Below are 286,822 nucleotides of genomic sequence, written 5' to 3' on the forward strand. Positions count from 1 at the left end.
ATTTCTTCATGGTCAAGGATGATACTCAAAGTATTTTGGTAGTAGATGGTGGGGTAGTTCGGGGAGACAGCCCAGAGGGTAGAAATAAGCTTTTTGTGAACCAATACTGAAGTACTGTAATACACAAACTAACATCCAACATCAGCTCTGGGTAGGATCAAGCATTTGCCATTTCCAAACTTTAGATGTTATAAGGAACACCATTGAACATTGTTCATCTTGATTCCACCACTCTTGGAATTAACCTTTTCCCGTGGATTTCTAGTGCTGCAGTGATGGCAGCATCCCCCAGTTTTCAGGATCCCTTAATAGGACACAAATGTGCCAACTTCCTGAGAACAGCCACAGCTCAAAGACCTTTAGGGCTTCAATGGGACAGACATGCCCAGATAAGACTGCGAACCTTGTTTCAAATTAAAACCAGATGCCAACTCTCCTCAAATGTATGTTACTGGTGCTGCCTGATCCATTAACTTTGACATCCGAGTTTGAGCTCATTCATCTCCAGCCACCAGCTGCCATCTCCTATGAGCCATCGACTTGAAAGTAATCACATACAACTCAAGCTGTCTGCATATAGAAGCCCTTACTATCCAGTCCCAACAGTGCCATTGCAGGACACTAGAGCCCACCCAGCCTGGAGCAGGAGCCTAGGGCTTCTCCAGGCCCAGACTGAAGCTGGGGCATCAAGGCAGAGCCGCCCCTGGCAGTCTGCAGCCTCTACCACCCTCCAGCTGAACTGAGACCAGAAGAATCTCATGCCAGTCGGGCTGCGATATTGAGCTCCCAGGGGCAGCACCAGAGCCACGTAGACCCAAATATGACCAACATGTTCCAGTGGTTTTTAAATGACATTTATTGTTTTCTTTCTAATTTTATAAGCAATACATGTTCACTGCAGACAACTGGAAAATACATGAAAACAAAGTAAAAAATAACGATCACCCATAATCCTCACACCCGCCCCCAGAAGTAACCATCATTAGCACTGATGTATTTCCTCCCAGAGGCTACATATTTTTATATGCAATTGGTAGCAAGCAGTGCTGCCAGTTTTTCACCCTGCTTTATTTAGTTCGAACTATTTTGTGACTATTTGCCATTCCCGGTTAATACTTTTTTAAAAAAAAACTTGACCTATAACAGCTGCATACATCCATTCTTAGGCTTGTGTGTGTTTTCTTCCTTCTTTTTTTTTTTTTAACTTTTTTTGTTAGTTTCAGGTGTACAAAACAATGTAATAGTTAGACATTTCTCATTTATATCCCTCACACAGTGATAACCCCCATCTTCTACCCCTCTGACATCATCCAGTGGCTATTTTAAAGGCGATGTATTCTAAGCTGCTGTATTTGAACATTTTAGAACAGAAGTCAGATCTTGGGGTACAACGGGGAGTAACTGTGTTATAGTCACTTCTTTGGTGACCCTTTGGTAGGACACCTCTTCTCATCTGGTACCCTGGTTGGGGGTTTTCCCCAAGGGCAGCTACGCCAGAACGGGTGGCAGACCTACATACACCCTGCGTGTGGAAGTGGATGTCTGCAAACTGAAATGTTTTGTGCCGTTTCTCTCCAAGGGGCTCAGAGGCCATGGGCGGGGGCTCTGGATGGGTGCATGACAGGGAGGGAAGACAAGCAAGCCCTTCTTACCTACTATTATGGGTTGAACCGTGTCCCCCACAATTGTACATTTAAGTCCCAATGAACGCTATGTCAGAATGGGACCTTACTTAGAAACAGGGTCATTGCAGATGTAATTAGCTAGGATGAGGTCATCCTGGAATAGGGCGGGCTCCAATCCAATCTGGCTGGTGTCGTTCCGAAAAGGGGAATTTGGTTCACAGACACCCGGGGAGAACATCCTGTGAACATGGGCAGAGATGGGGTGATGCTTCCCTCAGCCAGAGTGCCAACAAGCCCCCAGGAGCTGGGAGACATGGTGCTGACTCCTCGTAACCTGCAGGAACACACCAACCCTGCTGACACCGTGAGCTCAGACTTCCAACCTCCAGACTGAGACCAAGTCTGTTGTTCAATCCACTCAGCTTGGGGTCCTTAGTTACAGCAGCCCTAGCAAATACATCTTTCCAGCTGTCGCGTCCTGCACGACAAGAGTTGTGGGGAGCGAGGAGGGCGGCGCGGGGTTAAGAAAGACAATAGACAAGAATAGTGTGCAAGCGGGGCCAAGGGACTCCAGCCTCAAGGGCCGAGCCCCGAATCGGGCCAACACATAGCTTTTGTTAGTTAGGTGAGGAGGTTAAGGAGATACAGCTTGTCAATCTCAAGGTCTGTGAATCCTGTACATTACAGTAGGAAACTGATTCAAACCAATCCCCCTTGCCTGCAGGCAGCTGAACCCTAGTCTCAGGATGTATCTACTTCCCCAAGGGACAAAACCTTTATGCATATGAATAGATGGAGAGCACATCATTGAGTCACTTCCCCTGCAGGTTGTGGGAAGGAATGCAGCCACAGAGGCAGAGGCTCTCCTTAGCGGGGGACGGTGAGGGCTGTGCCCACCTCTACAGACTCCACGAGTTCCCCAGGTGGTCCCCATGTGGCTGTGTCTGGCTTGGGTTGTCCCCCACGTGGGGAATCTTACCCATCATTGGCTGACCAGCCATCTTTTTGGAGCCAAACAGGGAAACATAAGGTGTAAGCACAAAGGTGAAGCAAAGTCCCTGAAAGGATCTGTCTCACAGACTCTTTAGGGGCAGGTACGAGGAGACAGACGAGCCTGCTGCGTGGCCACATCCAGCCACGTGCAGGCCTGGGCACTTTGGGGTGGGGGTGTCTACATGGAAACATGCGACCAGTTGAAGGGAGCAGGGCACCTGTACTTGGCACACAGGCAGACCCTGAGGGCCCAGCTATGCCCGGCCAGTTCCCTGGTCACTCCTCCCCCACAGAGAGGACGGGGGAAACAAGTGTGTTCAGATCTTCGTTGCCCCTCTCTCTCCACGGAAGCCAACAGGCCAGAGCCCTCAGCCAAATACACCCTGCCTCATGTTTTCTGTGCTTGAGGCAAAGGAGCTGGGCCTCTGTTCCCATCTTAGATAAGTGGACTAGAGAGGAGACCATTAGTGAGAAGAGGGCTCGGAAACAGGCAGCAGTGACTGAGTAGGAGGCAGTGGTCTGAAGTAGGTAGGGGTGGCGGAAGCCAGGCTGGATTTCCAGAATGCTTCACCACTCCCTGAGATCCTGACTTACTTGGGAAAGGGACTGGAGCCAATTCCACAGAATTGGGACTTGAGAACATCTTGTACTCAGGTGTGCGGAAATCCAGGATTTCTCCATGCCTGCAACGGCTGGGGAGAAGGACCTAATTGCTAACCAGACCAGAGAGCAAGGCAGGCCTGGGGTTATCCCAGGAAGCTTTCTGCAGAAAGCAGAGCACTCTTGACCCAAGGCTCCGGGTCATCAGCAAGGGCACCAGGTGACCCTCAGACCTGACCCCACTGGAGGATGCCAAGGGATCACATAGCCAGCAGGTGCTTCACGGTTGTGACCAGCACAGGTCTGTGCTGAGCCAAGCAGAGATGCAGTGAGCCTGAGATGCCAGATCGTGTCCTGGGATGGAGTCAGGAGAAGGACACGTGGGAGCACAATAATCCTGAATGTCCAAAGGGACAGAGCTTTTCAACTGAATTGACGAACAGCCCTGAGCTTGCCTGAAGAGCTACTGAATTCTACCACTGTGTTTTCCCGAAAGTAAGACCTACCCTGACGATAAGCCCTACTTAAGATCATCAGCCAGATGGACGCATTTAGTATCTCATGACAGTGTCCCAGGAGATGACATGACTGTATTTGAATAAATGTAGGTTGTTGTACATGAAAAAATAAGACATCCCCTGAACAGACGCCCTAATGTGTCTTTTGGAGCAAAAATTAATATAAGACCCGGTCTTATTTTCAGGGAAACATGGCATTTACTAGAACGAGGTAGTGTTCTCAGAAAAGCAGCTTACTCTACGACTTACAAAGGTTCGGCCCTTCCTCACGTGTTAAGGACAACAACTCGGACTCTGAATCCTGGTCGCATCCCTACTTTTGAACTTGGGCAAGTTATCCTCTGACCCAAGGGAGAGCACGGAAGCCAATGCTTCTCTCACCAAGCGCTCCCAAGTGCGAGGGCAGAAAGGTCTGCTGTTCTAGAGAGAAGCTCTCTTCTCAGGGAGGCTGAGATGAAGGCCCCTTCCCCTGTCCTCAGGCCGCCACTTCACCAGGCAGCTAGGAAAAGCAGAAGCACTGCGTTTGTTTTATAGCTCACAGGAGGTTTTGAGACTTGAAAAATGTACTGAGGTAACACTGGTTAATAAAGTAAAATTATATAAAGTCTAGTTTTCTTCCGTTACCATATATTTGACCCCTTTACCCAACTCTCCCTCCATCTCCCTTTCCCTCCACTAACCACTGTTCTGTCATCTGTATATAGGAGACTGTTTTTTTCTTCATTTGTTATTTATAACAACATGGTTGGATCCTGAGGGTATTATGCTAAGTGGAGTAAGTCACATGGAAAAGGACAGACAAAACCGTATGGTTTCACTCACTGAAGTTTTGTGCAAAATGAAAAGGGCAGGAGACCGTTCTGTGGAGGGATGAGCATAGCAGCCCAGCACACAGGCTTAGGTCCGAGTCTCAAAGCAGGTTTGCTGGCTCCAGCCAATTAACCATCACCCGGACCTTCCAAGGCTCAGATAGTGCAGGTCTAGCTGCCTGTGATACAACGGTTTAAACAAACCGGTCAGTAGTTTGAGTAGATATATTCCCTGAACCAGATTAAAACTGGTCTGAAGCTATGCAGAGCTACATAGTCCTCCTCTTGGAGGTACATCTGCTGGAGAGAACCTCAAATGGGAAAGTAACTTATGCACAAGGTCCCACAGCTTGCAGGGGTCTGAAAACTCTTCAAGCACTGGGTACAGGTGTTAGATATTCCTGTTTGCAAAGTGCAGGGCCCCATTGGCCCCTGTTAAATACACTTGTTCTCAATTGAGCAGCCCACGGAGGGGCCCAGCAACAGCGTGCACTCAGTTGGAGGTGATTCACTTGCACTTGCTTTGGAATAACTTACACAACAGTTGTGAATACTTTTGTATAGGGTAACAAAGGCAGGCCAGGATTTTGCGTTATCAATCCTCTTTGACAAAGGCACGAAGGACAAAAGCAGTAGAGAGCTTTGGGGGGATGGCCCAGACCTCAGTTCTCCCTTCTAGTATGAAAGCCCCAAGCCCCAGCCCAGATTTCCAAGGTCACCAGGTGGGTACCTGGTAGCTAAGTCTGCCCCATGCAACCTACTCCCCGCCCCCCACTTCATGGTTAGGTGAACTGTGGATGACCCAACCGGGATAGAGTCTCTGGGAATTTGGAAGTGGGAGGCTGCTCATGGTGCAAAGTGGAGGTGATGGTAGGAAGCCTGGCTCAAGGTAGTAGAGATGGAGGTGATCTAGTCCAGGAACACTTTAAAGGCAGTCCTTAATGTGGCTTAGCTGAACTTGTTTACAAGCTACAGGGAAGGGCCCAGAAAACAGACTGATTCCCAGAGGGAGCAGGGCCAGGGACAGCAAAGGTTCCCCACGGCAGACATCCATTCCAGGACATCGACTAGTCCAACCGGGAGCTCCCAGAGAGGCAGTGCCCACCTTGCTCCTGGCACAGAGCCCTTTGCAGGTGCCTGACACACCTGAACAAACAAGAAGGAGATCCCTTTCCTCTGAGCTTGGACATGAGAACATGAGGGTTACAAGGCGCAAGTAGGTTTGTGGGCCTTGGAGAGAAGTTCACAACTCCTTGCCTTGTCTTTTTCTCTGCTCATCTGCTTCTCTGCTCCTCCCCGGAAGCTCCAGAGCAGGAGCCTCACATACGTTCCCATTTATGGAAGACGAAACAAGGGCTGAGACTAAGCACTCTCAGGGTGAGGTGGATTCCGATAGAGCCAGGTATCCTTAGCCCTCATTTCACTAGAAAGCATTTGGCAGAACTGACCTGAAACCCGTTCCCTCCCTCAAGGGGAAACCAGAAGGCCTGGTACACAGACCTAAAGCCAATCTAAGGGTTTGGCCCAAGTCATCCAACCCAAGTAACCGCAACCAGTTTACCCAAAGCCAGCCCAGGACTTTTCCTCAAGGAAGACTTGTTCATGGCGTTGCGCCAAGCAGGATGTTTTCGAGAGACTAATTTACGCTTGGGATTTCAATACCAATTCAGGTGAAGCTGTCATTACTCATGCCTCTAGGCTGCCAATCAGCCGCTTGATTTGTCTCACCCGGTGGGCATTTCGCTAAGTGTTGGAAAACCCCTTTCCCATGATGTTTCTTTCCCAAGGGTGCGGGGGAGGGTGCAGATCAATTAATCCAGCAGGCATAGGAGTGAATACTTAACAAATACTACTTCAGTATAGTTTGAGAATTCTGTTGAAGGGACTGGCATTCAACATTCCCACAGAGGTACCCAGGAGGCAGTTGGTGACAGAAGTGAGGTGCTAAGTGGCTGGGCTAGAGCAATGAGCTACTGGGGTAGAGAACTTACAGGGTCCCCACCAGAGACAGAAGGCACCCTGTTAGATGAGGCTGTATCAAGGAAGGTCTAGCTGGGGAGTAGGAAAACCCAAGGAAAAGTACTGGAACCACAGCTAGGGACAGCTGGCCCCACTCAGGGGTTACTGAGCCCTTACAGCTGAGACAACCAAACACAGCTCACCCCACATAGGAGTAACGCCCTGGTACCCCTCCTCCCCTTCCTGGCAACCCCAGCAACTGCCTGCCAAGTCATGTTGTCTGTAGACATACTTATGATTTATCACAAACAGCATCCCCGTCCCAAGCTTAAGGCCCCAGACCAACATATAACTTCCTCTTAAGCCAAGAGTAAGCCGCAGAGCCTAGCAACCTGCCAGGGGTTTGGGGACGGTTTACCCAAGTTTGCATTAAATCCCACAAGACCATGCACATGCATACGCGTTACCAGCTTGCAAGAGCTTGAGGTTGGTGCCTTAGTTTTACTTTCACACCAGTTTTTCCATCACGTAAGTGCCCTATGGGTGAACTTAAGTTGGCACAGCTGCTCTTAGCCTGTCCATTAAGGCCTGATCGTTAAATCCTAGCCTCAGAACAGTTAGTGTCCATTTGTAGACCACGGGTGTTTTGCATTTCTGCTTTAGGAATCGCCCCATTTTGCACAAAACCAGTTCTAGGGTCCCCCGGTTCACAAAACTACTTTCATTATCTATTGAATCTTGATTGAGACTGCATTTGGAGTGCTAGGGCAGCCATTTGAGCATCTACCATGTGCCAGGGACCCACTCTGATTAGCTAAGGCAGGGAAGGGAGTATCAGAAGTATTTGCAAGGGCTGGGAGGTTGCAATTTAAAATAAGGTAGTCAGGTGTCGCTCATCAAGAAATTGACACTGGAACATTTCGGTACTTTTGGATGTAACTAATTTCAGGTAGAAGATGTCAGAGGCCTCCAGGCAGGAGCAACGAGGGTGCTTCCTGGAGCACCACGGTCAGCTTGCCAGAGAAAGCAAGTAAGGGAGGGGACAGCTGAGGACAGAATAGTGTAGATGGAGTCTCGTGGAACCCATTTCAGGGACTTTAGCTTTTCCTTTGAGAGGCCTGGAGTCCCTATAGGTTTTAAGCTGAGGAACAGTGAGATTTGACTTTCAATCTAAAAGAAACTCAGGCTGCAATAGGGAAAATAGAGAGGAAGGTGGGGCAGAGGAGGAGCACAAACTAAGAGGCCAGATAGGATACACTTGCAATAATAACCCAAGTGAACCTTCCCGGCTGGGTTCTGCAAGAATAACAGCCAAGGAGGCAAATTATTAACCTGGATACGTTTCGAGAAACAGAGCCAACAGAATTTCCTATTAGCTTAGAAAGTCAAGAATCACTCAAACGTTTGAAGCCCAAGCTAGAAAACCTTGCCGTGCCCACAGGTGCTTTACGTCTTCTCCCATTTACCGTTCCCCTGCCAAGTGAGAGAGAAAGATAGTGAGACCCCACGGAAAGGAGAAACGCAAACCAACCCTTTGGAGCCCGTTTTTCCCCTCTCTACGAGCCCCTACACCTCGATATTACAAAAGTTCCCTTTTTCCTTCTGCTTTCTTGAGCAGGAAGGAAGCCCCGGTTCTCGCAGGACCTACAGCCGCTGCCCTGGCTCTTCTTGGCCACTTAGCTTTTTCTAAGACAGTTTTGAGAGCTCGGGCCCCGCAAGACACACCCCCCAAGTTCCCGAGGCCAGCAGTTGTTTCAGAGGAAAAGCGACTCCCACTTAATGCTTTTTCAAAAAGCTTTTTCATGCTTTTACAAAAAGAAAGGAAGAAAGAAAGAAAGTAAAAGAAAAAGCACTTCGGTTTTTTTTGCAAACCCCGAGCGGCCGCCTCGCAGCTCCTGCGAACACCCGGCGCCCACAAGGCCGGAAGCTAACGGCCGGGGACGCGGGCTACGCAAACTCAGGCAGGAAAAAGGCCTCCCCAAAACCCCCACCACAGCGCGCACCCCAAACTTCAGACAGAGCACGCGGGCGCAGACCACGCCGCTTCCGACCCGCCGCCCTTATATGCCCCTCGCCCATCCGCTCCTGGGACCGCTCGCAGGCCAAGCGCCGCCCACGCCGTCCTTTCACAGGGCCGCGTGGTGACGCCACTTCCGGAGGCGGGGCGTCCGGGCGGGCCCCGCGTGGGGGGAGGGGCGCGGCCAGGTCCGCGCAGGCTCGCCAGGGCCGCAGCGCCGAGCTGAGCGCTTGACTATATATGGTCAAAGCTGGGGGCGAGCCGCGCGCGGGGCCGCGCTTCCGGGTTCGGTGCGTCCGCAGCGGCAACGCGCAGGGCAGGGCGCGAGCGGACCTCGGAGCCCCAGCCTCGGACCGCCCCCTCCGCGCCCGGCACGCCCGGCGCCGCCTTTCGGTCCCTGTCCCCGACTCGGTCTCGGCCCGTCTGGTTTGCGGCGCGGGCGGCCCCGAGGGTCTTGGAGAGCGCGGCGCGGTAACAAGTGGGCGAGGATGCCGTACGAGATCAGTAAGTGCCGCGCCCCGGTGCCCCCGGGGTGGGCGCCCGCGCTGCTGGACCCTTCGGCCATCGTCGGGGCGTGGGCGGCTCGCCCGAGTCTCGGGGCGCGGGGGGCGGGGGCTACGGGCGCAGGTCGGGGAGCGCCCCGCCGCCCTCGGGGGCTACCGGCGGCGATCCAGCCCCGTGGAGGGAAGCAAAGTTGGCGTTTCGGCCCGGGCCCGGTGCAGCTTCTGCGTCCCCGAAGGGCCCGGCCGGGATCGTGGACCAGGAAGTCGCGCGGTCCCCTGCGCTCCTTCAGAGTGGCGGCCACCCCTCCGGGTGGAGGCAACAGGTGACCGGCTGAGACCGGTCCTGGGCCTCTGCTCTCCTCCCTCCCCTCCTTCCTCAGCCCAGCCGGGGACCGAGGTGGGGGCCACCCCTAACATGCCTCGCCGCGTTTGTGTCTCCGCAGAGAAGGTGTTCGCCAGCCTCCCCCAGGTGGAGAGGGGCGTCTCCAAAATCATCGGCGGCGACCCCAAGGGCAATAATTTTCTTTACACCAATGGGAAGTGCGTCATCCTAAGGAACATCGACGTGAGTATCCCCTTACCCCCGCGAGGCGCCGGCTGGGCCCCTGCGCACCTTAGGTGGTTTCCCCTGCTCCGGTCCAGTTCTGGCCCTGTGGCTCGGGGAGGGAGAGGACGCCACGCCCCCTCCGCCTGGGGAATCACACCCCAAAGCCCGGAAAGACTGTTTCAAGTTTATCTGAGCCCGGTTCTTTTTCTTCATGGGGAAACTGAGGCTCAGATTGATTCCGTTCCTAAGCGTAAGGGCTCTGGATTTGGGAGAGCAGACAGGCGGTCAGTTGCAGCTTGACCTTGGGGTGGTGGGTGACTTGGGCCTCTGAGCCCTAGTTTCCTCATCTCTAAAATGGAGATGGTGAGATGAGGCTCCCCCCACTTCCCCTGGCTGCCCTGCCCCCTGAGTGGGATGATGCATCCCTCCAGCCCAGCATGCCTGGCACGCACCCAGCGCTTGGTAAGTGGTATTTATGTTTAATCATTAACCCAGGGTCTCCTAGTGTGGCTGAGCCCCGACTCAGACCCAGACCTCTACACCCCAGACTCACTTCCTCCTGCAGGTCCGCGCCCCAGTGCAAAACCAGGAACCGGTTAATTCCCATGAATCAGTGGCACAGGCATCCTGTACCCAGGCTGAGAATGCTTCTAGAGCCAATTCCTTAGGAAATCCTTGCAAATTCCTGTTGCTCTTTTGTGATTATTGAAGTGACACGGGCTGCTTGTCAGTCTCCCCCCTGCCAGGATTGTGTGCTGAAATCTTTTCCTTGCCCGACCTGAGTGATGGAATGGGGGATGGAAACTGGAGGTGCCAGCAGGACCATTGGGGTAGGGGGTTGCCTTGAGCTGGGCTTGGGGTTTCACCTTGTGCAGTGTGTAGGTGGATGATTTTGCTTGGTGATGCTCCCCAAGGGTGTCAACTTAAATTCCCATCTGTTGTGACTAGCTTGGTGGGTGGGGATTGTCATTGATCAGACGTGCTTGCTCTAAGGAACCTCACAACTCGCTGAGGGAATAAAGGGGCTCTGTGGGCCTCGGCTTCCGTGTCTGTAACAAGAGAGGCCTGTGCAGGGTCTGAGGTGCTGCTGGCTCTGCCCCCATCTCTCTGGTGCAGCCAGCCAGTGCCGTTGTTCCTGTGCTGGAAGATGGAGCTCGGGCAGTTTCTGCCCTGCTGAGGCTTGCGGGGCACCTCAGCTGAGGAAGTGGGTGGGTGTGAATGTGCTTTGAAGGTGCTAACAGCTGCTCTGCTAGTCTCACGGATCCCTAGAAAGCTGATCCGGCCTCACTAGGAGTGAGGGAAGCACCACCAAGGACTGAGACCGTAAAGATCCAGGGGTGTCCAGAGGGGGAGCCTGAAAGTGGGAGAACAGTTGGGATGGCCCTAAGTAGGTACTCACTTGTAGTTGGGCACATAAAATGCACAGCGGCATCTCAGGGATGCAGACTGGACCACTCGAAGGCAGGCACGTGTGGTGGCCGTTTACCTTCACTTCCAGACACGGCCCTCGTGAAGTACCTACTGTGTGTGGTTCTGTGAGACACGGTTCTCACTGCAGCCCATCCCTCTGAAGGGGCGTGAGGCTCAGTGAGGTGAAAGCTGATAATGAGCTGGTTCCAGTGGCAAAGCTATTTGTGGCCGCTGACAAGCACCCTTCTGCAGGAGGCGGTCCCTGACTCGTGAAACCCATACTGCTCGTTCTTCTGAGGTCTTTATTTTTACCAGTACCCCAGAGTCTCCCATTCTCTTCTGAGGGCACATCTGCTTCCCCTGCCCTCCTATTTGTAAGTTGCTGCAGGGCCAGGACAGCCTGTGGTGCTGCTGGACTCACCCTCCCTGTTCTGATGTAAATTGGGCAGTAGGCTCTTGTTGGATTGGTGGGCTGTTGGTACCCCAGTAAAGGTGGCAGGATTAATTTTAGGGCCGAGGACTCCAGTGACACAGACAAGGATCCTCAACATTTAGGGACTAGGAGAGAAGATGGTGGGTTCGAGTACAGGCTCGGGGAGAGGAGCGGACAGGGAGGGGAGGTGGGGACCAGAGCGTGGGATGCCCAGCAGACGTCTGGTTGGCATCTCGTACTTCACATGCCCAGTGCACATCGGGGTCTCCATGTGTCCTTCCCCAGGAACAGCAATGCAGTATCTGCAGCCGTTCAGGCCCCAGACCTTGGACTTGTCTCCCCCATTCTCTTCCATGCCGTGTTTAATTCTTCACGGAATCCTATTGACTCTGCATTCAAAGTTACTTGAAAGTCTGACAAGTTTTCACTACTTCTCTGCTTCCACGCTCATTCAAGCCACCATCCTGGATTTAAAAAAAAAAAAAAACCCAAGCAAACAGCCCATAGCCCACACTGGTCTCCCTGCTGGCACCCTGGCTGCTCCGGTCTGTTCTCGGCACCACACGGGACTGGTTATGTTAAAACAGGAGACCAGTTGCTGCTTTGCTCTCCCTTACTGTGGCTGATGGGCCTCGCCGTCTGGCTCACACCGCACGCTCAGCTCCAGGCGACGTTCATCAGAGCCTGTCCTCAGTGCTTGCAGTCTAGCGGAGAAAACCGCTGTCAGGAACCTGAGTCAGGACTGGCACAGAGGAAGCAGAGGTGCTGTGGGCGCTCACCACAGGAGGCTCTGCGTGCCTGCGGGCTCTGGGAAGAGCCCTGGAGGGTCGCTGGTGCCAGTCAGGTGAAGTGCGGGTGGCGAGAGGGTGCTGCAGAGTGTCAGGGGCTGGAGAGATGGTCAGGGCTGGAACTCGGTGTGAGGGGGGCCGGCGGCACAGGTGTGCAGGGCTCAGGTAGGTGGTCAGGCAGTCCTACTCCAGATCTCAGGCCTGGTGCAGTGGGCACCAGCACCATTCAGAGGTTAGGCAGCCAATGATAACGTGTTTCCCCGAAAACAAGACCTAGCCGGACAATCAGCTCTAATGCGTCTTTTGGAGCAAAAATTAATAGAAGACCCAGCCATGTTTTACTATATAAGACCCAGTCTTACAGTAAAATAAGACCGGGTCTTCTATTAATTTTTGCTCCAAAAGACACATTAGAGCCGATTGTCCAGCTAGGTCTTGTTGTTGGGAAAAAGGTACGATTGAATCTGCAGTAGAAACACAATTCTGCATCTTAGATTTGAGGCAGGATGACAATTAGGGATCAGCACATCATTCGGCCCGTGCTCGTGGGCAGGTACAGCCAGTCCTGGCTTCTGGATGTTTTGCACACACATTCAGCCCCCGTCCTGCTGAGCTCTGATTGTAGCCAGTGACCAAGGTTGAAATCAGTGGTTCTCAGGGACAGGCAGCTTTGCCGCCACCCTCTGAGGCATACTTGGCAATGTCTGAGGACACTTGTGCTACTGCTGCCTAGTGTGCTGGTGCCAAATATCCTACAATGCACAGGACGTCAGTAGCGATTGAAGAACCTTGATATGTAACATTCTAATGCACGGGGTTAAGCACTTGAATAGAAGAGTGTCCTGACTGACGTGGGAACAAGAGGGAAGAACCATCCCTGCCACCGAGTATCAGGGAAGGCTTCTGGAGCTAGGGCATGTTAGCGTTGGGTTTTGGAGGATGAGTAAGAGTTCCCCAGGAAGAGGATTGAGACAGACGGCAGAGATGGGGAGAATCTAGACGGAACCACGTGCACTGAGGTTGGAAGAAGTTTGACTTGTGTCCTCTGAGCACCGTTATGGACTCCTGCAAGGTGGTTTTGGTACATTTCATACCTTGTTGATGGAGGTGTGGAGAGAGAGCAAAGCCTTTGAGGTAAAAAAAAAGGTGGCATCCTCATGCTTGAGGCCAGCAGAGAGGTGGTCATGTTTCTGGATGGTTCGTGGAGGTTGGAATGGTTGGAGATGCCCACTGAGATCCCCGCCCAGTCCCGAGCTTTGGAACGTGGGCTGAGTACAGATGACTTGTAGACCCGGGAGTGGAAAGGACCTCTTTACTTCTGCAGTCTCAGTGCTGGAGTCTCCCTGCTTCGTGGTGATGTGGCCCTTAGAATCACCTGGGTCCCAAGCTTTGCTCGGCTGGCTTCTAGGTCTGCACAGGCCCTCCCTCTGCTTCCCCGGGCGCTTAGCCAGAAAAGGCCAGTTCCCCAACCATGGACTCGATCTGAACAGCCCATCATGTGCACTCCAGGTCCGCCCCTGATCTTTGGGAGCACGGACTGGTTCTCGTCCTGCATGTGACCCTGCGCTTCTCCTCTGGCGTCCCAGCTGGTCTCTGATGGGCACATTTTGGGCCAGCAGTGGCCGTGCTCTTGTCTCATTCAGTTCAGTTCCCACATCTGTAAGAATAATGTTATTATGGGGTCAGGGTGAGATTTAACGGAGTTAATTCACAAGTGTCCCTATGGGGTTGCCTGGACTGTGACAAGTGCATGGTCTGCCTTTGTCGTCACACCCTCCCTGTTGGGTGATACTACGTTGTCTTTTTAGAGACAAGGGCACTGAAGTCCTGGGAGGTGCTGGGAAGTGAACCGGGGAGCAGCACCCCCCCAAGTCTTCCCTCTTGACTCGTCAGTCGGCCCTGGGCAGGCAGAGGGAAAGCGGAGGACAGGAAGGGAGGTGGCAGCGTCCAGTGGGCTACGGGTCTGCCCAGGGCCATGCAGGCAGCCCTCGAGGCGCCTGTGCCAAGGCGTGCTTTGCTTTATTGGGAAGGCGCTGAGATGACAGGCAGGAAGGAAAAGGCTTTCAGGGCTGGGAGAGATGATTGCCTGCTTGGAGCATCAGGGAAAGGGCTTCTTGGAGGAGGTGGCCTTTGCCTGGGTGTTAGGAGATAATTCAGTGTCATTGGGAATTGGGTAGGAGGGAAGACATTCCAGACCAAGGCAGATAAAGGGAAGAGTGTCACAACGTAGTGATTTGAGGGAGGAGAGATGAGGACTTGGGATCCTAAGTTGGGGCTCCATTCCTCTGGGTGATGGTTGGGCGGGGTGGTTGGTGCTCACTGGCTCCTTCGTAGGCTGGGCGCCATTTATGTAAAGTCCTTCATTCACTGCTGGGCCCAGGGCCAGCCCAGAGATGTGGGACGTCTTTGGAGGAATGAAGGGACCATACTGGGTGCAGTCTTGCCGTCTTTGAGGCAGCGTGGTAGGGGCTGGCCCTGGGTTCAGACCCGCCCGTCTGAAAGCACAGGTTTGTGGAGCGCTTCGGAGCTGGGTAGCTGGCCTTTCGTCTCCGATGGACAGGGGGCCCTGCAGATTTACAAATCGTTACTACACAGGTCCAGCTAGCAGTGAGTGCTTGCAGAACCAGGAGTATTTAGAAAGCCAGGAAACAGTCCTGGAAGGTCACGCTCACTCTCCTTGGTCAGAGGACGCCCCAGACTGTTTTAGGGCCCCAGCAGCTACCGAAGCGCAGCGGTCCCTGCACTGCTGTCGCACAGCTTCCACGCTGGTTGGCGCTGGAGGCCTTCCCGCCTCCTCACGTGCCCATTGGGTCGCAGTGGGCCAGGAGCCGAGGGAAGAGCTGCCCTACCCTCTGACCTGGGCCCTCACTGAACCTTACCTGTCGAATGGCGAGGTCACCTCTGACCCCTCAGCATGGAGACTGAGGACAAAAGGAGTGTGAAAGCCTTGGGGAGCGCAGGGGTGGCTCAGTTAGACCTGCCAGGGAAGCAGTGTTTAAGGAATCCCCCCTTCTGTGCTGCGGCCAGTCCCCACAGGCCGGGCAGGTGGTCGGAAGCTGCTGGGGAGTTTGGTTTGCTGGGCCTTGAACCCACCCCCAACGGTGAGGCTGGAGCATGCTCACGTCTTTCCTGTCTGGTGTGGCTCTCTGGCCTCCCAGGGGTGAGGGCAGCATTTTGGAGCTTCTCCCAGAGTCTCAGAGCCCTGAGCTCTGCCCCTCCCTCAACTAAGTCACCCAGCGCCCCCCGCCAGGCCCTGTGCTGGGCCCTGAGCTCAGCAGGGGACACCTTGTGGGACGTGGCATGGGGGCCGGTCCTGTTCTCACCTTGAGGTGGGCCCTGGGAATGAAGGGGCCTTGGCTGGGTCAACGGCCATGGGGGGTCTAGGAAGCGGGGAGGCAGAGGGGCAGGCCCTGCAGCTCCTGAGGGAAGGATTTCAAGGAAGTGATGGGTGATCAGAGTTGGGACCTAAGGACTGGTGGATTGATGGAAGGTAGAGAGCAATTCGGAAGAGAGCATAACATCACGGCTCCAGGCGGCAAAGGAAGAGCTGGGTGGAATCTGGCCATGGTGGGAAGAGGAGCTGTTGGGAAGGCAGGGCGGGGCGGGGCAGGGCAGGGCAGCGTGTGGTGGAGAGAGGGGGCAGGGCAGCCTGGGCTGGAGAGTGGGGGGCAGGGCAGCAGGAGGTTTAGTGGGCTCTGTTAGCCTCTGCCCACATCTGCTTGGTGCCCACAGGGCCGCCATTGCCAGGGCTGCTCCTGCCTGTAGTGTCTTGTCCTCTGACTGTAAGAGCTAGTGTCGCCTGTGGCATCACAGGAAGGATGTCCCAGACTCAGCAGCCCTTGGGACAACTGGAGCCCTGTTCTGAAGGTCCCCCGGGGCCCACGGGAGGGGAGCCCCTGCCACAGCAGTCATGCTCCCAGAATTGGCTCCCTTCCCTCCCTGACTCGTTTCCCTGGTTCACAGCCCTTCCCCAAATCAGCTGCTACCCCCTGCTTTCCTTCCCTGAGACAGTAGGGAGGTCTGCTGGCCCCCACGAGACTCGGGAGTGGGCGTCAGGTCAAGGCGTGGAGCCACCCAGGCCTGGCTGACGTGGACTGCGCCGGCACTGGGATGGGGAGGTGTCCTCTCCCTCTAGTAGCAGGCCTCCCTGTGCGGAGCCCTGGGGAGGGGCGGCCGCTGACTCAGGCACGCCTGTGCAGCCTCCTGGCCCCGCGGGCCAGCTGTGTTTGGAAGACAGTCGAGAGGGATGATGTCTCATCAGCCCAGGACTCGGGTGCCGAGCCTGCTAGGGGCACCCTTGGGGTTTCATGTGGCCTGCCCTGCAGATGCCCTGCCCATTTAGGGGAAGGACTTTTTAGGGCAGAATCTCCTCCCAGGTCCATTGCCTACTGTCTTCCATCCCTCCCCCCGGGCACCCATGGAGCCCACCCTTTTAAAGGCAGTGCAGGGTGGGGACAAGGTCACCTAGCTGTGAGTGCCAGTGTGGGCGGGTAATTGCCCTCTGGATGGCTTTCTCCTCTGTAAGCGGGTTGATGGGGCCCGCTGTGTCGGGGGTAAGACCCCTAGGTCAAGGCCCTTAATGGTGGCCTGTGCACAGCCCGCTTTAGCCAGCTTTTTTGTGAGGGGACTTGTCACAGTCACAGCTTGAGAATCTGAAGGGCTAACCTGGGCAGGAGCGGTTTGGATTTGGCAGACATTTCATGGATACCAGGCACCTGAGTTTATGGAGATGGAATTAAGGTGTAAGAAAATCCCTTCCTTTGAAGTATATACAACTTTGACAGACACATACAGTCCTGGAACCACGACCATAACCAGAATCTAGAACATTCCAGACATTCCACTAAGCCCCCTCGGCCCCCTGCCATCAGTCGGCTCCTCCACTCCCAGCCCCTGGTAATGACCCGTCGGCTTCCTGTCACTTGAGGGTTGCCTTTTCTAGAATTTCATACAAAAGGCCGTGCATTGTGTTGGCTTTTTTACTTGGTGTGGTGCTTTTGGGAATCGCTGCTGCTGCTGCTGTTGGGAGTAGCTGGGCCTCTTCCTTGCCGACCCGGATCCCACTGGGTGGACACAGCAGTTTTCCATCTCCAGTCGGGACACCTCTGGGTGGTTTCCAGGTGGGGCTGTTATGGATAAAGCATCTCTGACCATGCGGATGCACGTGACTTTCTGTGGACTTGTGCGTTTACTTCTCTTGGGTAATTACCTAGGAGTTGAATTGCTAGGTTTTCATATGGTATCTTTGACTAGAAATAACCAGCCTGTCTTCTGCCTGTTTTGGATTCCCACCAGCAATACCTGAACATTTCTGTGTGTCTGCGTCTGCCAAAATTTGGTGGCATCAGTGTTTTAATTTTACTGGTTCCAGTGGGTATGAAGTGGTATCTTGTTGGAGTTTTAATTTGCATTTCCCAAAGACTAATGACATTGAGCTCCTTTTCATTTGCTTATCTGACATTCATAATATCTTTTTTCTCTTTTTTGGATACTAGCTATCTTTTTTATTTCATTAGCAAATGTTTATTCCGACATGGATTAATTTATGAACAACATATATTAATAGTAAGCACCTACTATGTCACATAATAAATGTCAAGTCTTGGGTGAAAGAGAAAGTCTATGAAATTTTCTTTTCCCCGAAACAATTATTTATTGAGCACCTGTTATTTGCTAACTGCTGTGATGCCTGAAGAGAGAAACAAATGCACATGAAATAGGTCACAGAAAAGCTGGAGTAGAAGGACTCTAGGAGCTGAGGGACCACAGTGTCGCTGCTTCCGGGGTGTGTGGAATGCTTGGAAAACAGGGAAGCGGGAAGACGAGAAGACAGCCTTGACACAGCTCTTCAGTTAGGCCTGATGCATAGATAAGTGGGTGTTAGCAGGCAGGGAGAGGCGTTGCTGGCCGAGGGAACAGCATTTACAGACTCGGGACTAACAGGATTGGCAGAAGGTGGCTGGTATCTCGGGTGTGCTTTGTGGTGGCAGTCTGGTGGACGGGGTGTGGAGCTCCTGTGGCGGGAGGCTGAGAAGAGCATAGGCCTCTGACCTCTAAGGAGATGGGGGAGAGGAGACTGCCAGGTGGCCGGAACAGGTGGGGGTGCAGTTGGGGGTCAGTTTAGATGCGCCTGCAGTGGCTGCTTCTGGAAAGCTGGGCGACTTCGCTGGAACTTCGTCTGTGGGAAGCTGCCTCTTTTCAGAGACGACTTGGTTCGTAGAAAGCGGACAGCGAGCGTCAGGGATTCCATGGCCGGTTCACTCCCTCCTGAAAGCAAGCTCAGCTTGCAAATCCGGACAAACCAAGAGCAGCTCAGTGTGCCAAGGCCTGGTTGTTTGTGTGGGGGCCGGGGGGGGAGGTGCCAGGATCTACTTTCAGGAAACCATGTTAAGTAAAGTAAACCTTACTTCTGAGTAGTAAAGATGCTTCTAGTCCCACATGTGGCCCTCATTCTTGCTGCGGAGTCCAGCCAGCCTTGGATTGTGCGGGGAAAGGGAGTGGGGAATCCACATTTCCTAAACGAAGGTTTTGACAAGGAGAGGCTCCCACCGTGGTGGACACACTGTTCTAGGGCCTCAAAGCCAGGGGCTCTGTTTGGGTCGTCCCCCACATGGCAGCCTGGGACAGGGCTGATTCTGAGCAGGGGAGACCAGCTCTGGAGGAGTTGGAAGACAGCTGACTTGAAGAATTCTACAGCTGCAGCTGGCAAGTTCCACAAGCAGAAGAAAATTAGAGCCATAGATTTTCTTCTTTTAAGGAAATGTCTGTCTCATGTGCATATTTCAATACATGGGAAAGAACATCACCTCGAATTCGGTCCTCATAGACTAAAGAGAAAGAGTTAGAGTCACCTAGCGTTCCATCAGGCAGAGATCGGCGGGGAGTAGGCACATAGGCAGGTGGGTGCACCTCCGGGGTTTTCCTCATGAAGGGTTTGCGTTCGTGTGTGTTGTTCCCCCCACCTCCACGAGCTGGGAGGGCGGAAGGCCCTGACTGCGCCTGCGTCCCGTGTGCTTACTCGGTCTCCTCCCTGCAGAACCCAGCGCTCGCCGACATCTACACGGAGCATGCTCATCAGGTGGTGGTGGCCAAGTACGCGCCCAGCGGATTCTACGTCGCCTCTGGAGGTACCTGTGTGCGTGTGTGCCTCGTGCACACCTGGGGGGGGGGAGGGAGGTGGGCGTGGCAGGTGGATGCGGTGTCATTCGTTTCAGTTGGGGCTGACAAGGGAAGGATAAGCCACCCGATAGCCCCATCCCAGAAGTTGGTGGTTTGCAGCCTTCCAGCTGGTTCCAGCCTCAGGTCAGTAGAAGTGCTCTTGGGAGGCTGGCCACACAGACACCTTTGTGGGTGGCTGCCTCAGGATGCAGCGGAGTGGGCACTTGCTGGTTTTCATGTTTAGACCTCTGACTCCATCTGTAAAACTTGCTCTTATTTATATCCTGTGATTTATTTTAGCTCTGTGAATTTTTTTTCCTGTCCCTGCTTGCCAGCAAAATGCCTCTTCATTTAAAGCCCCAAGATTTGGCCCTGGTGCCTTTTAAAACTATCTTCTCAGGAGAGAAATGTGTGGTGAGGGCCCCCACTGCCTGCTTGGCACAGCACGCCTGCGCTGGTGCCATGAGCCGGGAGCCCGGCTGCTGAATCACGGGCGAGCCCAGGCCTGCCCTGTCCCGTGTCCCCAGGCCAGGGTGATCACCCAGACAGAAATCAGTGCCTTCGGGTGCTCGTGCAGAATCGGTGAGGAAAGCTGGCGCAGACTTCTGCAAAGCACAGTGCACAGAAGTAAAGGATTAATTTGACATTTTCTTAATTCGGTGGGGGAACCAAGGGGGTCTTGGGCTGCACGAGTCCCAGTATTCTTGGGTAGAAGTCACAGTTCACGTTTCCAGTGCTCTGATCCTTTGTACAGTGAAGACAGCAAAACATTCACTGCAGAGATGAGAGCCCTGGGCTAGACAGTGTGGTGGGGCGGGGATGTGCTCTCTGCCTCAGGTACCTGGTACCTGGTGGGGCTGGGGTGGGGCTGGGGTCCCAGGACCTCGGGAAGCTCGCTACTCACTCCCAGGGGGGGTTCCAGCCCTCTGCTGGGTATTGAGGTCCCTGTAAGTCTGACTAGTCCACGTCTGCTGAACGAGTGAACCTTCTAGAAGGCTTGTTGCGTGAGAAAGCCCATGCTGGGCCCTCGGCCCTGAACAGGACAGTCCGGCTGCCCTTGGGGACACACAGTGCCGTGTGCTGGTTCTCGGTGTGGGGCCCATTTCCCTTTGCTGGTGGCAGTCTCCTCAGGTCATTGTGATGCTGGGGTCTGTGCCCCGTGCTCAGTGCCCTGGGTCCCCAAGCAGGGCGACGTCGGGGTGCGGCACCCCCAGCTGTGCAGAGGCAGCTTTCCGGAGTGGGGGCCCCGCACCCCGAGAAGGATGTGCGGGTTGCACAAGGGAGGAGCATGGGAGGGGACCCGGCCACGCTGCCGGTGTGAGCAGCGGCCCCTCCAGTCACTCTGTCCCCTTGCGCTGTGGTGCTCTTCTTCCTGTGCAAGCGATGGGTGAGTGGATGTCTGTGTTTCTTGTCTGTGCCCTTGGAGACCTCAGGCAGGGGCCGTGCCCCCAGCTCCTAGCACGGGGCTTGGCACCTGTGGCACTCAGCATCTGGTCTGCCCTCTGCTCTGGCCTGGGCTCCTCATCCAGCCCCGGGGTGTTGCGGGGCTCAGTTCAGGAGCCTGAGGTCTGGGGGCGGAGGCGGTGGGGGGACGGCTGGGCTGCCTGGCGGGAATGGCGCGTGAGCTGACCGGAACGACAGGCGAGCCACTTGCTGAGCCCAGGGAGGTGGGCGAGCTGGGCGCATCCTGTGAGAGGGTGGGGCGCCCCAGGACTGGCCTGAGCACAGAGGACCCCAGCCTGGTGTTTGCTGGGTGCGCGTGCCCTTCCCCACACACGGTGCTCCTTGTCTGACACTGCTGCCATCTGCTGCTTCCCTTCCTTTCCCCACTGGCCAGTTCAGCAAAGCCACTTAACGAGGTCCAGGTCGTCTTTGGACCTCCCCTCGGGTGACATGCCAGGCAGTTTTCCTGAACCTCGCCTGGAGAGGACCAGAGGCTCCCTGGGAGCCCCCTGTGCTGTTCACGGGGATGTTAGCATTCGTCCTGTCTGTCCCCCAGCTGGGCTGTGGGTGCCAGGTGTCTGCTCACTGACAGTTAGGACCACCTCCTACGGAGTGCCTACGGCGTACTGAGGGCTGGGCTAGACGGACACCTGTCAAGTCGTGACCGCATGACTGGCCGTCCAGCTGTAGGTGTTTGAGACCCCGGAGCCCCCGGGCAGCGCGTTTGTGGAGCCGGTGCAGCCTCTCCCCTCACTTGGCTCCACGTAAGCAGGACAAGAGCTGTTCTCAGAGAACCGCTGTAGAGTTTGTTAAGTGCTAACGTGGGCCGGGGGTCCTGGAAACACAGCACCAGCTAATCTGCTGGGAGGCAGCCTGCTCTGGGCCAGGGGTGTAAGCCTCAAGAGTTCATGTAAAGTGCTCCATTTTTTCTGCTAATGGGGAAATTCTGTGCTCATGTGGGAAGGGGTGGGTGAGAGTTGGTGCTTGGAACTTGGTAACAAGGTGGTGGCAGGGAGGGAAAGGGGGTGTTACTTTATCACTAATCCGAGGCAGATGCTACAAGGCGTGGCATCAAGTTCTGTCTGTAGTACAGTTCCTCCCAGTGCCCGCCCACCTGTCTCCCAAAGGCTCTTACTCACACCTCAGTCATGAGATGTGGGGTGTGCTGTGCTGTAATGAGGGGCTGCTGGTTGCCTGGGGCGCCGGCAAAGGACTGCAAGGCAGCGGGGTCTGCAGACCCCAGGTGGGGGCCACCACGCGCATACCTGCATGCACCGGGCTGCACAGCTTCACCTGGTTTCTGTTAGGACTACAGCACGCCCAGGCGCGATGGGTGTCACTGTACAAATGAAGAACTTTAGTTCCAGCCTGATAAGGAAGTTGCCCAAGGCCCATGTGCCATTTAGATCCCCTACAAGGAAACAAATACCGTCATCAAATGAGTCTGCAGCCTGATGTCTTGGGTTTGCAGGCCTTGTGATCTGGTGCTCACCCGTGAGGGGCACTGACCCAGCAGTGGTCCTCGTGGAGGCGGCAGGCTCTGATTAACAAGAGGCTGGATACTGCCCACCTGAAACAGGCCCCACCTCCCGCTGCGGCCTCGGCCACCTGCAGCAGGCCTGTGGGCCCCACGGGGCCCTGGCCCAGGGTGACCGTGGCTCTCACCCCCCCACCCCCCATGGTGTCCGCAGACGTGTCTGGGAAGCTGAGGATCTGGGATACCACGCAGAAGGAACATCTCCTGAAGTACGAGTATCAGCCTTTCGCGGGGAAGATCAAGGACATTGCTTGGACAGAAGACAGTAAGAGGATCGCAGTGGTCGGGGAAGGAAGGGAGAAGTGAGTCTCTGGCCTCGGCCCCTCCCTGCCCATGTCCCCTGCTTTGCTCTCTTTCTGGGGTGCCCCTGGTGGGTTGGGGGTGTGCAGTGACATCAGTGCTAGCTGGGACTAGTGTACGGTGAGTCCCCAGAGGTGCAGAGCCCTCCCGCCTCCTTTACAAAGGTGTGACCAGCGGGAGCCACTGAGTGGGCTTTGGCATAACAGTGGTGAGCCCCTCGGGGTGGTCACGGGGCCCAGGCCCTCTTTCTCTGTCTCTCGAGTCCTAGAACTCCAGCCCTCAGGCCACATCCCAGGCAGCAGTAAGCAGGAAAGGCAGACTGTGAGGGAGGTCCTTCCCAGCAGCTGCCACAGGGCCACACGTAGCTGGGCACGTCACCCCAGCGCCCCTTACTAAGGAAGAAGGGGCAGCTGGACACTGGGTAGGCGGCCCTCGGTGGCTGTGACACTCACGGGTCTAGTGACCAGCGGGTCAGTAGTGCAACCCAGGTTTTCTTACTCCAAATGCAGTCAGGTTTCCAAATGCATGCTTTCGTCCAGCCCCACACTGGCAGGCACACGTCTTTTATCTCCCTTACTGGGAGGCTCTGTTCAACCCGGCTTCTGGTTGGTATCACTTCAAGTCATTCCTGTAGGTCTTAATTCCTTTTGCATTTGGTTGTAAATGGTAACCAAAACAATACGTTTGCACTGAATGCCAGCCTAGAGCAAGGCATCATCTCCTTTCTAGTGAGGGGATGGGAACTGGTGTATGTCCTGGTCCCGCCCAGTAAAAACTATTAGCCAACTGGATGCTGCCCTATGGCCGGTCCTGTCAGGCGCTTTCTAAGGTGGGAGGCTTTCCACGTGGGAGGCTGGTTGGCACTCGGCCGTACAAACATGGACACCCAGTCCTTCTCAAGGCTCATGCTCTCTGTGCTTTCGGCAAATACTGTGTGGAGCGTGTGGGCTGCACGGCCAGCGCCCAGTCCCTTCCTTTGAGCACTGGCCACTCAGCTGCCCGAGTCTCGTCAGCCTTCCCAGGACTGATGTCTCTTTCCTGTGACTCCTCTCGTTGGTAAAGGTTTGGCGCCGTCTTCCTGTGGGACAGTGGCTCTTCCGTGGGTGAGATCACGGGACACAACAAAGTCATCAACAGCGTGGACATCAAGCAGAGCAGGCCATACCGGCTGGCAACCGGCAGCGACGATAACTGCGCCGCATTCTTTGAGGGGCCACCTTTCAAGTTCAAGTTTACAATTGGCGTAAGTGGACTTCTGTCTGTCAGATGGTTTGAGGGTTAACTTTGAGGTTGGCATGTGAAGCCAGCAGGGTGTAGACCCATTAGATGTTGATGGCAGAGAGGTCGCGGGCACACACCATTAATGTGTAGGTGGAAAGCAGGGCTCGCAGGGGCACTCCACACACAAGTGGAAGAGCACACCAGTCCTGGGGCCTCCAGTTAGGATGGTGTGGGTGTCCCAGCAGGAGGGGCCTGCGCAGGCTTCTGGCTGGGAGCTGTGTGGACTCTGGAATGGGGCAGGCAGCCTCTCCGAGCCCTGTGACCGGCAAGCATTCTGCTTGGAAGGTGCCTTGTTAGCAAAGGGGAGCCTAGGGCTGGCGTCAGCCTGCTCTCTGGTTGTGCCACCTTGAGACCTGCTGAGCCACCAAAGTCACAGAGGAGGTGAGCTTCCAGGGACATCCACATTTGTTCCCAGTGCCTTCCTGGGAGAGATGACGGGGGCAGGGGCACCTCTTTGAAGTGACAGGCGAGGGGAAGAATTAGATGTTTTGCCCGGACATGCCTGGTCTCGGTGCCTGGTGGAATGTCAAGGCTTTGTGGTCTCAGTTCCAGTTCTGCACATGCTCCTGACTGGCACAGGGCCTGACCCCTGACCCTCTCTAGGCCTCACTTTTCCCATCTGCAAGACGGGTGTGAGGGACGTCAGCATCAGAGTGTTTTCACCATGAGTTTGAACAGTGCATAGGTCTAGAGCGGTTCCGGGTCCCACCTCATCGAGGACTAAATGAGAGAATGTCCTGGAAGAGGCTCACTGGGGACGCCTGTTAACTGTGTGACAATGCAGGAGGTCATAAACAGCAGGCAAGGTGTCGCTGCAAAGCGCGATGGCACTGCCTCTGTGGGTTCCCAGAGGGCAGGCCTTGCACGGTGGGCAGTTTTCAGACGCAGATCTTGGCTCGGGTCCAGCAGCGTCTCCAAGGGCTCCCTGTTAGTAGTGAGACGGGCTTTATTTGGTCCTGGGACCACTGAGCAGGGCCTGGCTGGTGCCCGAGTGGCATGTGCCACGTGGGACGTGCCCTCCTCCTCTGGGGCCTTGTCGGTGGCTTTGCTGAAGCCTGTGGTTCGTGGTCGGTGTTTTCTGAGTCAGGACAGGGACCCAGCAATGCAGTGACTCAGGCTGAGTCATGAGTCAGATAACTGCACCCAGAAGGGGAGGGAGGAGGGTAAGAGGTCCCAGAGCCACAGGAGGCCGTCCTGGTCGAGCCATGCCCGTTCCCCAAGCCCTCACACGTCTGTTCGGTTCCACTGGCCTGGGGCTGGGCGGGCCCCTTTCCTTCCCTGGACGGATGAGTTCCTCTTTGCAGTTGTAGGTAAAAGCCCGAGGAGCCAGGATTGGAGCCCAGAGTCAGGTCCAGCCTGTGCCCTCACCATCCTGCCAACCTGCTCCACATGCTCACATGGCTGCAATACTCTTTCTGTCTCTGTTCTCCTTTCTAACCTGAGAACCACCCCCACCAGGCCCGGCCCAGGAGTGTTGGGTAGAAAGGCTTGCCCAGCCCGCACCTGTCTCCACGGTGGGCTCACAGTTTACCTGCAGGTCTTCCTGTGGAGCCCATCGTGCATGGGTTCTGTATAGAGATCAGAAGGGCTGTGAGCCAAGGGACATGAGTGGCAGCCAGTGCTGCAGCCAGCAGGCTCTGTGGCCTTCAGGCTGGTCGTGCATCTGGATGTCCCGGGAAACGGTGATGGCGGCTGTCCTCCGCTGGCCCCGCAGACCCGTGGGAAGGATGTGAGATGCTGGTGGGCAGCTGAGTGTCCGTGGGGAGTTCCTGGGCTTCCACTGGCAAAGACTGACGGGCTCAGCTGGTCTAGTGTAGAAGCGACGGGACGGCACTCGGGTCCCCACACCCGCCTGAAATGACTTCTTACGGTGTTGATGACTTTTCTGTGCGTGTGTGCCCTGGGCCCTCACAACCCCGGGGTGACGCTGTGGTGTGCAGGAACAGGCAGTGGGCTGCCCGCCCATCCAGGTTCCAGCTCCTGCCACCTTCCTCTTGACCACGTTTATTAAGGCCACAGGATAAGGACGTGTGAGGAGCACAGAGGGGTCGAGCGTTTCCTTTCTGTTCGGAGTTCCTGGTTTGCACCAGCTCCTCCTGTGTGCAGACCGAGAGTGTAGACTCCTGGTTCCTCTGGAGCCGAGTCATGGCTCGACCTTGGCTCCCGCTCGGGCCCTCGGGCCAGCCTCAGTCCTTGCTGGCCTAAACCTGAAATGGGCTTTAAAGAGGCTTCAGGAACCTGGGGTGCACGAGCCTTTCACCTAGAGTGGGCCCCAGCACCAGCCTGTCCCCAAACCCACCCACATTTCACATGTGGTGGGCGACTCGGGAAGGTGACTTCCAGGATCACAGGAGACCAGCGTGGGACGGAGTTCTTTGGGCAGCACGGTCTCCACCTCCAGCACTGGCACTCGGGGGACGAAGGGTCCCCTATGAGGACCAAAGGGTGTCCTGAAAAGGGAGGCAAGTGGGACCTTGCCTACTCCTGCCTCTGCCTTGAGGATTTCTTCCCGCCAAGCATGTCCCTGTCACAGACGGTATGTGCAGTCGCAGCCTCACAGAGCGTCTTTGCCTGCCTGGTCTGCGCACCTGGCCCACTGTCGCCTTGGGCAAGTGTCTGTGCCTCCCTAGCCCCCTGCTTCCTCCTGTCAGGGGAGCGAGCTGGCTGCCTTGTGGCATCTCTGAGAGCTGTGTCCCCAGCTCAGGCCCCGGGTCAGTGAGATAGTTTGTGGCAAGTCAAATAATGGCTTAGAGCATTATTATATATTATTGTTTGACCCCCAGGCCTGCTTGTCCGAGCTGAGGCTGTGTGACCTGGGACTGGGAATGTCCCGCCACATCTGCCTAAGTGTCCGAGAGCAGTTGGAGCACACCTGTGGTGGAGGTGGCCCTGCTGGTCTCTCCACTGAGGCGTGGCACCGGTGGCCAGCTGCTCCACGACAAGCTGTCACCTGCCACCTGTGTATGGCGTTTACACGTCACAGCTGGCTCTAAATGGGGCGTCCCACTTCCAAACAGTTGGAGGCGAGTTACACCAGAAACCTCAGTCTCGGCTGTTACTAGAAGTGTTGCTTACTTAGCCAGTCAGTAAATTTTGATCTCTAATACACAAGCTTTTCTGGTGGTGGTTTTTTCCGTTTCCTTCTGCCCCGTGCACAGGGCAGAAAAAGAAGTTTCAGTTTTTCATGTTTATCACATGCCCGTTTTGGACCTGGCTAGGCACACAGAATGCCCTGGCCTCACCGTTAGCCATTCGCCCTCCCTTTTGTGTTGCTGGTCTTGCTTTTCAAAGTCTTGCTTTTTTGTGTGCAGTAGTGATGGTCACGCGGGCAGCAGGGAGGTCAGCAGGGTGGGGCCCTGCCTCCTTGTCTCGTCACCTTCCCTGTCTCCTGAGCAAACCGAGGCTGAGGGCAGGTGAGTGACCTGGCCACACTCCCATGGACAGTGAGTACAGTGAGTGGCACGAGGATTAGAACAAGCCTTTTGTCCCTTCACCCGGCCCTCTTTCTCCAGGGGAAAGTGTGACGGGGCAGGTATGTCCAGGCTGCAGAAGAGGCCAGCGGAGAGTGTCTCTATGCTTCTCGGCCACGCTGCCCCTTGAGGCGCGTACGTGGAAACTGCAGTGTGAGGAGGAGGCCGGGTGTGGGAGGCGGCACGTTCCAGGTCAGGGTGCCAGCCCTTTGCAGAGCCCCGATGCCAGGGTCACGTGCTGTGCTCGGGGAGGAGGCGATGGTAGCCCAGGCATCAGCCTGTTTCTCCCTCCACCAGCTCATGACAAGGTAATGAGGAGCTGGGCACAGAACGTTTCAGCATGAGGCTTAGAAGTAGCCCGGCTTATGGGGGACAGCTGGAGCCAGTGGGACCAGGGAGGGCTCGGGACGCCTGAGCTGAGTGGTTGGTCCCCGTGAACCCTGGAGTCAGGCCCTGGAGCCTAGTAGTGGTCTGTACCTGTCAGCGATACGGACTCAGGCATCACTTGCTGCCTAATTGCTCCACGCCACGGTTTTCTCAGTGGTGGGAGGGAGGTGATGGTGGGAGGGGAGGTAGTGGTGAGCGCGTCGTGACAGTGGGGGTTCTTGGAGCTTCAGTGAGTGTTGGCTGTGACGGAAGGGCAGGCAGGAGTAGACCAGCCACCCAGGACCTTCCACGTCAGGACAGCCTGAGAGCAGAGGGTGGCCCTGCAGGACGATGTGACCCCGCTGGGATGGTGGGGAGGGGCTGGGAGCCCCGGCCCAGGAGGCGGCAGCAGGGCTGGGCCGCCATGGGAAGCTCCGGAGTCTGAACCCCCGTGATGCTGCCCCAGACCCATTCCTTCTCTGGCCTCTGGCATCACCTGCCTGTGGAATGGGCTATTTTTAGCCCTCCGTCTTCTGGTTAATGGGCTGTTCATACTGCCTCCCTTTAACTGGGCTATTTCAGGAGCAGACATCAGTCTCCTGCTCATTTGAACACTTGGCTCAGATTGCAGAAAAAGCTGACAGGGAGGAGTTTCCAAAGTCACTAGCGCCCTGTACTTGGGGGGCGTCTCTCTGTCTGTCCAGCCTCCACTAACCCCTGGCCAGCAGGGCCCCTCCCAGGAGCCTGCATTGTTTTAGGGCTGGCGGTGGGGCACCCTGGTGGGGCAACAGACCCGACACGGCCGCACATGCCACGTGCCGTGTCCCTGTGACGTCGGGGGCTGCTGAGGGCTGTGCCTGAGGAAACGGTCCCAGAGAGACAGGCCGGGCGCTCAGAGGAGAGGTGGGCGGGCGTGGGCCTGCGTGCGTGGGGCTGGCCTTTCAGGGGGGCATCCTGACTTCTGGGAGCCGGGCTTGTTTAGGAGGACGCTCCACTTCTCTCAGGGAACCAGTGAAACTGCCGTTTATGCCGCGGTGAACGTGGTTCAGTGTTTCTCTAGCTCACAGCGGGTTCCTGATGCCGTGCAGAGGGCTGGCAAGCCCGTCAGCCCCGAGATCTGCCTCTGTGCTGAGCCCTTCCGGCACCCCGTTTCTCAGGGAGCCCTTCCTCCCTGGTCTGCCTGGCCCTCGGTCAGTCACTGGGGCCCCGGGGGAGCTGTAGCTCTGGGCCACATCTCGTCTGGCCGAGGGAACTGGCTACGGGGGGGGAGGGGGGCGCTATGCCTGCCCATCCTCCCCACGGGGAGGTTCTGAGGCCTGAGGGGACGTGTGGAGGGTGGCTGGCTCCTCCACAGCCCGAGTGGACAGCAGAGTGGTGGCAGGAGACCTGAGGAGTTAAGGATCTGACCTCTGGGTGACTCCCCGCCAGAAGGCCCCGGCCTGCCAGCCTCCTGCCCAGAGCCCAGAGCCGGCGCAGTCGAGAGCTCTGGACGAGAAACTGGAGGCCGGCTTCTCACAGCCCAGCCTCTCGGGGCCTGGTTGTCTCCTGCCACAGCCCCCTCGGTGGTAGGACAGTGGGCATGTGGCAGTGGTAGAAGCTGAGCAATTAGGGGCCCAAGGGCCCAGATGGAAAGCTGGCTCATTTTCAGTTTGGTTCAGTTGGGTGGATTGCACCTGCTGGGAAGCTGTGACCTCCAGCTGCACGTGCCTAGAACTGCCGGAAATGGCATGCACACTGTACAACAGAAGGGTGTCAGCCTTACCACCGGGGAGCGGACACAGGAAGCCAGAAGGGCACAACCCACCGCTGAGCGGGGACACAGAAGGGGCCGCAGTGGCGCCTCGTCGAGCCTCCATGCTGGGAGGCGGGTGGGTGGCAAAGGGCTGGCCTTTGTCATGGATGCTGGTGATGCCCGCGTGGAAAACAAGCTAAGTCAGCAGTGGTCAGTCACTGTTGTCCTGTACTTGGGGTTCTGAAGCTTTCTTCTTCTTCAGTGGGCTGGGAGGGTCTCTGTGCCCCTGGCTCCTGCTGTAGGGCCAGGTGTTGGCCTGACCCCCTGTGGGTGGACATGACCCCTTAGGAGGGGTCCTAGAGCAAGATGGAGCTGCAGCTGCCTCTGACCTTGTCAGTTGAGGGAAGTGGTTTAATTGGTGAGAGGTGGGAAGCCCAGGCTTGCTTTGTACCTGAGCTCTGGGGTCGCATCTCTTCTGGCCAGAGAGGATTCAGTCTGAGGGTGCTGGGAGCACCTGGCCTGGGGTCTCGACAGGTCGGGGACCTTGAGCCACCACCTAAACCATGTGCTTCTGTGGGGTGAGCTCTGCCTACACCGAGGAACCCCATTCTTGCTAACGTCATGTGTTTTGCTGACCCTCCCTTCCCGTTGGACTTTGCAGGGACATGGTTCCTCTGGTCCCTGCTCTGGGGCACCCTGCAGGGGGCCTCACACACGACTCCTCTCCCGGCCTGGACTTCCTCATCAGTGTCACAGGCACAGTTCCCTTGTGCATCACAGACAGTGTCTGTTACGTGTGCTGGTTCCCTAGGGCTGCCGTGGCAGCACTGGCAGCTGGGCAGCTCAGACAGCAGGAATCCATGCAGCGGAGGAAGCCGGGAGGCCGTGCTCCCTGTGGTTCCTGTCTGTCCTTGCAGTTCTGACAGCCCCGGTGCTCCTGTCTCCCTCTTCACGTGGCCGTCTTCACTCTGTGTCTCTCCACGTCCACATCTCTCTTCTTACAAGGTTGCCATTCATTGGAGTAGGGCCCACCCTAGTGACCTCGTCTTAGGTTAATGACAGCTGCAAAGACCCTATTTGCAAATAAGGTCACATTCGTAGGTACCAGGACTTCAGTCTTTTCGGGTCCCAGTTCAACCCATAACATTAAACAGACACATGCAGGTCCTTCCACACGAGCACCTCCTGTTTAACATTAAGTCAGTGCTTCCCGTTGGAGGGGACTGTGGAGGCGGGGTGTGCACTGCGTCTGTTTGTCCTGAAGGTTAGTGCCCATACCCGTGGGGGCAGCTAACCCTCCACACTCCCATGTGTGCTTGCAACTGGGGCGGGAGAGCGGCGGGAGCCAGGCGTGCTGGCGGCTGTGCACGTGGGGTTTCTAGAGGATCGTTCTCTGACACAAACCCTTCTTGGTTGAGGGAACAGTGAGTTCATTTATTCAGGTGAGGGAATCACCTTTGGAGGTCTTTTCTCACCTACTCAGATTCTTATTCCTCATGAAGTTCATTTCCATTGCTTAATGTCTTTAAAACCTCAGTAGTTTGCCCACCTGCTGTGTGCTGGGCCTGGGCCGGGTCTGGGAACTCAGGGAGGGGACCTCAGGGTCCTGGCAGGCAGGAAGCTTCAGGGTTCGGGGCTTGAGGCTCGCTTAGGGGCACAGAGGGAAGAGTGTGGTTCTGCCTGCACAGCTCAGGGAACGCGTCATAGCAGAGAGAGGCTTAGCTGGAGGCCACAGGGCCTTCCAGGCAGAGAGATGGGCCTGGGCCGAGGCAGCAGGCTGCACCGGGCCTCCCAGCTGAGTCAGGAGCTAATGGGGACTTGTTTAAGCTCAGAGTTCTTCCTGTGGACGGCAGTTCACAGTCGTAGTAGTAGCTGTTTGCGACAGGTTGTATATATATTTCAGAGAACTTGCCTGAACCTCCTGTCATCAGGTGGGTGACTATCCATTTTCCCACAGGACCACAGCCGCTTCGTCAACTGTGTGCGATTCTCTCCCGATGGGAACAGATTTGCCACGGCCAGCGCTGACGGCCAGGTGAGGCCTGGGGCCGGGCTGGGGGTCCCTGAGGTGGGGGCTCCTCCGATTGTCCCCTGTGACTGCTCGGGACAGACATACTAGCTAAGCCAGTCTCAGTGTGCAGAACTTAGGAATCTCCCTCCTTCCCACCTCCTGGAACAAGGCCCGGTCACGGGGCTGTCACCAAAGCACAGGACACACGCCTCTCTGTCTCCTTTTAAATGGAGCTCGGAACTCAATCAGGCAGCACCCTTTTAGATTCATCCCCTTTTTTGAGTCACAGTTGGGAACTCTGACAGCAGTGACAGATAAGGTAAGGAAGGGCTCATTTAGCGTGCTAACTGCTGAGAGCGTCCACACATACGCAGATAATCCACATGCGTTTTTATCTTCTGAAAGATATACATCTACGATGGGAAGACGGGCGAGAAAGTGTGTGCGCTGGGAGGGAGCAAGGCCCACGACGGGGGCATCTATGCTGTGAGTATGGCTTTGTGCTTCCTGACGGCTCTCTGGCTGTGGTCGGGCCCTACCTGCGTTTGCAGTCATCTGAACAGATTTTGCAATTAGAAGCTTTAAAGCAGGGGAGGTGGTCCAGAGCTGCAGGGTCACGTAGAAAAGGTGACGTGGCCTGGACACTTGGTTCCACTCTTGCCTTGGCGTGCTCCAACGCCTCCTAGTTTCCCCCGGCTCAGACGTGGGGGCTGTGGACAGGCTGCTTTCTGAGGCCCCTTCCCACTGAAATTCTCTGACATGCGTCACACTGTTTTGTTTGAGTAGATCAGTTGGAGTCCTGATAGCACCCATTTGCTTTCTGCTTCCGGAGACAAAACCTCTAAAATTTGGGACGTCAATGTGAACTCTGTCGTCAGCACGTTTACCATGGGCTCCAACGTCCTGGACCAGCAGCTGGGCTGCCTGTGGCAGAAGGACCACCTTCTCAGCGTCTCCCTGTCTGGGTACATCAATTACCTGGACAAAAACAACCCCAGCAAACCCCTGCGGGTGATCAAGGTAAGGCCGCACCAGGGATGGACGGCTGGGAGAAGGGAGGGCCTGACGGCTGGGCCTGCAGGGTTTGGCACAGCGGCAGGATGCTCGTTGCTTTTTGAGGGTGAGTTTAGCAGAGACGTGAGACCAGGGGTGGTTCCATCCTGAGGGGATTGGCCTCCGTCAGTTATCAGCTCACAGGCTGTGACACACTGAGCTCCGAGACGGTCAGTAGAGCATCACGGCAGATGGGGGGTGGGGGTGCAGCGAAAGCCCGAAGAGGAAGACCGGCGGCCTTGGAGCTGGACCTGGACCTCGTGTGGGATTTGAACATGGGAGTGAGTGTGAGGAGGCACTCGGGGCCTGTGTGGTTAGAGCAGGGAAGGCATGAAGGATGGGGCATGGAGGGAAAGGCACTTAGAGAAGTGACGGCGCCTGAGGTATGGGGGCCTCCAGTGCCGGGCAGGAGTCAGGGCAGGGAGCGACGGGGGGCATGGGAAGACCCGTCACCGGGAGTGCTTCCTCAGGCCATCTGGTCACCGGGGTCTGCCCCAGTGTTCCCTCTGGCTGGGGGTCATGCTTGTCCCTCTGTCAGCCCTGGTGATTTTGTCATCGCAGGAAACATGTAGCCACACCAGGAGCTCCTGCGTCCCGGGGCCACCCACTGCAGACCCTGCCTCTGCCGGGGGGTCGGCGGGTGTCATCGTCTGATGTGGGAGCTCGGGGAGGGCCTGCTCTTGGGCCCCAGGTGGATGACCCCCACAATTTTCAGGGAGGGGGGTCACAACCGGGCTCCATGTATACCCCCTCCTGGCAGCTGAGCCACCAGGGTCATTTCTAGCCACTCCAGGTGGCAGTCCACAGTGTGTGTCGCCCAGCTGCTCTCAGCTGCGTGACTGGCTCCTGAGGCCCAGGCAGCTGGGTGCTCGCGCATCCCGTCCACGTGGGGGCATTAGTGACAGGAAGGGCTGACTCAGTGCAACAGCCCCGTGGGGCCTTCCTGCCACCCTGTGCCATCTGCTTTCACGAGGGGTGCTTAATTAGGCCCTGAGGGCATTAGGACCTCAACAGGCTCTCAGCCCAGTGTGACGAGGATGAAATGGAGGATAAAATGAAGGTGTGACGGCCTGACACAGAGCTGGGGGGCGGGGGAGCATCACATCACTGGGCCTCCAGGTGTGACAGAGCAATTGCCTGAGAGATGCAGGCATTGCTGTCAGTCCATCTTCTCTGCCCAGAAGAGCAGCTTCTCATGAGCTAGCTGTTCACCCCCGCAGTGGGCCCCAGGCCAGGTGGCTATCCCACGTGTCGTCTTGTGTCTGTTGGCACCCTGGGCCTGACTGCTCCTGCTGCTGTCACTGCCGCCGGTGGCACAGGCACTGAGGGCAGGGTTCCTGTTCCTTCCCCAAGTCAGCTGGCGGAAGCTCATGGGCTTTTGTAGTCGTCAGAAAAGAAACTCCTGCTCCACACACGTGGCTCCCCAGGCTGTTCGGTACTGGTGCCAAGTATGAGCTGCGTGTGAGCCAGGAGGGGGCGTTAGAAAGCGGCTCTCAGCCCGTGCTCGGGAGTTACCTGGGAGCTTCCACTCAGGGCGATGCCTGGCTGGCCGCGAGAGCTTCGGTCAGGATGGTCCCAAGTGATCCTGCTCATTGAGCTTGAAGGTGCACCAGAATCACCTGAGCGGCCGGCTTGTTAGACATGGTGTCTGGGCTGCATCCCCCGCACTCAGAAGGTGCGTCTCACATTTCTCACAAGTTCCCAGGGGAGGCCGCAGCCCCGGCGTCTCGTTGAGTGCAGGATCTAAGTCCCGGGCTGCGCAGAGTGAGACCGCAGAGAGGCCAGCACTCTAAGGAACAGGGCTGGCAGGTCACTGTCCCGGAAGGAGACTGAGGTGGCCGTGACTCACTGTGCCATTCACTGCTTCTCCAGTCCCGAGAACTGGGTGACCCTTTCTCTGAAGATACAGGCCACATCATGGCAACAAATGGAACGCCCGGAACACTGCGGTTCTGGAAGGAAGCCCTGTGTGGGACTCATGCCCGCAGCCGTGGAGCACTGCTGACAAAGAACAGGGAGTGCCACCTGCCTTCAGGCGGTCGGGGGGTGCTGGTTAGACCAGCCCAGGAGCAGTAACAGGAGAAGCTCTGTGCCCACCAGCCCCGCCCCGCCCACCGCACCACTGCCAGTTGGGGAGGTTTTGGGTGTGTTGGGGGCCGGAGCCCTCGGACAGCTCGGGTAGGGAGCAGGGTTGGGAGAGAAGCCTCAGCCTGGGGCAGAAGCTGGAGTGGTGAGGAGTGATTCTGGGTGAGAAGCGTGTGGGTCCCCAGGTGGCCTGGAGGTCCCCCGGCACGTTTGTGAGACTGATTCTGTTTCTGCTGTTTCCTCTCCTTTGAAGCTCGGCCCCAAGGTGGGGGCCGGTCCTTGTTCATGTTGAGTGTGAGCAGTGATTGGGGTGGGGGGGTGCCGGGGTCAGGCTGCACAGGTGGGGTGCTCATCTGCTGGGGTTCTGATTAGACCCGTGCCCTTGGCCTGGTGGGAGTCAGGTGCCTTGGCGGGAGGGGCTGTATGACGAGGGTTTGCCCAGATGGTCAGTGGGAAAAGCTGACTGGGGCTGGTGAAGGACATTCAGACCCGCCAGGCTGCAGGGTCTCCGCACACATCAGCTGTGCCTCTTCCTCACGCCCGGCGTAGTCAGCAGAGCGGTTGGAAAGTCACAGAGGCGGGCTGGCTTGTCCTCAGCTCACCCTGCCCTGTCTGTCTCCTCCACAGGGTCACAGCAAATCAATCCAGTGCCTGACAGTGCATAAAAACGGCGGCAAGTCCTACATCTACTCTGGGAGCCATGACGGACACATTAATATCCTTTGCTCAGAGCTCACTCTGGAGCCACGGGCAGGAGAGGTGGGAGTTTCCTGTTCCCACGAGAGGAGGCCCCCCCCAGCTGGCAGTAGCCAGTCTGAGCAGCCGCGGCCACTGACACGTGCCTGGGTCCATGCTCTGGCCACGCTCTTGATGGGTCACTTCTTGCTATGCAGCCTTGAGTGGCTGCTGGCCGCCTCTGCCCCGGAGCTGCTGCTGCTCCCTGTAGTGACATTGCTGGCCTTGTCCCTCCACAAGCAGTACAATTATTGAGTCTTAGATTCAGAAGGACTTGGAACCTTTGAGTAGAAACCACCCCTTGTTTTAAAAATGGGGAACCAGCTCAGATTGCTCAAGTGCCTTCCCCAGGGTCACAGGGACCGTACCCCAAATCTCCATTCTTCTGGTTGGGTCCTTTGCAGCCCCTCTGAGACGGTCCCTGGAGGCATGTGTGGCAGCCCTTAACCCCGCCCCCCACTCCACACCCCCGTGTGTATCCGGGGCTAGTAACCCCACCTCCCAGGGCATCTTAAACATTGGGGCAGGCATCTGTAGGATGCCCGGGCACCAGGCCTGGCTCCCAGCGGGGGCGTCATCGAGCTGCCTTTGTGTAAATCGTTTCCTGGTCTCCGTGCTGCTGAACCTTCTGGAAGGATCTATCCAGGAACTCCCTGTTTCTCACACCCCTCCCAACCTGCCTCGTCTCTACAGGGCTTCTCAGATTTCATGAGGTCCAGGGAGGTCTCCCCATAGTCCTGGGAGGGGAGGGCAGTACGTCACCCTCTGCCCTGTGAAATGTAAGGAGATGGAGGGTATAGTCAGAGAGAAGGCACTAGAATCTGCTTCTGTCTTGGAGTCGTGGTCAGGCCTGCCCAGCCACACCGTGTCACACCAGCTGGCCCCACGTCGCTCCCCTCCCTGCTCATCCCCACCCGTGTCAGTGCACCCGGACACTGGCCTCCGACATGTCACATGTCCTTTCGTGGCCGGCTGGGGTTGTCGTCATAGAATGCATTAGTGGAATGCACACTGGCTTCCTCAAGGGCACAGTAACCTTCATTGGAAATGAGATTCTTATTTGTTGATGTGAATGCAGAATCTCATACCTTAAAACACACCACACCCCAGCACCTGGAGCTCACAGTGCACAAAACGGCCCTGCCGAGGTGGGTCAGCCTGGGTGTTACCTTGTGGCACCTGGGCGGCCACGGGCTTGGCGGTGGGGCAGAGCCAGCGTCCTGCTGAGGGTCGTGGACTCAACAGCAGGTTCCAGAAAGCAGATGGCGCATTGGCTCAGTTACACGGCGACTTCCTCCTGAAGCCCCTGAGAGGCCCGGGTCCTTCACAACCACGACGGGCTCTCCACGTTGGGGTGTGATGTGTGCACACATCCTCCGTTCTGCGATCTGCTCGACTGGGCAGGTTGGGTTACACACAACCCGCTAATCTGGGCGGGCACGGGGAGTTCCCGTCAGGCCCGGTGCTCGCCGGTCTGTCCCTCTTGCTGCCTGGGACGAGGCACTGGCCCTGGCTTCCCGGGGGACACACACCACATCCTGCAGGGTCCGGCTTTTCCTTAACGGTGCCCCACATTACTGGGATTCCGAGACGGGGGAGAACGACTCCTTCGCTGGGAAGGGCCACACGAACCAGGTGTCCCGGATGACCGTGGACGAGGCCGGGCAGCTGGTGAGCTGCAGCATGGACGACACGGTGCGGTACACGAACCTCACGCTGCGGGACTACAGGTGCGTGCGCGGGGGGTCGGGGCCGGGGGCGCCTCAGCCGCTACCACTCGCGACGAATTTTCTCCGCTCTGGTCACTTCCATCCCTGATCCCTCACTGTCCTTGCCGAGCCCTCGGCCAGGAGCTAAACTAGTGCAGAGACATCAGGTTTAGACTGGGAAGCTGGGCCTCGCCCCCACCTCAGCTGTCCTCGTCAGTAAGGGAAGGTGACCGAGGAACCAGTGGCCCTGAGAGGCAGCTGGCACATGGCAGCTGCTCCACAAGGACAGATCGGCACCCAGGAGATCAGAGCGAAAGATGGTGTCAAATTTGTTTTGCTCTGCTGCCATTGACTGACAGTCACTGGAGCTGGGATAGTTGCTTTAACAATTAGTCTGCAGCTTCCAGGTGAGGGGAAGGAGAGGGTAGGTCCACGTGCCTGCTTATGGGAGGACAGACTCGGGTGGGCCCTCCCCGGCCTCACTCTGTAGTTACCTAGACCCACTGTCCTGTGGAGATGGCAGCCTGGTGGTGACCCTCACTCCAGGCACGACCCCTAACCGTAGGGAACGCGTGCTGTGTGGGCCTCCCCCGCCCGCCTGCCTGCGCGTGTGAGGTAGCCCAGCCTCAGGGTAAGGGCAGCAGCCGCCACAGAACTCAGTGCGCAGGCCCCAGCCCTCTTTCTGCTGCCCTGGCGTTGGTGGCTCCGGCATTGTCTTCCTGCTGGGGGCCTGCTGCTGCCCTGAGCCTCCGCCGGAGGCCAGAGCCATGGCCTGGTCACCTTGTCGCAGGTGCATGTCTGTCCACTGAGCCTTTGGCACTCCACCCTGGGCCCACTTATGTGGAATTTTCCTCAGTTTACTGTTTTCAAGAAGTTTTTGTGTGCAAATATTTTTAGGGTGTGTTTCATAATGTTAGCCAAAAGTAAAGATAACATGATTTTCACCCGTTAAACGTAACAGACTAGTTATGACTGGTTGTGGGGGGAGCAGAGCTCAGTTCTGCCTGCGCCCAGGAAATGCCAGGGTCTTCAGCTAACAGAAGTGGGGACAGAAGTGGTGACGGTGCCATCTGGGGTGGCTGGTACTTACCAGAAATAAGTAGCAACAGAATCGACTCCCTTTGCTTCTTCTTGCCACCCCCTTCTGACGCCCCAGCACCCATCGCGGTTTCTAATCTTCTCCCAGAGTCGCTGAGTCATCTTTCATCCCCTCCCATGTTCAGCGAACTGCTCCTTCTGTATAGGTGGCAGTAGAGTTTCCTTGTAAACCACCTGAATGGTTGTGGGTTTGCAGTCTGTGTGTAATACCTACACTGAACCCCTGAGAGATGGAGTAACTTGTTTTCCCTTCTCGCTGACAGTGGACAGGGAGTTGTGAAACTGGACGTTCAACCCAAGTGTGTAGCTGTGGGCCCTGGAGGATACGCGGTGGTCGTGTGCATCGGCCAGGTACGGGCCCTGCTGCGGTGTCGGCAGGGGCTGCGGGCAGCTGTGCGGGGTGCCGTCTCGTTCCACTCCCGTCCTGACAGACATTTGTATCGAGCACTGTTTGTGCTATGCTGAGGATGTCACACGTGCTCACTCCCCAGCAGGCCTGTCAGTTACGTGCGGTGTCATCCCCTTCTCACAGGCGAGGAAACAGGCACAGAGGGGCAAGTTGTTGGCAAAGGGCAGAACTGGGATTTGAACCCCAGGCAGCCTGGTCAGAGCCTGCACTCGCATGTCAGGCCACCCTGTGTGTCAGTCGGCCATGAGGCCGGCGGAAGGCACAGCAGGGGCGGCTGTCTTCACTAGTGTTCGTGTCCCAGCCCTGCAGCATTGGAGCTGTGTGACTTCTCACCCTCTCTGAGCTTCTGTTTTCTCATCCCTAGCAGCTCACAGGGAGGATTATGAGAAAGGATGTGTCAGGCTCCTTTCACCTTAGGAAATTGCTTTCATTAACACGGAGGCTAAAGGGTAGAGTTATCTGGTGACTTCCCCAAAGCCACACGATGGCAGGGGCACCCGGCCAGAGTGGCATTTGCTGTTCCAACTCTATAGCCTGGTTCTCATTCAAGACAGTGAGGTCTCTACATGCCTTCTCTTCGGGAATTTCTGAAACGAAGCGCCCTTGACTGAGACCCAAGCCTGACCCACTTTATACAGACGACTCTGTAGCAGACGCCGTCTGTCAGCAGACTGGGGCATCCCAATGCGTGGATCAGAGAAGGCAGGTGTGACCGAGCCCCAGTTGGCACGAGTGACAAATCCTGCTGCAGAAAGCTGCCGTTCAGGACCCACAGCCCCTCCTCCATTCTGTGAACTTAATTGCTTCGGGGAGAATGGATTCTCTGTGTCCTAGATAACACGAACTTCCTGCCAGGCAATTACTGCAGACACAGCCTGGGTGGTCAGTGGGGGTCCAGAGGAATAAGTGTCTTGGAGGCCTGGGTGAAGCTGGGGGAGAGACCAGAAGCGTCCTCGAGGAGGAGAGCCGGCGGGTGCTTTTCCGAGGAGGGGGCTCTTCCCGGCCTGTGTCGGAACACCTGGCCTCTGCAGGCGAGAATGGGAGCAGGCGCGGGGCCCAGGTGTGAGCTCTGGCTCTGCTCCGAGCTGCAGGGCCCTGGGCGCGTGGCAGGCGCTTTCTGTACCCTGTTATCTCCTCTACACAACGGGGAGGTGCTCCGCCGTCCCCTAGGGATGTAGCTCACGCAGCATTTTCAGTAAAGGGTGTGGCTCGCGCTCTGTGGACATCAGGGCTGCTTCAGAGCCTTGGCACTTTTGTGCTCTTGAACCCCACGAGAACTCTGTTCAACAAAGCTCAGTTACCGTGCCCGATGTGCAGCTGGGGGAGCTGAAGTTCAAGCATCAAGCGCGTCCCAAGGAGTCAGTACTAGTCGTGGTGAGAGCAGTGAGAACAGTGATGACGTGATGAAAGTAACAGCAGCGTGGACTGCAGTCCTGTGACTAGGGACTGTCACTGTCCCCGCTGACTGACGGGGAGGAAGCACAACTCGGTCCTGGGGCTGAGGCAGAGGCCCCGGCCCTCCCGCCCCGACAAGGTCAGGGATGGAGCCCAGAGCTGGGCTAAGTGACGTGCCCAGGTCTTCCGTCTAACGCTGCCTGTGTGTGTGCCCCCAGATCGTCTTGCTGAAGGGTCAGAAGAAGTGCTACAGCATCGACAACCCCGGCTACGAGCCCGAAGTGGTGGCAGTGCACCCCGGTGGCGACATGGTGGCTGTGGGGGGCTCGGTAAGGCCCTTCCCCCAACGCCCTCTCCCCGGGATGTCAAGGCAGTTTGGGGGTGACGCGAGCTGTGTGAGGGCAGGGCTGCCGGGCAGGCTGGTCCTGGGTTTGTCTCCCGTGGTGGCCGCAGGCAGGTGCAGGGGCCTCACCTGCCCCGGGTGACTCCCTTCCCTTCTCCGTCCATCCTTTTGCTCTCAGCGATCCACCCCAGCGAGTGTGACAGTTCTCAGGGTCAGGCCCAAGCGGCTCCCCGCCCTGCCAGGGAGGTGCCCGACGTGCAGCCACCCGGTTAGGCCGCCTGAGCACAGGAGGAAGCACCCACTTAGATGCCCGGCTGAGGAGAGCTGGGCAGAGGTTGGCCACCGGCCTCCCTGTCTCTAGGAACTCGGGGGCTTGGGGACAGCCCGTGGGCTGAGTGGGGTGAGCCTGCAGAAAGAGTAGGTGTGCCTTCCCTGAGAAGGGGCTCCTGGGCCAGCTCACGGATGGGGAGTTCGCCAGACGGGGGTTTCACCTGAGAGAGCCGGGTGTCTGAAGTAGCCTCCTGGGGACGGGGGACAGCTCAGGGGGCAGGTGCCAAGGAGGTGTTTCTCAGAGCTTGGGCCTGTTAGCACCTGCACTGGAGCTTTCTGGAGTATTTGTAAAACACGCAGACTCCTGAGCACCCAGACACACAAATCAGAGTGGGGGACGCCCGGGATCCCGCACTGCCCCCCGAGAGAGAGACAGACAGAGAGAGAGAGGGCGCGCGCGCACGTGAGCGAGCGTATCGGGAGTGGCTCACTGCCCGGTCCCTGCAGGACGGGAATGTCCGCTTGTACTCCATCCTGGGCACCACGCTGAAGGACGAGGACAAGCTCCTGGAGGCCAAGGGCCCGGTGACTGACTTGGCGTATTCCCACGACGGCGCCTTCCTCGCCGTGTGCGACGCCAGCAAGGTGGTCACGGTCTTCAGCGTGGCCGACGGCTACTCGGTGAGTGGGCAGTCCATCGGCCTCTGTCCCCAGGCCGAGCAGGGCGGGGCAGGTGGCGAGCGGGGGCCGCGGCTTTTCTCTCCTGTCGTCGCTGACCAGGTGGATGCACAAGACCTGGCGGCATGATTGCTCTTAGAGCGTGAATGACGTGGGACAGGGCACTGCCGCCCAGGAGCCTGTGGTCTTGTTGGGGAGATGGATCACAGTAGCCAGATAATCAGGGACCTGGGCAGGCGGCAGCGGGGCCGGCTGTGGGGACGGGCTGGCGGGTTCCGCGGGCGGCCTGCTTACATGCGTTACTGGCCTCCAGCGCTCTTTCCTGTGTGTGGAGGGGCTGGCACGGGGTCTTTCTTCTCTCCGTGCCGTTTGAGGTCGAGTGCAGACCATCCCGACGCTGCCTCGTGCTCGGGCAATGGGAGGGGCTGGTGAGGGGCTCGTTCTGCTCTGTGCAGATGGGACGGGGGCGAGAGTTCACGGTCCGTCAGCAGAGCTGAGCCCTGGACAGCTCCCGCCCGGTTCACAAACGAGACGTGCTTTGCGGGCTTCAGGCCCTTGCTGGGTGTGAGACAGCTGTGTGAGCGCAGCAGACAGCACAGGACCTGGAGTCTCCTGTCCCTGGGCCCACCCCCCCCCAACACCTGCGGCAGGTTTGAAATCTACAGGGAGTTGAAATAATTTGCCAGCTACACTCCCATTAACATTTTACTATATCACATCATCACCCCTTCAGTAAACTGGTTCTTGGTGCATTTAATGTACATTATAGGCCGTCCGCACATCTTCCCCTCGATACTTTGGCTTATTATAACTAGAGTTCATGCATTTCTGAGTCTTATGTTTTGCTGTCAAATGTACATTTAATGGAAGGCAGAGGGGAATGAAAGTACAAATGTAGGTGCATTCACCTGTCACCCCAACCTCCCTCAAGATAACGTGCCCCCCACCCAGTGCCTCTCTGCTGGCACCACATTGATCCCACTTCAAGTTGACTTCAGTTGCATATAACAGGCCTCCTATAAGACACTGAGTAATCCGTCAGGGTAGAATCAGCCACAAAGGCTGGAGTAGGCAAACTTGAGAAAGAAAATCATGGTTAAGTTGACTGTTTCTAGGGTTAAGAACTAGATGGGACGCTTTGAAGAAAAAGCATTCCCAAAGTGTTAGAAACCCCTGGTGACAGTGCTTCAAGGCTGGGACTCGCTGTAGAAGTGGCCCGCTCAAGCCTGTGGCCGCCCCGGGGCAGAGCGCAGTGACCACCTCCATCTCCGCACTCCTCTTATGGGCATTTCTGTCTGTCCTCACTGGGCTGGGGCTCCAGGGTGGGTGGGAGACGCTCTGTGATTGAGTGCTGTGCAGGGGACTCGGGGCGGGGGGCAGTGGCTGCCTCTTGATGTTTGGCTTCACTTCTGAGTAGCAGGCACCTCGTGGTGTTCTTACGAGGAGGCCGTCACTTAGGAGGAGTTGTCACGGTCACCATGAGGGTTAGCTGAGATGAAGCCCTGGCCTGGCCCCTGAACTACCACCTCTATTTTCAACTTGCAACTAGGAGAACAACGTTTTCTATGGACACCATGCAAAGATCGTCTGCCTGGCCTGGTCACCAGACAATGAGCATTTTGCCTCGGGTGGCATGGACATGATGGTGTACGTCTGGACCCTGAGTGACCCGAGACCAGGGTCAAGATCCAAGGTGACTCCCCGCACCCGCCTCAGCTCCCCCAATGCCGTTCCCAGCCACTGTCCCAGGGCTCCAGTGTACTCCTGTGCTTCTGGGGAGGCCACCCAGAAGGGCAGGTAGAGCTGTGCCTGTCACTCTTCTTCATCAAAGCCTGGGGACAGCAGGTGGTCTCCATGTGCTGGACATGTGCAGTCGCGGGGCTAGTCTTGCCCTCTCTTTCCGTCTCAGTCCGTCCAGGCTGCTTTAACAGAATCCCAAGGCTGGTGGCTCAAAAGCAGCAGATTTGACTTGCTTCCAGTTCTGGAGGCTGGAGCCTGAGGTCGGGTTGCGGGGAGGGCCCTATCAGGATGCCGGCTTCTCGCCGGGTCCCCACGTGGTGGGTGGGCTGAGGAGCGCTGGTCTCTGAGCGCCGCTCCCAGTCATGACCTAAGCTTCCCGTCCCGTCACCTGGCACTAACAGGCTTTCACCTCAGTGCCCAGGAGAAGCATAACGGAGCCTCAGTGCACTACGTTTTTCTAGCAGCCACGTTTAAAAAAGAAACAGGTGAAGTTATTTTTAATAGTCAGTTTTATTTAATCCAACATAGTACGTCCTTGTGTGGCAGTAGCTCACGTCACAGACTCTGCCGTCCCTCGTGGCCCCAGGTGTGACCACCGGCGAGGGCAGTGCCCCAGTGTCGTGTGGCGTTGAGGACGTCTGCTCCTACCTCTGTCACTCCAGACTCTGGTCCTGAGAGAGTGCGGTTCCTCGGGGGCCCTGTTGGATTTTGACACAGGTGGTCACGTCGTCCTCGTGTGAGGTGTACGGAGGCACAGAGAAGCGGGCTTTGCCTTCAAAGTGTTCTTTTTTCTTAGATGCTCACCGGCTCCACCACGTCAGCAGCCTGGCTTGGCTGGACGAGCACACGCTGGTCACGACCTCCCACGACGCCTCTGTCAAAGAGTGGACAATCACCTACTGAGGACCCCCCGCCTTCGGATGGACCGAATCAGGGACTAGAGTCTAACCGCCGCAGAGCATCATTTCTCTAAATATCTCTGTAATGTCCCCGCGCCCCCGCCCCACGCAGGAGGGAGGCGCCCCGACTCCCAAGCCTGCGTCTCTGCAGGGTATTCGTATCTGTACACGTCCTTCTGAAAGCTTTAGACAGTGACAGTTTGCACATAAAAACGAGGTGAGCACTTAAACTGTGGAGCATAACTCACACCCCCGCCCAGCCCAGCCTGCGCGCGGAACATTCCAGAGGCAGAGCCTCGAAAGCACACAGACCCGCTCCCGTGGCTCCTGCCGTCCATCAGGAGATGTCCCACCCCCACCTGCAGACCGCGGCTGCGCTGGGAGGAGGGCGCGCCATGCGTTCAGCCGGAGTTCTGTGTGCACAGGTGTCACCTGGTCCCGGAGTGTGTGCCACGCCGCGTGGTCACCTCCAGAAAGCCCTTTGGCAGACAGGCACTCACGTGACCTTGTATTTCACTGTCAGTTTTTGTGCTTCATTTTAAGAATGGACTCGTGAGGTTTTGTTTTTTTTTGTTTGTTTTTTTTTTTTAAACGTGTCCTAACTGTTGCCTGTCATTGTTTACAAGCTAGTGGTTCGAGGGCGCCGTCTCCAGGATTCCAGAGCCCTTGATAGCCAGACTGAGGTGTGTCTTGGTCACCATTTCACTGTCAGGCTTTGACGTTTTCCCATCTTTCTTTTCCCCCTCCTGCCCTCAAAAGCAAAGATTAATTTAAAGGTAAAGATGAAGTCACTGTAACCTGTCATCCTTTTCACCTGCCTTTTCTTTTTCAGTGCAGAAATTAAAAGTAAGTATAAAGCACGGTGATTTGGAGTTTCTTTGCGTGTGTCGGAATCACTGGTAAATGTTGGCTGAGAGCAATCCCTCCCCTGCACTTGTGAAAACACTTTGAGCGCTTTACGAGACTAGACCGAGAGATAATTAAATATCTTTTCTCTTCATTTTGGATCACTGACTCTGTGTGGTGGGGGCACGTGGGGTGGGGGCACAGGGCCCCTCGTGGCTCTGGGTGTCTCACCTGCAGCCTCAGGGAGACGGCTGGGGAACCGAGGGTGTTGGGTCACCTTTTGGTGAGAGAGAGGCTCTTGCGTGCGTTCCCATCCCCATCACCAAATCCCTGTGAGCCGGGTCACCTCGCCTGCCTTCGCGGGGCCTGAATTTACTCGTAAATGGGAGCGTTGGACCCGTATTCCATTGGTCCACTAAGGGTTTATTACTGACACAGCAGAGCCTGTGTGTCCTAAGCTGACTTACAGAAAGAAGGGGTGGGATGCGTGGTGGGGCTGGGAGCAGTGTCGACCTGAGTGCGTCGGTTTCCTCGTGTAAAATGGGGTGACAAGGTGCACATCTCGGGGGGGGTGTGTGCGAGGCTCCAGGTGAGCCCTAAGCCAGTGCTCGGCCCACAGGAAACGCAGGGTCAGGTGGACCATCGATAGGATGAAAGGAGGCGGTTAGCGAGCGGTGGGGCTGTACACGTAGTCAGCCGGACACCATCACCCAGCCAGTGATAACAGACAACAGACAGTGCCCTGTGCCCCGGGAGGAGTCCAGATGCACAGGAGGAAAATTGGGGCAGGTGGTTGGTCCCTCAAGGTTGGGGAGGGCGCGCTCAGAGCCAAACAGGGCTCAGGATGTGACGTGGAAAATCCCCGAGGCAGGCTTTAGTGTCGTTGTGCTTGCCACGACTCCTTCCTTCTGGGGAAAGGAACGTCGTAAACTCACATTCTGTAATGTAACAATCCTTCTGTTACAGCCCATATTTCTGAGTTTGCCCCTCCCGACCTCAGCACTAGTGAGCAGTTTGGACAGGACAGTTCTTTGCTGTGGCAGGTTCTGCAGGACGTTTGCCAGTGTCCTTGGTCTCCATGCCTACGTGCCAGTAACACCCGCTGCCCCCGTTGTAGCAACGAAAAGTACCTCAGACATCGCCAATTCAGACAAGACAGGCCTTTTCATTTTGAAAGAGCTAGACTTCTTAGGGTAGAAGATCTTTGCAACTCCACGATCCTACAGCTTAAAAGAACATAAATATAAATGGTCATTTGGCCTTCCTCACTACTCATTCCGAGTCAACGCAATCGTTTTACACTCACATTCATGTGTGAAACACTCACTGATTATCTGCTACGACCCAGACACCACGGTCAGCTTTGGGGGACACTCAGCTTGAAGATGAGATGCGCTTTCACGGTGTGTGTAGAGTACTAAGGGAGGATTAACACGAGTGATTCCAGCATACAGGGCAGAGGACACTCAGAGCTGTGGGGCCTGAATGAGGACGTGAGACCACCCTGGGGGGTCGGGGTGGGGGGTTAGAGCCCCCTTTTCAGGGTTCATGAGATCCTGGATGTAATACCGCCTCCCACTCCTGCCTGCCCCCTGTGGACGCCCTTCTCCCAATTCTGGACCCCTGCCGTTAAGTGGTTGCTGAAGACTGGTTGTAGTGCTCAGCTAAGAACAGCAGAGAGCAGCTTGTGATCACGGCTGAGCCAAGGCCGAGCCTGCCTGCTAGAGGCACTTGCATCGGGAAGGATCAGTGGCTCCTGGCAGAGGGCCACAGGAGCTAGCACACCAGGCAGGCCTCCTTCCCAGCCTCCATCTGGCGGCACGACGCCGTTTCCTGGCCTGGCCTCAGAACGCTGGCTGCTGAAGACGACAGTTTCCTCAGTAACTGGCCTTTGTTGTCAACCTTGCTGGGCCCAGCAGGGGAATGGTCCCTTCCGTCTCCTGCAAGCCACCCTCTATTAAGAGCGTGGACAAACTGCTTTGCAATTAGCTGGTTTAAGATGAGTGGAAGGGACAGTCACTCCACGGGGATACCTCAGGCATGTCCCTTTTTACCAGCATGTGGTAAAAAGCACGTGACATCATTCTACCCGGACATTATTCTGGCCTGAGGCTTGGTTGGTGGCAACACTGCCCTGACTTCTCACCTTCCCGCCCCCGTCCAAGCTCCCTGTTCTCAGCTTCTTCTCTGGGGCAGAGGAGGAAAATTGCAAGGATTTGTCCCAAAGACGTGCTAATGGATAGTATTGGTTGGATATGTCATCTTGTCTCCCGCAGATCACCTCGCTGGTATCAATGTAAGCAAGTCTCTGTAGCCCAAGCAAGGACCAACTGAAGGGAATGGGTTTGCTCACCTAACGGGGCTTTTAGCTCAGTCGTGTTTCTGAAAGTGTGTTCTGAGGCCCCCCGCAGCGGAAACTCCTCGTAAAAATACGGATTTCCACCGCGTGGCTGTCTCCTAGAATTTAAGCACGTATCTGCCCTGCAGCCCGTCAACCCCTCTCCTACATACATATACAAGAGAACGAGGTGTGCACGAGGTCTTATAATTAAGTTTACGAACTTGTTGCAACGATGTTGCTCATCTTTTTTGATATCAGAGGGATTATTCATCATGAATTTGTACCAACTGGACAAACAGTTAACCAAGTTTACTATTTGGAAGTGCTGAAAAGGCTGCGTGGAAAAGTTAAATGACCTGAACTTTTCACCAACAATTCATGGCTCGGCATCACGACAATGCACCAGCTCAAGGGCACTGCCTGTGAGGAAGTTTTTAGCCAGTAAACAAATAACTGTATTGGAACACCCTCCCTGTTCGCCTGATCTGGCCCCCAATGACTTCTTTCTTTACTGAAGATAAAGGAAATATTGATGAAATATTGATGACAAAAATTTTGATGACATTCAGGACATTAAGGGTAATACAATGACAGCTCTGATGGCCATTCCAGAAAAAGAGTTCCAAAATTGCTTTGAAGGGTGGACTAGGCACTGGTGTTGGTGCATAGCTTCCCAAGGGGAGTGCTTTGAAGGTGACCGTGGTGATATTCAGCAATGAGGTATGGAGCACTTTTTCTAGGATGAGTTCGTGAACATAATCATCTGACCTCGTACTGAAAAGGTCAGGGAGCTTCAGGGAAGTTCTTAAGAGACCAGCCGTACCTCGGAGGTAGGACCAGGAGTCCAGCTGGTGGGAACTTCACGGGTGTGACGTGTGGCTTGGATTATGCTCCTCACAAGGGCAGTTCTAGCACCAAGTCAGTGAGGCCAGAGACCGTGAGTAGCTTGTCTTGTGTTTTGTGGCTACAGCTGTGTTTTAACTACGGGGCAACGTGATAAATTCTCCGGGGTCTCGGTGGGGAGAACTAGCATGAGCCGGAGTTCTGGTTCTCTCTCTGGCAAGGATAATCTTTTATACTATTGGTGAGGATATGGGTGTGGGGCCTGACCCCATGGGAGGTGGGATGTGGCTGGGGGAACATTCTGGTGCGAACTTCCTCAAATTATGGACACTTATTATCTAAGACCCAGTAATTCTGCTCCTGGGCACATGAACTGAACACGCTCTCACACAGGCCCACGACAGGACACGTATGAGGACCTTCCTGCTGTGATGGCGGATTGCTGAAAACTGTCTGGGTCTCCATCCTTGCCTAATGCTCTATATAGGTTGTCAGAGTTAATTTCCTATTAGTGCAGTGCAGCTGGCACTAGGTCCCCCATTTTACAGATGAATAAACTGAGGCTCATGAGCTTAAGTAACTTGGTGAAGGTCATACTGCTTATAAATGGCAAGGCTGATAGTCAAATTCCAGTTCTGCCAGTCCTCTCCCTCAGTATATTTATCCACTAAACCACCCACTTCATAATGAGAAATGAAAGGGGACTGGAGAAAATCCCCTCACCATTGATGTTCCTTCCATCTTATATTCTTCCCTTCTTACTTTCTAAATGAAAGGAAGAGAAGAGATAGGCATTACAGAGAAAAAAGAGGTCTGGTGCAAGTGGGGGTAAAGGTGTCAGTTTGACCTCTTAGAATTCTGACTTCATGATGCTTCATGTAACAAAAATTCTTAAAAAAAGATAAGTAACGACTGACCCATGTTAAGCCCACGTGCCAGGCACTGTTCTAAGGACTTGACATGTCGGTGTCAGTTAATCCTCATGGCAACCCTGTGGAGCAAGTCGGATACTTTTCATCTCCACTTTAAAGATGAACAAATAGACAACCAGAGAGGTTAAGTAACTTGCCCAAGATCACACAGCTGAATTATAAACCCAGGCTAAGTCTGGCTCCACAGTTCTAGTTCTCAGCCCGTGCAGTGAGGTGGAGCTGCTCGCTTGTTCCACTCCTGCCCTGCTCAGCACATTTTGGATGGACCATTGACCTGCTCTTGGCCTCAGTTTTCTCCTCGTAAAGTGTGGATAAAAATAGTGTTCCCCACCTGGGCTGATCTGAGGTATAACACTGCAAAGTAATCAGTAAGTTATTGTCATTAAAGTTTTATCATCTCTGAATCACACATCTGCTCCCAGTAGGGATTGGTGCTAAATGCCCCAGAACAAACCTGGGACACTGTTTGCGCCTGGGCCCTTTGGGATGCCCCAGGATCCCCAAGAAGTGGATGTTGGCCGGGGGGGGGCCGGCACCGGCCTTTGGCGGCTGGCCCGGGGGCTGGGACTACTGCATTTTAAGAGGAAAGAGGAGGGTGAGCTGAGACCCTGGGCCCCCACACGGGGACAAGGTGAGCTGAACTGACTGACAAGGGGCCTGGAAAATCCAGCGAGGGGTTCTTCACAGGCAGAGCAAATGTGAGGGTCTGGGTACTTGAGTGGGAGAAGGAAAGACACGGGGAGAGCCCCCAAGCTTTGGCACAAAACGGATCCGAGTTCAAATCTCACCTCATCTCCGGCCTTGCACTTGCACATCCCTCAAGCTTTCCTTGCTTACACGTGGGCTTTCGGTTCCCTTGCACAGCAGCTGGGGACTCTGCTAGATGAGCTCCGGTGCACCCTTTGCAGGGTGGCTGGCATGTAGCCGTCACTCCAGAAGCCCAGACCTCCCTTCCCCTTAGGGCCAGGAGCACATGGGTGTGAGTTCAGCTGGCCGGGAACCAGCTCTTCCCTTGTGACCACAGACAATGGGTCCCATTCACCTGCCACGGTGTCCCTACTTCTTTACAAAGACAGGAAGGAAAACTGGTGATGTTTGCTTGGCAAAAGCTTCCATTCAGATTTCAGTCTATGCAGCTATTTCTTTAATAATAAAGCCATATTCTTTTTGAACTTGACTTTCGTAAGATCAAAACAGGCTTCTTAATGAAATGTTAAAAATCAGATTCAGAAGAAACTAACGCCAGATGACGAGGTAAAGATGCTACTATTTTACTTGTTTGTTTCTCTGTTTCTTATACCTCCCGCCAATATGTAGTAAGGACCAACATTGTGACAGGGAGAACTTTCAACTGACCTTATACATAGAACCGTGGTTCCCTGGAGCCCTTGTGACCTGTTCTCCCCAAGAGGTAGCCAATCTTCCGTTTCACACATGAGTGTTTAAATGGGAAAAAGAAAAAGTGAAAAAGGGAGAAGGAAAAGGGGTGATCCGAAGCACTGTGGGAGGAAAGGTCCCTGGGACAGGGCCACGTCTTCAATGAAAGGCTGTTGGACATTCGCCAGATGAGCTGATGGGCGAGTCCCCCGGGGTTCCTCCCCGGGGTTCAGAGTGGACAGTTTGCACGAAGAAATCAGGACAATCTCCTGGCGGAGGGCCTGGACTCTGCTCTCAGTACTGCTCCAATTTCCAGGACAAAAATGCATGTCAGTGATTTCCAGCTGGCACCTTCGAGCTGACCCTTGCAAAAGGTCATCTCAGCAGGGCTCCTCACGGGACAGATTGCCACTCCTTCCTCTGCCCTCTGTCATTGCAATCATTAAGGTGTGTTTAACTTCATCAAATGATGTCTCAGGAACATGGGGGGAAGTGCCTCACCCCCGCCCCGGCTGTGCTGTCCACATCTGAGTGCTGCCCCAGAACCCGCTCCGGGGATGACGGGTCAGCCAGCCGGCAGTGCCGCCTTCAGCGCGAAGGCACCGAGCTTCTCCTGAGCACTTCCTGTGAGCCAAACACCATGCGGACTGCTGGGGGTACAGGTACACAGACCCACAGTCCCTGCGTGGGGAAGACAGCAAACACCACGTCAACAGACAGACTGATTGTGAGGATTGACAAGTGACACTACTCAGAAGGATGCAATCCAGGGGCTGGATGGGAACGAAGGGAAATGCAGAGCGTCCTCTGAGTGCACCGGGAAGCCGCCCAGTGACAGCCGGTCCTACCGCAGAGGTGCTGAGAGCCCAGGTGACAGCCAGCCAGCGAGAGAAGAGAGGCAGGTGAGACACAGCTTGAATCTAGACTCAGTGCCGCTGGTGCATCGATGAGGTTGAAAAGGAAGCGGAAGGAGCCCAGGATGCTGTTGAAGTTTCTAACTAACCGAGGACGCTGGCGGGGCCCCTGGGGCAGTCATGGGACCAGGGGTGGGGGAGAAACGCAAGAGTCTGTGAGCCAGCAGGTGGTAATATCAGGTGCACAGCCGCATGTGCGGGAGGGTTCTGGCTCGACTGATACATTTTGGAGCTGCCAGCCTGCAGATGCCTCAGCATTCGAGGCACACGTGATCTGGCAGGGAACAGTGTGTGCAAATAACCGTGGTATTGCTTGACAAAGCTGAGGTTGATATCAGGTACGAAACTCCGGGAGAGCAGAGGGAGACCCACCTATTCTGTAAGGCGTGGGCCATGTGAAGAAAGGACATTTGAATTGAGTCTTAAAGGGTGGGTTAACATTCTCCAGTGAGAGAAAGCTTCTCGGCAGAGGGATACTTGGAGGAAAACTTGTAATATTCAGAGAAACGCGACGCTAGAGTGAGGCCAGGGCCAGCTTATGAGGAGTCTCGTGCGCCACGCTGAGTGTCCCATCTCAGGCCAGAAGCGGGTGACCAGACGCACCACCCAGAGGGCTTCCTCCAACCCCTCTGCTTCAGGCCACGCCTCAGCGGGCTGCACATCAGCAGCAGACTGTTTGGGGCTGAAACCACACCACGCTGATGCCTCCATGAAGCAAGCTCCGCTTGCATTCTCCCTCCGTCTGTGTCCCCAAAATACTTGCACATTGAAGCCCTAACGCCCAATGTCACTGCATGTGCACATAGGGCCTTCATGGAAATAACTAAGGTTAAATAAGGTCATAAGAGCCCTGATCTGATAGGACGCCCCACGGTTGCCATTGCAAAACACCGCAAACAACAGAAATTTACTCTCTCACATTCTGGAGGCCGGAGTCTGAGCTCAAAGTGCTGGCAGGGCCGGGCTCCCTCTCGATAGAGACTCTGGGTAGAAATGCTCCTTGCCCCTTCGGCTTCTAGCGATACCTGTGGAGCTTTAGCATCCATTGGCTTGTATCACGCCACTCTCTGTCTCTATGGTCACGTGGCTTCTCCCTGTGTGTGTCTGTCTCTTTATAGGGACACCTGTCATATGGGATCAGAGCACACACTAGTGACCTCATCTGTAAAGACCTTCTTTCTAAGTAAGGCCACACTCACAGGACCTGGGATTAGGACTTTTCTAGGGGGACACAATTCAACTCATGACAGCATTAAATCCTGAACTTCATAGCTCACCATGTTGCTATGAAAATTATATACAATGATGTATGAAAAGATACTGTTCAAATTAAAAAAGCATGCAGTTGTTGTCCCCTACCCCGGACGGGTGACTTGCTGGCTTTGGGATGGCAGGTCCCTCAGGTGGATGTCCCGAGGCAGGTTCTAGGTGGGACCATTTTGAGCCGGAAGACGCTGACATATCACCATTTCCCTATTTGAAATAGTTCAAAAGACAAATGATTATGGAAGCCATGAACTCAAGAGTCCTCCGAGCCATAAATGAAACACAAGTCTGGGAGCCAGCAGCGGGACGGTTTTCATCATTATTGAGATGCCATGATAGTGCTGGCCAGGAGCTCCCTTCATCCAAACCCCCCGACCCCCGCTGGACTTTGTGATACATTCCCGCCTAAAGACGGAGTTGCAGTTTGTCTTTTAACATAACTGTCTCATAAAAAGGTGTGTCCATTTTTAAAATATTTTATTATTTAGAATTGAAGTATTTACATAAACATTTAAAACTGTATATTAACAAAGCATATCTAAACATGTGACACCAAATTAAACTCTCCGTGGGGTTGCTAAACAGTGGTCGGATGAATAGAGTACAAGCTACTTCACAGAGAATTGGACGGCGCTTTGAAAGCTACAAATCACTGTACGCACTTTATTTTACAGTAACGTTTAGTTTGCACTTTATTATAGTGTCATGATTAGAAAAATGAAACAAGTTAGGAATGTAGACGGAAACAAAACCAACACATTCCTGGAAACAACCGGGAAAGGTTTTTATCCATATTTCCTTTCTGACATTTTAATGTCTGGTTTATCATCATTGGTTTATTTGCCAAGCACTTCAGCTGGATCCTCTGAGAAACGTGGACACGCCTATTCCAAACCACAGTGCCTGTTTAACACAGTCATTTCCCTGCAGATATTTATGAAGGGAAGCAGGGGGCTCTGTTCTTGGCCTAAAAGAAATTGGCATGCAGCTAGTGGTTTTTATTCCAATTATTCAGACATCTATAAATTCTACAGTCCTCCCTCCCCCATCGGCCTACGTTGGCTGAGTTTCCTTGCATTTCCCTTTCTCCTTTTTGGCTTCCTTGGCAGCCAAGCAAAGAGAAGGCCTGTATTTGGAACAAATTTGTCTGGGTTTTAGTTCTAATAAAAAGCCCCAGCCGGTGTGTCACCAAATTCCGGGGGTTGGAAGCACTGGGGTTGTTGACATTTGCCTTGGTGTAAGGAGGTCACCAATAGTCACCCCAGAGGGAGGGCTCGTGGGCAGCCCTGTGAGGCTCCAGCTCACAAAGTGTCAGGCTTGAAAAGCTAAGTCCCAGGAGATGCCATGAAGTCCAGATTTCCTTCTGTAAGTAGGCCCTGCCTTGGAGGAGGGACTTCCGCTAGGGGCCTGGGAAGTGAACATGAGTGAAGACAGAGCCGTCCCTGCTGTCCCCTGCAGGTCTCACGGCCGATGGACCCACAGAGTGGCCTGACGCGCGAGTGCAGGCTCTGAACAGGCTGCCCGGGTTCAAATCCCAGCTCTGCCCTTTGCCAGCAACTTGCCCCTCTGTGCCTCCGTTTCCTCGCCTGTGAGAAGGGGATGACACCGCACGTAACTGACAGGCCTGCTGGGGAGTGAGTGAGTATGTGTGACGTCCTCAGCAAAATTTGTGAGCAGTGGGACCCAAATTTGCTAGCTTTTGTCTCCATACTCATAAATGTTATGCTGTATTTCTTTTTATTACAAAAATTGTGAAAAGGGAAAGGATTGGGTTCATGGTGAGGTCTGGCTTAAGAGCAACAGTTAACATTCGTCCCGAGTTGCCTCAGTGGACTGCACGAGGCAGTCGCGCAGCTGAGCCTTTCCAGGGATCCTGGAATCCCCCGCAGCGGCCCATGAGGTGGAGTTTACTGCTTTTAGTCCCATTTCACAGATGAAGACGCTGAAGTTCAGAAAGGAGCAATAACAGCTCAGAACCCAGCAGCCAGAGTGAAGGGGCATGGGACACCTGTGGACAGACGGAGCCAGGGCTGTGCTGCTGACAGCTCCGCTTCCCCAGAAGAAGAGTGGGCACGGGGCCAAGGCAGGGCAGGGGGGCAGCAGACGTGGGAAGAGGACTTCGTCTGCCCGGAGTTGAGTCACTGGAGGGAGTTGGTGCCTGGCCCGAGGGCTCAAAGACCAGGTGTTTTGGTGGCACGACAGAAAGAGCCCAGCCCGGACGCCCAGGGCGCTGCTCAGCAGGTCACCTATCTGTGCTGCCAGCCCTTGGACCTCAGAAATCCACTTGCCAGCAGAGTTCTACCGAGGGTGAGGCCCAGATGATAAAAATAAGACGATAAAAAGTGGTGCCAAGATGATAAAAAGCAGGCAAAAGGGCCTGCCCTGGATACTAAGAATTTTAAACTTAGTTTCTCCATTTTTAAAACAGAATACTGTATCCAGACGATTTCTGGGTAGATATTGAAGGTTTCTTGGAAAAAGTGACGCTTAGGTTGATTTTGAGAGATGAGTGTGACCCAGACCAGCAGAAATAGAGGGTGTTTTGGATACACACCGCGTCTGAGGTGGAGGGGTGCCTTCCCTAGCTAGGTGGGCGGGTCTCAGGGGCAGGTGGGCAGGTCTCCGGGGCAGGTGGGCTGGTCTTCTGGGCAGGTGTGCAGGTCGCAGGCAGAGCCAGGACAGTGTCGGACAGCAGGGCTGGTGGACAGGGTGGGATGACGTAACGAAGCATCTAGCTTACTTATCCCATCTATTCCAAGACAACCTTAGTTCTTTCCAGTAATGTCATCCAGCATAACAGACTCAAGTCAGTTATAAGCCACTACGAGCAGAAATTTGATTTTCATGGAGCCCAGGACAAAAGGAGGAAATTGAGTTAGACATTTAGAGGCTCTTTGGCACTTGGAGAAAATGGAGAGAGGCAAATGTGCTGCCAAAAAGGATTGGGGGACGTTTCCTGAACTCCTCCACAGTGCCTGACTCTACACGCATCTCATTTCATTGGAGCGCTCCACCTGCAAAGAGAGATTCAAATTCCCTTTCCAAAAGAAATCGTGGCTCAGCTTGGTTACATAACTTGCCCAGGGTCACACAGCTAAGTCACCAGAACTATACTATCTATATACCATCTTCCACTCCACTCCACTATCGTCCCTCAAGAGACCTACTGGGGAGTTGGAGGAAGATTAAAATGGTTGCTTCTCCAGCACGGTCTGAGGGTGGGATGGGCTAAATAGTGACAGCAGCTGAGCCAGGTCTCCTGTTCCCCAAGCGTCAGGCTGTGAGTACAGAACTTCATGCTGCTGTCACCTTATGAGAAGTCCACTGTTCCCAGCCTCCTCCTGGCCTAAGCCTCCACCCTCTCTGGTGTGGACCAGATGGGTCTTCCTGCTTCTGCGTTGTCTCATCCTCCCGTCTCCCCGGGTGCTAACAACCCAGCTCCACTGGCTGCCCAAGAGGCCTTTGTAAAGAGCTGACATCATCACCCCCCTCAACTCCCTGCCAAATTTAGAAACCCCCAATACCTCCCACGACTCTTCACAGCAGTCACCCCAAATCCCGAACCTTGTTCCCAACCCATGGCCGCAGGCTTCAGCCACACGGGTTTCTCAGACGCTCACACACAAGCTCCTTCCCACTCCTTCCGCCTGGACTCTCATGCCACTCCCACCCCACAGCCACAGGTCAGGTTCATTCTCACTTTTCCGTGTAGGTCAGAATCTCTTGATACTGCCTCTCGTTCTGCCTTACCCCACTTTCTAGAGCTTTCCATAATTGTACCTAAGCATCCATTCAAGTGCATGGGTGTTGAGCATCTGGTTCACCTTCAAGCATTCGACTGAGCTCATTAAGACAATGCTTTGTAACCCCCTCGAAGAGTGAGCCTGCGGATTCTGAGCTGTCCTGGGCTTCCTGGGAGTGCAGGGGCCTTCTGTCTCGCTTCGGAGAACACACAGTGCAGCGCGGTGCTCTTTAGTGGGTCAAGAAATTTGAAGCTAATTAGATGGGATTGGCAAACAATGCAGCCGGTTTCCAAACCGCACACGGCTTTCATGGAATTAGGCTTGGCCGGGAGCTCAAGGTCATGGGCCAGTCTATTAGCCACACAAATGACTGACTAATGACAAATCTGATCGCTATGATGCTGATTAAAGCTTAGCTTTTCTGATAGTAGTGGAACATGATTCCTTTTTTCTAATCGGAGTTAGATTACGGGTGAGCATGGTAAAACCAGGGTGGGCCGACCACCCTCGATCCCCTACCCCAGGCCTTTGCAAAGCCGCTCCTTAGAGGATGTTACAAACTGGTACACATGTAGAACCCCGTCACCCCTCAATCCGACCCCACTGGAAGGAGGGCCGTTCACTTCTCTGCCCCTGACATGGGCATTGAATTCCCTGCAAGTAGCTTCCGAATTCTAGAACAGTCAGCTTTTGGGAGGCTCTAAGCCTCAGTTTCTCTATCTGTAAAACAGGCCTGACGATGACCTCCTGCCTTGGGTTGCTATGGGGGGGTCATGAGGTCGCATGTGCGGTGGCGGGTCGTGTCTAGTACATGTGACAGACTCAGTGAGAGGAATTCTGTCTCCTGGACATGGACCCTAAAGACGGGGAGGGCCTTCCCCTCTGGTCCAGAGTTTGTCAAAGCATGGAACCCAGGATGTTTTTCGGTTGTTTGTGGATGAACGTGCTTACTTCAGTTTTTGTGCATATATTTTAATGTCTATTCAACTTCATGTACATCATTGCTTAAGGCTGTGGTTCTCACCCAGGGCCACACCTTTCAATTGTCCAGGGAGCTTTTAATATGCTCCAGGCCAGAGAGGGGCCTGATTTGGGGTTTTATACAACACTCTCTAAGGGGCATTAACTAACAGCCAGGCTGAGAACCAATGGCTTAGGGCAAAGCAGGGTAAAAAATATAAATAACTCTACTTAGAGTGCCGCATCATGCAGGGGCGAGCTAAGGCTGAAGTTTGGAAACACTGATAAGCCTGAAGCTTTGCTTGCAGGCTGCCAATCAGGATATCAAGGGTGTGGTGGGGTCGGTGTGTGTTAAATTTCAGATGTCCTGCCCCGTCCCAGCTCATTACATCAGAATCCCAAGGTGTGGGCCTGGCAAATGCCTGTTCTCATCAGCCTACTTGGCCCTGGTCTCTGGAGGACACTGAAAAGCCACTCGTTTTATGAAGGTCATGGCCATGATCAAGAGGAAGGGAGACACACCGCCCGACCGGTGGAGACAGGCAGGGTGCTGGCCAGCCCATGTCAGTCAGTTGCACTGGGAGCCAGCATTCACCCAGGGCAGCGAGGGGCCCAGAGGCTGCAGTTCTAGGGGACCTGGGGGGTTTGGGGGGAAGCACTGTGTTCAGTGCAGAAGGTAAGGCTTCTCTGAACGTATCCAGCCTGGTTCTCTGGGACAGGAAGGAGACAGGAAGGCAGGACAAATGCCCAGTACAGGAACACGGTTCGAGAGTGCATTCGGCAGGAGTAGTTTCTGGGCTGTAACTTGCAGGACAGCTTGTGAGACAGTAACTCCTCTATTTGCTGTCCAGAAGGCATAGCTGTGAACATCTGGAGAATCCCATACCTACTTATCTCCTGTTGTGCCCACAGCCTGGTTGCAGTACGTGTTTAGTGACTGCAGAGAAGTTGAAGGGTGAAGGGACCCTCTGCACCCCCAGGGACACCCCTGGCAAAAGTCTACACATAAATGCAGAAGAATGGTGTGTCAGCAGGCAAACCACTTACCCTGTCTGAGTCTCAGTATATTCCTCACAAATGGATTCCTGCAGGGTGATTAGGTGGATGAAATGCAAGAGTTTATTTGAGGGTCTAGCCCAGGATAGGCTCGTAATAATAACAGTTGCTTATTATAGGACCCACTTGATATACTAGGTGGGTGCAAAAGTAATTGTGGTTTTTGCGATTATTTTTAACCTTTTACACCACAATACCTAATGTATTGACTTCCTTCTTTGCTTCTGTACCAGACTGCAGTGTAGCTACAGAACCCAGCTAATTCGTTTCAGTGGCTCTCTTCAGTGCCTTTAAAATGAGTCTTTTGATTCGATTCATCCAATGTATTCTGGCTTGAGAATTCTCCAGGAAGTGGTGGTCTTTCTTAGCTGGAAGGAAGCCATGTTAGAGAGGAGGTTGACGTCTGTGTGGGGGTGAAAGTGGGACCTTGCTCCTTCTGGCATCCCTTCTCGGGGTCCCATCCAGTAGAACCCCGCTTAGCTGGGATGGTGGTGATTCTTGACTGCTTCCAGCCTTCCAGCCTTGGAGGTGATACTTACCAAGGTTGGTGTTGGAAAAAGATGAGATAATGTAAATTAAGTAGTAACAAGGATGAATGATATTTTTAATTAAATATAGCCATTTACTTACTTAAATACTGATGGATGGATGGATTGTCTGATAGTGATGGCTCTGAAAACTGGGATGGGAAGAACCTCACTGTGGAGGGAGAAGTAGTGGAAAGAGTCCTGGACTAGAACCAGGAAACCTGGCTTAGCTGTGACTGACTCATTTGCAGCTCCTTGTGTGACCTTGGGCTGCCTCTCTGCCCTTCAGTCTTATTGCCAGGATGAAGTCGAGCCCAGTCCACCTCCCAAAATTCTGGGGAGGATTGTCTTTGGTAATGAATGTGAAGGCGCTTTGTGACTTGCAAAGTCCGCAAGAATGTTATTTGTTCCAGTTATTATTGAATTTGCATCACGCATGGGTTTTCCACACCAACCTGTGGAAGCGTGTTGAGGACTAACATCTCCCCGCCCCGGAGGCCCAGAAGACACACTCCTACATAGCAACCTCTTGCTTTGCTTGCAGGGGTCCTTTCCAGTCACCACAGTCACATTCCTGTAAAGAAAACTCCAAGTGTGAGAAGGTCCCGTGGGGGTCGGGAGCCCAGACAAGGAGTGAAACCAAGTCCTCAGTGGCTGCAAAATGCCTCTAACCAAAGTGTCTGCTACACTTACACCCCCTCCTCCATGTTGTGGTTCCTACTCATGATTTATTCAGTATTTCTTCTTCTATTAGTCCTGTTTTATCTGTTTTATTTTAGGGTCAGTGCCTTCAAATCTTGCCGGAATTAGGTGGACCCTAACAATTAACTGTGTCAGCGGGAGTCACAGACAAGCTTGGGCTGGTGTTGTGGGGTGAGTTGTGTCTCCCCAAAAGATATGTTGAAAACCTAACCCTCACGATCTCAGAACGTGACTTTATTTGGAAATAGGGTCATTGCAAATGTAGTTAGTTAAGATAAAGTCACACTGGATGGGTTGTGCCCTAATCCACTGCGACTGGTGCCTTCAGAAGAAGCAGACGCATAGGCAGAAGGTCATGTGAGAACCGGAACAGAGACGGGAGGTATGCAGCTGCAAGATAAGGAGTACCAAGGATTGCCAGCAAATCACGAAAAGCTAAGAGAAAGGCCTGGAACAGATACTCTCCTGGGGGACCTTTGAGAGAGCATGGTCCTGCCGATTGATACCTTGGTCTCGGACTTCTAACCTCTAGAACTGTGAGAAAATACACTACTCATTTTAAGCCCCCCAGTTTGTGGTGCTTCGTTATGCAGCCCGAGGGGAAAGTGAATGCATCTGAGAAAGCGCAGGCCGCGGGTTCCAGCCCTGCTTTGGCTACACGCTGCCTGGGCATCCTTGGCCACACCTCTGGACCTCACGTTTCCTGTCTGCAAAGAGAGGGCATTGTGTTGGATCAGGAAGCATTTGCCAATTTTGCTGATAAATAGAATCACCTGGAATACATTCAAATTATAGCTTATTAAACCTTTCCTCCGGATTTTCAGAATCGCTGGGTCTGGGTGGGGTCCAGAAATCTCTTTTTAGGAAACTCTCCAGGTGGTGGCAATGACCGGTATCTCTGACGGTCTAGGTTTCTCCAGGATCAGGTTTCGCCCCATCACCCCACACACTGTATGCAAGCCTACCCTGCTTTGTGGGTGTTGGTATCTGTGCCCCACATCCAGATTCCAAACCCAAGAGGACAGAACCATGTCTGTGTCTCTGGCACGTTGCTTGGAAGAATGCCAGTGCTTAGGAATCAGGCATCAAACAAAGCAATACATCGTCTTTACATATAAACGTCCTGCTCTGAGATATGTGACCAGGGTACTTGCAAACTCTCAATCTCGAGTTCTCAAATGCACTTCCCTGCTGCCAGTCTGGCCCAGTCCCCCACTCCAGTTCACCCTCCACCCTCCACGCTCTTTCAGAGAAAATAAAACGCAGATGCAGTCTTAAGTCACTTGATCCTGTGAGGTGGGTTCTGTGATTTTCCCCACTTTACAGAGAGGGAAGAAACTGAGATCCAGAAAGGTTGAGTTGTTCACGGTTACAGAGCCAGCAGGGGAGCCGGGGTTTGAACCTAGGGGTCTAGTGTCAGCATGTTAACCTCTCCATCATTTCACCATCCGACCACTCAACAGGATCCAGTCCGAGCATCTTCTTGTCCCACCTTCTGGGACAAGGCTGGGCCCATCTTCTTGTCCCACTTACCTCTCTGGAAAGATCACATGTCATTCTCCTCACCCACTCACTCTGCACTTCCGTAGCTCCTCACCCCGTAGGCCCTTCTCTCTTCACTGTCCTGCTGGAAATCTACTTTGCCAACACAGTTAGCAGCCCATTTCTGGCTCCCACAGCCTCACGTCTTGGTGATTTGTAACCACAGCCCAGTGGTCTACACGGCTCAGCCTCACCCATCCTTCCAGTCTTTGCTCACATGTCACTTTTCTAGTGAGTCCTTCCAGAATCATCTTTTTAAAATGTGCAATTTCTCCACTTCCACCGCCACGCTAGCATTCCCCGTCTCCTTTCTTATGTTTTTTCCATAGTACCCATCACATTCTAACACACCGCATCATTTACTCAATGTGTTTTGTTTTATGATCTGTCACCCTCCTTTGGACTGGCCAAATAATTCTCCAGATAATCCGCCAAAGAAAACGGTTTATTCGGGGGGGAAAAAAAGAAACAGAACCAAAGAGTGTGTGCACACTCGCCAGCCTGCTCACCACCACCCACGTGGCAAAAAGGGGGCAGAGCCCAACATGGCTTCCCCCTTTATTTGCATCCCTCCCCCAGAAGTGACCATCGGCCCAGCTCCACCCATAGTCCTCCCCAGCTCTATGGTTAAGCATCTTAAGATGCCAGCTCACTTTTAACACTCCCTAGAATGTAAACTCCATGAGGACAGGCATTTTTCCTGGGTCTGTTCACTGCTCCACCCCAGGTGCCTGGAACCACACCTTGACGTCAGTCAGTGTGTGTTGAGTGATTAAAGGAAGGCATTCCACACTGTTACCATTCTCTGTTGTGTGTCTACCTCCCTCCTATGAGTGCCAGCTCCTTCCAGGATGGCCTTGATCTGATTCATTGCTGTATCTCCAGCAACTAACAAAGGGCTTGCTTCTTAGTAATTCCCCAGGAAGCCTTTGTTGAATAAGTAATTGAATAAGCGAATGAATGAATGAATGAATGAATGAATGAATGAATGAATGAATGAATTTCCTGACAAGAGCTTGCTTGGCAAAATGCAGCAAATAGGTGTCCTTGAGTGGCCTCACCTGTGGCTGTTTTTCAGGTTGGAATGAGCCCCCAACACACCCAGCCGCTGGGATGCTTATAGCCCCAGGAACTCATTCAAGGGTGTAAAGTAAAAGTGAATGGTGATTAAGTTCAGCAGCCTTGGGAGAAAGTGACATTGGGAGTGATGGGTGTCCGTCTTGACTCTGCCCCTCCCTTGCTCTGCTTCTTTATCCCTCACTTGGGAGAATTGCCTTCCCCCACCTCCTCAGAGAAACTGCCCTTCTCACCCCAGTCCCACAGAGGAAATCCTCTGTATGCCCCCCTCCCCCCAGCGGCTGCTTCTCAGGAAACAGAGAGGAAAGAGGAAGCCGCTCCTAGCGACTTCTTAGGCCAGCAGCACTTGAATTTGCTGTTGTGTTTTTTCCTCCCTGTCCCCTTGTCCTGGCCCAAGCTTTGGCGGACCCAGAAAGTAACTGCCCACCTTGGAAGGGGAAGGTGCTTGTGGGTCTCCCCTCCAAATCAATTGCTGGTTTTCCCCACTTAGAAGGGTTGTCACAGGAATGACTGCTTGCTGGCTGGAAGTGGGACGAATCAGGGAGTCCTGAAAGGCAGTTGCTTTTATCCAGGGCTCCTGTTTAGGAGGAAAGTCCCGCCTTGCTGGAGAGGTCACTTGGAATTCCCTCCCCAGGGGTGTGAGTCCTGGGGATTTTCCTGGAGCAGGGTAAGCGTCTTTGCTGCCTTAGAGCAGAAGGTAAGCCTGAACTCTCCTGGCACAACCTCAGCAGGGAAGGTGGGGCCGGCAGCTGAGGCTCCAAGTTCAAGGGCATCTCAGAAACTTCACTTTTCTGGCTGGAAGGAATGTCCTATTATCTTAATCCTCAAGCGAAGAGCCAGTAGAGGAGACAGATTTAGAACTCGGTGGAACACACAATTCAAAGGGACTCATGGATTCTGTTCACTTTTTTTTTTCCATTTATGCTTCCATGAAAGTGTAGGTGGCAGTGGTGGTGGTGGCAGTGATGGTAGTGGAGGTGGTGGCAGTGGTGATGGTGGAGATGGTGGCAGCGGTGATGGTGGAGATGGTGGCAGCAGTGATGGCAGTAGTGATGGCAGTGGTAATAGTGGCGGTGGCAGTGATGGTAGTGGAGGTGGTGGCAGTGGTGATGGTGGAGATGGTGGCAGCAGTGATGGCAGCAGTGATGGCAGTGGTAATAGTGGCAGTGGCAGTGATGGTAGTGGAGGTGGTGGCAGTGGTGATGGTGGAGATGGTGGCAGTGGTGATGGTGGAGATGGTGACAGCAGTGGTGGCAGTGGTGATGGCAGTGGTGATAGTGGCAGTGCCAGTGATGGTAGTGGAGGTGGTGGCAGTGGTGATGGTGGAGATGGTGACAGCAGTGGTGGCAGTGGTGATGGCAGTGGTGATAGTGGCGGTGCCAGTGACGGTAGTGGAGGTGGTGGCAGTGGTGATGGTGGAGATGGTGGCAGTGGTGATGGTGGAGATGGTGACAGCAGTGGTGGCAGTGGTGATGGCAGTGGTGATAGTGGCGGTGCCAGTGATGGTAGTGGAGGTGGTGGCAGTGGTGGTGACGATGGTGATGGTGGCAGCGGTGATGGCAGTGGTGATGGCAGTGGTGATAGTGGCAGTGGCAATGGCGATTGTGGCAATGGTGGTGGTGGTGGTGGTGGCGGCGGCGGTGGAGTGGGAAGCCAGGGCAGGGAGAAGAGGCAAGAGGCCATGGCAGCAGCTCTGACTGGGGTGGAAGAGCTGGTTTTGATGAAATGTGTCAGATTCTGGACAGATCTCAGGGACAGGGTAGGGTGTGGGTAGTAGGTAGAATGGTGATGCCACTTACCTAGGAGGGAAAGATTGTAGAGGAGAAGGTTTGGTGGGGGATCAAAAGGGTGTCTAATAACGTGGGAGTCAGCATGCAGATGGGATCTGTGCCGCTGTGGAGAGAGTGCAGAGAGAAGAGGATGACGGGACAGGGAGGAGGCCCCAGAGAAGAATGTGGAAAGAGGCCGGTGAGAAAGGGGAGAACCAAGTAGGAGCTCAGCAAAGTAGCTCAGATGAGCCTTTCCAGGTCTAAGGAAGGTCAGAGCTGACCAGCATCTACCCAGCCTTTCCTTCAACATCTAAAGCATGTGCTGAGTCTTCCTGGGAATCCCAAGGTCATTGAGACCTGCTCAGGGCCGGCAAAGGCTCCTACGTGCTTGTTAGTCAACTCTGGCCAAGCAGAAGGAACTGGGAGAAACTCTGAATGAGCAGTTAAGTATAATATAAATATTTATGTTGGACTCTTTCAATTTCATGAATGATTGACTTGTAGATGTTAAAAATAGGTACAATTCCCGAGTCTTTGCTAGGTGTTGGGTGTTATGTCCACACATTATCATTAACACACACACAGGGACCTGTTGTCATGCTGCTGACACAGGTAAGGAAGCTGAGCTGAGATAGGTTTGACAGAGTTGCTGAAGGTCACACAGCTGGTTGGCGGCAACGTCAGGGATTGAAGCTGGGTCACTGTGGTGGCCAAACCCTGCTCTTCCTGCTGAAACCAAACTGATGAGCCAGGAGGAGGGTCTGAACCTTAGAACAGTTCACTCCACTTTTTTCTTTTTTAAACAGTTGAATTTTTTCATTTATTTCAAAATGATAACTCAACCGAGGCATAGGTCTGCCCATGAACTACTGTGGAGTTAGAGGAACAGTCCCATAAGGGCTCCAGTCAGACTCCACATGGTGTCAACCAAACTTGAAATTGGCAGAGATAGTCTTTAATCATTGCAGACTTTTAAAAGTTCTCCATCCGAATTTCTATCATGCAAAGCACTTTTATCATGTTTTCTTTGGAAAATGTTTTTAGCAGCCAAATAGGATGACTTGTTTTTCTTACTTCATTTTGATGACTGTAGTAGTTATATGTTCACTTACTTAAAATTAGAGAGGGGGGAAACAGAAGCCCCCTGGTGAGGGGCTCCTCTCATTACGGAAGGCTCCGACGACCAGAAACGCGTTCGATTTTTCTACTTTTGAAATGACTGAAATTCTGAGGGCGTCTTCAGTGCTGCATTTGAGTTTATTGACTTTTCTCATCAAAAAGGATTCTTTTTTTTTATTTGTTTATTGTGTTTCCACCCAAGTTGTCGAGCCTACATCAGGACTGACCCTAGGCAAAATTGTCTGGTCCGTGGGCTTCCTGGTCGACCTTCCAGACAAGGGACCTGAGTATGAAGAGGCCTAAATGCAGCAGCCAGGAGGAGCCAAATGCACTAGTTGAATTCCTGGTTATAAACAACTCAAACCCACCCTGATGGACTTGGGTAGAATGGGGGTTTAAAGGGTAGATAGTGGAAGCTCATGACTGAACCAACAGAGAAACTATGGATCCAGGTTCTGAAAATATGCAGAAAACATGGGAAGCAAACAACAAGAGAACAGCCTGATCAGGAGGTCCCTGACCCACCACTGCTGGACAATTGGTGCGTTGTCACTGGCCTCTCTCTAGGCTGACACCTCTGCATAGAGAATGCTTCCTCAGTGGCCCCTGCCTCTCTGTGTCAGATTCAGCGTCCAGTGTTGGCAGGACCACCCACCTTGTCATCAAGGACCTTCACAACCCACTTACGTCACACAACTGGTTGGCAGCGGAGCCAGAATTTGAACCCACGTTGGGGGTGCCAAAGCCTTTCTATTCTTACCTCATGTGAACGAGCAAGGAGGGCCTGAATCTGGGCCGAGGGAACGGCAATTTGGGATTTGATTTTAGGAAAGCCACTGGAAGCTTTAAGCAGGGTGGGTCACCTGGTCTGGTTTTGGCCATAGGAAGCCACTCTAGATGTCGCTGTATGGAACCACCTGGGGAGTGGGGGATCAGCAGAGACAGCTGTCAGGAGACTGTCTCCCAGGTGAGACATGATGTCATCTACTGCAGATAGAATTGAGAGCAGAGTTGATGAGAGTTTCCATGATTTGGACAGCTGGGAAGGAATCTAGGGGAAGGAAGGCGTCTGCTATTTGGGGCTGGGAAACAGGAGGGATGGGAACTGGAACAGGGATATCGGAGGTTCAGTTTGGGACCTGCTATATTTGAGAAGCTTCTAAGCCAAGTGAGGACACTGACCGGGCAGGTGAACAGATGAGTCTGGATCTTGGGGGAGAGGTCTAAGCTAAAGGGATAGATTCGGGAGTCAGCAGCATGTTGATGGTTTCAAGGCTATGAGTCTGGATGAGGTCACTGTGGAAAGAGTGTGGGGTTTTGACTGAGTCCTGGGATGCTCCACCACTGGACATCTGGTAAGTGACAGGGAGCAGCTGAATGGACTAGGAAAGAATAACCAGGGAGGCTGAGGGAAAACCAGGCCAGTTTGTTGGCTGAAAAGGAAGTTTCTAGAAGGACCCAGAAGGAAGAGGAGTAGTCAACTTCATCAAAGCTGATGGCAGGTTATAGGGAATTGACTATTGACTTGGATCATTCATGTCCTCAAAAGAGCAACTTGAGTGGAGTGGTGGGTCAGAAACCCTGTGGGCAGGAGCTGAGGAGAAAACGGAAGGAGCAAAGTGGAGACAGTGAATTCTCTTTGGGAGAGTTTTACCATCACACACAGCATGGGAAATACGGGGTGACAACAGGGGATCAAAACAAGTGTTTTTGGTTTTTTTAAGTTGAGGTGAAATCACTTAACATAAAATTAACCACTTAATTTTATTTTTGAAATTAACCATTTTAAAGTAAACGATTTAGTGGGCGTTAGAACCTTCACAGTGTTGGGCACCCACCGCCTCTATCTAGTTACGAAGCATTCTCATCATCCCAAAGCAAACCCGTACCCATTGAATACTTGTTCCCATTTGCACCCTCCCCCAGCCCCTGGCAACCACTAATCTGCTTTCCACCCTCAATAGTTGAACCTGTTCTGAATGTTCCATTGAAAAGGACTCATAAAAACATGTGACCTTTTGTATCAGGCTTTTTGCACTTAGCTAATGGTTTCAAGGTTCTCTCGTTTGTAACATGCATCAGAACTTCATTCCTTATATGGCCGAATAATAGTCCATTGCACGGAGAAAACCACAATTGTTTATCCTTTTATTAGTTGGTGGACATTTTGACTGTTATCACCCTTTGGCACTGCTATAGCATCCGTGTTTAAGTTTTTGTTGAACACCTGTTTTCAATTCTCCTGGGTATATGCCTAGAACTGGAATTATAGGCATATACTGGATCATATGGCAATTCTGTGTTTAATTTTTAAGAAATCAGTAAACGCTTTTCCGCAGGGGCTGTACCAGTTTACATCCCCACTAAAAATGTACAAGAGCTCCAATTCCTCCACCTCCTTGCCTACACTTTTTAGTTTTTTGTGTGTTTTTAATTGGTGATATTAAGACATTTTTGTACTAGCCTGGGATGACCCAACAAGGAGGGAGACATTGATGATGCCTGAAGAGAATGGGGTAGTTGCTGGGGGGAAATCCTTGAGAAGGTGAGAGGGACGTGCCCACACGACCCACAAGTTGGAGTCTTTCTAAGTGGGAAGTCGGGAGATGCCGGGCTGCCAAACAAAGAGAGAAATGTCTCTGACATCAAAGCCCTGAGGCTCGCTCAACGGGGGCGGTTCTCTCTGGGGAGGAGCTTCCCCACAGAGCAGCAGGCAGTGGGGGTCTTACTTCAAACCTCAGTTCTCATTCACAAGTCCTGGTGTTGGGGGCAAGTGGGGTGACCTCTAGAATCCCAGTAGGCTCAGCCGTAGAATGGAGATAGCAAAACTTCAGTGGCTGCTTTTAGGATTAAGTGAGGCTATAATCAGTGCCTGGCACATAGTAGGTGCTTACTGAATGTAGGTCCCTTATATTGGCTCATCCTTCTGAGTAGATTCTAAATTAGCCAGGAGGAGTAATAGGTTCACCCTTTTCAGTATTTAGCATTATGTTGACCACATAGTAGGTGCTCCAAAAACATTTGAAAATGTGTAAAGACACAAGAATAAAAATAATGATCAATAAAGAGATTTCCCAATAATAATAACACTAGTAAATATTTCCTGGGTGCTTGCTATGTGGCAGGCAATTCCAAGGGCAGTATCTAATTTGATCTGTACAACATGACCTGGAGATGAGTATTTCCTTGCCACTTTGCCGAGCGGCCTTCAACAATGTGTCATGGCTGGGGAGCAACAGGCTTGGGAGTTGAGGTCTGAAATCAAATCCCAGCTCTTAGTCATCATCTTGTACCGTCTAGATGCTGCGAAACCAGTGCTTAGATAATCAGAGGGTGGTTTATTGCGGCTGAAAATGAAACCATACTACTCACTGCGTGATGGCCAATAAGTCGCGTGACAAGGTGTTGGGATAAGGAAGGAAAGGACTTATTCAGAAAGCCAGCAATGCAAGAAGATGGCAGGCCAGCATCTAAAGAACCACCTTAAGAAAGTCCAGAATTCAGGTTTCCTTTACGTCAAGGGGAGGGGGAAACAGGTGGGGCTAAGGTCAGAGGTGACTGACAACTGGAGACATGTAGGTGCCAGAAGGGTCCAAGGAGGTGAACTTCTTTGTTCTTGGTCAACTAAGTCCAGTTGCTGTGGTTTTGGTCACGTGTTCCTACAAACCTTTGACAAACACTCATTAGTTTTGGTACATACTTCCTTACTCCTCAGGGGAGGCAGTTTTAGTAAGGAGCTGTTATTTTGTTTTCTTATTCCCCTAATGATTATTATGTCCACGTGCAAGACTAAGCAGCTACGCAGAAGCTAGTATGCGTAACTTAAAGGTTTGGAAACAAGGCAGGCTTGAAAAAGATGCAGTCGGAGAGACCAGGCAATGCACTCTGTTACAAAAAAACGTCAAGAGAGACGTTGGGTGACTGCTTGGGGAAAGGGAGCTGGTGCTTGGGCACCAGCTGGATAATTGTGGACGATTGAAAAGACTGGAAAGCAATGCCATTGCTCAGAAGAGGCAAAACTCCGTGTTGGTGTGTTTGCATTTCCTTAAGCACAACTGAAATCACCTGGGCACAGAAATGTTATTTTTCTGTGTGTAGGCTGTGTCGGACATTGGAAGTTGATTGAGAAAGACACTTTGGGCAGATGTCTCTGAGGGATCAGGTGATTTCTTCCTGTTTACCAAGCCATCCCTTTGTCAACATCAAGGCACTGGGGAAACACGATTAGCCATGAGAAGGTTGCCCAGTTGCGCTCAGTTGATGCCCAGGGAATCAGATGGCTTTTCCAGGTCCCCAACACACCCCTGTGACCCAGAGCCTGAGTACGTGCAGCAGCCAGGCACAGCATCGCTTTCCCATGGTGGGTGGGACTCCCGGGCAGCCATCTTTCAGTGCTGCACCCCAGAACCATCCTTCACTTCCCATGCCCTCATCTCTCTCTGTGAACTGGTCAGGAGGAAGCTTTCGGTGCCCTTGGCCAAGCTGGGGTCTTGCCCCGGCTCCCCGGGCACACTCTTGGATCCCTTACATCTTTCTGCCACTCCAGCCCTGTTTACCCTCGGGGTCCTGAAGAGGCAGTAGGCTTAGCACAGGGTGCAATCAATTTAGAGCTAAAGTAAGAGGTCAGGAGGTCAACGAGGTTTCCATCAAGTAACAATGGCACAAACCAGGGGGGCAGCATTTCCCAGCTGATGGCTCTCAGGAGAGGGGGTGGGGGGGACCGTCCGGGGGCTGATAACCCCTCATCCCGCTCCTTTGGGTTTAAGACTTGATCCACCTGCATTCACTTGTGATCTGCTTCCAAGTCCAGCAGCTCATTTCACCTGACCCTCACCACAGCCGGGGCAGGTTGCTCCTGCACCCGTCACACCATCATGTTAACGAGAAGGGATTTGACTCGCAGGAAGGTCAACCGTTAGTTAGTTAGCGGTGACTTCGCCAGGACACCTCGGCCTTCGACTCCTGGCCCAGAACTTGTTCACCTACACCTGGGCATGTTTTCAATAAGCCGAGCTGACCGTCAATCATTGCTGTTAATCATTTATCACTTGTCAAGATAGATATCACAGAATGTTTACAGTGACAGCTGCCCTGAGCTGTGAATGGATGTCATATAATCATTAACACTGTTTTCTTTCCTAATTTCCCAGGTTTATAGCTGATTTCACTGGGAGCTGATCTATCTGTGAAGCGTATTCTGTTCGCTCTTTAGACTGGAGCAGGCGAGGGAAGCACCAGGAGACAGGTAAGTTATGCTCACAGACCTTGGGTCAGCTTTGGGGATGTTTTCAAGAATGACTGGGTCTCTGACAGAGAAGCTGGAACAAGGGGTTTGAAAATCAACGTGGTAATGATTAAGTGGAAAAATAGACATAAAGTGCGTTGGTCTGACAAATGTTAATATAAAAATGAATTGAGTATGAATCATTATGGCGATAGTTACTACTCCTATGGCTGGTAATCTGGTTTTCTCTCTCTCTCTCTCTCTCTTTCTCTTTCTCTTTCTCTCCTCTTTCTCTCTCTCTCTCCTGCTCTGTTTTCCACATTCCTTAACAATATGTTGTTTTAGGATTAGCTTTAGGTCCATGCCAAAGTTAACAGAGAATTAATCCTGAAAATTAAGAAGAGAGTCACAGCCCAGCGTTAATCAGAGAAGCTGGGGACCAGGGTGTGTGTAGCATTTCTTGTTCAGAGCTGTCACCCAGCACTGGCTGGAACCACTGGGCTTTGCTGAGCAGGGTGGACAGTGCTCAAGGCAGTGGCTCCAGGCACTTCAGGGATGGTGGGGCCCCAGCTTGCACGAGCCAGTTGGGACAACAAGCCCACCTTGGCTGGCTGCCGACTTTTTGCGGTGTATTGGTGTGAGTCATTGCCTTTTTTGTTTTTGTCCTTCCACCCTGCACAGGCTTATGAGGGTCTGACTTGAAGTGGTCAAGGCTCAGACCCGACCTCTGGGACAGGTGTGGGGTGGGGAAAAGTACTTCTCTGAGGCTTGCTTGCTTTGTTTCTAACATGGCAGCCCACAGCGTCTTACGCATGGTGCCCGTGAGGATTTTATTATCAGGAGAGGAGCTACAGTAGTAGCAGAGGTGATTTTCTAAGTACTTAACGCCAGCTACCACCTACGTAGGTAGGGGCCAATTAAATTGCCAGGAGCAGTGGCCTGCTTTCAGCAGCTGCTGGATTGTGGCAGGTGGGCATTCGGGGGCTTGAGCTGTGGATATTCACCAGTGGGCCTGGCAGCGTTTTGACTTTTTAAGAACTGGCATGGCCACGCTGGTGGGCACTAACAGTGTATTAGATATGAACAGCAGCCATATTACTGCAGACCAAAAGGACAGGGAGCTAGCATTTTTAGAACCTCATGCCCAGAGCTTGTATTTATTTTGTTATGTTATTTATTATTCCATTTAAACCTTAGAGAACTCTTTTGAGGCAGTTGAGGGTTCTTCAGTCAAACACCAAATGGTTGTTCCCCCTCTTTTTCCTTGACGAGTTCTAAGACCCCATTCATTCCACGAGGCCCTTGCAAAGAAGAAACACCTTATCTGGGCTCCGCAGAGGCCAATTGCGGGGAGTTTGGAGATGACAGTAGTTTGTTCTCCTTTAGCATTTACCTCGTGGTTTGCATACATTCACTCATTTAACCCTCACGGCAGCCCTGTGATGAGATCCTGTTATTATTCCCCACTTGACATAAAGAAGCGGAGGTACAGAGAAGTTAAGTACCTTTCCCCAAATCACACCGCTAGTGAGCTGTAGAGCTGGGATTTGAACCCCTGGCTCCATGCTGCCTGGGGTGCAAGCTCTCCGCACTTGGTCTGTACTGCACAGGCGAGCAGCTTTCCACCTGTGACGTGACATCTCAGGGGTGATGAGGTCATTCTCAGCTCTGTGGTGGTCTCTGTAGGGGGAGGTGCAGGCTCTGCTGCATCCAGCTCCCCTGGGCAGCAGCTCTTTATTGACTTAGCAACCCTCCTCCATTTCCTTGCTGGCTGGAGAGTCGAAAATGGGCGCTGGCTATGACCCAGAGAAAGCACAGCTCACCACCCACACGTCCTCTTGATGCCAGCAACGTTCCCACTTGGAACATGTTTTCTGGGAAGAATGCACCAGTCTCCGCTTGCTGGTCCAGGGCACCTCACCTATTTCAACACGGAGGATTTATTCAGCCTATGGATTTGGGTCTGCTGAGCACAGGGTTAAGCCCCCCCCTCCCCCCCCCCCCGTGCCCATGGTCCCTTGCCTTAGTGACATCTCACGGAAATATTTAACACACACCACAATTTGTTGATGTCCGTCACTGCCTTCTTTTCTCTTTCCTCCACATTCACGATTGTCCTCTGCTCTGACCTTGATTTCAGGTGGTTCCAGCTTTGGGCAGACAACGTACATCCCAACAAGCTCTGACCACAGCTTGAATCACGTCTTCTCGCGGTTGTTCTCCAGCCTAAATCCCCACTGAAGCTTCACATTCTCCCTTACGCACCCATTGCGCCTGTCACTCACGCTCTATCCTTCCCTCCCTCATGAACACCCCACGCTGGTGAGACCCACGGGCTTCCTTCTTCAGTACTGAGCCGGGAATGACCTTCCCCACCATCCTGCTCTCCGACCAGGCTGCTCCCCAGATGTCCCTGGTCACTATTTCACAGCTTCGCGAATCTGCCACTCGCCACCCTCCTTCAGGTCATTTCTTGGCTTTGTGCTTCACTGAGACTATAGACGCCATTGGACAGAAGTGCCCCATTTCCCGACTTCCTCATCTGCAGCCCTAACCCCTCAGGCCTCCTCTGACCCCTCACCCCCTGCCTGCCCACTTCTCTGCTCCGCCCCACGACTATTGTTCCAGGAAGACTTGTCTACACCAGGCTCAGTCGTTCACCACAGATGAGCACTCACGGCCTCTAACCGTTCTTGTCGGGCCATTTATTTATTTATTTTTATTTAAAAAAATTTTCAATTGCACTTGACATTCACTATTATATTAGTTTCAGGTGTATAGCATAGTGGTTAGATGTTTATATCATTTACAAAATGATCACCCAGATAAGTACAGCACCCACCTGGCACCATCCATAGTTATCACAATATTATTCACTATATTCCCTGTGCTGTGTTTTACATCCCCATGACTGTTTTGTAACTGCCAGTTTGTACTTCTTAATCCTTTCATCTTTTCACCCAGCCCCCAACTGCCTTCCCACCTGGCCACCATCAGTTTATTCTCTGTACCTATGAGTCTGTTTCTGTTTTGCTTGTTTGTTTATTCTGTTCTTTAGATTCCACATGTGAGTGAGACCATATGGTATTTGTCTCACTCTGACTTATTTCACTGAGCATAATATCTTCTAGATCCATCCATGTTGTTACAAATGGTAAGATTTCATTCTTTTTTGTGGCCGAGTAATACTCCATTGCATGTATGTACCACATGATGGACACTTAGGTTGCTTCGTACCTCGGCTATTATAAGTAATGCTGCAATGAACATAGGGTACACGTAGTTTTTCAAATTAACGTTTTGGATTTCTTCAGATAAATACCCAGGAGTGGAATTGCTAGGTCATGATGTTGCTCTATTTTTAATTTTTTGAGGCGTTTCCATACTGTTTTCCATAGTGACTGCACCAATTTACAATCCCACCAACAGTGCATGAGGATTCCCTTCTCTCCACATCCTCGCCAACAGTTGTTGTTTGTTGACTTATTGATGATAGCCATTTTGACAGGGGTGAGGTGATATCTTGTTGTGGTTTTGATTTGCATTTCTCTGATGATTAGTGATGTTGAGCATCTTTTCATATGTCTATTGGCCATCTGTATGTCCTGTTTGAAGAAATGTCTGTTCAGGTCCTCTGCCCATTTTTCAATTGGATTGTTTGTTTATTTTGGTGTTAAGTTGTATGAGTTCTTTATACTGGGGGTGCCAAAAAATGTACACAAGCGGACACTTTGGTCACCACAGCTCAAGCAGTAGTTTGCCATAATCAGAAGTGTCTGGACGCTGATAGTAACCACTTTGAGCACCTCTTGTAATTGCAGAAGTCAAACATGACCCGTATTCATCTTTTGTTATCAGTATTAAGTATTACAATTTTAATACAGTTTTCCTTTCTTAAAATGTGTATATGTTTTTTTGGTACCCTCTGTATATTTTGGATATTATTGTCTTGCCATTTCCAGCACCTCACTCTCCCTGTTCCCTCCAGCCTCGTCTCCTTTTCCGTTTTCCCTCCCCCGTCTGCTCTTTCCAGCTTAGAGTTCCTTAGGGCTCTTTTGTTTCTACACTCTCACCCTAGGTGACCTTACCTGACTCAGAGGTGTTAATTACCTTGTAAATTCTCTCCAGCCCAGGCCACTTCTCAAGCACTTCTCTTGTTTCCAAGTGCCGGAGTGATATTTGCACTTGGATGCCACACAAACCTCTCAAGCTCACTTCCTAAACAGAACTCTTCATTTCCTCCCACCCCCAGATCTGTTCCTTTCTGAGTCTTCTCTAGCTGGATGAATGATGATTACCACGAATGAGAAACCAAGGATTTGGCAGGCACTTCCCAAGTCCGGTTAACTACGTTATCCCTCATCTAACAATCATGATACGAGAGGCTGATAATGGTCTCCAATTGGCTGATAAGGAAACAGACCCAGAGGTTACGCGGTTTGTCCTAGGTTACAGTGGCAGAACCGGCGTTGGGACCCAGATTCCTGACTCCAATATCCTTGCTCTTCCCACTCCACTCCTCATGCCTTTCCAAATCCTGGCTCTCTCTCACCTGATTGCTTGGAGGCTGTCTTCATCCTCAGGTACCTGAAGGGTCAGCACATGGCAGAACTCCAGGGGCATATTTACGGTGTCATCTGTGTGAATAGGACTCCACGGAATTATATGGGGACACTCACATAAGCTGGAGGGGGAACGCAGCCCCTGGAGGTGGACAGGGGTTGGCCGTGGACACCCTCGTTCTGGCTTCCTTTGTCCCATCCGTCCCCATCTGACCCCACGCTGAGTCCTCTCTTCCCCTGTTTTCCACCCCACCCCACCCGTTCTGTGAACCAGGCACCTCTCGGCCAGGCTCTGTCAGACTCCGTGGACACAGATGGGTCAGCTGTGGTCCCCAAGTGTGAGGAGTGTGTAGGTCAGGGTTCTCCAGAGGAACTGAACCAATAGGATGTAATCTCTATATTAGATGTAGTGATATGTATGGAGATAGAGATGGTGGGGGGGAGAGAGAGAGAGAGAGAGAGAGAGAGAGAGAGAGAGAGAGAGAGAGAGAGAGAGATGGTTTAAGAAAGTGGCTCACGAAATTGTGGGGGCTGGCAAGCCCTACACCCATGCGGCAAGCCAGCAGGCTAGAAATTCCAGCAAGAGTTGATGTTCCAGTTTTGCCCTGAAGGCTGCAAATACAGGCAGAATTTCTGTGTTATCTTGATGCCAAAGTCCTTTCTCTTCAGGGCACCTTTGTGTTTGCTCGTAAGATCTTCAACTGATTGGGTGAGGCTCACCCCCATTAGGGAAGGTCATCTGCTTTCCTTCAAGGCAACAGGGGGTGTTAATCATCTCCAAAATGCACCTGCTCCATTTGCCTGTTCTCTAGATGTCCAACTACACACCTGGGCCCCGTGGCCTAGCTGAGTCGACACAGACCATCAGGAAGAAGTTATGGTCGCCGATGGGAACACACGCAGGACAGCAGTCAGCGGCACCGTTTGGTTCCTGCTAGGCACGTGCTGGGGAATGCACAGGAGGAAGGGGTTCAGGCTTTCCAGGAGGAACAGATACACGAGCAGAGGAAGTGAGCCTTGAAAGTGAAACAGGAAAACGAGGAAAGACATGCTAAGCAAACGGGGCAGCCCAAGAAACACCAGAGAGGCCTGAACATGGAGGCACTGTGGGCTGGAATGTCCCAGGGTGCTGGCGTGAGGCAGTTGGGGTCCCTCCGTGGAGTGCCTCAAATATTACACAAGAGTGTTGGTTACAGCCGCTCACCAACCAACACGCGCGTCAGGCCAGCTCAGATGACTTCTGGACCTCAGAACCTTCCATCCTATATCAACAGTATTCTTCCAAAATTGTATTTTGTATGTCTCCTTGGCTGCTTGAGACCATAGGGCTTAATTCTTTAAAAAAAAAATTTTTTTAATTAAAAAAATTTTTTTAATTTGTTTTTATAGTTGTAGAAGTGGGCTTCCCAACTCTCCCCAGGTTACAAAGTTAGGAAACTATAGAAAAATAAGAGGAACATTGGCTAAAAGACCACAGCCAAGTGGTTGTTCTGCTGTTTTGCTGTTTCTAGGCAGTCTGTTTTCCATGCACATAAATACGTGCTCTGTCCTGTGCTTATCGTGTCTGCAGCCCGTGTCCTGCAGCGTCACAGCCTGTGCTGGGACAGGCCACTCACCTTCTGTATGCCCCATGCGCAGTCTGTACTTTCTTGTTAAATTGTCTTTTCCTAGAATGTAAGCTCCATGAGAGCAAGCCAAGTTCTGTCTTACTCAAGGTTGTATCCCCATAACCTAGATATCAGGGGCTCAAAGAATATTTGGTGAATAAATAATTGAATGTATAAATACTTTGATTTAAATTTAAATGAAAAAAACACATGGATACAGTTTAAGTACATATATTGCTTGAATGTGATTCTATTAATAAGTACATCTATTTTTATTGTTGACCACTGTATATTCTGTTTTATACCTTCCTCTTTTTGTCAAGTAAGACTATATCATGAGCATTTTTGCATTACATTAAATGTTTTTTACCGTAAGGTTTTAAGGGCTATGTGTGTTTTCATCAGATCAACGTTACCCATCTGTGATAGCAAATGTCTAATGGCTTCTTCTCTTTTCCTTATTTCTCAGGAAAAAGTCCAGTCCCAAATCTGAACAAGCAACCATGAAACTCAGTGAAAAGGACCCAGCAGATAACAAAGAAAGTGATGTGGTGAAAAAGAAATTGGTCAGTCCTGGTTTCCTTACCTCCTCTCTCTTGTATGAGTGTCCTGGTGACTCTGGGGCAGTCCTTCCTTAAGGTGAGGTCAGGCCGAGAAGAGAGAGCAGAGGTTGGAAGCAGAGGCGGGAAGGAGCCGTGGGAATCGTAACGCGTACTCAGTGAGGACAGGCCACCGATGGATTGCACTTCAGTTGATCATACCGTCTGCTGGTGACCTTCTGAGTTTGGGGGGTGTGTGGTGTGTCTCCATTCCAGAGGCCATTTCTCAACAAGGGGATATTGAATTTGAAAGTGACATGTCATGATCCTTAAGGATATGCCCAAACCCATCCCCCAGCTCCACCAGAAGGCTCAGTTCATCTGCCCCCTCCTCCAGGAAGTCCGTAACACTTAGAAAGCCTCTTTCCCTCACTGGGACTCCGTGGGCCCTCTCTGTAAACCAGATGCCAAAACCAACAGCCACACAGCACAGGCTCTGTGCTGGACCTTTACACGGGCTCTCGTTCGGCTCTCTCGGCCACACCAGACTCAGGGCATCTCCACCCACATTTTATAGGTGAGGAATTGAGGCTCAGAGAAGCCACTTGCCCAAGGCCATGTAGCTAGTTCAAGGTGGAGCTGGCCTCCAACCTTGACCCGCTCTCCTTGTCTTTTGTGATGGGTGTGGAAGCCAACAGGACTCAGAAGAGAATATGTCCATATTGGTAATACACCTTTATTTAGCAGGACAAAGATCAACACAAGTGCATTTGCCAAACTGCCCGAGAAGTGTGAAATTCGCAGGTTCAGCATCATTATCCCCACCTCACAGGTGTGAAAGGGGAGGTCCAGGGAGGACAAGCCACCGCCTCAGCTCATGCAGGGACATGGCAGAGTCATGTTAAACAGACCTTTCCTCCAGGTGAACACCGATGTTTTTCCTCGGTGCTCACATCCGGTTGAGTCAAGGCTGCACTGTCCAGGCCTTCGGTGTGATGGGGCCGGCCTTCTCCTCCACCGCCCCTCGCACACTTTAGGCCCCGCCCACACGCAACTATTTCACTTCCCCAGTAGCCCAGGACGACCGTGCCTGCAGGCCCTGCCTCAGTGTCCTCCCACCCCACTCTGCCCTTCTCTACCTGCATACTCTGCAGGCTTAGTCATCCAGCAGCCAACTCTTCCAGAAAGTCTTTCGTGATCCAACCCCAGGTTGGCTCAGTGCCTTCTCCGGGTTTTCCCAGGGAATCCTTAGCTATTGGATGTCATGTTGCAACCGAGAGTTTCCATGTCAGAATCCTGCTTTGGACCATAGGTCTGCGAAAGGGAATGGGATGGCTGGCTGAAAATCAATTCGGGAAAGAGCCGGTTCTCCCAGTTTCCTGCATGATTAATATGCAGAATGGTCTTTGCACTGAGGGCGTCATGTTTTGCACTTGTAAACATGGTGGCTAGAGAAGCCAAGCGACTTGCCTCAGGACACAGTACAAAAAGCAGTGGCTGGCAGTGTATTACATGTATGCTAATTGAAAACATCAAAAGGAAAAAAAACGAGCAGCGGAGTCAGGGTCGGAGCCCTCCCAGGCTTCTACTGCAAAGGCAGTGAACTTTTCCATCAGTCCCAGACCTTAAAGCGACACGCCCTGGGTTTATGCCAGTCACTCCCTTCCCTGCAGCTGCTGGCCTTGTTAAGAGGGAAAGTAAAAAGTTTCCAAAAGAAGAATCCATACCCTGGAGTGACTCCAGCTCCTGAGGAGACATGTTTCCCATCTAGGATGTTCCAGTTGCTGTTAGGACTTGGGAGCGAGGGAAATAAAAACGTTGCCCATTTCCTGTTCAGACAAGAGAAAATTGCCACACTTCCTGTGCTGGCGCCCCGCCCCCTTCCGTGGACTCTGCCTCTTCACTCACGGAGATGCCTTGGCAGAGCTGGGGCCCTGAGACGTCTCGGAAACAAGCATGGACTCCCAGGAGCTCAGCTCAGCTCACTTCATACAGGGCCCCAGCTCTCCAGGGCCCCCCAGTGGAGCCTGCCCGGGGAGCAGGACACCGGGTGGGAGGAAAAAACAGGTAAACAGGGAAACTGGCCTCTCTGCTCCCCATGGAGGGCTTGGAGTCCCACTGTGGGTGGCCGGCCACAGGACTTTGGTCAGGGAGGCCTGCCTTTGCGTCCTGGTGTCCTGGTCCCTGTGACTTTGGCCGTGGGGCTCCCACATTCCAGCTGTGGTTTCCTGGGGCGGACAGCACCTTCTAGCAGTGTGGCTATGCTCATGTAATGAGACCACGCTGGGTGGTGTCCCTTCCCTGCCTCCACAGCAGTCACCCTCAGCCCCTGAGACCGTTGGTTAGAGGGGGTGGGCACAGGCAGGCCACGCGGGGGCAGGGAGTCTGGAAGATTGATGAGGTGGGGAGTAAGGGGGGCCCAGGGGATCAGGAGAGGTGACATCTGATCTGAGACCCAGAAGATGAGTTTCAGGACAACGGGATGGGAAATGGGCGTTTTGTCCAAAATGTGATTCTGTTTTGTCAGTGAGTCCCATTCAGTTCAAGCTGCTCTGATTGCAGAAAAATGCAGTTGTCCCTCGGTGTCCATGTTGGATTTGTTTCAGGACCCTCCCCCCCACCTCCCACCCCTGCAAATAGCAAAGTCCATGGATACTCAAGTCCCTTATATTAAAGGGCATAGTGTTTACATATGACTTACATAATCCTCCTATGTATTTTAAATCATCTTTAGGTTACCTGTAATACCTAATACAGTGCAAATGCTACGGAAGTAGTTGTTATACGGTATTGTTTAGGGAATAATGACAAGAGAAAAAGTCTGTACGTGTTCAGCACAGACGAACTGTCCATCGTAGGCCTAACACATAGCACACGTCAGCAACTACGTAACTTTTGTTTCCGAATGTTTTCGATCTGTGGTGGAATCCATACGAGTGAAACCCGTGGGTTTGGAGGGCTAACTGGATTCCCTGGCCTATAAACCCTCCCTCTTGTCTTGCTGGACCATGCAGTCACCAGCTCCCTGTCTGCAGCAGGCTCAGTGCCTATAGAAGCAGAGAGCAAGAAGCAAGACCTCCACCCTTAAAAGTACGACCCCCGCCCACTGTGCAGCCTCTGCTGCTGACCCTCACGGGCACCCGACTCAGGACAGGTGAGAGACCCTTACCTGCTGTACCTCCTTTCTTCTGCATAATATCCTAGGAAGTGTGTTCAATATCCCCATTTACAGAGGAGGACGCTGAGTCACAGGACGGCGACGTGACTGGTCTAAGTCTACACGGCAGTGAGAGGCAAAGGGGTCGGGGTTCAGGTGGAGGAGAATCCAGAGATCAGTGTGAACAGCAGGAGGTGGAGCTTTCAGGGAGCCGACCTTGTTAATGGCTCTCAGATCTGTCGTCTCCAGAAGGGACGATTTCAGGTGGATGTAGCCACCCAGGCCAGGCCAGGAGAGACCCGGGCATGTCACTCGGGCAGCGGCCATGCTGTATGGCTGGGAGTGCAGAGAGGAAACAAAGAGTAAACACCCTTTCTGAACGCTTGCTGCATGCACACAGCACTCTGCAGGGCCTTGTCCAGCAACACGTTGACCCCTCAACCATCTATGCAGCCAATGCTGTTGTTTGGGTTCCATTTTACAGCTGGGCAAGCTGAGCCCCAGAAAGATCAAGAAACTTGCTCAGGTCCCACAGTCGAGGGGAGGACATGTCTGGCGTGGAGCGTATGCCAGAGGCGGCTACCCAGGTAGGCAGAACAGGGGATTGGCTATTGGGGTCCTGTTGCCTTCCAAAGAGTATTTGACTGACAGTTCCCTGAGCTGTGGACCTCATCTGTCCTGTTTACTGTGTCCCCAGAGCTTTGTCAGGGCCGGGCACCTAGGACACACACACACACACACACACACACACACACACACGTTGAATGATGGCAGAGAAACTGCCTTCCAAGAGCACCTGGGTCCCCTCCAACCGCTGAGCGGCCCATATGCCCCTGGCCAGCCAAGGATGGCAGCCTCTCCTGCCTCCAGCTCCTGCCAGCGGGCCAGCCTTTACCAAGGGGCCCAGATGATTCTGCTGCATGGTTCTGCTGTGGCTGTGGCAATCCTTGCATAGGGCCACAGGGCAGGATTACATGGAGGCAGATGCCTGCATCCCCGGCCCAAGTTCTGTAATTCTGTCTGCAGGGCCTTGTTCCAAGGTGGTCATACTGGCTTGTGGATTGACCACTCTGCCTGGAGCAGGGCGTGCATAGGTGTGTGTCTGTGTGGCCGTCAGGAGCCTCCGGGAGCCCTAGACTCTGCTCCCAGATGAAGAGGCAGTGTGGTGCAGCAGTGTGGAGGATGACGTGGGGGGTGGAGCCAGACCACCTGGCTCCAGACCACCTGGCTCCAGTCCCCATCCCGGACAGGGAGAGCTCTGTGCCTGTTTCATCACCTATAACACCGGGAAAATAATACTGATCTCTGGATCCCACGAAATAATAACCAGAAAGTGCTTAGCACAATGCCAGGCTCATGGCTCTTCATAAGTGCCAACTGCTACTGCTGGCAACTTAGTCTGGCCTTTGCTTTTTGCTCCTACAGTATGTGGGTCGAAACTGGCCCAATTCAGCGAAAATAGCAGTGTGTCGTCGAGTGCCAAGGTCTGACGTGCTGTCCTCTCCTTTCCCAGAACTGGTCCTGCTCGCTCATCGTGGCCTCTCTCGTGGGAGCTTTGGGTTCCTCCTTCCTGTACGGGTACAACCTCTCGGTGGTGAACGCCCCCACTCCGGTGAGTGGCCCGCGGCCGCGCGATGCGTCCGGTAGGGGGCACTGCGGAGACGCGGAAAAGTGGGTGCTACCGTGGTGCTGGGTGGTACCGATCCTGCAGGTTCTGAGCCAGACTCTTGCTGAAAACTGGGGATGGGGAGTATAGACAGAAAGAGACCAGCCCCTGCCTTCGAGTGGGAGGTGGGAGATACAGGAACAGACTATGATAAGGATAGGCGGGTCAGTTCCTTGAGGCTGGACGTGGGTGTCCTGGGAGAGTGGAGGGAGAGGTGGGGACTACGGAGGTCCCAGGGGCAGATCTTGAGGGTCTTATTCCGGGGCAAGGAGGTGGCACGGTGTCTGAGGAGCCACGGGGAGCCTTAGGCATAGAAACCTTTTCCTGACCAATTCTCTTTGTACTCATAGATTTTCATCAGAGCCAGAGGTCACTTGAGAATCTGGTAGTTAAGATCCATAGTTGGCTTTTGTTTTCTCTGGGATTGAGTCGTTAATGCAGTTCTCCCAGAGCCCTCTAACACTGCCCAGCTGGTCTGCAGTTCTCACCTGCCTAGGCTGTTAGGTTTAGGTGTTGCTACCTGCTAGAGGTGCTGGCTTCTGCTGGACCCACCTCCACCCTGGGGTAGAGTGGATGGGGTGGGGGTGGGGTGAGGGAAGACTTCCTACAGGAGGTGATGGAAACCTGTGTCTTGACCATAGAGCGAAGGCACAGAAGCCGAGCTATGAAACATTTGCAGAAATGCAGAGATGATGGGTGTGGGGCACAGGATGTGTTCTGGACGCAGAGGACAGGAGCTGAAGAGGTAGGCAGGAGCCAGGCTGTGGACATCTCTGGGGTTCCCTGCTTTTCAGGCTTTTCCCTGCTTGGAGGCCCAGCATCCCCTCCAGGGAGGCTGGACGTGGGTCTCAGAGGCGTCCCAGAAGCCATGGATGTGCAGAGGTGCCTCAGGGATCCAGACCCCATTAACTCCTCCATTTGAGGGCTCTCTGTAAGTTCCTTTGAAAACCTGATTCCGATGCTATAAACAGTTTGAAACCCAGGGGGTCAGGATGGTTTCTCCAAACACTTGCAGCTATCACGGCTTTGATTTTGTCGTTATGGTGTCATCCCAAGGTAGAAATCTGATTTGTCTCTATTTGTCTTTAAAAGGGGATTGGGAATTTGCACTCCTGCTTCATCTTGAAAGTTCATTAGAAACTCCAGCAGAAAGTGGAGGACCTTTGCACTCATGGCTTGAGGGGCAGACAGGCAAAACTTGAACCTGGAATAAAATGATATGGGTGGAAAAATAATGATTCAAGCAATGACTGTGGGAACACGAGCAAGGGACAATTCTGTCATTGTTTCCAAAAAAATTTAATTAACAAACTTTTTTTAGAGCAGTTTTAGGTTCACAGCAAAACTGACCAGGAAGTACAGAGATTTCCCATAGACCCCTTGGTCCCCCCGACACATACACACAGCCTCCCCCACTGTCAACTTCCCCACCAGAATGGCACACTTGTTAAAATCGATCAACCTGCCTTGACACATCAAAGTCTATAGTTAACTTTATGGTTCCTGCTTGGTGTTGTTACATTGAATGGGTTTTGACAAATGTATAATGACACGTACTCACCGTTGTGGTATCTTACAAAATAGATTTTTTTTTTTCACTTCTAAGGCTTTGTCTAAATCTACTTTTTCCCAAAGATTGTTCATATATGCTGTCTTACATCCTTTTTAGGCTTAATATTTATATTGTAAGCATTTTTCCATGTTACTGAAAATTCTCCATCCCCAGGATTTCTAGGAGCTGTGTATTGCTGTGTCGTGTGGATATCCTATCTTTCTCATGGGACCGGTTAGGTTGTTCTCAACTTTTCTCTAGTGTAACATACTGCTGCCTTGTTTAAATTGGGGCCTATGGTTTGATTGGGTTTGGTTTGAATCAGAGCTGGCAGAGCTGCCGGCTCACAGGAGGAAGGGGGTCTTTCTAGGCCTGGGGTGTTGGTGTCTGGGCGATCCACCCCTGTGGATGCCACCCACAGGGGTCTGTGGGTGCCACCCCTGTCTGTTCCAGCCCCTGGGTTCCCCAGCATATTGGAGCTGGGGAGCCTGCATCTTTGATTCAGAATTTCATTTCTTCATTTTCTAAAGTTCTGGGAAAAATGCCTTTGCTGAACGTAATGGGGCAAGGAACAAGGTGCCTTCGGGGCTGGCTAAGGTATGCTTAGAGGGGTGGGGGCAATGGTGGCCGCAGTCAGACACAGGGAACAGGGTCGCCCAGCCTAGCCCACCTGGAGGGAGTACGCGGGAGTGGCACTGCTGGTGTGAACAAACTCAGACAAATAAAACTAGAACATCCTTTTTCTGACCCACAGAAGAAAGACACTGAGTTTTATTGAGCACCTACTACATGCTGACATCATGCTAGGGACTACACATCCTCATCATGCTAGGGACCACACACCCTTCCAGCAGCCTCATCTGCAAGCTAATGGCATTACTCCTGTTCTACAAATAAGTCGTTTCAGAACGCTGGAAACCATCACCCTGAACGTGGGTTGGATGAGATGCCGTTTGAAAGCCCCTGTTGCCTCAAGGCTGATTTTTTTTTTTTTAAGATTTTATTGGGGGAGGGGAACAGGACTTTATTGGGGAACAGTGTGTACTTCCAGAACTTTTTTTCCAAGTCAAGTTGTTGTCCTTTCAGTCTTAGTTGTGGAGGGCGCAGCTCAGCTCCAGGTTCAGTTGCTGTTGCTAGTTGCAGGGGGTGCAGCCCACCATCCCTTGCGGGACTCGAGTAATCGAACTGTCAACCTTGTGGTTGAGAGCCCGTGCTCCAACCAACTGAGCCATCTGGGAGGCAGCTCAGCTCAAGGTGCCATGTTCAATCTTACTTGCAGGGCCGGAGCCCACCATCCCTTGCGGGACTAGAGGAATTGAACCAGCAAACTTGTGGTTGAGAGCCCATTGGCCCATGTGGGAATCGAACCAGCAGCTTTCGGAGTTAGGAGCACGGAGCTCCAACCGCCTGAGCCACCGGGCCGGCCCATAAAGGCTGATTTTGAGCAGCCACAAGTAATTTGAACAGTAATGAAAATACTCGTCCTTTGTATTCCAGCCAATCAGAGGCCATGCAAGGAGTGGGAAATGTTATCTCAGGGTGAATAGCAGGTCTGCAGAACTGTGCTGTCCCCCTGTAAATACAGCGATGCAATCTCTCAGAAGAATGTTCCAGCAGGAGAGAGGCTCAGGATTAATTTTTTTTTTTAATAAGAAGGATATTTGGGAGTACACACTTCTCTCTGCTCCTGCCTGAGGCCAAATAGGAAATGAAACTTTCTTTCTTCATGTTCTATATAATTAAACCCAAGCGTCGGACCAGCCCCCCTCAGGGCAAAGGTGGTGGAGGGAGCAACCCAGAAAGCTCTGACAGTCTTACTCTCCTGACTGTCCCTGGCAATTGAGGCATCCTCTTTCCTGGTGTTTAGTTTTCATGCTAAAAGACCGCCGTGGGAGCCAGGTGTTCTCAGGTGTCTAGAAGTCTAGAGGTTTCTTTCCCACCTAGGTAGCTAAAGATCCCCGGGGAACCACACAGTGGGGGGAACATAAAGCACCACCAACGTGCAAACTGGGTATGAAGTGAAGTCAGAATGGGAGCTGGACAGATTCCTGAGGACCTGGGAGGGGTCCCCGAGACCACCCCACGTGCGATGACTCACTGGGAGGGCTCACAGGACTATGGACATAGGCATAGTCGGGACTGTGATTTATTACAGTAAAAGGATGCGAAGCGAAATCGGCAAAGGGAAGAGGCACCTGGGGCAAAGGTCACAGGAAACCAGGAGCAGCCTTCCGGAATCCTCTCCCAGCGGAGGCAAGCAGGACACACTTGATTTCCCCAGCAATGAGCTGTGACAACGCCCGTGAAGTGTCCACCAGGGAAGCTCCTCAGAGACTCGGAGTTCAGGGTTTTTATTAGGGGCGCATCACATAGGCACCCCGTGCTTGGCAGGCACACACTTCCCGTCCGTTGCAGAAGGAAAGCGGTGTTCAGCAGACACCATGGTGTTTGCACCGTTCAGGCGCCGTGAGCCGCTCTTACAGGTTCTGGCAGTGGTGGGAACCCGCCGATGCCCGATGCCCGATGCCCGATGCCCGATGCCCGATGCCCGAAGCAGGCCAGGGCCAACCTTGCAAGCAGGCCTTTCAGAGGAGAGCAGCCTCAGGCCAGATGTGTTAACTGTTTCTGCACAGGAGGCCTTCGCTCTGCCACTCAGGTGACATGAGGTGGCACTTGCTGGGTTTGTGGAATTTTGTCCTTGCGTGGTCTTTCCTTCAAAGAGTGTGGTCTGGTGGCAGGCGCATGGGTAAAGACTTCTGGACTCTTCCCCTGGCTGTGCCGATGTGGTCGGTGGGGCACTGTCCTTACAAATCCCTCAGGTGTGATGCCATGCTCTCACGCAGTGGTGGGTGTGCTCTGGCCCGTCCACACAGTGTTCTGTTTAGGTGTATTTTTAAAGCACCCCGAGAATAATTTTAGATGGATTCATGGCAGACTCTGTGTGACTCAGGAGGGAACATGAATGTCATAAAACAGGCCACGAGGTGATTTACCTCCCATTGTCTGACAATTTCCTGTCATCATCTGGAGGTGTGCTAAGCCAGTCTTCCTGGCTGCAAATTGCATAGTTCAATGTGTTGCCAGAAGCTCAGCCCCTGAGTTACTGTCTGGGGAGATAGCGGTAAATCATTCATGGATTTATAGGTCTGAGAAATAAACACGTCTAGGACCCTTATTTTGCAGACATAGAGATACTGGTGTCAATCCCACTGCCAGCCACCCCAACTTCTGAGTCTTACTGTGGGCTCCTTGTGGACGCGGTACTGTGCTTTCTATCCTCGCATTAAATCCTCAGTAACGCCTTGAGGAGGGAGAGGATTTCACAGATGAGGCACGGAGAGGTTAAGTAACTTACTCAGGCTCACCCAGCAGAGCAGTGGTAGAGCTGAGAGCTGACTCAAGTGGATCCCAGGGCCCTTAACCGTGGATAACCCTGCCCTCAGACTTGCTGGAGGTCACAGAAGGACTCAGTGGTACAAGCAAGTCTTGCACCCAAGGCTCTCGACTCTTTGCTCAGTCTCCGTTCCTTTAACCAGGTAGCCTCTTATTTGTTTCTTTGCAATTTGGGCTCTAGTCAGCACTAGTCATAATATAAATGCTCCCTGATAAATTCATTATAAAATTCCATGAGACTCATCATCTCTCACCAATTGCACGAGCCTCCTGACTGGTCCGCGTGTCTCCAGTCTAAACTTTCTGAAATGGCCTCCACACTGCACCCACAATGTCCTAAAATGCAAATCAGAACTCTTGATTCCATAGTCAAATTCTCCAATCACCGCCCCCGCCCCCCGCCTCCCACCAGTACCCCCGGGATGTAGTGTGCACTCCTTAGGCTGGCTTTCCAGGTCAGTTATGACCAGCCTCCAACACCACTGAATCGTCATGGTTCCTCTGTGTCAGCATATGGCTGCCGGCTTCTCTGCCTTTGAGAATTCTGACTACTGCTGTCCAACCTGAGCCCACCCCACCTGCCCTTCTTGCTTACCTGATCCGGGTTTCCACAGCCCTTCTCAACTTCCTGCTGCGACAGCACTTTTCACTCCATGTTATAATTGCATGTTTACCCTGATGTTGTCTCTACTAGATATCAAGCTTCTTGAAGGCACGGGCTGTAGAACTTGTATCTGGAAGGCAGGATGGGAACCTGGGCCCCTGAGGGTAAGGAGGCTGGTATGCAGAGCCAGGTAGAAAGACACAAGAATGGGTCCTTTGGAAGTAGGCCCAATGGAAAAGTAAAAGATGGAGTCCATGAATGAGACGGCCCAAAGCACACCTCGAGTTGAGCTAGCACAGGAGCCTTAACGCTATAGCAGGTCAACTAACGTCATTTCATTCAGCGTCATTTCGTTATAACATTGATGAGATGCTGTAGAAACTTAACTCTTGTTTAGATCAATTAGCCTGTGGTCAAATTGGTTTCCTTACGTGTCGTTCAGCTAAAGTGGCAGAACCTATTGATGAAGCTAAATGAGGATGTCATGTATAAAAAAGATGCAGGGGTCACCTATTTTTATTATTATATGGTGCCCAACCGCAGCAGAAACTCAATTTGAAACACAAACACTCACTGAAGCACCTGTTCTGTACTACGCAGTACCAGTCAGTGTCCACAAATGTCAAACTCAGTGAACATCCGTGCAAATATTACCCGAATAACCTCCATTGCCTGGCTTCTGCTATCACCTACCTAAGCCTCCAGCTGCCTTTTCTCTAGGCCTTTGCTGGATTCCCACTTGTAGAAGACAGACATTTAATCGCTAAAGGCATCATTTTGGAACCGGCTTTCGGGCAACATTCAAGAATGTGATCCCTCCGGGGGCACAGGTGAGGCTACTCCACTGTCTGCAGAGATCCCCACAGCAACGCCCAGCAGTGACTGACATGGAAGCTGCCCCTTTTCCCCACAGGCTCCTGAATGCCTGGAAAGAACAGGCATTTCCTTCCAAACAGCATCCTTTTATTTCCTGCACATGAAGTCCAGGAAACTGGTCACCGCTGCCAGTGTGGTAATAAGAGGCTCCAGAGTAGGGCTCAGCAGGGCTCCTGGCAAGGCTGCTGCAGATGTGTGAACGGGTGTGGGATTGCTCTAGCGACCAGGTCACCTCCGTGAGTGGCCTTCGATGTGTAACCGAGTCCAAGCTTGTACCGCTTATCACACGGCAGCCAATGAGTCGAGGGACAAGGTGATGGGGCCAGGAAAGTGACTGCATTCAGAAAGCCAGCAATGTGAGAAGATGGCAGAGTAGCGTCCTGAAGAACCACCTTCGAGTACAGAATTCAGCCTTCTTTTATGTCAAGGGAACGGGGAAATGGGAAGGCTCGCTGACCGGAGATAGCTGGGCGCCAGCAAGGTCCAAGGAAGATTGCTTTGTTCCGAAGCAATACAGACTTCTCTCACCTCCTCAGGCACTTTCTGATAAGGGGCCGTTTGGAAAACTCAAGGAGCAAGCAGAGTTCCTGTAACGATTAGCACGTCTACACGCAAGACCAAGCAGAAGCTATTAACCAAGAGGCTGTGGGAGCAAAGCAGTCTTGAGCAAGATGGAGCCAGAGAGGCCGAGCATTTCACCCCGTTCCACATGCTTGGGGGTCTCCTGCTTATTGGGCGGCAGGAGGGGTGTCTGTGAAGTCCTGGGTACTCATCCCTTACCCCTGCTTCTCTGAAGGGTCTCGACCCTGTAAATACTTGCCATTGCCCTTGGGACCTCCTGTACCCCCACCTTCCAGTGGCCCCTGCATCCCTTTGGCTTAGCAATTACACACGATTTCTCCTGCTAAACTCTGTGCGCCTTGACGGCTGTTGACTTTGCATTCACCAGGGCCTGACCGAGTGTCTCGCCCATAACAAAGCCTTAACTGAGACTTTAAACCAATAGACGTACCATTGTACTTAGCCGCTTAACTTTCGTACCGTAATTGTGCAATTAAGAGTCCACTCGTGGATCGTGTGTCCGGGCTCTGAAGCCAGGCAGCTCTCCCACCTCCAACACACATCAGCCAGGTGACTGTGGCAAGTTACGTGGCTCCTGGTTCCTCCTCTATCAATGAAGGTTTCCACCGCTAGCGTTGCCGTGAAGATAAAATGGGATCATTTACATGGTTTGGCAGAGTTTCAGTAGTTGTAAACGACAACAACTTTGTCAGAGTGAAGCTAAAAAAGAAGTTGAAGAAATAGTGAGCAGCTCGTAGGTCAGTGAGAGGGCTGGCCAGCCAGGTGCAGGAGCTCTGCAGCCTAGGATAGCAGCCAGAGCAGGCCAGGAGCTGGGCCTGTGGGGTTCCCTGCAGCCACCCCCGCCATCTGCTACACCTGGCAGAGGGCCCTCAGCTCCTGCTGGGGCCACTGCTGCCCCCAAACCCGGTCCTGCCAGGGAGCTCCTTCTGCTGCCCTACCATTGTCGGCCACATTTCTTAGCCTCAGGTGCCTCAGGTGCAGTCCAGGCCTCTGATTGGCTGAGCCTTACTCACATGTTCATGTCATAGCTGCAGGGGATGCTGGGAGAGCTGGTGTCTGATATTTTCAACCTCTGTAGTGATGAGTGGGCTGTTTTCCACACGGCTCATCTGGCAGGAAGTCCTCCCAAATGGGCAGAGGGCTTCTGACACTGTAGCCAAAAGGATGACAGAAGCTCACTGGAGCACATGAACCCTAAGGGCCACTGTTCACGTCCGGCCTCTGACAGAGAGCACAGTCCCCGCTCTGAGGCTGCACAGAGCACCTTGGTGACGCAGAGACTGACTGTTGTGGTTTATGGTGGCCCCGGTGAGTGGATGGTTATGTGCAATGTTACCATGCACATTGGCGTAGATGTGTCCAGGGCAGGTGGGAAAGAGTTTTTTTAGAGGAATTTCCTAGAAATGGATTTTATGGGTGATAGGTTAGGGGCATCTTCAACTTTATGAGGTGATGCCAAACCGTTTTTCAAGAAAGCCGGACAAATGAAACTCCCACCGTAAGTGCAGGAGAGTACACACTGCTGACAGGTCACTGCTTGGTCTTACCAGACTTGTGACCAGACTTGGGGGTGGAAGTGTGAGCTCTACCCAAGTCCTGGGCACCGTTCCCACTCTTGTCTGACCCTCCCAACAGCCCTGAGACGTCAGTGTCATCATTCCCCTTTTGCAGATGAGGAAACCAAGATTCACCTAAGTCACATCATTAGCAAGTCACAATGCTGGGGTTCAAGCCCAGATCTGTGCCAACCTGAACCTATGAGTTTTCCACAAGGTCACGTGCAGGCTGTGGAGAGCTCTGTGGGCCCCTCCTGGGTAGCAGTGGGTAACTCTGAGCGTCTCGGAGATGGAACCCTCTCGGAGAGGAGAGTGCCGTGACCTCAGTCTTTGGTTCCCAGTGGAGTCACCTGGTCCCCAGCCCAAACCCACTGCCTCAGAATCGCCAGTGATGGACGTCTGTGAAGGGAGGGGGAAGTGGTTTCTCACTGCGGCTTTGATCGGCATTTCCCTGTTGACGGGTGACACTGAACATCAAGTCGTTAGCTTACTGGCCACTGAATGGTTTTTGGAGTCTCTTCAAGTCTTTTGCTCATTTTCGACGGGGTGGTTTGTCTTCTCACTGACTTGTTAGAGTTCTTTATACATTGTGGCTATCTGTCCTTTGTAATATGGGTGGTACAAACATGCCGTCTCAATCTGTGGCGTATCTTGTCGTTTGTAGCTGCTGAAGAACAGAACAGTGTAATTTTGATCAAATCCAAGTAAGCATTTTGTTTTTGTTTTATGCTTAGTGTGTGTGTGTGTGTCTTGTTAGTTTTGCGCCCCCCGTGGCAGAGATTTTCTCTGATGGGAGGTACGTGCATTTTTAACACATTTCCTAGGTGATTCTGCACCAGAATCGGAGAAGCCCGGGTGTAACGGTCACTCTAGGTTTGGAGGCAGATCTGATTTTGACTCCCAGGTTTGCCACGTCCTGAGCAAGTCACATTGTCGCTCAGAGCCTCAGTTTCTCTGCAAAAAGAGGTAAAAATAGGGTTTGACGAAGTAAAGCTCAAATAGAACTTAGCAAAGCCCTAGCGTGAAAAATGTATTCTGTAAGAGCTGTTTTATCTGTATACCGGCTGGCTTCAAGCAGCAGGATGGGACAGAAAAAATAACATGGGTCCTTCTTTGTTTTCAGTACATCAAGGCCTTTTACAATGAGACGTGGGAAAGAAAGCATGGACATCCAATCGACCCGAACACTCTGACTCTTCTGTGGTCGGTGACCGTGTCCATATTCGCCATCGGTGGACTCGTGGGGACGTTATTGGTGAAGCTGATTGGCAAGTTTCTTGGGAGGTCAGTGGGGGCTGTCTTTGTTTGGGTATCCCCTTCGTAATGTTAATGATACGTCCGTGTCGTAGTCAGGATTCCAACAGGCAACTGGAGAGATTTTTACGTCAGAAGGGGAAGGGGTAGGAATAGGGCACCAGAGGCCAAGGAGAAGTGAAGCCACGGACAACAGGCTGACGAGCAGGAGCCGAGGGACTGGGCTATGTCAGCACTCTGCCGTCCCAACAGGGAGGGAGCTGGGAAGAAATACCCTGGCTTCTGTCTCCTCCCCCCTCCCACTCTGCTACTGGTACCTCTCATTGGTCAAAGCCAAGTGGAAGCTAGAAAAACCAGGAGCCTTATGATGCAGACCAGGAGGACCCGGTCCCAGACAGAGCAGGGTTGGAGGGAGGAGATGGAGCTGGGTGTAGGAGCAAGTGGAAAACAGCCAAGACAGTGTCTTAGAGCTTGTCCCATCTAAGAACACACAGCTCTGTTTTCAAAGCATCAGGTGCTTAGACAGTCTCTCATTATATGACTGGATGACGATTTATTGAACCAGTTCCCTTTAGATAAACATTCAGGGTATTTTATATCTTTTACCTTACAAATACGGGTTGTAAGTTGAATATTAAAACTTCATGTTGAGATTTCCCATCCCGGCCCTCTCCAGTCAGATCCACTTTACCTCGTGAGCTTCATTTCCTCACTAATTTTTGTCATAAAGGCTTCTCTCAGATCGGATCGATTTATCAATACATCCCCCAAATGTTTTATTTGCATCCTTGCTCATAACTTCATGGGAGATATGAAGGTGTTACTGGAAAAAGTAGAGTCTCTGGAGCATTCATGTCTGAACTTGAATCATGAGTCTTCCACTTACTAGCTGTGTGCCCTTGGCCAAGTCATTTACTATATTTGAACCTCAGTTTCTTTATCTGTAAAAAATGGAGATAATTGTTCCTACTTTGTAGGGAATGTTATAAGTGCTGGAGAAGATAATGGAGGGAGAATGGCAGGAGCTCAATAAATAAAAGCTATTATTATTTACCATGTTATTTGCTATCATCCTCATCGTCACCTTGACAACCATACATAGTAGGTGCTCAACAAATCTCCATATTGCATTGACCTGAGTTGGAGAGGAGATTCCTCAAACCCCAAGGAATCACTCCAGATCTTGGGGCTATAGAAACACTGTCAGGAAAGGTGCCACCCATTCTTTTACACCCAGCCTCACATACCCAACAAGGACATTAGAGCACATTAGAACTACACGGGTTCAGAGCAGGCTTTCCAGAGCCTGGGGCAGGAAGCCATCCTGAAAACATCTACAAGGTGCTCCGAAGGTCTTCTGCCCCAATGCGGCCTTCGTGACATTTTCCCTGTCCCCAAAGCCACTTCCAGGGCAGTAACTAATGGGAACTTGGTAGAAGAGAAGTATGACTGTTGCATAGGGAAAGCGCCATTTTCCAAGTTTCCAGCCACTCACACACACTCTCTTGTTTAATTCTTTCTACTCTGTGGGTCTGTAGAAGGGGCATGGAAGTCGGCACCTGAGCTCAGGATGGAACCCACACATGACAGCCACAGGACCATAGTCTTTCCTTGGTGCCAAGCAGATCTTAATTAGGGTCCTGCTGGCAAGGGTACTATGACATCCATGCCTGTGGGACAACAGGTAAGTAGCTGGCTGGCCCCCACATTGGCACCCCTGGCCAAGGTCCCTTAGGCACTGTGCTGAGCCTTTGGCTCCAGCCAGACTCTGACCCCAGTTCTCCTGCCTATCCCAGTTAGATGGTCACCCCTGTCCCCAGGCTCCATGGCCTGTGACATATACCTTGTGTCTGGCTGTGGGCGCTTTTACCCCAAGGCTGCCCCATAAGAAGGCTCTGAACCCAAGCAGATGGCACAGGGAAAGGAACACTGGAATTAGTATCCAGATGCGTGGCCCAGCAAGTCCTGACTCCCCAACTTGCCAGGTGTGTGACGTGGGACGTTGCCACCTCACCTCTCAGCCAGCACGCTTCCCACCTCTACAATGAAGGCAATGAACATGGCTTTGCAACCCTCAACAGCATGACAGCAACAAAAGCAAAAGGAAAGCAAAACAGGAAACCTATTTGAGAAATACTAACTTTCTAAGTGAAGGAGAAAGGATGTCGAGAGATTAGATCAAAGGGTATTGGTTGTTATGCCCCAAGCAGCTGCTAATTCCTTTTTTCATCATTCCGGGAGTAAAGGTTGAATTGGGATGAAGTCTCAGCTTGAGTAGTAAGTCCATTGGGAGGAAAAGGAGCAGTAATGGAAGGTGGCTACCATTTATTCACCTCCTGCTACATACCTGTGCTTGACATGTCGCATGTCATTTATTTCTTACAGCTAGCTATAGTCCCTGTTCAACAAGTGATTAGTCTGGGGCCCTGAGAGGCCCAGCAATGTGCCCAGGGTAACAAAGAGTGCAGTTGACCTGAAATTCAGATCTGGGTCTCTTTGACCTCCAGCCTGCATTTTATTACATCGTGACGATTGCAATGGCTTCTTGATGCATTATTCCTCTCCCATGGGGGCTGTTGGGGAGGAAGAGGAGGCTGAGCTCAGCGAGCAAGGCTGGGTCAGGGCCAATGGAAGGGGCTTGAATGTGTGAGCGGGAAAGAAGTTCAGCTGGAGCTGGGTGGCACGGGCGTCAGGTGGGCGTGGTCACCGGCGGGTGGGGCCCTGGGATGGGCGTGGTCACCGGCGGGTGGGGCCCTGGGGCCCATCGTGGCTCCGGCACACTGAACTTGTCTGTGGTTTGGGAGAGGGATGAGAACAGGGGAGCACGAAGGGCCAGAACTGTCTCTGGATCTGAGCCATCCCACTGTCTGTCCTCAGAGATGCAGGTTCAGAGACAATGGTGTGGTAGAAGGAGGATCAGAAGAATTTTTGTGTGAGTTTCCTTATCAGATGGGAGCTACAATAGCATGTTAATGCGATGTTCCAGCAGAGAGGGAAAAATGATAGGAGAAAGAGGTGAAACTTGTTGAAGCGATATCCTTGAACAGGCGAGGGGGGTGGGGACTAGTAGGTCACTGGAGGGACTGGCCTCAGATAGGAGAGGGGCCAGTCTGTCCATAGAAACATGAACGAAGAAGGCGGGCACAGATGCAGGCCGGGCGATACCGGCGGAGGAGACCGGTAAGGGGCTCTTGGATTGCTTCTGCTTTCTAGGTGGAATAGAAAGCAAGGTCATCTGCTGAGAAAGAGGACACGTGGTTTTGAACAGAGAGAAGATGTCTGAAAATAGTCATCTAGGAGAGCAGGACACTGAACAAACCAAGACACTGGGGAATGCTTACGAGGGAGCGCTAAGACCACTCGAGACTGGTGGTCGTGAGTTGCAAGTGAGGCCAGTCAACACAGCTGTGCGTTTTTCTCCCGCCACGCCGAGCTTTGTGGTACGTGTGTGAGGTAGGCCAAGGTCTAACCAGGGTAGGGTTTCGCTAGGCACGGAGAAGGAAGGGGGTTGGGTCAGGGACGTGAGGGTGTGTGAATGTTTAATATAACAGACCTTGGAATTCGAGCAGGATAAGCAGGAATAGACAGACAGGAGGAGGTGACAGACGGTGGGAGCAAGGTACCATCTTGGCTTATAGGCCTTGGCTTGTAGGATAAAGAATCGTTAGAAGGGTAGGTGGTGGGAGCCAGTATCTCCAGACGTTTCCCATTTCCCTAGGCTTAGTGACAAGTCCTTTCTAAATCCACACTGAAATAGTGTCCCCCTGTATGTATCTTCCACCATTCATCCTGGTCCTGTGGATCAAGTGGAAGCGTGACATAGTGCAAGCAGCTTTCACACTTACCTGAGCAGCCTCTTTTCTAGCTTAAATATCCCCAGTCCCTTTGGCCATTTGTCAAGGGACTCCGCTCCTCATCACCTCATCACTCCTCCTTGTATTCAGCCCCTCCTGCTGAGAGCTGATGATCTTCTGGGTTGCACAGGGAAGATTCTATGCCACTGGAGAAGCGCAAAACAATGAATCAGGTGTCTGGGGTGGAGTTCCAAGGGGGCGCTGGCATTCTTCTCTCAGAACTGGCAGGGTGGGGATCCCCCTTATTTCTGTTGCTGTGTTTATGTCGGAGAAAAATGGAAACACAACGATTAAAATCCCCATCTCTGAACCCCAGTGAGTCATCTTTGCAGATTATTTGCGAATAAGGTCTCCATCCTCACAGGGACACTGCCATGCTAGGGGTTATTTTGGGAAGGAATATATTAATATGATGAACTTGCTTCAAGGGTGTGCAGCCCTATTTGTGAATGTTTCAAGCCAGACTTCAATGTGATTTTAACATTCCTCGCGTAGCACAAAACACACCATCGCGTCCAATGCCAGAGCTCAGGCCAGAGCCCTTGGCGGCATCCTTGGCTCCTCTCTTTCTTTCCACCTCTGCCTGGTCCATCTGTAAATCCCATCAGCTCTGTCTTCAAAACACGCCCGGGTCTGAGTTCTCCTCACTCCCTCGACTGCTGTCATCTGGGCCCAAATCACTGTCAGCACTCACCCGATGTTTTGTAAGAGCTTCTTCATTGGTCGCTCTGTTTCCACACGTACCCCAGGCTCAGCACAGAAGACTGAGTGGTCTTGTTAAATCTGAGTCAGCCATACCATTCGTCCCCTTTTTTTTTTTTTTTTTTTTTTTTTTAATTCCCCGCCTTAGACTCTTCCAGTGGCTGCCCAGCTCACTCAGGGTGGAAGCCCCAGTTATCGTGGTGGCATAGAAGACCCTTTATGAGCTTCCCTGCCACGCCCCCTACCTTCCCCTTCTACAGCTTATTCTCTGGCCCTCCACTGCCTGCAGCCACACTGGCCTTGCTGGTGTTCCTGAAATAGCCCACATCTGGCTCTTTGTACCTCTCTGTCGGCATGGCTGCCCTCCAATGCCACGTGGCTCATCCAATCTCCTTTTCCAAGTCTGTGCACAGATGTCTCCTTGTTAGGGAGGCCCTCCCTGTCCACCCTGTGTAAAATTACACTCCCTTCGGCTTTAGCTTTCTCTCAGCATTTATCGCCAGATGCTACATCTGTTTTATTTTTACTTGTGTATTGAGAAGAGCATTTGAGCTGACACTTTGTCACGCGCACGGCAATATGCCAGAACCTAGAATGTTTAGCACCCAATTTCTACTCACGTGTGTATTCAGTGAATAAATGCCAGATGAATGAATGAATGATAAAAAAATAAATGGTGTGAGTAAGTCTGGCAACCACCATTTGGCATTCGTGGTTATGAGAATGTCACATCTCTCATTGAATAGCATGTGACCTGACCAGGTCATAGCTTTCTACATCTGTTTCCTCAGGTAGGATATGGGGTAACAAAATTATCTAACTCACAGAGTGTCCAGTGAGTATAAAGCACTTACAACAATGCATGGCATGTAGTCAGCACAGTGATTGTTAACTATCACCATGGGTTTTATTTTATTTCTCTTTTAATTTCTTGAGGCTCCAGATAAGTTCCAGGTGTCATCCTCAGCACTTTACATCAATCATCTAATTCTCACACCACACACCAGTGAGTGTCAGGGTGGCATGTAATTGAGACTTTAGCAAGACGAGACTCATGCGACGAGCGGAGGGTCTCCAAGGACGAGGGCATGAGTCGGGACCCAGCCTGGCATAGCTGGGGACGGTGGGGGCTCATGAGCATGTAGGCCAGAGTATCAGGTGATGTGGCAAAGGCCATCTCAGGCCGCGGTTTGTAGGCCCTGGCGCGGAGCTTGCTCTATGTGCAGTGGAAAGCCCCTTGAATGTTTTAAGTAAGGAGAAGTGTGCCAGTGTTTGCTTTGAGTCACTCTGGCTGCTCTGTGGATCATGAACTACACAGCAGGGTAAGTGTGGAACGCAAGGCTATTGCAGTTGTACGAGTGTGCGGTGATGGTGGTCTGGACCCCTGCCATACTGTGGGGCAGGTAGTGGAAGACGTGGTTTGACTTGGGATATACTTGGAAGTAGTGTAGATGGGACTCCATGATGGATCGTATATGGGTTGTAAAGAAAATAAGAGATGCAGGTGTCATTCCCAGATTCTTGGCCCCTAAGCCATTACGAATTCTTTACTGGGGATGCCCAGGGTACATTACGCAGGTAGAGGTTTTATTTACACAGCTTGGGAAGACTGGGGAAAGAGGAGTTAGGAATGCATTTGTTGTGGAGGAGTTGGGTTAGTGGTGGGAATTCAGTAGCTCTGCCTTGAACATACTTGGTTCGAGGTGCCTACTAGACACGCACATGAAAATGTACATAAGTCTAAATTTGAGAGGAGTCTGGGCCAGAGACATAGTTGGGAATTGTCATCAATTAAGGTAGTGGGACTGGATGAAATCACCCAGGGAGGGTGTGTGGAGATGAGAATAGGAGAGAAATGAGCGAGAGCTCTGGGACACCCCGAAGCTAAGGGGTCAGGGAGATGCGGACAGACGATCCTAGAGATGAGAAGGTGAGGCTAGAAGGGAGAAAACAGGAGAGGGTAAGATTCCAGATGTCTGGAGAAGATTATGTTTCAAGAAGGAGTGTGTGGTCAGCCGTATCAAATGGTGCTGAAAGGCTGTACCAGGGGACGACAGAGAATTGGCAGCTGCGTTTGTGAAGGTGGGTGTTCTCAATGAGTGTCGGAGGGACGGTTTCCAGGGCGTGGGAGAAATAACTCATCAGAGTGGAGCGAGGACAGAAGGGAAGGTGAGCGGACAATATTCATTAAGGAGTTTCACTCTGAAAGGAAGCTCATACAAGGAACAGTGGCTGCAGAGGGATGAGGACAGAGAGGCAGTACTTAGATGTGTTCGTGTGGGAGTGCTGGAGAGAGAAGGCACGAATTCTTTACTGGGGATGCCCAGGGCACAAAGACCACCAGTGGTACAGCTTTTTGTGTAATTTTTCCAAGGTTCGTGCCTGTCTACACACACAGACACACACACACACTTCTTTACCACACATTTTGTTGCGCATTCCACACAAAGCTCTGTACCTTGCGCTTTGCACTTAACAATGTATCTTGGAGATCGCTCCATAGCAGAATATAGAAAGTTACCTCTGTTTTAATGTTTTCATAATGCGCCACTTGATAGATGTATCATAATTGATTGAGATAGTCCCTTGTTCATGGACACTTGAGTTGTTTCAGTCATTTGCCATTGTAAAAGATGTTGCAATGAGCAGTCTTTGAACCATTATCACAGAGTTGCAAAAATCATTAACTTTGGGAATCCCTAAGAAAGGGGGAAATTTAATGGAAAGTTTGAGATAAATCAGAAATGCTGGAAAGAGCTCTGGCCTGGAGAGATCTAACTCCTAAAAGTAATAATGAAGTCCCCTGTCAAATCCCCAGCTTCTTACACTTTATAAAACAATTTAATACCTGTTCACTCTTTGAGTCTTCAGGGAAAAAAAAATATCCTGCGAGACGCTAAGATGTTTCCCTAGCTCTTTGACTCACTAGTTGTATGACCTCAAACAAGTTTCTCATTTGTCTGTGCCCTGGTTAGCTTCTCTATAAGAGGTTTAACAATATCACCTGCCTTCTAGTGTTGTTTTGAGCAGTAGATGAGCTACTCACGTAGAGTTTATAATGAGGTCTGTCATATAGCAAGAGGTCAATACACGTGAATGATTACGATCATTTTGCAGGTGAGGAAAGGAAAACACAGAGCTGATAAAGTACAAAGTCACGTAGCTCATAAAAGGAAGAGCTGGTGCAGGGACCAGGACCCCAGGCCTCCAAACGCATCATGCTTCTCAACCATGAGGTCTTAGGGATGTGTTCCTAAAACAGCGGTGCACAGAGCAGTTAATCGTAATGGTAATCCATGCCAGTGAGGAACCTAGAGGGAGGACGTACCTTGTTCAGGATCTCACAGCCAGAGGCAGCAGTGGGCGCCAGTGGGGACCCTGCCCTGGGATGGACAGGCTAATGACAGCAGCACGGTCAGGCCCGCTCATCAAAGCCCTCCTTTTCTTCTAGGAAGTACACTTTGCTGGTCAACAACGGGTTTGCGATTTCCGCTGCGTTGCTGATGGCCTGTTCTCTCCCAGCAGGAGCCTTGGAAATGCTCATTGTGGGCCGCTTCATCATGGGTGTGGATGGAGGTGAGACTCAGCAAGGGGGGTGGGGCAGCCACCTATTCTCAGGGGCTGCTGTTATTTTACATATGAGGACACGCGCTCAGAGACGTGTGTGCCACAGTAAAGCGCTCAAGGGTGAGGGCGATGGCTTCAGACTGCCTGGGTTCTGCCACTTTCCTAGGTTGATTTCATTACCTTGTCTGTATCCATTAGGTTTTGCTGCATAAGAATGAAAAAACAACCCAAGACATACTGGCTTAAAGCAATGAGCATTCCCCTGAGCTTGCAATTCCGTGGGTTGGCTGGGCAGTTCTGAGCTGGGCCAGCCCTGCTGAGTCCTGTGGGGCTCTCGCGCATGTCCGTGGTCGGCCGCAGGCCAGTCAGCGGCTAGGTGACTTCACATGGTCTCGCTCCTGTGTTTGGTTGTTGGCAGGTGGGTTGGTGTCAGGGGGTCCCAGCTCATCTCTGATCTCTGTGGTCTCTCAGCCTCTGATAGGGTGGCCTGGGCTTCTTCACGTAGACTTCTCAGGGTTCCAGTGAGTGACAAGAGGGGCAAGTCCCATCGAACAAGCTCTTGGAAAGTCTCTGCTTGCAACACCTTTGCTAATGTCTCATTGACCAAAGCACGTCCGTGGCCAGCTGTAGTCAGTGTCAGAGGGCTCTAACTACCCAACGATGTGGACCCGGGGACCGTGAACATATTGGGGCCATCCCAACAGTCTGCCTCACTATCTTAGCGTCTTTCTCTCATCTCACAAAGGGACTTAATCATAAGCCTTCACTTGTTGGGGTAGATCAGTAAAAACTAACTGATATCCTATGTGAGGAAAACACTGAGAACATTCCAGGCACTTAGCAATGCCAAGAATGGCAGTGGTATCATTGCTGTTCTTATTGTTGCTAGTTCTATTTTCAGTGAACAAGGTACTGATCCAGGATTTGGACTGAGATGGTCTGGTTTCAAAGACCTTACCTGCTTAGAAAAAAGGGTGGAGAGATTCAAGTATATAACCTTGAAAGTCCTTCCCTAATAGAGGCCAGTGAGTCTCTCTTTCTGGCAGCTTTATAGCTTATCCACTTAGCCTCTTTCCTGTTGTTTTGACTGTCTAGCTATTCTGGGGGAGGTGACACTTATTACCCATAACTCGTTGCTCTCTGAATTTCCTTAATTAAAAATAAGCTGAATTCAAAGAGAGATGTCATTTTTACAAAACTACCTATTCAAGACGGATGTCTTTTAGACCCTTGTTCCTATGAGCTTTTCAAAAAGAGACAGAAAAAGAAATAAGAACAAGGAGTGGAGAGAAAAAGCGAATTCCTTCTGACTTCTGGGATGTGGCCTAATGGAGTTGGGCCAAGCTTCACGTCATTGGTTCTCACAAACCCCCTCAAAGAAGAGACAGGAATTGGAGGGTGTCTGAGGTGAGGCAGTTGGTCAGAAGGAAAGGAAAATTGCTGATCACAAGAGGAATCCATTGTCCTGCTCGAAATAAATAATTTAACACCAAATGATAAGCCTCGGGCATTTTCAGAAGGCTGTGCCACTCAGACTGGGTTCTTCTGGGGTATTTGGAGCTATTGTAGAAGCATCAGACACCTTCATGAAATGTCCTTTTTCTAGAAGGCTTGGAGAAAAAAATAAACACCTTATTTTTCCATTGAAACAAATGTGATGCAGTCTGTTGCTGGAGGCAAAACCCCATGCACCATTGTAAAGTCAAAATAGAGGATTGCAAGGGTGTTTTGTGTTCGTGGAAGACTGAGTGGGACGTGTCCCCATCACAGCCTTCCCAGCGCGGCCACACGGCCAGAGGTGCAAGTTCACATCTGCTGCATTAGATGGTCTCCAGGGGACAAGCCATGCGTATAAGTAACCCGGGGGACAAAAAGAAATCACAATGGAAATTTTAAAACAGTTTCAATTAAATGATAATGAAAATACTACATAATACATACCAGAATTTGTAGGATACAACTAAGGTCGTGCTTAGACTAAAATTTATAACCTCAAATGCATGTAGTCTAAAATAGGAAAGGCTGAAAGTCAATGATCTAAGTAAGCTTCTAGCTCGAGAAGTTAGAAAAGGAATTTTTATCAGAGAGTATCAGCAAAGCCTAGTGGATTCGAGAAAAGATTAATAAAGTTGATAAACCCCTTTAAGACTGTTTATAAAAAGAAAGAGAAGGAATTAGTAACTAATGTTAGGAATTAAATGGATATTCTGAAGCATTCGAAAGATAAGAATGTATCATGAACATATTTATGCAATATATTTGAAAATTTTAGGTGAAATGTACAAATGTCTAGAAAGAAAAAAACTTACCAATAGTGACATAAGAAAAATTAGAATATCTGAATGTTCCTAGTCTATTGAGTAAGTTGAACATATAATTTAAAATCTTTAAACAAAGAAAATTCAAGGCCCATATGGCTTCTTTAAGAAAGAATAGTACCAACACCACAGGAACATTTCCAGAGGGGCTACTTCCCGACTCATAAGATAAGCATGTCCTTGATATCATATCTTAATAAGAACTTGACAAGAAAGGAAAATTACAGGCCAATATCATTAAGTAACATAGGTATAAAAATCCTATATGACAAATTAGCAAGCAATTGGTTGGAAAAAAATAAACATAACATAAAACATAACAAGATACATCAGGACCCCTTTGGGTTATTCCAGCAGCGGAAATTGGCTTAACATTTGAAAAACTGATCAAGGTACTTTACCATTATTTACAGAATACATTTTAAGAAAAGAAATCATATTGTTTTGATATATGCAGAAAAGTCATTTGATACTATTCAATATGCATTTATATGGTAAGAAAAAAAATTCTTTTTTAAACAACTCTTAGCCAGTTGGGAATAGCAGGAAATTTCCTTAAACTGGTGAAGATTATCTTCAAAAACATTATACTCAATACTAAGATAGTAACGGGCTTTTCTGTGAGTTCAGGAGCAGGACGAGATGCACGCTTCTCACCATTCGGAGTCAATATAGTCCTAGAGGTCCCAGCCGATGCAATAAGGCAAACAAAAAATTTTAACGTAAGATTATAAAGATTGGAAAAGAGGAACTAACGCTGTCATCTTTCACAGATGACATGAAGGTATAAAACACCTAAAAGAATCTATAAATAAACTTCAGAATGAATAAATGAATTTGGCTAGCAGGGTCTCTGGATGGAAGGTCTGCATACTTGTATACTTGTAATACTCAGTGCAATTTTATTTCGCTGTGATAAGGTCCATACACTAAAAGGAATTGTATTCCTACATAGAAAATGAAATTTATAAACTATTCCATTTAAAATATTATAAAAACCCAGTAAATACCCAGGAATAAGTCTAACAAGAAATGTGCAATCCTTCTACACAAAAATATATGAAACATTATGAAGAGAAATTAAAGACAAATAAATGGAGAGGTATTTCATGTTCACAGTTGGGAGACCCAATATTATAAAGATGCCAATTCTCTCTATATTGATGTACAGATGCAGTACAAACCCAGTCACATCCAAGCAGGTTTTATAAAATGAAAATTGAAGGCAGTTTCTAAAATTTATATGGAAATGAGAATTCAGGAGATAATCTTCCAGAAGAAAAACGGGAGAACTTAATCTACTGGATATCAGCACTTATTATAAAGTTATAGTAATTTAGACAGTGTAGATTGATGCAAAGGTAGAAAAATAGGTCAGTGGAATAGAGAGACGTCTGAAGCTGACCCATACAGATGTGGACACTTTCTCTATGGCAAAGATGCAGCTGGAGAGGTGAAGAGAAAGAGTGTATTTTCAATAAATGATGTCAAGTCAGGCAGAGTCCCCAGCGGCTGGGCGTTCCAGATCCCAGCAGGCTGGCGCTCGGCTGTAACTGTGGTCTGTGGGAACAGCTTGGCTAGTCTAATGGGGGCCACAGACTCCAACCGTCGAGCAGAATGTCAATATGCACCTTTGCTTTTGTGCTTGGAAAATTGTATGTGAAGTTTGTTTCAAATGGAATATGTTTCTATGTGCTATATCTTTCTGGAAGCATGGATTCCAGTGGCAATTAGGAAGGAAATAATAACATCAGCAACCATAAACGAACCCCCTTTTTGCTTATATATGGTCATAAGAAATTTCTACAGTTACAGCTTAGGTTATTGTTTCTACAACTTAGCTGTTTTCTGTGAAACAGTAGCTTGTTTTCAGGGGTTGGTATCTGTGTTTTTCTGCTGCCCCTTCTCTTTGGGGAATTGTCTTAGGGATGAAATGCAGAAAGCACAGTCTAGGGTGACAAATGCTGTGTTTATATTGACACTCTGACATTTTAATTCCATTAAAAATGGAATCTGAACACTGCTTTACCCCATGCACAAAATCAACCCCAGGTGAATTGTATTAGGTTGGTGCAAAACTAATTGCGGTTTTTGCAATTATTTTTAATCGTTTAAAGTGCAATTACTTTTGCATCAACCTAAAAGCTTTAAATATGAGGTATAAAACAGTAAGCACTGTAGAAGATAACATAGAATGCTATTTTCACCATCTTAAAATAGGGAAAGATTTCTTAAACATGATAGAAAAAACACTAGTTTAACGTAAAAGATTTGATAAATTGGACTACGTTAAAATTAAGGACTTCTATTCATAAAAAGAATAGAAAGAAAAACCATAGAGAGCAAAAAAATGTTTGCAATGAATGAAATTGACGACGGGCTCCCCAGAATACATTAAGAACTCTTACAAATCAATCAGAGAAAAACAGAAAACCTATTACAAAAATGACTAAGAGATTGAACAGGCATCTACGTAAAATGGCCAATAAATAAATAAAATTGCATTACTAATGAAAGAAATGCAAATTAAAACCACAATGGCTAAAATTAAAAAGACTGAGAATGTCAAATATTGTCAAATATGTGGAGCAGTGAGTATTTCATAATCTCTTATGAAGATGTAAATTGGTACGATAAGTTGGGGAACTTGTCTTCACGAAAATTAACATGCATACATTATGACTGCCATATACGTGTTGCATATATATACATATACACATATTAATATATAAAACATATGTGTAACGACTTCCTTACACATGCACCAAAAGACTTGTACAAGAATGTTTATGGGGCACTATTAGTATTCACCGCAAACTGGAAAGTATTGAGATGTCCATCTGTAGTAGGGTAGGTAAACTGTGGTATACTTACACATTGGAATACTGCACAGCAATGAAAACGAACAAATTAGAACTACATGCCAAAACATGGGTGTGTTTCACATCTGTGTGAAACAGAAAAGAGATGAGACACAAAAGAAAATACATATCCTCTGAGTCCTTATGCCAGTATTAGATGACAGCAGTCAGGCTGGTGGTGACCTCTGGGGAGGAGGGAGAGGACAGTGATGGTGAGGCAGCACGGGGTGGGGGTCTTCTGGGGTGCTGATATTGTAGGTTGATTCTTGACTTGGGTGGGGATTGCACAGGTGAATAGTTTCTGTGATGAGCCATCAAACGGCACACGTCTTATTTATGTAATTTAAAAATGTATGTCATGCTTTAGTTTTCAAAAGCTAAGTCTATATTCAGTGAAATGCTTAGCTTTGCACTGGACTCAGATTGTTCTGCACCCCAATAGAAAAATGCAGGTTTCCCGTTGTCTCTGGAGTATTTCTTTCAGCATCTCTGATGGTCCCTAGAGAATAGTTTCCTCAGTCCCTTCTGCTTTTCATGAGCTGCAAGCGGCTGCTGAAATTGGGCTCTAGGCGGAATCTGGAAGTTAGCTAGCTTTCTGTGGGGGTGTGGACCCCCAGCTGTTCCTCCTGGGCCGTCAGACCACGTACCCTGAGAAAGGCGAAGGGTGCAAGTAGTCCCAGACGTGCTCGGAGATGGGATGTCGATGTTTCAGATGAGAGTCAAAGGCACTCTGCCCTCTGCTCGGATCTCGCCGTCTGCAGCCCCCGTCAGACTAGCCGTGGGGACTGTTCCACACGTTATAACTGAGTGCCAGCGCGCAGGGCTCTGCAATTCCCAACCACTGGCGACCTCACCAACCTCACCCTCTCTGTTGCCTTGGTTAAATGACGGTAGAGCGACAGTGCCTGGGGGACCCGTTCAGTACATGTTGATTGAGCACCTGTCCCGGGCCTGGCATTGTGTTCTCAGGGAACTCCGTTATGGCTGGAGGTGGGAAAACAGACAATAAAGTAAGAACCAAACGAGATACTTTCAGAAAGTGCTAAGTGCCCCGAGGAACACAGGACCGGATGCAGAGAAAGCGTGATGGGAAGGAGCTGATTTCGACAGGTGGTCAGTGAGGAGAGGCGGTAGTTCTTTGTGGTTGCTGTAACAAAGCACCACAAACTGGGGGCAATTATACTCTCAGAGTTCGGGAGGCCGGAAGTCCAAAATCGAGATGTCAGCAGGGTGGGTTTCTCCTGGAGGCTCCGAGGGAGAGTCTGCTTCCTGCCTCTCCCCAGCTTCTGGGGGCAGCCGACAATCCTTGGCAGTCCCTGGCTTGTGGCAGCATCCCTCCACTTTCTCCATCATCTTCACATGACCTTCCGCCCTCTGTGTCTTCACAGGAACACCAGTCATTGGACTTAGGGCCCACCCTCCTTCAGTCTGACCCCACCTGAACTTGATTACGTGGGCAAGGACTTCCAAACTAAGTCACCTGGGAGGAGTGAGACTGAGCTGGGCCAGGAAGGACAGGAGGGAGTCAGCTTATGGAACTGTGAGGGCAGAGGGTTCCAGAGAAACAGAACAGCAAGGGCCGACATCCTACAATCAGAAAGAGCCTGGAGAGTTCAGTAACACTAAGGCTGGGGCACCTGGAGAGGAGGAACTGCTGGGGCTGCGGACCTAGGTCGAGAAAGGCCACGCAGGTGTGGGGGATGCTTCATGCAGCACCACAGGCCTAGGACGACCAATGGGTCTTGTTTGCCTGGGACTCAGGGGGTTCCCAAGACACCCCCTTCCAGTGCTAAAACCAGGACGGTCCCTGGCAAACTAGATTGAGTTGGTCACCCTATGGCCAGCTTTCATGTAGACCACTGCTTTAGCCACCAGTGTCCCATTTTTCGAGGTCATTTCACAACATGCAAGTGAGAAGAGTCGCCGTGTATTGACAGATTACTGTACGCTGGGCACTCGGCTAAGCATATATTCCACATGTGCACAGCACACGTATGAAGGAGGTATTATCACCATGCCCAGCGGCTCCATGCCCTTCCCCACTCCACGCCTCCTCTTTCCTGCCATGTCATTTCCATATTAGTTTCTTGTGAGATGATAATAATTAGCCCCAGTGGGTAGGGGGAGCGTCGGGGCAAGGAAACTGACAGTTTTAAGTGTCTATCAAGTGACCACACGTGAGAGGAGACTTACATGTAGTAATTTCATTCCCACCACAATAGGAATAGACAGCAATTATTACCCTTATTTTACAGATGAGGAAACTGAGGCGAGGAGAAGCTAATTAGCTTGTCCAGGGTCACTGGTGAGAACAGTAGGGCTCTGGGACTGGAATCTTGTGTGTTTCAACCTCTATTGCACTGGTCCCTAAACCACAGCACATGAAATCGATTGGTGGCCAGCCAGTTTGTCCACGAGGCCAGATGTTCCCAATATCTGTATTTTAGATAAAGATTCAAATGTCATCTGGTTTATGTTGTGACTTTTCAGATTATTACTGTCTCTTTGTACCTTACGCGTGTTTGCCTTTCTGGTGAACCAGAAAAAGCTATCCTGGGCCGAGATGCAACAAATGAATGAGATCCTCTGCTTATAAATTGGGCCATGCACCCCCTTCACTAACTTTTTTTTTAGGAAGGGTCTCCCTGAATGCTAGCAACTGGAGTAAATTCAGCTTAGCTTGAACTACACTGATTTATACCTAAAATGTGTTGGGAACTGGGCTAGAGGCACGGGGAGGCCAAGTCAGGAAAGACATTTTTGAGGCCCTCACAATCTGGTGAAAAATTAGACAATAATAGTAAGTGCTAATAATACTAATTTGTACAGCACTTTACAGTGAGTGAAGCACTGAGCATATGTTATTTAACTTTCACAGAAATTATATGAAGTTAGACTCAGTTCTTATCCCCATCTTGTGGACAGAGAAACCGAGGCTGAGGGAAGCTAACACCACCCCCAAGGCCTCACAGCTTGTAAGTTGCAGGACTCAACTGGGAGTCAGTGTGACTCTGGAGGGTGTGGTCTATGTGCTAAACAAGCCATGAATCTGCCTGGGAAAATGCATTTGCAGACATTTATAGGGCGATAATGGACCTGAAGAGCAACCCTACCCAGATATGGGTGGAAACAAGGTTTCTTAAAACTGACGAGGCCTCACGTTATTTCTACTAATAGACCCTCTGTGTAGGCAGTGTATTGTATCTTGCAAAATATTTTTATAACTTTTATTATTTGAAACATCAGTCATAAGCTTCTGAACGTGTAAATTTATCCCAAAGGTTATGAGGTCATATGTGCGTGACTTAGTATATAAAATGCTGTAAAATGAGTACATATAACAGAATCTGCCATAACAAAGTCCCATGATTTCCTTAAATAGGTTCTGTAAAGTGGTGGGAAAAGTTGAAGTTCTAATATCAGAGACCTGATCTATTGGGCAAAATAATCTCTTTGGTCACCTCTGAATGTTACTTGGTGATTTGAAAAGTTACGCAACCTTTCTGTGCCTCAGTTTTCTTCATATTTAGAATGAGGTTAATAATAGTACATATAACTCTCTGAACCACCACCATCACCAGCCACCACCACCACCACCACTGCCATCATCATTACCACCATCCCCATCATCACCACCACCACCACCACCATCACCACCACCACCACCACCACCACTATCACCACCACCTTCATCACCACCACCACCACCACCACCATCACCACCACCACCATCACCACCATCACCATCACCACCACCACCATCACCACCATCACTACCACCACCATCATCACCACCATCACCACTACCACCACCACCATCACCACCATCACCATCACCACCACCACCATCACCACCATCACTACCACCACCATCATCACCACCATCACCACTACCACCACCACCATCACCACCATCACCACCACCACCATCACCACCATCACCACCACCACCACCACCACCACCATCACCACCACCATCACCACCACCACCATCACCACCACCACCATCACCACCATCACTACCACCACCACCATCACCACCACCACCATCACCACCATCACTACCACCACCATCACCACCATCACCACCATCACCACCACCACCATCACCACCATCACCACCACCACCACCACCACCATCACCACCACCACCACCACCCCACCACCACCATCACCACCACCACCATCACCACCATCACTACCACCACCATCATCACCACCATCACCACTACCACCACCACCATCACCACCATCACCACCACCACTACCATCACCACCATCACCACCACCACCATCACCACCACCACCATCACCACCACCACCATCACCACCACCACCATCACCACCATCACTACCACCACCATCATCACCACCATCACCACTACCACCACCACCATCACCACCATCACCACCACCACCACCACCACCACCATCACCACCACCACCATCACCACCATCACTACCACCACCATCATCACCACCATCACCACTACCACCACCACCATCACCACCATCACCATCACCACCATCACCACCACCACCACCATCACCACCACATCATTACTACCACCAGTATCACCATCACCAGCTATTTCCTCTTCTATGAAGTCCACCTTCGCACCATACCTTATGGATTAAATGATACAGTGCATGTTAAAGCATTGGCAGTTTGTACAGAGGTCTGGGAATGGTGCTGTGGCTACAGTGCTATTTTGGTCAGGGTGAAGCAGAGGGAGGTGCCGTGACCAGAGTCTTCCTCCCTCAGAGGAGACAACTCTCTCACAGCCACCATGCTTCCTTCACAGGCATCGCCCTCAGTGCACTTCCCATGTACCTGAGTGAGATCTCACCCAAGGAGATCCGTGGTTCTCTGGGACAGGTGACTGCCATCTTCATCTGTATTGGTGTGTTCACGGGGCAGCTGCTGGGCCTGCCTGAGCTGCTGGGAAAGGTAAGTGTGGCTTCTCGGCCAACCGTGTTTGTTCTCATTCTGTGTCACCATCTCAGCTCCCATGTCCCTTGCAGGACAAAGCTAGTCAGAGGTGAGCCCTTCTTTCAAAAGCCTGACCCTATGTCTTGAAATTTCTGAGCATTCAAGCCCTTTCACTTATTGGAGAAAAGTTGTTGCTGAGTTCTTTTGATTAGGTTTGATTCGGCGGAGGAAGGAACATAAAAATACATAACAAATTCTAACCTTACAGAATGTTCAAATCTACCTATTTCAGAGCTATTGTTAACACCTCAATTAATGTTTAAGTTTTTACTTTGCTTTTACAAACCTATATAGACATACATAGTTTTTTTTAATGGCATCGTGTCATACATTGTTCCACAACTTGCTGTTTTCATGTAATGTATTTAGGGCATCTTTCCAAGATGTTTTGCTTAGTTCTCTCTCACTCTGAGTCTTACCTACATAAATATGTGATTGCACATTCTTAAGTTTTTGGCTGTCTGTGTTGGAAGCAGAAAGGCCTGACTTTGAATCCCAGTTTAACAGTTTACTTGCTGCATGGCCTTGGCAAGGAAGAAGATCTCACCCATGTTGGGGTGGGGTGGGGTGTGATCAAGGAAGGCTTTCCAGAAGAGGTGGCTTCTAAATTGAGCCCTGAAGGGTGAGCAGGAGTTAGGCAGCTAATGATGGGGTTTGGAGGGAACACATTGCAGAAGAAGGGAATGACTAAAGAAAAGCCCTGCAATGGGGAACTGCCCTGTGAAGGAATTGGGAATGGCTTGGGGGCTGAGGGAAGAGCATGCGTGGGGAGCGTGAGACCAGGCACCTGCTCACTGAGCCGACATTGTCCTGGGGAAATAGGGAGCCCTGGGTGGCACTAGAGCAGGGGAGTGACGTGGCCAGATGTCAGTTAAAAAGTGGGTATGCTTTAGGGTGGGAAGGGTGAGGAGGGAGGAGAGAGACCTGGCAGGAGACTGCTGCTATTGGTGCTTGTGGTGCGGCGGGGGAGGGGGGCTGAAGCAGTGCCCTGGGGATAGAGAGGAGGGGTGACCTAAGCCCACAAGACTGGCTGCCTGTACCCCACAAGGATGAGGGAAAGAGAATGGCTAGGATGCCTCCTAGGGCCGCAGAGACATTCCCTTCCCACTTACACAAGAAGGCCAGGATGGAGGGAGGAGGTTAAAGCAGGAGTGATGGTCAAATGTCTGTCCTATGCCCTGGAACACTGCACACCTGACCAACCCCTGCTTTGTGGGAGGAATCCGGGCAGGAGGAGGCAGGGGGTGGCTGCAGTGGAAATAAACGAAAGCTGGCAGATGTGCACATCACGCCGAGCTTACGTAACATATGTACTCGTTATGCCGTGGAAATCCTCACAGTGACTTTGTGAGCATCTCATATTGACAGCCAAGGAAATGGAAGCAGAGAGAGCTGAGGTACAGAACTAACTAGGTGAACAGTATTGGAGCTGAAACCAGAACCTGGTCGTCTGCTTTCCGACCTACCTCTGGGGCGCGTCTGACTCAGCGAAGAACGGGACATGCAGGCTTCTCTGGGGATGTGAGGAGGAGTCGGACACCAGTTGTGATGCATGGGTTCTTTCCTCACATCAAGCAATTCTCCAACACCATCTGGGTGTCTTACAGTTCAGCTCGGTTCTGGCAGTAGCTGGACATAGCGTCAGGTCCCACAGGTGAAGGGCTCAGTCCCATAAGACTGCCCCCATTTCACATGCCAACGGCAAGTCCAGGTTGTCACTGGGCCTTCTGCCCAACTGGCTATTAATCAGGGGTTCCTACGGCCTCCTCCTTGGGTTACATTAATTTGCTAGAATAGCTCACAGAACTCAGGAGACCAGTTCACTTATTAGATTACTGGTTGATTATAAAAGGCTGTAACTCAGGACTGACAGATGAAGGAGACACGGGGTGAGGTGTGAGGGAGGGGACATGGAGCGCCCAGGACCTCTCCGGGTGAACCATTTTCCAGCACCTCCCCGTGTTCACCAGCCCAGAAGCTCTCCAAACCCCACCCTTTTGGGTTTTTAGAGAGGTGTCGTTACATAGGCATGGAGGATTAGATTATGGCAATTGGCGACTGAGTCGACCTCCAGCCCCTCTCCTGTCCTTGAACTTCGGGGTGTCCCAATCACCCGGTTGGTTCCCTTAGCATCCAGCCCCCTTCCTTAGGTGTGGTCCACAAGTCACCTCATTCACTAAACTCAGGTGTGGTTGAAAGGGGTTTGTTATATTAATAACTATCAAGACACCTCATCACTTAGGAAATTCTAAGGGATTCAGGAGCTCTTCCAGAAAGGGAAGGAAGAACAAATATATGTTTCTTGTTATAAATCACAATAGCACCATAAGGGGGATTCAGGGTCCCATTGTGCCCGAGCCTTACTAACCCTACAGCCACCTCCTGCCTCATTCAGGGATGGTTTTATAAGCTGAGGAACCAAACGTGGTGGCCACATGATGATAGGATAATGGGAGCTGGTTGGCATTTATCCTTTAAAAATTATTTTGGAATATTTTGCTTTTTTTTTTTTTAAAGATTTTATTGGGGAAGGGGCACAGGACTTTATTGGGGAACAGTGTGTACTTCCAGGCCTTTTTTCCAAGTCAAGTTGTTGTCCTTTCAATCTTAGTTGTGGAGGGCGCCGTTCAGCTTCAAGTTGTTGTCCTTTCAGTCTTAGTTGTGGAGGGCGCAGCTCAGCTCCAAGTCCAGTTGCTGTTTCTAGTTGCAGGGGGCGCAGCCCACCATCCCTTGCGGGACTCAAGGAATCGAACTGGCAACCTTGTGGTTGAGAGGATGCACTCCAACCAACTGAGCCATCCGGGAGGCAGCTCAGCTCAAGGTGCCATGTTTAATTTTAGTTGCAGGGGTCACTGCCCACCATCCCTTGCAGGACTCGAGGAATTGAACTGGCAACCTTGTGGTTGAGAGCCCACTGGCCCATGTGGGAATCGAACCAGCAGCCTTTGGAGTTAGGAGCACGGAGCTCTTAACCGCCTGAGCCACCGGGCCGGCCCTATTTTGCTGTTTTTATTGGGGCAAATTACACATAACACAAGGTTTACCATTTTAATCATTTTAGAGTGTATAATTCTACAGCATGAAGTATGACTTCTTCTATTTCAGCTGATCCAGGTCACCTCAGAGACACCTGCTTCTGATCTTTTATTATCAACCTCTTGAGGTTATTACAACTGCAATTTATTTTTCTCTTTTGCAAAAACAACTCGCACGTTACCTTTGCAGTTGTCCCATGCATGACAATTTCTATAATTAATGCAAGCGTCTTTCTACCAAAGCAAAGTTCCACACTAAAGAGATTCTTTTGCCTTTTGTTTTGAAACATATTTTAAAATCCAAAAATAAACATTATGTATGTGACAATAAAACCAATATAAGAACTACAACTTAGCTCTTTAAACATAAAATATATATTTTAAAGTCAATGAACAATACTGTTGTTATCCATCGGAGTAAAAAGGAAATAAACATCTGCCTCAACAGAGCTAAGCTTTTTCTTTTTTGAGATAGTTTCCAATTGCTCATCACTCGTCAACGTCCTCTTTTGTAAATCAGTATCCGGCCAATTCTGCTACTTGGGTCCTGTCTTCGTGCATTCAGCCTACTGTAACAAATACCACAGACTGGGTGGTTTGTAAACAACAGAAATTTGTTCCTCTCAGTTCTGCAGGCTGGAAGTCAGAGATCAGGTGCCAGCACGGTCAGGTTTTTGTGAGGACCCTCTTCCTGCCTTGTAAGTGGTCATCTTCTCGCTGTGTTCTCACGAAGGGGAGAGAGATCATCTCTCCCTTCTCTTCTCATAAGGGCACTGATCCCATTCATGAGGGCCCCACCCTCATGACCTAATCACCTCCCAAAGGCCACACCTCCTAATTCTATAACCTTGAGGGTTAGGATTTTAACATATGAATTGGGGGTGGGGGGACAAAGACATTCAGTCCTTAACAGGTCCCAGGTCTTTCTTGATCCTCTGTCTTCTCTCTTCATTCACTCTTCCATTCAGCACATTTGCTGATCACTGAGTCGGATGCTGGAGCTGCAGCTGTGAGCTACGGAGAAAGGAATGCGGGCCAGCCAAGGCCGGGGAGATGGCGCTGGTCCAGTGGAGAGAAGCTAAGAGCTTGGATTAGGGTGATGGCTGTGGGCGCGGAGACAGGTGGATAAGATTGAGTGGTGGGAAGCGGTGTCTGTGGGAGGAGGAGTCCAGGATAACTCCTGCTGGCCGCACATCAGCCAGGTAGAATGGGGTACCAGATGCTAAGGTAGCCCTGGAGGAGAAGCAGCTTTGCAGCAGACAAGATGACGAGGTCACTGAGATGAACTGCCCAAGTCACAGAGTGGCTTGCAGGTAGAGCTGATTCAAGGACTGTCTCCGTGCAACAGTGGGGCTCATAAACACGATGCTGACCAAGGGGCACAGTGCCCTCGCCCACCCTCTGATTGGAGCCAGCTGGGAAGGAGTGGAGTCTGTCTCTGCTCCTTAGATGGATTTTCCCAGATAGTCTGGGAGCTGGTTGGGAGGACATGTGAGTAACTCAGTCAATGTCTGGTTTTCACATCCGTGCTCCAGGGCATTGGGCTTCTGGTCCAGGAAAGAACATCAGTGGGACATTTTCATTCACCTCTGGGGATTTGCCACGTTCTGGCCAAATGAGATCCCTAGTTAGTCACTAAGTGTCAGAATTTCATTTTCTCCATATTAATCTTATTTCTCATTGACCTTCAAAGACAGAGACAACTGAGCTTGTAAAAAGATTAAAGAGAAAAACGGTGCTTCAGTGCAGGTAATAGCTTTGAAATGCAGAGGCTGCAGGAAGTAGCAAGAAGGCTTTAGAGGAAGCCGCCAGAAGGCTTTAGAAGGAAATAAATGTAGGAATTAATGCTGGTGCCGTGAGTTTAATCAAAGCCACACTGTAAACATTGTGGAGGTTTAATGCCTATGGGACATCTTATGCTTCCAAAGGATATTTTTAAAAACTTATTAATTAGCTATTTCTCCTGCAATGATAAAAAAGAAAGGAACTTAGATGAAAATTGTAGGCAAAAGTGTGGGTACACACGGGAACAACTTGGGGGCATGAATGAATGATTTCAAGTGCCTGAAAGAACATCCGGTCTGGATGCGGTGTCAGGCCAGGGAAAGAAGTGGGAGCTCAGAGTTCTAATCATTGTTCTAATGGCGGCACACTTCCCATATGACTTAGGTCCATTTTGTCCCTTTATTTAGTTGTCACTAAATATAAAAATATTTAGTGCTCAGCTTAGAACATTTGGGAAATACGTAAAGGAAGTAAAGCCACTTGAAATTCTGCCGTATTTTTTTTTGGGGGGGGCAGGCACTTTTAATATTTTGGTCTATTTCTTTCTGTTTCTATGTATCTCTTGTGCAATAGAAATAATACTGGCTTAGCTTTGTGTCTTGCTTTAAAGAAATCACTTACCATCGTATCAAAATCAGTTCTCTATATCACTTTGTAAACACACACTTTTAAAATAGTATCAGCATCATGTTCCATCACGCAGGTGCGCTGTAAGTACTGTCCATTATCGAATGCCTTTCTGAATTTCCACTGACATGAATAATATTGAAACAAATATCTCCTTTGTAAATCCCTGAACTCCTTTCTGTTTACTTGTTTGATTTTTATGATTATGATGCATCCATTGTACACCCATTATACACAATATGAGAGAATTTGTGAAATAAAACCATGAAAACTTCTGTATCTCACCATTTCTGGATAAACATTTTCACAATTTAAAAATAATTTTTCCATTATTTTTTGTAACTTATGCATGCACACACACACAAACACACACACACACACACAAATGCAGGATTTGGTTCATTCCATTTATAACTTTGTATGCTGATTATTTTGCAAGATTATGTGGTGAACAAGTCATTAAAATTATTTGCTATGATACTTTTAATAATTGTACAATATTCTATTTTATGAGTTACCATAACTTGTTTCATAGTTCTTTTATTTGCTGGACATTTGAATTGTTTCCAGTGTTTATTATTGAAACACTGCAAATTGCAAACTTGGGTTGAACCATCTCCTACCTAAATCATTATTCAAATCTCGATTTGTCATTTAGTGTCCAAGAAATGGAAACAATGGGTCCAAGAATATCAATTTATTTAAGACTTTTATGCATATTATCAAATTTTGCTCCCGAGAGGCTGCTTAAATTTACTTTCCTACCAGCAGTGTTCCAGAGTGTGTGTCACGCTATAGTTTTGTCTTCCATAAGCATTTAAATAGCTCTTTGATATTTGATATTAGGAAAAAGTGGTAAGAGAGTTGGGGAAAGATAAATTGAAATGCTTTATGCCGTATTCTAAAATAAAAGATTTTAAGAATTAAATGTAAAAACTGATATCATAAACAACCCGTAAATAAATACAAGTAACAACTAGTGTAGTATTGAATTATCATCTTTTTTAAATTTCTTTGCTTATTAGTGAGATTGAATATTTTATAAGTACATAAGTTTCCTGTTGGTGCTGTTAACAGATTACCACAACAGAGACTAAAATTTATCCTCTCACATTCCTGGGGGCCAGAAGTTCAAAACCAGCTTTACTGGGACAAAGTGAAGGTGTCAGAAGGGTTGTGCTCCCTCCTGGGGCCCACGAGGAGAACGTGACCCCGAGCTCTTCTGGCTGCTGGGGGCTGTCGGCATTCCTTGGCCTACGACCACCTCATTCCACTCTCTGCCTTGGTGGTCACACTGCGTCCTCCTCTTCTCTCTGTAGTCACATTTCCCTTTGTCTCCCTCTTAGAAGAACACATAATCCAGGATGATCTTCCCATCTGGAGATCCTCAAATACAAAATATTTTCTTTATTTTTTTTGCCACATAAATTAATATTCACAGGCTCCAGGGATTAGAATGTGGATGTCTTTTCGGAGGCCATTACTGAGCTCACCACAATAAGTTAGTTTTCAGACATTTCTTCTGTAAACGATCTGTGTATTCACGTACTTTGATTAATTGGTATTTTTACAGTCTCTGTTGCTGTTAAAGATATTAACCCTTTTAGATATTTGTGACAAATATTTTTGTGGCTTTTTTTACTTTTAATTTCCTTTCATTTTTAATGTTGGATTATAAAAAATATTTTTATGTAGTAAAGTCTTTTCTTTTAAGATTTTTTTCCCCTCTCAGGAATACAAGGAATCTTTATCTGTATTTATGGGTTGTTTATGGTATCAGTTTTTATATTTAATTCTTAAAATCATTTGAGTTATTTTAGAATATTGCATAAAGCATTAAAATTTATCTTTTTCCCACCTCTCTTACCACTTTTTCTTAAACTACTCATTAACCCAACCTTTTCCCTATTGAGTTTTGAGGTTTCTTTACCACACATTAAATTCATATACAAGAGTTTCTGGTTCTGGGCCACCCACTTTGTTCCTTTTATAGTTTTACTCTAGTGCCCACACTTCATTGTTGTCACTTTATTATATGTTTAATGCTGTCCCCACTAGTCTTCATTTTTAAAACTGTGCTAGAAATACCCACTTGTTCATTCTCTGGTGGGAACTTTAAAACTATTTCTTCATTTTCTAACACAAACAAAAATGTCATTGAAATTTTTATTGGAAGTGTGTTCAAATGATTCACTAATTTGAGCCCAGTTGAGACAGTTGTTCATAATTCATTATTGCCATTGAGAAACGTGGCATGCCTCCATCTTCACTGCGGTTTTCTTTTGTATCACTCAGTTGTTTTTATTGCTGTTATATTTCTAACTAAGAAATAGAAACTCTAATTTGCCACTTTCTCAAAGTTTTCTAAATAATTTGTCATCTTGATTCCATATTCAGAACAATTCATTATATTTAGAAAAGTTTTCATTTTTCGAGTAGACGTGATCTTGTTATTGTCACTCATTGACAATTTAGTTTTATTGTATGAAGAGGAAGTAACCCATACATTTTTTTTCTTTGGGGAACATCTGTTTTTTATTGGGATGGGGAACAGGACTTTATTGGAGAACAGTGTGTACTTCCAGGGCTTTTTCCAAGTCAAGTTGTTGTCCTTTCAATCTTAGTTGTGGAGGGCGTAGCTGAGCTCCAGGTCCAGTTGCCACTGTTGCAGCAATCCTTGCGGGAGTCGAACCAGCAACCTAGAGGTAGAGAGGACGCGCTCCAACCAACTGAGCCATCCGGGAGCTCAGCGGCCACTCAGCTCAAGGTGCCGTGTTCAATCTTAGTTGCAGGGGGCGCTGCCCACCATCCCTTGCGGGACTCGAGGAATTGAACTGGCAACCTTGTGGTTGAGAGCCCACTGGCCCATGTGGGAATCCAACTGGTAGAGGCGTCTGGGGCTGAGACGGCATGAAGCGCGGAGTGGCCGGGTCAGACACTGGAAAGATGTCCTAGCCCTCCCCACAGACGCCTCTACCGGTAACCCTTCTCTAACCCTAACCCTCCCACCCCTTGTGGTCCTCTCATCCTCTCTGGCAGCTCCTCTCTCCCTCCCCCCGGCCAGGGCCCGTAACCCAGGGCCTTCTTGCCTCACCTCTGGACACCGCAGAGGACTCGAGCCATAATGTCTACCTCCTAGAGACATGTAATTCCAATCAATGCATTTTTCTCAAATCAACCAACATTTATTGAGTGTCCACAGTGTACCAGATCCCACAGAGATGAATAGACCAAGTCCCTGCTTGCAGGGCACTCGCTGCGAGAGGAGCAGATGGAAGGGACACCAGACTGGGGTAGCCCGCCTAGGAAGCCCAGGGCAGAGGGAGCACGGAGCAGCCCTAATGCATCAGGGGAGGGCCTGGGAAGTCTTTCTGTCCTCCTTGAGGGCTGGGGACAGTTAGGTAGCCAGGTGGGAGGGAAGGGAAACACCGTTCCAGGCAGAGTGAACAGCCGGTGCAAAAATAGGAAGAAGACTGAGAGAAGACTGGAATGGCTCAATAAGAGGATCAGGGAGGCAACGACAGGAGATGAACAAGACAGGTCAGCGGGGGCCACACCCCCATTCACCCTGCCCCTCCATGTACCTGGTGACTCATTCCTATGGTGGGGCTTTGGCTGCGTCTCGCCAACCCCTCAGGGAACAAACATGGCCAGCAGGAAAACGCTCCAACTTGGAAGTCAGAAAATTGTAGATTTCCTCCGTCTGCTGCTTTCTAGCCACGTCATTTCACAAGTTACTGCCATTCTGAGTCTCAGTTTCTTCATCTGTAAAATGGGCATAAGAATGCATGTTCCCTGGGGTGAATGTCATCGTTAAAACATATACTATAAGAAAAGAGCCTATCACTGTGTGTATTCTATAAAGAGTTGCTGTCATGCTGCGCAGTGGATCCTGTGTCCACCAAATGAAGCCAAACTCCTCAAGTCTGGCATTCACAGCCCCTGAATTTGGGCCCAGTCTCTAATTCAAACCCATTTTAACCTCTAGCACCATTCAGCCACCCATGCTTTTCTGAATACCTCTCTGTTCTCCCATAATCCTCCTGCAGTCCCTTGGCCTGGGACGATTTACTCTATCTCAATCCACACCCCTCAGCTGTCAAGAAAGATCCAAGTCAAACACATCTAAACGCCTGAAAAGGAATGTAGTTTAACAGCCCTTCTGAAATGAGAACGAAGCTAAACACCACTTGAGCTTGTCCCGACAGAGAGCTCCTGACAAAAGCTTTGGCTGGCTCTGCTGGATTCTCGTAATCAAGGCTCCCAGGCCTGATGGGATAACATGGAGACGTGCCCTTTTCCGGGCTCCCTCCCACTTCCCCCTGCCTGGAGCCCACAGATTCACCTTTCTCTCCCCCCCGCTCCCCACCTGGTGTCAGCAGATGGCACTGGTTGTGTTGATCAGCCAGAGAAGCTGTTCATCCAGGAGTTAAGCAGCCTCTTGTATTAGTTTCATTGGATGGAGGGCGCTGTCTTGGGCCAGTGAAGGCCCAGCTTGTTCTGCAGGCGGAAGGCCCTCTCTTGTTTGCTCAGTGCCAAGCTGTGCGGTTAGTGGAGCCTGGGAGGCCTGGGGAGACGCAAACCTACTGTGTTTCCCTAATTGGTGGAGGCAGCTGTTGCTTCTGGCGGATTTCAAGTCCTAATGTTTGTACAAGGAGACTCCTCTCACTTGTGTGAGACGTGGCCTCTGAGCTTCCCAAACAGCACCTACTGATAACAAATAATTTGTTTCCAAGCTTTGAACATGGTGGGGAGAATATCATAGCAGCCAGTTAGCCTGGGTCCCTGCCCAAGAGGGCTTGGTGTGAAAATGACAGTGATTGGAAAGAAATCACCCCCTACTCATCTGGCACACACATACACCCATCTAGCTGTCAGTCAGACCTGGGACGTGACTCGGACCCTCCCCAAGAGCCAGAATATTTGGGTTTCTCAGGCCAGGCCAGTTCAGGCTAAATGGCTGTGTCACAGTAAAAGGAGCTGGGTGTGTACACCAGGAACTCGCTACCTGGAATCTCAAAGGGGTACGTGACACTCCAGAAAAATGCCCCGAATAAACATTATTCATATTTCTACTTCATATTTTATTTAAATTTGAATCACACACAGCCTGGAAAGAGGGACGTCTCTGCTGAGTAGCCAGTAAATGGTCCTCGGTTTGAAATCTCTGCACTTTCTCTGGCTTCAGTCTCCTGCTGACATTTCAAAGATGAGGAGAAGAGATGAGGTTTTGAAAAAGAGCTTTCTTCATGAAAAGCAATAATACTGCATGGAGCCTCTGCTCCAGGTGCCTGGCAGACTGGGACATGCTGACCCCGCTTTATGAAAAGGGGGCACGTCACCAGAGGCAAGAAAGCTGATGGCATTGGTTTGTTAGGAAAAACTAAAACAAGGCACAGGGCTCCATGCCAAGCCTTCTTTCTGCGGCTCCGCTCCTGCCGTTACCATCCTCACGCGGGCCCTGTCCTTCCAGAAATGCCCACCAGTGAAATGAATGACAACGTGAATGAGTTCAGGAAATAAGAGGCTAGATTGCTTTGAAAATCAAGCCTCACACACTGTGCCAAGAGTCAAGCGCACTCAGAGGCGGAGGGGATGGGAGCAGGCACCTGGGTGTGACCTGGCATCTTGCAAATGAAGAGACAGCACCCCGCCAGGGAGGGTGTCATACTTGCTCTTGGTGGGTTCAGCAGAGGCCACCGGAGGTGTCCATGTCCAGCTGGGCAGAGACCCCAAGGGGACAGAGCATACAGGGAGGAGGGGCAGTGGCTGATGGAATTAGATGGGGGCCCCCGAGAGTGGGTATGCCGGCTCTGCAACTCCTAGACTTCCCGCTCGGGTGCGAGATGTGAATTGCAGGCACTCAACCCAGTCAAGTCACAGGCTCGGGGGTGGCAGGTCTCACCTCAGACCCCTCTTCCATTAGGATGGGCCACTTACGTGGGCTCAGAACCACGGCAAAGGGGGAAAAGCACCAACATCTACTGGCTCCCAACCAACCCTGGGCCAGGCCCAGGCTAGGTGTCACCTCTGTCACCCTCGCAGAAACCCTGCAAAGCACGTGTTAACCACTGTTCTCCTTTTCTAGCTGAGACAGCAGTGATTCCAGAAAGAATTTGCTCACGGCCCCACAGCTAGTCAGCAGGAGGACCAGAATTTAATCTCGGGTCTAACTTCAAAGATGAGTGGGGCTATGAAAGGCAGAGACTGACATCCAATGTCACAGAGGTCGTTGGTAACCAGGGTTGGTCTCCAGCTGTTAAAAATCCAGCCTCGCACCTTACATCTCCCCGGAATCAGGTCACCAGTGACAAAGTCCAGATCTCGTGGGCGTCCTTGTGCTCTTACGAGAACAAACCACACTTCTCGGTCTTCCTTTCTTGAATTCCATTTGGAGGCCACTGATCTGATGGCAGATGGTCCCTGAGAGAGGGAGAAGGACGTGGCTGACAAAGCCATGGTCTGAGCGGGTCTGAACGAGGAGACCCAGACGCCAGGATGACTCGGCTGGAGCACAGAAGGCTGACAAGGGGATTAAGAATGGGCGCCAAGTCCAGGGACTTATGGAGAAAAGAATGGTGTTTACCTGATTCCCCAGGAAGGAGAAGGGCACTCTCTATAAATAGACGGTCAGGGAAGTTGGGTCTGACTGCCTGGTCTGTCCGTGAGGGCAGCATAGGGGTTGAAAGCGCAGCATTGGGTACCACGCTGCCTGGGCTCGGTCCCAGCTCTGCCACCGATGAGACGATTGATGTGAATGCATTTTTTTTCATTCCGTGATCTCTTTTCAAAATTGAGACATAATTCATGTGCCATAGAACACATCTTTTTAAGTCGTTTTTAATGTGTTCACCGAGTTGTGCGGCCATCACTCCTTTCTTATCCCGGAACATCATCATCACCCCAAAAACGCAACCTCACACCGATTCGCAGCCACTCCCCACTCTCCCCCCGGCCCCTGGCAACCACTGGTCTGCCTTCTGTCCCCAGGCCTGGTCCCTTACGTAGAGCTCTCCACCAAACTGAAAAGCTGGCATTGGCCTGACCAGGGCCTCCCAGCACGACGGAAGAACCGTGCTGGCTGCTGAGACCAGCACCGTTTGTGAATGTGGATGGTTATAAAGTGCAGAAAGGGGCGTAGAATCCCAAGTACCTTGAAAATTAACACCTGGACGAGTAGACCCTGGCTGGGGCCCTTTGCCCTGCTCCGTGCTTCTAGGATCTCTGCCTGCTCTACCCTCGTGGGATCCTGGAACTTACGTGGCTGGGCCTGTGTCCTCAGGGGTCCCAACAGGGCCAAGCCGGAACAGCACAGGGAATTCTGCCTCTGACAAAGCAGCTGTAGGAGACACGGGGGGGGGGGGGGGGGCTGACGTGGGCTCCCTGCCAGTTCGGCCGCTCAAGGGTTCTAGGGGCACATCCCCCCAAGTCACCACCTAACACCAGCAGGAACTTCACCCGCTGTGCGCAGTAGTCTCAGGTGTGACTGTGTCTTCTTTTCTCCTTGACTGTCTCCTTTGACTTTCTTAGACAATAAAACCTGTCAAGACTTTGGCACCGAGCATTTTGCTTTTCATCTTTATCTGATCAGAACTGCCTCACATGGACCTTCTCTGCTCTCAGAAGCCCAGGGAACGCTTAGGTGTAAACCTGGGTTAAAAAAGGAATCGGGAAGGATGCTGCCATCCTCATAATAACAGGGGCTCCGTGCTGCAGTTAAGCTGCATTGTAGGTGAGGGCACTGCTTCCAGTGATTCAAAATGCCTGTGTAGGGCCTGCGTGACTTTCACAGACACTGCTGGAAAGTGAAAAGCTCCCTCCCTAAGGGGTGAGCTGAGCCCCCTCCCCGCCCGGCACCGTCACTCCTGTTCACTGACAGGGTCAGTCACTGGAGGCATCCGCGTGGTGGCACCAACGATAGTTTGCTGTGTGCACCACTGTGCCCCAGGGCCCACAGTCAAGCCTGATGGGCTCCCACTCTCACGACAGCCTGAGAGCTGGCTGCGGCTGTCCCCACTGCACAGGTGACGAGGAGATACCCAGGGGCCTGGGACTGGTTTCCAAGGCCACACCCCCAAGAAAGAGCAGAGCCCCTTCAGGCTCACGGAGTCCGTCAGCCCTTGGCCTCCCTGGACCTCTCCTTCTCAGAGCTGCTTCGCAGGTCACCCCCTCACAGGATTCACTGAGCTCGTGGAGAATGCCAGACACGTGCGGCTGGGGCCAAACCGCGTCCATCCCTCCCTCAGCCTTTGTTGGTGGGATCGCTCTGCTGTGGAGGGAGGGACCTTCTGCAGAAAGCCAGAACGCTCGGCCCAGCCCCAGCGTAATGTCTGAAGGCCACGTCCATTCAGCGGCCCCTCTTTTCCCCTCAGGAGAGCACCTGGCCATACCTGTTTGGAGTGATTGCTATCCCCGCCTTGGTCCAGCTGGTGAGCCTGCCTTTCCTCCCCGAGAGCCCACGCTACCTGCTCTTCGAGAAGCATGACCAGGCAGGAGCTGAGAAAGGTAGGGCCCTTTGTCTTTCCCACGCGGCTCCGGCATCTTCGCAGGGTCAGCACGGGAGGATATGTGGGGACTTGGGCCACCCCCTCCGCAGACGCAGTGCTGGGTGCCGTAGGACAGCCTATACGTTGCTTCTTCCCAACAGCCTGCTATGGGTGGCCCAGGGCGGGGACACCGGTCACATTGGGAGCCTGGAAAAGCCAGGACAGAGCAGGATAGTGTCTCTCCATGGGGTGGTCCCCACCACAGAAATGATGTGAACGCAGATTTCTCAGTGGTTCAGGTCTAGGGTAGTCCGCCCTCTATTCCTCCCTTCTTCACTGCTCCGTTCTCCTGTTTTAACATTCACACGTAAGGTAAGGGAATTTATAGGCACAAAAGTAAGCTCCAACATCACACCAGCACAGGGCTGGGCGCCTCCACCCAGGACCCCCGGGGCGTGCCGAGCAGCCCTGAGAGGGGAGCAGTGTCCCCAGTCTATAGGAGAGGCCCGCGTGGGGCTTGGGAGTCATCTTCGCTAGCTTTCCTCACATTCTCTGAACGGTGACGGACTGGGCCACATGCAAAGCTCAGCTCTCAGAATCAGAGGCATTTCTGCAGAGCCCCCGAAAGGCACAATCACTCTGCCTAGCGATAGAAAAGCATGGACAGGAGCTTTCCCATTCATTCAGTTTTATAAAACGAGACACAGTTGACAGCGTCGTGGTGAAGCACGAGGGCTGGACTAACCAGCGCTGCCTGCAGGTCAGCCCGCTTTATGACCTCGAGCAATTCTTTTAACCTCCCTGAGCCTCGGAACCTTCATCTATGAAAAGGAAACAATATAAACTACTGAGAACTCTGTCCATTTTCTTATCCATATCCTGTCCTCTACTCTAAATTTCACTAATGTCCACATCTAAGAAAAAAGTTGGGAATTACATAGAGTCTTTAGTTTAATATAGTTTGTGCAGCATCTTTTAAAATCCAAACCACCTAAGTATTTTCTGAATTAACAAAGGGCATAGTGAAATTTCTATAATGTTCTGTGAAATCAGAGAACGTGATCGTTACCTTTACTGTTTAAATGAAGAAACTGAGGCTTACAGAGGTGAAGGGACTTGCCCAAAGCTGTGGTTATGTGGTGTTGGGTTTCTAGTGGCCTTTGAATATATGATGGAAACTACAGATCTTTCTTCGATAACGTGCCCATATATTCAAAATTTATGGAGCTTGGTATGGCAGGGAAGGGGACTTGAGCCCTCTTTCTCCCAGAAGCCCACAGGGGACAGTGGTGAATGACCCCTCCCCTTCTCACAGCCAGTAAGTGGCAGAAGAAGGTCTGGAACCTGAGGGTGACTTTCTTCCCACCACCCTCACTCGCAGAAGGACATCAGTAGGCAGTGTCCTGGGGACTTCCCAGGGGCCCGTAGGGAGGCAGCCATCCAGAAGTCAGGCTTTGGGGAAGGAGGCAAATGGTCAGATGGTGGAGGCTCTGGAGAGAAAAGAAGGCAGATGAGAAGGAGCTGAGGGGATCTGATTCCCCAAAGCAGCTGGGTGGTGGATTTGTGGAAGATGGCGATCCCGCCAGTTCTCCCCTGGTGGGGGATGATGCCCCCCCACCCTCCTGGCTTCACTGGGAAGAACGCTTGGGAAATGCTTCAATTAAGAACAGTTGGAACGGGCAGTGCATGTAAGTAAATGCCAGACAGCGAAGAAAGCTTAACAGATTTATTTCATAGCACAGCAGGGAGGGAGAGAGAAGGGCAGTTGTAAAAAATGGTAAATATTACATGTGCGCTTTATAAAAAGAACAAAGATGTTAGCCTTAGGTTGAAAGAGAATATTAAAATTTGCATCTGTGCTAATAAAAGTGCTCATTTCACTCCAGGCATTTAGCAAACACTGGATATTTACTGTGCTGGGCATTCTGCCAGGCAATGGGGAAAAAGGGGAGCACAGGATGCCATCCCGGCCCTCCAGGAGGTGTGGGGGGCCTGGTGAAGGGGACGAACACACTCCTGAACAGCCCATCTGTATTGAGAACTATTTCATTCAAAACATTTCATATATGTTAGATCGTCAAAGCCTCACAACAACCATGGAAAGTAGATCGCACTATTATTCCCATTTTAAGACAGAAAAACTGAGGAAGGATACGTTGCCCAAGGACCCAAAGCTGGAAAATGGCGGCACTGGGATTTGGACTCTGACAGTGTTGCTCTGGAACCTCTGAGCACAGACAAAGCACTCTCTATTCCCTAGCAACTTGTTTGTCACTCTGGGAGAGACACCTTGCCCCGTCTATTGGTAATTTGGGGGAAGGGGCCCTGTAGCAGTTAGCTATTGCCATAATAATGCCACATATGAAATCACCCTGAAACTCATTGGCTTAGGACAATAGTACTTACTGTTCCCACGTCTGTGAGCCAGCTGTGAGGTTCTGTTCATCTCGAAAGGGCTTGCCCTCCCAATTCCTCTTGTCTCAGTGGAAGCTCTCTCTCATGTCTGGTAGTCGCTGGCTGACCTAGGGTGGCCTCAGCTCTGTTGCATGTGCCTCACCCTCCAGCAGGCTAGCTGGGGATATGCTCGTGAGCACAGAGGTCCCACAGAGGAAGTGAGAAACACAGCCGTTTTTCAAGCTTCAAATCCTGTTGGTCAAAATAAGTCATGTGGTCAAGGCTGTGTGAGAGCAGGAGGGGTGACACAGTCACAGAGCAAAGGACATAGATGTAGGGAGGCGTGAATCCAGGGCATCAGTACGATCCATTCATCCCACAAGCCCCTTCAGTGCTTTCCTACCCCACGCCATCCCCAGTTCACGGGGGCCAGGGATTGAGTCCCAGCCCTGCATCTGATTTATTTGTGCCACTTTTGTCAACTAAGCAGAAGCTGCCAGCACCTAAAAATGAGGAAACAGCCCAAACTCCCACTGTGAGAAAGGGAGGTTTATTTAGTGGATAGACATGAAATTTTAGCTTAGAGAATGTGATAGGACAATGCTTCAGTCACAGGGGTCAGGGAAGTTGCATTGATGAGGACCCTTTGGTTTGTAAAAGAAACTCAAAGCAGCATTAGGGAAAAGTGAAACTTTTAACTTGTGTCCTTAGGAATGGAATTTGAGGGCACCAGTAGCTAACACTCCTCTTTCAGGCCCAAGTTTAACATCAGTTGAAAGACGGATGTAGAAGTGGGAGAGATGGGATTTAGGATGGATCAAGACCACTTGGCAAATTGGCCTCAAGTCTGATGGCCAGGAGAGCCTTGGAAGACGGTACTCCTGAATTGGACTCACTACCTACTCCTGAGCTCTCGGACAGGCCCTGCCCCCGCAAAGCTTAGAATGCAGAACAGACAGTGTGTGCTCTTCTGGATGGATTCCAAAATGAAAGGGAGGAACTAAGCTGTGGAGGGCACTTCTCTGCCCCACTTACCAATTAACTAAGTCCTTTCTCATCTCCTGGGGAGGTGTGACTGAACGGTGGGCAGAGAGGGAGCAAAAACTGACACTGAGAGGTGCTCCTCCAGGAGGAAAGTAATATCAGAAGTGCGCCATACGTGTTCTTCCCCATAATAGGAAATGAAAAGGCTGGGTTTCAGGAATGGTGGGATCCAGGAGTTAAAACCAAGCCATTAACATACTGCCTTTCTCTCAACAAATCCTAGACATCCTTAGGATTTCATTGGCTTCATTCTTGGACAGCCTTTCTGCACTTCACATCAAGACACTCCTGAGCAGCTCCAACTTTAAATGCTGTTTTAGGAGAGAGATTCCCTTTCACACGGCACACATCTCAATCCCTGAAGGAAAGAATTCTAACTGGCCCTTCCTGGGTCACATGTCCATCCTTGAAACAATCGCTGCCCTGGGAGTTACAATTCCCTGATTGGCCAGTTTGGGTTCCTGTCCAGTCTGGCAATTGGGGGATGGAGGACTGAGAGATTTGATAGACATCTCTACTAGAATTACAGGAAGCACAGGAGGATAGCTTGAAGAAAAAGACACAGGCAACAGAAAAAAGTAATAGATAGTCATCACCTTGAAGGAATGATACCTCTGCATGCTCCTTCCTGGTATTGCTCTGTCACCTCTCCTCCATGGTTTGTGTATGTTTTTGCTGCCACAACCCCAATTGGGCATACAGACTTGGCAGAGAGTTCAGGCAACACTCCCTGGAAAAGCTAAAAACACTTCTTTTTGCTGTTGTTTTGTGGGTGGGAGGGCATAGTTTCTGTGGCATTTAGAAGCCAATTACTGGCTAGAACCCTGGCTTGAATAGAAAAAGATGACTGTCCATTATTGGCTGCCATTGCAATTTAGGTTGGCATCGTGACCAGGGGAAGTTTGTTTCTTTTGGTGGTTTTGGAGAGAAAAGGGTGCATACCAGGATTAAGGTCAGCCACCTTATGACAGAAAACCCAAATGATAGAGTCTTAAACAGACTAGTCTATTTCTCTCTCCCTAAGAAAAGGTTGAAGGTTGGCAGTCTCAGGCTGTTATGATTCTTCATGGTGCCAGGATCCCGTTCGTTTCCTCTCTCCATCTGCCATCCTCAGAAGGTGGCCTCATGGTGCAAAGTGGCTGCCATCAAATCTGCATTCCAGCCAGTAGAAGGGATTCCTCGTCCTTTCACTTTAAGAAATCTCGAAGGCTCACACACTTCTCCTGTGTCTCTTTGGTCAAACGTGATCACGTGGCCTCTCCTAACTATCAAGGAGGCTGGGGAATATAGTCCTTTACAGCGCTGTTGTCACAAAAAGTCAGGCCGTCTCCTAACGAGGGTGAATAATAGTGTCTGGCCACCAGTCAGGTCTGCCCCCATGCGGGAGAAAATAACTGAAGGACCTCTTGGCTGGGATCAGCAGACTGAGGCATTTTGGTGCCCTGGAGGCGGATAACCCGCAGCTCCTTCCAAATGGCCGCTCACACAGCCATTTGATACCCATTTAGAGGTGAGGCTGAGTGAGCTCCGGCAATGAGCTACTGCCAGCAACCGCTGAGCTAAGTAAACACCCAGAAGTTAATGGGAACTGCCTTCGTGTGTCATTCCTGAACACCCCACGGCAGTCTTACTTCCTCCCCAGGAGGACTGTCAACCCCATTCTGGGAAAATGCCCTTCTGCATGTCATTCCATTTCCAAGGACACCCCGTGCCTTAGGGATTACCATAATGCCCTGACCGTGGGTACCCTGGCCTGGGCTGGGTTGAGGGGTTGCTCCACAGCCCAGACGTGGCCAGAAACATCCCGGAGGCAAGGTCTCCTGGGAGGCGCACAGAAGTGGGTCTCAACAATGGCCCTCACTGGAGACAGCCAACTGCTTCTCGTCTGTATTAGGGGCTAGTTTGTTACCTTGGTTACCAGGGATCTAGTTTTTAGTAAGACAAGAAGAAAGTATATTCAAGTGAATTCCTGCCAGAGGTCAGTTAAAAATACAAGCTTTTTCCAAACCATTGCAACGCTTACCCTCAAGAAGAGCATGGATTCCCTGGGGAGGCGAGGTCTGAGGTCCGGGCCATTGGACCTGCCTGGACCCTCCGTGTGGTGGCAGGAATAGGTGAAGACCCAGGGGCAGCAGGAACTAGGGGGCTCAGGTCTCTGGCCTGAAGATCTCACCATGATATGAGCATCCCCCATTCTTTCAGCTGCTCCGCCACCCTCCCCAACTCTCATGGTGCCGGAGGTGCAGCCAGAAGCAGAGTCTTTTTTCCTCTTATCTAAAGTCCCACATCAGTGCCTCTCATGGCTGGGATCTAAGAGGGATCAGCCAGCATGGGAGGCTGGGAAATGGGGTTTGTAGGCTTCTAGCCCAGGTGACACAGGAGCGATTCTAAAAGGGTGATTTCGGACCAAGTCCCAGTGGAATGGGAGAAAATATTTGCAAACTGTATTTCTGATAAGGGGTTAGTTTCCAAAATATATAAGGAACTCCTACAAAAAAACAAAACAAAACAAAAACACCACAAAAAAACCCCAAACCACTAATAACATTTAAAAAGGAGCAAAGGACTTGAATAGACATTTCTCCAAAGAAGACATAGCAACGGCCAACAGGTATATGAAAAAAATGTTCAGCATCACTAATCATCTAGGTCATGCAAACCCAAACCACAATGAGACATCACCTCACACCTGTCAGTATGGCTATTATCAAAAACACAAAAGATACGTGTTGGCAAGGGTGTGGAGAAATTGCAACCCTTGCACAGTGTTGGTGGCAATGCAAACTGGTGCAGTCACTACAGAAAACAGTACGAGATTCCTCAAAAAATGAAAAATAGAACTGTTATATGATTTGGCAATCCCTCTTGTGGGTATTTATCCAAAATAATTGAAACTAAAACCTTGAAGAGATTTTAGCACTCCTCTGTTCACTGCAGCACTATTCCAAGATGTGGAAACAACATGAAACGTTTGTCAATGGATGAATGGATGAAAAAAAAAATGTGGTCTGTAAGACAATGGAATATTATTCGGCCTTGAAAAAGAAGGAAATCTTGCAACGTGACTACATAGATGAACCGGAAGGACGTTACACTAAGTGAAATAAGCCAGTCACAGTAGGGCAAATACTGCATGACCTCACTTATATGAGGAATCTAAAATACTCAAACTCATAGAATCAAACTGGATTAGTGAGTGGGTGCCAGGGGCTGAGGGGAGGGGGACATGCCAAGTTGCTATAAAGTTTCAGGTTTGCAAGAAGAGTAAGCTCTAGAGAGCTCACATAGTGCCTATATGTGGCAATACTATATTGTGCATTTAAAAATTTGCTAAGAGGAGAGATCTCACGCTAAGTTTCTTACCACGGTAGAATGATTTTTTTTTTTTAATTTTTCAGTAGTAAATTATTCATTTACTAATGGGAAAAAATAAGCCACAGCTATGGAGCTCACTCCTGACCATATTAATACGGGTGCCAGTTCTATTGCCTGCAAAAGCAATCGTTGCAAAGACAGCATGCCCACAGGCCTCTAAGGAGCACTGCTGGGAAAGAGAACTTCCAGTTTGTCTTAAGGCAACCTGAACTCTCGGACAGGGATGCACGATGCAAGGAGATCGGCTGTCTGTGACCACCTGCTGTCACTGCCATCCTCTGAATCAGGCCAGCATGACCCCTGTGGACACGCAGCAGTGCAGGAGTGGAAATGCCAGGTCTGCAGTGCGACTTGGGCATGTCACTTCATCCCTCTGTGCCTCAGTTTCCCCATCCGTTAAATGGCAGAACGAGCACTGCCCTTGCAGGGGTTCGTGAGGGGCCTGCAGGCCCGGCATCCAGCACCGTCCACCTAGAGTGGCAGAGAGCTGTGTTCTGCCTCCCCGTGGAGGGAACACCTTCTGCGTAGAAACCACGCCTTGTCTCTCCCTTTACACCGTGTCCTTAGCACTCCTACCCGCCCCTCCGCCCCCCGGCAAGTTCTCAAGAGCTGCAGGTTGATTGAAATGAACCGAATTTGGTTTTATTAGCTTCTCAGCACTGGTTTCTTTTCATCATTCTTTGAGGGGTGTGGAAAGAAAGATCAGACAGATGTCGGTGGGAACATTGGCTCCCTCTCTTTCTACCTGGGATCTTCGGCACATTTCCAGGCTTCCCTGAGGCTCAGTGGATGAACAACACTAGGAATCGTGATGAAGTCTGTAAGACACCTAGCCCAAAGCCGGGCACATAGTAGGTGCACAATAAATGTTAGCCTCTCTGCCCCTTGAACAAAGGTGAGTCTTTAACTGGTATAAGACCTGCTTACATAACAGCTCCCTTTTCCAGCCTGGGAGTTGATCGTGCTAGAGGATTCTCCATCTAGTTGGAAAATGCAAATTCTCCTTCCTTTTTCAAGTTCTTCGCAGTTTGTGATGAGAACATGGCCGGGAATATGAATGAGCTGTGAGCCATGGAAGCTTCTTACTTTCAAGTGCAAGGGTGAGGGTGGGAACTTGATCTAGGAGGAGAGGACGTGGGGTAGATGGAATGAACTATTTAAATGACTTGGAGATGAAAGAGAAGAGACTCCTCTGGGACGGTTATTTTCCACAGCAAATGTCTTTTGGAAATGGGCTCGCTGACTATAAGTTTGTGAGGCCGTTTTGTCTCTCTCCAAGCAGCGCCAGTTACAATTATATGTCTGACTCGTCCCCTCCCCACCCCAAAGATGCCATCATCTCATCCTCTCCCAGTCTTTCACTGAAGCTGCACATTTCTGGGTCCTGCACTTGCTTTAAGACCTCGTGGTCCATCTTCCTGTTCAATGCCTGGGTTCCTCCCGCAACATTTCCAACAGGTGCTCATCAAGCCTCTCCTTGCACACCTCCAGGGATGGGGAACTCACTGCTCATGAAACCACCCAATCTGCCCTTGAATATGTCAGTCAGACAGTCCTTCCTTGTGGTGAGCTGACCGCTGACGCCTCCCAGCTGCTGACCGTGGTCCTGGTTTTGACCTCAGGACCAAGGAAAACAACCCCGCGCACATCCAGCCTTCTCCTCCCAGAGGATTCCCTTCTCCAGACGAAACATCAGCAAATATGAGGAGGGTCCAGTGACATTCACCCAACATGGTCTGAGCACCTGCCGTGTGCCAGGCTCTGAATAAGACACGCTTTACCACCACGAGCACCTTCCCTGCGCTGGCAGGACCACAGTTGTGACAGGAGAAGCAGTGGTGGCCATTTACCGGCTGCAGGACACTCCGACACTGCCCCATGCACTTCGTTCCTTCTCTGCACAGTTCCCTGCCCCTGTATGATGGGGTTTTCACTCCAGGTCCCAGGCCTTCACCTAAAGACTGTGGTTACTCCTGGGCTCTGGGTGGAAACAAACGCAAGTCCAGCATCACCTGGGCTTCAGAGTTGAGGCAGACGCCCACGGAGCTAAGAGCTGGACGCTGTCAGCTCCACGCTGCTCACAGCCAAGCAGGGAGTCCTTTCCCGAAGGGGACTGAGTGGCATATCTCCATGTTTGCCACCTAGTCACACAAGATGCTATGCCTCATCCAGTCACAGGAATCTTCTACGAAGGGGTGTGCGGCAAGTAGAACACACTCTCTGTAAGAACACATGTACAGGAGAACATTGAATTGATGTGTTAAAGAGGAAGGACATCATAACTTTTAAGAGGAAGAAGAGAGATTTTTGTTACAGGAAAGTTTGTTAAGAGCTGAGTGTTTATTTTAGCTGAGAGCTTCCTGACAGCCAAGGTGAAAAGGGGAAAAATAGGTTACAGTTTCCTTATTTTATAATGAAAGCGTGTATGTCAGGGAAGAGAGAGAAATATTTTCCTGCCCTAAAACTCTAGGATGACTTTATCACATGAACATTGCATTTTAAACTTTGCAGAAGTATGAGAAATACTGTGGTTTTAGTGCATGACGCGGAAACATTACTCATTCAGCTACTTCTCCCATGCATCCTTAATAAATGCTACAAAAACTATTAAATCAGAGCTTATAAAAGAGACATCCTGAGGCAGCTTTCAGTACACTTCTGGAAATAACACCACAGAGCCTTCGTGGGTTTGCTTCTTGGAGAATCTGGAGCAAGCTTAACGACTTTTATTTTCCTGCTACTTAAGAGGAGCAATCACATATGCCCTGCGGTTCAGAGCCGTGTTTTTAAAGATGACGCCCACTGTCGAATGAGCTATCCACAGGAGCCGTCACAATAGCCACCTTTCCCTGAAGGAGGACAAATATCACAGTGCTGAATATTTAAACCTGCTCCCAAAGGGTCTCCTGTGATCTGATTATTATGACCTCAGGGGTCTAATCCGTCAGCCCACCTGACCACCGATTCCCATGGAGGTTTACACAATTAAGGTCTTGGTGAAAAATCACAAGTTCACTGAGGCTGGAAATTTGCAGCAGTCAGCCTGGAAAAGGCATACGTCACATGGGTGAGTTTGAATCCTGGGAAGATTAGCTCTTTGAGACTATTTCCCGAAGTTTCTGTATTTCAGGGGGTCATGGGGAAAAGGCCCTGGAGGTCATATGGGTCAATCCTCGTTCCAATGATACAATGGACTCCCGGGCCTCCTGGCCGAGTGGTGGTCTGACCTCCACTGGACACTCCCAGTGAGGACGGACGCACAGGGCCAGCAAACAGGAGACGCTCAATAATATCCATCGGAAGACACACCTCCTGTGTGTGAAGCTCTGAGCCAGTGTTCAGCGTGTATTATATCGTCCAGTTATGACAGCACAATACCAAAAGCAGCCACGTGCGGCAGGCCTGATCACAAATGTCCACCAACCCTGTGGTAGAGATGGGACTCAAACTCTGGGCACGCTCTGCTTTGCTGTAGGGCAATCAGGAGAATCCTGGTTCTCTCCTGGCCGACCAGGTGGTCTTGGGCAAGTCACTGCATCGCTCTGGGCTTCTGTTCTCCGATTTTCAAACAAGGGCTTTTGTGTCTGGGTGGTGGGACTGTCCGTGCGGGGCCCAGCATTAGGCACAGCAAATGTCCTGACCTCTGCTGAAAGTCCCTGCTTGTCCCTATGTGCAGCCTTCCGGACATTCCTGGGCAAAGAGGACGTGTCCCGAGAGCTGGAGGAGGTGCTGGCCGAGGGCCGCGTGCAGAGGCACATCCAGCTGGTGTCCGTGCTGGAGCTGCTGCGGACGCCCTCCGCCCGCTGGCAGCTCATCACCGTGGTGGTCACCATGGGCTGTTACCAGCTCTGCGGCCTCAATGCGGTGAGTATCCCTGCACAATTGGAGGGACTGGAGGGAGGGGCGTTGGGGGTGGGGGGGAGCCTGGGTGCCAAGCCCAGCTCTGTGCCGTCAGGCAGCCATGTAATCTGATCCTCAGTGTTCTCATCTGTAAAATGGGACAGCATAACAGTGAAAGAAATAATCCATGCAAAGTTTCAGGGCAGCAGCTAGCACAGTTCTCCCTTAATAAGTGCTGCCTGTCGTTGTAGTCATTCATCCCTAGAAATACTTAAAAGTCATCTTTCTTAATAAAATGGGTATTAGGGTGTCATACGTAAGGGACATTGAGATGATTTAAATAAAAGTAATAAAAGTACTCACAGCTGGGCTGGCTTCAATGGGTGACTTTGGCCTGAGAAAATATCAAGGCTTTAAAAAAAGCTTTTGGGGGGCTGAGCTGATGTGGGCAGGAGAGTGGGAGGACCAGGTCTCCCTGAGAAGTTCCCCAAACCCTGTAATGGACGTAGTGCCCCTTCTCGCTCAGAGCTCCAGGAAGTAGAAGTTGGGACTTTGAGGAGTAGGGACGCCCACTTGGGATCACTGTCATTACTGCTGCTTCTGGAGAATAGTGGGTTGCCTCCAGAGGTGGTGAGTTCCCCATTCACAAAGGTGTGGAAGCCTGCCGGCCAACCACGTGGCAGGGACATGTGGAGGAGATTTTGCACTGAAACGTCCAGTGCCCGCTGTCCTTTATGTAGCTCAGGAGAAGTGTGGGCCCAGAGGGAGGAAGAAGGGACTTTCCATAGAGCCCAGAAAAAATAGCTCCTCTGCCTTTAGATGGATGAGGCTGGCCTCCCTGCTACAAGCCAGCAGGGAGGGGGTTAGCGCGTGTTGCGGAAGTGACATGAAAAGGGGAAAAATGACAGTCTAGAAAGTTAAAACCATAAGGGTCTGCCTCGTGTCAACAGCTCTTGATTCTATTTTCGAAAACACTGGGTGGAAATGAGATCGTCTTGCCACGTACTTGTTTTTACCTGCTCCTTGCTCTGGTTAAAGTCAGCAGAATGAGGCAGGGCCTGGGGCAGCAGTGTGGCCTGTTCTGAGAAGCAGACAGGGAGGATGTATTCATTCCCCGAAGCTCACACTTGCCATTGTAAAAGCCACATACGGAATCAGTACTTAATGAGGCATTTAGCTTGGGGACCATGACACTTCTAAGCAGAACTCTCTCCTCCCCTGGGACGTCATTTTCCGATTTGCAGCCCTGTGTAACTGTCTCAGTTCCGCCGGCTGTATCTGTAAACCCCGCAGCGTGGGCCTGTGGTGGAAAACAACATCCCGTCCTCTCCCAAAGCCAGCAGTGGTGAGATCTCCGCCCCGGAGTTCTGCCCTCCTCGTACTGACTGCGTTTCATGTATTTTTTTTTTAATTGTCGTGAGGACATTTAACGTGAGGTCTACCCTCTTAGCAAATGTCTACGTGTCCAGTACAGTGTCGTTAAGTACAGGTGCAGTGATCACAGCAGCTCTCTAGAACTTACTCGTCTTCCATAACTGAAACACGCACGACCTGTTGAACAGCAACTCCCCTTTTCCCCGTCCTCCCTCCCCTGACAGTCACCATTCTTCTCTCTGCTCCTGTGATGGGAGTATTGGAGATTCCTCATACTCGTATAAGTGAGGTCGTGCAGTGTTCGTCCGTCTGTGACTGGCTTATTTCCCTTAGTGCAACGCCCTCCAGGTCCATCCACGTTCTCACATTGCCGAAGTTCCTTCTTTGTTAAGGCTGAATAATATTCCACTGTGTGTATAGACCTCATTTTCTTTATCCATGAAGGAACATTTAGGTTATTCTCACATCTTGGCTATTGTGAATAGTGCTTTATTTAACATAGGAGAGCTAATATCTCTTTGAGATCCTGCTTTCAACTCTTTTGGATAAATACCCAGGAGTGGGATTGCTGGCTCATATAGTGGTTCTATTTTTCATTTTTGGAGGAGCCTTCATACTGTTTTCCATAGTGGCTGCACCAATTTACATTCCCAACAACAGTGTGTGAGGGTTCCAGTTTTTCCACATCTTCACCAACATTTGTTAGTCTTTTTTTTTTTCCCCAAATAATAGCCATCATAACAGGTGGGAGGTGCTATCTCATTGTGGTTTTGATTTGCATTTCCCTCATAATTAGTTATGTTGAGTATCTTTTCATATAACTGTTGGCCATTTGTATGTCTTCTTTGGAGAAATGTCTATTGAAGCCTTTTGTCTATTTTTCAATTGGGTAATTTGGGTTTGTTCTCTGTTTTGTTGTTTTTGCTCTTGAGTTGTAGGAGATCCTTGTAAATTTTGTATATTGACCCCCTTCTCAGATGTAGGGTTTGCTAATATTTTGTTTCATTCTGTAGGTTGCCATTGTACTCTGTTGATTGTTTCCTTTGTTGTGCAGAAGCTTTTTAGTTTGGTGTGGTCCCACTTGTTTATTTTTGCTTTTGGGGCCATATGTTTTTTTCTAGGAGTTTAACAGTTTTTGCTCTCATGGTTAAGTCTCTAATCCATTTTGAATGAAGATAAAGTTCCAATTTCATTGTTTTGTATGTGGATATCCAGTTTCCCACCACCATTTGTCAAAAAGACTATTCTTTTCCCAGTGAACATTCCTGGCTCCCTTGTCAAAAATCAGTTGACCATAAATGCATGGGCTCATTTCGGGGCTCTCTATTCTGTTCCATTAGTCAGTATGTCTGTCTTTATGACAGCACCATACTGCTTTGATTACTGTAGCTTTGTAATACATTTTGAAATCAGGAAGTATGATACTTACAGTTTTGTTCTTTCTCAAGATTGTTTTGACTATTTCTTGTCTTTTGCGGTTCCTTATGAATTTTAGGATTTTTTTTCTATTTCTGTAACTATGCCATTGGGATTATTATAGGGATGACATTGAATCTGTAGATCGCTTTGGCTAGTATAGACCTTTTGACAGTATTAAGTCTTCTAGTCCGTGAATGTGGAATATTTTTCCATTTATTTGTATTTTCTTTAATTTCTTTCATCAGTGTTTTGTAGTTTTCAAATGTAAAAGTCTTTTACCACATTGGTTAACTTTATTCTCAAGTATTTTATTCTTTTTGATGCTATTGTAATTGGGATTTTTACAAATTTTGTTTTTGGATAGTTTATTGTTAACGTATAGAAACGCAACTGATTTTTGTATGTTGATTTTGTATCCTGCAACTTTACTAAATGCGTTTAGTGTTTCTAACAGTGTGTGTGTGTGTGTGTGTGTGTGTGTGTGTGTGTGTGGCATCTTTGGGATTTTCTACATATAAGATCATGTCATTTGCAAACAGTGATAATTTTGCTCTTTTCTTTCTGATATGGATGCCTTTTTTTTTCTTTTTCTTGCCTGATTGCTATGGCTAGGACTTCCAGTACTATGTGGAATAAAAATCATGAGAGTGGCCATCCTTGTCTTGTTCCTGATCTTAGAGGAAAAGCTTTCAGCTTTGCATCCTCGAGTATGATGTTAGCTCTGGGCTTATAATCTATGGCCTTTATTATGTTGAGATAATTTCCTTCTATTCTCAGTTTGTTGAGGATTATTTTAAATCTCTAAGTCAGGACCAATACTTCCAGCTTGGCCTGCTTAACTCAACACAGAGCAAAGAGCTCTAGACCAAGATCTAGACGCCTGGCTTTCTGTCTCAGAGAGACCACAAATCTGCAGTGGGCGACCTGGGCCATTGCTTTCCCTCACCCAGCCTCTGTCTGCTCAGCTGTAATAATAATTAAACACACACTTATTTAGCATTTAACATGAGCCAGGAGCTGATCCCTTGACAGCCCTGTGAGTTAGGCACAGAGACACTGAGAGACTTTCCCTAAGTCACACAGCGTGGAATGGTAGAAAGGGATTTGAACACCATCCATTTAGCCACAAGATCTAGGTGCTTAAGCCCCAAGCAGGGAAGGTCCCCAGTGCTCTTGAGAGCTTCCCCACTGAGTCATTGAGCTGTGTCCCCAGGTCATTCATAGGCAGCTAATGGGACAAGCCTGCTTCTGTTTTACATACAAAGGGACAAACACAGGTTAGCCGCAAATCACAGCCCAAGTAGCCTGTGCCTCAGTCAGGGCTCTCTTCCTGCACCTGCTGCCTTTTAATCCAAATAATTCATGAGACCAAGGAAGAGAGTTATCTAACACAGATGAAAAACTTTAAATGCCCTTTAAAATTTGCTTTGTTCCCTTGATTTTCCCAGAAATTCTTAGGGGGACATGGTCTGTAGTTTAAGGCAGTTGTAAATACTGCTATCAGCCCATTGATCAGTTTCTTCCGGCCCCAAATGTCCTGCAGGTAGGGGGTGCTGTCCCCGGATTCTAGAGGAAGAAACTGAGGCTTACAGAGGGCCAAGGTATGGGGACAGAGTCCCAGAGAGCAGTTTCCAGGCTCTTGGCCTTACGTGGAAAGGTGCTGGCTCGGGTAGTAGATGGCCGTCAGCTGTGGCTGGGTGGCCATCAGCTGTAACCAGTTAGCCAATTAGCCACTGATATACCTGCCGTGGCTGTGTTGGTTGGTTGGTAGGCAGAAAAGCGGATGTAGGATTGTGCATCGTGTGACTACTACTTCGTATGTGTGTCTTGCCCGGCCGCCAGCGAGATTGGGGTGCAGGAAGACCATTTGTTGGGGTACTAGCAGATGTTTGCTCCCTGTGTCTCCAACACAGCCGCCAGGCGAGAATATAGTGGTATGGCTTCCCTATCTATGGCTCCGTGGGTGTTCCTTTTTGGCCTCACCATATCTTGTGTTCTTATGTGGGGAGCGAGAGCTGAGACCCCACGTGACACCCTGCGTAACACAAGGACTTGCTCACAGTCACTGCAGGTGGTGCCTGTGCTGTGAAACTCACACGTCCTGGCAACAGCTGCCCTGCCCGGGAGCACTGCCCAGGTGTGGCCAGCCCGTCTCTAAGACTCAGGTACCTTGTACTCAGCCGGCACCTCTCAGCCTCAGCACTACGCACATTTGGGGCTGGGAAATTCATGGTCACAAAGGGCTGTCCTGTTCACTGCAGGATGTTTTACAGCGTCCCTGGCCTCTACCCACAGGATGACAGTAGCCTACCCCACCAGTGGTGACAACCAAAAATGTCTCCAGACATTGCCAAACGAACATCCTCTCAGGTCAAAATTGCCCCTGGTTGAGAACCACTGTATTAAACAAACATTTCATACTGTTCAGTGCATGTTTGCTAAAGAGTTGATGAATGGTATTCGCATATTTTAGAAATCAAGTGAGAGATGGGTTTTACATTTAGTTGTTTTTCAATTCCTTTTCAGTGCTTGATTGTTTTCTATCTTCTTCTCACACTAACTTTCAAGTTCCCTTCTCTAAAATTAGATCTGTCATTCAAAATTATTTCACGCAGCTGCCTTCCTCCTGAGCAGTCTGTCCTTTGCGTGAAAACCAGACTTGTATGCAAACGTGCAGCCTCTCCCCGGCACCTGGGAGCCTCCTCGTTGCTAAACCCACCTACTTACCTGGGGGGCATTGATGGCTCCTGCCCCTCCGGTGACGCTCCCTCACCATGACCATCCTCGAGGGTGGAGGCCATGCCTCATGGTCCTTGTGTCTCCAACACCTGGAGCTGCCATGACCCATGGGAGGCCCCTAAATGTTTGGGCAAGAAAGGAATAGGAGGTGAGACGAACAAGGGGGCAGGGAGGCCACTGTTTCTACCACGTCCTGAGGCTGAAAATTGGACTAATGCCAGTTGTCAAAGCTGGTACAGGGAAGCCATAGTTTTCTTGAACCTTCCTGAATCTTCTGGAATGCCAAGTACTTATGGACCTCGGGCTGCCCTTCCTCCCTCTGGATCCCGGCCTCTTGAAGTGAGGAAGCCAATCACACAGACTTCACTGGGCCTCTGTTTCCTGTCATGGAAAGTGGGGATGCTAATACCTGGTGTGCGTAGCTGCCGTGCGGATTATGTGAAATTATGTCTGTAGACTGTCTCACACGTGGTAACTGCTCAGCTTATATTAGATCACCTTCCTGTTATCAGCAAGACTGCTCCTGGCAATGTTTCCTTCTCTTCCGAAGGCTCAGAGTACAGGCTGTGAACAAGCCATATGTGCCTGGTGATCCATTCTCGAAGCTCAGAGGCCTTTTACCACTGCCAGAGTTTGTCCATGTGGTGGGTGCCTGAGTATTACAGCGTTCCGGGGTAGCTGGTATATCCCTCAAGCCCTTTACCTGGGTAATTCCGTGTTTCCCCAAACATAAGACCAGGTCTTACATTAATTTTTGCTCCAAAAGACGCAGTAGGGCTTGTGTTCAAGGGATGTCATCCTGAAAAATCATGCCAGGGCTTATTTTCTGGTTAGGTCTTATTTTCAAGGAAACACAGTTGTTGCATAACGCCTCCTTTTCCTGCTAGACTAGGTCTGTGGGGACGAGGATGTGTGTTGCCCCCCACTGTAACCCCAGTGCCTAGCAGAGTGCCAGGCATCCTGTACCTTCTATAAAGAATTGAATAGAAGGGAGATGAGGCTGGGAGAAGGGAAGGAGAGTGGGAAACAAGGAAAACTCAGACAGGTTGGTAGTGAAATATGATACCTGCCCCCGTTGCTGGCCTGGAACCGTATGAAGGACCATCTCATTTGTCAAAGCATCGTTCGGAATTCGGGAACCCCAATCATGTTTTGCATAAAACTACTCATCACAAGTTCAGAAGTATTAGAAATAGCTTTTGTCTTCAAGTTTCTCCCCAAATCGTTTTCTAACTCAAATTAGGAAAACTAAAAATGTTCCATTGCCCGAATAACTGAGACCATCTCACTGAAAGGATTTACTGTGTCCCTGTGGGTGGAGAGATCGCTCCATGGAGACCCTCCGTGGGGCTGTCCTAGCTCTGTGGTCAACAGCGCAAGTCCTGGAGTCAAGTGTGTTCAACTCCTAGCATTGAACTTAAGATTCATGGGACGAGTTGCCATAACTGCTCCGTGCCTCAGTTTCTCCAGCTGTAAAGTGGTACCCACCTCAGATGATGGTTGTGAAGAGAGATGAAAAGATGCACATAAAGCCCCCAGCGTAGGGCCAGCCACGTAGGTGGTGCTCGATAATGAAAGACTCCTGTCCTGAGACCATGGGTGGCCTGCGTTCCTGCCCACATCCTCCACCCTCCTGGGAGACACTTAACCCCTCTGACCTCAATCACTGAGATGCAAAATGGGGACGTGACTCAAAGGAGACGAGAAAGGTGCTGGCTCAGGGTGAGGCTATATTTTTACCTGTACGAGCAGGAACAAGACTCTTAGAAAAGCTGGGTTTTCTGGCCACTCAGTATTTGAGTGCTTACTTTGTCTATTTGTGGATTTTCATGAAGAAAAAGAGTGAGGGGCAGAGGAGGGAGCCCCCACTCACTGAGCCCTGAGTCGGGCACTCTGAGGACATCATCCGGTTTAATCCTCTCATGCACTTTAAGGACCCGAATAGAGGCCGGTGGTGGAGACCCAGGTCCAAGGCCTCACTGCCGGCAGCGAGTGATGCATGTCACACCTGTTCTGTCCACTCACAGCCTCCGTCTTTCCAAAGGACAGCTGTCCATGAAGAGGGGACTTTAGACTTTAAGTTGACATGACCTGGGGGCTGAGGTACAAGCTCAGAGCCCTGGAGAGGACCCTGGAGTGCTTTGTGGGTCTTGTCTTACAATGGGTGAGGCAGCTGGGCCTCAGCTGGTCCCACCAGCGAGGCTGAGAAAGTCAGCTCAGCCTCCCCCTCCATTGTCAGGTGGAAGTAAGGCCTGAGGAGAATGAGGGATGACTCTTGGCTGGGGCTTTGGACGAAGTAGCCCTGCCAAGGAGGAGGGTCCAGGCTTTCCAGCATTGTCAGAAGAGCCACGCCTCTTCCTTGGGCAGAAGGCCTTGCTTTTCTTTGTGGCAAGCATGCATTATCTTTTCCTATGATGCACTCTGTTCTTTCCCACCTCTCAGATTGATGCCACCTGATTTAACATCCATCTCATTCCATCTCAGGAGGGAAATCAAATGCCTTCTCACCCAGAGGCTGCAGAGGGCAGCGGAAGGGGTTGGAATGACCTGAGCTGACATCCCAGCTCTGCCACTGGGTAGCTAGGCAGCCCTCACCTGACTGAGCCTCAGTTTCTTCATCTGTTAAATGGGGGCAGTGATATCTACCTCACTGGGTTGTGGTGAGGATGAAATTAAGTGATGTAGGGGACAGGTTTGGGGTTGGGTACAAAATATAAGCTCCTTTCTTCCGCTCTGAAATTCAGAACAGGTCAGAGAGACTGGCACAGAAATCAGATAGGTGAAGATCAAAATGTCAGTTCTACACCAAGTGCAGCTGGATGCGGGGGTGCAGCTTCAGCAGCTGTGGTTAATTCTGCACCCCCAGATTTAAGGCGCAGACCAGGTCATAACAGAAGGAGGCAACCCAGGCCCTTGTCCACCGGTCTGGAGAGCAGAGGGGACTCAAGCTCCCTGCAGGAGGCCGTGAGCACACACGGTCCTTCCTTCCAAGGGCACCCACCTGCCTTATCCTTCGTCCCTTATGTGGCACCTTGTCCCTTGGGCTGACAGGGAGGCCTGTTCCCCAAATGGAAACAGGGAACAAAAGCACTGGCACAGTTACTGGGATGTAGTGTTTACTAAATGACAAGGTCTCCTGTCTCTATACTGCAAAATAGAGCCTGTGCACCATTATTTGGGACACCCACCCCTGTGTTTCTCTCTCTGTCTGTCTCAATCTGACCTCTGCTTCCATCCTTCCATCTTCTCTCTGACTTCTGACCATCCTCCCTCCCTCCTAGGGCACACTTCCAGCTCCCTCTGTCCTCCCTCCCTCCCTCCTAGGACACACTTCCAGCTCCCTCTGTCCTCCCTCCCTCCTGGGACACATTTCCAGCTCACCTAGATAACCCAAGGTCACCCTCCCATCTCAAGACCCTAAGCTGAACCACATCTTCCAAGTCCCTTTTGCCATGTGATGTCCCTGGATTAGGACGTGGCCCTCTGTGGGGAGCCAGTGTTCTGCTGACCACGCCTGAAGCATATATTACGTCCGCACTCCCTCTCATACCGTCTTGTTTTGGACGAAGGTAAATCAGGGGTTCTGTCGCTCCCGCAGGTTAGCCGGAGAGGTAGATTAGAACACGTCTCTCAGCCAAAGGCCCACTGTGATCAAGGCCATGCATAGACATGGGAGTGGGGGTAACCGGCCGGTAGAAGAGGAATCTCGGCAGTAAGCAGGACTCAAAGCCCCACGCTGCCCTCAGGGAAAGAACCGCGGGGCAGGAGGCAGACCAGCCTGGCTCGCCTCCACGCCTGGTTCTTGGCTGTGTGTGGTCTCTCTGCTCCTTAGGCAACGTGGGGTTATGCTTTGTCTCTGAAACACTGTGTCGTGAGTTAAGAATGAGGGCTTTAGGGCGTCGGGACAGGGGAGTCAAGAAGGTGCAAAGCCTCCCCTGTGCCTCCTGCAAAGTCCGTCCAAGGCCCAGCCCACAAGGAGGGGCGGGGCTAAGAGGCAGACTCAGGAGGGGGCGGGGCTAAGAAGCAGACTCAGGAGGGGGCGGGGCTAAGAAGCAGACTCAGGGGCTTCCTCCCCGAGGCTTCCCCACAACTGTGTGGTGTTTTCCTTGACTGAGGAGCAATCCCATCTCAGCAGAGATGGAATCTTCTAGAATAACACATTTGTTATTCACCAATTATATAAAAGATACTTCATCACTTAAAAATTTTTTATGACAATCCTGAAAGACGGGGTGTTGTTACCTTCTTTCCGAGGGCGAAGATTCAGAGACAGGCAATCGCTTGCCCACAGACCCTCAGTTTGAAAGTGGCAGCGCTGGGGCTGGAGTGGGGTTCGCAGGCCTGCAGACCTGTACCCCTCCTCCTACCTCACCCTCTGTCTCGGTGGGAGGAGCCTCGGGCAACCTGAGGCAGAGCCATTGTGTCCTGGGCCGGCGGGGTCCATGCAAAGCACCCCCCATGGAGTGTCTGCTGCAGCACACACTCCATTTCCTGGTGCTCCCATGTTATCCACACCTTCAAACTGCCGGCTCCAGCCAGCCTCGCTGGGAGCAGAGGCTGGGGCAGTGCCCGCTGTGCGATGATCCCGCGAGAGAAATGGCCCCCAGGAGCCAGCAGAATGAGACCGGCAGTTTGTGATGTGCAGTCCTGCTCCCGGGGTACAGGGCCGCCCTGCGGGCCCTGGACTGGGCGAGAGGGTCTGAAAGGCCGACCTCCGCCTGCCGACGCATAGACGCATTTACGTGTGAGCTGGTTCTAGTGCCGCTTTTACAACTGTCCCTGGATGAGCGTGTCATTTTAGGCACCTCGACTCCCTTGCTAACGTTTAAAGTCTTTGCGGAAGCCTGACGCGGTGTGGCTGCAGGGAGAAGTGGAAACGGGAGGAGGGGCCTGGGGCAGTGTGAGGAGCCTGGAGGGCACCCCGCGGGGGAGGCCAGAGCTGGGCTTCCACAGGAGGAGCCACCTGGAGTAGGATCAGAGCGTGGACGTGTGGGGGCCACGAGCGGGTCAGGGCGTGGGGTTCAGAAGCCAGGCCGGCCGTAACACAAGTGTCAGATCCACCTGTACCCGGGAGGCAGCAGGCCACCTGGGGGTGAGAGGGCCCACAGAGACCTTTCATTTCTCCAGAAACGAAGTGAGAACCGAGTGCGCCCAGCTGCCGTCCAGCCTGACAGTTACAGCACCAAACACAGATGTTGCCGCTTCATCTCGAGCAGTTTCCTAGGCCCTTCCCGCTTTCGTGTATCAGGACAGCGCGGTTTTCTCTCACTCAGTAAACTCTTGTTTTTTAAGGAAATGGCTAGGACGGGGAGAACACATAAATCACCGTGTCCAGTGATTTATGTACCTGAATTTAATGTACAAAATAGATGCCCCTTCACTGACCCTCCCTTCTTCTTCTTTCCCGCCTTATAGATTTGGTTCTACACCAATAGCATCTTTGGCAAAGCCGGCATCCCTCCAGAAAAGATCCCGTATATCACCTTGAGCACGGGTGGCATCGAGACCTTGGCTGCCATCGTCTCTGTAAGTAAACTGAGGGTTATTCCTGAGAACATCGCAGGGTCAGCAGGGACGCCCAAGCAGTAAACGGGCTTGCCTTTAAAGGAGCATGCGCTTTGCCCTACAAAGGGGTCTGAACTTTAAGAGTTTATCATGCAGTGGATCGCTCACATTCCACCCATCTAGAGAGAGAATATTCTTATTTATATTTTGCTTCCCTGTTGTCTTCCTTTAAAAAAAATAGTTCCCTTCTTTGAACTCCCACCTGGTCACCAAGGATACAGTCTAATGCGCCCCTCTGAGAAGGACCACATCTGCCTGGCAACCCAGGGCAGAGCACTGTGAGCTCAGGTCTACGGCCAGGACTTCAAACATACGTCAAAGCCGTAAGCTGTCATCTCACCACCCCAGATATATAGGAGTTTGCAAGGCAAAGAAAACGAGAAAGGCCATTCCAGTCCCTCGGTGTAGTAAAAGGGCGGCTTCAATAATGATCCGCAATCTTCCAAAAAAGAGAAACACAATGCTCGTCACTCTTTCTCAATCTCCAACATGCAAAATGAACACTTGGGCGGTGCGGGGAGTTGGACACTTCAGAATCTAGCAGGAACTGCACAGGTTTTGGAATCAGACTGAACCAGATTAGAATCCTGGCTCTGGAACTTCTTGGCTGTGTGATATTGCGCAATGCACTCAACCTCTCTGAGCTTCGGTTTCTCCTTTCGTGCACTGTTCATATCCCTTCTACGGCTGAGCCTCACCTTTCAGGCACCCAGTACACGATGGACTTCATTTCCAGGGGAAAGAGAAGAGGGTTACAATCAGAGTGACATTGTGTGACCTTGATGGGGTAGCTTATTTATCTTGCTCCCCATTTGTGCTGACAGGACGGATGCCAGTGCAAACAAGCAGAGGCTCCCAATTGCCTTTTTGACTCGTTTTCAGCAGAACACTTTATTTTGCTCCTTGTTCTTAATAGGGCATTTTAACAAGATGCTTTTAAAAATGGATGCCATAAAAAGAGGCGACCCTGGTGTTTGGTCTCCCTCTCCTTCCATTCACGGGCTTTTTATTAGAGGGTATATATTTTAATGTTTCACAATCTGGAAGTTTCATAAAATTCTTGTCTCGAGTTCCAGACTCTAGCCAGTGGTTATAGATTTGTCATAGGTTTACTTTGATCAGCAGAAAAGCACAGTCTGGAATGAAAATGATGGGGAAATGACAGGGTTTGTTTTGGGGTTTGTTTGTTTTATTTTGGTAAAGTATTTTGTTGTTATAAGAAATCAACATAAGCTCATTAGGGTAAATTTGTAAACATCAGAAAAATAGAAACAAAGAAGAAATCACCTACGATCAGACTACCAAAGGAAGTTTGGGGAAATCCTTCGTTGTCTTTCCTACGCATAGATGTGTTTTATTCCTACGCAGCAGTGACCCTATTCGATCCACTCTCTTTAATCCTGCTTTTGTTCACATAACCTTAAGTCAAAATGATTTTCCATGCTATTACTTCTCATTTGAGTACATTTCATTAAAGTGTGACGTACATGCAGAAAAGCATGCAAGTCATCGGCTCTCTGAATCAGCACTGGTGTGACAGCTCTATCATTCTGCATAGACTGGCTATCCTGCAATCTCCTTAACTGTTGTCTGCGGCGGGGGTGAGGGGTGCATTGTGACAGGGGTCTCCGCTCACAGCCTGGCCGGCAGAAACCCACTGCCTGGATTCTGATCCCAGCTCTGACTCTTTGGAGCTACGTGACCCTGGGCAAGTGATTCAACAGTTTTGTGACTCGATTTCTCCATTTCTATAAGAAGGACACCGCCCCAGCCTCCTAGGGGTGGGGTGAGGATTAAACAAGGGAATACACATTAAATGACGTACGCAGCGCTAGGCAAATGATGAGCAGAGTTCACTAGTCTTGTTCCGTGTGGGTCGGTTCCCATTATTTGTCGTTTTCAGTAAGGCTGTGATGAACATCCTAGCAGACAGCAGGATTTCACAGGGACTCTGGGTCTTTTGATAGTTGAGGAAACCAAGTCTCACAGCAATGCCTTACTCAGGATCAGGCAGACAGCCCATAGGTCAGACCCTGAGGGACTGGGGAGAGCTAAGCCCTAGGGCCCCCCCTGCGCCCCAACACCCTGAGTGTGTTACGTGGAATCTCATGAGGGCTCACATCACTCCTGAAAGGCCAGTTTTCACCCCCATTTGAAAGAGGAGCAAACAGAGGGAATGCTGACGCTTTCAACCTCGGTCCCTTTGACCCTGCCTTCTGGTCCCCTCTCTCTGGCTGGCAGACGATCGTCAACAAAGGTGACAATATTTGACGAAGTAGTTCTTGGAAGTACTATCCCAAGAAAGAGGTAAATGACTTCACCCTCCCGAGAGAGAAAGAGAGGACTTTTCCAAAATCAGAACTGGGCACCACAGCCCCTGAAGGTCTGCCAGCTGTTGCCATCCAGTGTGGATCATGGTCATTCAGATCGTGTGTGTTCTAGAGGTGCGGGAACCTCCATGTGGCCCAGAGTGGGGAGTGACAGCTTCACAGCTCTGATGGGAGATTCACTCATTCCTGCATTCATTCATTTATTCCACAGTGCTGCTTGGCCCCTGCTCTGTGGCAGGAGCAGGTCCAGGTGTGTGAGGTGCATCCGTGGACAAAAGAGACAAAGGCCTTGCCCAGGAAAAGATGAGCTCCTGGTGGCAGTGGGGACAAATAATAAACAAAAAGAGTCACCTGAGTGGGAGCTTAGATGGTGAAGGATGCCATCAGGAGCAGTGGCACGTTGAAACGGGGGTTGAGAGGTGGGTTAGGTGAATGTCTTAAACATTGCCATCATGCCCACGAATGGGGGAGTTGTCACCCAGATATGTGGGGAAGAACGTTCAGGCAGAGGGAGTGGCTAGAAGAAAAGCCTGCATCAGCCAGACCCCAGCAGGAAAGAGATGGCACAGTGAACACGATGGTTGCAGGGCAGATGAACTCGGGGGTGGGTGGGTCTGTAGGGTGGACAGGCCCCCCCATCAGGAGCAGTGACCATGAGTGGAGGGACACAGCCAGCTACAAGGGAGCCGGGGCCAACACCCTGGCCTCAGTCCCTTCCTTTCTTCTGCTTTCTTCCTGGTGCCCCGTTTGCTGATACCACCAGGAGGCAGAGGGCAAGGGATCTGATCCTGTGGGTGCTTCTCCAGGACACAGAGCAGGGTGCAGGTGATTTGGAGGGGCGCCCAGAGGACGTCCAGGCCAGGCCCTGCTCAGGAGCACAGCTGTGTCTACCAGCGGGAAGGAGGAGGGAGGCCAGCAGGCCTGGAGGGGCGTGGCAAGGGTATTGACAGCTGAGTGCCTTGTGCTTTATTTTTATTTATTTTTCTTATTAAATTTATTAGGGTGACATTGGTTAGTAAAATTACATAGGTTTCAGGTGTACAATTCTATAATTCATCATCTATATGTTGCATTGTGTGTTCACCACCCAGTCAGTTCTCCTTCCATCACCATATGTTTGACCCCCTTTACCCTCTTCTACTACCCCTCCCCCTTACCCTCTGGTAGCCACTAAACTGTTGTCTGTGTCTACGAATTTTTGTTTATCTTGAGTATCTGTTGTTTTCAGTTTCATATCCCACATATGAGTGAAGTCATATGGTTCTCAACTTTTTCTGTCAGACTTATTTCACTTAGCATGATAATCTCGAGATCCATCCGTGTTGTCACAAATGGCAGTCTTTCATCTTTTCTTATGGCAGAGTAGTATTCCACTGTGTATGTAGACCACATCTTCTTTATCCAATCATCTATCGAAGGACATTTCGGTTGTTTCCATGTCTTGGCCACCGTAAATAAAGCTGCAGTGAACATCAGAGCACATATATCTTTACGGATACATGTTTTCAGATTTTGGGGGTAGATACCAGGAGAGGGATTGCTGGGTCATAGGTAATTCTATTCTTAATTTTTTGAGGAACCTCCACACTGCCTTCCATAGCGGCTGCACCAGTCTGCATTCCCACCAACAGTGTATGAGGGTTCCTTTTTCTCCACCACCACTCCAACACGTATTATTTGTCTTGTTGATGATAGCCATTCTAACAGGTGTGAAGTGTGGTATTTCATTGTGGTTTGGATTTGCATTTTCCTAATAGCTAGTGACGTTGAGCATTTTTTCATATATCTGTTGGCCTTTTGTATATCTCCCTGGAGAAGTGTCTGTTCAGGTCTTTTGCCCCTTTTTTAACTGGATTGTTTGTTTTTTGTTGTTGTTGTTGAGTTGTATGAGTTCTTCCTAAATTTTGGATATTAGCCCCTTATCAGAGGTGTTGTTTGCAAATATTTTCTCCCATTCTAGCAGAAAAACAGACGCATAGGCTAATGGGACGGAATTGAGAACCCAGAAATAAACCCACATATGTAAGAGCAAATAATTTTCGGCAATGGAACCAAAAACAAAGGATGGAGGGAAAAAAGCCTTTTCAGTAAATGGTAGTGGGAAAATTGGAAAGCCACATGCAAAAAAAATGAAACTGGACTGCTACCTGTCACCGTGTACCAAAATTAACTCAGAATGGATGAGAGCTAAACATAAGACCTGAAACAACAAATTGCATAGCAGAAAACATAGGTGCTAAACTTATGGACCTTGGTCTTAGGATTTTATTAATTTGATCTCAAAGGCAAGGGAAGTAAAAGCAAAAATAAATGAATGAGACTATATCAAACTAAAAAGCTTCTGCACAGCAAAACAAACAAACAAACAAACAAAAAACCATCAGCAAAACAAAGAGGCAGTCTTGTCCTGTTTGAAAAGGACCCTTCTGGCCACTGTAAAGAAAACAGGTGTGGGTGGGGGTGTGAGGGGAGAGCAGAAGGGTGTGAGGAGGCTGGAAAATAGGCTGATTTTCCTGTGAATCATCAGGCTGCATGTTGTCTAAAACTGGCATCAAAAGGACTGAGTTCAGCTAATCCTTCTCTACGTACCAGTGTTCCATTGACAAATGATTCTGCTGCATTCCTATGCAGAGGAGCAGGAAGAAACAACCCCCACCGCCACTAAAATATTAGATTAAGTCCCCAGCTTATCTAACAAAATTTACAGGAACGTGGCAGAAGGGAGGGAGCTACATCAGCAAAATCGGAAACAGACTCCGCTTTGGCCCCCAAACTCCCTGGCGGAGAGTGAGGGTACGAGTGCCTCCCAGGGGCTCCATCCAAGCCATCAGCACCTACCAGAGCTGAGAAATTAAAATTCAGGATAAGCGGCTTTTCCTATTCGCTGCATTTGAACATGAAATGCATATACACCAGTTGAGAAGTACATATGTAATCTGTTGCCTTGGTAGGAAACATGCATATAGACATGGGGACTCTTCTGGCTCTGAGGTGTATCCTTATGGGGGTGCGGGGTACACAGAGTCAGGCCCAGCCTCCCCAAGTGGACAGGCGGTTTTGTGCTGGAAGCCCATTTCCTGCAGTGCCTGCTCTCACCCAGCCCCAACTCTGAGCATACCTTTTCATCAGGTGGTTCTATTTCTGGGTTTACACAAGGACATACCCACAAGTCCGCTCCCTGCAGCCCACCCCTGTACTCCTGATGCCTTATTTCCCACCAGATGTCTTCTGATTTCCTCCCCATCTCTGGTAGCTTCCTTTGGTCCCCCGTGCGTCAGGGCCGGGCCCCACCAGTGTCCCCATCAGAGGGAAGGTGAGGATGTGATCAGGGCTCGGGTGGAGATGGCACTCTGTTCCTTTGTGCTAGCTCAAGTGCCAGCTGCTGCCCCCCCCCCCACCCCCCAGGCTCCCGGCTTCGTGCTCCTCCTGTGAATGCACTGACTCCTAAGTCCCCGGCCACCCAGGAGCTCTTTCACAACTCCATTTCTTTAAAAGCTAAACATTTTACCACTTGCCTAAAGTTGAGAACAGTTGAAACTTACGATCGTAAATCTCTTAAGAACCATCATTTCCTTTCTGGGGGGGGGGGGAAGGAGTAGGGGATATGGTCCCCTTACAAGCTGCAGGAGCTATGGCTGTGACCCAAGGAAAGATTTTTCCCAGCACTTGAGAACTTGCAGAAGCCTGGTCTACAGCCAGCCTTTCCTGCGTGTCCACTTGGCTCCGAAACATGTCTGATTTTGCACTTCGCTTGAAATGTCTCAAGACCATTTTAGTTTATTATTCTTAGGGTTCGTGGGCCACCCTGGAATGATGATCAATTAAAAACTTTTTCATTTCTCATACCTTTGGCCCAATCAGATATATGGGTCTCACATACATTCATCTTTTAAACAGAAATTTTTGGATGAAGTTTGTTCCAATGAATTATTTTTAATTTCTAATTTAGAGAGAGCCTGTTCCAAATAGAAAATTATTTCTGAGCCCCTGTCTTCTGAACAGACTTTCCAACTCAATTAACTTGAGAATAACCACAGCTTTCCAAGGTGTTGGCTTCTTTTCAGGCAGAAATTAGTGAAAGCAAAGATTATTGGCAACAGTAATCTTGGAAGTAATCATATTGGAAACAGAACTGCTAGCAGTTAAAAGTAATATAGAAACTTGACGTTTCTTCTCAAGCAATCTGCCTTTGCTTTCTCGTCTCTGCTGAGAGCTGAGTCAGCGATAATCAAACCATTTCCCCCGTCTTTTCTGCCATGTTTCCATAGCTAAAGCTTCGGCACTAATCCAATTTCTGCCTGGAGAGTCACTAATTGGTGCTGTGGCAAGGCTCCTCAGGGACCCCACCATCCCCAAAGTGTCAAGGTCAAGGATGAGCACTGGCCCCAACCTGGGCGGTATCCTATTGCTCCAGTATTCAGAGAGAGAGAGAGAGAGAGAGAGAGAGAGAGAGAGAGAGAGAGAGAGAGAAAGAGAGCACACGTGTGCACGCACACATGCATTCTACATGTGTAGGTCACTCAGTAGGTTTAAAGAAGTGGTGATGGTTGTTTTACAGGGCTCTGTACTCCCTGAGATGCAGGAATTCTGCCATCACTGAGTACTTCACACACTGTATAGATATAAACACAGAACAGATGCAGACAGAGATTGACCTATAAAATTCACATAGAGTAACATATGTAATGCTACATTCTATAAAGGCACATTGAGTCACATTTGGAAGCTTTGGTTGGATCACATTTGAAATAAATGAAATTTTAGGCCATCTTTTCCTTCCCTCCATCCCCTCCTTCTTTCTTCATACGTTTCCTCATGTACCACACCACTGCCGAGCCCGGCTCTCCAACCAACATGAGCTCCTGTGTTCATTTGCTAGGGCTGGGTAACAAAGCACAACATACTGGTGATACAAAAATGTGTTACCTCACAGTCCTAGAGGTCCGACATCTGGGGTGAAGGTGTCAGAAGGCAGGTCCTTCTGAGGCGGGGAGGGAGCGTCTGCCCAGGCCCCTCCCCGAGCATCTGGGGCTTTGCTGGCGTCTTTGGTGTTGTAATCTTGAGCTTGTAGAAGCATCTCCGAGATTTTTGCCTTCATCTTCACGTGGCGTTCTCTGTGTGTGTGTGTCTATGGCAAAATTTCCTTTTTTTACGAGGACATCAGTCATACTGGATTAGGGCCCACCCTAATAAGCTCATTCGATTATCTCTGTTAAGACCCTATTTTCATACAAAGTCACATTTCAGGGTCTAGGCTTCAAGATACATTTTTTGGGGGAGGATACAGTTTAACCTATAACATTCTCCAAGGGCGAGGACTCCTGTCTCTTCCTTCTCTGTGCTCCAGTACCAGGTCTCATACACATGAAGGGAGGAAAGCTTCCTTTGATAAATCTATGTGTGCATTTGTCTCGCTGAGAGTGGGAAGAGGCAGTGTAGCACAGGGGGTAAGAGCAAGACTCTGGGACCAGACTGCCTGAACTTAGATGTTGGCTCTGCCTCTGTGTCCCCTTGGGCAGGTGGCTAAACCTCTCTGAGTCTCCATTTCTGGCTATAACAGGGGGTGCTGGTAGCATGTACCCCATAGAGATGTTATGAGGATTAAATTATTACCATCTGTAAAGCATCTGGAACCATGCCTGGTACTTAGTAAGTACTATGGCAATGTTTACTATACAGTAATCAAGACAGCATAGTGTTGGCATAAGGACAGCCATACAGATCCATGGAACAGAATAGAGACCAGAAATACAAAAAGTACCAAAGTAATTCAATGGAGGATAGGTGGCCTTTATAATAAATGGTGCCATGAAAACTAGATATTCACGTGGGAAAAAATGGAAGACAACCCTTCCCTCATGGCATACACAAAACTTAATTCAAAATGGACCATGTACTGAAACATAGAAGCTAAAATTATAAAACTTCTAGAAGGAAACACAGGAGGAAGTCTTTGCAGCCTTGGGGTAAGCAAAGTTTCCTTAGGACACAAAAAAGCACGAACCATTTTTTAAAAAGTGATCAATTGTATTTGATGACAATGAAAAGCTGTGCCTCTTTAAAAGACATTGCTAAGGAAATGGGAAGGCAAGTCAGACTGGGAAATATTCACAAAGAACATGTCTCACCGGGGACGTGTATCCAAAACAAATAAACTAAAACACAAAATAAGAAGACCCAGAACCTGCTTGAAACTAAGCAAAAGCCTTGAACAGATGCTTTACAAAAGAAGATACCAAAAACAGCCATAAGCAGATGAAAAAACACTCAACACCCTTAGTCATCAGGGAAATTAAAACCAAAACCCACAATGAGATACCAGCGTTCCCTACAAGGATTGTTACAATGGCCGATAATACCAAGTGTTGGAGCTGTGGAGCGACTAGAACATGTTTGCACAGCTGGTGGGAATTTGGAAGGGTACAACCCTTTGGAAAGCACTTCGGCAGTTTCTTATAACAGTTTTCTCCATACATCGCAGCCACCCTTCTCATAAGCATTTACCCAAGAGAAACCAGAGCACGCGTGTACACAGACACATGAACACTGATGTCTGTAACAGCTTTATTCCGAAGAGCCCACCTTGGAAACAGTCCAAATGTCCATCAACGGATGAACGCATAAACAAACTGTGGTGTAGCCATGCGAAGGGCCGCTACTGAGCATAAAAAAGGAATGAACTATTGATACATGCACTAGGGATGAATCTCAAAGCCTAGCGATCGACAATATGGAACTCTAATCTGTAGTGATGCAAAGCCTATCTCTGGCTACTCGTGGCTAGGAAGACGGGCTCAAGGGAGCTTTGGAGTGATGGGAGTTCTGCGTCTTGACGTGGTCATGGTTTTATGGGTGTATAAATTTGTCCAAATACACCAAACTGTACAACTAAAAGGGTACGTGTTATTGAATCTAACTACACATCAATCAAGTTGAATTTTAAATCCTCACCGAAAAAAATTGTTTCACCGTGATTATTCCACCAGATGTCCTAGCACTGTGGGTGGACAGGAGGTGCCAGGTGCGTGGCTGCTGAACGGATGAGACCGTGTGGCTCTGGAGTCCCCAGAGGGGCTTTCTCGGGAGCATCAGGAGCCTGACAGTCCATCCCCAGCTAGCGTCAGTAACCTTCAGAGGCCGCTGCTCGTCTTGAGTTAATGTCTTCACGACTGATTTTAATGTGTGGAAATACCGTGTTTACTCTCACCCCTTTGGACAGGTTGGGACTTAAAGGGCATCTTACTGGGGCTTCCAGGAGGCAAGGAGGATGAAAGGAGCTGCAGGATTCTGTGTCCCACTAGGATGGAGAGGGTTGTTTTCAGTTCTTCTTTCTCTTTCCAGCTGCTTCCTTGGTGTCTTGCTAGGCCATCTTGAGAGACTGTTTCCAAATCAGGGAGACCATTTCCAGCTTTACATTGGCTCAGCTTCCTGGTTCAGCCAGAGACTTTAGGAAAATGAAGCAAGCATCCAGATTCTGGATGCCAGTGCTTCTCAGCTGCTTTGTGTTTGGGACACACTTGCTGACTCTGAAATTGTTGGTGGTGCCTTTGAAGAAACTAAACAAAAATCTCAAAACACTGCTGCCAGTGGCAAGTACACATGAATCTCAGTGTAACAGTGCAACACACGTTAATCTCAGTGTGGCCCCCTCCGTGTGTCCCCATGACTGTGGTCATTTCTCCAGTCGTGTCAGCGCCGACACCGGGCACTCTAACTGAACTCCCCTAACATACTTCTGAGACAAAGCTCACACATGTTCCGTGACGAGCAGACTCCGTCGTCAGTGCCAATTTAACTGTGGGCTCTGTCCTGTTAACCGTACGAATGGCTGTGGCACCCTTAGACTACAGCAGAACACAAGTACATGGTGATAAAAAGTTGCCGGGCTGGGGATTGGAAATCATTGGAGACGGAGAAAGCGTGAAGATCTGTGACTCCGGGCGTAGAGATTTGCAGCTCCACGCCTTTAGCTAAGTCCATCTTTTAGTCTTTTTTGTTTTTTTAAGGTTAAAAGGCTCACTGTAGAAAATTTGGAAAAGGCTGAAAAGTAACAAGTAAAATGATAACCATATATCATCCCAACTGGAGTTAGCCATTATGAACTATCCTCAGTGTTCTCTTTCTGTGAAATGGGCTGCGGAGAGAAGAGGAGAGGAAAGCAGCTGCCATGATCAGAAGACCTAGTGTGTGTTGAATGCAGTGTCTTATTTAAGCCACCTGCCCCGTCCAGACAGCTTTGCTGGAGGGTGTTTTGGTCCTCCTTTCACAGATAAAGGCCCAGGAGCTCCGGGAAGGGAAGTCACATGCCAGGTTTATACACTGGAAAGTAGTAGACCCAAGATATAAGCCCGAGTGTGCCTGTCTCTGAAACTTAACAACAATCGCTATTCTTCAGGGTCATTGGCATTTGAAGGAACTCCATGAAGGGCCCTGCCCTTCCCCAACTGAGAAGGAGGCACAGGGCCAGCCGGATGGAGGTCAATGACAGTCCTACAGCTGCGGGAAGCTGGGTGGGGGGCCCAGCTTCAGGGGCTGCAGTCACGTGGGCTTCCTGGTATCACGTCCCAGAATGAAACTGACCCACCCAGGCACAGGGACAGAGTACAAAACGACAGAACTCTGTGCCCACGCCCACCCCTGGGTTCCCGCTTTGGGAGTGTGCCCATATAAAATCTACGACGTGGGAACATAGAGGAATGACAGATCTTGCCTTCCCTGGCAGCAGGGTTCCCAGCAGGGAAAGGCTGCGGCAACCTTGTCCATTCGGTTCATTTCCCAGACTCCCTAGCGGATAAACCTATCTGCCCCCAAAGAAGAAGATTAGCAGGAAAGGTGAATGCATGGACACAACACAGCAGTCGACAATTGTGACTTCCTTCTTCCTCCCTCTCTTTCTCTCTCATAACGACCATTGCCTCTCGAGGTGTGACTGTGCAGGAAGTCACTGGCCTGTCTCGGGTCCAGGCCGTCCTTTAACCATGATCCCAGCGCTGGTTCCCAGCACCATGCTCCCCTTCTCTGACTGCTACAGCTGGAGGAGTAACCATCTGTCTTTGACCCTGACCTAGGGCTTGGTCATCGAGCGCCTGGGACGGAGACCGCTCCTCATTGGTGGCTTTGGGCTGATGACGCTCTTCTTCGGGATCCTCACGGTCACGCTGACGCTGCAGGTGAGAGGATGTGCCTGCCGCACCCGGAGGGCGGTCTGCAGGAGCTGCTTCCAGCTTCACGGCTCCGGGGCCTGTGCCTTGGGAAGTCGGCACTGTCTGCAGACCCCTTGTGATGTGGTTTCCCAGGGGCATCTCGGCTCTGAAGCTGCTGGGGAGGAGGGTTTAGTGACAGGTCACTGGACTGGGAGATGAGACACCTGACTTCCGGTCCTGTTGCTGCTAATGAGCTCTGTGACCTTGGGCAAGATACATCCCCTCTCTGAGCCTCAGTTTACCCATCTATGGAATATAAGAGACTGCACTAGGTGACTGCTGAGATACCTGGCACTGCCATCTGAGGCACTTGCACAGTTGTCACATCATTGGCTGGCAGGGGCACTGGAGCCTCACCTGGGTAAGATCCTGGCTTTCCCCCTTACTCGCCATGAAACTATTAGCCGATCACTTAACCTCTCCACTCCTTGCAGCTGTAAAATAGGCAGCTGGACTGGCTTAGGGTTTATCATTATCCCCATTTTGTGGATGCTGAAACGGGGGCTCAGACGTGTAAAGTGACCTGTTGAAGGTCATGCAGATGGATGGAGGAGGAGCTGGGGTGGGAACCCGGGTCTCCAGCCTGCCTGCCCCTCACCTGCCCGCCGCTGCTCCCTCGCAGGACCACGCCCCCTGGGTCCCTTACCTGAGCATCGCGTGCATTCTGGCCATCATCGCCTCCTTCTGCAGCGGTCCAGGTAAGGCGCCCTCCTTCTGCACCGGCTGGCCCTGGGGCTCACTGTACACATGGGGAGTCTGCCGCCCAGCGAGGGGCAGGGCCTGACTGGGAGTGGAGGGGGGAGAGAGCTCCCCACCCAGTCAGTGCAGGACGGCCTTCATTGCCATCCCACAGATGGTGAGTCATGTGCTCACCCGAAGCTGCGCTAAGGATCACGTACAACAACACAGAGCAACTAAAGGCTGTGAGGGCCACGAGCCAGACACACTAGTTTGCAGTGAATTGAAGACACTCAAGTTACAGTCTGTGCCCACACAGTAGTTACAGTTTAGTGTGGAAGATATGATGACGATGATGATGGTGGTGGTGATGGTGGTGATGGTGGTGATGGTGGTGATGTCTAAAATTTATTGATCACTGAGTATGTGCCACACTTGGCCAAGCACTTCATTGCATTAACTCATTTAAGGCTCGTGACAGGTCTAGAGAAGGTGGAGATGGAAGGCAACTGGCACAGAGTGAGCAGTGATAGAATTGCCTGACTCCCAGGCCCCTAACCACCACCTGCACCACCTGCAAGAGTGTGGGGTGTTCTGAGCCTTGGTTTACCCAGGACTCACTCCCCTAGTGGAAAAGTCCTCTCCTCTCCTTGGGCCTCAGCTTCCCCATCTGTGAAATGGCCAGGGTGGATGGGACTGAGGGCCCTGCCACTCCCTGCCATTCCACGGCTTCAGAGGCCATGGCAGGACTGAGAAGCTGGTTCAAGTTGACAGTTGTACAGATTTCTCCAGGAGGCCTTGCTGTGGTTCTCCTTTGTTTGGGTTTCCATGTTGATACAAGCGACACTAAGTTCCTGTCAGAACAAATAGAACTGAAGTTCCATTTCCCCTTTGCGTTGCTGATTTTCCATCACGTTCCATGTCCTATCACATCTGTGGCTGTGGATGAAAAGCATCTGTGCCCGTCTGGGACACTGGGTTGTTATAATGAGATGGGGGCATGGGCCGTGGCATGATAGGGAGGGCGTCAGGTACACACCCGTGTGCGTGCACACACACACGCAGGTATATACACGCACGTGCACGCATACGTTCTCTATCATCTCATCCTGGTTTACTTCCTCCATAGCACCTTTCTCTGGCTCATCTTTCCTGTGTTTAATTTAATTGGGTTATTGCAGAGATTGCAAGCCTTTGCAGTAAAGTACCTGACTGCTCACTCATGTAACCATCGCTCGCTGGTGTCCCTGGTGGGTGGGCAGCTTGGACCCGTGTGTGGCTCCACCAGCCTCGTCACTGCATCCAATAGGATCCAACAGGCAGAAGGGACAACGAGCGTCTGAAGAGCTGTGACCAGTGTAACACCATCTCATCACTCGTACCCAGAGATGAGAACGACACGTGGCCCGACCTACACGCAGGGTGGGCTGGGAAATGGAGGCCCTGGTGGGTAGCCACCGACCGGCACCCTCTCTGTCCAGTGGAAGGTAGATCACAGATGCCGGTGGACCGCTAGCTCTCTCACCGTGAGCAGGCTCTGTGCTTGAAACGCCAGTTCCCTGCAAAGTGCTCAGCACTGGCCTGAAACCCAGAAGGCTTTCAGCGGGGACTTGAGGATGGTTTAATTACAACCAGAGAACTCAGACCGAAGGGGGCGCGACAGGCACTGTCAAAGCTAGAGCTCTCCCGAGAGGGAGACACGGGCGGGCCCCCAAAAGAGATCTGGGTAAACCCAGGGCAGTGGCTTAGACCTTCCCTGGCCCCACCCTGCTCTTTGCCCAGTCCATGCCACACTCGTGATGGCATTCGGGACTTACCCTTTCTTTTTCACCGACTTTCATGTACACATATCACGCCTACTCTGCACAAGTCTTGAAATTAGGATTAACCGCTCCCATTTACAAATGAGGAAACTGAGGCCCAGAGAGGTCATGAAGCCCCCTAACATGAAACTGCTAGTATTAGGGTCAAGATTTGAACCCAGAGCTTTAAAATGCTGTGCTCTTTGTACCCTGTTGCAGAGGATTCAAGAATTCACGTGCGTGCCCTGCTCTGAGCTTTTCACAGCACATTCTCTCTGTGCCCTCACCTAGTCCTCTTACCGGTCCTCTGATAACATTTATTGAGCACTTACTGCATGTCAGGCCCTTTCTAAGTGCTTTAATTGTGTGGATCTCAGATAACACCGAGTCAGATTGTCAAACTCGAAACACAATAACCAGAGATTTTACTCAGAATCAAACGTTACTAATAATTCACAGAATACCAGTCATTACAAGACACAGGTGAAGCGCGAAGCCCCCAAACCAGCTCCCCAGTCTTCCTGGCCACGTTGGGTGCATTCTGGTCCAGATAGAACATACAAAGTCTCTTAGAAAACCGTGCAGGGTATCACTTACACACAGGAACTACTTTATTCATGAAACATCGCCATTTTATACTTTGATGGTTACATAGCTGACATTTTCCAGTGGGCTGTGCCTGGAGCTATACATTCCAATCTAAATAGACCAGGTACAGCCCGTTACAAGCATCTTATACACAAGGACGCTTTTATCTCTCTGCTGGTAAATACCATTTTGAGGTTGGGTTAGCAGGTTTACAAGCAAAGTGAACCAGATCATTTTTTTCTTATTTCTTCTTTCCCTGTCCCGGACAACAGAAGATAAGTCACAGTTCCACTGCTAAACCTTTACTTCTCAAACTAATTTGATTTCCATTTTATAGGTGAAAACAAAGAACAGATTGATTAAGTAATTTTCCCCAAGTCACACAGCGAAGAGGCGAGTGCTGGATTTGAATCCACACCGTCTTGTTCTAGGACCTGCAGTCCTAACTCATACTTGTGTACATAGACAACGCTCATTGTCTGTTTGCTAAAAGTTAAGTGGAATTAGGAATTGACTTTGCAAGGCCGACACAGAGAATTTGGGATAAGAGGGGAAGTTTCTGTTTTTCTTTCCAGGATGACTCTACTGTGGATCATCGTAAATCAGTCCTGTTTGTGTCTATGTGGAAGGATAGGATTTTGCCATTCATATCTAGTCCGTTTTCCTTGGCTGAAGGTGAATTCAGAATATTTTGACTTTCGTGTTTTCCAGCTGTTGCTGCTTCAGATATTCTCTGCACATAGGAGTCAAGAGTGGTCTTTTGTCTTTGCCTCTTAAAGTCACAGACACCTAAATCACAGGACTTAGTGTTGAAACGAAGGCTGTGCTGACGTGCAGAGCTTCCCAATGAGCTGAGGCACAACAGAGCAGGGGAACGATTTCAGAGCTGGAGGGGAACTCAGAGGTCATTTGGCAGATTGGAAAATGTACCTGGGAGGTGGAATGAATTAGTACTAAGGATTCCCAACTTAGTAAAAGAACATAAAATTTATTCATTGGAATTTTAAGTCCCATCTATGGTTTCCCTGCCAGGAATCCCTCCAACCATGACTTGATTACTTCCACTGATGGGCAATTCACTCCATAAAACAGACAATTCTCTAGTCTGGGGTCAGCTAAATATAGCCTGTAGGCCAAATCTGGCCTATGGCCTATTTCATATGACCTACAAGCAAAGAATGGTAGTTTTACACTTTAAAGAGAAAGAAAGAAGAATGTATAACAGATACTACACATGGGCTAAAAAGCCTAATACTCGTATATTTCCTATCTGACCTTTTACAGAGTTTGCCGGCCCCTGCTATAGCCCCTCAGCTCTGACATTTGAAAGAAAGGGGAGTGAGCTAGTTTATGAAGTAGGGATTTCCATGCAGCAGGAGCAGCCAGCAAAAATGCAAACATAAAAAGAGGAACTGCATATGCACCACTAGAGCCAGAGCAGCGGTCCTCAAACACTGCTAAATCACCTTGGAAGCTTTTTAAAATGCTGATGCCCAGGCTGCCTCCAAGGCCAACCAAGGCATAATCTGGGTGTGGCACCAGGCTGCATATTTTCTAACACTCCTGCGTGGTTCCCACATGCAGCCAAATCAACGTGCAGCCAAATTTGAGAGCCCCTGGGCTGCAGCCATGTTTTTCAACCCTGGCCGAAGGCAGTGCAATCTCCTGGAGATGCAGGCCACGGGGAATGAGAGCGTTCCATTATCTAACACCTAATACCAAACAGGTGGGAGGCAGCCTGCCCGCCAAGCTTATGGTGCACATTCTGCTTCCTCAGGAAGACCAAGGGGCACTTTAAGAATGAAGAGTATCGTCTTCCGTAAGCTGAGCACCTGCTTAGCGCTAGGCACTTTGCCACCCTCCCCTGATCTTCACAGCAGGCATCCCCAGAGGAGACAGCCTACCCGCATGAGGACCCCTGTGCTCTAGGGACCCCCCTCCGCCCACATCACAGGGCACGTAGTTGGCCCCGACAGGATTTGAACCCACGTCTACCCGATTCTGAAATCTCATCTTTCCTGCTATCCTCCCTCATGGTTTTCCAAACGCTTCGTTTTCCTCCTTATCTCTTTCCCACAGCCTAAGGCAGAGTTTATTAGTGAGCTTATCTCCTGAGACAAGAATATGAAAATATCGGAGCATTCTTTACGATTTTCTGCCAAGTCCTCTCCAGAAAGGACCATGCCTCCAAAGCAATCCCAACAAATGCTGGTCTGAGGAAGAAGTGGAGCCCTGCAAAGCTTCAGTGCAGAAGCCGGGGTTTTCAACAGACATGTGGGGAGGTTTGAAATCTCTAGCTCTGCAGCCACTAGAGTCTGTGGCCAGCACCTGGCTTCTAGGGTGTTCCTGTGCCCTCCACCAGCTCTGTCTCCCTCATACCCACGCCTCAGGCCATCCCCAGGAGCCTGGCAGGGGAATTTGTCGCTTAACTATTCCTTGCAACCTCTGAGAAGGCGAGAGTGTGATTTTCAGGGGGCTTCAAATAGCAGAAATGGATTCTCTCATGGTAGCAGAGGCCGGAAGTGGGAGGTCAAGCTGTGGGCAGGGCCGGGCTCCCCCAGAGGCTCCGTGGCAGAAGCTGTCCCATGCCTCTCTCCTAGCTTTGGCACCTGCTGGCGTTCCTTGACTTGTAGCCACATCACTCCGATCTCTGCCCCATCTTCACATGGACTTCTCTTCAACAAGTCTGTCCCCAAAGTGCCTCTGCCTCTTTTTTATAAGGATACGTGTGATGGCACCTAGGACCCACCGTGACAGTCTAGCATAAGCGCCTCCTCTCAAGATCCTTACCTTAATCACATCTTTTACCTTATATGTCACTTATACAAAGTGATATTCCCATACTCCAGCTATGAGGAGTTGGGGTGACTGGAGTACCCCACCCCTCTCCTGTGGTGGGGAGAGGGAGGAGCTCACTACTTAGCAAGAGCCCCCCGCAGCCCCCCACCCCGCCTCTCCACACAAATCCTCCCTCCTTCTCTACTTTCTCACCCATTTCTGGTCTCACAGTCGGTGTGGGTGCTCCAGGCCTGTGAGCCAGTCCTTGCTGGCCTTTCTCATACATACAGCACGCGGTGACCTGACATTCCTGCCTCTGCTGTTTCTTGGCTCCAAGTCCAAATGCAGCTTCTGTTTTAACATCCTAGTCCCCGGGCAATGTCCACGTTAACTAGACGCATGGGTGTGCAAGGCAAGGAGCGGTCACCTCTGCTGAGGAGGGCCGGGCAGGCGTCAAAAAGGAGCACGTGCAGTCTGCATCTTGGGGAGTCAATGGGAAGCACTTCTCGGGGGCCAGTCGGGGTGGGCGGGGCCTTGTTCGTTTCCTGTGGCTGCTGTCACAGATGACCTCTAACTTGGCAGCTCAGAACCACTCAAGTGTGCTCTCCTGAGGTCCTGGAGCTCACACGTCTGCAGTCAGTTGCACTGGGCCAGAGTGGAGGTGTTGGCAGGGCTGGAGCCTTGTGGCTGCAGGGGGGCTGTTTCCTTGCCTTTTCCCACTTCCATGGCTCGTGGCCCCCTCCTCAGTCCTGAAAGCCAGCAGCATCTCAGCGTCTGTCTTCTCTGATCTCCCTTTTCTAAGCGCCCTGTGGTTACCCTGGACCCGCCTGGACTGGACAGGATAATCCAGAATGATCTCCCCATCTCAACATCCTTAACTTGGGCACATTTGCAAAGTCTCTTTCGTCATATAAGGTCCCACATTCAAGGTTCTGGGGATTCAGATGTGGAGATCTTCAGGTGGGGAGGTATCCCAGGTAACAGCAGCATTTCCTAAGGCTAACTCATGCGGTAGCCGGATATACTTGGGAAATGGGCCAGTGAGTAGTCCAGGTGGCTGGCAGTGTCTTGGGGGAGCTGCGGCTGTGAGCAGAGGGGACTGAGAGGCAGGCGGGACCAGAGCACACCCTGCCCTGAGCACTCAGCTTGTGTAGTGATTGTAGCGGTTTGCTCAGTCCGCCATGACAAAGTACCACAGACGGGCGGCTTAAACAACAGGCATTTATTCTCTCCCAGTTCTGGAGGCTGAGAGTCCAAGATCAAGGTGACAGAGGGTTGGTTTCTCCTGAGGCCTCTCTCCCTGGCGTGGACACGGCCGTCTTCTCCCTGTGTCCTCACGTGGTCGTCCCCCTGTGCGTGTCTGTGTCCTGGTCTCCTCTTCTTATAAGGACCCCAGTCAGACTGCCTTAGGACACACCCCTATGCCCTCATTTTACCTTAATCACCTCTTTAAAGATCCAATCTCCACATGTAGTCCCCTTCTGAAGTCCTGGGGGTTAGGACTTCAACTTGGTGGGGCACAATCAGCCCATAGCAGTGATTAAAAGGAAAGGCCCTGGAACAAGAGGCCTCCCAGCTTCCACCACCGCTGAGGACAGGGAAGGGACAAAATAATTTAGCCCTTTTTCTTTTTCCTTTGAATATTTTTATCTGTTTTGTTCATTTCTATATTTCTAGCATCTGTAAGTGAGGGCCTACTCTGTGCCCAGCTATGTTCCAGATGTTGAGTTGAGCGTCTAGAACAGCTCCCACAGAGCTTATGCTTCTGGGGAGGGAGTCAGGCCCAGCCACAAAGTGTAAACACATAAAGCTGGGTGGTCATAAGTGCCATGAGGAAGAGGGGCGCAAGATGAGGAAATGCACAGTGGCCGATGGAACAGTAGGGGGCGCACTGTAACTAAAGTTGTAGGAAAGGCCTGTCTGGGCAGGCGGCGTTGGAGGAAAGTTCTACACATAGTGGGCAACTGACTCGTGCAGATGGCTATGGGAACCTATCCAGGCAGACGGAATAGCTGAGGCAGGAACCTGCGCGGCGAATTATAGAAATGTAATTCAAGGCACGTAGGTAATTTTAGATTTTCTAGTAGCCACATTAAAAGAGTACAAGAGAAACAGGCAATATTACTTTTAGTAATGTGTTATTTTCAGCCCCATCTATTCCCAACAGTGTCATCTCCACATGCAGTCAGTATATGCGTTCGTGGGTGTTTTACATTTCTCGGTCTCATGGTAAGTCTTTGAGATCGTTGTGGAGTTTACGCTTCGAGAACATCTCGGCTCAGACTGGCTGCAGTTCCAGAGCTCAGTAAGCACATGGCGAGGGGCCCCCAGGCGGTTCCAGGAAGAGCAAGAAGGCCTGTGGCTGGATCGAGATAAACAGCAGAAGGAGCTGAATGAAATCGGGGTGCGGGGAGGAACCAAACCCCAGAGCCACGGCCAGTTTAGGGGTGACTCCCAGTGAAGTGGGAAACCACTGGAGGGTTTTAATGATCACTTCGGCTGCCCTGTGGGTAACAGACTGGAGGAGGTGTGTCCCAGAAGTCCTCAGAGAGCTGCTCTGAGGCGAGTCATTCAGTAATAATAATAATAATAATTATAATAATAATAATAATGGTCACGGTAGTAGTAATAACACAACAGTAATAAGCAGTCACTTTCACATGCATCACCTGTTGGATCAGGGCGCCCCTTTCACAGATAGGGAAACTGGGGCTCAGAGGATAAGTGATTGGCCACACACATCACAGCTAATATCAGAACAAGGACCGGGGTCTGTGGCCTGTGCCAAAGTCTCTCCCCACCCGCCTGAAATTGCTGGCTGGAGGCAGAAGTGTCCCAGGCGAGGCACTTGGCCCCACGTTCCATCCTTTGATCCGGGAGCCATATGCTTTGAAATGCTCTGTTTGCCAAGAGGGCAAAGCATGGGTCCTGCAAACCAGCTTCCCTGCAGGGACCTTGGGCTGGCTCATCAGTGCAGTGGTGGGAGGGCTTCAAAGACCATCAAACCGTCTCCCACTCATTTCCTTCTTTTTGTTCTGGAAAGGGAGTAGGGAACTTGCCCCTGCCGTATGGCACCACAAGAGAGAGGCACGGGCTTGGGTCAGATCAGGCTACCACTCCTGTCACTCGTGACATCCATGGAGAGTCACTTCACTTTCCTAAGCTGCTGAGACTAACAGCTTCCTCCTTATACTATGATGAGGACTGTTTAGTGACACGCACCGTGCCTGGCACACAGAAGGTGCTCGGTGAGTTTTAGCTTCTTCCCCTGCCTCCCTCCCTTTATTACGGCAGACTTTAATATATTACGTGCCTTGTGGGAGAAAATTCTAGACCAGGGCTTCTTAACTTCAGCACTACTGGCGTTTGGGGATGGGTAATCTTTTGTGGTGGGGGCCGTCCTGTACATTGAGCAGCACCCCAGACCCCCACCCTCTAACTGCCAGCAGTTCAGTTTCATAATCAGAGCTGCAAGGCTCCCAGGGGTGTCCACAAACTGAGTGTGTGACAAACTCTTTCTGACAATGCGCTCTACAGACCTAACGGCTGGTTTTAGCACATTTCAATGTGTAACCATTGTTCTTGCACATTTTGATGGATACTTTTAAGATATAGAGAGTCCACTTTCTTTGTAGTAAACAGCACATCAAATCTTTTCAAAATCCAATTTTGAGTGTTTAATTCAAGTAAGAAATACTGATCGAGTATGTACGCTCTGTCAAAGATGCCAGGTAAATGGAGACGCTGCCTGCCCCAGGGGCTGAGGGATTGTCCCTTCTGAGTTATTTTTGATGTGTTGGAGCCCACTGCTTTCTGGCAGCAGAGTAGGGCGATATCGGTGAAAGCTCTGGAGAGACACCGGCTTGAGTTGGCCCTGCCTCTCTGACCTCGGGTTGCTTGGTTGAACTTGAGTGTGGTGATTTGCAGTGCTCACACTGACAGCTTTGCCTCCGTGGGGTGGAGAGTGTCTGAATCCGGCCCCTGCCTTGTATCCCCACTGCCACCATCCGAGTCCCCACGACAACCACTGACTCTGCCCTCCACCACCACCACCCGGTGGCCTCCTGCATCCTGTCCCACCCTCTCCAGTCCTTTCTCCAAATAGCAGGAATCTCTGTGAAATTGGAAGTGATCACATCAACCCCCGCTCAAAACCCCTCCTTGGTTTCCTTCCATAGCAGACCTCTCCCCTTGACCTACCAGCGGCTGCCGAGTTGGCCCTGCTCCCCTTGCCACCCCATCCCCTTCCTCTCTGCCTCCCCTCAGTAACCAGACTGGCCTCTGTTCTAGACCTTTCACCCTTTCACTCCTTTCACCCGCCAGCACCTGCGCCCGCCCATGCCTGCACCTGGCAGGGCCTTCCTCAAATCTGCACAAGCTGTGTTTCCTCCTTCAGGCCTCATCTCAGCCGTCACCTCCCGAGAGCCCTCCATGACCACTGTTAACACAGACTCCACCCCCAACACACACACACACACACACACACACACACACACACACACACACACACACCGCCCTGAGCGTGTCCTCCAGGGTGCTTATCACATGTTGTAATTATTGATTTACTCACTTCCTCTTCAGTAAATATGTCATCTTCCCGCCCCCGCCAGAAGACGGATTCCCACAGAGTCAGGGACACTGTCACTCTCAGCCATCAACCACGTCTGTAATCCTTGGCTGTCGGTGGAATGAGTGACCCCAGCCGAGTGGCTTCCAAACTGAGACTGGTAACGGTCCCTCAGGCTCTCTGCCACCACCTGCCCCATCTTGTTTGTGGGCGCCGAGGTGTAGGTCTGATTGACAGAGTGGGGACTCCAGCTGGGGAGGGAAGGGTGCAAACAGGGCCCCAGCAATGTGGGTCTGGGCACAGGTCCCCATCCTGAGTCTCACTGCGTGGGACGTGGGGGAGGGGAAGGTGCAGACCTCAGAGATTCTGAGCCCCGCATGGTGCCTGAGGACATTTAGCAACACGTGAAGGCAGTTTGGGTTGCCACAGTTACTGAGGGTACCCTGGCACCAGGAGGCGAGGGGTAGTAAACATCCCATTGTGCAATTGCACAGGACAGTCTCTTAAAATAAAGGATTATGTCCATGGTGTTTCCACTGAGTAACACCCCACCGCCAGGGTGACTCAGGGACTGCGGCCTGCCACGCATCCAATCCAGGGGCGATAAGGAGGGCAAAAGGGCAGCCTGTGGGGCAGGGCCCTCCATCCTCTCTCTAGCAAGAATTAGCAGGGAAAGCTGAGGCTTGGAGGCCAGAGTCCCAAGCCTGAGTTCTGGCTCCGCTGCTCAGGAGCTGGGTAACGTTGGGTAAGTCAGGCAACCTCTCTGGGCTTCAGTTTCCTCTCCAAAGGAATGTGGTAGCCAGTACCTGCCTCAGTTATTCTGAAGATTAAATTACAAACATTCTGGACACAATATAGTCAGCCAGTGTCAGTGGCCTTGTGAGTCAAACTGACACGTACGGTTACTCAGTTGTGGCAGGTCACAGCTTGATTCAGGGGGCGTTTGGAGAGTCATTTGGATGGGCCAGGTCAGAGAAGCGGTTTTTATACCCTTAGGACGTACGTGCTGGGCCTCCAGCAGTCACTCCCGAAGCCCTCGCTCACACCACGCAGAGCCTGCTCTACCCGAGAGGGCAACTCCCTGCCATGTGGAGGTGGGCGCTGGCGGCATGGCCTTCCGGGGCTGACTGATTCTGTGCCCTGACTCTGACTGCAGGCGGCGTCCCGTTCATCCTGACCGGCGAGTTCTTCCAGCAATCCCAGCGGCCTGCGGCCTTCATCGTCGCGGGCACCGTCAACTGGCTTTCCAACTTCATGGTGGGGCTCCTCTTCCCGTTCATCCAGGTATGACTGGCCGGGGGTCTCTTGCTCCTGGGGTGCCCTCTGATTCGGCAGCCCTCTGTAGAGCAGAGGCTGATTCTCTCTCAACTGGCTATTGGCCTAAGGAAAGGAGAAATGCACTTTGGCCCAAACCCTTAACCCTCTTCCTCCCTTCTGCACCTTCCGGGAGCTTCCTCTAAATGCTAAGGGCTGCTTCAGAGGGAGTGGGCTTCCCATCACTGAAGGTATGCAAGGAAACCTAGGTTAGAATCTGAGAAGCTCAGCCTCATCATTTTTGTGATGTGCTCGTCACTGTGTAAGACAAATTCCATGTATCATGCACCGTGTAAAAACATGTTGTCAAGTCACCTTCATTCCAACCGGCTCACTTCCAGCAGGGCACCCTCTCCTCCGGAAGCCCCAGGAGCCACGTGAGGAATGTGGGCAGGTGGTGTGGAAAAGCCAGGGAAGAATTCCCAACTCAGAGCTCTCTCTGCAGGAACACCTTGGTCAGGGCAGCACGGTGTGAAAAGCTGGTGGGGCTGTGTGACACACACGGGGCTGGGAGAAGGAGAAAGTGAGGACCTGACAGGTCTCAGGGGAGGAGGGGAACCCCAATGAATGTGTGAGTCCCCTTACCTCGTCTCTGCCAAGTGGTCATCAAGCCTTCCTTTGGAGTGCTCTGGAAACAGGTCTCCGGGCTCCTAAAGGAGGATGCGAGTCCATCATTATAAATCCAGTCTTCAGAGAGCGCTCCCATGTACAGGTCAAAATGGTGGCTCCATGAGCATGAACTTTGTGTCTGTCTCCAGAACAAGCAGCCAGAGCCTGCAGGCTGGGCACTACGTGTCCGGACAAGTGGCATGAGGCCTGGCCATGACCGAATGAGTGGCTGGGTGAGAGCAAACATCTGTCGAGGACCCACAATGGGACACAGGACACACTTGATTGCATTATATGGGAAATCAGAGTCTCATGACTGGGCCAGGATCACGCAGCTATGGAAGAGTAGACCTACATTCAAACCCCCAAACCATTTAGATTTCAAAGTGCACACAACCATCCGTCCATCCATCCATCCATTCATTCATTCCATAAATCCTTGCTAAGTATCTACAGCAGGTGCTGGGAACACATTGGCGCCCATGGGTGGTGATGGGCTGTGGGAGGGGGCAGCTATGAACCCCAGGGGTGGTCCTCCCACGCAGAGCATGAGAAGTCCTACCACCCAATGTGTGTAACATTGCAGCAGCTCCCACAGACGGAGTGGTTATTCCACTGCAGCGCACGGCCCAGGAGGCACAGAGCTCAGCTTTGAAGCCCGAGTGGAACTCTGCTCCATGCAGGGGGGAAAGCGTTCCAGGCAGAGGTCCCGAGAAGCAGCGCCGAGCTCTGCTTGGACACGTGCCTGTGTGTCTCAGTCTCCTAGGGCTGCCATAACGAAGTACCACAAGCTGTGTGGTTTCGAACAATAGAAATGTATTCTCTCCCAGTTCTGGAGGTTAGAAGTATCAGATGAAGATGTTGGCAGGGCCTGTGCCGTACCCTTCTCTTAGCTGGTGTGGTTTGCTGCATTCCCTGGCTTGTGGCAGCATCACTCTAATCTCCGCCTCCATCATCACGTGGGCTTCCCCCTGGGTATATTTCTCCATGTCCCTTTGTATAAGGATTTAAGGCCCACCAGAGTCCATTATGACTCATCTTGACTTGATCACATCTGCGAACGCTATTTCCAAACAATACCACATTCACGGGCACTGGGGGCTAGAACTTCAGCATATCTCTTGGGGAGCACAGTTCAGCCAACAGCACCTTCCCTGGCCAAGACAACCAACTTGTCCCCATTTGCCCACGACTATGGTCATACGTCCCACATCTTAGGAAACCTCTTGGTGCCAGGCAACCCAAACAGTTGGTCCCCCCTCCCCATCTCCACCCCTCCCTCACCAATGTTCCGTGGGTCTCTTCCAAAGAAGCTACTTGCACTGACACCCCCATCAGGCTCTGCGTCTGGGGCTCCCAGCCTGGGGCAGCCCCGGTACCACTGGCCCTGTCTCCAGTACAGAGCAGCTTGGCAAATGGCAGCTGCCATGGTTGTTTGTTGCCCTTATTGTCCTTATTTGCCAGGTCTGATGTTTGATACAAATGAGACACAGGAGAAACCACACAGACCTGGGGGGTCAGACCGCCTGACCGTGAATCCTGGCTGTGCCACTCAGCGCTTAGGTGAAGGGCAGGCTGCTCAAATTTGTCTGACTTTGCTGGCTCCCTGCCTTGGAATTTTCCTGTCTAGAAAACAAGAGGATTGCCCCCATTTTGCAGTAAGGCTCTCATAGGAATTAGGGATGAAGTCGAGACCTGAGCCAGCATCTGCCCACAGACACTCAGGAATAGTTGGTTCCATGACCGTTATCAGCCCCGTAAAGCTTGTTTCCTGCAGGGGGATCCCAGGTCCCTCAGGAAGAGGCACGACAGAAAGAGCGATTCATGCTAAGTGCTGAAAAGACACCGCCCCCAACTAGCTGGGGATCCAGGACAAACTGTTTCTCAAAGGGTGCCTTTTCCCCTCGTCCTCCCTTCTCTCCCACCCACGCCGCCCCATTCCTGCAAGATGCCCTAGATGGCGTGAGTGGGGGGGCTGCCTTGACCCCGGGGGAGACTGATATCACTGTCTCTGTCCTCAGCCACAGGCCGCCTTTTCCTCTGGGCCTCTGCTGTGGCCAGTGTCAGGGTATCCCTTGCGTCTGGGTCGTTCGTTGTAAAAGCCTGCAGACCATTTGGCCTCTGACATTAGCACCAATATTGTCGGGTTCAGAGGAAATTACATGCCAATGTATGCCTGCTTGTTTCCACTGGAGTTAGAAAATTGCTTCTGAGTTCAATGAAATCTGGAAGGGAGAAAATGATTCTTTGGAAGTTGAAAAAGAATGGGTCACATCCCAATTGCCTTTGCCAACGGAGGGGGAAAGCTGATACAGTTCTAGGACGGCGGGCTCTAAAAGCAAATAAAACTGCCCCCTGGCCTGTCCGGATGCTGCAGGTGATACTCCTCGGGCCTGAAGGGAGCGTGAGAACGTCTTCACGCACTGGTCTGTGCCTGCGGGCGTCTGCATCGTGCTGGGTCCTGGAGGCAGGGCCGTGCACATTCCGGCCTGGTCCTGCCCTGGCTGCAGGAAAGAATAGACATAACCTTCTTGGGGACAAGAAGGTGTCGCTTGTGCTTCACAGGAGGAGGTAGACTGGGGGCCGAGATGGGCTGAGCGGTGCAGGGACCTTTCAAGCTGAGACCGAGGGAGTAAGTATGTGTGGCACGGAGGGCAATGGTGCCTGGTGGGGAAGAAAGCTGCGATGAAGCCCTAGCAGGCACAGAGCAGGGGTCTGAGGGTCGGAGAGGCTGCACGTAATTCTGAGGGAGGTCAGGGAGGCCAAATCCTCCACAGCACCAAGTGCACAAGAGCGCTCGGAGTTTATCCCGAGGATCCAAGAAACCACTGCATGATGTTAAGACATGCTTTGTTTTGCGCTTTTAAAAGAACTCCGGCCGCCTGGTGGGAACTAGATTCAGACAGGGGCAGGCGACATGGATGCAAAGGTGATGGAAACCAGAACAGTAGTTAATTCTGTGTGTGTTGGGGGCTGCGGCGGGGCAGGTGTGGGGCGGGGAAAGGAGTCATTGTCTAGAAAATGGCACAAGGAACTTTCTAGAGTGGTGGAAAGGTTCTACATCTTGATATAGGTGTTAGTTACCCGTTGAACTGGGCGTTTAAGATCTGTGCAACTTACTTACTATACGTAAAATTCTATCTTGATTTAAAAATTGTCTATTTTTTAAAAAAGAAAAGAGATATTTCAGGATAAAGTCATCAGAACTTAGCAGAACAGGCAGACAGGGAAGGAGTCATGAGCAGTGACTCCAGGTGTCCGTCGGGGCCGGGTGGGAGGATGGCAGCACCATTTCTGAGCGCAGGTGGAGGATGGGCAGGCTTGCCGGGCGCAAGGCAGGCTGCAAGTGGCAGATGCTGGCAGAGCTGTTAGTGGGGCGTCCTGCAGAGCATGAGGGGTTGAAATGCCAGCAGGCAGCCCCAGGGCTGTGTCTACCGCAGAAGTTCCTGGGCAGCTCCAACAAGGTCTCAGGTGTGCAGTGACAGCGACTGAGGGACCACACACACCAGTGAGGTCAGCCATCACCAAGCTCCCTGTTGCCTTCCAGACACATCCCACTCTGCTCATAAAGCACAGCCGCCTCGCCTTTGAAAGCTCTTCTCAGAATCGCAATTCCAAGTGTGAGGCGCCTGACTTCCTGTCAATTTTAAAGCGGTGGTCCGTGCACTGACTCACTCGGGAGCCCGGGGTGACTCACTAGTGAGCCAGCGTCCCAGTTCTGTGGGTGGCAGTGGAAACGAAGCAGGAGAATTATATTTTTGTCACATCGTGGAACTAACTTGGACCACCTTTCTTCATACGTTTCATGCATTTCCGTAAAAGTCCTGTGATTTAAATCATTCATCCAGCATCCATTCAACATAGTTTTATTTAGAAAATGCTACAGTGAGCCAGGTCCTGTCTTGGCCTGGGGTTTGTTGATATTTATGGAAAGAGAATCGTCGGAAGGTATTTTTCTGTGCCTTGTTCTTTGGCTCAGCAGGCATTGCTGTGTCCAGCCGTGGTGACATGCGTAGTTTCGGTCATTGTTTCTCACTGCTCTATAGAACTGCCTTGTCTGGATGGGTCCCCGCGTATCCTCCCTTCCCCCTTCCAGAGCACCTGAGTCTTTCCTGTTTCCTGCTCTATGAATAGCGTTACCACAAACATGCCCGGGAGTTTCTGAGCTGATGGCAGTGTAGGCTGTCTGCTCTGAGGAAGCCACTAGCCATGTGGGACCCTCGAGCACTTGAAATGCGGCTAGTGGGCTAGCACGACTGAGGAACTGAACTTCTCACCATTTGCAATTCAAAGAGCAGCGCAGGAGTGGGGCTGCGGGATCCTAGGATGCTGACAGCGTCCCCTGGAGTCGCTGTCGTGCACAGCACTTGTAGCGCTCACAGCGTCACCCCGACTATGAAAATCCAGCCTGCTCAGCACTTGGCATTGTCCTGTCAGACCTGCTCCATTTTTACCAGTCTGACAGGTGTGACATGGTGTGACATGACGGTTTTAGCTTCTGCTATCCCGAATGACTTTTTTGTCTGCTTATTGGCCACTGGTGTTTGCTCTTCTGTGGAACGCTTGTCTGGACATCCTGCCCTTTTTTCTATTTAGCCGTCTTTTTCTTATTGACTCATAAGAGTTGGGTTGTATTTTTAATTTGACTGCTAATTCTTTGTTCGTTGCATATCACAGGACCTCTTCCTGGTGTGTGACCCTTGTACTCTTTATGGGGCTTTTTGATGAACAGACACTCTTAATTTTAAAGCAGCCAGATTGATCGATGTTTTTCATTTATGGACAAAACTTTATGAATGTGAACCTTGAGCGCGGTTACATTCATTTTACTAATGGGGGACATAAGGCCAGATAGGGTGTGGCCACTGCCCAGGGTCACGCGACAAGCTGAGTGTTTGATGGAGGCAGAACTGCTAATTCTCAGGCGGGCTCCTTCCCACGACACACGTGTTGCCAAAAAACTCCCTGCTCGGGGGCACTGGGCAGCCCTCCAACACCAGCCATAACTTAGGCTTGAATAACTTCTCAGGGGCAGACAGTAGATTACTGAGCTGTTTGGAAGTAAAAGAGGAGACAGGTAAAAAGTGACACGTACATCCTCTGTGCCACTCGTTTTGCAGGACCAGGACTGACTGCACTGAATGAATTTGCCCAAGAGAGGCAGGTATCGAAGTGAAACGATGGCCTCCAGGTCAGGCTGACATGAGTTCAAATCCAGGTGCAGCTCTCACCAGCTGTGTGACCACAGGCAAATCACTCGGCCTTTCTGAGCTCCATTTTCTCACCTGTAAAAGGAGGTTAAGAAGCCCTACTTCCCATCTGTTATTGGGGGACACTGTGGGATCCCAGTAACCTTTCCTCTGCCCCACTCAGTAGTGAGTCATGATAAACAATGGAGAGCGAGAGCTCCCGTCAGTCCCACTCCAGCCGAAGTCCTGACTCCCATTTATCACTGCATAGACTTGGACATGTTCCAGGAAATGTCTAATCCTCGATTTCATCTTTAGTAAAATGGAAATGAAAATGGCTCTATCGCCATGTGGGCTGTGGGGATCCGATGAGGTAAAGGCTAGAATACTGCTGGCACCCAGTAGGGACTTCATCAGAGCATGTCTCTTCCCAGATTAAACATAATCACACACTCACAGTAATGCCAGGTTGTCGCGTGATTGCCGACAGGAAATTATTTCAGGCAGATCCCAGTAAATGTCCTGCGGCTGCCAGGAGCAGGGAGAATGCCAGCTCCTAACCATTTGGCTCCTGCCATCATGTGCTCCTCTCAGCCCTTCTCCAGAGCAGGCCCTGACTTTCTGTTTGAACTTCTGGGCTTGGAGTGGCCCGAGGGTTTTTTCTTTCCCATTGACTGTTGGCCAGGTCCCTCCCTGTCTTCTCTCCTGTCCCAACTTTCTAAGCCGGGAAGAACATGGGCTCGGGGATCTGACTGCCAGATTTGCCTCTAAGCCTCTAAACGCTGGACTAAGAACGTCACCACTCTCCGTTTTCCCATCTGTGAAATAATACCTACACCGCTAGTTGGTGCAAACGTTAAATCAGTCAACATTAGTTAAACAGTGCTACTGGTAGCATTAGGCTTGCCACGTCCTAGCGGCATGCATGACCCTGGGCAAGAAGTATGACCTCCCTGTGCCCTGGTTTCCTTCCTCGTCTGTAAAGAGGGACCAAGTAGGCCTATCTCCCCGTGTCAGCAAATGAGCACGCGTGTGACAGCTCCGTGACTGGCAGGAAAGGGGCTTCCTTCATGGAGTTCCTTCTTTCCTCTCACTTCTGAAGCCAGCCTCGCAGCCTCCTCCCAACTCCCTCATTCAGGAGCAGGTGTCTGCTGTCTGCAGAGCCAGCTCTAGGGTTATGGAATTCTGTGTGCACAGATGGGGGGCGGGGGGTGAGCATGTATCTGCTGCAGGCTCTAGCCCTCCACAAGGACAGCCACCACAGGGGGAGACAGAGCAGCAGGACTTTGCGTCTGGGGGTGAGGAGGCGGAGCCTGTGCCCAGGAGGTGGGTCCCCTCACCTGGCCTTCCCATAACTTGGCCCCCGAGACTCCTGAGTGGGGTAAGTGTCCTTTCCCTGGGTGGCTGCAATAGTTACAGGGTTCTTGACTCAATTTTGTGAAACTGTGAGGAAAAGCCTAGTGACTCCCATAGGGTCTCTTGGGAAAAGAAGCCAAACAGGTGGCAGATATGCAGGTGGCAGAGAGATCCCAAATGGCTCCTGGTGTGGCCTGGGGTAGGGAGGGAGACTCTCTGAGCCTCAGTGCCTTCCTACATTCAGTAAACATTTGTTGGGCATCTATCGTGTGCCAACCAGTCTTCGGGTCCTGGGACTACAAGAAGAAAAACAACAGCTCCTGTCCTTGGGTAGCCTACCTCCTGCTGGGGGAGAGCGTTAATAAACAAGTAGGTACATGCTGTAATGTTGGGTCCTGGTGAGTGGTTTGACGAACAACGACACAGGGTAAGTGGAGAGCTGAGGAGGCGCCCTTTAGAAATGGAGTCAACTTTTCTGAGAAAGTGGCCTATGAGCTGAGATGAAAGGGAATGAGAAAGCAGGATGTGCACATGTCTAGATGAAGATTATTCCAGGAAGAGAGAACAGCATGTGCCAAGATCCTGAGGCAGGATGTTGGAGGAATATCATGAAGGCGGTATAGCTGGAATAGAGGAAGTGAGAGGAAGAGTGAGGTCAGAGAAGTAAGGTGGCCACATGGGCAGTGGCCTTAGGACATGGTAAGGACTGGGCTTTGCTCAGTGCGACTTAGGAGGTCGGAGTGAGCTTTGAGCAGAGCAGTGACAGCTCTGTCCTTTGCTTCACAGGATGGCTCTGGCTTCTTTCTTGAGAATAATCTTAAGGGGGACAAAGCGAGAAGCAGGGAAATCAGTTGAGAAGGTATTGAAACAATCCACACAAGGGAGGATGGTGGCTTGACCAAAATGGTAGCAGTAGAAGTGCTGACCAATGCGCAGATTCAAAATATATTTCAAGGCAGAGCCAACCTGATTTCCTGATGGAGCAGGAATGGATTTGATAGATAAAGAGGGCCCAAGCCTGCCTCTAAGTGTTTGGGTGGCCTAAGCACATGGAAGGACAGAGGTGCCATCCACTGAGGTGGGGACGACCAGAGCAGGAGTAGGTCTGGATGCTCCGCTCCGCTTTGGGCTTGATAACGCCAGAAACCCATCCAGCATGAAAGTGGAGATATTCAGTGCCAAGTCGGATGTATCTCATTTCATTTTCAAAACAATATGTGGTGTATGTCACCGTGTCAGGAATGCGGAAAGTTCAACCAGTGGATTGACATCCTGTCTTAAATGGCACATCTTAAGTGTTGGCACAACATGTAAATAATGGAGCCAGGATGTGAACCCTGCCCAGTTGACCTCAGAACCCAGACTCTCCTTCTCTGTACTGCTCATGGAATCTTCGTGGACAAGTGGAAGACACATACCTTCAGAGCTAAGCTCTCCCAGGTGTGGCACATTTCCTCCATCCAGGACTGCTCTATGTACTTTAGAGAGTATCTCACTTAATCCTTACAACCATTATCATCCTCATTTTACAACTATGGAAACTGAGGCACAAAAACACTCCTGTTCAGTAAAGGGTGAATCTGGGATGTGATCCGGAGATCAAGCTCTTCGGCACTATATGTCATACTCCAAAACTAAATGTCAAATCAAAGAATAGCATGGGATTGACTAAAATCAAGATATTGCTTCTTGTGAAATATTATTTGAAGACAGTGTCGCCTTATCTTTGGATAATCATTTGCCGCATGAAAAGGTCACAGCCTTGACAGCTGGAAGCTATAGTCTTTTACTTAACAAGCGTTTATTGAGAAGCGACGTGGCCAGGCATCGTATAAGGCACAGGAGCTACAGAAGTGACTGAGCCACTGAGAAGCTCAAGGTCTAGTGCAGTTGGCAGACTCATTCTAGTCCAGGCATCAGCTGTTATAATCAGGATCCCTACAATAGAGTGATTGCATTCAACAGTTCTCTTTTTTCTAGTCTCTCTTAGTTGTGCATGGCTATATATATCAGAGTATTGATCAGTGGGTTACATCTTTTGCATATTATGAAAAAACGGTGTGTTCTTGGCCTAGTCTATGCTCTATATTTTTCTTATGAGCTGGGGAATTTCACTTCCCTTTGACATCACACTTTTCTCATGTGCATATGGGGGCAGGGAAGGTGAATGTAGTTAATGGTAAATATGAATTTAAGATAACATTCAGTAATACTACGTTTTGCTTTTATGATGATTAATTTTTATATGCCTTGTTTTTTTAAAAAAAAAAAAGACTACCACTTCCTCATCTTTACGGGGGTTTGAAGCCGTGGGGACAGAGTCCCAGAGAGCAGTTTCCAGGCTCTCGGCCTCGCGTGGCGGGGGTGCTGGCTCGGGTGGGGGTTGGCCATTGGCTGTAGTCAGTTGGCCAATTGGCTGCTGATGTAACTGCCATGACTGCATTGGTTGGTTGGCTGGTTGGCAGGCAGAAAAGGGGACAGCGGATTGCAGATCGCGTGGATCCTACTTCGTGTGTCTCGCCCTGCCGCCAGCAAGAATATAGTGGTATGACTCCCCTATCTATGGCTCCGTGGGTGTTCCTTTTTGGCCTCACCATATCCTGCATTCTTATGTGGGGAGCGGGAGCTCAGACCCTGCGTGACACCCTGCATACAGAAACTGGTTTATTCGTGCCTCCTCTGAGAGGTTTCATGTAGACATTTATAAGGCACATTTGCTCGTAGAGCCAGCTTTACACTCCTCACACAGCAGAGTTTTATCCAGGAGTACTCCTGATTTATGAATGGGGAGCTATAAAAATGACTGTTCAGAGATGGCTTCACAGCCTTTTGAGTCACGGTCTCTTTCATGTTTTTTGTCTCTGCTTTCCACAGAAAAGTCTGGACACCTACTGCTTCCTGGTCTTTGCCGCAATCTGCTTCGCAGGTGCTGTTTATTTATATTTTGTCCTGCCTGAGACCAAAAACAGAACCTATGCAGAAATCAGCCAGGCATTTGCCAAAAGGAACAAGGCACACCCATCAGAGGAGAAAATGGACTCAGCTGTAACTGATGACAAGACAAACGGGAGGCCTGAAACAGACTCTTCCTCCACACTGGACAATTATGTCAAAAACAGGATTGTCTAAATGCCCGGTCTCACCATTTCAGGCAACCAAAGATGCTCCTACACACTTAATGTTATTAAGTATTTAAAAATAAACCTTTGCCAGTCTAACATTGCAACCACGTGGACTTTATTCATAGCTGCATCCTCCAAACTCTTCTGGAAGCTGGAAGGAATTGCCCTACATTTCAGTAAACCAAACATTCTTCTGCACTAATGAATGGACTGCCTTCTTCGTGACTGAGCCCATGGTTTCAAAATGAAATTGAGGAAATGCTTTGAAAACGATATAATCTGACAAAAGGACTCGATGGATTGGAAATGCCAGGCTGAGGTTCTAGTCCCAGCTCTACCATAAGTAGCCTTGAGCTGCCCTCAACCTGGTTCCTGGACCCTCAGTGGACCCTTGGCTTTGGTCCTAGATACAGGTGTCCAGAATTCAGTGGAAAGACTCTTTGTACCTCCCAATAAATGCCTGTTTCCAATCTTTGGCTGTGCTTTGTGGCTCTCAGGCTCAGGCAAGCCTGATACCAGCCCCCGACCCTCCAGGTTCTTCTGCCTTTCTCAGGCTATGTCCCGTGGGGCTCAAGACCTCCAGCCCTGAAACATCTTCCCCTCAGAGTGTCAGATGTGTCACAGAGGGCAGAAAAAGGATCGACGTGTGGGAGACCTAGAGAGGCAAATGGAAGAAGGAGCTTTCCGGGAGGTGGGGCAGGCACTACAAATCGAGCTCTGTTCAACTGAGAAAAACCAAGTGAAGAATGATTCTGAAGCTAAACCTAAGCTTGGTGGGAAAAAACAATGTGGTTGATCAGTGATGTCTGCCCCAGGGGCAGGAGTAAGTGTCACATATGTGCCTCCTGCCAATCATAGAAGAGATTTCTCTGAAAGGAAGGCCATGTATTAGTCAGGGTTCTCCAGGGGAACAGTATACAGGCATACCTTGAAGCTATAGCAGATTTGGTTCCAGATCACCACCATAAAGCAAGTATCGCAGCAAAGTGTGTCACATGAATTTTTTGGTTTCCCCCTGCATATGAAAGTTATATTTACACTCTAGTGTAGTCTATTAAGTGTGCAATCGCAATAGGTCTAAAAAAAAGCAAAGTGCATACTTTACATGAAAAGCACTTTATTGGTAAAAAATGCTAACCATCATCTGAGCCTTCACTGAGTCAGTCTTTTTGCTGGTGGAGGGTCTCGCCTCCATGTTGACGGCTGCTGACTGATCAGGCGGGGGCTGCTGAAGGCCGGGGTGGCAATTTCTTAAAATAAGACAATAATGACGAGGTGCCACACTCTTCCTTTCATGAACGATTTCTCTGTAGCACGCGAAACTGTTTGACATTTTACCCACAGTAGAACTTCTTTCAAAACTGCAGTCACTCCTCTCAAACCCTGCCTCTGCTTTATCAGCGAAGTTTGTATAATATTCTAAATCCTTTGTTGTCGTTTCAACAGTCTAAACAGCATCTTCACGCAGAAAAGTGGTCCCGACAGACTTGCTCTGACACAGCGTTGCCACCAACCTTCAGTGTGTAGAAGTCTCAGTATTTCTGACGCGCGATAAAACGAGGTATGCAGACACAGGACTCACACACTGTCCCAGCCGGCCTACCCATTACTCAGATTCAACGTGCTGGCTGCTGCTCCTCACAGACATCGGGAAGAACTTCCCTCTTCCTCCTTTCCTCAGAATCCCGAGAGTGCATTTAATCTCACACACGTAACACCTTTTAGCCTCTTTCTACTACATACGAGACACCAGCAAAGCTGCCTGTGTTGGAGGGAAGAGCGAACAAAAGCACACAGATGCAGTGACAGGAGCACCGGCCACGGGCTTTAGACCATGAATTTGAAGGCCACAGCCTAAGGGTGCAGGGCAGTGGCAGCAAGTGTCCTGGGGCTGGACTTCCCAGGGGAGAGCTGCCATAACTGCCCTGAACTGCCCAGCAACGGCCTTTGCTTATGAGAGTCAAAACGTCTATCTTGTTTAAGCTCCTCCTACTGGGGGTTTCTCTTACTCACGACTGGACCTAAACTCAATTCATACAGGTCGTGACACAAAAGAGCCCGAGGCAAATGAGAATATATGAAGCAAATCCAGGTCTTTACACACCCAGCAAGTTGTTTCTGGGGCACAGGCGCCTCCAGGTTAAGGGCGCATATAATTCATGTGCTTGGATGACCTGGTTCCAGCAGCTCTGCCGTGGCCTTGGCGCTGTCTGTGGTTCTGACCCGGGTCTTCTGCCTAACGAGACTAATTTCTCTTCTTTTCCAGTTTGTGAAATACTTTCACATTCTTGCCTTTGATGCTGGAGAAAAGCCTGTGAAGTAAATATAATTGTATTTGTTTCATTGGGTCCAAACCCCGTTCTTCCAGCTCCAAGTCCAGGCACGTGTAATACTTATTTCTGCTCAACACGACTTCAGAAATTCGGCCCCAGCCCCTTGTCTGCAGAGCAACCACTGACATGTATCCCTACCTGTGCGTACCACACCCCCTGCATTGATCCCTTCCACTGTGACAACCTGACACCCACTGACCTGTGATGATTGCAGCATTAATGGCGCTGGGGAAACATGCCTCCTGGCCCTGTGTAATCCCCGACCGCATGGAGTCTGAACTTGGCCATGCACCTTTCTTTGGCCACTGAGACATCAGAAAATGTGACACAAGTAGAAGCGTGATAAGCACTTGTGCTCTAGGGCTTTCGCTCTTAGAATGCTGTTGTCATTGTGTGAGGAAGCCCAACCCGCCTCCTGGGGGATGAAAGACCACATCAGGGAGAGGCCCAGCTGTCTTCAGTGTCCCGCCCAAGCTCCGATCCAGGGGACCCTTCAGCTGAAGGCAGCTGTACGAGTGAGTGCGGAAGAAAGTAGCAGAAGAACCACACAACCAATTCATGGAATAGTCACAAGAAATAATAAGTTATTGGGGCTTTAAACTGACAAGTTTGGGCGTGGTTTCTATAGATAGTTGATACAGACCCATTATTCTTTGTTGCGTTTTCCCATTATTCACTGAGTTATGTAGCGCTGCTTAGAGCCCATACCTGAAACAAGAACAATTCACGTTCTCTGGAGTGAAGTGTACTTCATTTATCCCACAGACATTTGTTGAGCACCTACTATACACCTATCCTAGGTAATGGGGACACAAAAATGGATGAAACCAGTGTCTTCCTTCAAGAGATTGAGAAGATGTTTGGAAAGACAAACCAGTGCTAGTCAGCACAGCTCTGGTGGTCCCGTGGTACAGAATGTCTGTCTCCTTCTCTTCACTTGGATAACTTCTGTTCATCGTTAAAGGCGATGCTGACACTCCTGCGTCTAGAACTCTTTCTATGATCCCCCAGTCTTGGCTGGGGTCTTACTTTTTGATCCCCACAGAAGCCTATGGTCAGTTTTACTGAGGATTTGTCCCTGCATTAGAGCTGTGGTGCTCTTGTTTTACTTTTACTTGAACGTCTGCCCTACTAGATGCTGAGCTCTTGCAAGAAGTGGCTGATTCATCTCAGGACTCCATGTTCCTGATAAGTGCTCATTACATATTTACTGAGCAAATAAATGTCATGATAAAGATAGAAGAGGATGTGACGGGGACGCCTGAAGAGACAATTAACTGGGGTGATTACGATGGATGTTTCTGAGTGGTGGCCTGCGAGCTGCGCCCCCAATGGGGATTAGGATGTTATCAGTCTGAAAAGGGGAGGAGGAAGAATTGGAGACGAAAGAAAGGGTCAAAGGCATGGGAATGGCAAGTTCGGGGAACAGCAAAGTGTTGGTCTGGATCTGAGGGTAATAGTGGGAGAGCAGGCTGGACGGTGGTTTTGTAAGGACTGTGAGAAACCATGAGCGTGGCACCAACACGACTTCCTAAATATTCCAGGGCCCAAGCCTGCCCACACCTTCCATCTATGGCTGCACATAAGTCTGTGCAGAAAACATCCCACTCCTTGCTTGAATAAAGGACTCTGGGAGGTCAGATCGTGATAATCAGGCTGCTTCCCAGTTTGCTTCCCCTGAACATTCACGAGCTGGTTGTGAACCCCAAAGGATGGCGGCTGCGTTGAGTGACAGAGACCTGGCAGCTGCTCACAGTTTCAGACATTGGCTGTAGTTTACACTGAGATGTGGGTGTCATTACTCTCATCAGAATCACTTCCCCTGGCACATTTGTACATTAAGTCAAGTACATTTCCTCTCATTAAATCACAACATTTGGAGACTGCAGGCTTGGAAGTAATAAAGGCAAAGGGAAGAAAGAACGTGGGTTCTCCGCAGGAAGTGTGGGTGGTGAAGACAGAAGCCGTATTTCAGAGTGTGTTGGAAGCCCAAACCTCCAGCAGTGCCATGACTCTGTACCTCTTGAATTTAGAGCAGACGCCTCTCAGCTACGTGCTACCTCACCATTTGGCAAATTGAAAATGTTGTATTCCACATGAGAGCCAGAATCAGCAAAGAACACGTAAAAGAAGATATTTTCAGCGATGGGAGCAGATACTTCAGAAATGGGCTTATTATCGTTTTCTCCCATGAGTGGAAATAAAAATAAATACTTTTGTGCTTAGACTGGTAGGTGTTTTCATACATATGATCCCATTTGGTTCTCACAACAAGACTGTAAAGTGCGTTGTGCACACTCTTATAACGTCCATTTATTTTTCTTCTAGGAATTTAACACAATTCTGATTAAATAGCCTGGATTGGAGACTGGGGACACTGGATATGTCATATTACCTGCTAATTCTCCATCAGTTACCACAGTTCGCTACACATAGTACATACTAAATAGAGAGCTGCTACATGAATAAATGAATCATGAATAAGACAATTTTTTGAAACCAGAGAATTTTGACAGATACAAGAACTAAGTTTAAAGATACTAGAAATCATCAGACCAGTAAAACTTGGCTGCAACCTAATAGCACAGGGCGTACCCAGAAAATGAATCTGTACCAGTTAGTATTCTTTCCATTGCAGGTGACGAAATTCTAACCCATGCTAGCTTAAAATTTCAAAAAGGACGTATTTCATTTGCTTAACTAGGAAGTCTAGTAATGCACCCAGCTGAAGTCTTGGCTGGGTTCAGGGGCTCAAACAATATGATTCATGGTTCCAGCTCTGTCTCTGACATCTCTTGGTTCTGCTGATCTCTGCTTAGCTTTTTCTGCTTGAGTTTCTCACTATAGCAATCTCCAGTAGTGTCAGCTTGTACCTTCTCAGCTTAGCGACCCAATGGGGGGAGAAAATCTCTCTCCCAATGTATTCGTTTTCTATTGCTGTGGAACAAAACACCCCAAAATGTAGTGTCTTAAAAGAACAGTCATTTTTCTGCTCACAGTCCTATGGGTGAGCAAACTGGGGAATTCTTTGGATCCACATGGTGTCCTTTGGATTCAGTCAGGCATTTGTGGTCAGGTGGTGTCAGCTGGAGACTGGTTGGCCTCAAATGGCCTCATTCACACGTCAGGGGCCTCAACTGGGGTGGCAAGCACAGCTGGGATGTGTGGGCTTCTCTCTGCATGGTCTCTCTCTGCATGAAGTGTTTCAGACTCCAGGAGGGTCCAGCCTGGCTTACTCACAGAGCAGCAGGGTTGTAAGAGAGTGAGAACAGAATCTGTAAGGCCTTTAGAGGCTGAGGCTTGGAACTCACATGGCATCTCTTCAACTAATCAGACCAACCCAGATTCAAGGGGAGGCGAAATAATTCCATCTCTTGATGGGAGGCACCGAAAGTCCCATCACAAAGGGGTGTGTGGGATGGGAGGGGTTATTGTGGCCAGCTTTGCAGACAATCTACCACTCACAATGTTTCGATAGCAACCTCACAAAGATTCTGATTTCCCCACCCAGGTTGCATGTATATCCCCAGGTCCATCGTGGTGCTCAGGGAGGATAAGTTGCGCTTGTGCCCAACCCAGAAGTAAGGGGCAGGGAGAGGGCTGGGGGTAGCGCATGTGTTACAACGGACCGCTCTTCCAGAGCCACCTGGAGTCAGGGAGGGAGTGCCCCGCAAACCAGAAGAGGATGAAAAGGTGTGTTCAGAAGACAAAATTAAAACTAGAAGAGTCCAAGGCAGGCTCTGTTCATCATAAGGGGATACTGAGGAGCTAGGAAAGCCTAAAAATAAAGCTCAGGTATCAAAGGACACGGCCCATTGGCTCCTCAAGGACAAAGAGGCCCTGCCCCAGGACTCAACCTGTCCAGTTGCTCCTGATTTTGGAAATGAACGCACAACTCTCAAAGCCAGATGCCAGACATGACAAATATTTACGTCAACTAACTCCTGCCCCTTTTCCTCATTCCTCAATGCCCCGCAGCTTTCTCACGATAATTTGGCTTCCAGCAAACTGGTCAAACCAATTCAGACCCTGACTTTTCTTAATAATGCTACTTTTCATAGCAAAAATTAGTAAATTACCATGCCTGGCTTATCTGTCAGTCCCTTGTGAGAATAGTAGGGATGTCATTCCCACAGTTCAACGAATTCTCAGGTACTACCGTGTTTCCCCAAAAATAAGACCTAGCCAGACCGTCAGCTCTAATGCGTCTTTTGGAGCAAAATTTAATATAAGACCCAGTATTGTATCGTATCATATATCATATCATATCATATCATATTCTATAAGACCTGGTCTTATATGATACATGGGGATGTCCCAGGAAGTGTCTGGGTTGTGACTTTAGGTTGGGTGGCTAGAGAATAATAATGTAAGAATCAACTCAAATCATTACCCATGGATCTCAAATGTCCACCTACAAATTGGTGGACTGGATAAAATTATCTCTAGAGTGTCATCATGCAGATGACACTAGAATGGAGAGACTTGGTTTAGCAGCAGATGACGTAGATAAAAGACGTTGTTGGATGGGTAGCATAGGGTTGTACCGGGCGCGATCAGTTAAAACCATGAATACTGACGCAATAGCTAGAACTTCCTGAGCTGTGCTGGGTGCCTAAGATGAATTATCTCTAATGCTCATGACGACTCTGCCAGTGCAGGTATTAGTGTCACCCTTTAACCAATGAGGAAATTATTCACTGAGGTTGAATAACTCATCCCAAGAGAGCCTGGGAGAGGACAGGTGGTAAGCCAGGCAGGTCAGGCTGAGGGTCGTTTGGAATTCCTATGCTGCCTGCTTCCTCTCTCCAGCCTTCCCCCAATTCTTCCTCCTCTACGCAAGCCCTACGCCCTTCTCTCTGCCACAAGATGGACAAGAGATCCAAGCCCTGCCTTCCTGCACTGTCTCCTCCCACTGGTCAGCGGAGAGCTTCTGTTTGCGTGGAAAAGACATCTGGCTACCCACCACCAACCCCCTTCCCTCCAACCCCCACTAACCAGGTGCTCCCCGAACCTCTGAACCTAGCCCCAGTGCCCCCATGGATCAGCAAGCAGGACACCTGAGCCTGGGGAGGGCCCGGGGACAGCGGGATGTGATGCCCAGGGACTGCCAACCCACCCAGCTGCCCCACCAAGAATTTTCAAGGCAAAGGTCATCTGCCCATTGATACTATTTATATAAGTTAGAAAATTCATCTGAAGTCTGGGACCTGCCCAAGATTTCCTATTGATGAATGATAGTTTATACAGAGGGTGCCAAAAAAATGTATACACATTTTAAGAAAGGAAAAAACTATTAAAATTGTAATACTCAATATATACCGATAACAAAAGACAAATACAAGTCACGTTTGACTTCTGCAATGAATGACAAGAGATGCTCAAAGTAGTTTCCATCAGCGTCCAGACACTTCTGATCACAGCGAACTACTGCTTGAGCAATGTTGACCAAAGTGTCCACTTAGATACATTTTTTGGCACCCCCGTGTTTGAGCCAAACTGCTCCATGAACTCATATATAATCCTCAAACAACCCAACTATTATGAATCCCACTTTATAGATGAGAAAACAGAAAGAATTGGACAGATTGAAACCTACAGAGCTAAGTGGCTTGCCCAGATCCAACAGCAAGGTCGGCCCAGGCTCCAAACCTTCTGAGTCCAGGCCAATCCTCCTTCTACCACATTCACCAAGGAAATTTCGTCTCCTCTGGGACTACATACCTGTCTCAGAAATGGGTTTGTGGCTAATTCCTGCAGTCTACCAAGCATTCCTGGGGAATTTAATCGGGGTCTGGCAAGTTAAACGTTCTTGCACCTTTCGGAAATCTGAGTTAGGCAAGACTAGAGTGCCCTCCTCACTGCCCTCCTTTGGGGAGATGGATATGCTAATAAGCATCGCAACTGCCCCAGGAAGAGAATGTTCTGGGCTACCTGCCACACACGTGCCTCCCACGGGGCCCTATTCTCCAAAGCGTGGTGCTGGCTGTGCCCTGAGCACCCTGGGAAGTGTTGCTGGGGTCGGCCCTCAAGCCCAGCTTTGCATTTTCCACGTTCTGTCCCCATTCACAGACCAACACTATTTGAAATTAATTTCCTCTCATTTTGGATTCTAGTGTGTTTTTTTGTTGTTGTTTTTAAACCTGTGCAGGAAACACTTCTCCCCAAACTTTTACTCTGTGAATTCCCTGTCTCTAATCAAATATATATATATATATATATATATACACACACACACACACACACACACACATGCTTATTCCTTCGCTGGAATGGCCATTTAAAAGATCTGGTCCCTGAGTCAATAAGCCCAGCTGATAAGCACTTGTCTCGTGCTGGGAAACCCGTCATTGCAGAAGCAGGATCACTGCCACACTTAGCCAAGCGGGCTGCCTCCTCCGGTGAGCAGTTTGAGTGGAACGAAGAGCTCCCCAGCTGTGCAGCCGAAACACTGCTCCCCAGCCAGACCACTGAGTCCGTGCTTGCTCCTCCTCTGCTTGAAATGTGCACCATCAAAGGGGTCCCGACTTGGATGAAGGGTGACCATCACGGACGTTGTATTCAGCAGTTCATATAGCACCCTCAAATCCATCCTCTTGAGGCAGGCTCCCCACCGCGGGCCCCCTCCTGTCATCGCACTGACCACACCGTAACGGGTTCCCCATCTGCAGTAGACGCCATCGGCGCTCACCCCACCTCCTCGGCCCACCTCTGACGTCAGAAGCCGCCAGGCTGGACAGCTCCCGAGCATGCGGAAGGCTTCTCGTCTCGAGAGCTGTCTGGTCTCTCAACTTGTCTACCTCTGAAGACATGGAAGCTGGCCCAGCCCCATAGGCCAGGAGTTCAGGAGAGAATCGTTGTCCCTCAGCGTTACAGTGCCGACATGAAGTCTGCACAGCTTCCTGCAGTGTCTCCGGTTGGGATTGGACTCACAGTGGTAACTAACTCAGTAACACACCCCGAACTGGCTTTTTCTCTCTTCGGGTAGAGCTGCCCTCGATTAGCTGTAGCTATAGCTATGAGAAACCACTCCAAAGTCTTATTTAGCTCCTGAGGGCACCACTCAGTGGGCGGTTCTTTTGAGCTGATGCAGCCTGGACTTGCTAATGCGTCTGCAGTCAGATGGTGGGTTGGCTAAGAGGTGAGCCTCGGATGGCCACAGTCACGTGCCAGGCGCTTCGCTGGCTATGAGCTCGAGTGATCAGGGTAACTGAGCCCTGTGTCTTATTTATGTGGCAGACGCTGGGTTTCCAAAAGCAGCAAGCAGGCCCAGCCTAGTTAGCAAGTGCCCTCCGAGCCTCTGTCTGTGGCATGTGGGCTGTTGTAGCACCATGAGAGTGAGCCTTGCAGACCCCTAACTACAGGAACTGTAACTGACTGGATTAGTTTGTTCGGGCTGCTGTAACACAGTACCAGAGGCTGGGCAGCGTAAACAACAGAAATCCGCTGCCTTACAGTCCTGGAGGCTGGAAGTCTAAGACCAAGGTGTTGGCACTGTTGGTTCCTCCTGAAGCCTCTCTCCTTGGCTTGTGGACGGCTGTCTTCTCCCTGTGTTTTCACATTGTTTTTTCTCTGTTTGTGTCTGTCTCCAGATTTCCCCTTTTCATAAGGACTCCAGTCCTAGTGGAGCCTCCTAACGACCTCATTTTAATTTTATCACCACTGTAAAGATCCTATCTCTAAATGAGGTCATATTTTGATGTACTGGGGGCGTTAGGATTGCAATTTAGGAATTTGGGGGAGGGACACAATTCAAGCCTTAGAGGCAGCAGTCTCTGCAGGAGGGAGCACTGCAGCTGCATTTATGGAGCAACCTACCTAAGACTGAGAACACGTGAAAGAGGGGGTATCATGGTGTAATGAGGAGCAGGGAAAAGAAGGAGGAGGGACACACGCTAGAAGGGGGCTAATGAATTTATTTAGCAATATCTAATCAATGTATTTAGCAATAGCCAATAGAAAAAGACAAAAGCAATTAATAGAATGTGCTAACGACAGAAAGTAAAGGTGGTTAAGACTAAACTATATACATTGATACCAATGTCACGTCAAAGGAGTACACATAGGTTTAAGAGATCCCAACATATGTTTACTATTGATCAAAAATCACTTGGCTAAATACACATATAACATCAGTAAGGAGTATCCAAAAGCAGTAATAAGCTCTATAGGATAGTAACTATGACAGTAGATGTAAAAGCTCACCAAACTGGGGGAGAACAGCGCTGGAAAAGTCACAAATCAAAACCTTGCCAGGTCTGTAGCTGAGAGACATTCAGGCGTCTCCCTCACCGCTGCTTACAAGTTCCCAAGAATGTTGGTCTTGTGGTCTTTGTTGTTAGAAGTCAAGGCGTCTTCTGATGCTATAAGCTGCAAGCTGCATCTAAGTTTTCAAGGTGTTAACAATCTGAAGACCGTTGCTGCTGTCGTTGTCGTTGTTGTTAGAAGTTAAGACGTCTTCTGATGTTGTAAGCTGCAAGCTGCATACAAGTTTTCTAGATGCTAACAACTTCTCAAGAAGGCTAACCGTGGGGAACAACACTGGAGAGGGCGGAACCAGCCAGCCCTCACCAGCTTCGCAGCTAGAAGTCAGGACATTTCCTGGTGTTGTAAGCTGCGTGTTGCTGGAAGTCTTCAAAATGTAAGAATCACCAATGACAAATGACCAAATGACAAAATAATAAAAATTACACTGCCAACTGAGGTCTGCCTTATATATTTTCTCAGATGTACCTTAGAGCCAAGTTTCTTGTTCCTGCCTCCCCCTCCGAGAATGGACAGTTCCGGGAGGGTCCGGCAGTTACTGATATGAATGCTGACCATCTTTCCAAAGGGCTAATTCATCCAGATAAGCAACATCTACTGTTCTAGTTTGGGACCTTCAGCCCAAGCTCTTCCAAAGCCTGGCAAGGTGCCTGTCACATCGTCCTGATATAACTTAGCTGCTTCTTCACGTATCTGCTGATATGGGCGAAACAGACAGAACAAAGAGGGAATTCTCTCGATCCCTGATCAAGAATTTCTTTAACCTTAAGCTAACCATCACCTTATAACACGGACAGAACAACAAACATCATCTCAAATCTCCTCTTCTCGGGAGAATGAGACCAAACAGAAAACCTTATCTCATGTCTCCCCTGCTCAGGAGAATGAGACCAAAAGGGGACAGAAAAGCAACCTCATCCCATATCCCCCCTGCTCGGGAGAATGAGACCAAAGGGGGAATTTACTGAACCCCTGATCACAGCACAGAAATCACCTCACATACAGGAACAGATAAAAGCTAATAGAAAAAAGCTCACACCAACCAATAAAGGCAAATTTTCCTCAACATCTACCCTACACATGGAGATCGTGGGGTGAGTTATCTCTTTCCCTCAACTCTACCTCACCCGCTTCTGCTGGCATTTTCTGTCTGTCTAGAGGAACAAGAACTCCCCTGTAATCCTGCTTATTCCATACCCATGAAAAGTGAAAATGAGTCACACTGAGCCAGGGAACGGAAGTCTGTTCTACAACAGCTTTAAGCTTGTTGATGAAACGTGGATGATGGGAAGAGGACAGTAATTCTGACACACTCTTCTGCTGTAGCATCATTGTAGCACTTACCAGAGGCCAGCTACTTATACACTTTACCTCTAATCATCACAGATAATAGGTATTCGTCTCCCCACTATCCGGAGAGGACAATTCAGGCCCCCAAACACTAGGAACTAGCCCCAAATCACACATCTTATAAGTGATCACGCCTGAATTAGTGCTGGACACTCAAGTTTCCAAGTCCTGGCCCTTTTCATAACTATCTGACTTCAACAAATAATTTAACTTCTTGATGCGTAAGTTTTGCGTCTGTAACATGGAACGGTTAGACTATATAGCATCCTTGATCTCTGGGGTTCTTTGCATCTTAAGATAAGAGTAACAAGACTCCTTGTCTTTAGCACTTTCCAATCCACACTCCCATTCATTAAGTCTGATTACTGCAGCCAGAGCTTTACATAAAATGGAGAGATGGACAACTCTGAGAGAGGATGAGGAACAGTCCTTTTTACATAGTGATTCCCACGATGATTTGGTTATAATAACCCATGAAGAAATTAGGCTTCTCAGCAGGCCCTGATTGTAGTGGGTGTTCGTGACCTTGCAAATGATTTGGCTTATTGGGAAGTTGCCACTTCTGATTCGTCTGGGCTGGGTTCTCTTCATCAGTGCAGTATTTGGGCTAATGGCTAAGGCCAGCAGCTAGAACACAGGAACCACCGAGGTTACTTCTCAGAAGATAAAAGACAAGGGCCTCTCATGGCCGGTTTACTGAGATACTCAAGGCAGCTCCAATAACTCCCCTCTGTGCCTGCAGCCCAGACAGACTCTGGCGCTTGAGTACACAGCCATCCTGGCTAAAGTCCTCCCAAAGGACCAGAAAAGGGATGGGGACAGAAGTACATCTCAGTTGCTCTCCATCCTGTGGATTCAGCAGCCTCTAGTGATCCGGCCTTTCATTCATTCATCACACTTTTATTCGGTGCCTGCTCATTGCTGGAACTCTGGGGACTATGGGTACAAATTGAAAACACGGGTTTCCTGTGAGCAAGATAGATAGAAGATGATAGATAGATAGATAGATAGATAGATAGATAGATAGATAGATAGATGATAGTAAGAAGACGGGTAAGTAGATTATAGATAGAATAGATTGATAGGTAAATAGATAATACATTGATGATAGATGATAGCTAGATATATTTTTATATATAAATCTTTATATATAGATATCTTCTTATCTTGCTTACAGAATACATATATATGTATATATATGTATATATATATACATGTGTATCTTCTTTTCATATATATATATGCATATATATATATATATATATATATATATATATATGAAAAGAAATTTGTTATAAAAAACTGGTTGATGTGACTGTGGAGTCTGAAAAGTCCCCAAATCTGAGGTCAGCAAGCTGGAGACAGGCAGGAGACCCAGGAAGAGCCTTTGTTTTAGTTCAAGTCCAAAGGCTGAAGAAAACCAATGCTTCAGCTCAACAGTCGGGCAGGAGAGGTTCCCTCTTACTCCGTCTTTTTGTTCTGCTCAGGTCTTCAGGTGGACGAGGCCCACACTCGGGAAGTCCATCTGTTTTACTCAGTCCCGGGTCCATCTCATCCAAAAACGTCCTCACAGACACACCCAGAATCAGGTTTGACCAAACTTCTGGACACCCTGGCCCAGTCAACTGGACACATAAGATTGACCATCATAGAAACCAAGGGAAAAGAAAACTTACAAGAATTCTTGTAGCAATTTTACTCATAAAAGCCCCAAAATGAAAACAACCCAACTGTCTATGAACACAAAAATGGAAAAACAAACTGGTTATTCACACTGTTGAATAGTACTCAGCATTAAAAAGGACCAAACTTCTGATACATGGATAAATCTAAAAACCACTAGATAATTGCACTCATATGAAATTCCAGAAATACAAAAACCATTCTGGGAAGAAAAGCAGTGGTTGCCTCTGGGATGTGGTATGGGGATTGTCTCAGAAGATACAAATGTGAGACTTCTGACGTGATGATGATATTCCAAGTACATGTTTATTACACACACACAGACACACACACACACACATTTCATTGCATACAAATTTTCCATCAAAAGAAAAATTGTAAAAAATACTGAACTCTCATTAATAATAAGCATACCAAAGAATTTAGATGGACATGTGCTGAGACCTGAGCAGAACAATTTAAAATGCATCAAAAATTAGATGGCTTAATGCGTGGATAGAGGGATGGATAAATGGATAGACAGATATGAGTGGAACAGGATAGGAATATGTTAATAGAAAATCGAGGTCAGGGTTTCAGGCGTTCACTAAAATTTTTTCAACTTTGTAAGGGGACACGAATTAAGCAGAAAATGGGTGCCCATTAAATATTTGTTGAATAAATAAATTAGTAAGTAACTTGAAAACAAAATTCATCTAAACAACAGGAACTGTTTATGATGTTTTAAGTAAAAGTGAAAAAATCTACCGTAGTGTAAGAACAAAATTCTAGTTTTGTTATAAGAGAAAAATTTCAAAATGTGCGTGTGTGTGTATAAGTAAACATACATGGAAGTATAAGACTGAAATCATACACAACAAAATGTTGATTACACTTAATTTTGAAGGGTGAAAGTATGAGTCACTTTTGTTTTGGAGGCTTTCTGTATTTTTCAATTGTGTCATTGAACACGCGTTCTTGATATAATCTGGAAAAAACAACAAATGTTATATGAAATTGTAATGGAAGACTATTTAATGGGCTGCTTTTTTATTGTGCTCAAATATGCATGACATGAAATTTGCCATCTTAGCCATTTGTAAGTGTTCAGTTCTGTGGCATTAAATACATTCACATGGCTGTGCAGCCATCACCACCATCCATCTCCAGACTTTTTCATCTTCCCAAAATGATACTCTTTACATCCCTATTACATAATAACTCGCCACCCCCCTCTTCCCTTAGAGCCTGGCAAGCACCATTCTATTTTCTGTCTCTATGAGGTTGACTGCTCCAAGGGCCTCATATGAGTGGAAGCATATATATAATACTCGTCTTTTTGTGACTGGCTTATCTCACTGAGCATAATGTCCTCCAGGTTCATCCATGTTGTAGAATGTGTCAGAATTTTCTTCCTTTCAAAGTCTGAATAATAGTCCCTTGCGTGTATAGACCACATTTTGTGTATCTATCCATCCATCGGTGGACACTTTTGATAGCCTGCGTTTTTAACATAAAATGTTTGTGACCGTTTTTCCACGTTGCATGTGAACTAGTGGGAGACGGGCCAGGGATCTTGAAAGAGCTGGACGAGTCTCTCGGCAGGTAGCGGATCCACATTGTCTGCCAGGATTGAAAGGAGAACAGGACGTGAGGCCGAGCGAGGCAGTCCAGTTAAACTGCACGTCTATAGCATTTACAAGAAAGGTAATTCAAAGGAAAGCTGGTGTGGATGGATTTTTTAATTGCTGCTACTCTGGCGAACAATCCTTTGACCTGACGCGGGAAGGTAGTGAGGGAGGCGAGAGGGAACAGGCACGCGGTGCAGGTTGGAAGCGGATGTGAACTTGGACGCGCTGAGTTGGGGTCAAGGCACGAAGCATCTCTCCAAAGAAGTGTGCAAAGTCGAGTGAACCGACCTGCAAGGGCAATGCTCATCTAAGTGATTTGTTGTGATTTCTTCCTGAGGTCTCATATGTATTATTATTTGGTTTATAACACTAGACTCTGAAGTGCTCAGGCAAAGCAAAGCTTGGGAATAGATCTATAAGGACCAGAGAAGTAACCCTCCAGCCAAACCACGGGCAAGGCGGTGCCAGTCACACGAAAGGGTCAGCGTGCAGCTCAGAAAGAAGCACAGTGCAGGGTGTCAGGAGTCAGCCAGCAGATGCTAGCTCAGCCTTGGTTTTGACACGGGGCCCATCTGGATACTTTGGGAGAAGTTCCCTATCTCAGGCTCCTTCACGGAACCACATGTTTGCCATTAAGGGGATGTTCACCCTTTTGCCATACAAGGTAACCTTCACAGGCTCTGGGAATCGGGATGGCCACCTCCTCGGAGCCCATGACAGCTTGCCACAGTAACCAGGGCTGAGTCTGTACCCATGCCCTCCGTACCACCTCTCCTTTCTGTGTTCTCCATCCTAAAACTCAGTCACCTGTGCTTCGAGAGCTCCCTTCACAAAATAAAACTGGCTAGTGGGACAGTCTCCCATCACCATAATCCTGACTCTCCTGTTCCGTCCCCTAACACCCTGCTCGACTTGTCTGCCTACAGTAGAATTCTGATGACACCCGCAGTGGCGCCCCCAGGCCCACTACAGAACACAGCCCAGACCACTCGGGCTGGCATTCGGAGCCCACGAGCTCCAGCTTCCACCGCCTCCCTACACTTGGCTTCATTCAGGCACCTCACATTCCAGCCAGACTGACTTCCTTGCTGTCTCTGTGCCTCCAGGGCCACAGACAACCAAACCCAGAGGTCAGCGTTTCCGAACCAGAGGGAAACCATCGACTCAGGTCAAGAGACAAGGAGTGGAGCTGCAGGATAAAGCTGGGGTCAGTTACCCGGACCTCCAATGGGGTGCCCTAAGGGACGAAAGATGATGGAGGAGGAAGACAGGAAGAGGAGAGAGAGAGAGACAGAAGGAGTGAAAGGAGACAGCTTTGAGCCTCTAGATTCAGTCATACCCTGGTCTTTGCAGTTACAAAAGCCAATAAATCACGCTTATGCTAACACATGTCTGAGGTGAGTTTTGGTTGACACCCGAAGCTGAAAAAGCCCTGCCTGGCACGAGGAATAAACAAGATATATTAGTCAGGTGGTGGCATGAGAACAGGGAATGGACTGGTCGTCTGGGTGGGCAGCATGGGGAAGGGCAGCATGGGGAACACTCAAGCTGGAAGCAAAACGGAGTCCACCAGCTTTCTGCATGGAAGAGCATGCCTGACAGAGGAAACAGCATGTGCAAAGGCTCAGAGGCACAAAGTTTCCTGTGTGAAAGGATAGATCTTCAGAACCCTAAGGCTTGGATGTGACAAGACAAAGGGATTTGAGCTTGGGGTTATAAATGGTGAAAAGGTAACAAGACTTCTTCATACAGCCTTCCCAGCCCCAAATTCAGTCTCTGGTGATAAGGGTGTCTCCCTTCCTCGTGGCATAGGGAGGAGACCTTTCACACGGGACATTTATCTCCTGCTTTCCGGGGAGAAGGGTTGGGGGAGGTCAGAGTGACCTTACTACTTCTGCTATTTCCCAACGTCCTTCCGCTTAAGATAGGCAATATGCCAAGGCACCATATTTTGGGGTGGCGTGTTCTAGACCTCATCAAAAGGATAGATTTTCAGAGAATGGAGGAGAAAGAGGAGGAGGAAGGAAGATTTACATTTCCATGGTGCTTGCTCTGCAGTTAGGTAATTCATTCCTAAAAGACTCAGTCTATGTTACATGTACTAAGTGCCAAGGACTGTGCTCAGTATCCCATGAGATAGATATTATCTCCATGTTTCAGATATAAAAGCAAAGGGTCACAGAGCAAAGAGACTTGCCCAGGGGGACGGAGCTAGTGAGTAGCGGAGGCAAAATTCAAACGTCAGTCTTCTGCTTCTATCCACTCTATTACACCACCTACCTGGATTAAAAGAACTCTTAGTCATGACGAGGAAATCGGGAGTGTTTGGTTCTGGGCTGCTAGGAAGACCCAAGCATCCTTCTGCCCACTGGTGTCAGATGCCCCGGGGAGTGTGAGTCCCCTAGACACGCATTGTGCTTTCCTCTCTGCAGACTTGAGCCTAAAGAAAAGCCCACGTTTTTTTACCTCACCACCTTGACCGTGAGTGTTTCATTCCCATTGTTTTGGCTCCAGTGTTTCTCTTTGCTCCAGCCAGAGGATAGACAAGGAGCACACAATATTCAGCCCGATGGGTGGTATCTGAAAGAACTGACCTAGTGGGATAACAGCTCACTCCGGGACCATACACCCAGCCTGAAACAGCTGAGGAGATTTGCTCACAAATTTCTCATGGCTCCACTCAATGAAACATCCAAATTATTAGTTTTTAATCTGATCATAATGATGATTGCTGACATAAATCATCAATACAAAATAAAACTGGCCATCACAAATTTCAATGGGACCTGGCTAAAAATAGTTCACTCCGCCAAAAACAGAAAACACAGTGGCAGAAGACGTTGATGAAATAATAATCAAAGCATTTAATTGGCTCAGTCCATTTTACTCTAGAAAACGCTTGCCAGGGACAAATCTATCGATGTTGCCATATTATGGTTAAACTGTTTCCAGAGTCAAAGCATCTTCAGTTTCAAATGGAAGGGACAAAGTTCCTGTCGCCGTGCTCATGTGCTCATGCTGTTCCTTCTGCCCCCCTCTTTGCCCTTCCCCTCTTCACCTGTTCTCATGCCACAGAGCTTTTTTTTTTTTTTTTACAATTTTTTTAGTTTCAGGTGCACAAAACAATGTAATAGACGTTTATCATTTCTATCCCTCACACAGTGACAATCCCCCGCCCCCATCCACTACCCCTCTGACATCGCACACAGCCATTACATTTCCACTGTCTCTATTCCTAATGCTGTACTCCGCTTCTTGTAAGTATATATATATATATATATATATATATATAAACTTGTAGTTGACATTCCTTATTGTTCAGCTTCAGCTTCAGGTGTACAGTGCAGTGATCAGGCATCTACACCATCCCTGAGGTGGTCTCCCTAACGAGACAAGTGTCCATCAGATACCCTACAAAATCTTTACAACATTATTGATTACATTCCCCAAATTGACTTCCGTATCCCCGCGGCAATCTTGTGGTGACCGACTGTGCTTTCTAACCCCCTCGCCTTCCCCTTTATCCCCATTGCAGCCACTATGGAAAACAGTGTGGAGGTATCTCAAAAAACTGAAAATGGAACTACCTTATGACCCGGCAATTCCACTCCTCGGTAACTATCCAGAGAAACCCAAAACTCTAATTCGAAAAAATGTATGCCGCTGGATGTTTGTCACAGAGCTGTACAGGGCCACCTTCACTACAAAGTGTTTCCTGGCAGACAGGGACTTACCCCGTGTGACCTCCCTCTATACTATCTCCCACCTGTCTGGGGGCACCCGGGACTTCCCACTTTGTGTTACTGGAATCAGCCAGTCCTCCCGCCTCCCCCCAACTCTGGGCAGCCCGTATCCTGCTACCCCTGCCACCCTGGCACCCAGAGCTGGTCAACACATCGCAGAGGGAGGGTCGGGTGGGTGCCAGTGCTGCCGCTGATCACGTGCACACCAGCGTGAATGGAGTCCACATGCCTCTTTCCTAGAGGGGTCTGCTTCTCATTGTTGACCCCATTCATGCAATTCCTTTTCACTTCCTGCCTCCGAGTGAACTGGGCACCCTGTGTTCGTGAGGACCACCGGCCAGGCCCAGCTGTGGAGATGGGAACGGTCTGGCCCACAGCTGCAGATGACAGTGCTATTAAGGTCAGAAAAATGTTCTTAGTGATCTCAAAGCCTTGTTGTGAGGGCTGAGCAAAGACGAAAAGGACAGAGGAAAGCAGAGAGGAGGGAAGGGGAAGGGAGAGGGAGAAGAGGGGAGAGGAGGGCAGGGGAGAAGGAGGGGGAGAGGAAAAAAAAGAAGAGAAGGAAAGGAAGGGAGAAGGCAAGAAGAGACAGGGACTGGTGTACCAGGGTGGGATATTTGAGGGTCCGCCCTTGGCCCGCAGGACGCAGGCCTAAAGGAATGGGTGTGAACAGAGTTCGCCACCCCAAAATAGGCCTTTTTGGAATATTGATTATTTTAAGCTGGTAATTTTTTTTTTAATTTATTGGGGTGACAATTGTTAGTAAAATTACATAGATTTCAGGTGTACAATTCTGTATTACATCATCTGTAAATCCCCTTGTGTGTTCACCACCCAGAGTCAGTTCTCCTTCCATCACCATATATTTGATCCCCCTTTAAGCTGGCAATTTTTAAGGCCTAGAACTCTCAAGAAGAACCTTTGCCCTTGTCTCTAACTGCCTAAAAGAATATAAAATAGAAAGTCTGTTCCAGGAAGAAGCTGTAGTTTAATCTGAACCAGGTGTGGCAGACACAGAGGAACACGGCAAGGCCCATTTGACCAAAGTCCTCTGTGACTCATGGTGGCTAAATGGCCGGCAAACATTTTTTTTTTTTACTAAACATTAACTCTTTTCGGCTCCCGTGAATTGCCTTACTTCCTTCTACTTAGTCCAGAATGACATACCTCATTTTACTTTTGGAAAATATACACCTCATTTTACCTTTGTAATTCTCCATGCTTATGCAAATTGCCTGTGCAAACGCATTAAATTTGAATTTTTTCCTAGTGATCTGCCTTATGTTAACTATTTGACCAGCCGTAGGAACCAAGAGGAGAAGGGGGGGATTTCCCCTCCCCCACAGGAGCACAGACCCCATAAGCACAGCAGGCAGGTGTGTAATGGGGAGAGTGGGCTTTGGAGTCTTCCTAAGTGGGTCTGAATCTCAGATCTGCCACGCTCGCTGTGTGACCTTGGGCAAGTCACTGAACCTCTCCATTCCTCGATCTTGTTGTTTGCAAATGACTGGATTTCCTGTGAACATTAAATGTGTTCATGTTTAGAAAACATTTAGCACAGAGCCCATGCATGTAGCAAGCCCCCAATAAATCACTGCCACCATGACTCCTGCTCAGGGTGCTGCCCCTCCTGGTGCCCCTGAGGTCCTTTGTGGCCAGAGAGCATGAACGCGGCCTTGACTTGTATAGGGAAACAGGACGGGGGGCTGGGAGACCTGTGCTGGGACCGGGTCAGTGCAACACTTAACATTTCCTTAACATTTCCGGAGGCAAATCCTTTCCTGCTGCCTTTTTGATCAGTAATTAAGGCTTTAGTCCCTCCGAATGGCATGCAAAGGTATTTTTCTGAGGGTCCCCCAACCCAACCATCACAAAAATGCTTTCAGGCTCCCTAGGAGAAAATTTCTGACACACACTGAGTTCAGAAGAACTCAAATGGAGCAAACCAAAGGTGCAGGCAAGCTCTAAAGAGACTGAAAGTGATTCCAAACAGAAGAGACATTGGCACTTGAGCTAGATTGAGCTGTGAATCATCAAATAGGAAGTCCCTGGGACTAAGGAGCACTATTGTCCCTGAGGTTTCTGCTGTTGAAAAGCAGGTACCCTACCCCACACCCCTGCTCTGCACAGCAGGGATGCGGTTAGCAGCTGTGTCACAGTACCAGTGTGAGATTGAATGGGCTCCCCGTTGGCTGTCACAAAGGAAGCAGTCAGCGCTGGCCATTACCTTTGATGGTGGTGATCCCAGATCTAGACCTCTGCTCTGGTCCTCACCCCATACACCTACCTGGAAGGCCCATATGCACCTTAAACTTGAGTCCAAAGCTGAACCAAGAGCATCAACCCCCCAGCCCATCCCACCACCACCAGACTGCCTTTCCTCCCAGACCTCTGAGAGATCCAGAGAATATATCAAGTCCATGGAAGCAGAGACCATGAAGCTAATCCGTCTTTAATTCTGGGTTTCTAGCACAGGGGCACAGAGTAGGCAATCGATATCTCTTTGGAACTTGTGGGGTAGGTTTGGTTTGCTTTTGCTATCATCACATTCTTACCGTGTGGGATAGTGTCAAGTCAGACAGGCGTGGGTTTGAATTCCCATCTCATTACTTCTTAGCTGTGTTACCTGAGCAAGGAGCATAACCTCTCTGAACCTCAGCATCATCAGCTGTACAACGGGGACGAGCAGACCTACTGATAGGACTGTGTCTTAGTCCATTTGAGCTGCTACAACAAAATACCACAGGTGAGATGGCTTATCAACAAGAGAAATTTATTTCTCACAGCTCTGGAGGCTGGGAAGTCCAAGATCAAGGAACTGATGATTTGGTGGTTGGCGATTCAGCGTTTCCAAGGCAGCCATCTTTTTGCTGTAGCTGTAACCTCACATGGCAAAGGGATAGGAACTCTCTCGGATCTCTTGGGGGTTAGGATTTCAACATATAAAGTTTAAGGGGACACAAACATTCAGACCATAGCAAGCTGCTATTAAGGATTATGGGAGAGGAAGAAACTTTCTTCTACTCCTCTAGGTTCTTTCAGCTGGTCTCATAAGACAGATTAACAAGAGAAAATAACCAAATTTAGTTATGTACTATGGGGACAGAGCCAGGAGTGCAGTTTTCAGGCTCTCACCCTCACATGGAACGGTGCTGGCTCAGGTAGTAAATGGCCATCAACCGTGATTGGATGGCCATCAGCTGTGGCTAGTTGGCCGTCAGCTGTAACCAGTGAGCCATTGGCCACTAATATAACTGCCATGGCTACGCTAGCAGAAAAATGGGGGCTCGCAAGAAGATGGTGGCTGAACTAGCAAGCGCGGATTGCAGTTAGCACGGCAGATTGCAGTTAGCAAGTGGGGTTAGTTGGCAGAGAAGTGGACAGCAGGTTGCAGATCATGTGGCTCCTGCTTCCTGTGTCTCCAACCCAGCCACCAGCGAGACTATAGTGGTATGACTCCCCTATTTATGGCTCCATGGGTGTTCCTTTTTGGCCTCACCGTGTCCTGCGTTCTCACGTGGGGAGCAGGACCAGAGACCCCGCATGGCACCGTGCATGACACATACATAGTTATGGGAACCCCACATACATGAGAGTTTCAGAAACAGAAAGGGAAAATGAGGCATATATGACATTCTGAACTAAGGATGAGGCACCTTGGGCTTCAGAGGGGAGGAAGGTCATTCTCAGGTGATAAGAAGAACAGGTGTTCAGTGATTCCTAGTTTGCCCTGCCGCAGAGCTAGGTCAAGAAAAGGTTATCTCTGATCATCTTTATTACGGGCAAGCCCCATAATTCAGGTTCTCCTGGGTAGTTAAGGGCTTGGTGAGGATGGCAGAAGTGTCTTGTGAGCCCACACGGTCTCTGTTGCCTTAGCCCACAATACTCCACATGCCACAGAGGCACCTCTTGGGGTGACTCGTTCTGAACCCCTCCATGATCAATGAGACCCCTGGGCACAAGTCCAAGTGTGCCATCTGGTATGGGGTAAATGCTAGGAAATAAGTATTTTTTTACATTAATAACAACCTTGTCGTGTAATCATGATGGATTTTATTATTAGAGGAGAGGGACTCTCACTCAGACATGTTGTATCATTTACTTAAAATCACATAACTGGGACTCGAACCCAAATCTCTTGCCTCCTGATCTGATGTTGTCCATTCTGTGTTGCCTGCAATGTCCAAATCATTTTGCCACAAGTTGCTTCAATGATTGATTTTCGTTTAACAGGCCTCTCTCCCTACAGGAGGAGCTTGCAGTAATGAAGTCCCACAGCCTCTGAGTTTGTTTTCAGTTCATTTTTGAAGTCCTCTCTTCCCCATCAGCTCTTCTTTGAAAATGGCTTCCTGCCACGTTGCACAGAAAGGACTGCTTTTTCAGGAACTACCGGAACCAAATGAAACACGGGCCTTTGAAATGTTGTTTTGCCCCCCAAAGAGCTAACAGTTGTCAGTTGTAAATTAACGTTCTCCACGGTTCCTTCAATCAGATTTAATCCGGGTCCTGAAAATTCCTGATCATCTATATTTAAACCACAAACCACTAAACAATCTCCCAGGAGATATGGTGGGGAAAGCATAAATGCCATCAATGTCTTTTACGTGAAAAGAACCACTGGGTATGACTTTTTTTGCACTCATGATCTCCTTTGGAAATGGATGTCCAACAACAGGCATCCGCCCCCCAACAAAAAGGTGCACCGTGCTTCCCCCCCTTTTTTTCTATATTAATTATCTATCACTCAGTAGCAAATTAGCTGAACACTTAGCAGCTGAAAACAGCAAGTATTTATTACTTTACTGTTTCTGTGGGTCAGGAGCCCAGGCAGCGCTTCCCTGGGTCTCTCACAGGCTGCAGGCAGGGGGTCGGCCTGGGCTGCAGGCTCATGGGGAGACTCAACCAAGGCAGGCTCCACTTCCCAGTTCCGTCACGCGGCCTCGGGTCCTTGCTGCCTGTTGGCCAGAGGCCTCGCGCGGTTTCTTTAGCCCTGTCCACAGGCCAGCTCGCAGCATTGCAGCTGGCTTCCATCAGAACCAGAGAGAGGGCAAGATCGAAATAACGGTCCTTTCGTCCCCTAATCTCAGAGGTGGCATCCATCACTTTGGCCATAGTCTGTTTATTAGAAGCAAACCATTTGTTTTAGCCCGCACTCAAGTGCAGGCCATTACACAGGGTCAGTACCAGGCGGCGACGGCCATCGGAGGCCATCCTAGAGGGTGCCGGCCAGTCTGCCCTCTGACCCCAATGATTCATATCTCTCCCACATGCAAAATACCCTTGTCCCTCCTCTCACTTCCATATCAGCTCACGTCCAGAGTCTCATCAAATCAGACCCAGGGTTGGAGGAAACTCCTTGGGAACAATTTTTTGCATAGAGCTCCCAGAGCAGTTTCCCTCCGTGTATGGATCTGTGAAACCAAAGAGACAGGTTATCTGCCCCATACACCTGGCACACAGTGGTGTGGCAAAGGACAACTGCTATCTCTTTCCCTCTTTTCCTAGATGTTTAAGACAAGTATTTTGATTTTGTATTCCACTCATTCATTCATTCAACAAATACTCATTAGGCTCTGTGTACTCCTCGTTTTCCGTGTTCCATTTTATCAAAGAGGAATCTGAGAATCAGAGTCAAAATAGTACAGCTTGGCCCACTCGATCACTTTCCCTTCAGTAAAAGGACCCCCCGGGGTTCCCGATCAATGAGAACTTTCCAGCTGCACCTGCAGTAAGGTTTGAGTTCGTGTAACTATTTAGATCATCTTCCACAAAGACTAGCCATTCAAATTCGTTTATGTGGCAGAACACCTAAGAATGATGCAAGCTAATGAGAGGTCTAGAGTACTGTTAGATGTAACCATTGCTAAAAAGAGCCCACTGACTCTTGTAGTGAAAGCATAACTTTCGGAATCAGAGCAGATCAATTTGATACATGCCTGTAATGACAGGGCAGCTCTGTGGTGTTTCTCAGTTGTGGCTACACATTCAAAGATGTTTAAAATTTTTTAAAATACCAAAACTTAGGCCTTATCCCTCAGAAATTCTGATTCAACTAGTTTGGAGTGAGTCTCAGACATTCAGAGTTTAATCCTCAAGTGGTTCTACAAGGTAGAAAGAATTGAGGACTGCTAGCAGACACACAACGGGAAACGCTTAGAACTTATCTCGCGTCCTCCAGCTCCCGAGCCCATCGCGGACACCGTTCATCAATCAGGGCCCTCATTTCTGTTGGCTGGGATGCAGCTTTCGTCTTTCTCATCACAGGGCTTTAGCTTGCCACTAGCGGTGAATCCAAGTTGACACATGAACTGGGACGTATTCTCTATCCCTGACAAGCCAGATGAGACATGCTTTCCCAGTTTTGGAAGTTATCAGGGTATGGAAAGATAGGGTCCCCTCCGTGCTGAGTAGACCTCAACCAATGTAGACGACTGAGGTCTAATGGCCCCTTGTTAAAGGGCATTGGAAGAGCACAGAAGAGGGGCCAAAATTGGGAGAGAATTTACAACCAGACCTGATGAGAAGTGGTTTCAGAACCCCGAGATGTTTAGCTCAGAGAAGACCCATGGAGCAATATATATCCTCCAAAGAGTTGTGTAAGGCCCCAAAGGGGGACTCCTCGGGAGGTACACTGTGACTCAGTCTGTGGGAGACCTTCTCCGGGCACAGCCCTGCCTGCAAACCCCACCTCTGTCACTTACACAAATGGCCTTACACAAATCATTAAACCTTTCTGAGCTTCCTTTTCCTCTTCTTTCAAATGAAGATAATGGTGCCTATTTCACAAGAGTGTTGCAACGATGGCGTGAGGAGACGAACAAGCGACATCTGGCCCAAAGTGTGGGGTCAACGAATGAATGCTGGCTGTCACCTTTCTTCTGGAAGATACTGCAGAGTGCCAGCGCCCCCAGTACCGTGAGAATTTTGAAAGCAGGGACAGTCTTAGAAGAGAAGAGAAAACAATGTTGTAAGTGCATCCCCTGAGCTCAGCATTGTGTGAGTAGCCAACCAATGGGACACATGCAGGCCCAGGCCCCACACTGCGAGTGTCAGATGGCACCCCACTAACAGCGTCAAAGCAAAAAGTCCAACGGCTCTGTCCCCACTTGTGAGTGTGTGTGTGTGGGGGGGTACTCATGTTCCCTTACGTCCTTTTCAAATTGGTCTAGAGTTCCAGAAGGTTCCGTATGACCTCAAGAACATTATCTCTTACCTTTCCCTGCTCCCAACCATTTATCTCTTTATCAAGCTTGACATCTTGTCCTGTTTCTTCCTGTTCCAGGTGTGGCCACGTCTGGTTTGCTGTTGATTCATTCCGTCTCTTCCTGGATCATGGCCCCTGAGCTCTTGGTTCCTGTGCTACAGGGATATAGAGAAGTCCTGCCCTGTGCTCTTGGGTCTTAGAGACATGATCGCAGAGCTGATCGTTTTCAAACTCTCACTGTGTGCATGCCCTACACATTCCACGTGCGTCATATCTACCAATAAACTGCCAAAAAACTACAAGGTAAGTACAGTTATTAGCCCCATTTTAACATGGGGGGAACAAAAACTGGGCAAGTAACTTAATTCCATTTAACTTCCGGGTCTCGTGAACGAAAAAATTAAGGGAATCGGGATTTGAACCAGGTGTAATTATTTTAAAATACGTCCATAAAGTATCAGAATGAACCCATGGGACTTAATATATGCACCTCATTAGGCATAGACATATATGTCGTTGCTTGTGGATATGTGCATGTGCACGTGTGAAGAATATATGTGTGTTTTCTTGTACATAGATCTCTTTTCCCTCTGTCCTTGCTGAGGGGCTGGAAGCAATGTCACCTGAGTAGCAACAATGCCCTATTGCCCAGATCCAGATTTCTACATGCCGTTCTCTACTAAAGGGAATCAAGAGTCCTTGGGAAAATGGCTGGTTCCGGGGCTTAGGCAGGGAATATCCAGGAGGAGTCTTATGCAAAAAATACCCCAGCAAATTGCTCAAAGAAAAATGAGAGAATATCAAAAGGACACAGGAGCCCATGTGAAAGGACTCCCACTGGCCAAATCTGGCGCAATTTAGACATCATAATAAATATGGGGAGTAAAGGATTATTAATTAGGAATCCAAGCGTCTGCACCGCTGTGAATAAATAAATACCCTTCCTCAGTAAAAAAACCCAACAATAAAAAGATGATGAAATTTTTGTTTTCTTTTTTAAAAACACCATTTCGCCACCACAATAATAATTGATTCAGAGAACAATCATCAATAGATGTTAAAACCTATGGGAGAACGTTTGAGGAATAATAAGATATTTTCACAGCCTCAATGTATCTCTCCAAAGGACACTTATTAATTACACAGAGTACAATAGTAACTTTCTGGTGGACACTCCCATGAGCAAAGTGCTAAGAATGGGTTCATTGCCAGCCCGCGCCCCCTGGTACAACACTCTCAAAGGAAGTCAGCATCACATGTGTGGTATCCCTGCCTGAAGGGCAGGTCAGCATCTCCTCAGGAGGAAGCACCGGACAAATCCAGATTAAGGGACATGATACCTAGTGCCTGGCTGGGTGTCCTTCACAAAAGTCAACGTCATGAGAGACGGGGAGGACCTATTGCAGAATAAAGAAGGTCTAAAGAGATATAACAACCAAATGCGACACAGGGTCATGGATTATTTTGTTATAAAGGACATCGTCATGAAATCTGACTACGGTCTGTAAATTAGACAAGAAAATTTCTTGCTTTAGGAAATGTGCTCTGAAGTATTCAGGGATAAAGGAGCATCATGTCTTAAATGGCCCAAATGGTTCAGAAAAGAGGTGGGGAGGGAACAAAGCAAAGTAACATAGTAAAATAATGTGTGGGGGACCAAGATCAAGGGTATTTAGGAATTCTTTTGTAATATTTTGCAACTTTTCTGTAAGTCTGAAATTGTCAGAATAATTTTTCTTTAAATAAAACATAAAATGTAAAACAGCTCTTCTGCAAATTCCTTGACACTCTTCTCATCAAGAGGTAAAGTCTAATGTCCTTTCCTTGAACAAGGTCTCGCCTCAGGGACTCGCTTCTATGGTTACTGGAAGCCAGGTCATTGAGGAGATCCAGCGTCCACCGGGCTCTCTCCATCTCACGGCACACAACTGTGAGCTCCGAGCCACGGTGTAAGCAGCCCACCCACCCTGAAGCCAGCGGACCGGAGAGGCCGCGTACAAGACCTCAGAGAGGCAGACATGCCTGCAGACCCCAGCTGTTCCCTAGAGACAAAGGGTATTTTTGTCAGTTGCCATGTCCTGTCTTACCACCCAGGCCACTGAAGTTCTGCAACGTTGGGGACAGGTCACTCCTATTATCACACAGAGCCACCAGGAATAGGGTAAGAAGAGTGAGATGCAAAGTTAAAGGAAGTGCTCTCTGCTCACCTGTTGTCACATGTTCCTTCTGTGCCCAGTATGGTGGATAAGGCACAGGAATGAAGGTCATTGTCAAATTCAGTGTGAGTTTCTCTGGCCAGGTGACCTAGAGTGAGTCTCTGGACCTCTCCCCAGGTCAGCTGTCTCTTCTCTTTAATGGGTAGGCTGGGAGGACCTCACCAGGTGTTTGTGGGCTCTGAGGGGGACATTGTGGACCCACGTCACTGGTTATAAAAGAACATTCAAGCTGCATTCAGGTGTGTGGTGTGATGATCACAGTTCCTGCTGAGCTTGCAGCCTTGCGGGCCTTTGATCAGCCCAAAATGTGAGGACCACCGCCACCATGGGACTCGCTGTATAAACACCTAGTTACTCACTCAATTGCAGCACCCAAGACTGGTGTGTGTGTAGGACACCGAGGTGGAGAGACACGTTGACATTTAGTGAGCACCTACTCTGTGCCAGACACTGCTCCAGGCTGAGAAGACAGTGGGGGCAAAACAGACCGAGTCTCAGCTCCCATGGCCGTTAGCTTCTAGGATGATGAACTTCTACCCGAGCTAGGGACCTCAAAGTCTTAAATGTATCCAGCCATAGAGTTCTTTTAAAAATGAGAAAAGAAGAAGAGAAGAGGAGAGAAAGAGAGGGGAGGGGAGACAAGGAGACAGGAGAGGAGAGGGGAGAGGAGGAGAGGAGAATGAAGAGGAGGAGAGAAAAAAGAAAAAAGAAAAGAAAAGAGAAAAAAAAAGAAAAGAAAAGAAGAGATTGACACAAAAATAACCTCAGTGCTATGCACACTCATTTAACTGTCATCCAAAAAGCTTTGGGGTTGATGTACCCATTTCTCAAATGCACAAACTGAAGCTAGGACAGGTGCCCCAAATCACACAACTAATAAACGGGGACAGCTAAAATTTGAACTCTGGGCTGTGGAGTTTCAAAGTGTGGGCAGTGTGGCTTTGTGGACGGGCAGCTGGGATGTGGAGTCATCAGCCTGGCTCAGGGTCTCCCAGGAGGGATAACCCATTGTTGTGGGGCCGTCCTCTGCACAGTAGGAGGTCTGACAGCATCCCTGGCCACCCCCCACTAACTGGCAGGAGCACCCCACACCCTGTTGTGACAACCAAAAATGTCTCCAGACATGGCCAATTGAGACCCACTTGAGACTCCCCAATTGAGACCCACTGGCCTAGGGGTAAACCCTGGTTCTACCGCTTACTAGTCGTATGACCATGGAGAAGCCACTTAACCTCTCTGTGCCTCAGTGTCCTCATCTGTAAAATGGAAAAATAATAGTATGTGAGATTAATGTGAGGATCAAACAGAAATCAGGAAAGCACTTGGCCATCCAGGAAAGAGCTCAGGATATGGCCTTTCTTTTTTCTACTGCCCTCTGCTATTTACCCTACAAGCACAAAGGAGTACTCAGAGCAGGTGCACAGTGAGGGTGGGCTTACGAATGGATATATAAATGCTGCAGGTCATTAAAAAATGAACGAGGAATGTTCTGGTGCCGGCCTTATGCATTTGCTGACTGGGGACGCCCTGGCAGCGCCTCTCACCACCACAGGGCAGTTTAGATTAAAAACTCCATGGCCAGGCTGCCCAGGTTCAAGTGCAGCTCGGCCCCTCGTGAGCTATGTGACCCTGGGCTAGTTATTTAGCCTCCTCATGCCTTAAAAGGGCATTACCTGAGGTGGCACGTGAGTAGCACCCTGCACAGGACAGGTCTCTGGAGTGCCTGCTGTTACCGCTGTTAGTGTTGCTAGCACTGACCCTTCATAGCCCTCCAGCCGCACGGGCCACCTCCTCTTCTCCCAGAGTGTCCAGCACAGTCCCATTTCCTGGTCTTGGCACTTGCCATTCCCTCCGCCTGGAGCACTCTTCCTCCTGGACACCACCATCGCTCCGACCCTTCCTTCTTCATCTGGGTCTCTCTTCTTCGTGCCTCTTCAGAGAGGCCTTCCTGGACCACCTTAAATAAACAGCTGCAGCATCACTCCCTTCACTGTGTTTTCCTTTGCATCAGGTCAATAACCACTGCCTGACACGACAAATCGGAGTCTGTGCAGCACAACGCACTGCAGTACAGTGTGGTACAGGAGGGTCCGTCTGCTTGTCTCCCTCCCATTAAAATACAAGTTTCAAGACTTCAGAGCATTTGATTGGCAGCTATATTTCTAGGACAGGGCCTAGTACATGATAGGTGTAAATAATTATAATGAATGATATTTTGCAGAAGGGGTTTCCAAAGTCCTCACATAACCCATTTTTTCCTGACACAGAAATTATTTGATCTGGGGCCTTGAATAACATTTGCCAGGAAAGATTCTGCTTCTAACAACCTGTCCTTTAGAATAGAACAGCTGCACTTTAGAGACTTCCAGATCATTTGGAGTTTCTCAAACTGTGTTCCCTGCCACCGTAGTCTCCAGAGATCCAGTAAGAAGCAATTCCACCAAACAACGATTCACAAGGTCAAAGACATTGGAAAACAATGCAGAATTCTCTCCTGCCTGGGGATTCACCGTGACTAAGACAAGTTCCAAGAAGTCCTGTAGAGAAAATAGATACTGTGTCTGGGTTTGCTGAACTCACTTCACCCTAGACCCCACCCATCAACATCTGCATCATGAAGCACTATTTGGAAAACTGCTCTAGTGCAAGTCTTTTAATTTACAGATGCAGACAAAAGGTGAAGCCCAGAGAGGTTAATTGACTCATTCAAGGTCACACAGCCAGCCATCTCCTGAAACAGGGCAGGGAGCTCTTCACTGATGTTCCCTAATGGTCCACTTAGCTATCGGTTCACAAGAGGTCAAATATTGAACACAGACCTCAGATTCCAACATTGGTTGGTCTAAATCATAAATGAAAATGAATGTACCAGATAGGATTTGCTTTCAATCTCACTCTTCCAGAAATAGTCATTCATTCAACAAATATTTGTTAAGCATTATGTGCCAGGTACTGCACCTTTTGCAGTGAATGACACATGGCTGTTCAGTAGACTGACAATAAAATTATCCCAATAGAGGCCAACATTGATTGAAGTGTCCTTGATAAGCCTGCTTCAAAGTAGGATCTGACTGTGAGAAATTACATATTCACATTGCATTTGCTTCCATTAATAATGCTCCCATTTAGATCTAATAATGGTAAGAATCCGCTCTAGCTGGAATTGTTCTGAAATAACATTCTCCCCTTCACACCTTCCAAACTGCAGAAGACAAGCAAACAGATTGGGATTCGTTGCATCTTTTTGTGGAGCATCTCCGTCAACAGATTTTCCAATTTCAAGTTCATTCGAATTTCATCTCTGGCTCCTGCATCTTAGTTAAAATGCATTCTTTCATTTCCTACTGTCTGCAAATTAAAATGCCTATGTAAAAGTGGGATTTGTTTTTTTACAGCATATCAACTCACGCATTTCAAAGCCCTTCAGAAAGTTTGGTTGATCAAAAGTCACGTAACTTGAAAACACTGTAGATTTGAAGTTGAGAAAGATCTAGCTATTCTTCTGTATGATCCTCTCACTGAACTGATAGGCTTCTGTCTAGGAATCGGAAGAATTGTTTTATGTTACGTTATTTTAACAAGAAGATTCTAAATCAGAAAAAAATAAATCAGAATTCCAGGCTTGACCTTCATATATGATGTCATGGCATTAAAAGCTAGCTTTCAGCACGGACTCAAGACAGATGTATCTAATTTTTTAAAAATCTGAGAAATTGGAAGCTTTTCACTGTCCCTTGCCCTGTATGCATCTTTAAGGCCAAACGGTCTGTAAAGAAAATAAACGTGTGCTTCTGCACCCAGCGAAACTCTTCCCTGTTTTTAAAAGATGCTTTTGTGGTTTCTCCAGGAGCCCTCCTCAAAACCAATCCGGCAAAGCAAAGATAATCACCCCGTAACACACATAATTTGTGTTTATTAGACATCAGAACGAGTCAGGAAGAAGTCCTCAGCTGTAGTAAAGACACAAAGAGAGCAAAAGCTGCAGGAACACGAGGCCACAGGAAGCAAGATACAGGAGAGCCACATGGTCCCATCAGCACTACACACACACACTGAACCTGTCATTTAAAAATCAACCCAAGCTCAAGTCACTGAGCAATCTATTTGCTTAAAATGGGAGGGGAGAGGATATTTTTTAAACACCAAATCCCACTTTTTTTAAAGGACCAAACACCACCTCCTTCCTCTTCTCTAAAAGAGATACCTTTTGCCAGACTGGGGTATATCTGACCGGCTTTGTTCCAACCTCCTCTGCCCATTGTTTCAACAACAAACCAGTCAGGAAAGGGTTCTAAGTACAATGGCTACTACACAGAGACAGAGGAAAAGTGATACACTGAGCAGCACTGAAAATGTGTGCATACGTGTGGAAGCATGTGAGTGTGTGCCTGCATGTATGCATGTGTGTATGCATGTGTACATGCATGTGTGTGAGAGCGTGCACATGTATGTATGTACATGTGTGTGCACGTGCACAAATGTGTGCACACATGTGTGCATGTGTGTGTGCGTGTGTGGGTGTGTGCATGTGTGTGCATGTGGGTTGTGCATGTGTGTGCGTGTGTGTGCCTGTGTGTGCATGTGTGTGTGCATGTGGGTGTGTGTGCCTGTGTGTGCATGTGTGTGTGCATGTGGGTGTGTGCGTGTGCATGTGTGTGCGTGGGTGTGGGTGTGTGCATGTGCATGTGTGTGCATGTGGGTGTGTGTGTGTGCGTGTGTGCATGTGTGGATGTGTGTGCATGTGTGTGCACATGGGTGTGTGCATATGCATGTGTGTGTTGCGCATGCCTGTGAATGTCTGTGATGTTATCCAGACCCAGGAGGAGCATTTCTTGTGCAGTTTAATGGAACCCACTTGGGGTGAAAGGCGTGACTTTGCCTAATAAAATGTCCCCCTCACAGTCCAGCTCCCAGAGAGACTCGGCAGCATGGTCACCATCTGGGGACATCTGAGAGATCCGGGACATAGGATCTAAAGGGCCCTCCTCCCCTTCGTGCACCTCCCTGTCCCCCAGGGTCACGGCGCTGGGGATCTCGTGGATGTAGGTAGCCGCCATCTCCTTGTGGAAGACGGTGTCCTGATTGTAAGAGATGAGCTCATTGCTGATGTTCACTGTCCCCACCGGGGTGCGGGTGCAGAGGTGGCTGCACCCCAGCAGCTGGGCAAACACCTTCCGGAAGTCCGCATTGAAGGCATAGATGATGGGGTTGAGAGAGGAGTTGGCCCAGCCGAACCAGACGAAGACGTCGAAGGTGGTCTCGCTGATGCAAGGGAAGCCCACCCTCGGGCCCTCGGGGTGTCTGCTGCAGAAGGGGACCATGCAGTTAAGGATGAAGAAGGGCAGCCAGCAGCACACAAAGACCCCCATGATCACCGACAGGGTCTTGAGGACCTTGGTCTCCTTCTTGATGGACGCTCGCAGGCTGCTGTCTGGTGCGCAGGCCCAGCGGCTCCGGCGCTCCACGGCCCTCTCCAGGGAGGAAATCCTGCGGATCTGCACCTGGGCGATGCGGTAGATGCGCGTGTAGGTCACGATCATGACGGCCACCGGGATGTAGAAGCTGATGAGCGAGGAGGAGATGGCGTAAGTTTGATTCAGGCTGGAGTCACAGTTGTCTGCCCTCATCTCTGGCTCTCCCGATTCGTTCCAAGGCGTCCCGTTGGCCAGGTTGGATGGTGGGTCCACCCCACCCCAGGAGCCTGCCTTGTCCCTGTGCCAGTGCAGCTGGACTGGGATGAAAGAGATGAGGATGGACAGGGTCCAGGTCAAGCCGACCATGACCAAGGCCACGCGCCGGGTCATCTTGCGCTGGTAGCAGAAAGGCCTAGAGATGGCCCAGTAGCGGTCCACGCTGATGACGCACAGGTTCAGGATGGAGGCTGTGGAGCACATGATGTCGAAGGCCACCCAGACGTCGCAGAAGGCCCCAAAAGGCCAGTAACCGGCCACCTCAGCGACCGCCTTCCAGGGCATGACCAGCAGTGCCACGAAGAGATCGGACACCGCCAGAGACACGATGAAAACGTTGGTCATTCTGGCGCGCAAGTGGCGGTTTCGCACGATGGCCACGCACACCAGCACGTTGCCCAGCAGGGTCCACACGATGAGCAGCGTCAGGAGGCCAGCGGTGACCACCTGCGCCGGCCCCAGCGGCGCTGCCCCCTCCGAGCCCTCCGAGGCGCCTCCATGCGCAAGCTGCTGCTGCCCGAACCGCGCCCGGTACGCGGTGCCATTGCGCCCGGGCGGCAGCATGTCGGGCTTGGAGCCAGGGGCGGTCTGCGTGTGCTCCCAACTTCAGCCCTGCACCCCCCGGGCGGCCCCATCGGGCACCCGGGATGGGGTGGCACGCTGGGACCCGCGGCTAAGGGATCCCCAAGCCCCGGGGGGCGCTCACCGTGCGCTGCGCCGGGGCCCCGGGGGCCCCTTTAGCCTCGAGTGGCTCTGGGTCGGTAGCCGCGTTGCGTCCCTGTAGTGCTGGCGCTGGGGACAGGAAGCGACCGGGGCCCACGGAGCTGTTCCCGGGAGCCAGGAGCAGCGCGCCAGGAAGCGGCGGAGGCTGTGTCTGGTTCGCAGCCGGAGAAGCAAACAGCGAGCCACCACCGAGGGGGCGGGGGCCGGGAGCGGGCAGCGCCTGGGGAGCGCTGCCGCGCGGCTCTGTCCGGGGCTGCTCTCAGGGCCGGCGCTCACGCCCCCGCGCCTCCGCGCTCTGCTCTTTCTCGCTCACCCACCCTACTAGTGCGGGAGCGCTCGCTCTCCCGCGCACTGGCCTCACCTGTGCTTTAGCGCCTTCTCCGCGCCCCGCCCGCCGGAGTCTGGGGGAGAACCTGCAGGTGGGACAGGCGCCCCAGGGCCAGACTCTCGCCTAGTGCTGGAAAGAACGCTCCCCAGGAAGACGAAGAGGTGCCTGGCCCAGCCTGGATGCCCTGGCCTTAGCCACGTCTGGGGAACAGGAAGGTGGGGTAAGGATGGGGGAGGGGGGAGCACTGGCTGCGAGTCTGGGAAGGAGAACTTGTAGGATAAAGAAGGTGACTTTGGATGGCTCACAGACCTGAGTCCCAATCCGGACTCTATTCCTGGCTGTGTGATCTTCAGCGCACTACTTGACTTCTCTGGGCCTTGGTTTCCTCATCCACAAATGGGGGTAAGGATTACTTCTCTGCCGGGTGGGGTAAGGCTTCAGGGAAGCCATCTAGGGAAGACGTGCAGGAAGTGGTGTCTGCTAGAAACAATTTGTCGTCCTCGTCCTCCCCCCTCCCCCCCCACACACAGGCACTCTCCTAAGATTGGGGCTTCACCTGACCTCTGGGAGAGTGCTCTTCCCCCTCCCACCCCTAACCTGGGGAGATTTGCACTTGGGGGAATAATTTTGGGTGAACCCAAAAGATGCGGAGGAGGAAGGGGGCCCCCAACAGTTGGGAGCCTCCTCCCTGCAGGACACTGTCACACTTTCTCTTTTTTAGCCTTGAGAGGGATGGATTAATATCTCAGTGCTTAACAGAAGAGGAAACTGAGGCTTTGAATGGGTGGTCAAAGTCCAAAAATTAAAAAAAAAAAAAAAGAGGAGAATGGTGGGGAAACACTGGGGAGGGAGAGCAGCATTCCAGGATCTCACCACGCCTCCCCAGCGAACAAGTTCCCTTTGTGAACCGCCAAGACTGCAAGTGTTAACCTCCGCTGGAGAGAGATGAATGCGGCGTTAACGTGCTGAGACCTGCTGTGAAGTCTAGAAACGGCTGGACCCTCAACCCCGTGTCCTTGTCTCTCTGCTCAGGCCCACCCTCCCCCATCACTGTGGTCCCACCTGTACCCTGGATAGCACCTAGGTGTCCCCGCTTCTCACACTCAGCCAGCTCAGCCTTAAACAGCCCTTTCCTTTCAAACCTTCTCCCCTTGCTGTGCTTTGCTGGAGACGACAAGACCATCTGTGCAGGTGCCTGTGCCTAAAACTGGAGGGTCACACATACCGGCTGTGTCTCCCCATCTCCTAGCAGCTAGACCACTGCTCTCCACAAGTGACGTCCCTGTCCAGGACTTGTGTCTTCCCCAGCTTGTTTTATGGAGACACTGTCCTAGGTTATTGCACTCCAGGTTCTGCTGTGATCCTCTGTGCAACCTCCACCCAACGGCAGGCAGAGTTGTCTTCCTCACATGTAACTATGACCGTGTCATTCCCCACGTGGAGCACCCCCAGGGATTCCCTGTGGTTCCCAATCTTTAGACAGTCATGGAAGTTCTTTTAAGTCTTTTCAACATCTTGCCCTTGATCACGGCTCCTATTTCTTCTGTTACTCCTCCTCCTCCATTCAAGCCACTACCACTAGCACACACACACACACACACACACACACTCATTGTCATTTCCCTAACAGGTCATAAGGAAATGACCTTCATCCCATCTTGTCCTCCTGCAGAACACCAGCTTATGATGTCAAAAAAGAACTTGGGCTTTGAATTTCAGTTCCTTATTCTTTTATTCAGCAAACATTTATTGAGCACCTGTTATGTCCCAAGTGCTGTTTTATTCACTGAGAATATATATCTATATATATACTATATATCTATATATACATATATATATATATATATGTAATCTTTCCCTCTTCCAGGTTATAGTCTAGTATTGGAGACAGACTTTAACCAGAGAGTCATCCAAAGAACTGTGTGTGCATTTACGACTGTGCCAAGGGCTAGGAAGGAAAGGTACACAGCATTATGAAAGTGTACAATGGAAGGGGTTGACCTACATGAGATATTTAGGACAGGTACCCTGAGGAAGTCCCTCTTTGGGATGAAATCACACTTAAGTGGACGAAAGGGAAGACCAAGAGAAGGAAAGCCATGGCGAGCAGGAACCAGCGTTTACTGGCTGTGGGGTCTTGAGCAAGTTACTTGCTATCTCTGAGCCTCAGTTTCCCCATCTTCTAAACGGGTTCATCATAGTAGTCTAAAAGGTAAGTGTGATGAGACCCAAATAGCTCCTGTATGAGTAGCTCTGAGCCCTCCTTCTTTCTCTGGCTGTACCTGTGCAGGCTTCTATCCTACCTTTTGTAGTGGAGAGTCAGAAACTGGGTGCATTACTGGCCCGGAGAGGCTGGAGGAGGAAGGCGTGGTCCCAGAGGAAGGGGCTGTGTTCGTTTTCATAATAAAACACAGAAGGAGAGAAGTGGGAGGAGAGGCTAACCAACCACACAGGGTAGGGGTTTCCAGGGAAGTGACGAGAAAGAAGTGAGGGGACTGGGGTCTGTAGGAAAGTGGATAGGAAAGGAAAGGGGAATTTTAGAAAAGGATTTTCTGTTGCCGTCACAGAACTTAGGTAATGCAAGAAAACACTGTGCGTTGGGAAATTCCCTTCTTGACACAACGCTGCTTGGAGTCTGGATTACGTGGACTGTGGCTTCGTCAGTTATACGGAGCGCTTATCAGTGCCTCTCCCTCCTGTGAGGTCGCAGTGAAACCACACTGCTGCAGAAGCCCACCTGCCTCTCCGGACTGAGCGCCCCAGGACACGCTGTATTGGCTCCTTTTGCACTGCATTGTTACCAATCCTTAGCATTCATGGCTATTCTATCCTCTAGACTCTGAACTTATTAAATCAAGGAACTGTGCCATAATCAGAGACACAATGATATCTTTGAGCTTCTAAATCCAGTCCTGCCCTGGTCATTGCAGTTACAAAAGCCAGTAAATTCCCCTTTGCTAACACATACCTGAGTTGAGTTTCAATTGTCACCTGCAACTGATAAAGCCCTGCCTAGAGCAAGAAACAAACATGGCTCGGTGGTGGCATGAGAACAAGGGAATGGACTGGCCGTCTGGGTGGGCAACACTGGAAGGGCCACACAGAAGAGAGGACACACTCAAGCTGGAAGGTGAAACGGAGTCCACCAGCATTCTGGGTGGAAGGGCATTCCTAACAAAAGGAACAGCACATGCAAAAGCTCAGAGGCATGAAGCTTCCTATGTGAAAGGATAGATCTCTAGGACTTCTCCCTCTGTTATCCAGTTTTCTCTCTATCAATAAGACCTTATGCTTGTAAAGTGACAACGTGTAGCCTGGTTGCTGCAGCACATGTCTCTCCCGTCTCCCTGGGGAGGGCTCCTGGAGCAGTGTGTCTGATGGACATGGTGGCTTGATGTAAGCAGTGGCTGCCCTTTCTCACCGAGGCTCTTTCCCACATTTTTCAGAAGAACCGGACAGCATAAACAAATGAAAACCAAGAAGTCTCTTTGGTCAGCCTCAGCACCCGGCTCATCAGCCTGGACTCGAACAATAAGCTCTTTATCTCTTACCTTATCCCAGCCGGAGCCCCCGCCCTCAGAGGACAACAGCAAGGAAGCGATCTTCTCACACGTTTGGCTGCTGCAAAATTGTGCTAAGAGGATTTTCTTAGAATGTTTTAGCGCATTGGGGTTTTCCTTATCCAGTCGGCAAACATTCTTTTATTTGAACGTATTGATCTTCCTTTTTCGGTATATTTTACATTGGATTTGTTTCACTGGGACAAATGGCCAAATCAATAGGCCCACAGCCAGGATTTGCTGCTGCTGCTGCCACACTGCTGCTAGCGAAAGAATGTTTTATGCCAAGACAGGCTTGGTTCCTTGGCAACACAGTACGCCTGAGCTCCGCAGGCACCAGTCCTGCCGACATGCTCAGCTTGGCTCAGCAGAGCCCGGGGAAGAAAGGTAGCGATGACCCATCAGCCGCACCCATCCTGTCACTGCACAAGTCACCTCCAGCACACATTCATTGGTGGTGACCTGGAAACATCTTCAAACCCAAAGGTCAGTCCCTGGGTCCCCATACCCTCTGCAGCTCAGAAACACAGGAAGCTGAAAGCAGCTGTTTCGGGCAGGTTAAAATGGCTATCCCAGAAGTTAGCACATTCGTGTAGACAGAGGAAGGAAGATGGGCTTGCAAGTCAGAGAGTTCTGGGTTCCAATCTCTCCTCTCTGACTTACTAGCTCTGGGACCTTGAGCAGTTACTTAACCTCTCTGGGCCTCAGGTTCCTCGTCTTTAAAATGGGAACATTAAGACTTACTATGCAGAGATGTTATGAATAAATGACACGCTGTACTTAGGAAATGGTAAGTGTCTGTATTAGTCAGCTTTTGCCAACATAAAGCTGCATACCTGCCCTCGTATCTCAGTGGCTTAAAACAATAAACATTTATTTCTCACTAATGGTCTGCAGTCAGAGGGGAAAGCTTTACTCCGAACTGTGGGTCAGGTTCCTCGTGTCTCTCATTCCCAGGCCAGGGTTCCCCTGGGGCTTGCTCTTCTTGGGGTACAGGGTGGGAGCCAACAGGGCTGCCCCAACCAGGCACATACAGAGGGTGCCAAAAAAAATGTGTGCACATTTTAAGAAAGGATAAAACTATTAAAATTGCAATACTCAATCTATACCGATAACAAAAGATGAATACAAGTCACGTTTGACTTCTGCAATTACAAGAGGTGCTCAAAGTGGTGACCATCAGTGTCCAGACACTTCTGATTACAGTGAACTGCTGATTGAGCAACGTCGACCAACGTGTCCACTTGTATACATTTTTTTGGCACCCCCAGTATTTAGAGCCTCTGGTGAGATGGAGCATGTGTGAACTCAGCTCATGCTCTCTGACCCAAGCAGGCCACGTGGACAAGCAAGAAATATGCCCTGTCTACAGCGAGGTGAGACCAGGATGAACTGTGAGCAAATAATACCATCCAAACAGTCTGCGATAAACGGAATCTATTATTGGGTCATAGTTCCAAAACGGCTTCAACAGCCAACCCCCTCTATCCATCCCCTCTGCACCCCAGTTCAGGTCCTCATTGCTTTGTGCCCGCGTGATGGCCAGAGCCTCCTGACAGGTCTCTGCGTCATGGTGTCTTCTCGCCTCTCCATCTGATGCTCTGCCACCACAATATTTCTCCTAAAGATGCGATACCCTTCATCAGCTTCCATATGGCCCATGATTCCTCGTGATCCACACTAGTAATTATTAACCCAACCAATAAAAATTAATTTGTTAACTCCAAACTCCTTAGCCCTTCACAGCCTGGTCACCACCTATGTACCTGGGTACCCACCTGGTTCCTAGCCTCGTCTCTTGCCTCCCGAGCCTTCCCCAACAGACTCCATTCTTCTACCCACCCCCAGTGGTTCCCTCTCCTCCCAGCAAGCCTAGTGCTTTCAGGTCTTGTGCCCCTGTTCTCGCTTTCCCTTCTGCCTGAAGTGTCCTTCCCACTCTTTTCTGCATGGGGTGAACCCCCGTTTGCCTTTCAAACCCAGCGCTGATGGACTACCTCGGCAGGTCTTCCTCAAGATGCAGGGAGGCAACCCCTCTGTTCCTGAGCTCCCGTTGTGCACGGCACCCACCTCGACGGCAGCTCCTAAGTCCTCTGTACAGTGACAGTCTGTTCACTTACTGCTCACTCACCTTTCTCCCTGCAACTGCAAGCTACCTGGGGTGAGGTCCTCTCGGCCTCTGGGAGTCAACCTGGCTAGGAGAAACCAATCAATATTTGTGGCACAGATGAACATGTTTTGGTAGAGAGGCGAGGGTGCCAGCCATCCATGTGCTCTCTGTGCCACTCAAACTCCCTTGAGCTTCTGGCAAATGGGCTTGTGAGCAGAAGTGGTGCAGCTCTCCTTGTCAGAGCACCTAAGAACTGGCACGACTCCAGGCCTCTCTTCTCTTCAGTGACGACCTCGTGCAAGGATGCAAAGATGGAATCTGCCCAGATGCCTGCATTGCTGGAAGGAGGAGGCCCCACTGGCCTGCATCAGACTTTGCCTGAGTAAGACGCGTGCTTCTTTCTCCCCGGCACTGAGACTTGAGGGTTATTTCTCACTGCAGTTCAGTCTAGCATTAATTAGCATTGACTAATACGCAAATGAGTAAATGTTGCTTCATTTCTCATGGCTTCTGAATTAATGCTGCTTAACACCCACTCAGAGTGTCGCAGAGAAATGGCTGATGCCCGGCCTGGGGCAGGGAAAGTGCAGGATGAGCCTGGAACATCTTGAGGGCCTGAAAGCAAGAAAGTACTCAAGGAAGAAAGCAGACGCCTCCAAAGGACATGGCAGCCAACATGAAGAGGCCCCCACTTGCCAAATCCAGGACGATGTAAGCATCAGAATCAATAGTAACAGTGGATTGTAATCTATTGAATAAAGTGAGAATCCATGAATCCATTGTGATAAAAAGAAAAAGGAAGGGGAGAGGGGAAGGGGGGAGAGAGGGAGGAAGAAAGGAAGGAGGGAGAAAAGAGCCTTCCTTACGTGGAATGGGAATCAATACATGTCAAAGGAATGAGTTAGAAAAATCACATTCACAACCATAATAGCAATAAGTCCTTTAGACAAGAATCATCACCAAGTAAGCGCTTGGAGAGGAACAGGATATTTGCATGGTCCCAAAGCACCTGCACTCTTATCATTTATCAGTTACAAAGAGAAAAATGCCAACTTCCCAGTTGAGAAACCTGGCAGCCCCCCACCCATTGGGGAGTGGACAAAGTTGACACCACCGGGTATGGGACTAACGGACACCAAGACCTCTTGATGTGACACACTGAGGACTCAGCATCCTTACGTAGTATTCTGAAGAGGAAACGTCAGACAAGCCCAAATGGAGGGGCTCTCAACAATTGGCTGGAACTCTTCAAACGTTTCAAGGTCACAACCGACAAAGAAAAGTCAAGGGACTTTTCCAGATGAAAGGAGACTGAGAAGGCGTGCCAACGGGAGCTTTGGGGGAAAGTTCCTTTAAGGGATATGATCGGGACAGTTGGCAAAATGGTCATGTGGACTGTCTATTAGACAATTATTGACAATTTCAACCATTGGCAATTACCGACCGTTATATGGCTCCATCGTAAACTTCCTGAGCTCGATCATTAGACTCTCCTTGTTCTTAGAGAATACAGTACATGCTAAAATGTGTAAGGGAGAAGGAGCAAAGGGCCTGCAACTAAATTTCAAAGGCTTCAGGGAAAGGTCAGTGTCATGTAATCTCATATCATATACATGGAGAAGACACACGGCAAATGTGGCCAAATTGGCGAATCTGGGTGAAAGGTAATGAAAGTTCTCCGTCTTACGACTCTTCTGTAAGTTGGAAATTATTTCAAAATAGAAGAAATTTTAAATAAATATATTGATTAGGAATGCTTCCAGCTTGAGTAACAGAAAGTCTGACTACTCGTGGCTTATGCAATAAAGACATTGAATTCTCTAATGTAACAGGAAATTCAGCGGAAGCAGGCAGTGGACGGTGAGAAAACTCAGTGGTGCAACTGGGGACTCACATTCTTTTCATCTTTTCCTCTTTTCATCCAAATGCTCCACCTTTCTCAACACTGTGGCTTTGTGCCCTGGGAGCCTCGTGGTCACAGGTTGGCTGTTGCAACTTCAGGCACCATGGCCAAGTTTAAACGCCAGGAGCAAAGTGTGGAGAAACTGTGTCAGGGGAATTTTCTTGATGAGTCCTGTCACCAGGAACAAAAATCTTAGAAGGACCTTTTGTCTCATTCGCCAGAAGTGAGCCACATGGCCGCTCCTTTCTACAAGCAGACTGTTTCAAGTATTAAGCAAAAGGGAACAGAAAGCAATCACCTGAGACTGGGTGCTTTATGTCCCCAAAGTCAGGGGTTTCTTAGCAAGCAAAGGAATTGCTACCAGGAAGGTAATTGACAGTGTGTGCCATAATTAGTATCTATGAACCACCTGCTCAGGTTGACACAGTGCTGAAAATCGGAAGCCTGGAGATGCAGACCCAGTCCCCACTCCTGGGAGCTGCCAGTCTGTGTTCCCTATAACTCTGCCATCACAGCCCTCCAACTGGATCGGGACGCACCTTCAGAGCTTATAGGATGGCGTGCCAGGAAAAGGTAACCTCACCGAGCTGAGTTTTTCCAAAAGCAAATAAATAAATAACTTTTTAAACTGCGCAGGCAAGCATCAAAGGAATACACGTTTTTTAACCAAGCCCTCCATTATTGAAAGTATTCCCCAGTTCCCATTCTTCATCTCAAAAGATCTTTAAGCATCCATCCATTTATTTGTTCACTCATCAGTGATTATGGAGCTCTTCCTCAGCTGGCAATGGAGATACAGCTGGGGAACAAAACAGACATCGCCTCTCCCTCTTGAGGCTTATAGTTAAGTGGTAAAAATAATTGTAAAAAAATTAAAAGACTGCTATTCAAACAATCCAACACATATTTGTGTGATTAAAAAGTACCGTAGCCTCAGTGAAAGAAAGCTAGCTGTGTTGCATGAGTTCATACTGAGGACAGGAAACCTGGTCTAGGGGTGAGTGCGACTTCCCTGAGAAACTGTTGTTTGCATGGAGATCTGAAAGATGAGTAGAATTAACTAAGTGAAAGGAAGAGGAAGCAGCAAGTGCAAAGGTCCTGAGGCAGGAGAGAACATTGCACATTCGAAGAACTAAGAAGCCAGTTGGTGTGAGGGTGCACAGAGGAAAAGTGAAGCACAAGGAAAATGAGATGTGGTAGGCAAGAAAGACCATATGGGACCCTAGGGACCCAGGTGAGGATTTTGTCCTCTATCTCGACAGCAATGAGAAGCCAACCATTGGAGGATATTGACCAGGGAAAGATAAGAGCATACCGGTGTTAGCCTTTCTCAAACTCCACTCTAGCCACAGCAAGAAGAACAGACTGGTAGGGGCAAGGGATGGATTGCAGAAACGAGTGAGAAAGCTACTTCCGAAGACCCATCGGAAGATGACAGTGACTTGGGGATGGAGGTGGGGAGAAGCAGGTGGAGCCAAGAAAGCTGGAACTTGATTAAGTGTGTCTTTGTTTCAATGGCCGAAAACCACACAAGTTTATCATGTTACAGTTCTGGAGGCAGAAGTCCAACATGAGTCGTGCTGCACTGACATCAGTGTGTCGGCAGGCCGATCCGCAGAGGCCCACGAGGAGAACGTGACCCTGAGCTCTTCTGGCTGCCGGGGGCGGCCCGCATTCCCCGGCTTGCGGTCACATTGCCTCCTCCTCTCTGTAGTCAAATGTCCCTCTGCCTTCCTCTTAGAAGGACCCCGTAAATACATCGGGCCCACAGATAACCCTGGGTAACCTCCCCGTCTCAAGATCCTTGACTTCATTCCATCTGCAAGGTCCCTTTTGTAAAAGGACCTATTCACAGGTTCTGGGGATTGGGACATGGGCATCTTTGGGGGACACTGTTTGCCCTCCCACAGGCTCTCTGGGCTTGACTTCCTCCCACAACCACATTCAGGCAGGAAGAAAGGCAGACCTCTTCCTCATCTCTTTCCAAATCCTTCCAGAGCTGTCCAGCAGAGGCCCTTACCTCTCAAGAGCAGGAGGCAGCAAACGTTTTCTATAAAGGGCCAGATAATAAAGAATATAGGGCCACATATGATCTCTGCCGCATATATGTATATAAAACTTTTCAAAATTGTAAAAACCATTCCTAGTTCACGGGCCATAGTTTGCCAACACCTAGTGTGGGGACAGAGTCCCAGAGAGCAGTTTCCAGGCTCTTGGCCTCATGTGGAAAGGTGCTGACTCGGGTGGTGGATGGCCATCAGCTGTGACTAGTTGGCCATCAGCTGTAAGCAGTTAGCCATTGGCCACTTATATAACTGCCGTAGCTGAGCTAGCAAGCGAGGATTACAGCTAGCAAGGGGTTGGTTGGCAGAGAAGCGGACGGTTCATTGCAGCTAGTAAGGGGTTGTTTGGTTGGCAGATTGCAGCTAGCAAGTGGGGTTAGCAAGCGTGGATGGTGCAGTTAGCAAGGGGTTGGTTGGTTGGTTGGTTGGTTGGTTGGCAAAGAAGCGGACGGCAGCTTACAGCTGGCAAGTGGGGTTAGCAAGTGTGGATGGCAGCTGGCGGCTCCTGCTTCCTGTGTCTCCAACCCAGCGAGACTATAGTGGTTTGACTCCCCTATCTATGGCTCCGTGCGTGTTCCGTTTTGACCTCACCATATCCTGCGTTCTGGTGCAGGGAGCGGGAGCTGAGTCCCTGTATGACAGGGTGGGAGACTGTAGCTGAGGTTGGGAACTACAGCTTGCTAGAGATTACACAGCTTGGGCCAAAACGGAACACCAACAGAGCCATAGATAGTGGAGTCATACCACTATATTCTTGATGACGGCTGGGGGAGACGCAGGAAGTAGGATCCACAGGATCTGCAATTTCCATTCGCGCTTGCTAACCCCACTTGCCAGCCGCAATCCGCTTAGCTAACCACACTTGCTAGCCACAATCTGCTGTCCGCTTCTCTGCCACCCAAACCAACCAATGAACAAACAAACCCCTTGCTAACTGCAATCCGTGCTTGCTAGCTCAGCCATGACAGTTATACCAGTGGCTAATGGCAAACTGGTTACAGCTGATTGCCAACTAATAACCGAGCCAGCACCTTTCCACGTGAGGCCGAGAACCTGGAAACTGCTCTCCGGGATTCTGTCCCCACACCTGGTGTAGAACTATTCACAGACCCACCTCTATACCAATCTCCAGCACAGGTAGAGTGGGTTTATTATGCTTGGCTTAGACCAATCACCCAAAAATAGTGTTCCAGAGACAGATAGGTGGCTCTTTGGGGTGTCAGGAAGACAGCCCAGTCTCCACTTCCTGCCCCAGCGGGAAGAAGACATTGGCTGCTGGTTCTTTCCTATCTGAGGAGGAGAGCGGAACCCACCTGCAAGCCTCTGTGGAGATGGGTCCCTTCATGATGCAGAGCAAGCAAAGGGGAGCACTTCCTAATTCAGGGCTCTTCTGAACTGGTTCTTACCAACCAGGCTTAAAGCGCCACCGTGTGCCTTACAGGCGAATACAGGGCTGCAGGTGTGCACTAGAGGCAATCAGAGACTCTCCGCCAAGGTCTTAGAAACTGTTGGAGGACACACACCGATCGTGAGCGCGCACCGTGTTCCCGGCACTCCCCCACACCCTGCAATAGTCTGGTGTTGGGAGGGCAGCGCACGTGTTCATGCAACTGTGTGAGGCGCGGGCAAGAAAGGGGCAAAGCCCCTCGTCCCCCAGGGCAGGCAGTCCTGTCCAGGAGACACAGGCACAAATAAATAAATAAGCCATTCATGGCAAAGGGTGCCACGGTGAAGCATCACGGAGGGTTTGTTTATGTAGACGACCAGGGCCCACCCCACACACGACCTGAAGGATGAGAAAGAGAGGGACCCATTTCGAGGAGCCAGAGAAACGCACTCCCAAGAGAGAGGTCCAGGGGCACAGAAAATGTAGGCTATTCAAGAAAGTGAAGGGAGACAGGTGGCTGCAGTGGCAGGGCTGCCGGGGGCCGCGGGAGGCAGAGGAAGGGACTGGCAGGGGAAGATGAAGCAGCTGGGGCCAGACCATGAAGATCCCAATACACCATGGTTGGGAATTAGTACCTTCTTCTAAGAGCCACTGAAGGGCTTTTAGCAGGTGACTTGATTTGATTTACAAGTTTTAGACAACATGACTATCCTTGGTGTGGTGTTTCCTGTGTTATTAACAGGGCTGAAGCACCGTACCTGAATCCCCATGCCGTTTGAGCATTAAAACAGTGCACTCATTCTTCTGTCCCCTCTCCATGGTTCCCCGGGGCCTTCTCTGAGGAGGAACTGTCTCGGTCACTCCCCATCAGACCCCACGGACGTGCCCTCCCCGCCAGCTGCCCCAGCCTCTTCCTAGCACACATTCCGCCCCATCCCCAAGCTGGGGACGCTCCTCACATAGGAACAGCCAGCAACCACCATGTTTCCCTAAAGCCTCTTGGTGGGGACGAGGATGCCCTGTAGGGAGCAGGAAGTGGTGGGGGCAGGTGGAGGGAACAGCCAGCTTCCCCATGAGAACTCCGAATCCTCCCCGCCCTCCCCTGGGAGTGGTGACAGCCATCTCTGATACACGCTCCAGGAGTCCAAGGCTGGACGGAGTACAGTCGGGCAGTGCGTGCCCATATTCACTTTTGTTACCCTTACCCTTCTCTCACTTGACCTGAAAGTGCAGGTGAGGATTCAGCAGGAAAGACACCAGCGCCCCCTGCTGGTCACGCTCCTCAACGGCAAAGCTTTGTGCATGCAGGACAGAGGAACCAGCTGTTTTCTGGTAGTTTCTATCCTTCACCATTTTAAGCCAAGGGGAGCATTTCATACCTGGGTGAAACGTGAAATAGTCTATCAGTGGATGGATTCTTCTATACACACATCCTCAAGCAATTGTTTGACGGATATTTCCACCGAATTGACTTTCTTTTTAAGATGATAACAGAGAGAAAAGGCAATGAGTTTTTAAAGGGCAAAATAGTCCACACACTAAAACTGACTAGCTGTGTAAGTGAGGTCAAAAGTTCTCTCCTTTCAGACAGAGTAGCAATGCTTAACCTTAACCAGGTCGACATGGAGCGAGACTCCATAGATTGAGACAAATACTGAGGTGCTTTGTTAACTGCAAGGGTTACACAGTAAGGTCAGAGGCCGCAGTAATTACTCCAGCTGGATTTCATGACTGATGGTTGCTGTGGAGACACAAGGGAATCTCGTTTAACCTCCAGGCAAGAGCCACTAGGTGGAAATTGGTGGGGTTCAGTCCAAGAGTTTGTAAACTGTCTGGTGAAAGAGAAGCCTTTTCTCATGTACGCCAAGGTGCCACGAGGGTTGGTTGTGACCCCGGGTGTCCAGCCCCAAAGCCCTCGCCCTCCCACTCTGCCTCACCAAGGGCTATAGGACCCAACAGACATGAGTTTAAGTCCTGGCTTGACATGGGTCAGGATGAATGAGCTCAAGCTACCAAATGCACAGGTTCCTCTGGATAAGGTGGCAAGAGGTGAGTAAGAGATGTCCTGATAACCCCAGTGCCTGGGGCATCGGTCCACGCCGTAAAGAAGTACACGTGGGAAAGCAAATCGATGTCAGGTTTCCTGATGAGCAAGGTCCTGGGCCTCACTGCAGCCCAGTGGAAGCTGAACTTCTAGTTGGGAGGGCAGGAATCGTAAGAACACCCTAGATGAGTCTTATGGACACTAATGTGTGAGAATGAAGGCCACAGGGACTCTAAAATAGTTAAGGAGCATGCTGGTGTATTAAGTGAAAAGAAGCAAATGGCGTGAAAATTATATATTTAAAAATCTGTGTGTGTGTGTGTGTGTGTGTGTGTGTGTGTGTGTGTGTACTGATAGGTACCTAGGTACCAAAAATGAAGAGCAATGATTTCTCAGTCTCAGCACTATTAACATTTGGGGCCGGATAATTGTTTGTGGTGGGGGCCTACCTGTGCACTGTAGGATGTTTAGGAGGATCCCAGGCCTCTACCCACTAAATGCCAGTAACACTCCCTAGTGGTAACAGTCCAAAGTCTCTGCAGACCTGGCCGTATGTCCCTGGGGGACAAGATCCCCCCAAGCTGAAAACCACCATGCTAGATGAGAGGTACGATAGATGTTTTACCATGTTTTTTAGTCTATCTGCCCATTTTTTAGGTTATTTTTCTAAAATGAACATAAGGTACATTAGTCATATAAAAAAAATTCAGTTTCTTAATGTCCCATGCTGTCAAAAAAATGCAAAAAAAACACATACACACAAAAAACCACTCAGATGAAAAGATATTCACGTTTGTATTTACAGTAATTTAACTAACTTTATTATGAATTTAAAATAATTACAGAAAAACATATACAAAGGCCTCCCAAATGTCAGTATTCCTTATAACCTTTGGAATAGGTATTCTGATCTTTAGTATATATCTTAAAGAAGCAATTCTATAGAGAGTGCTTTACAAATATGGTTGATTTTTGCACAGTCACTTATCAAAAGAAAAAGTTGTGATTACTGAAACCAACAATAGAAAACTAATCATAGCATATTCACTTGGTAGACTATAATATAGTATTAAATGACATTTACAAAGAAATTTAATTTATAAGAATTCAGGGTGGGGAGTTTATGTCAGATTGTTAAATGGAAAAAAGTGGATACAAAGTTGAAGATATCTCATCATCACTGGCAAGTAGAATAAAAATAACAATGAAAAGAATCCTATGAATCCATAGGGTTGAAAGACATACAGTACGATGTTAAAAAGTGATTGTCTTTGAACAATGGCATCCTAGGTGATTTGTTTCTTTCTACTCTTCTGAAATGTCCAAATTTTCTATACAAAGCATGTATGTATTTATAGTGAGAGAGAGAAAACAGTAAAATATATATTTTTTTAAAAACTTCAAGATGATCACAAACAAAAAATGTGCCAAAATTTCAGGTAAGAAATAACTGTATATTGATCTATTCACAAATTTCCATCCAAAGGGAAAAAGTAACTTTGTTCGAAAATTAAGCACATTCCAAAAGTGCAATATAAACTAAATGTGATTGTATCTATACTCATGAGCTGTGGGAAGGATAAAATTTAAGGGTAACTCTGCACAGATAGTCAATAAAAGGTTGTATGTAGTAACATGATAAATTGCAGACTAAAGATGATTTTTAGGGAAAACAAGCAGCTGGATAAACTTTTGTCCTAACCTGGGATCATATTCTTTTACAACAGAGGATCTCACTTAGAAAGAGATAAAATGATTTGAGTTTGATTTGAATTAACTAACCCAGGACAGATTTCAGCTCCCTCCTTCATTTGATCTTAACTTGTTTACATCCATCCAGGGTGATGGACATTTGCAGTCCACAGGAAACACAATCCCTGCAGACAAAAGGCAGACCTTCTGGGCAGACCTCGCATGTGTAAGTCAATATTTGCCAAACGCGCCATTCCCAGGTGGCTCCAGGGAACTCTCTTGTTCGCTCACGCCTCAGTCTTTCATGTGGACACAGACTATATCTTACAGTAGACCTCAAAGAGGGAGGCAGCTGCATGCATTCGGTAGAAAATGGAAAACGGCATGGCCAGGTTGACCACAATTATCCAGGGTTCAAAGCCAAAGACAATTTCCTCCAATCCGTTGTCGTACTCAGGGCGGCAGCCGAAGGCAGGAGGGATCCAAAGCTGCAAGAGAAGGGAGACCGTCCCTGCTGCTGCCTCAGAGGCCCCACACTGAGTCACACCTGGGACTGCGATAAGCAGTGTCTATACCGCGTTTCTCACCCCTATGGAATCTATCAAAGCCACCAGCCCACCTGATCCTTCCCTCTCCCTCAGTGCCCCCTCCTGAAAGAAGGCTTTTCAAACCCATCTGATTCTCCCCAGCCCTGCAGCCCTCACCTTGGCCAGGTCCTCACTTTCCCCCTCATGAACTGCTGCAAGCTTCCAGAAGATCACCCTACTCCAGTGGGGGCCTTCACCCCCCACACACATGTCTGTGGGAGTGATCTAGAGAAAGCACACATCTGACCTTGTCACCCCGCTGATTGTCACTCACCAGTGGCTCCAGTCACCTTCCAAATTCCCTCAGTGGTTGGGCACCCATCCATGTCTCCATGTTCTTTGTCACACCCCTTATTCCAGCCTCCCCAGGCTGTGCACAGTCCCCAAATGTGCCTTTCTCTCTCAAGTCTTCAGGGCTTTGCTCCTGCCACTTCCTCTATCAGAGACTCCCTGTGTTCTCTCTGATAAATCCTACCTTCCTCTGTCCTGAGATACCACCTCTTCCAGGAAGCCCTCCTTGATCTAACCAGTCTGGGCAGAAAATCCCTCTGTGTTCCCACAGCCCCTAGTGTTTACCTACAGCAGAGGTCACCTGTCTACCACACTCGCCTTTACTTATTCAACATTGGTGCTTGGAGATCCCAGCCACAGGGGTCTGGGCTGTGAGTTCTGGGGTCTCCTCTCTGTCTGGTCCTTGACTTTGAGAGGCAGCCCAGACCCTGCCCACACACCCCCATCAGGGGGAGGAGCACATGCACTGGAGCCAGACCCAGGTTCATGGAGCTGTAAGACTGTAATTTAACCTCTTCAAGCCTCAGTTTCTTCATCTGTAAGATGGAAACACCTGTCTCAGAGGGCTCAGATCAGAATGAAATGGCAACTAAGTTTGCAAAACCTAACGCAATAACCTATTATTTTTGTTGCTCATGGAACCTGCACACTGGTCCCTCCTTTTCAGTCTCCCTGTCTCCATTCCTCCTCCTTCACCTCCCCCTAAATTGTCAGGCTCCCTGGCCTGCTTCTCTTTCACACTGTACACCTCTGGGACTTTCTCCACCCCACGCTGTGACCCCCCCTTTGTCCCACCTCCTGGGAGTCACATCCTCATGGAGACCCCTTTCCTTGAGTCGGGCTGAACCTAGCGTCTTGCTTCCAACAAACAGAATATGATAAAAGTCATGGGATGGCACTTCTGAGATTAGGTTACAAAGGAGTCTGAAATCCGTCTTACTCTCCCCCTCTTGCAAGAGGAAGCTGCTGCCACGTTGTGAGCTGAGCTGTGGAGAGGCCATGTGGCCAGGAGCTGAAGGATGTGTCAGACAAGCGACCGAATCCTGCCTGTAGCCACATCCGCAGGCTTGGAAACATTCCCTCCCCCACACACAATGAAATGATGGCAGCGCCGGCAGGTGGGCCCTTTGACTGCAGACAGTAAGCCACCCTGAGCAGAGGCACCACGCCTCAGCCACTCTTGGATTCCTGACCCAGAGAAGCCTTGAAATGATCACTGTTTGTGGTTTTGAGTGGCTAAGTGTGGGGTAGACAACTGGTACACACGGCTTTCTTTAACATGTCCATCGAGAACACTCTCTAGTTGATATCTCTGTGCCACGGTGTCCTCTGGGTTCTGTGATATGATGGTGTACGCCTAGCACCCCAGCTGGTGCTTCAGGTCTCCTTAGCGGGCTCCTCCTCCTTTGCTTAACCTCTCAAGGTTGATTGGTCCTGGGGCTCATTCCTGGGTCCCCTTCTCTGCTCTATACCCATAATCCCTGGATGACCTCACCTAGTCTCTGGTTACAAGTACCCGCTATGGTCTGTGACCTCCCAATCTAAATCACCAGCCTGGTCCACCCTTACGAATCCCAGGCTTGTGGATCCCACGGGCTATTTGGGTGTCTAAATGCATCTCAAACTCAACATGCCTGCACCATTTCCCCTATCTCATAAGCAACATCTCCATCCAGTGGCTCAATCAAAACTCCAGGCATCTCCTCATTTTCCCTCTGACTCTTATAACCATCTGCCTGCTGCTCAGTCCATCAGCAAATCTTGACAGCTGTGCCTCCAAAACAACATTGTCACTCACCATTTCTCTCCACCCTGCTTTTAAGACCACCACCTTCACCTCTTGCCCAGACTATTGCAGTAGCCTCCTGACTGGTCTCCCTGCTTACGCTCTTGCCCTTACAATCTATTCGCCACTCTGCAAGATTAATTTTTTATGTAAATAAGATTGTATCCCTTCCCTGATTAAACCCCGGAAGTCTCCATGGCTTACTTAAAATAAAATCTACCTCCTACGTGAGATTATAAAGCCCTCTCTTAGCAGATCCTTTACCATCCCCAACTTCTCTCCCCCCGATTGTCCACCACCCACCCAGCCCCAGTCACATGGCCCGTCTTTCTCTTCCTCGAATGAGACAGGCTCGCTCCCACCTGAGGTTTTGCACTGGCTGTTCCCTCTGCCTGGAACACTCTTTCCTGCCATTCAGCTCTTAGCTCTAATGCCACCTGTCATGCTGCCCAGATCGCCCCGCCCCCACCAGCAGAGGCCTTCCCTGACCCCCAGGTTTCCTGCAGCACCCGGCCTCCTCCATCATCACACCCACCACCCTTTATTTCCACTCCACGGCCACTGACTTCCCCCCATGGACGTCCACAGCAGCACCTCCAGCAGAAGCCTCTATGCCAGCTCCTGGTCCTGGAAGATGGTAACTCCCATCCTCAGGCAGAGGCCTTTGGCACAAGATGGAATCACCTGCAGGGGTTCAAAGTGCTGCCCCTCAACTTGGCTCGGACATCCTAAGACATCACCCTGCATGATGGTCATCCTCTGGCTCGCCCTCCAAAGCACAGCAGCCGTGTCTGGGGCCACCAGGGGCAGAACACAGAGATGAAGAGACAAAACAAAAGCGTCCTCTTGGGATGAAGTCGTCCCAACAGACCATCAGTTGCCACTTGATTCTAGTCTTGCAGACAGGGCTACTCTTGTTCAAGCAAGCCCCTAAATGCAAGCCCCGTGTTTCACCTGGTGGCCAAGCAAAGACCCAGCCGGGAAAGTGGCTTTTCTGAACTGCAAAGAGATCTATTCATCCCTTGGGGTGTGTAGAAAGACAAAATGCTATGGGGGAATTCTAGAACCAAGTCTGACTTGCACAGAATCTGAGCTGTCACAGCCCTCTCTAGAAGATAAGCCTCACATAAGATGCAGCCCTGCTGTGGTCACTGATACCTGCCGCTCTTACTTCCCTGTTTCACTCCTTTGTTCCCTGCTGTGCCCACAGGTCCTGACATGGTTCCTGGCACACAGCAGGTGCTCAATAAGTGTCTCTGCGATGAAAAAAGAGGGCTCGCCTAGAGCCAAACTCTTCTGGGCCCCTTTGCCCTTCAAAGTGCCTGATAACTGTCTACCTACCTGGAGGGGTCCAAGGCCCAGGTGACCCAAAGCAAGAATCAGATTTGATTGGCAGACACACAGTCATTTTTGGCCTTCGATGGACCCTCCCCACTTTGTGGCCTTAGAATAATATCAAAAGTTGCAGCCCTGGGACATGCACCAGCTTAAAATATGGGAGGAAGCTCAAAAGCCAATGGGCTGATGAAGAAACACAGAGTCGCCCTGATGACACATGGAGGCCGCAGTGGAGCGCTGACTATGACCTTGGCGGGCTCCTGGCACGAGCGTCCCCATCATACCATTAGCCACAGTCACTGCAGAGGCCTATGTGGTGCCAAAGGCGGCTTCCCCTCCTTTTCACCAAGCCCTGCCCTCCTTCCACGTCCTCCAGAAGAAATCCCAGTAATACGCGGTGCTTTTTATTTCTTTTTCTTCTCTCCATCTCCAGCACCACGGGCCTAGTTCAAGTCCTCATTTTATCTGGGCAGCTGCCAGGCTTCTGCTCCCGGCTCCCTGCCTCTGGTCTTACCTATCTCCATCCTGCCTGTGCACAGCTGCTAAGGGGAGCACTCCAAAACACAAAAGGAAAGAGTCCTCTAAAGACCAGACTCCGACAGGCTTGTGAAGCTCTGCTCAAGCCGGACCCATCTAACTGGACCCTCCATCCTATTTCCCACTCAGCTGCTCTGTTTAATGCAAATGGAATTCATGCTAAACTACTTGGTGCTCCCCAAATAGGCAGTGGTGCCATTTGCCTCTGTGTCTTTGCACATTATGTGCCCTCTGTCCAAAACGCTTTCCTTTGCCTTGATCACCTGGTAACATTCCACCCAGTCCTTGAGGCTGAGGCAGACCATATGGAGTGACTGACTCTACCTTTTCCTCTGCCTTCGTACCTTCCATCATAGAGGTTGGAAAGCAACCCACCCACTTCCCCAGCCTCCCTTGCAGCTAGGTATGGCTGCGCGAAAGACATTGCCCAGCACCAGTCCTTTCCTCCTTCCTCCTGTCTTGAAACCAGATATGATGCCTGGTGCTGCAGCAGCCATCTTATGACTATGTGGCAGCAAGTACCACACCAAGCATGGTCACGTGGAAAGGTGAACAGTGCCCGTGTCCTGGATTACAGGATTCCGCTGCCAGGCAAACCCTGAGCAGCCAATGTCCAGAATTCTCGTCTTTAAGGCTGAGGGTACTGCAGGTCAAGCTTTCCATTATTTGCAGCCAGAAGCCCTCCTAAGGCTGGGCTTTACCTCAAGCTGCCCCTGCTCACTGAAGTCCCTTCCTGGATCCCTGCTCCTTTTACACCTTGCACAGACCCGGCCCAGCACTTGCCATACTCGCTGTATCATATTTCTCCTTGTGTCACGCCCCCACCATGCCAGATGGGCTTTCTGAGGAAAGGTACAGAGTCGTCTCACTCTCCATCTTTAGTTCCCACCCCCACCCCTGGCACACAGCAGGTACTCAGTGAGTGACTCTGTAGGATATAGACCTAGCTTCCAGCCTCAATTTTTAATACATTGAAATTAGTTTGATTATAAGCTGCCTCCATTCCTTATTTGAAAAAGGCAGGGAAAATAGAGTTTAAAAGTAAATAAATAACTTGATGCACATTACCGAAATATTGCACAGGAACAAAAAGGCTGCGATATTCCTTAAGACTCTCCCCTTGGTGTTGCTCTGCAAGAAACGGGGGTGGCCGGCTGGGCCAGGGGGCCATTCCCTGCTCCTCTCCTCTTTGTCGTCACCTTCTCTCAGACACATATTTCCGTTGCCTGCAGGTGGCATCTCACTGCCCTGAGGGGCCACGTCCCCGGTCACAGCTCCGCTCTTGAGGCAGCAAGAAGCGAGGGATGTGGCAGACCCATTGCAGACCATGACCACCCTCACGGTTCTGATGTCCTCGGACACCTCCGGCTGTCGGTGAGTGGACTCGATGATGAAGAGGTTCTGGATGGATTTCTCGGCGATCACCAGGATGGAGTAGGGCAGGTTGTACCAGGTGTACGAGGGGCGGGCCTCGGCACAGAGGATGGCCAGGATGGAGCCCCAGGAGAGGAGCCAGGAGCCGGAGGCAGTGCCCACCAAAAGGTCCGTGTCCAGCTTGCGGGCCGGGTTTTTGGATTCGTCTAGCGATTGCTCATCGAGCCTATAAATCAGGATTCCAACCAGCCCTCCAGCCCCCATGAGGATGAGCACGGCGGTGGCGTACAGGTAGAACATGATGAGGGCCGACTCACTCTTGGACTTGGAGCGTCCGATCTGAATCAGATACACCACCACGACCCCAATCGTGGCGGCCAGCACGGCCAGGCCCAGGGCCGAGCCCACTGCGACCCCATGAAACTTGAACTGTATCTTCTGGTGCGGATGACTGTCCATTTTGCGTCCGATGTTTTTCCACAGGACATAGAGCATCGTGGAAGCCAGGATCTGGTACTCGATGTTGAAAGGGTAGAGATAGTAGATCCCGTGCGAAATGGCAGAGCAGAGCGTCGGGGGTGTGCAGTTACACGGCGGTGTGTGGTCATCTAGCTCTAGGGGAGAGAGGCAGATCCCACAGGAGGGCCGTTAGTGTGTTCACTGGGAGACAGAAAGGCACACGGAAGTGTTTTCACTGTGGAGTCACACTTGGGGCTCCTCATTGAATTAAAAGCTTCATTTCATGGCTTCTTTGCATGTCTAATATCGTAGTTAAACTGATCGCCATGAATATCACCCCAAAAGTATTAATTCCACAAATCATATTTTATCCATACATTGGAATATTATACAGCCATTACAAATGATATGGCAGAAATTAGCAACATATAAAGATTTTCACAAGATGTCGCTGAACAAAAGCAGCTTGCCAAAGAGGCTAGAGTGTGACACCTTTTTTGTAAAGTATAGATATATAGCTGAGAGGGAGAGAGAGAGAGAGAGAGAAACAGAAAAATCTGGAAAGATATAAACAAAAATGTTAACAATGGATATCGCTGGGTGGAAAAATGGCAGGTGATTTTTCTTTTCTCTTTTTCAGTAAAAGAGACTTTTACAGTGACCCTTTTCCCCAGCTTTACTGAGATATAGTAACAACTGACACATAACATTGTGTAAGTTTATGACGCACAGCGTGCTAACTTCTAGATTTTGCTTCCCTGTATTTTCTAAACATTCAACGTGAATATGATTTACGTGTGTGATTTAAGAAATATTTTTTAAAAATGACTTTGTGAGGGAAAATGCTCTTTCCTCATTAGCAAATTTTCTGCTCTTGAGACTATCCTATGTTTGCAAGTATGACATGAGCTAAGCATCCTCGAACACTGACGGCAGGAGGGCAAGTTGGCACCACCTTCTGGAAGACTCTTGGTGTAAAGAAGTGTTTCATAACAAGAAGGGAAAATGCTGTAAATAAATAATGGAATACGTAACAAAGTCTTGCAGATGATATAGATATAGTCTTTAAACTGTAATTTCAATCTATTCTAAGGGACAAATCAAAAATATGATCAAAACATTAGGTAAAATTGTGTGTGTGTGTGTGTGTGAGAGAGAGAGAGAGAGAGAGAAACACCTCGGTGTGCAACAATTTAGAAACTGTTAAGTGAATTTTTATACCTCCATGAAATGGAATAGTAAGCAAGCAGCCATTAAACTAGAATTAAGTTGTGTTTCAATGGTACAAGAAAATAATCATGTTCAATAACAATGGGAAAACATAAGAACAAATTGTCTATTCAGTGTTTTTTAAGGCATATCACAACCCAGTGTTCAGTTGTGAAATCAATTTAGAGGGTAGCAACTAATTTTTTCAACAGAATGGAATTGTGATGGAATAGAATAGGATAGAATGAATGGAAATGAATGCAATAGAAATTTGAAAGTGTCTCCGATACATTAAGATTATTATTTCATGATATATGTGCACACACGCAAGTATGTGGTATTTGTGTTGCAATATAAAGTTCGTCTCTTACCGTAGTTTGTAGTCAAAATAAAGATTAAATATATACGGTATGGTTTCAACTATAAATAAATAAATAGCACACTACAAAGAAATAACCAAGTATTAACAGCATTTAATTGCATTTCTGGGTAGGTGTTATTATGGATTTATTTCTTTACACTTTGTCACTGTTTTAATTTATGATATGCATGCGCTACTTATAAAATCAGATGGAAAAGCTTTGCGCTAGCATTAATTATCCTCACTTTTGCAGAACACTGTAATTTTCAATTCACAAGGAGTTTCTCCTACCGCTTGCAATCCAATACAGCACTGTGCAAAAGACAGGGGAAGAAATCAGGAGGAAAGGTTCATATTAACAGAATGTTAGAGCAGATGAAATCCTTTTTTCAGAAAAAAATTAATCTAATTCCCTCTTTCACACAGGTCTCTGGAGCCAGATTGCTGGGATTCAAATCCTGGCTCAATCATTTACTTGCTGTGTGACCTTGGGGTGGTTACTTAACTTCTCTGGTTCCATAGTTTCATCTGTATAATAAGGTCCATGGTGCCTACCTCAGAGTGTTGGGATAAGAATTTCATGAACCACGTCAAGTGCCTAGAACAGTGCCAAGCACTCAACAAATGCCCAACAAATCTTTGTTTTTGGTATTGTCACTGCTGTTACTGTTATCAATACCAATGAGGAAATGAGACCCAAAGAGAGAGCAGGACATTCCCCAACGTGGGCTGCTGTTTGGGAATGCTGAAAAAATATAGTGTGTGCCCCAGATGTCACCATCCCCACCTCACTGGTAAGGAAACGAGCTTAGAGTTGCTCTCCATGCCTGGGTCGTACAGCTAGTATAGACATGTAGTGTGATAAACCTGGAAGAGTTCTTGAAAGTACGTGCTTCAGGTCCCCCCAATTTATGAAGGGAAAAGGGAGGCTCAGAGAGGTTGAGTGGCTTCCAAAGGTCACACAGCTAGTACATGATGAGCACGACAGCCAGTTCTCAGTACATCATACTTTTCTCTACCCCATATTCCTTTTAATTTCAGTGTTCTAATTATAGAAGTGATATATCATAAATACTAAAGAAATTTGGAAGAAAATGGAAAGATAAGCGCTACAGGCTCTCACAGAGGAGCAAGGAGGAATAAAGACGGACCAAAATTATAAGCAAAGTAGAGTCAAATGAAAACTTCAAATGAACTAAAACCAGTTAACCACAACCTACTATTAGATGTCTATGGATTTCTAAATGCTATACTTGAGTGGAAAGAACTGGTAATGAAGGCTTAATTAAACACACCACACAGAAACAACCGCCAATCCCCCATAGTTGTAAACAAAGACATTTATTTCCATGCCAGCAGGGACCAGGAGAAAGGCGATCCAGGTATCACCCGTGGGTCTGACAAGCCCTGAGTCACTGCAGAAACCTCTAATTATGCTCAGCACAGTCTACTTACGAAACCAGCGCGACAGACTCGAGATTTTGAAAGATTTTGTACAACAGCAGAGGACTGTCGGCCAATGCTGAGTCAGGTGGACCCTGCAGTTCTTTGGAAGCTGTCTCTTCATTTCTGAACGTCCTGGTCTCTGCAGGTTTCCAAGATGTTCCAACATGGCAGCAGGGCAACCCTTTCCACTCACCTATTGTTATGTTCCCAAAGCCCAAAGTGATGAGCCTTTCCTTGTGCTCATTAAGTTGGTGCTTTGACTCATTCAGGACACTGTTGGCCCACAGAAGCAGGTTGGTGAACACCGAGTGGATCACCCCAAACCTGGAAAACACAAAGACCAGTTCTTGATCAGCCCTGGGAAGCCCCAAGCCCCATGGGGTGAGACGAAGACATTGTACACACACACACACACACACACACACGGCTCCCTCTTATTCATGATTCTGCTTTCATCTGGCAGCTTAGGCTCTGGGTGGGTCCCCTGTGTGGCTGGGAGGGGTGTTTCCATGGGAACTACCAAAACCAGTCTTGGCATTTTGCCTTAACCTTGAACCTACCAGTACTGAACTCATTGTCTATGGGACAAAAAGAAACTGGGTCTTGGGAGCAGGGACACAGGGATGGAACTTTTCTAAAAGCAGGCAACCAACCCTATCATGCCCCAAACGCTTTCCTCTAGAAGGGAGCAGGAAAGAACAATAAAGGAAAGACTGAAAGGGCTACACTGGACATCTTGAGAGTTGGTATACTCTCACGGTTGGTTGGTCAAACCAATGACCATCATCTGCACCCCCTGCCTTGCACTGACTTCTAAAGACACCGAAACAAGCCAGGAATTTGCTTGCTGGCCTTCCTGGCACTGCGGCATGGCCGTTGTGGCTACTGCGTTGTGAGGCAGCCTTCTGGACACTACTGAACAACTTGCACTTTCTTGATGAAAGATTTAAGAAGAAGAAAAGTCCAGTAATCGCTCCCCTCCGCTTTTTTCCAGGCTCAAATGCAGACATGAAGGCTGGAGTGATAGCAGCTATTTTGTGACTACAAAGCAACCAGCAAGGGATGAAACCCCACATCACTGAGGATGGCAGAGCGCAAACATTAAAAAAGCCTATTTTGTGACAACATTGTTGAGCTGCGAGTCTCAGATAGGTTCAGAAAGTACGTCATGGTCACAAGTAGAGTAAGTAGCCCCCCGGGGTTTGCAGAGTTAGGAAGCAGCAGGTCTGACCCCGAGTTCTGCCCTTGCCTCTTTGCCATATCACCTCCTAAGGAAGAAGAACAGAAATGACCTAGAAGGTGGATGCTGGACTCTGGGGAACAGGAGAGATCTGTGAGGAATATGGTTCCAGAAGGGTCACTGACTGTTTCAGAACCCACAAAGTCTCCCCCGGCCTGCTGGTTTAAGACATGTTCACAGCAGTAGCTTCCGGGGCACTTAACCATGGACCTTGCATGTAGCAGGTGCAGCAGATACTGCGGTTTGAAAGGCATGTCTTGAAACTTGTGTGCAGCTGATGTCTCCTCGGTCGGAGAGAAGAGGCCCAGAGGAAGCACACCTCCCTGCTGTCTAACCAAGAGCATGTGCTTCATGGTCAGCCTACAGGAAAAACAGGACCACTGCGTCTTCAATCCTGACCTTGCCTCTGCTCTGAGTTTTGTTTTTGTTTTTTTTTCCAAGTCAAGTTGTTGTCCTTTCGATCTTAGTTGTGGAGGGTGCAGCTCAGCTCCAGGTCCAGTTGCCGTTGCTAGTTGCAAGGGGCGCAGCCCACCATCCCTTGTGGGAGTCAAACCGGTCACCTTGAGCTGAGCTGCTGCTGAGCTCCTGGATGGCTCAGTTGGCTGGAGCGCAGGCTCTCAACCACAAGGTTGCCAGTTCGATTCCTCGAGTCCTGTAAGGGATGGTGGGCAGTGCCCCCTGCAACTAAGATTGAACACGGCACCTTGAGCTGAGCTGCCACTGAGCTCCTGGGTGGCTCAGTTGGTTAGAGCGCGTCCTCTCAACCACAAAGTTGCTCTGAGTTTTAACCCCAGCTGACCCTTCTGGGGCTCCCACGAGCAGCTGCGAGCAAAACCTAGCTTCCTTTGGCAGCTGCATAAAGTTCAGACACCCCGGGAGAAGGAGACAGCCTCCCAGGTTGTCTAAGTCAGATGTTTGCCCATCTGCTGGCCCCTTGCACTTGCCAGTTGCTATAGATTGTGGCCGCCTTCTCAAAGGCGTCTGGGAGGCATTGTATAGAGCCTTTGACAAAGGCAGACAATGCCATTTGCCTCAGGCTGACTGGCTTTTCTTTTACTTATAATGCACACAGCACCCCTTTCTTCTCCTCTTTCCTGGTCCAAATGACAATTGTCCGGGCCCAGGCCCACTGAACCAGACGAGGGAATGCAGACTCTTCCGCCATGCGAGCTCCCCTCTGCGAGCTGGCGGCCTCCTGTTGGTTTGATGTGGAAATTGTCCTAGGAATTCAGGGCAGACGTCATTTCCTCATGTCATTGCTCATACTTGGATCCGAAAGATAACCCCAGACCACAATAAAGAGAAGGCTTCCATGAGCCATTTCTGATCTTCACTCAGGTTGCCAGCTCTGCTTTCGAACCTACTGTTCCGCTAAACCTCACCCTTGGGCAAAGAAAAGGACTCAAACTGGTAGGAGCAATTCTCGTATCAGAAGAAAAATCCCTGTATGTACTAAAAGCATGTGATGGTGGGATATTGGCTCAAAAGACCAGACAAAAGCAGTAAGTCCAGAGTTGGCGAGTTCCCGAGCCTTGAGGGCCTGGCAGGAAATGGTGATAGACAAAATGGATCTAGGGTGGCAACAAGGTTGGGTGGGGACCACAGCACACTGAGGGGATGGCCCCCATCTGGAGGGTACAACCCAGGCTCAGCTCTAGCCCTTTGTTACCGTGCACACTTGGGATTGCCAAATCCTCCAGTTTTTCGAAAAAAATCTAAATCTAAAACCTAAAGGTGGTCAGTAACCCAAAAATGCTTCACACTTGACCCTACAAACAACACAGGATAAATCAAGCTATGTGCATGTCTGGTTCAAGCCACTGACTGTCCAGTTTAGGAAAGAAGCCCAGAGACAGGGAGACACTTGTGTCCAATCATGCAACAAACAGGCCGAGGCAGGACCTTGTGCCACCCCTCAGCCTTCCCTCAGATGGAAGATGCTGGTGGTAAATGTCTGGGTGTACGGCCTCGGGGGTCCAAAACCAGATAGTGCAAGACACACATGTGAGCCACGGGTCTAATTTTACATTTTCTGGTGGCCACATTTTAAAAAGCAGTAAAAAGGAACAGGTGGAAATAATTTTGATACTATTTTGTTAAACTCAATATATCTGCTATACTATGATGTCAACATGTAATCAACGGGCACCCCCCCAAATTATTATTGAGCTATTTTACACTCTGTCTCTCTAGTCTCTGAAACCCGGGGTGTATTTTGGTCTTGCAGCACATCTCGGGGTGAACTCGCCACAATTCAAGTCCTCCGTGGCCACGTGTGGCTGGTGGCTGGCGGCTGCTGTGTTGGGCAGGCAGGTCTAGAAAACAAAGCCAAAGATCCCTTTGGACTGAAATGGGCCCAAATGTCCCAAGGCTGTGATTAAATAAGTGACCAAAACAAAAGGAATGACTTCACCCAGCAAATGAAGTCTTGCGATGCCGTGAATTAAAAAAGTCAACATTTGTGTCCCGCCCAGCTCTGCCCAGGGGAGCTGCCTGACCTTGGATTTCTGCTTCATTTCTCTCAGCCTCCATTTCCTCATTTGCCGAATGGGGTCATGATCATACCTATTGTCCATAACTGACAGGACTATTGTGAGCGAGGACCTCAAAACACGGGTAAAGGAAAGTGCTTTATAAGTGGGAAAGTTTGTTCTATCCAGCCAGGAGTTCCTGGGGACAGACAAGCTTCTCAATATTCATTTGTGGAAAACATCTCGCCCTTTATCCCAACAATGCTACTTCTAAGAGTTTAACCCAAGCAAATAATCAGCAATGTTCAGAAATATTTTTGACTAAAGATGTTCATCGCATTACTATTATAATAACAACCAAACATTCAGAAAGATTAATTACCCAACAATACCATGTTTCCCCAAAAATAAGACCTAGCGGACCATCAACTCTAATGCGTCTTTTGGAGTAAAAATTAGTATAAGACCCAGTATTGTATTATATTATATCTGGTATTATATTACATTTTACCCAGTGTTATATTAAAATAAGACCTGGTATTATATTATATTATATTATATTATATTATATTATATTATATTATATTATACTATATTATATTATACCTGGTATTTATTATATTATATTGTATTATATTATATTATATTATACCCAGTCTTATATTATATTAAAATAACACTAGGTCTTATATTAATTTTTGCTCCAAAAGACGCATTAGAGCTGATGGTCCGGCCAGGTCTTATTTTCGGGGAAACACGGTAGGTGTTATGGACTGGATTGTGTCCCCTTAAAATGTATATGCTGAAGCCCTAACCCCCAGTGTGACTGTATTTGAAGGTAAGTCCTTCAGGGAGGTCATTAAGGTTAAGTGAGGTCATACATATGGAGCCCTGATCCAACAGGACTGTCTCTCTCTCTCTCTCTCTCTCTCTCTCTCTCTCTCTCTCTCTCTCTCTCTCTCTCTCTCTCTTTCTCTCTCTCTCTCTCCTGCCCAGAGGAAAGGCCATGTGAGGACACAGCAAGAAGCAGTCCTCTGCAGACCAAGAAGAGAAGACTCACCAGAAACCAACCCTGCGGGCACCTTGATCTTGGACTTCCAGACTGCAGAACCACGAGAAGATACGTTTCCGTTGTTTAAGCCGCCCAGTCTGTGATATTCTGTTGTGAAGGCCCTAGCTGACTAGTGCAGCGGGGCACTGGTTAGATGCCCTATGGTTATGGGGTACTGTGCAATCAATAAAGATCAGGGTGTAGAAAAAGACTCGAAAGGGCTAAGAACAAATTGAAAAGAAAAGGCAGAGCAAGAGAAGCAAGACCACAACAGTAAAAAGGAAAACAAAATGTATCTGTTCATGGGGAAAAGACTGGAAGGCAGCGGACCAAACCATTAGCAGTAGTAACCTCTACTACTGGGTGGTGGCTGCCTTTGTCAGCTCCAACTACTAAAACAAAACAGCAGACGCTTGTTTCTCACAGTTCTACAGGCTCAAAGTCCAAGATCAAGGTGCCCTGAGGGCCTCTATTCCTCGCTTGCATATGGCCGCCTTCTTCCTGTGTCCTCCTAGGCCTTTCCTCTGAGTGCACGTGGAGAGAGAGTTCTGCGGTCCCTTCTTCTTCTCATAAGGACGCTAATTCCATCGTGGGGATCCCACCTCCATGACTTCATCTAAATCTAGTTCTTTCCAAAAGGCCCTACCTCCAAATGCTATCATATTGGGGGTTAGGGCTTCAGCCTGTGAAACTGGGGGGGACACAGACATTCACTCCCCCCCATAATTCAGTATCAGTGTTGTGATTTTTAAATTCTACTGTATCCTTACAAGTTTTATCAGGGAAAAAAGTACAATTTTTAAAGAATCACTGTGGAGTAGATGAAGCAAAACCCTGCCTCAGAACATAAACCCCAAGTGTTCTCCTTAAGCTGTGAGCACAGCCAGCCTGCGGATGGAAGGAAGAGCTGGTGACAGACACACCTCCTCTGCACCCAGCATACAAAATGGGATAAACTGGGAGGCAGTCCCAGGCCTGCCGCCAGCACTCTGGCGACTTGGGGTAAGTCCCCTCACCTGCTGGCACGTCAGCCATGTGACAGAGCAACCTAGTTATGTTACTCTCACAGAGCCGCAGGCAGATTAACCATGAGGATGGCTGTTGGAATCTTTGTCCTGCTCTCAGGGACCATTAAAACTGTCTTCGCTGGGTCCTTGGGGCCAGGACCACCTTTATCCCTGATTTGTCCATTTGACCCCATTTGTCCATCTCCCTCCCCTGGCAGGCCCCCGCAGGAGCAATGACTTTTTGTGTTAAGATGGGGGTTAAAGGTCACTGCCAAGGCCACTGCTTGGGGCTGCACAGGGGATAACACAGGCTGCCAGTGCACAACTCCGGGCATGACACTCAGAGGCCTGGGACATCTCAGCCCATTGTCACTGCACGTCCCCAACAGTGCCTGGTAGCAGGCCCTGCACTGAGTTGGAGCTCAATAGATGCCTGACAGCTTGTTGAAGCTGATGCTTTTTGCATAATGAGGTCGGTGAAAGTTATTTCTATTTCAATAATCTATTAAAATAGTTCTATCCGGTGGTCAGACATAGGTACATCAACCTTTAAAATATCAGTTGTCATTTTAAGTGGTACATTAAAACAGTTTTCTGTTCCTCACTGGCAGATGATGAGGGATCTTTCTATAAAGCAAATACTGATCCCTTTTCCGTCAGTATGTGTACACACAGGGCTTTCTGGCAGAATAAGAATTGCATTGAGGTAACCCACCCCATTGTCCTACAGGTTCTTTCCCTCGATCCTCACAATTACCTCAAGAGAGAGGTGGACAGAGATAATAACAGACCAGACATTTGCTGAGGACTTGTATGTGCCTGCAAGCTCTACGTTAATTACTTCACTCAGCCCTTGGAGGTTGGCTATGCTATTATCTCCATTTTACAGATGAGGAAAACTGAGGATCATAAAGGGGAAGTGTCTAATACGGTGGAGTGGAGAGAAAGTTCAAACCCACATCATCCTACTTCCAGTGCTGTCCCCAGGAAGAGACCGAAGGCAGAGCGCCTCCTCTCCGGCCACAAGTGAAGGCGTTCCTTGTCGGGATGGAGCAGAGAGTTGGTCTCGTATTTATAACCCAACCAAGATGGCATTGACGGGTTTCGTTTGTTCTAACCGAACAACAAATTCAACATGTAAAGCAGGGACCCACACACGATTTTTACCTTTCCAGTGTTTTGAAAGACTGGATGATATCCTTTGCGTGCCCCCAAAGGAAATATACCTAGATGAAAATAAAGGCAGAAAAGAAAGATACATCAGCGGGAAACCATCATTATTTGCACATTTTAAAAATTATAAAAACTGAAGGAGAAGGTGTGGGGCATGTTGGGGACATCCGTGATCTCCCCCAGTAAGAACAGCATGTCGTTATCCTCATCTCAGGTGGCAGTGCCGTTCCCCGGTGGGGACCGAGTTCCGAGTAAGGCGGTGAGAATCAGAGCGAGGCCTCCTGCTATGGGACAGGATGTGGGGAGCGACAGCCTACCTGTCATCACCCCTGTTAACCTGTTTTTATCACCCACTCACAGTTACCACGCTAGTGGGCAGAAGCCAAATGGTGAACGCTTTAAGTGAAGTACAGAACTGACTCAGGCTGGTCAGGTCACTCGACTACATAAGCTGCCCAGTCCCCTGGCCACGTCACTGGGATACAGCGGAGGGGCTGGGCTCAGGGAGGTCTCTATCCACCTGTGGGAGAATCCGGGCTCGCTTGGCCGTGGGCAAATCGGGGAAATTTTCTTCATCTGTTTTCTGTGAAATGGGGATGATAACGGAACCTATCTTGGGTGTTGTGAGCAATTGAGTAAGATAATCCATGTCAGCTACTAGAACAATGCCCGGAGTGGGTACAATTTTAGCAAAGCTTCTCCACTGTCAACTTACTCATTTGTTGATATTGATTGAGCACTTCCTGTGTACCAGGCAATTTTTGAGCTCCTAAAACATTCCGGGCCTTATTTTAGACACGAATGCATATTGAGCACCTACTATGTGCCAAACATTGGTGGGCACTTTATAAATTTGTCCTTTTAATCTTCATTTTGTGGTTAAGTGCTATAAAAAGACAGCACAAAAGGAAGTACATTTACGTGTACTATTTCTTGCACGTTGTTTTACCTAAAATTTACTGTCCTGCTTCTTAAAACATCTGATCATTGAAAAAGCAGGTGGTAATGACTCCTGGTAAGATGACATGCAGCCCAACAACAGGAAATAATTAAATACATTTTATTTATCAATGAACTCTAAGTTAGACAGCTACTTAACTGATGCTTTTATAAAGACTGTATAGCAGCACAACAAAGTTTATGGTTTTAAGTAAAAAACTCGGAATAGAAAATTCTGCACCTCCTATGTAAAATTTGACAAGAACGTACACTTAAGCACAAGGAATAGAGGGAATACCTAAAAAAACAACAAATGTTCCTGTTAATGGGCTTATATGTACATTTTTATTCTCTTTTCCAATTTTTTTCAACAATGTTATACAATATTTTTTAATAAGTATATTTTTTTAAGATTTTATTGGGGGAAGGGGAACAGGACTTTATTGGGGAACAGTGTGTACTTCCAGGACTTTTTTTCCAAGTCAAGTTGTCCTTTCAGTCTTAGTTGTGGAGGGCGCAGCTCACCTCCAGGTCCAGTTGCCGTTGCTAGTTGCAGGGGGCACAGCCCACCATCCCTTGCAGGAGTCGAGAGGAATTGAACTGGCAACCTTGTGGTTGAGAGGACGCGCTCCAACCAACTGAGCCATCCGGGAGGCAGCTCAGCTCAAGGTGCCGTGTTCAATGTTAGTTGCAGGGGGCAGAGCCCACCATCCCTTGCGGGAGTCGAGGAATTGAACTGGCAACCTTGTGGTTGAGAGCCCACTGACCCATGTGGGAATCGAACCGGCATCCTTTGGAGTTAGGAGCACGGAGCTCTAACTGCCTGAGCCACCGGGCCAGCCCAATATTTTTAATTACTACACAATCCAGCAATTCCGCTTCTGGGTACATATCCAAATGAATTGAAAGCAGGTTCTCAAAAAGATATTTGCACGCCTATGTTCATAGCAGTGTTATTCACAGTAACCAAAAGTGGAAGCAACCCAAGTGTCCGTTAATGGATGATGAATGGATAAATACAATGTGGTCCATCCACACAATGGAATATTGCTCAGCCTTAAAAAGGAAGGACATTCTGACACCTGCTGCGGCATGGGTGAACCTTGAGGCCATGATGCTCAATGAAATAAGCCAGAGAAATATTGTATGAGTCCACTTCTATGAGGTCCCTAGAGCAGTCGGATTCACAGGGACAGGAAATGGAATGGCAGCTGCCAGGGGCAGGGGGTGTGGGGAATCAGGATTAGTGTTTAACGGAGACTGGATTTCATTTTTGTAAGATGAAAGAGTTCTGAAGATTGATTGCACAATCATGTGAATATACTTAACACTGCTTAACTGTACTTAAAAATGGCTAAGATGGCAAACTTTGTGTTATGTGTATTTCACCACAATTTAAAAATATAAACACTATATATATATACACACACACACACACACACACACACACACACACACACACATATACATATATATGTTTTTTTTTCTTTTAAATAATGGTTTTCATTCTCTAGTTATCTAATGCAGCAAAGGCACATAGTAAGTGTCCAATAGGTATGGAATGATTGATAAATTAATTCAGTGACTGATAAAAATGTCCTAAATTAGGAAGAGAGAGATCGCCAATCCACCAAATAACAGAGAGAAAACTTATATCTGTCCAGGTCATTCCTCTGCCTAAAGCCTTCAATGGCTCCCTACTGCCCTCAAGATAAAGCCCGAGCTCCTACGTGCCCTCACCTTGACCAAGCGCTCACTGCAAAGTTCTTTACCCACATCCGTACCTTTAATCCTCACAAGAACCCCATGAAGTAGGCACTTTGCAGATGAGATCCCCGAGACCCGGAGAGGGTAAGTCATTTCCCGAGGTCACACTGCTGGTGTGTGCCAAGCCAGGTAGTCTGGCCAGAGCGTGTGCTTCCACGCCCTACACTGAACCATGGCTCCAGTCTGTCCCATCGCCACAGCTCTCCTCCCCCACAGCCCCACACATTTTCTTCCCTGTCACGTGGAAAGGCCACACATCCCCAAGACGTCTTTGTTTAATGGTCTCTGACACACTACATCCCTCTTTCACTGACAACTCTGGGGCTCTTCCCTGGCAGAAAATACCCCTCACCCCAAAGCTGGCGAGAGGCAGCTGGTGTTTCTTGTCACTGGGTAAGTTTGGTCAAAGCATCGTGCCCTAATGTTGTCATCGCCCATTCTTTGGTAAATGTCTCCCCATGTGACTGACACCACCATAGCACACAGACTGCAGCTTTCACCCTGTATTCCCAGTACTGAGAACAGTGTTTGCCCAGTTTGGGAGGCAGGGGATGGAAGGAAGGAAGGAAGGAAGGAAGGAAGGAAGGAAGGAAGGAAGGAAGGAAGGAAGGAAAGAAGGAAGGAGCTAGCTCTTTCTGGTCTCACTAAGGCGTTTCACATCATCACTGGTATCACTTTAAGACCCTGTCACCATGGGATTTGACTCCCCTGGAATAAACAATCAGGTATCTCTTGTATTAGTTTGCTGGTGGCTCCATGAGACAGTATCATAGACTGGGTGGCTTAAAACAACAGAAGTTTATTTTCTCACAGTTCTAGCAGCCAGAAGTCTGAGATCAAGTTGTCAGCAGGTTCGTTGCTTCTGAAGCCGGTCTCCTTGGCTTATAAATGACCATCTTCCTCCAGCGTCCTCACATGGTCCCTCTGTGTTTCTGTGTCCTGATCTCCTCTTCTCATAAGGACATCAGTCCTATTGGATTAGCCCCCCTCCACCCCCCCACTGCCACGGCCTCATTCAGCCTTAATTATCTCTATAAAGACCCTCTCTCCATAGACCATCACATCCTGAGGTCCTGAAGGTTAGGATTGCAACACAGGAGTTTAGGAAACACACAATTCAGCCCATAACAACTCTCCAATGTGAGGTGACCCTTCCAAACGAGTCCCCCAGGCAGCGACTGACCCATTCCACCATGCTACCACAGAGCCAAATTGGAGTGAGCTCATCTGACATCCTCTCAGAGCTTCCCTTGTGGGGATGCGTTTGATGTCAAGAAACACCCTAAAGTTGCCGGGGGACACGATCTGGAGACCACTTAGGATGACGGATGGAGTCTGAAAATGGTGTCCTTGGCATGCTGGAGGTGGAGTTTTGGTCCTGAAGGACGTTCTTAAATTGGGAATCCAGAAATCCTTGGAGCAATGACAGTGTCACTAGATCAAGTTCATGGTCTTCCAGGGTGACTTGTGTGGAGAAAAATCATCATGTCTCAGCCATGACTTTGGGTGCATCACTTGCCCTCTCTGCTGTCTAGGCTCTTCCTTGGGAATGAGCATGACAATCCAACACCCGGCCCTGTGGAGTGGTTGGGAGCATCCCCCGAAGTGATGAATGAAAAGCACTTTGCATGCTCTGAAGTTCTACAGAAATGTTAATTTTCACTTTTGTTGTTAGAGTAACAGGGACCCCAGCTCTGATAGTCACTGCCAGGGGTTTCTGCTAAGGATGGAAGCTACACTGGAGGCCCATCTAAGATTCTTTTCAAACATGAGATTTTTCTGATTCTAAGCTATATATTTAAACTGTATACATGAAATCCTTACTTCTTAGCCACACCAAGTGGACCAACGCTGAGAAAGAGTTTCTCATACATTTCTAAAAGATTTTAATCCAGAAGTAAGCAAACAAACAAGTGTTTCGATGACCCAGAGGTGTGGCTGTAATGGCACAGGGTTTCTTTTGCGGGGGATGAAAATGTTCTAGAATGGATTGTGGCGATGTTTGCACAACTCTATGAATACACTACATCACTGACTTGTACACTTTAAATGGGAGAGTTGTATGTTATGCGAATTACATCTCAGTAAAACTTATGTTAAATCCCCTCCAGCCGTTTCTGGTGGATGTTGGCTTGGCAGAATTTCCTGACTCTTTGTCATTTCAAGTTCTGTCTCATAGGATTCCTACCAAGATGGCCAAGGGGACACAGAGTCCCATTTTACATGGAGGCAGCTGAAGGACAGAGCCTCAGAGATGGACTCAGGCTCACCTCATACTGTCCCCACATATCCCATTTTATACACCCTGGGATACACTTAACAGGAAGCAAAGCAACATAAATAAACGTCAAATGGTTTACCTGCAACAGAGTATGTACCGCATGTGTGACGGGGAACACTCCTTCAGCGGCTGATAAACATTCAGAAAATCCAATGAAGTACCCAATTTTGAGACATCCCAGGATGATGGTAATGACTGCAAACAATGTGATGCTGCCTAAATTGGGAGGGGGCGGGGGAGTAGAAACACACATATAAGTGTTAATATTCACTGATAGCACTTGAAAATAAATTATGTTAAATCCTCACGTACGTGGTCAAATGATTTTTGACAAGACAATTCCATGGAGAAAGGACAGTCATTTCAACAAACGAGGGTAGGGAAACTGGGTATCCACATGCAAAAGAATGAAGCTGGAACTTTACCTTATACCATATACAAAGATTAACTCAAAATGAATCAAAGACTTAAATATAAAACCTAAAACTATAAAACTTGTAGAAGAAAGTGTAGGGAAAATTCTTTACAATGTTGGATTGGCAATGATTTGTTGGATATGACACCAAAAGCATGGGGAACAAAGGTTAAAAAGATAAATGGCAGTACAACAAAATTAAAAACAACATGCCTCAGAGGACACTACCAAATATTTCCAAATCATGTATCTGATAAGGCATTAGAATCAGCAACAACAACAACAAAAAATACAACCCAATTAAAAACCAAGCAAAGGACTCAAATAGACATTTTTCCAAAGAAGATATACAAATGGCTAATTAACACATGAAAAGATGCTCAACATCACTAATTAGTGGAGAAATGTAAATGAAAACCACCTCACATGCATTAGGATGGCTGCTATGAGAGAGAGACAGAGAGAGAGAGAGAGAGAGAGAGAGAGAGAGAGAGAGAGAGAGAGAGAGAGAGGAGAGAGAGAGGGAAATGGATAGAAGAGAGAAAATAACAAATGTTGGCAAGGATGTGGAAAAACTGGGACTCTAGTGCACTTTTATGTGAATGTAAAATGGTGCAGCCACTGTGGAAAATAGTATGGCAGTTTCTCGAAAAAAATAAAATAAAAATAGTATTTCTGGGGGATCCAGCAATCCCACTTCTGGTATATATCCAAAAGGATTGAAAGCAAGGACACAAAGGAATATTTGTACACCCATGTTCATGCCAGCATTATTCACAGTAGCCAAATGTGGAAGCAACCCAAGTGTCCACCAGCAGATGAATGGATAACACAGTGCGGTCCATCCGTACAGTAGGTCCACCCTTAGGAAGGAAGGAAATCCTGACACTTGCTACAACATGGATGAAGCTTGAGGACATTATGCCAAGTGAAATAAGCCAGTCACAAAAGACAAATACGTATGATTCCACTTTTACGACGTTCTTTAGAATACTTAAATTCGTAGAGTCAGAAAGTAGAATGGCTAAGCGAAATAAGTCAGACAGAAAAGGCAGAGAACCATATGACTTCACTGATATGTGGTATATAAACCAAAAACAACAAAAGAACAAGACAAACAAATGAGAAACAAAAACTCATAGACACAGACAATAGTTTAGTGGTTACCAGAGGGTAAGGGGGGTGGGGGGTGGGAGATGAGGGTAAGGGGGATCAAATATATGGTGATGGAAGGAGAACTGACTCTGGGTGGTGAACACACAATGGGATTTATAGATGATGTGATACAGAATTGTACACCTGAAATCTATGTAACTTTACTAACAATTGTCACCCCAATAAACTTTAATTAAAAAACAAAAGAAAAGAAAGTAGAATGGTGGTTGGGGCTGGCGTGAGGGGGTTAAAGCAGTTGTTTAATGGGTACAGGGTTTTAGTTTTGCAAGAGGTTGTGGAGACTAATTGCGCAGTGTGAACGTACTTAGCACAATTGGACGGTACACTTAAAAATGATTCAGTGGGCAAATGTTGTGTTATGTATCTATTACTGAAATTAAAAAAATATATATATATGTATATATATATATGTGTATATATATATATATATATATGTATATAATATAATATAGTAAGTTCTACTATTGGCCAGATAAGCTGAAACTAGAAGACAGTATTGTGTCCTGTTTTTCATTGTACCCACCCCAAGGTCTGACAAATGATATATTGTCAACAAAGGTTGGTGGAATCAACAGAAGGCTTCTAGAAGCTTTTCCAAAGAAATGGTCCATCTAAGAGTGTCGGTGTTCTGCTCGAAAATCTCAGTTCTCTAATCCTAAAATCCGATTCTCTAAAGAATAAAGGTGAGGGGTATACAGGTATACAGGAACTCACTGTACTATCCTTGCATCTCTTCTGTAAATCTGAAGCTTTTCTAAATAAGAAATTATCTTTTAAAAATGATGGTTTATAGCAATGTCATGGAGAAGGCCTATGCTACAGGATGTGAACAGAGGAGATTTTTTTTGATGGTTACTCAGCATACCTTAACAGAAAAATTAAAACAAACAAAAAATATGCATATGTGAAAAAGACTGGAAAGGAATATACAAAATACATTAAAAAGAAACCTGTGGCAAATGAAGAAATTAGCAAGAAAAACCCAGTAATCATGGGGACTTGATCAACGTCAAAGTTCTTAATCCCTCCTGTGGGACAACGCTGACCGCTATTCACACGTTCTCTCCCACGATCGATCGGAAGGAAACTGGATCGTGTGTGACATGCATTGTGGCGTGAGAGAGCGCACTGGCCTTCACGGTGAGCTATAACGTTACAGCCCAGCCTGGGAGGCCTCCCGCGCGAGGTAATGCAATCGCCTGGCTCCTGTCCATTGCCCAAAGCCTTATAGAAACAACTCTAAGTCACATTTTTTTTCTTTTAATCCTGGAAAAACCCCGGTGAAACCAGAAACTTCGTAAGAGCGGAGATTCAATCCCAGTGCTTTGAAATAGTTGCACAAATGCATGGTTTGCTTTGATTATAAACATAAAGAGCAAGACGAGGAGAGGCAGGTGGTTGGGGTGGCAGGAGCGCAGGCTGGAACTATGGGGACCTGCGCATGTGTCCTGGCTGTGCCACTGACGAAAAAGGTGAGTTCGACCCAGTCGCTTCTCTACTCCCAGCCTCAGTTTTTCTATCTATAAAATGAGATTGCTCCACAGCCGCTTCTCAAACTTGATCAGAATCACACAGAGGGCTTGTTAAAACAGCCCACCCCCAGAGTTTCTGATTCCCGAGGTCTGGGGTGGAGCCCCAAAATTTGCATCTCTATTAAGTTCCCAGGTGGGCCTGATGCCCTTCTGTTGGCCTGGGTCCCACCTTGAGAACCACTGGTTTACATCTCTGTCACTGGCATTTCAAGAGTTGTGGTAAATACATCATGTACCTTCTCACCCTCTTGAAGTCCTTCATCTATCCACCATCCATGGATTCACTCATCTGTATATTTGTACAACAAATATTTTGGGGACTCCTATTATGCATGAAGCGTTTTGCCCGGTAAACAAACAAGATTGCTGGAGAAACAAATATCCACAGGTATAATATTGCGTAAATTGGGGTGTGCACAAACTATAGATGGATGAGCTGGCCCCAGACTTTTCATCTGTGGCCTGGGAAACCAGAAGCCAATGGAGGAGTAGCTAGAGTCCACGGCAAGGGATGACCTGCGACTCAGGAACCCTATTCCCAGCCAAGATGCCGCTCGCTTGTCAGGGCCAAAGACAGAAAGATATTTGAAGATGTAAAAACTATAGTTTGTTCAACAACTATTTATAGAGCACCAGCTGTGGTCCAGGCATTGTAACAGCATTGGGATGTAAAAAAATCAATAAAAGACAGTATCTGCCCTCGGTGATTTAACATTCTGGCGGAGAGGACAGAAAATAAACAAATAAATTAACGTAGAAGAAATGTCAGGAATCGCATGAAGAAAAGTAAAGCAGGGGAGAGGATTGAGGTTGATGGTGGATGGTCAGAAAGGGACTGTCTGAGAAGGTGACAGGTGGACAGAGAACAGAGGATGGGGGAAGAAACATCACCCACGTAACTCGTCTGATAAAAGACTTTAACCCAACAACCAGTCCTCATAATTAGGATGATGAAGAAAAGAGGGAACAATAGTGTGCAAAAAACTTGGCAAAAGATTGGAGATATAGATGGAGGTATAATGGAAGGAAGGAGAAAAGGAAGGAAGTGGGAAGGGATGGACAGATGGGTGACTAGTCTGATAGATAGATAAATAAGAGTAATAGAAGGAAAAAAACAAAAACAAAATAAGAGATGTTAAATCCAAATGGATGAAGATAAACTGTCTGGAAATGTGTAATGAAATGCTCCAGAAAGATGTATCACACAAAATAACGTTGGAGTCAGGCTGGGTGGGAAGCAGAGATGAAAAACCTTTCAAAGGTCTCCTGGTAAAGACACGGGTACTAGAGGACAAGAAGAGCAAAAAGAGGAACGTGAACATATTCTAAATGTCTCATCTCTTTGGAATAGACAGGAAGTGAGAGAATCTTGGAGTAGGAAGCCATGGGTCTTACACGCTTTGTCTGGGACCCGTCCTCTCTGCCGTGGGGCTCTGCTGCCCCTCATTGCCTGTGCCATCCTTCTGTGCAGGGCCATGCCTGATCATCCTGCCATCCCCAGAGCCCAGCCAGTGCCTGATACAGGCAGGCAGTTAAATCAAATCAGACCAAGGGCTCTGCCCAGCCACCACCAAAGTTGAGCCTGGCTCCCTTCTCTGTTGCTGTCTGCAAGTTCCAAAGATCCTTCTGCTCGATGGAGATGACGGAAGCAAAATGGAAATGAGGGATTTTTGCCTTCTCTGTCACCTGTTAATATCATGCCATCTGCCCCGAAGCAAGGAGCTTATGCCTCTTCTCTTTCTCACTCTGTTCGAATATTGCCAGCAATAGGGGCGCTCAATCCTCCCCCACAAGTCCTTTCAGCTTCCTGGTCTGGTAAATAGGGGTGATAACACTCGCCTCAGGAAACTGCTGTGCTGTTGAAAACCGTACACTAAGTGAAAGAAGCGAGTCACAAAAATGACAATTCTATGATTCCATTTACAGGAAATGTCCAGACTAGACAACTCTAGAGACCAACAGTAGATTAGCGGTTGCCCAGGGCGAGGGGGAGTAAGAGGGACAGGGGGTGATAGCTAAAGAGTGCAGGGTTTCCTTTTGAGGTGATAAAACATGTTCTAAAATTGATTGGTGTGATGGTTGCACATATTTGTGAATACACTAAAAGCCATTGATTGTGCACTTTAAATGAGTACACGGACTAGGTGGCAATGAAGCTATTTTTTAAAAGAATTGCTGGGGTACACTGACGTGGGCTTGCTACGCCCAAGCAGGGACAGAAGCCCAAGGAAACAGGAGTATCTGGGAGAGGCTGGGTCTGCAGAAGAGTGAGGCTGTCCAATGAAATGTGCATGCACTCTGAGGAGGGAGAACAAAGCGGAGCCCAGGCCAGTGTTCCTGAACTGGCTGCATCTGCTCGGAAAGTCAGCAGGGTGTGCGGGAATCCCACAGGGACCCACCCTGACTGCTCTTTCCTCTGTGGCACCAGACTGCATGATTGCACACCCAGTTTTGCAATCCCATCCATCACCCGTGTAGTTTGCTGTGAGTCCTGGCTGCACTGCCAGACGGCAGGCTCCCTGGCACATCTTTGAGCCTTTGTCCCTCTCCTCCCCACCCTCTGTCTCGGTCACCATGCCCCGTGGCTCCCTGCCCCTCTTCACACCCATGTCTTTCAGCAGCCTTCACTGTCTCACGCAGGGGGCAGCCTGTTTCCAAAACCCATCATTGTGTCCCCGACCTTTGTCTCTACAGCTCGTCCAGCCACCACCCTGGGCTATCTTACATGAGCAGTGCACGTCTGCCCCGTGTCTCTCAGGGGACAATGGGCACAGTGCCCTCAGCAGCCCATTCCCGGGGTCGCGGGGGGAAGGGAGGCTGGACAGAGACGCAATGTGTCCTATACGCGGGCGTGCCTCACTTTAAGAAAAAAGCATTATGTTAAAAAGTTGATCTCATAAAAGGAGTAAATGTGGGGGTGATTATTCACACACAGAGAGAAAAAGAATCACTATGACAAATAACTAGGCCAAGGCTTCTAATGAGCCGGCGGTCGGAATGCACCGAATAAATGTAGCTATTATTCTTATTGTCGTCATTCCCATAATTTTGTGTTAATAATACTTCTCTGGACTTGAGACAGGACAGAAACAAGAAAAAACAAATGACCTTTACCACTGCAGTCTTTCAAGAGACTGGAAACAGAAGAGAAATAGGACCTTGGTCATTAACAAGATGAAACAGCTCTTTGCTGGATTTTCTTGTCGCTGCACATGCTGGGCTGGCACGAGACATCCAGGCTGCTCTCATTTCTTCCAGAAGACATCAATCTCTTAGCAAATAGAGGAGCTGGATTAACAATCCGTCATTTCTACCGAATATTTCTAAGTAGGTCAATATTTTTTGTTCCAAAGGAGGTAAGGAAAGAGTGAAAATGGGGAAAATATCGAGTCATTTTAATCAAGCTGCTAAATTATTAGCATTAGGAAGGTTGAGGCATGAGGAAACAATTCTTTTTCTTGTCTTAACTAGCCTGAGAACCTAAACTTTTGAACTTCCTAGTCCTGCATCACTACTTAGGTACACACCAATTTGTTGTGTGTCAATGCCAAGACATACCACACACCTGTAGCCTGCCCTCTGACTACCCCCTAAAGGACTGAGGACGTGACTAGCCCTTCTGGTGCCCATCCTCCAGGCCTCCTGGGATCCATCATCCAGACCACCTGACATCTGACTGATAACCATCCTGGAGCAATCCAGGGGCTAAAAATGCAGGGCTGATAATTCTTAAGAACGTACTTTTTACTATAAAAACTCCTAACTTTTCTTTCTTCTTTGGAACTCTTCTGGGGTTTTACCTAGCTGTGTTCCAAGTCTGCAAACTCTAAGACCCTTGCATAAATCTTTATCATTTACTTCTAGCCAAAGCCTCCTGACTTTTTGTGCTCAGTCAACAGAAATCTTCACTTTCGCACACCCAGTAGGTGGATGTGGGGACAGAGCCCCCAAAAGCAGTTTCCAGGCTCTCGGCCTCACATAGAAAGGTGCTGGCTCAGGTAGTAAATGGCCATCGACTGTGATCAAATGCAGCTGTAGCTAGTTGGCCGTCAGCTGTAACCAGTGAGCCATTGGCCATGAATATAACTGCCGTGGCTAGGCTAGCAGAAAAAGGGGGGAGCTAGCAAGAAGATGGTGGCTGAGTCTGCAAGCAGCACAGTGAGGGTTGAGAATTGTGTTGTTCCTGGTTCCTGTGTCTCAACCCAGCCGCCAGTGACAGTATAGTGGTATGACTCCCCTACCTATGGCTCCGTGGGTGTTCCTTTTTGGCCTCACCATGTCCTGCGTTCTTATGTGGGGAGTGGGAGCAGAGACCCCACAGACCCCACGGGACGCCCGCACGACACTTGGTGTAGTCGGCAGGATCCCCTGCACTACACATGGCGCAGCGAGCAGAGTACGGTGTCAGCCAAAGCTCCCCGAAGGGCAGTGGAGCAGTTTGTGCCTATGAACACTCAGTCTCAGGAAGACCAGGAGGAGCAGCTGCCTGAGAGCTGGACCCCGTAGAGAGGTGGGAAGATGTGGACGGTTCCCCAACCAGCATAGGCTGGAGAAAGCGAAGGTCATTGCGGCCCTGTGGGCTGGGAAGTGCTTGCTGAGACAGCCTGGATGCAGGACTTGTAGTCCCAGGAGGAAACACTTGCTGAGTCCTCCGTGGGAGCTGAGGGTGAGGTCAAGGTCATCCTTCACCCCCAGGACAGCCCTGGCGAATGACTATGGACTATGGGGAATTGCCTTCCATCCCTAATTTAATGGACCGCTTGACTGTTTGGGAACATCCCACCATGTAGTGGAACTGGCGGATGTTTGCTTTTGTGTCTTGACCGGCCACCATTGAGAATATTAAGCACCTTGACTGTGAGTCGCCATTGTTCCAGCACGGTACCCTGAGAGGCCCAGAGAGAGTGGCAGTGCCCTGAGAACCCTGGCTGTGTCCAGGAAGTCTGGCTGTGCCCAGAGAGAGTGGCAGTGCCCTGAGAGCCCTGGCTGTGTCCAGGAAGTCTGGCTGTGCCCAGAGAGAGTGGCAGTGCCCTGAGAACCCTGGCTGTGTCCAGGAAGTCTGGCTGTGCCCAGAGAGAGTGGCAGTGCCCTGAGAGGCCCTCGTGTGCCCGGGTAGACTAGTGGTACCCTAAGAAGCCCAGGAAGTCTGGCTGTGCCCAGAAGTACTGGTGGTGCCCTGAGAAACCCTGGCTGTGCCCAGGGAGACTAGTGGTACCCTAAGAAGTCCAGGAAGTCTGGCTGTGCCCAGAAGTACTGGTGGTGCCCTAAGAAACCCTGGCTGTGACCAGAGAGCTTGGCTGTGTCCAGGAAATAGCATTCACCTCCAGGCTCCTCGCACAGGGCCCCTCGCGGAAGACGCTTGTCGCGTAGATTGTGAGGCGAGACCCTGTAGGGGTGGAGTGTGGGGACAGAGCCCCCAAAAGCAGTTTCCAGGCTCTCGGCCTCACATAGAAAGGTGCTGGATCAGGTAGTAAATGGCCATCGACTGTGATCAAATGGCCAGCAGCTGTGGCTAGTTGGCCGTCAGCTGTAACCAGTGAGCCATTGGCCATGAATATAACTGCCGTGGCTAGGCTAGCAGAAAAAGGGGGGAGCTAGCAAGAAGATGGTGGCTGAGTCTGCAAGCAGCACAGTGAGGGTTGAGAATTGTGTTGTTCCTGGTTCCTGTGTCTCAACCCAGCCGCCAGTGACAGTACAGTGGTGTGACTCCCCTACCTATGGCTCCGTGGGTGTTCCTTTTTGGCCTCACCATGTCCTGCGTTCTTATGTGGGGAGTGGGAGCAGAGACCCCACGGGACGCCCGCACGACAGTGGAACACAATGGTTCCTGCTCAGAGAAAAGCCTCCTGAACCATACCAAAACCCAGAAACTTCCTCTGGAAAATCTCAATGCCCAGAATTCCACAGGTTGGCTCTTTCCAAAGCCCCAGACTTCTAAGATTATCACAGAAGCCAGGGAAGAGCTAAGTCAAACCTGTCTTTCCAGCTATGACTCCAGGGAAAACCTCAGGTCCTGCTGGGGCTTCAGGTACTTCCCTTGGCACCGTTCCCTCCCAACATTCTTTTGGGATCCTTTGCCTCTTGGTTCTCTGATGAGCCATAACTCATTTACAGGGATGGACAGTGCTTTGCAAGCAGTGTTTACTCAAAAGCTCCTCCCTGAGAGGCAGTCGGGATTCTTATTTTACTGATGATGAAATCGGGATTCAGAAAGGTGAGGGTGAAAGAGCTGAGACATCAAGCCAAGACTCCACCGCCAGCACCATTTCCATTGTCCACATGCCTCATTTGAATGGTTATGTTATTATGGAGCAGTGTGCTGAGAGTCTAAACAGCCACCATTTATTAAACATCTACTATATGTTCTCTGTATATCGCCTCATGTATTCTTATCACCACTTGGTGTCCAGCAGACATCTCAATGTAACATGTCCACAAGAGAAACCTTGATTCTGCATCCCCACTTCTGCTCCTCCTCATCTTCCCAGTCTGCAGAAATGACACCACCATGCACCCACTTGCCCAGGCCCCAGTGCTTGGAGTCTTCCCAGTGCTTGGAGAGAGAGAGAGAGAGAGAGAGAGAGAGAGAGAGAGAGAGGAGGGAGAGAGTGAGGAAAAACAGGGGGAAGAGGGAGAAAGGAAGAAAGGGAGCAAGGAGAGAAGAAGAGAGAAAAAATAGGAATGGAGGGAGAGGGGGAGAAGGGAAAGAGAAAAAGAAAGGACAAAAGAGGGAAGCTGTGAATGGGAAAAGGTGAAGGAGAAAGGAAGGAATGGATGAAGGGGGAGGAAGAAGGGAAGGAGGAAAGGAAGAAGAAAGAACAGCAGGATAGAGGAGAAAGGAATTGAGGGAGGAATAAAGAAGCGGTACTTCCACTATAGGAAACATAGGTCAAAAGCCTGTTTGTCATATTTTTTAGCCTGTATCAATAAATATGCTCAAAAGAACATTTCATTCCCATTTGTTTGATATGCCACTAGATCACTGCCATTCACAGTCACAAAAACAGGGACCCCCCTAACACAACCATTTTCAGAACAGGAATTTGGCTCATCCTGGAGTTGTGTCCAGTCTTTCCAAAGGCAAAATGAACTAGACAAAGTCCCTGAGCCTAAGAAACCTAAAATCTCATTGGATGACAAGGCTCCCATCCAACTAGTTATGATACAAGGCAGAAATTGACAAGGACCAAAAGCGCTCTACGCAGAGAGCCATGGCAACCCCTGGGAATGAACAGTAATTGCTGCCAGGTGAGTGAAGGTGGCGTTGGGGACAGATATTTTAAGGGAATGTGGGTGGGGAGGAGAACAAATGTGTACTGGGCGCCCAGCCCGTACCCAGCAGTCACTGGTCCTACCAAGTATGTGATTCCCGTTCTGCACATGCTGAAACTGAGGGGTGTGGGGGGTGGCAGATTAAGGAGTTTTCTCAAGGCCATGCCAGGAACGTGAAAGCCACACTCTGAGATTTACGCTCAGGTCTAACCTGAGAATTCAACTGGTTGTGTAACGTGTCTGTACCTGGCCTCTCCCGTGAAGGTTTCTCAGATGTGGCCTTCACGGTCAGACTCCCAACCGTCTCCTGCCTTTGACTTGCGTCAGATCTATCTCCGTTTCAAATGTGGAAGCTCCTTGAAGAGGTGAGGGTTCCTATCTTGACAATGTTTCAATCAGAATGTTGTGCGTACCTAACAAGTACTTCTACCCCCCACTTCGGGAACACTTACCTGCTCATTCGTTACTTCATTCATCCCAACTGCATTTTCTCAGCACCTACCCTAGGCCAGGCCCTTGGGTGGCTCTAGGACTAAGAGATGAGCGTCACAGAGCTCCCCCAGGGCGATAGAGGGGACAGACATGTCAACAAGAAAAGTGTCTCTCCAAGAGTGGATAGTGAGGGGTGGAGGAGTGTGGTCAGAAGCTCAAAGGTGGAGGGTAGGTCAGAAAACCATCACTGGGAGGGTGGGAGAGCTGGGTCATGTCTTGGAAAGCAGGGCAGGTGAGAAGCATTCCAGGAGGAGGGAACAGAATATGCAAAGTTATAGGAATGTGAAATATTGTTATGGGAACTAAAAGCGGTTGAGACTAGAGTGCACACTGAGGGGATGAAACTGAAAAGGCCATCTGAGGCTGGATCTTAGAAGGCCTTGAATGCGGGGTTGGGGGGGGATAGGGAGTGTGTGGCCCCCCAACAGGGGGTCAGTGAAACACTGGCAGGGCTTTGAGCCAAGGCAAGACTTAGACGGGTTTGTGTAACTGTAGCTCTAACAATGGAATGTAAGGCAAGAGCCTGAAGGTAGAGAGAGGAGACTCCTGCGATAATTCAGGCTGACCGAGGAAAGAGAAAGAACGAAGGGCAGGAGGGAAACGTCACAAAGATGTACAGGAAGATGGAGACAAAAAAGACTACAGGGAAGAAGTTAGAAGAGGACAAGGGCACGGAGCTGCCGCAGGGGATGCAGGTAGCGGGCGAGCACGGCTGGGCTCGCGGCGCACTCGCCCGCCCGCCGCCGCCGCGGGGCCCGTGGGAGACTCACCGCGGAGCCAGCGCGCGCCGGCGTGCGTGTCCTTCAGGCGGATGAGGCGGCGGTGCGCGGCGCTGCGGCCCACGTACCACAGCATCCAGAGCAGCTGCAGCAGCATGAGCGCCGTGAGGAAGCAGAGCAGGTCGCTCTTGCCCACGCCCGAGGCGTGCACGGCCCAGGCCAGCAGGAGCAGCAGCCCCGCCACGAACACGTTCAGCCCGTACTGGCTGCTCAGCGCCTCCGCCAGCTTCTGCGGGACACTGGCGCGGACGGAGCCCCGCCAAGGCGCGGGGGGCTCCGGGGACCCGGGGGTCGGCGGGCAGGCCGTGGGCTCAGATGACCCTGTGTCCAGGGCGCTCAGAGCCGCCCGTGGGGAGACAGGCGCCCGCTGGCCTTCGGGCATCATGGAGTGCCCCGCACCAAGGCTAGTGCCCCCGGGGGTGGCTTCGTCCTGGGCCCCAGCTGCTGCCCCTGCCTGTGCCCTTGCCCGGACACTCTCTGCCAGTCAGCCTGCCCCGCCTGGTCACCCTCCGATGCCTGCTCTCCCGGCTTCTGCTCCTCTGCGCTCGGTCGGGGTTCCCACCCCGTGCTCTCACCACCGGCCCCGACCTGGCTGACCCGGGCTGACCCCGGCTTCTCTGAGTTCGCTATGCTCACGGCCCACTTCCCTTCACTCCACAATGCCGGGGGACTGCCCTCCCGCCCTCTCCGCGACCCACGCGGGCCGCTCCCCGCCCCTGACGCCTGGGATCTGAGCCAGCTCTGCCCCGACGCCCTCACGCGCTCCCGCTCCCATCCCGGGGCGCCCGAACCCCTCCCACTGTCCTCAGCCCCGTCTTCTGCCCCCCGCCGACGCCCGCTCGTCCTCCCGCTCCCGTCCCGGGGCGCCGGCCCGAGAGCCCCGGAAACCCTGGCTGGCGACAGGTGCCTCCGCCGGCTCCTGGTGTGGGCGTGGGGGACCCGGCGTTGCCCTGAGCCCGCCTGGGGGACGGGGCGCTGGGGGCGTGGCTGCGGCCTGGCCCGACGCCCCGGCCTCTGGCTGGCGCTGAGCGCGAGCATCGCGGACCGCAGAGGACCAGGTGAGCCTGAAAGTGTCTATATGCATTGAGTCTGTCTGTCTGTCCTCGTCTCTGTATTTTTGCGATTTGTTTTCTCTCTGCGGGTCTCTATGTCTGGCCAGCTGTCTTTGGGCCTCATAGCTTGTCCCTAGATCTCTGAGCGTCTGTTTGTCCATCTGGTGTACCTGTGTGTCTTCTGGGAGACGCCCAGATGCTAAGACAGGAGCCACTTTCCAAGGAAAGAGATCATCTCTCTCCCTCCTCCAGGGGAATGGGGAGGTGCTTCTGGACCGATGGGAGCTGGGGTGGGAGTACCAGGGTCCTCCCTGGGAAGGCTGGCGCCCAAGCGCCTCCCTCAGACCCCCAGCCCACCAGAAGCTAACCTTGACTGCTAACCTCGCTCAGGTGGGGCTAAGAGGAGGTCGGCGGGTGAGGCTGAGAGCAGGGCTTGAGCAGGGAGCTGGGATGGAGCTGCTGGGGAAGGAGCCTCGCAGAGGGCGGGCAGGCCCAAGCCACCTGTTCAGTCACGTCTGGCTCAGCACACAGGAGACACTCTCCCTGTGTCCTTTCGCTCTGCTGTAGCTGTCCTAAAAGTCTTAATTTTTGAACAGGGGACCCACAGTTTCGTTTTGCAGTGGATCCAGCAAATTACACAGAGGCTTCTGGCTGTGGGGGGTGGGGAGGAGTGTTGGGCCAGGAAGGTGCCCACCTGGAGACCTTGCCTTGCCTTCATTCAGTTTTTTCAATTCATTCATTCATGTGGTCAACATTTATTTACTTCACTCTGAATCGTTTGCCAGGCTCTGTTTTAGGCACTGGGGATTTGGCTATGAATCAGTAGGCAAGTATTTACTGAAACCTCACTGGGAAGCTGGAGAGCATCAATGTGACACTCAGCCCTGCCTTCCAGGAGCTCATGGCCCAGTAGGGGAGACAGAGCAAGTAGCCCTAGGGGGCAAGGCTGCCTGGAGGGCAGGCGTGGGTCTGAGTCTGCCAGGAAGGGCAAGCGGTTCCAGAGGAGGCAGCACCTGCACCGTCTTTATATCTAGGAGTAGGAGCTGGCCAGGTGACATGGGGCAGGGCAGGGGAAGGCATTCCAGAGATGGGATGCCGCACATGCCCAGAAATGAGTATGGAAAGGCAGGTGGTGACCAGGGAACATGGCCATCAGGTGGGGGTCCCCAGAGCCAAGCCAGGTGGGTGCTCGGTAAATAAACCAAGGAAGTAACGAGTGCACAGTTGGGTGGATGCTGCATGAATGAGCAAGGAGGCCTCAGTCTCCACTTCAGATCAGTGAGGGTGTGGGACTCGGTGAAGTGTCTTCCCACTGCGCTCTATCCCCTTAGCTTGCTCTGCGTTCCTTCTTAGCACACCTGTTTCCTGGAATGTGCATACCTCTGTGGCCTGGCTCTCCCATGGTGAGGAAAGCTCTGTGAGAAGGAGATGCCTGTCCTGTGCACTGCTGTGTGGTCCAGGATGTGGAAGAGTGGTGCCCAGCACTTAGTAGGGACTCAATAAATATGTGTTGAATTGTGTCCCGCCAAAAGGATGTTGAAGTCCTACCCCCCAGTACCAGTGCATGTGACCTGATTTGGAAATAAGGTCTTTGCAAATGATCCAGTTGAGGTCACCAGGGTGGGCTCTAATCCAATATGACTGTGTCCTTATAAAAAGGGGACATTGGCAGACAGGCACAGATAGAGGAACGATGATGTGAAGACACAGAAAGAATGCCACCTATGAGACTACCAGAAACTAGGAGCAAGGCCTGAGACACTCTCCCTCACAGCCCTCAGAAGGAACCAACCCTGCCGACACCTTGATCTTGAACGTTTAGTCTCGAAAGTTGTGAGACCTTACATTTCTGTTGTTTCAGCCATCCAGTTTGTGGTCTTTGCATCCCCAGGAAACTCAGACACCTTACTTCCTCATTCTGTGGACTTGTCCACCTCTCCATCCCTCTGTTTCCCACATGTCATAATCTATTTTTAACTGTTGCTCCAATTCTGAGCTCCCTGAAGGCAAGAACTATGTCTGATCATTCTGCTCTCTAGCACCCAGCATGTGTTTGCTTTTTGCATCCATTGAGAAACGTGTACTGTACACCTATCCTGTGCCAGGTACGGGGCCAGGTGTGGGGATAAGATGAAGCTCACAGTTTGTGTATAAGCCACGGGAACCTGGGAGAGAGAATGGCAGAGGCTCCATGAATGCCCCAGTCTCCCATAAAACCACACCTGCTTTTAGTTCACTTTATAGTTTTATGAAGCACATCGGTTATCTCTTTTTCATGAATCAGCTCGAGTCAATATGGATTCGTAGGGAAAGGAAATGTCAAATGGTGGTTTGGTGGGACTTCTACAGCCAGGCTGTGAGGTGTGGTTCCTGGCTCCATCACTTACTGCTGGGTGACCTTGGACTAGTTACTAAACCTCACTGTGCCTCAATTTCCTCATTTGTAGAATGGAACTCTTAATAATAACTATTCTTAAGTTTCGGTGAAGATAAAATGAGTTGATACATATGAAGCATTTTTGAAAGTGCCTGCCAAACACAAATGTACCTAAGACACTTTATTTACTGAGCACCCACTCTGCACCACTGAGCTGACGCTACGTGGCAGAGGTGGCCAGCTGTCCGTCAAACGTGTGCTCCCCTTTCATAGTGTAGAATTGCCACTGTGAAGTGGCTGCCCAGGGACTCTAATTCCAGGGCTCCTTGCAGCCAGCTGGGGCCAGGTGACTAAGTTCTGGTCAGTGCAGTGCACACAAAGGGATGTGTGCATGCCCTGGCCCAGCCCATGAAAAACTCCTGCGAGATCCTCCATTTTCTCTCCTACCCTCCTAGCAGCTGGATGTGGACACCAACCTTGGCAGCTTTGTGCTGAAAAGGGCAGAGGCTGGCAGCCCAAATCGCCCTGGCGAGTGGGGAGGCAGATTCTCCCTGCTGAAGCTGGGTCTTACAAGAGTGAGAAATAAACTATTGTGCTAAGGCACCACACTTTGAAATTTATCAGCTAGCACGACCTTTATTCACGCAGAGAACAAAGATAAATAACACACAATCCCCGTCTGAAAATCAGGTGGCACTCGCTTCTCTGGGCTACCTCAATTCTTTTCAATAGGCAATGAAATGTAAGTTTGTGGACACGAAAGAGAGAGACCCAAGTCTGAGCCCTTTATTCTCCACTCAAGACAATGCTACAACTGATTGAGAGATTTACCCAGGCTGCTTTCTGCTTTCCACTGATGAGATTATTTTCAAAGGTATGAGCCACACAGGACCCTCAGTTTCTTCTGACTGACCCCAGGTGAGTGGTGCTCAGACGTGGGAATCAGAAATGGAGGGCTCCGATGGCATCCAGGCCCGCTGCTGTCACCTCCGTAGGACATTACTCTGTGACAGCTGGTTCCATGGCTCATCTATGTCAGGGGCTAGAAATACCAAGCGCAGGCAGCTGCTTTCCAGTGACAATTCATTGCCATGTGGATGATGGTGAGACAGGCTATCCCCCAAACATGGGCTCCCCAATTGAGGATGATGGGATTCCAGAGGGACAGAGACCAACTGGCAGTGCTCGAATGCTACAGATACAGGCACGGTTACCCTGACGGGCAGTAGGACCCAAGTGGCAATTAGAAGACTTTGCCCCTCATTACCTTTGGTGGTGGTTATAGAATACCTGTGTGTCTCAGAATAAAAGAGCTGGGCAGTGGCTTAGTTTCCCAGGACGGCCATAACAAAGTCTCATCAAATGAGGCAAAACAACCGAAATGGACTCCTCACGGTTCTGAAGCCTGGAAGTTGGAAATCAAGGTGTCGGCAGGGACACGCTCCCTGAGAAGGTTTAGGGGAAGGTCCTGCCTGCCTCTTCCAGCTCCTGGGGGCTGCTGGCAAGCCCTGGCCTTCCTGACTTGCAGCTGCACCACTCCAGTCTCTGGCTCTGTCGTCACATGGCCACCTTCCCTCTGTGTCTCTTCTTCTAAGAACACCAGTCGTTGGATTAAGGGCCCACCCTACTCCAGGACGGCTGCATCTTAACTTACATAGCAAGCCATCTGCAAAGATCTCATTTCCAAATGGCCACATTCGCAGGTACCGGCAGTTAGGGCTTCGACACATCTCTCGGGGGGCACAAGGCAACCCACAACAAGCAGCCTATTAAAGCATTATTTGATCTACATAACCAGAAAATCTCTAGGCGAGGTGAACAGAGTCCTATCTTGACTCGCTACAAGAAACAGTCAAAAACTCTCAGTTTCCAAAGCTGAGCCAGTTCACAGAGCTGGAGTCTTGAATACAGAAGGAGCTGGGTCTCCCTGAGAAAAGCCCAGCAACACTGCCTCAGACACTGTGAATCTTCCTCCAAGCCTTCCCGAAGGATGCATTACGGCATCGCTCACTGGGGAAAAGCCAGTACTTTTTCGTTAACTTTTTCTTTTGAAATAAAGTGAGATTGGCAGAAGAGTTACAAAGATAGCACCGACATTCCTTCTTCCCCTTCCTCCAGATTCCCTTCATAGCTTACATCACGGTGCATTTTTCAAAACTAAGAGCATTATACACACTCTTGTGCATCCACATGTCATAATACAATTTTATTTTATTACTATATTTTTTAATGAGGAGCAAAGCTGGAGAGCATGAGCAGAGAGAACTCTTCGGTGGAGTTTTGTTGTAAAGGCGACCAAAGAAAATGGTTAATAATGAGAAGCATGAGGGAACCTGGTTTGGGGTGTGTTTGTTGGAGATGGGAATTGTGGCCACATGCTTCTGTGCTGCCAGGGATGACGCATCTCAAGCCATCATGAATATATCCAAAGTGAGGTGTGAAAAAGGCTTGTAAAAGCTGCAGCTACACTACAAGCTAGTTGCTCCCATTGCTTTAGACATAACACAGCTGCACTTTACATTTCTGCCTGAGCGGGGAAATCCTGTTCCACTTCAGAACTGAATCTGTGAGACAGATGGGATTTTCGTGGCCCTTTTAGGAATAATTTACTCTTCAACTCTTGATCTCCCCTTGGTCCAGTCCCTGCAATTCTGTTTCTTTAAAATTAGTCCTTAGTATATACAAAATACTGATTGCTATTTCATTTTATTATTTTTATGAATTCCATGTAAACAGCTCCTAGAATCCACCAAACTCTTTCCCACCTCTAGGAATACTGAGCTGAATCAGACTTTCAAGAAAAATGTTTTGAAGTGCAGGGCGTTTCTTCTGTCGCTGCTGAAGACGGCATCTACCTAGTAAGTCGTTACCCAAACCCCCAGCCCCTCTCCCCACAGCTATCCACTTACAAAGCTGTGGCTCTCCAACTTTCCTGATTCTTTTCCAATGCATTCCCTTTTGCTTAAGTGTAGCCAGAGAACTTTTGTGTTGTTGTTGCATGAAACCAGAGTCCTGGCTGATACAACCAGGATCTTAAGTCCTGTTAAGATCCCCTGTGTCCCCTAAAAAGACCACTGCCTCCCAAGCCAAGTCCCAGATACAGATTTGGCAGGGAGTCTCAATCTGGTGTTTACCCCAATGGGCTCAGTTAGAGTGCACTATCTCTGTCAATGTGGACATTCTAGCTTCTGCACAGATGTCTCTACCCCAGACACCGGGAGCAGGGAGTTCTCAACCGGCTGCATGTTTGAATCTCCTGGAGAATTCTTCCAAAAACAATGGAATCGCAACCTCTGAGCAGCAGGCCTGGGCGACCTGTATGCAACCCGCGTTGAAAACTTGGTCTTGACACTTGGGATTGTCAAAGTCGGGGACATTTTAAAGAGCGCACACTTGCTTCTACTGTCTCCATGAGTTTCATGAGAAAGATTTACTGCTACTTTACTCATTACTTGTAAGAGTGGGTGCTCTTCCCACGAGCTTGTTTAGAAGCAGTAACAATATTGCCTGACCCTGGTTTTATTTATTTCATGGTTAAAATAGGAAAAGACACATAAATAACCTACATACCAGTTATTTAACAGAAACAGAGACATGATCCTATTCAAACACATTTATTAAACTGTGTCTTTGTAAATAACGGTAATCTTACCATCCTAGTTGGCCACAGTGCTGGCATTTGACTAACTGGGTTTTTACAAACTGTATTAAGCAGAAAATCCCAGCCTGAGATTTCTATCCAAGTAGCAAAACTGCTCTGCAAGAAAAGCTAGACAGACAGATAAGCGTGTCGGTCTTTTTCCCTTGCAGAATCTATCCAGACAGGCAGACAGACATAGAACTTGTGGGAGCTGCGACTACACCACTGTCCTCTGCCCCACCCAAGGGCGGTGTGTGTGAACCAATGCTCTTCAATCCTCACCACCAGGGTTTGCAACCCCAGCCTTGCAGTGGACCCGCACATCCCTCACTGACCTCTGCCTGACCTTGCGCCTTACTTGAAATGAAGCTCTCGACACAGCCTCGCATGATTAGAGATGGGCTTGATTCTGCTTACTGACCATGCCTGCCTTCCCCTGCTCCTGATCTCAGATCTGCTTGTCTTTCTTTCCCTCTCCATTACCATTTATTGAGTGTCTACTGTTGCCAGACACTGACTGTACTAGGTGTTTTATCAACATTGTTCCTGTATTTGCACTTCACAGCTGGAGAGAGGTTAACTGACCCAAGGTCAGGCAGTGGCGGGTACTGGGTGGAGTCTGAGCCAGATACAAGTGGTGACTGAATCAGCTCATCACTGGAAGTCCCTTTATGGGAAAAAGAATCAAGAGCAGGTACTTTCTGTCACCACTGATGTTCAGGTTTGATGGAGCTGATTTGCATTTGAAAGTGTGGTGCTGTCTTCTTGAGGTCTCTGAAGAGCCTAGTAGCCGTCTCTAAAAAGACACCTTATTTGCATAGTTGACTCAAAGCACTAATAACTGAAAACAAACTATTCCAAAGTTTGTATTAACAAAACCCACAAAAAAGTTATAAAAATACTTTATTTAAATGTTAAGGAAAAAATTATACACACTTAAACATCATTAAAAGTTCATAAGTTAAAATGCTAAAAGCCCAATAATTTACACAATGATAAAATGTAAAGTATGAGAATGCACAAAAATACGTTCAGTTGGTCCTCTCACCTAACAAAACCATTATAAAAATGAGACATACAGTAATTGCTAAAATTGGGCTAAAGGCACATGACACTCATTCCTTCATGTACATAGACAGTCATCTTACGCCCCTAAAATGAATAGTGAACAATTTATCTACAGTAGCAGGAGTACATTATATACTTCTAATGAAACTTTGTTGAAATTTTTACATCAATACTTTCTCCAATGATTCAAATAGATTTACATTGCAAATTAGTTATTTCTGTTTTGAATAGAATATTTCTATTTTGAATCTGAAAAATTCACAAATCACTTGAGTTTAAGAATATGCAAATGAAATATAATTTATTCTGATTTCAACCACAGATCTATGAAGTTGCAATTTTTTCCCAGGAAACCACTCGCTTCAAGATGCAAAAACACACTAGCTTTTCCACAATGTCTACAATGCTTTCCGCTAGCTGGATGTTTAATCATTCACTTTAGATGCCCTTAAACCTGAAAGAAAAGCAGATTTACGTTTCACATAACACATTCTGTCTTATGCTGTTGGATTTTCATATTAAAAAACACAGTTCAACCTACATTCCTACAACACTATCTGGGCCTCCATTACCAATTATAAATTCATGTCAACAGAGTGGTCAAAAGCTCCTGAACATTCAAAACTGAAAGCCAAAGATTTAACATCAGAAGGGGAGAGGCAGGCGACACGGTCAGATGAGGGAATGTTCTTGTGGTGACATGTGTCCACAGGGACAAGGGGCATACTGTGAGCGTCCCCATGGCTCCCTCCCTTCGCAGCACAGTGTGCAGAGGGGGCGCTACACGGCAGCGTGGTCAAGTGCGTGCCAGCAACTCTGAGGTTACATCCATTTTCTTTGTCTTTCTTTCCCTTGAACAGTGACTTTCCTTGAACACTCCAAAGGGAGGACACGCTGTCTGTTAGCTGAAATGTCCCTTTCCTTTAGCGACCCAATAATGTACTTAGTGTATTCACTTGTACTTTTCTGGGCCTAATTTTCATGCTGTCAACTGATGTATGGAGGGGATTTCCTTCAAGTTCTGATGCAAGCGACATAAAAGGAAGGGCTATCTCTGTCTTTTTCACCATGTCCCTAAGCGTATGGAGAGAGTACTCTCAATACTGACTTCTTTAATAAATGAGTCATCTGATACTCAGCAAACAGACCCCACTGTGCCAGGCAGCAACCCCAGGCAGGGAGGCTGTGGGCTGGGGGTGGGGGGGCAGAAATTCTATAAATAGCACAGAAGGCAAAGGCTGATGTGTCATCTATGAAATGTATATGAAGTAGCCAGAACAGGTAGAATATGGCAGAAGTTTTTTTCCCTGCAATTGGGCAAAACTGCCATTCTTCCCATGTCCCATTCCTTAGTCAACAGTCACTTGTATGTAAGTTGATTGAAGTTGACTTCAATAAAAAATGGTCTAATGTGTGAACTTATCTATATTGGAAGGTGCAAAAACTGTCTTCATGAGATCTTTGAAGGGTAGGGTGCCCTCTCGAAGAAGTAGTTCGAACTAAATTATACAAAAGGGAAGGGGTCTCAGTCCCTTTTATCTGAGATCAATGGATGAACAGCTCTGGTGTGAACACGACTAAAATAAGTCCCAAGTAGTCTGTGTCACCTGAAAACTGTCACGAAAGATGTTTTCCAAGTGAGGTCATTATTAGAAATACCATTCCAGAAATCTTACCTTTAGAAGTCATCCAAGGAGTGAGATCAACATTACAACGCCCATAAACTGGGTAAACAACAACACTGGAGTGAAAAATGACCACACGTGCCATAAAGCAATGTTGAAGCTGAAAATAAAAAGACAAAAGACACATGGTTGACAAGTCTAGCTGTAACCTACATATATATATATGCTACTGTAGAGTCTCAATTTAAAGAACTCACTTTTTACACAGTTTGAGCAAGTTCATTTAGACAGCAACATTTATATATACATATAAATAATATATATAAATTATATATATGTATATATATACGTGTGTGTGTGTGTGTGTATACGTATACACACACACACACACACACACACGGGGGGTGCCAAAAAAATGTGTACAAGTGGACACTTTGGTCACCGTTGCTCAAGCAGTAGTTTGTTGTAATCAGAAGCGTCTGGACACTGATGGTAACCACTTTGAGCACCTCTTGTAATTGCAGAAGTCAAATGTGACTTGTATTCCTCTTCTGTTATCAGTATATATTGACTATTACTATTTTAGTACAGTTTTCCTTTCTTAAAATGTGTGTACATTTTTTTGGCACCGTGTGCGTGTGTGTGTGTGTGTGTGTGTGTGTGTGTGTGTGTGTGTGTGGTCTCTCAGAGATGAGATTTAGCCAATATTAGAAATAGCACAATCTCTTCAAAGTCCTTGGAACTGGAATCACTGAAGGTCTTTCTAATGAGAGCTGGCATGGCTGAGCAGAAAACAGCCTCTTAAAGTTAGTGTCTGCCATGGAATGTGAATTAAAGTGGCTCTAGACTCATTTCACTGTATCACACACTACCAACCAAGATAAAAAGACGGTTAAAAGCAACTTTCTATTAAAACCAGAATGAAAAAAGTAACCATTTACAAGTTGCTATTAAATTTTCCACTGAGAAAAGCACTATTCTTATCACCAAGGTAAGAATAAAACATATTCTAAGTGCAATGATTTTTATGGTCTGAAATTATAAGAGCAGAAGTTAATTAGGGAAAACTAGTCAATTTAATGCTTCAGACAGTTATTGATTTTAGTATGTAACGTTTTGATAAACAGAACTTTAAAATAGCTATAATTACACTGTTCTGAAAAATCAGATTTCTGGAGTGATGTTAGCCTTATACAAAAACGTACAATAGCACACCTGTCACCCACCTCACTGAAGGGTTAATAATAACCACATTACAGTGTAGTATGTGTCAAATAAACTTCAACTACAGAAAACAAATCATAAAAAACATACATTTAAACTGAATAAGTACAAGAGTATATGGTTTTTCCAAAATCAAAATTCAATTGACGTAAAGAAAAGAACTGAAGGGCTCTACACAATATATGAGCGTAGTGTTTCTCTCTGGCAGGCTCCTGGGATTTGTTTCGTGTTTTTCTGTAATTAACAGATTTTTCTGCAGTGAGAAAGTATACCTTTATAAACATTTTTTAAAAATCAGGGTTTTTTCGCTGAGTGTCTATTTCAAACTCATGAAGAAGGATAGGATTGTGGCATTGTTTGTAACAGCAGAAGAACAGAAACAACAGGGAGCTGGTTAAATAAGTCGTGCAGTGTCCATGTAGTGGTAACTATGTAACTATTAAGAAGGATGGGGCACGCCCACACCCAGCCACAGGAAGAATTCCAAACTATATGGCTCCATTAAAAAAAAAGAAAAGGAACGATCTCGTAAACAGTTTGGCATTATTTACTGAAGTTGGAGGCACGCACACCCTGTGCCCAACAATTTCACTTCTAGTGATAAGTACACATGTACGTACATGTGTATATACACATCCAACAGAAATATGTGCATAGGGACAAGAGACATATACTAGAATGTTCTTAACAGCATCAGTAATACCACCCCCAAACTAGAAACGATCCACATGCCATCAACAGTAGAGAGAAGCTGGGATTCAGTCACAGGCTGGGATGCGAGCCAACAGTGAACAACTGTTACACACCAACACGACGACTCATACGTAAGGCTGCATGTAAACGGCCACATGTAAAGGATACATAACCTATGAATCCATGTCCATAAAGTTCAAAAAAATAGACAAAACAAAAATAGAGTACTTAAGAGATGCGAAAGAAAGCAATTATGTAAAGGGCGGGACAGTGTTTCCCTGTGGGCGTGAGGGTTACGACATGATGACACAGTTCTCTTTCTCGACCTGGGTGGGGTTTATGTCAATTCTCATTTCATGATCATTCATTCAGCTGTACATGAGTTTTTCCACTTTCTGTACGTATTATACTTCACAACGAAAATGATTTAAAAAGCAAAATGCAGAATATACTATCTAACGTCACTGTTTTATGTTCTGAACAACTAAATACATAAAGAAAGATATGACTGAAAAGGGAATCAGAGACTGGAAATGACAGGGAGGCTATTTTCCCATTATTCCTTTTTGTTTCTTTTGAATTTGTACCATGTTCTTCAGTGGCCGATCAACAACATTTTTATTCCTGTTCATCATTTCAAAAAGTTAACTTACCAAATTCCCGCTACAATAAAAGCAGCCGTTGTAATGGGTATCAAGGTTGGATACCTGACATCATAATCTTCAATTCCATGATACCATTCAAGGTAGAGAATGCAGTAAAACGCAATGGACAAGCTGATAAGCAACAAGGCACTGCCAACAAGAAACCAACTGCAGAGACAAAAATAATGTCAGAGTTGGCAGCACTTAGCAAATCACAGATATCCTACAAATTTTTACTGGTAACCTAAAAATCTATTTCTACAGAGAATATCCACTGGAAAAGGGGCACAAAGGGACCCACAATGACTCAATCCCAGCTTTCAGAAAGGCTTGCTCTACTGGGAGATGGGGTGAGAAAGGCTGAGATGAGACATACGAAGGATGACAGTGTAACTTTGAAGACATGCATTCCTACATACTTTTATAAACTAACCAACCAAAACAGAACCCTGGTCACAGCGATGCATTTTTTAAAAAAAATACAGGAAAGATAGCAGCTTCCTGTTTGTTTTTGAAGTGTTGAGTGTAAGAGTAATAGGTACCATTAACTCCTCCAAGGTAAGTAGGGTTTCTTAGAATGACAAAAATCCATCGGAAGATGATTAATTCAAACTGCCTCTCATAAAAGATTTCTAAATGAAACCCTCCGTTTTAGAAGAGCCCCAATCCTCCTTCAAGGGGTGATGTCTTCTTCCTCGCTTCTAATTCTACTCAAGACCTGACTCAGCTGTGGGAGGCAACCTCGTCAGCCTCTTCCTTCCAGCCCCTGCTGGTCATGGAGGAGGCGGTTTTGGGAAACCAAGTACCTTTCCCAGTCTCCCAGCTCAACCCGATACCCCCCGTTTATCCTTTGCTTCTCCATGGGGAGACTAGCATTCCACGTAGAAGACAGAGGGGGAACAGATGGTGGAACAGTCAAGTGACACAGGCACTGAGTGGACTTCCAACAATGGCAAGGCCCCAGATTCCTTTACGGCATCTTACGGTGGTGCAGCTCTGGATTCAGAACTCTGCCAGGCGGCCTGCACAGCGGCTAGGAGCACGGTCTTCACAATCTGTGTGTCTGGGTTTGACTCTCAGGTCTGGCACGACCAGCTTTGTGGCTCCGGGCAGATGACACCCAACACTAGCAGCCGTGACAGGATGGTCATGACAGTGAAGTCGTGTTGACCAGGGCGCTTCTCACACCACTAACCCTCCACGGCAATTCGTGGTGTCCCCTGATGCTATCGAGGGGAAAATATTTGCAGGCTCCTCTTTAGGCCTCTCCCAAGACCTCGCTCTCTCCTGCTGCAGTGTCCGTTCTCAACAGGGGTGATATAGCCCCCAAAGTGAAGAACATCCGTTACGTATAAAGCACAGACATTCGTGTAGTCCATGAGGGGGTGATTAGGGACAGAAAGTCAAAAAAGGCTCCTCAGGAGGTGACAACAGAGAGGCCGAAGAACACTGTGCTAGAGCTCTGGTGACTTCCTTGCTCCACCAGAGCCTTCCTTTTACTCCTGTCAGTTTGTCACCATCGCATGGCATCCTCGTGTGGCCACTCTGTCCAGAGATGGTAAAGAATATTAAAAAATGGGGGGAAACGGCTGCACAAAATAAAATACTGCCAGTCAGTGGTCCTCAACCCTTTGCAACTTTCTAAAAAGAAGCGACCTCGGCCAGTTTCCCAACTTCTGACTTGGTGGGTCTGAGGAAGGTCCTGGCCGTCTGGGCTTGTCAATTTAGTTCCTTTTTTTCTTGTAACTCCATAGTCGATTTTGATACATGCAACCAGATTTCTTTTTTTTTAATTGTGATTTCCAAAGCACCACGATGTCTTGCTTTGCTTTTAAAGCTGACTTGTCTCTCCTGTCTCTGAACAGACAATCGAGCCTTGCACATATTTAAAGAACCCTGATGCCTCGAGCTTCTGAAGTTGGGCTAATCGCAGGGCAAGAAATTACCTCAGGTATCAGAGGAATGATCTGTTTTCCAGAAAGCATGAGGCACCCACCGTTTTTCAAACTGCCCACTGCTTCCAGCAGCCCTCAGCAAGCAAGAGCACGGTGCTACTCAAACCTTCAGCCTTTGAAATTACTCATAGATTTTTGCTCTCAGATGACACATTTTTAAGGCCAGGCCTACAGCTTCTGCTTCCTTTTCATGCTCCACAGCCCTGGTCCCAGAGTTAGAGTCCACACAACAGCAGTGTGGGTGCTCCTGGGCGTTCCACTTCCTCCTACCCGTGTCCCCAACATCTTACGTGTGTAACTATTCCTTACCTCACCATTTCCTTAAACTACTAAGAATATTTAATATGTGTGAGGATACAAATAGATAAATCCTCTCATCTATCCTAAACCTCAGAAACGTCCAGACTAGGTGCTCGCATAGCATCCTGCGCACGCGCGTGCGCTCACACACACACCATGTAACCTATTCATTTGTCTGTCGGCCTAGAATGAGCTGCTGGAGGGCTAGAGGCGGGCCTTGTTTATCTCCTCACCACAGCCGAGAACTTCTCAGGCTCTCACGGAATATGTGATGAACAAAGGGGCAGCTGCTACTGGTGGTGTTTAAAGTAACTATTCCCGCCTTTCCTTGCCCAAGTTCTAAACCAACTGAGAGAGACAAAGGAGTGAGGCTGATGAAGATCAATCGTCAGCTTTCTGACTGACACAGCTGTGGAAAGATGGCTTTGGTGAGCAGTGACAAAGCGCCTCCTAATACGGAAACCCAGAGACAGACAGGCTTACCCAGCAGGTCCCAAGTCGCAATGAAAACCTAGCGACCTTCTCATATGGGGGCTGCTGTGCAAAATGAAGGCATAAAAAGCACCGCCATCTGTGCTTCCCATGGGCAGCTGGCTCCCAAGAGGAAGAAGGTGCTGAGCTACACGTCGTCTAGCTCATCACGAACTCAATCAGGAAGTCACACTGCCTCCCGGGGAAGGGGTGAGTGGGGAAGACGGGCAGGAAGGTAGGAGTGTTTCGGGAAAGTTACTGCTCGTGGAAATAAGGAAAAAGAGGAACAAGCTTTCTGCCTCCACCAGTTTAAACAAAGTGCCCTCTGCCTACTTTCTCCTGACTGCGTGCTCCCTCGCTCTCCTGGGTCCGCCTCTGGTCGTCACTGCCCCTCCTCAAGGCCTCTGGAGAAACTGTGTCCCCTGTGATAACACGGGATCACACACTTCCGTCTGCTCCATTCTACCCCACTGGTGCTTCCAAACAATTATGCTTTGTCCTACGCAAACGACCCCTCCCAATGCCAGATCTGACATTCACCGACATCTCTCTCTCTTTTCGCTATTATCTTGGGTCTCCAGAATGTTCACGGAGGAATATGGGATATAATTCACAACCTTGTCTTCCTTGTCAACTCCTTAGATTAACTTGTCACCTTCACCTCAACTCGAACTCAATCACGACCTGTAGTTACCTTGTTGGTTGTTAACTACTCTCTGAAAAGAAACTCTGAGACCCTACGCTCACCCACCAGTTCTCATTCCCTCCTCCTCGTCCTCCTGCACTCTATCTTCTCAAAGACGTTCGGTCAGTCTTGCTCCCTCCATGATTTTACAAGTGGATTTGGTTGTTCTCTCACTTACTTCCTTTCCCATCCTACAATGGTGAAAAGGTACACCGAAATAATCTCCAGTCCCATCCATTCTGCTGCACACGTCCAGGGCACGTACTCTTACTCATCTTTGTATCACCAACACCTCTAACACGGTGCCTAGCTGAAAGTAGGTACATATTAAGTGTTTCAACGGGCAAATTATAACATGAAAAATAACACAAGCATGTTTAAGTTATGAAGCAATAAAGCTCTCTTACCTACTAGTGTGAAAGTTTTCTTTAACAGTGTTAAAGAAGTCAACATAATAGGTCACAACAATGGATGCCAATATCCAGAATCCAGAATGGATATTAAGTCTTGGAAGAGGTTTCTCCTTTTTCTTAACAGCGGTAGAGGCTTCTGCAAATAAGGGAGATTTCAACTTATTAAATTACCTTAAGCTTATGAGGAAAAATTACACTTCTTTTAAACCAAATAAAATAATGTCCTAGCACAAGAACCAGATTATCTCCCATTATAGCACCAATTTCTTCTGTAAAACCATCAAAAGAGGTTTATATTTGCAGAAATAATTACTAGGAGCCCGCTATACAACATGTTCAATATAGTCAACTTTTTTACTCGAAATGAATTTTGAAATCAAATTTACATATTCAGTCTTTCAGAAAGATGGACACCATCTGACAGTGTAGGAATTTTAATGTTTTATTTTGTCTAAAATAATTAGTCCTATTAAGAAAAATGCAAAAGGCAAATATTGGAGCACAAAATGGACTTGTAATTTCCAAAAATACTACATATAACTATTTCTTTTAATAGTTTTTAACAACACCTTATAGGGCAGCTCAAAAACAGAGACGGCACACCGGAGGGCTACTCCTAGCACAGTACTGTCTACACAGGTGATGGACAAGTCAAATTTCCTCCATCTGGGACCCAATCAGAAAAAATAGGTGGCTAGGATTGGGTCTAATGAGTTATTTCTAACAATTTCCCCAGGTGATTAACATGCCCTCTCTTTCAGTTCATAACCACTGGTATACATCTGAGGTTCTCAACCTTTAGAATTCCTAAGAAGCTTGTTCATAATACAAGTTCTGGGAGACAGTACCCTCAAAACTTATAAGCCAGCCTGCCTGGGAATTATGTTTTCTGTGTTTATTTTTAAAAGGTAATAAATGCACATGGTTTACACAGGACAAAAAGATCTAAAATGAAATCCATCTCTCCCAGTTCCCCTGCCCAGAAGCAACCACCAATAACAACTTCTATTTAATTCTTCTATAAGCTATGCACCTACAGGAAAACACACATCCCACGTTATCTGGTTTGCACCCAAATGGTGGCATCCCGTACATTGTTCTGTATGGGATGCCACCTTTGAAAACCATCCACGTTGGTAGATAAGTCAGCCTGGTGTGTGTCACCTATGGATCCATCCTAATGCATTTAACCAGCTCTCTGCTGACGGGCAATGAGATGTTTCCAGCCGTTCGCCATTACAAGCAGCGCTGAGGTGAAACACTTGGCAAACACGCCCTCGTGTACCGCTGCGAGTATGTTTCTTTGGCTGATTCTGAGAAATAGACCCGGTGAGTATTTTTTATGGATATTACCAAACCGGTGTTAGATCAGCATTCCTGGGAATACTGAAGCGCAGCCTGAAGTGAAGGTGCGCAGGCCTACGGGGTCCCTAAGGACCTTTTATGGCACCAAATACCCGACTTGCAAAACCACTTGGCAAGCCTTGGGACACGAAACGCGGCCCGGCCTGGCTGGGCAGGGCCGCGGGCAGCCCGCGAGGCCGGCCGTTTCCGGGCGGCTCGGGGCGCGCCCCGCAGAGCGCCTCACCCGGCCCGGCGTAGCCCTCGCGGTCCAGTGACGCCTCGGCGTCGGGCAAGAAGTGGAATCGCCGCCGGAGCTGCTCCCGGGCCCGCTGGGCATCCATTTTGGCGTCCCGAGAAACGGGCGGAAGTGACGTCAAGCCCACCGGAACTTCCGGTAGCGGCTTCCGGGCGGAAGGGTCTCTTTAGGTGAGAGGTGGGGACCACGTTGTCTTCGAGGTTTTCAGCGGTGAGCGTCTAGGGCGGAGTTGGCTTCGCAGTCTCCGCGCGCAAACGTGATTTGAATTTCAAAATAAGTGATCCTCTCACGGCCGAAAATGTTCCATTTTCTTCCGAAGGACCAAGCTTGCGGATGCCGCTGAATGCGTGCCAGGCCGGGATGCGCGGCCATGCGCCGCCGCTTCGTTCTCTTCGCTCTCTGCCCGCGGGGCTGTCCTTGGCTCCCCGGTGCCCCAAACATAAAAAGTACCCTCCGTGGAGGCCTCGATTCTCAGCCCCAGCCTCTTTCCTACTCCTCGTCCAGACTCGCCCGGCGAGACTGTGAAAGGATAGAAAGCAGCCCTCGGGGGAGTAAAGGGCCACTAGGCCAGACCTGTCATTGACCACTTGGGTAGACTTGGGCAAGAAATCACCCTGTCTGGGCCTGTTTCCTCTTCTGCATCACAAGGATTATAACCTGCCTCATAGATTTGTTGTGGGCTTTACATGCGAAGCGCCCGTAAGTTGTTCACGGTAACTCCCTTTTTCCAACTTCTGAGAATTTGCCCCAGGGGAACGTGGGAGCCAAATTTATACTGTCCCAGAAAACTGCCATTTCCCATCACTCGAGCTCAATAACCGAAAAAGACTGTGTGTCACTAATTCACAAGTTTTTCTCCATCGAGAAGCCTGTTTATTACTCTCCTACCCGCTTCCTACCACGTCATGTGTTAAGAAATGTTGTGCTTACCCTTTAAACATTGACTGAGCATCTACTACTGGTAACTGCTAGGAACTGTTGGGCACGTTGTTAGGCAACGGAGAAAAAGATACATAAGACATGGAGTTGCAGTTGAGCTTCTGGACCATAGATGACCACACAGACGTACTACAGTATGTTGCAATATTTAGAAATGTATGGAAGTGTTTCATTAACTCAACATTTTCTGAGTAGCTAAAATGCTGAGGACAGAGGTACGTTAGAATCTAGTGGAGGAGACAATTTCAATACAGTGCCGTAATACAAACACTGTATATGAGGTTATGCAAATGCCAAATAAAGGGCAGTGTATTCTGCTGGGAGGGTGTGAGGCGCAGGGAGAGTGGCTTGAGATGTGTCCGGTACAGGAACGGATAGCCCTGAAAGCCACCCAGGAAGGAAAATTTGGATTAGTTGGCACTTTTTCATATCTTCTATATGACCTGAGTATTTGCAGAAGAAATGTAATTAGAAATAATCAAGAAAAGAATGTCTGGTTTCTACTGGTTTATTTCTGTCATTTCTTTGGCCTTAGCAAACCCATTGGAGCAAGGGAGTAACAGCTGGGTGGATCATATGGCCTTTCTACACAATACCTCCTCTTTCCTGTTTTGTTTTTTTCTTTTCCTTTCAGACTCCTAAAGAACCAGGATTCAACTCTTCAAAGCTAACTGGGGTCCTTGCCCTCCTTTCTTCTCTCTCTTGTACAGGGTTAGAAGCCTTGTTAATAGGAAGTGAATTTCTCCTATCAAATACAGTCTTCTGTTGTTTCCTTAAAAGGTTAGTGCTGGGTCTCCCTTGTAACTGAATATTCTCAAGAGTATTGCAGCAATTCCAGGGTTTCCATATGTAGTATGTTCAGGTCAGATCCAGTTTCCCCTTTGGTTGTTTCAGGGCCTTTGTATTTGGATCTGAAATCCTTCCAGCTTTTTTCCCCCTGATATTTTCAGTGGTACTACCTTGCACACCATATTGATGATATTTAGCAGCAGTTTGGAAAAAATCCAGTTTACTGACCACATCTTCATTGTTGGGGCCCACTGAGTAAGTTCTTAAATGTGTGCACCTTAACAATAGATATATGATATCAGCGTGCTACCAACCAAGAAATTTTCATTTTCAATGTGGATTACCTATGGGGAAAAATGAATCTGACTGACCTTTGCTGGCCTCCCTTTAGCAATAGGGTTAAGTCCAAAATGTTTATTGAAGTGTTTATTAAAAGACTGTTGAATCTTAGCTCCATCACTATGGGTCCTTGGGCATTATTTCATTGTTTTAAGTATCCATTTCCTCATTTATGATACAAGAGGTATCAGAGTGAAAATAAATGTATACGGATTGCTTAGTGTAGTGCCTGGCACGTAGTATGCATTCAAGTAGTGGTAATTACTATTCGTTACTGCTGAACTGGGCCTGCCAGGCTTCCAGGTCTGGCTCCTGCTCATCTCTTGATCAGTTATTCCCTTCTCCTTGGGCTCCAGTTACTCTTTGTTGCAATTTCCCTTTTGCCTGTTCTCTCCCCAGTTGATGGGGGCAACGGCCATGTCTCAGTAGCTCCCCAATTCCCCAGGGCCATGTCTTAGTGGCTCCCCAGTGCCTTGCAAACACCTGGCATAATGGATAATTCCATTGTCCAGTTTTCACTTTGGCCCTTGATCACAATTAACTGGCTTTCAGTGTCGACACTGACACTGCCCAGCATCCCTTTTTCTGAGAAACCACTTTCCCTCCTTTCCGCAGGAGTCCTGCAGAGTTCTCAGGAGGCTAGGAGAGGCCATACGACCCAAACCAGATCTATCAGTTCCCAGGACTTGGGCTGGGGCTCTCCTTACAGACCCATGATGCTCAAACTTGTTGAAATTGTAGAGTGCCAGCGCTTTTGTGGAACATGAAATACAGATAAATGAAAAATCACAAAGTGCTGTACAAGTTTACGTCAACTATCATAGCATCTAAACTAGAATAGGATGGTAACAAGTGCCAAGAGGCTAAGAAAGTTTATGCAGGGATACCTTAAAATTGAGAAAATTCTATTACCTTAACTTTTTTCTGAAACCGAGCAGAGATTACCCTTTTCAAGTTTAGCTATAAAATACGTCTCTGTTCAGGATAGCATTGGTCGGAGCAGGGCTATCTTCCAACGTTACCATGAGCGTCCTGATGCAAACTCGGGGCAGATCCCCAGAGCAATGCTGCGGGAAGCATTTGCTTCCTTTGATATACAGTGGATATACAATGGTAGGTAGATATACCTACCTTTGATATACAGTGGAGAATCCCAATCTATGGATTACCACCGGCCTCCAACAGAAGTCAGCCTGGGGTTACCAGGTAGGCAATATTTCTGCAGCTCACAATACCCGCTCTGTGGCCAAAGGCCTGAACTTCCCAGCAATATCTGACCTCTCACTCTGACAAACATATGTACGTACTCAGCAATTACAATTTAAACTACCGAAGGGGCAGTTTAATCACTTGTATCAAAGGGAATAAATTAAAGCTTCCTGGATCCCATGACAGAAAAAGCTAAACTAGCCTTTGCTCCCAAAACAAGGAAACTGCTCTTTTCACCAGTGCATACAACTGCTCCCATAAACCGCCACTGTTTTGTAACAAGGATCTGCAGGAGGAGGGTCCCAGCCACATTACAGAAGTGGAAAAATCGAATGATAAGTGAGCTGAGCAAGATCTTGAGTTTCTTTACACATTAAAAGGACAGTAGTCGCGTATCTAAGATGATGCCATTTGTTAAGCTGGGGGCAATTGCTATTCTGATTTATTTTTAACATCACTCAAGACTGAACTCTACTGTGGAATCTTGGAGAGACCATTTTTCCAGTTTTATAATCTAGTGGTAAGCCCCAGTGATTTTATTTAACAGCACTGAATAACAGCTATTTTGAGGAAATAAACCCAGAGATAGAAACTTGAGACAATATAGATTTCAGTGCATTTTTGGGCAAAATAAACTCATCTGCCCTCATACAAGGAGGGTGGCCGTGGAAACTGGTAAAAGCACTCTGGAAAACTGTTTGGCTGTATCTATCAAAGCTGAAATATACCTGATGACTCAGCAGTTCCACTCCTAGGCATTTACTCAGCAGAAATGAGAAACTGTACGTACCAGGAGATACACAGAAGATGTCAATTTTATCAGAAATCCAGCCACCCTGGAAATCGCCAAGCATCTCATTGACAATAGAGTGGATAAATACTATACATCAATAAAGAGCATCAACTCCTACTACAAAGCAACGTGCATAAATCTCAAAGAATGTTGAGTAAAAAGAAGCCAGACATGAAAGGGTACATGCCTTATGATTCTATTTACATAAAGTCCATGCTGACACACGTAAGGGTATGGTTACCTTTGGGCTAAATAGTCCATTTTTTTTAATTAGGCACAGGGGCATGCACTTTCTGAAATTCGCTCAGCTGTCCATTTAGGTTTTTATATATTTCTGTATGTTTACTTCAATAGAATGTTTACATTAAAAAGTGAACTCATTTAGGTTTGCTTGGCAGTTTTATGACTATCTGCGTCCTGAAAAATGGTTACACATTAACTGTAGAGTGTCACTTCAGAACTAAAGTGCATTTCTTCATTAAACATGCTGCCATGATGCCCGATTTGGTCACTGTGAGTCTTCTTGCTGCAGCCCAATCACATGGAGAGCTGCATGCCAGAAAAAGGAAAGTGTCTGGAGGAGGGGCCTCTCTCTGGAGCCAGTGCCTCAATCAATGGTAAACCCGGTGGTCTGTGCATACTTCAGGCACACGGAAATATTTTAAGACACCTACTATGTGCCTTGTGTACAATATTTTCATTTCACTCTGCCTTCAGAAGTCAGTATAACAGACAAAAACCCTGAGGTTCAGGAAGGCTATATAACCTACTCAGGAGGGGCCCTTGGCTAAGAAGATTACGAAGTCAGACTCAATATCAAGTCCCATTATGGCACATGGAGCCCTGTTTAGAGCATATTACCTCCCACTGCCTCCCACATGGGCAGGGGTAGAAATCTGCCGGTGAAAGTAGGTGGAGTGGCAGGAGGAAGAGAAAGACAACCCAATACAGCAAGTAAATATCTTTCAAGAGCCAACCCGGGGAGCCTTTAACCTGGGGCCCTCTACCCCCAGCCCAGGTGGAATGACTCCCTCCCTCCTTGGGTGCACACTACAACCACACAGCCTTGTGACGTGCTGCTCTGCTTGCCTGGGGTGGTGGTGTCTCCCAGACCCTGACGATAGTGCAAGGCCCGGCCCGAGGTGGGCACTCTGGAATTATCTCCTGAGTCCTTGTGATGTAGAATGATTTCAAGGACAAGAGGGCAGAATTGCATGCACTAAGGGTCCTGGAGGAGTCAGGTCCAAACGTGTTTGTGAGGAAAAGCAAAAATCAGTGCACACCAGACAACGTCCCAACAGAATCTCTTTAAATGTGACATCAAACCATGTGCTATGATCAGTGCTTCTTCTCCTGAAATTGAAAGGGGCCAGCTTTCTCACGTGTACCAAACTCCTGCCAAAATGCAGCTTACTGGAATGAGAACAACGATTAATTACACAACCATCCTCTCGCCCATGTGTAATTTAGGAATCAATATAAAGTGACACTTTGTATACCTAGTAAATGAGAAATATAATATGCTCCTTGTTTCACAAAGTAGAAGCGAAACTGAGAAAGCCTACGTTAGCCATTTCTTGAAAAGCTTAATTGGAAGAAGGGATAAAAGGCTGAATATATGCTGAGATCCAGTAACCACAAAGTACTGGTAAATATATAGAATATGCTATTTCTCTTATTTGAGTATAATAATTGATCTCCAATTTCCTTCCACAAGGAAAGGAGTTACAGTCATAAGAGTGTATGATGTCATGGGTCTGTATCCAGGTAAGAGTCAAAAATATACAAGTATCTACTTTATGCTGGAGTCCAGGTTCATCATGGAGAAAAAAAAAAAAAACACCCTACAAAGCAGGTAGGAGGATCGGTTTTCAGTGGTGGAATAAAGAACTAAGATACACTATGAATAGCGTTCACTAATGGTGATGAATTGGATAAAACCACTGATCTCTTAAACCAGGCGTGTCCAAACTGTTTTCAACGGTTTTCACCAAGGGCCACATGCGGTAAAATACACAAACAGCCGGGCCACTCACTCGAGGTGAAGTACGTATTGCCTCACCTGGTTTATTTAAGTAAACTAAATATATTTTTGGAATTTGCTGCGGGCCAATTAACAATGGATTGCGGGTCGCAGTTAGCCTGCGGGCCGCAGTTTGGACACCCCTGTCTTAAACCTTCCTTACTCAAGTGCAAAAGTGCTACGTAAGACAACAGTCTACACCAAAGACTGCTGCTGCTGCTTTTTTCTCCCCTAATTCCTAGAAATCCATTTTGGAAGAGGGGTAATTACAGGCTAGCGTGGTAATCAAAGTCAATTGTTATAATAGGACCTGGTCAGCTCAAGTTTTCATTTTCAGAGAAAAATGGTATGTTTAGAAGGGTAATATGAGAGCTTTTTAAAGACAGTCATAAATATCTACAAGTGCTATTAATCGTGACTTTTATTAGCTTTTACTCATAACTTCCCTGTGAGGTGGGTTGGAACAGAGACCTAGGCATGCAGTCCCTGAAAGCCTCCCTTTCCTCACAGAGGTTGTCTCACTTCACCTGGGCAGAAGACACTGTACCTGCCTGAAGCAGTTACCCTGGGGGATGAGTGGTTTAGCAGTTTTGAAACTTCCTCCCCTTAAAAGCCCCATTGCCATCAGCAGCTGCATCCTTGGACTTCTGCGTCAGCCTGCATCTGGCTTTTGCAGCGGGTGGAGGGAAGGTGGCTCTGAGCTCGCTCCTGTTAGGCCCTCCCTCTCTTCTGAGCCTGGGCTTCCTCACTGCACTGCAAAATGCCTCGTGTGCTGGACATTCAGGAGGGCCCCAGCCTGCAACAGTCACACATCTTCATCTTTAGGAGGGCGAGACACATGCCATCTTCTGCTAGTTCCGCTTGTAAGCAGCATCACGGAAAATGGCCAGTGCACAGCTGACAAATGCCAGGAAACCAGCAAGGAAGGTATCAGATTAGGACACCCTCGTGTCAGAATGTGTCACTGACAGGTTTGGGGATACCCAAGTGCCAGACCCATCAGACCAGCGTGGGGACAGGCAGAAAACTGAATTCAATCTTACACTCAACTCAGACAAGATGAAGCTGTAAAGCCTGACATGAAT

The 286,822-nt window shown here is 49.4% G+C and overlaps 5 protein-coding genes across 7 annotated transcripts; 2 read left to right on the forward strand and 3 right to left on the reverse strand.

The window, feature by feature from the left end:
* Positions 1-8,785: 8,785 nt before the first annotated feature.
* WDR1 (WD repeat domain 1) lies at positions 8,786-44,914 on the forward strand. The gene is given in 16 exon segments (XM_033106056.1): positions 8,786-9,025; positions 9,468-9,589; positions 19,239-19,329; positions 22,495-22,642; positions 23,703-23,883; positions 31,447-31,524; positions 31,906-31,986; positions 32,287-32,520; positions 35,266-35,353; positions 36,947-37,103; positions 38,444-38,531; positions 40,203-40,313; positions 41,105-41,278; positions 42,825-42,945; positions 42,948-42,968; positions 43,812-44,914. Coding segments are annotated over 16 exon segments (1,818 nt in total). The 5' UTR covers positions 8,786-9,009; the 3' UTR covers positions 43,919-44,914.
* An 8,940-nt stretch (positions 44,915-53,854) lies between these two features.
* Positions 53,855-179,484, forward strand: SLC2A9 (solute carrier family 2 member 9). 3 transcript variants are annotated; one of them, XM_033105904.1, is made up of 14 exons: positions 53,855-54,071; positions 70,079-70,173; positions 76,791-76,887; positions 81,531-81,629; positions 91,370-91,530; positions 99,508-99,632; positions 109,608-109,753; positions 123,615-123,747; positions 134,218-134,405; positions 145,329-145,439; positions 156,877-156,978; positions 157,634-157,709; positions 168,581-168,708; positions 178,767-179,484. In XM_033105904.1, exons 3-14 carry the CDS (start codon positions 76,825-76,827, stop codon positions 179,019-179,021), a joined length of 1,587 nt encoding a protein of 528 aa, XP_032961795.1. In that variant the 5' UTR covers positions 53,855-54,071; positions 70,079-70,173; positions 76,791-76,824; the 3' UTR covers positions 179,022-179,484. The 3 variants fall into 3 exon arrangements, with proteins under 3 accessions (XP_032961795.1, XP_032961794.1, XP_032961796.1); XM_033105903.1 differs by lacking the exons at positions 53,855-54,071; positions 70,079-70,173; positions 76,791-76,887 and adding an exon at positions 78,743-78,927; XM_033105905.1 differs by lacking the exons at positions 53,855-54,071; positions 70,079-70,173; positions 76,791-76,887 and adding an exon at positions 80,540-80,604.
* Positions 179,485-212,126: 32,642 nt separating this feature from the next.
* Positions 212,127-214,625, reverse strand: DRD5 (dopamine receptor D5). Its single transcript, XM_033106818.1, has 2 exons — positions 214,469-214,625; positions 212,127-214,359 (listed from the first exon to the last, which is right to left on the reverse strand). The coding sequence occupies exon 2, from the start codon at positions 213,670-213,672 to the stop codon at positions 212,260-212,262; it is 1,413 nt and encodes a 470-aa protein (XP_032962709.1). The 5' UTR covers positions 213,673-214,359; positions 214,469-214,625; the 3' UTR covers positions 212,127-212,259.
* A 13,718-nt stretch (positions 214,626-228,343) lies between these two features.
* Positions 228,344-262,394, reverse strand: OTOP1 (otopetrin 1). Its single transcript, XM_033106412.1, has 6 exons — positions 261,890-262,394; positions 250,312-250,448; positions 245,240-245,298; positions 238,497-238,627; positions 234,523-235,442; positions 228,344-229,403 (listed from the first exon to the last, which is right to left on the reverse strand). The coding sequence occupies exons 1-6, from the start codon at positions 262,281-262,283 to the stop codon at positions 229,233-229,235; spliced, it is 1,812 nt and encodes a 603-aa protein (XP_032962303.1). The 5' UTR covers positions 262,284-262,394; the 3' UTR covers positions 228,344-229,232.
* Positions 262,395-269,873: 7,479 nt separating this feature from the next.
* On the reverse strand, positions 269,874-279,760 carry TMEM128 (transmembrane protein 128). The gene is made up of 5 exons (XM_033105308.1): positions 279,634-279,760; positions 278,040-278,181; positions 274,231-274,389; positions 271,712-271,820; positions 269,874-270,489 (listed from the first exon to the last, which is right to left on the reverse strand). Exons 1-4 carry the CDS (start codon positions 279,728-279,730, stop codon positions 271,721-271,723), a joined length of 498 nt encoding a protein of 165 aa, XP_032961199.1. The 5' UTR covers positions 279,731-279,760; the 3' UTR covers positions 269,874-270,489; positions 271,712-271,720.
* Positions 279,761-286,822: the final 7,062 nt, after the last annotated feature.

Source organism: Rhinolophus ferrumequinum, chromosome 5 (genome assembly GCF_004115265.2).
Source record: "Rhinolophus ferrumequinum isolate MPI-CBG mRhiFer1 chromosome 5, mRhiFer1_v1.p, whole genome shotgun sequence".
Classification (NCBI taxonomy): Eukaryota; Metazoa; Chordata; class Mammalia; order Chiroptera; family Rhinolophidae; genus Rhinolophus; species Rhinolophus ferrumequinum.

Coding starts and splice junctions, on each gene's coding strand:
- DRD5 (XM_033106818.1), bottom strand. CDS start 213,672: ATGCTGCCGCCCGGGCGCAATGGCACCGCGTACCGGGCGCGGTTCGGG.
- TMEM128 (XM_033105308.1), bottom strand. CDS start 279,730: ATGGATGCCCAGCGGGCCCGGGAGCAGCTCCGGCGGCGATTCCACTTC. Junction 274,390..278,039: donor GAAAACTTTCACACTAGTAG/GTAAGAGAGCTT, acceptor TTGTCTCTGCAG/TTGGTTTCTTGTTGGCAGTG. Junction 271,821..274,230: donor TTTATTGTAGCGGGAATTTG/GTAAGTTAACTT, acceptor TTTTATTTTCAG/CTTCAACATTGCTTTATGGC.
- SLC2A9 (XM_033105903.1), top strand. CDS start 78,817: ATGGACTCCCAGGAGCTCAGCTCAGCTCACTTCATACAGGGCCCCAGC. Junction 91,531..99,507: donor ATTGGCAAGTTTCTTGGGAG/GTCAGTGGGGGC, acceptor CTTTTCTTCTAG/GAAGTACACTTTGCTGGTCA. Junction 99,633..109,607: donor CATCATGGGTGTGGATGGAG/GTGAGACTCAGC, acceptor CTTCCTTCACAG/GCATCGCCCTCAGTGCACTT.
- OTOP1 (XM_033106412.1), bottom strand. CDS start 262,283: ATGATGCCCGAAGGCCAGCGGGCGCCTGTCTCCCCACGGGCGGCTCTG. Junction 250,449..261,889: donor CGGCGCGCGCTGGCTCCGCG/GTGAGTCTCCCA, acceptor CTCCCAATTTAG/GCAGCATCACATTGTTTGCA. Junction 229,404..234,522: donor TGTTCCTGTGCAATATTTCG/GTAATGTGCATC, acceptor CTTCTCTTGCAG/CTTTGGATCCCTCCTGCCTT.